The sequence below is a fragment of the Symphalangus syndactylus genome, chromosome 11 (genome assembly GCF_028878055.3).
Source record: "Symphalangus syndactylus isolate Jambi chromosome 11, NHGRI_mSymSyn1-v2.1_pri, whole genome shotgun sequence".
NCBI classification, from domain to species: Eukaryota; Metazoa; Chordata; class Mammalia; order Primates; family Hylobatidae; genus Symphalangus; species Symphalangus syndactylus.
The window spans coordinates 110,555,336-110,843,693 of NC_072433.2; the positions used below are offsets into that span (position 1 = coordinate 110,555,336).

The 288,358-nt window shown below is 36.4% G+C and overlaps 1 protein-coding gene and 2 long non-coding RNA genes across 15 annotated transcripts; 2 read left to right on the plus strand and 1 right to left on the minus strand.

Moving 5' to 3' along the window:
- Positions 1–14,641: 14,641 nt before the first annotated feature.
- Positions 14,642–120,767, plus strand: CSNK1G3 (casein kinase 1 gamma 3). 12 transcript variants are annotated; one of them, XM_055298980.2, is made up of 14 exons: positions 14,708–15,164; positions 48,708–49,132; positions 56,300–56,340; positions 60,677–60,746; positions 77,152–77,300; positions 79,503–79,737; positions 92,024–92,109; positions 92,384–92,468; positions 94,381–94,529; positions 95,283–95,378; positions 98,987–99,082; positions 108,707–108,813; positions 109,323–109,346; positions 118,346–120,767. In XM_055298980.2, the coding sequence occupies exons 2-14, from the start codon at positions 48,955–48,957 to the stop codon at positions 118,398–118,400; spliced, it is 1,371 nt and encodes a 456-aa protein (XP_055154955.1). In that variant the 5' UTR covers positions 14,708–15,164; positions 48,708–48,954; the 3' UTR covers positions 118,401–120,767. The 12 variants fall into 12 exon arrangements, with proteins under 12 accessions (XP_055154964.1, XP_055154961.1, XP_055154963.1 ...); XM_055298982.2 differs by having other exon boundaries at positions 94,384–94,529; XM_063612966.1 differs by lacking the exon at positions 14,708–15,164 and adding an exon at positions 16,622–17,150.
- Positions 120,768–141,174: 20,407 nt separating this feature from the next.
- LOC129493317 (uncharacterized) lies at positions 141,175–173,941 on the minus strand. Of its 2 annotated transcripts, none has more exons than XR_008661111.2 (3): positions 173,752–173,941; positions 157,454–157,611; positions 141,175–141,361 (listed from the first exon to the last, which is right to left on the minus strand). It is a non-coding gene; the product is annotated as an uncharacterized lncRNA (long non-coding RNA). The 2 variants fall into 2 exon arrangements; XR_008661112.2 differs by lacking the exon at positions 141,175–141,361 and adding an exon at positions 155,588–155,719.
- Positions 173,942–174,079: 138 nt separating this feature from the next.
- Positions 174,080–181,316, plus strand: LOC129493345 (uncharacterized). Its single transcript, XR_008661118.1, has 3 exons — positions 174,080–174,190; positions 177,746–177,954; positions 181,189–181,316. It is a non-coding gene; the product is annotated as an uncharacterized lncRNA (long non-coding RNA).
- The last annotated feature ends 107,042 nt before the right edge of the window (positions 181,317–288,358 follow it).

Consider the following 288,358-nt stretch of genomic DNA (forward strand, 5'->3'; position numbering starts at 1 on the left):
TTAGATATTCTGTAGTTAGTACTATCTAAATTCTATTATTATTTTCACTTTGAGTAGTCATTATATTACGTGTTAATCTTCCAAAACGTACTTTACAGCCTTTAAACTCTTGAGAGTTAATTAAGTTAAAATTAAATCATATCCTTATCATCAGAGTGCAATTTTACTAATAAGGAAAATAAAAGAAGGGCTTCATTTTCAAGATTTTTGCTGTGAAAAAGGACATTATTATAAAAATAAGCATTCTATCAACCCTAACTGATAAGGAGTCAAGAAAAAAAAAGCTAATTTTTTTCACTCTGACAGTCTCCAGGTTGAAAGCTAATTTTTTTTTTTTTTTTGAGATGGAGTCTCATTCTGTTTTCCAGGCTGGAATTCAGTGGCACGATCTCGGCTCACTGCAACCTCCTCCTTGGTTCAAGTGATTCTCCTGCCTCAGCCTCCCAAGTAGCTGCAATTATAGGCACATGCCATCAGGCCCAGCTAATTTTTATATTTTTAGTAGAGACGGGGTTTCACCATGTTGGCTGGGCTGGTCTCGGACTCCTAATCTCAGGTGATCTACCCCACTCGGCCTCCCAAAGTGCTGGGATTACAGGAGTGAGCCACCACGCCTGGCCGAAAGCTAATCTTGAGTAACGCCAATATCCAGAATTTTTTTTTTCTAGAACCTATGTTAACACCGAGTCTTGTTATGGTAACAAGGCTGATTAAAACAGTGGTGTGCTAGACAGCCAATTGTTAAATAATGAGGAATTTTGCAAGATAGTTGATGTCACATTGGTGGATTGAAATTGGGCATGATGGAAATATTTACACATGCAAATTAGCATATTCTACCAAGAGCTGGTTGTTATACATTTACCAGCGTACCTCTGGGTACTCACATATTGGTAGAGTAAGTGGCTTCTTAAATTTGTGATTTTGAGAAGATAAACTGAGGGAGTTCTCTTACCTTCTTTAAAATAACAAGTTTTTCATAATAATCAGAGACTGCTGTTAGAGGAATTGTATGCAGAAAATCTGTCTGATAATGAGCTATGACTTAGAAAAGTACAATAAATTGCACAGAGTCTCGTGTAGTTTACAAAGCCCTCAACATGGTTGATGTCGTTTGATGTTTACAACAATCCTATAAAGCAAGTTTTATTATTATTTTACAAGTTTGGTAACTGAGGCTCAAATGGATTTGTTATTTTGTCCAAAGTTACACACCTATGGTGGAGCTGATAAATAAACTTAGGTCTTCTGTCTCTAACTTCTTTGTAATGTATCAGAGGGAAAAATGTAATGTTTCTTCTACTATGTAATGTTTCAGAAGGAAAAATGCACTAAGTTGGGTATACAGCCTAATTGGTGATGTGGTTTGGATCTGTGTCCCCGCCATAATCTCATGTAGAATTGTAATCTCCAGTGCCGAAGGTGGGGCCTAGTGGGAGGTGATTGGATCATGAGGGGAGTTTCTCAACACCATTCCCCCTTGGTGCTGTCATCATGATAGTGAGTTCTCATGAGATATGATTGTTAGAAGTGTGTGGCACCTCCCCTCTCTCTCTCTTGCTCCTGCTCTGGCCATGTAAGACATGCCTGCTCCCATTGTGCCTTCCGCCATAATTGAAAGTTTCCTGAGGACTCCCCAGAAGCTGAGCAGAAGCTGCTATGACTCTGTACAGCCTGTGGAACTGTGAGCCAATTAAACCCCTTTTCATCATAAATTACCCAGTCTCAGGTATTTCATTATGGCAATGTAAGAATGGACTAACGCAATTAGTTAGGAAATCGAAGTTCCAGAAGAGTGCAGAGCATGAGCAACAATGGGTAATATGGTTCTAATCAACCAGGGAACCAAACAACAGAACCAGGTATGTAAGTAGCAAACTGCCCAGTAGGAGAAACTGGAATATCAAAGGAAAGACTAGGAATTGTGCCAAAGATAATGCTACCAATTAAGAAAAAAGAGAGAGAGAGAGTGAGCCAATTTTGTATATCAGTTCAGCTCCAAGGAGTAACATTCTTCTCAGGTGCTAGTTCAGATCTCTATAGGCCAGTGCCCAATCAGGAAAATAGAAACTACTTTAGGTATTTCAAACACAGGTGATTTAATGAAGGGATTTTTTAAAAAACAAAAATATTGTAAGAACTGAAAGATAAGATAGATAGGGAAAGTGATGTTTAGAAGTTAGCAATTGTGGGAAGCTGCTTCTACTCCTTACTTTGAAGATATTTAAAAACCTAAGTAACTCTGCCCAAGGGTCACCTTGGCAATACATTTTCTTCTACATAATTGGATACTTTGGGGAGGGACAATAAGAAAAGTGAGTAAAAAAGTCAGGGGGAAATTATCCTAGGGACTTTATTCCAGTGTAGGTCCTTTAGACCCCTGATGTAGATGATTTGACCAAAGAGTGAGTTGGAATTAGTTCAGGTTCTGGAAGCAGAATTAAAGTGGAGTTAATTTCAGAACATTTAGATCTGACTATCTTCCAAAGGCAAAGGTACTTTTTGCTTCTTGTTCTTTATTTCCAGAAACTTTACCAAGCCAGTCATCATAATCCAATCTGAGGGCATGTGAGGCTTTTCAGGATGGGCTTCACAGTGATCTAGGAATCTACCGTTTGTAAAAGGACATGGAATTAAGGTGAAGAAAATCTATGTGCTTCCCCAGAGAGCAACAAAACCTCACTCTGAAAAGCATGTGGTCCAAGAGATTTCTGAAGGTTAAAGTAGTTGACTTTGCCCACATGAAGTAATATAGACTCAATGTCACTAAAACTGTGTGTGTGTGTGTGTGTGTGTGTGTGTATGTTGTGGGTGAAGCTGGCGGAGGCATAACATATAAAACAAATATACCCACAGCAAAACAACTACCTATTTTCTAATATATACATATACATACATGTATAAGTATATTATATACATATTATATATTATCTAAATGCATATTATATATACACATACATTTAAAATGTAGCTAGCTAAAAACTTACAGTGACACCATTTAAGACTGCCACATCCCATCTTGAATCCTGGTTCAGGCTAGCCCAATAGTGTGGTAGCAGCCTCATGCCACATTAGAGAATCCAGAAAACATATAATCTACTCGCAGACAGTGGAAAGACATATAGGAAACCCATATTACTGAGACCACAATGAGGAGATCATAAAGGAGGAAAATATGTTTGAGGCAAGAAAAAGAGGCCAAGAATTAGAACTCCGGTGGGAGTGAAATGTCTATGTCACGCTAAGTTGTTTCAAAATACATTTTGTTTTTGGGGAGCATGGATTTAGTAATCTACAAAAAATTCACTTTAGTCACGTACCTTGGGGTTGAGACCTGGCAAGGATTTAAGCTGATTCTCACAGTTTTATCTCAGACTTTCCTGGCTGTTAGAAGCCCCACTGCTCTTATTTACATATAAAAGCTCTGTATAAAGTGAGGGAAGGCTTATAGAAGGGAAAAGTCAAGAAACAACTAAGAAGTCTTGGGACTTTAATATATTTCCAAGTTTCTAACTTCCTAATGTCTCTTCCCATAAGTTCCCTGACATGGTGGGTATGATAATCTGCTCAAAGGACAAATGACATGGCACTCACCAAAAGGGAACAGAATAAGGAAGCTGGCAGTTTCTTCCTCTCTTTCCACCACAAAATCACACCCCTTTATTGGAAGGTGGTCTAGTTGGTAGCAACACATCACGAGAAAAAAGGCCCTAGCTTCACCCTCAGCATGGAGCAGAATGACAGGAGAACTTCATTGACATTTGATAACCTTCACTTAGTTTACTGGCTTTGAGAAAAAAAGTGGTGTACCACATACACACACACCCACCTACACTCACACATGTTAATTAAAATATATTATGAGTCTAAAACCTCTTAGCAATTCCATTATCCCATTATCCCATTCTGGTCCTAGTCAGCATGTTGTGCAAGTAACAGCCTCCAAACTGGCTACCCTTAGAGTCGAATCTCTTCATAGCAGCCAGAGTCATCTTCAGATGTAAATCAGATTCTTTCAAGCTTGTACTTGAATCCTCTAGTGGCTTTCCTTTACATTTCTCATTTGTAAAATGGACTTACAAAAATGCCAACTTAGTGGGACTCTGAAAATTAAATGAGAGAAAGCAGGCAAAGTACTTCCACAGTGCCTGGTATATATTGTAGACACTCCATAAATGTTCAATGGTAGCATTGCTATTAGTATATTTTTTTCAATGTGTAATGAGTTGATAGTTATCTTACACTTGTAATTCTTTTTCAATTACTAGTGACCATTCAGGGGATGTTGCTCAGGAGATTCATTAGCTATGGTTAAGTACACAAGTTCCTGCTATTGCAGGAACATTGTATATTTTGGAGCAAAATACATATAGGGAGTGTCCACGTAAAAAGCGCCTTCATGTGCCATTACTTGCCTATCCTTGCTTCTTTTGAGTTTAAGCTTATATTTCCTTGTTTTCTCTGACCCAAACACTTTAATTTAATAGTATATTTCTCCTGATTAGAAGTCATATTGACCTTCTTGCATCTCAGTTTTGGCCTCTCTAGAAGACAAATGTGTTTCTCCTTGAGGTGCCCCTCAATAACCCTTGGTGTGAAATTCAGGAGTGTCACATTTAGGCCAGACTAACCCAAAGATACCCTCCAAATTTGGGGGGGGCGAAAGAAACCCAATAATTTTCATGCAATGTGCCTAAGTAGACAAAGATAAACTGAACTTCCCCAACATATTTTCTATACTGTGCTTTAAAGAAATCAAGACAGTTTACAAAAATACATATAGCACAAGATAAAAATGAAAGGGAGTAGCATACAAGACAAGATTATACCACCAGAATTGCTTAACTAAAATGCATGTTTTAAGATACATGGAATACGTTGAGATAGACTACAAAGTTGGCTCTGTGTTTCCTAGCAATCAGCACCATAAGGAAATAGAAATGTTAAATGATTTATGGCACCCGTAAAATTAAAACAAACCAGCTCAAACCAGCTGTATAAAAGAAACATAATTCTTCCTGGTATTGTAACTTAAAATAAACTTATTCTTTGGGTTCTCATATCAAAGATATGGTGTGATGGAGTAAATATCACCCTTAAAAATATTCCTACAGTAATTGCTATAATGAGTCCCATAAGACAGTTTCTTATATTGTCCCACAATGTAATCACTTAGTTATCCATAACAGGGCCAGGCACGGTGGCTCACGCCTGTAATCCCAGCACACTGGGAGGCCGAGGCAGGTGGATCACTTCAGGTCAGGACTTCAAGACAAGCCTGACCAACATGGTGACACCCCATCTCTACTAAAAATACAAAAATCAGCTAGGAGTGGTGGCACATGCAGGAGGTGTGGTGGCACATGCCCATGAGGCTGAGGCAGGAGGATCACTTGAACCTGGAAGGCAGAGGTTGCAGTGAGCCAAAACTGTGCCATTGCACTCCAGCCTGGGCAACAAATACAAAACTCCGTCTCAAAAAAAAAGAAAAAGTTATCCATAACAGAAATCCACATTTTGGTAAGCAAGTTCTATGCAAGGTGTTCGTTGGGGCAGTGGAGGAGACACAAAATCATGTGGGCCAGATGTATCTAAATCAAAGCATAAATTTGAGATATCCATAGAAATAGAAAGGCTGCATATTTTTTAGAAAATTCCCCCAAAATATTTTTTTCAAATGTTTTCAGTATTATCTGACGAGGCAGTTTAAAGTTACATTCTTAAATACCTCTCTTGCTAATTAATGGCAGACCCATTAATTAGACTCATGTTTTTATCAAAGCTAATCCTAGCCAGGACATGTTAGAACAGACACTGTCTAATTTCAAACAATGCAACTTCCTACTGAATCCTCAAGGATAACGTAGCTGAAAAGAGAACCTAGAGTTGTAAGCAGCTAAAGGTTGGAGAATGTTTACTAAAAATAATTATTAATAATCATTTGTGTAGATATGTGGCTGAAAGGATCACTTATGCAAGTGAGCCAGTTGTACAGAAGTAAATATTGGGTATTTAGCTTAATCTGTCGTTCTTTGGGACCTGACATTTTGCAATAAGGGTTGATTAAAGAGTATTCTGAGTACACACTACAGTAATTCTCTGACTGGTGCTGTTTCCTGTGAATGCTATACTCCTTGAAGTTGTGCTTTAAAAAGGTTTTCCTTCAGCCTGTCTCTTTTCATTGCTCTCCCATATACATACTTGCAGTTGCTCTAATTCAGTTTGGTATAAATCACTACTTAAGGATCTCTCTATCCTTTCTTTCCTCCTCCTTCTCTCTTTCCTTTATTCCTTTGCCTAAACAGGTTCAATCTGGAGACACTGTATTATAATAAGTAATCCCTAAGTCTGATAGTGTGTCCCAGGATCTCCTAACTCACCCCTTCTTCCACATTATGAAAAGCAGGGTAAATACATGGACTTTGGAGTCAGAAATACCTGTATAGAAATTGCAGCTCTGTCATTTACTAGCTGAATGACCTGAACACTTTGCTTAAACTCTGAGTCTCACTTTTCTCATTTACAAAATTATACCTACCTATGGTGATTAAGAAATGTTTTCTAGAAAATGCCTGAAAGTCTTCAGTTGGGCACTCACTAGTTGTTAGTTTCATTTCATCCAATTTGCCATTATATAAGGCTGTGGGCAATAATGATAAAATTATTCTAAGAGCCAGATGTGGCATTTGTAGGTATTAAGTCTTATCTCAGCAACGGTGGTTAGACTCAACCCCTTTTTAAAACCTAAAACTCTTCTATTTGACTTGGTGCTTGTCATAGGCAAAATATGTCCCTTCCCCCAAAGATGTCCGCATCCTAATCCCCAGAAACTATGAATATATTATCTCACATGGCAAAAGGGACTTTGCATTAAGATTGAATTAAGGATTTTGAGACAGGGAGATTATCCTGGATTATCCTTGTGGGCTCAATGTAATAATAGGATTCCTTCTAAGTGAAAGAGGGAAGTAACAGTGAGAGTCAGAGGTGTGATGATGGAAGCAGAATTTGAAGTGGTATGATACTGGCTCTGAAGGTGGAAACGGAATATAGGAAACCTCTAGAAGCTGGAAAACACAAGCAAATGAATTCTCTCCTAGAGCCTCCAGAAGGAACGCAGCCCTGCTAATGCCTAGATTTTGGTTCAGTGAGAACCATTTTGGACTTCTGACCTCTAGACCTGTAAGATAATAAATTTTTATTGTTTCAAGCCATTAAATTTATTGTAATTTGTTATAGCAGCAATAGGAAAGGAATATAGTACCATATTCTACTTTTCTGTCTTCCGAAGCCTCTGCTATATGAAGTCTGAAGTGTAAGGGCTAAAGATACTCATTGCAACAGAGTTTGGCTTGTTTCTGGGCCTTTTCAGTCAACTGAACTAGGAAATATCTGTATGAAATACTGTGAGTTCATGATAATACTTCTAATTCAAATTTACAACTATAGGCGGTTTAGTTATTCCTTTAATGTATGCAACATCAAGAATAACAGAATTACAATATATTATAGTAACTCATTTTGCTTTATCTCACATCGCACATATCACAATATCAGAAAAAAGAGTATGAGCACCAACAATATGACTATGAAAAAGTCAAACAAGTTTTTGTAATTTTTTTTGTCTTTATGATAAATCCCATTAGAGATATACAAGTTACTACATTTTAAAGTCATTTGGAATCATGATCTTTTAAAAATTATTTTATATGTACAGGATAAAATCAGTATTCTTTCCCTTTACTGGCCAGTCATAATCTTAATATGTGCTACATATTCTTTCTATTGCTTTGAACAATATTTTACTCTACTGAGTTTAATAATAATTAACATTCATTATCACTTAATCATTTACAATTGGGGTTTTTTGATATGCGGAAATGAATTCTAAAGTCAGCTTCTTTTTTGCAACCTTAATCATGACTCTGTAGAGTAGCCTGTTCAATGCCACTGACAGATTTCCAGTGAGATACTAGTGTCTGATTTAAAGGCATGTAGGGGAAAGCTGAGGACCGCTGTTTTGGTTTGTAGTTCAAACACTTCACAACTGGATTCTCTTTAATATGTGAAAACCAGAAATGAGTTGATTAGGCAGCTTTTAAAATCAAGTGTTACCCCATCACTGAGTACCCAAATTGCTATAGTTACTTTATAACACACAATTCTTTCGTTATAGAGAGACCAAGTTGATTTATCTTGGCTGATATGAATCAGCAAAATCAGATGAGCATAGATAGTATTGTAAAGGAAATGAGATGGAGGACTATATTGGATTTTATTATTATGAATATAAATTGACAGATATACACTAATAGATACTAAAGTAACAGTTCTAGAAAGCAAGCATCGGCATTTGGTTGAAATTTGCTGTCAGTTAGATCAGGTCACCGAAGCTGGCAGAACACAAAGCATTAAGTCACAGTCCAAAGGGTTAGGTCTGCAATTGGCAGAGTTTCAGCAAGAAGCTGAGGTAGGGCTGCCTGGTGACAGAAGGCAGTTGCGCCGAAATACAAAGCTTTGGTAGCGTGTGGCTAGCTTTGTCAATTAGGAGAACACAAATCTGAAGCTAGAGAGCCTCACAACAGTGAGACAGTCAGAGATTATGTTAGGATGAAGCCAAAGAAGTGAAACAGGGTCAAACTATAGCTTTGAATTTAAATGTTCATGTGGACGCAGAGCCAGACTATGAATAGAAAGAGTACTTTGTAGGAGAGACGGAGAGAAAGAGGTGAGGACAACCAAAAGCTAAGAATGAAAACCTGGTGATCAGGATTCTTCAATTGCAAACAAAAGAAATATACTCTGGGTAATGCAATCAAACAGAATTTAGTGAAAGGCAATTAGGGGAGTCACAGAATTGACAGAAGCTGGAAGACCTGGTCTAGGCAGAATCCAAAATGCTCCAGAGGCTGGCAAGTAAGACCATAGCCACTATTCTGTGTCAGAAACTGTGTGGTCAGGTTGCCACTCTTGGGATGGAGTCCCTCCCATTCCAACCATTTTTAGTCTTCATGTTCCTCACCTCATAATTCAAATCTAAGTGTACTCCAGCCTGGGTGACAGAATGAGACCCTGTCTCAATAATAATAACAATAACAATAATTCAAATCTAGGGAGAGAGAATCCAATTGATATTGTTTCAGCAACGTCCCCCATTACTCCTCCTCCCTTACTCCACACCTACAGGAAGGCACAGCCTCTGATCACTGAATAGAGTGAGATAGAAAAAGATTCATCAAAGGGAAATCTGAGTGCTACTAGGAAAGGGTAAATAGATGCTGGACAGCCAATATACCATGAATGTCCATAAGTACTTGGTAAATAAAATTAGGAAAGGCCCTGAAGCAAATTCAAATAATAATGTTTTGCTTCAGAACCACAATCTGGTTCCAAGTCTCAGACTCTTAAAGCTAGGAAATGACTTGGGATCTGATATTTTCAACTTCTGGTTACTGCTCATGTTGGACTGGAAAATGCAGGTTCCTAGGGGTCATATTGGTATCTAACAACAACCATTTATTTATTGCTTACTGTATGTCAGACACTGTGATAAGTACATTGCAGATTATCATTCATTTAATGTTCCCAATATCAATATGGTATAGATATTATTGCCTCATTTTACAGATGAGCTGAGGTGTAGACTATTTAAAAAGTTTGCACAAGGAAGGAATATAGAAGAAAGCCAAAAAGTAGTATAATCCTAATTACAGCAGAAGTAGAATGAGAACTAAACAGAAGTGAGAATTTAAACTAAAGTGTCCTCTCACATCAATTTTAATTTCTGTTGACCCTGTGATCTTGTTTGGACAGATATGGCATTGATACCACAATAAGCATAGGTGGGAGGATGAAGACATTTCAGGAATTTAGCAGTACTAGTTGGTGAAGAAAGGGATGACATTAAGGCCAAGCATAACCAAGCATGACTGAGACTAAAGAAACATAACTAGAGAGGCTGATCCCCACAGGTAGGCCCTTGCTCACTGTCCACAGAGTACATGAAGTTCAGACACGGCATAGACAAGCTGTGGCACCAGTGCAGTCCTATTCAGCAGAAGGATATAGTAATCCGGTAAGCTTAGTCAGTGGTTGACGTTTGAAGAAGTTCAGTAGCTTGAGGGTTATCTATCATAACAGTATCCTGTCCAATGAACTAGGATCTAGTCAGAACAGGGACTAGTGAAAAATTTTCCAAACCAAGCTTAAACCTTCACATTAGATGGGAGCTTAGGAATTGATAGAGTTCCAATCATGAAAGAAAAGCAAAGGAGAAGTCCAGTGCTATAGACAGGGAAAAATATTAGGGATATAGGGAAGTGGCACAGCTTGAAGTCTACCTGTAATCCAGCACTCTTACTTAGCATTCTGCATCTTCAGAGGGCTGCATAGTTCCTATGGGTGGGGGCTGATGAGACATTTAGTCTTGCTCAGATTTGTTTCATGAGCCAGGAAGGACTCTTGAGGTAGAAATATGAAGATATAACTATGGGGAGCAAAAGAAGACAAGAAGAGGGAAAATGAAACAGGGACTAATTATTATGACCATCTCCAAACTTTAGATTGATATATTACTCAGAATTCAAGCTGTTCTTGAAACCATTACAAGAAAATCACAGCTTTAGCTAACTCTTCCATTTATCACAAAACAACATTCTTTGGATAGCCAAACTTACGTAAAAACTGCCAAAATCAGGTCTGCTAATGGAAAAAAACAAAAATTAAATTGCCTAGCTAGAGATTTAGTCACTCTTTTTGGCAAGACACTTTTACATTTTTATGGTGTTTTAGCTTTTCCCTATGGAGCGTTTTATTTATGGAAGTTCTCTCTCTTAAGAATGTATTCTTTTCTCCATGAGGTTTTAACATGGTCTACAAGTTGCCTTCTCTTATTAATATCCTGTCTAGCCTTTACTTTTAATTTATAGATGAAATACTCTCTGCATGGAAAACACTCCTTTGAGGAGTGCTGTGAACTGAATTTTGTCTCCCCAAAGTTCATATGTTGAATCCCCAACCCCAAATGTGATGGAATTTGTAGGGCCTTTGGCAGGTAATTAGGTTTAGATGAGGTCATGAAGGTGGGGCCTTCTATAGGATTAAGATGAAGAAGAGAGAGAGATCACCCTCTTTCTCCATGCCCACACATCGAGGAAAGGCCATGTGAGGACACAGGGAGAAGGTGCCAATCTGAAAGTCAGGAAGAAAGATCTCACCAGACTTTGACCATGCTGACATCCTGATCTCAGACTTCCAGCTTCCAGAATTGTGAGAAAATGAATTTGTATTGCTTAAGCTACTCAGTCTGCAATACTTTGTTATGGCAACCCGAGCTAAGACAAGGAATCCTGGAAATGTGATTTTATTAAACATTTCTGAAGATCAACATTATAACATGTAATAAAGCCTCTCAGAAAAGTTTTGTGATTATTGTACATTTATTTTCCCACCTACCAAATACTTCAAATCATCCTTCTAAGGATGGTATAAAACAATGTCTTGACTTTTTCAAGCTGTACTCATATAACAGTCTAAAATAAAGGTTGCTAAGCGACAGCTTCCCCAAAACCTGATCTAGCTGCTGTATGTGACTGGCTTTCTCCCACAATCCTTCTTGTCTCTCCCCTTGACTGTAGGCTTGACGGGGGAAGAAATTATTTTCCTCCTCATCATAGTAAAATATGTTGCTCTGCTCCCAGCCCCTGGCTATTGTTACAGTTCTCCATTTTGCATCCTTCCGCGTTCTATTTCATTGTTCACTTCTTCTAATTACATCTTTCTTCCAGGTACTTTTCCTTTAAAATAATGTTAAAAAATAAAGAATTAAGTATAATTTGGTGATGCCTCAGGCCTTATTCTGGCAACCAGTTAATCACCATGCCAAGTTTACCATTACAGTTAAACAAAATATTTGAAAGAAGAAAATGAATGTTTTATCTGTTTTTATTTTGAAAAGTCTTAGTAAATATCTTAATCTCATAATTTCCTGCTTAAAACCATAATCAAACTGTTTCATTTCCATCTTTCTTCCACTTTAAGTTTCACTGCTTACAAAGGAGAAAAAAATGGCCAGCTTTACATTCCACAAACTCTACATACCATTCTCTGTCTCACACAAAGCATCTGTAGGACATGTAGAGAAAGCTTTTGTCAAAAGAGAATTTGATAAATGCAAGTTTCCAATGTACTATAAAAATTGTGACAACAGTATCACAAAAATTTATGCTATAATCATAACGAAAAATATTAACAGAATATAAATACCTGAAGAGTGGCAATGCCAGGAAATGTGAGGTGACACAACAAACTGATTTGTAATATAGCAGATTGACAAGTATAATCTAAGTATAATCTAGCTGCTTAGGTTGGAACATCATGCTATAAGATAAAGAGTTTTGCTTGCAATGCCTGTGTCTTGGCTTTTCATTCATTAATATAAGCTGTTTTCACACTGCCAATTTTTCATATATATACTCTTTTTTTTTTTTTTAGACTGAGTCTCACTCTGTCACCCAGGCTAGAGCGCAGTGGCACTATCTCCACTTACTGCAACCTCCGCCTCCCAGATTCAAGTGATTCTTCTGCCTCAGCCTCCTGAGAGTAGCTGGGATTACAGGTGCACACCACCACACGTGGCTAATTTTTGTATTTTTAGTAGAGATAGGGTTTTGCCACATTGGCCAGGCTGGTCTCGAACTCCTGACTTCAGGTGATCCATCTGCCTTGGCCTCCCAAACCAATTTTTCTTTTAAGTTAATAGAATGACCTGAAAATTTAACTGCCTCCTACCTAGGTTACTTGCCTTTTTTTTTTTTTTTTTTTTTGAGAAAAGATCCTACTATGTGGCCCAGGCTAGCCTTAGACTACTGGGAGATCCTCCTGCCTCAAGCCTCCCAAGTTGCTGGTTCTAGAGGCATTCACCACTACACCAGGCTTTGCCAATTTTAATCTATAGGAGCTTATAGGCGAAATTTTAACCAAAAGTCTTCACTGCAGTGTTAAAAATGTAAACATTTATTCCCAGCCATTTCTAATATAATTTAATAAATACTAGTCAAGTGAAACAGTGGGATAGGAGAAGGAACAAAGAAATCTGTAACTGGTTGTGATCAATTCGTTGTAAGTACCACTGTACTTAGACCAGCCCATTTTTAATTTAAAAATGTGATTTGATCATATATTTATATACTTGACTTTCTCAACCATTTATGAAAACTTAGAAGGGTGGGTGTTCTTTATCAAAACGGAGTTTTTTGAGGTAGAGAGAATAAAATGGTTTGTTGGGAGTTGAGGACAATATTTAGAGTTTCCTGTGTTGCAGACACTTCTATTGAGTGAGATGTTGTTAACTTTGTTTCTTGTCTATTAGTGCGTCCTGGGAGAGATGAGAAATTCTGGGATATGTCATCTGCCTAGGAAAGTCATTCACAATTCTGAGCATGCATACATCTTAGCTGCTTTTGAGTCTCCTACAGAATGCTGGTGTGGTAAGCATGGAGCAAAGCTCTTATCACTACCCTTCTAAGGCTGGTGATGCTAGTCACTTCTTAACTTCCAGTTTGGGGAAGAAAGTGAGAAGAGAGGTTTAAGAAAAAAGGCACTGTTGTATTATAAACCAAAATCAAAAACAGATTTCCTTACCAACTACCCTTCCAAAGGTAACACATTAGCTATACCACTGATCTAGCAAAGTAGGGAGGAAAATGAAGGAGTGCATTTGTTTCATTAGTCTTTTCATTTTGAGAGGTAGACAGGAGAGATAGAGATACACAAGACTCAAGTTTCTTGATACAGTAAGTATATCAAGAATATAAACGGGTTTGATACAATGAACATTTAAAAAAGACGGCACCAGGCTGATTCTTCTTCCTGCACACCTTAATGCCTAACTTTTGAAAGGACTTGAGACATAAGAATCATAATTCTAAAAAATTATAGTTTCCATGCCTTCATGGTGGATCAATTTCCATAGAAGTCTACCAAAATGACTTATCTGCATCCCAGGGAACCAACTGCAAGAGGGAAAATGAAAGGAATGCAATCTTTCCATGTAGGCAGAGTGGACTTAAGGGTGAGTCAGAAACACCAATTTCAGTTTGTGCGCTGCAACTTGATAACTTGGGTGATGTTTGGCTTCTCGAATTTTGGGAGGTGAATCTGAAAAACAGGTAATACCACACTATATACTTCAGAGGATTACCTCAGCTTACAAACAGCAAATGAGGTGCAAATGTGAGCCATAATGCCTATTTCTAAGCAGTTGAAGCCCTGATATAGCACTGGGGTCCCAAACAAGTGCGGAAAAAGGTCAACCCAGTGATGTCATACTCCTAGGCCGGGCCCTAAGATTTTTTGGAACCTGGGGGGGCTGAGCACAACAGGGAAAGCCTCAGCACCCTGACTTGGCACAATGGCACCCTTAAGGCTCTTTGCTCACTCAGTTCTTAGTAGCTCTCCTAAAGCACGGGGGTGTTTTCTTCCAGTTCTCTGCGTAGACTTTGCTATGCCTCTCCGCCCACTGCTTCATCCAGAGAAACACTCGTATCCACAACCGCTCCTCACTTTCCCTCACGCACGGCTCTAGAAAACCAGAGAGGGCGCGGCTTAGGCTTTATACACCTTGCCAGCCAATGACCGCGCCGTCTCCTTTCCGGTCGGCGATCCAGCCAATCCAAGAAGGCTGGTGCAATCTTCGGCTCTACTCGGCTCTTTTCGCTGATGCGGGCAGCTTGGGGGCCGCCGCCGCTAGAGAGACGCTTTCCTTTTTAATTTTTTTTCCATGTGTTCACTTCCGGGTCCGCCGTCGATCCGGATGCCCGAGGCAGAAGGATGTTTGACCTCCGGATAAGCGAGGCGCTGCCGTGCATTCATTCCCGGCTGCATCGGTGGCGACAGCAGAGGCTCGGGCGGCGACTCTCTGGCCAGCGGCGGCGGTAGGAGGCACCAGCGGCAGTGCAGGGACCGAATCCGAGCGGCGCTGCGTTACCTCTCTCTCTCGCTCCTTCCCCCCTACCTCGCTCGCTCGCTCCCTGCGTGGCTCGCTTTCCTCCTCCGGCCGCCGGCGGGTGTGATGTGCCGCCGCCGCTGCCCCCGCCGGCGCTGACGGACTGGGGGCGCCGCCCGCGCCCGGGACCGACCCCGCTGCTCGCGGCCGCGCCTCTGAGGTAAAGCCCCCTGCGCGTAGGTGCTCCGCTGCCAACCCCGGCCCGGCGCCTGCCTCGGCGCGGCCACGGCGCCCTCTCTCCCGGGTGGGGCTGGGGTCCCGGGCGGGGTGGGGTGGGGTGGGGTGCGGCGGGGGCGGCGCCGCAGGCGGGGGTGTCGGGGGAGGGGTGGGTGAGGACCAGGGCGGGTGGCCCGGAGCCGTGGGCCGGAGGGGGCCGCGGTCGGAGGCTGAGGGCGCGGAGGGCTAGGGGGCAGCAGGGGCCGCGGGTGGCGGGTCGGGCTGGGTGCAAAAGTTGCCGGAGTGGTGCGGCGTGACTGGGGCGGCGAGGGAGGTGGGCCTGCTGGGCCGGCGGGGGCTTCCTTAGGAGAGACTGGGAGGTGGGGAGTGTCGCCCACGGTGATCCTTGACTGTGTCCAGACAATTACCTTTGGAGTAGGGGCTTCAGGCAGGAAGGAGGCATGGATAGGCTGGGAGGAGGCGACGGGGGCCAGCGTTCAGTTCAGGGATGAACTTCCCGTTGGAGTGTTTAAGAGGTTGGATGGGGGGACACAGGGATTTACCTGTTTCTTAGAGCTTTGACTCAGCTCAAAACTTAACCAAGACATTAGTCAAAGGTTAACAAAATTACTCTGATGGTTACTCTCATGGTGCCAGTTTGTTTGTTTATCCCACATGCAGGGGAAGTGACACTGAGAAGCATCGGGTCTCTTGGTCCACAGCCTCCACATTTCTTTTCAGCAGGATGAGGAGGGAGATGTGTGTCTACTCGTGGAGTGGGGGCAGTTAGGCCTGTGTCATGGTCATTCCCCTTCTCCCACCTCATGTTTTAGGGAGGAAAAGTTCAGATGGGGGAGAGAGTGAGTGTGCCTGTGTGTGTGGGAGACAGCTACTGTTGATACACTGTGTGAATTACTTTTAACTCTTTTGTAGTAAGCACCCAGGCTGGTCAGTGGCCCCTTTTAAATCTTCTATTAAAATATTTACTTTAAATTGGAGAATTAAAAATGTACTTATTTTTAATGAATTAAGAAAATAAGTCATTATTTTACTTTTTGCAATTACTTATACCGATTCAAATGACATTTGGCCACAGATATGAGAGATGGCAAACTATAAGATGGGATATAAAATGAAAACTATATACTTTTTAAAGATGTTTCTTTTTAAAGATGTTTCTTTGAAGAATATTGGCTTTCCCCGTAAATTTAGAAGAAAAACATTACAGAAATTGTGAGAATAATGTGGAATTAGAAAGATGTGAAACTAGTTTAAGAAAATATTTTTCACCAAAAAAATCAGATCTGGTGTGTGACATTCTTAATAGCTTTCTTTTCTTTTTTTTTTGAGATGTACTTAGTGTATTTTGTAATTGTTTACAAATTTTGCTCCAGTTGTATCTTAAGATAAATTATCTTCTTATTTTGTGTAGTTACCTTTATAGTTGCACAAAAGATAAAAGATAAAAATTACATTTATGGACATTGGAAGAAAGATGTTATCAATACATTGTATGGCTTTGACATACATTCTTAGCAGAATGTACAGACACTTCTGCTTTATGTGAACTTGCATTTCTGAATTTGCATTAAGTAGAAGTAGTTATTAGAATGGAGAAAGGTTAATTTTAATGTTGTTATGAATGACATTTTTTTGGGGATCTTGAGAAACGATTGTCTTTACTGATGATTTATTATAGTCATCCACCCGCTTCTGCCATTCATGAGCTTAAACATTAGTGCGTTATGTAATTATTGACATTTTCATCATTAGATTTAGCAAGCATTTACAATATATTAACAAAATCTTCAGCACGTGAAAGGCATTTATTACTTCCTTGAAAATAAAGGACTGGGATTAGTGGAATCAAGGAATAGTTTAATTCAACCAGGACCACCTTTACTCTGTGGCAAGGATGGAACAGTGGGTAGAATATGAAGATGAATGAGACTCAGTACTGCCTTCAAGGGAGAAGCAGACATACACAGAGGTAATTCACAGATTCTTGTGGGTTTTGTTGGAGGTGTATTGGAAGCATGGGGTGTGTGTGTGTGTGAGATACTAATTTTTGACTGGGAAATTTTGAATGAATGTAGAGCTGGTAACACTCCATCTGGGCCTTAACATAGTTTAATAGGCAAAATGGGGACTGAGGGGGTGATAGTGGAGGTGGTTTTCTTGGTGAAGGGAACAGCCTGAGGAAAGGCATGTGATTGTGTTATAGGGCTTGTTGAACTGGACATAAGGCTGTTTTGCCAGGAGGTCTTTGTGGGAGAAGCTATGAAAGTAGGTGGAGATCAGGCCATGGAAGTTAAGCTTGTATTTAAAGATGAGTCAGTTTGAGGCATGAAGGTCCAAATGTACAGATCGTATGCTGACAGTAGGTAGGCAAATAAGGATAGTAAGTTTAAGGAAACAAGTTATAACAAAATAGTCAATTTTCTGTCATTGGCACTACTGAAGGAAAGCAGAAAAGTATATAATCCAAAACAATCTATACATAGTTTCGTTATATTTCTTAATTTGCATTTGAATATGGGTGTGTCTGGTAATCTAGTAATTGGTTATACATGAAATCAATCCAGACTGTAAAAATGTGACTCGGAGAAATGAGAAGCTCTCCAGTTACTTCTCTGTGTCTCCTCTGATCCATCCTGTAATCCACTCCATGCTGGGAGTAGACTTATTCTAGTATAGTTTATTGGTTCAGATGTTTTTCAGAATGGAACAAGCGGTTGTTTTGTTCCAAAGGGCTTCCCAAAAGGATGTATCAAATTAAATAGAAGGAATACTGAAGTATTAAATAACAAAATATAGGTCATTGAATAGTTATATTATTGTCAATAGTGAGATTTGCTGTGGATGAGATGAAATGTAAAGAATATATATTTTCACAGAAAGTGGTTTTAATGAAGTAATTATAAAAGAATCTGTACGTGAAGAAAATTGATAGTAACAGAGGGATAATAAGATGAGAAACCTTCACAGTTCCGGATTAATGTATGTGAGGTTTTTAAGTCATCTTAAATATTAGTGACCCTAAAATAATGTAACCCCACACTTAATCATTATCAAAGGAGTGCTTAGAAAAAAAAATCAGTTTATAAGTGCATGTAAAATCATGTTACAGGGAAAATTGTTTGAAGTTTTTTTTTTCTCCTAATTATTCCCCTCTTAGTATTCAAAAAGGACTTATAACTGAATTTGTGTTCCATTCAACCTCCCAGTAACAACAATACCTCCTATAATTTATTAAGTGCCTACTTTGTATAGAGGCCATAAATGATACTATTAAGACAACTCTGTGAGTTAGGTGGTGTAACCTCATTTTTGAGAGCAGGAAACAGTCTTCTAGAGTTTAAATAATGTGTTGAAGATATATCTTGGTAGTAGCAGAGTGCATATTTGAGTCAGTTTTTTTTTTTTTCTGACTTCAAAGTCTTAAGCCACCAATGACGTATTTTTACTTATCTTCCATCTTCATCCCTTTTTTAGTCTTTTCTCAAGCAGTTGGCAATTCGTGGTATTAATTGATAGTATGTGTCTGAGTGTTGGTTATGATGTAATTTCTTCAGAAGCGGCAGTTTTGAGGCATCTGTCTTTAATTGTGGGATCCTGTAGGTGCAGACAGTATGGTTCTGGTAATATAAGGTACCTCAGAGCATCACCTTTTGCTGATCTGCAGGACAGAACTATGCTTGGATTCTTAATGTGTAGAAATCAAATGTGCTTTAATAATGTGAAATGATTTTGAAGGGCATCTGAACTGCTTAGGAAATATGGAATGAGAAATAAATGTAGAAATGTATAACTTTTAGCGACATGGTGGAGGCTGCTGTTAGACATTTTTTTTTCTTTTTTTTAAGCTCTCTCTGATAGCTGAGATTTAGCAACTATAAATGTTTGGGCTTCCCTTCTGTTATGAAACCTAAGGAAAGTATGTGTTGATGTGTTGTTAGACCATAGTGATCAGTTATACTCTGTCCTGCCACTTCGTGCTTATCATCTTAGTTATAAGAAATCACTCTTAACTATAATTGAAGTGTTTATGTATTGGGGAGATAAGACATACTTTTTTGGTCGCTTTGTTTACTAATGATATATTACATAGTTATAATTTATTGAAAATTTATGAGTAAGTTATGTCCACATGGCTAAATCATGTCCACATTTTTCATAACTTTTCAATGGAATGAGATATGATCTCATGACACTCTTTTTCTTAAATACAAAGTTTAATGTGTTTTTCTCTAGGGTAGTAATGCGAGGTTGAAGTTGTATTCAAATTTATTACATTTATTTAGATCACTTTGTGTTATCTGGAAGTACTTTCTTTAGCTACATTTGGAAAAAAAGGGAAGAGAGTTACCCTGTTATTCCGCCATTATGTTCTTCATCAAAATGGAGGAAATTCATATAAAGTGCCAAGGACTGTGTGATGCCTGCCACATAGTAGGCACTGTGTAAATCTGTCCTTCATTTCAGAAGTTGCTGATAAGAATTTTAGAGGGTGGATTGGTGGGTAGACAAGCAAAGACTCTTGGGAACACCCTATTACTGGAAAATCTCTCATACCTGACCTCTGCTTAACCCACTCGTGAGATTAAATAAATGATAGTCTTCATTCTCTCTGTAGAATTTGCTGACTGATGCTCATGCTACATTGAATGACAGTAGACTATTCTTTAGTTTTATCTTGAACTTTTATTCCCCCCAGTTACTGTATACTTACCAAGAAACATTTGCGTTTGTACCCAACACACTGTTATGGCACTTGATGTTGTAATCACATAGTTTAATGAATTATTATTCAGTGAACTCTGAAGATAAAAAGGTGTTTGTATGAGAACCAATTGGCTGCTTTGGAATCAAGTGAGTAGCCAAAATCAATTATGGTTGAAATAGATGAGGGTGAAATAATTTTAAATGATTAGGGAAAAAAAAACACACCTAACAATCTAAAAAAATCTGCAATAATATTATTTTTCACGTTTGTAAAATGTCTTTCTGTGTTTAAGAAACAGAAACTGGAAATCACAGGTGTTGTTTTATGGGGGTGGTTTTTGCAAGAAAAATGAAATAGAACTTTCATCAATAGACCCACACTCGAAGAAAAGGCCATGGCTCTGTATTATAAGATTGTCTTGTGAATGGACATTTTTGTTTTAGTTGTAATAAAATGTATAGAGTTTGTAGATGTTGAGAAGTAATTTCGTTTTTAGGCTAACTTCAGAACCATCTATTAATTGTAATATATTAAAGAAGTTATCTGCCTCAAAAACATCATCTTTCCTAGTTTACACTACTGCTTAGAGATTTATTTAATAGCATCCTCTTTAAGAAAAAAAAAAAAAAAAGGAAGATTCTGTTATTCCCAGAGGTTCATTCCTTAGAGTGAATTGTTTATCTAGTCAGGTGATCAATCTATGGTTCTCACATATTTCCCAATATGGTCCCTAATCTGATTTTGTAAGCTACCTTTCAACTTTTATGTACTGTCAGGGTTGAAGGGGTAAGCCTTCTTGTAGTTCCAACATTTCCATCCAATTAGGAATGCTGGGGTAGAGGAGATTGTTCTTTGGAGGAGGAAATGTGACACCCTTGATATATGCCAGGAGCACTTGAGCCTCTATCTCGCCTAGCTCAGTCCAAATGGAAAGAAGAACTTTCAGTTGAAAGAGCAGGAAGTCCAGGTCGGAGAAAGAGTGGTATATGTGGTATGCTATTTATTTTGGTGTAACCACATTGCTTGCTGAATTACAGTAGATGCTGAAATGGCACATTGAAGTATGAAGGTAGGGTGGGTGGCTCCAAGCTAGTACTTGAGAACTCTGGTTTGCGCGTCTGTGATTTTCTTGGCTGTGTATCTTCTGTGTGTTGGAGTCATCCTAAGGCCAGCAGCAAGATCACATCTAGGCATGCATTGGCCAGAGGAAGGAATGGATCTCTCTCTCTCTTTCTGTCTCTGTCTCTGGAAAAGCAAATACATCTTTTGCATAAGCCTTACCAACATTCTTTTCTTTTCATATCTTATTGACCAGAATTAGGTCACATGAACGTCCTAACTAGTTATCACAAGGGAAGTAAGGTTATCATGGTTGGTTTCTACTAATCAGGAGATACCTTCTGCAATAGGTGTTGGGATCACATTTTTCTGAGTTAGATGGAAGAGGGAGGATATTTTTAAAAAATTGTGGGAAGGAAGAATTTGGGGGATATGGATGTTAGAGAGATGATAAATAGTGACCGCTATGTCTACCTGTTTTGAAGCGATTCTCGTGCTTCAGCGTCCCAAGTAGCTGGGATTACAGGTGCACACCACTGCACCCAGCTAATTTTTGTATTTTTAGCATAGATGAGGTTTCTCCATGCTGGCCAGTCTGGTCTTGAACTCGTGGCCTCAAGTGATCTGCCTGCCTTGGCCTCGCAAAGTGCTGGGATTATAGGCTTGAGTCACTGTGGCTGGCAAGTTACTTTTTTTTTTTTGAAATGGAGTTTTACTCTTGTTTCCCAGGCTGGAGTGCAATGGCGTGATCTTGGTTCATTGCAACCTCTGCTTCTTGGGTTCAAGTGATTCTCCTGCCTCAGCATCCTGAGTAGCTGGGATTACAGGCACCTGCCACCTTTCCTGGCTAATTGTTGTATTTTTAGTAGAGATGGGTTTTTGCCATGTTGGCCAAGCTGGTCTTGAACTCCTGACCTCAGGTGATCTGCCCGCCTCAGTCTCCCAAAGTGCTGGATTACAGGCGTGAGCCACTGTGCCTGGCTGGGTCTGAATATTTTAGGAGCTAAAAACACTACTTTATTTTTTCATTGGCTAACTTTGAGTCAATAAAATAGGTGGTTAAGTTGAAAGATTATAATTTTTTTCCATGAAACTCATGAAGCTATTCAATTTTAAATTAAAAATTTGTTCCTGTAAACTTCTTTAAAATTTTTTTCTGCATCGTTGCTTTCCTTCCTCACTGTGAAGTTGCCCATACCTTTGATTTCATTGATTACTTTGCTTATCATATCTAGGGGAGAATAACTGCATTGAGGAAATGGGAGTTTCTTGGTCAGAAGGATTTATTTTGAATCCTGGAATCCCAGTGAGATTGAAGGAAAGGATGGTTTTTACATATTTTGAGAGAAGCAAAGTTGGTAAGGGAATGGGGAGGAAGGGAAGAACCATAGAATTTTAGAATTAAAATGAATCATAGGAAGATTGAAATGCTCAAGCCACACACCTGATTAGTAGAACTCTTATATCCTAATTACTAGTGTAGTGCTCTTTCTGAGTTAGGAGGCCATAATAATCTTGTCTACTTTACAGTTTTGCTCAGGACTGTGGGCTACCACTGTAAATCAGTCAGCTAATCACCTTTAGTACAGATACCTGTGTTCTTAGGCTTTGGAAAAATTTAACCAGAAGTTTTCTTTCTTTTTTTTCCAGTAAAATAAATAAACAGACAAAATTTTTCAGCTTGCCTCAAGCAGTCAACAACAGTGACAACATCACACAGAAAGACAGGCAGACACACACACACTCAATAATCTTAAACCTAGCCTGCTTAAATGAAAATGCAAAAGCAGACTGTTTGGGACAATTTATTATTTTATTTTCAAGAAAATGATCTTAAACATTTCTTTACCATCAATATATGTAAATGAAAGGAATATATATGTGCATAAATACTATACATGTATACATAGATACATATATGTATGGGTTGTCAGTGTATGGAGTAAATCCATCCATCTTCTGGAAGAATATTTATGTTAATGTCAGTTGTTTATAAATGGTGAGATTTAGGATTATTTTTGTTTTTATACTTCATATACTTCTGTATATTGTTTGGGTTTTCAGCTATCACTACATTATTTCTGCCATCAGAAAAAACAGTAATTTTTTTTTTTTTTTTTTTTGAGGAGAGTAGAATCTTGGTGTGGGATGTGTTTTCTACCAGTTTAGATTTTAATATATAACTGCTTTCCTTGTATATTACCATGAATAAAGTGTGCCTCAAATGTATTGATACTTTGCAGATTTCTTTATGTTTAAAATTGGATTTATTAAAATTACTTATCTTAAGTTGAAATTGGCCGTATAATATCTTTTGGTACAAATATACATTATAAAATTAGTGGACTTCTGAATATTTTGAAATTATTGTGTTATTTATTTTTTTAATTTGTTTGGTTTGACTTCAGGTGGTATACTAGGCAGTGTATTAGACTGTGATTCATTAGAGTTAAAATTATATTCAGAATTTCCTTTAGTAAAAACGGAAGTGAAAATGTTTTTTTCTTTACACCCAGTCTGTGTCATGTTTATTTTCTATTTCTGTGAAATACTTATTTTATATTCTAGCAATGAATACTTTCAAGTGGCAGGCAAATATATTAGGTAATCAGGACAGAAGAGAGAAAAGTTATCGTATTCTGTAAGTCTTAGGGTGCACAAATTTATGACTACAGGATCTTTTAATAAAATTCTAATTTGGAGTACAAAAACAGTCTAGTAATGTTTTGGAGATGAAACTAGTAGGTATCAGTTGTAGATGACCTTGAAAAAAAGTGTTTATAGATGCATATTTTTTACAAAACATTATTTTCTTTTCTACATTTATTTTAGGGAATCTGACAACAGTCTGACTCTCCCTATTCCAAAAATGTAAATCTTTAAATCTTAAAGATGTGGAATCTTGTGATGCCAGTTTTTATTTTAAAAAAAGGATCTTTACTGAGTACTTTTTCTGTCATATGAGTATCAGGATATATTGTTGCTGATGTGTCTTTATATAATAGAGATTCTGCAAATGTTTGTAGTTAATAAAGTATCAAAATATAATCAGCTCCTTAAGATAATTGTTTTGAGCATTTTCTGATATCTATTGAAAGTTGATAACTAGAATGCATATTGTGTGTTTGCTTATTATTGTATGCTTTTCTGTTTACCTTAATACCCTACTAATGAAGGTGGTTTTTTTAAGACTGAAAAAGAAATCCTGAGCATTTGGGAATGAGAATATCCAATAAGCTAAAATTAATTTTACTATACACACTTGTTTAAAAATTTCCAGTTGAAAATTAGTAATTTTTCTTCTGTGACAGAGTAAATGAAAGAAGAAAAATGGACAATTTTAAAGATAGTTCCTGCAGTCCTTGCTATGGGCTAGGAATGCTGACATTTAACTAAATAGATGAGAGGAGGGAAGGGTTTGTGGAGAAAGTTTTTACTAGTGGTTCTTGGCCCGACTTCATATTACAGTTTTCTTGGGAGCTTAAAAAAAAAGACAGATGTTGGGATCCTACCCATGCTAATTTATATTCCATAAATAATCAGTAGGGCCTGTAAAGGGCTAGGGCATTGATACATTTTAGGATTTCTACAGACGATTCCAGTGTCCTGCAGGGTTGAAAATAACTAATTTCTCCTTCCTTTTACACTCTCCTCTTAGCCCTTTAAAAAAATGACTTCCTTTTATTTTCCAACTGCCTTTTTAAAATTTGGGGTGGAGGTATGCAGATGTCACAGAAGAAAATGCAAATAAAATATTAGCAAGAGAATCAAGTTGTGGCTTCTGTTCATAGCTTCATACAGTTCCTCACATTGGCTCCAGGACCCCTCATGGCTATCAAAATCCAAGGATGGGCTGGGCGCTGTGTTTCATCCCAGCACTTTGGGAGGCAGAGGCAGGCGGATCACGAGGTCAGGAGGTTGAAACTATCTGGCTAACATGGTGAAACCCTGTCTCTACTAAAAATACAAAAAATTAGCCGGGCGTGGTGGCACATGCCTGTAGTCCCAGCTACTTGGGAGGCTGAGGCAGGAGAATCGCTTGAACCTGGGAGGTAAAGGTTGCAGTGAGCTGAGATGACGCCACTGCATTCCAGCCTAGGCGACAGAGCGAGATTCTGTCTCAAAAAAAAAAAAAAAAAGAAATCCAAGGGTTTGGTCAAGTACCTGATATAAAATGTCACAGTGTTTGCCTATAACCTTTGACACCTTCCCCTATTCTTTGGGTTATTCCTAGATTACTTGTAATACCTAATACAATGTAAGTGCTATGTAAATAGTTGTTATGAAGTATTGTTTAGGGAATAATGATAAAAAAAAAAAAGTCTGCATGTTTAGTACAGATGCTTTTTTTTTTTTTCCTGAATATCTCAATCTGCAGTTGGTTGAATCCAAGGATGAGGAGCCCATAGATAACGAGGGTCAATTGTACTTAGCATCCTTAGTGAGGCCCCTATATTCATTGCTCGTTAGCAGTCTTTGATTAAGTATAACACCAAAGTTAGAGGATTTCTAAAGCTTGGAAAGTTTGTTACGGGGAAATTTATCAAAAATAAGGCATCAATTCATTTGTTTCTGGAAATCTTTGGAGACCTAAGTGATATCTTTAAAGTTATTATAAATTATAAGAGGGCAAGAAGTGTTACTAATAAAAAGTTATTCATTTTAGGTTATATTTATCATATTTACAATATCATTGAGTTGTATTTTTTTTTTTTTTTTTTTTTTTTTTTTTGAGACGGAGTCTCGCTCTGTCGCCCAGGCTGGAGTGCAGTGGCGCAATCTCGGCTCACTGCAAGCTCCGCCTCCCGGGTTCACGCCATTCTCCTGCCTCAGCCTCTCCGAGTAGCTGGGACTACAGGCGCCCACCACGACGCCCGGCTAATTTTTTGTATTTTTAGTAGAGACAGGGTTTCACCGTGGTCTCGATCTCCTGACCTCGTGATTCGCCCGCCTCGGCCTCCCAAAGTGCTGGGATTACAAGCTTGAGCCACCGCGCCCGGCCTGAGTTGTATTTTTTATGGAACATCAGGATAGAAGGGACTTCAAAGATTATTTAGTATAACTGCACTTCTACTGCTTTCTTCTTTTTTATACCACTGTTGATGAGGAACGGTCTCTGTTTTTTCCCGCTCAGTGAAAATATTTTACCTTATAGTATATTGTGTTTATTGCATATAGTTTATATTGTTTATATTGCATATAGTCTGGAAATGTATACACATAAATACAGTATGATAATAGGGTTTTATAGGGTTATTGTATCTCGATATTTAGGACAAAATTAGGGTCCTTTTAGTGACTGATTTGATGTTGCTTCCTGGGTGAGGAACACCCTTAGCAGTTACAGTGTTTTTTTCTGTGACAAAATGAGAGCAAGCCATTTTAGGATGAGTTCAATATATTCAATTCAGTGAACTTTTTTTGTGTGGTGGCAAAATTGGATTTGGCAGTTCTATAAATTGCAAGGGTTAGATTGCTGAAAACTGCCCTGATAGGAGAATGTGGTACAGAAATTTAGCACTGGGTAGGGTTTAGAGGACATGTTGTGTGAACCAGTAGGAGACTTTTAGAATTATTCTGGATTCACCAAAATACCACAATAAAATTGGTACATGATAAAGAGTAATGAGTACTGTTCTATAGGACCATAGTTCCTTTTCAACAGTTCTAACATCCACAGCACTCTGAAAACCAAAACTTTTTCTGTGTGTTTGGTACAAATTGATTTTTTCATAAAATCTGTTCTGAACTGTTCTCTTTATTTCATATATTTAAAGGTTTCATTGTGGAAATAGCAAATGTTTGATTATAGTGTGCTGTCCTAGGCTTCTCTGTACTATCCCAGCCTTCTCTAGAGGTGTTGTTAAATATATGGTGTATACCCACTATATCACCTGTCAAAAATCTCCAGACATTCTGAATTCTAAGACATGTTTGACTGCGAGAATGCTGGAAAACGAACTATGGACCTGCAGCAACCGCTTAATAGAAACTACTCCATATCTTACTTCTCTGAGGTGGAGTTTCAGTAAGGTGCTAGTAAATTTCTTCTGCCTTTTTTCTTATAAATATGTAAATGCAGAGTGGCATTTTATTTGAATCTGTGTTAGTTTCTTTAACAGGTGTTGAAAGCTCTCCTGGGTTTTTGATACTAAGTTATTAACTCTGGTCCTGTGGGTCCCACTGTAGTTCCGGAAGCGTTGTGTAATTAGGATGCTTGAGACAGAAAATGTTTTGGGTAACTTTGGCATAACTGAGTATTCATCAAACACTCTTTTTAGTCCTTGGGGTTACGTAATTTTACCTTTGCACATGATAACTTCATGCCAAAGTGCCTACAGGCAGCCCTCTCTTTTACATATCTTGGCTTACTTTTTTAATAATAGAAAGAAGCAGGGGTGTGGTTGCAATGCCTCTGTTTTAGTTTCCTTAAACTTCCTTAATTTGTTTTTAAGACTTCATTTCAAATATATTTATATCTGCTTTGGCTTATTCTTATTTTTTGCCTCCAGTTCCTATTCCCATATTTTATGGTTCTTCTCGTTTCTTTTCCTCTTCCTCCTCCTCCCCCACTGTAAGATAATATTCCTCAAGAAGAAAAACTTATAGTTATGGTATTCTGTATCAGAAAAATTTTCTGCCTGCCAGAAAGGTGACAAATAAATCTGTATATTTTAGTATTATAGTTCCCTAAAGAGGACCTTGTTTTAAGGGAATGGTTATTGTACTTCTTGTGCAGAGGCAGTGTTCTGTGTATGTGGTCTCTGCTTTCTTTCTATCCTTAAACACTGAAGGATAATGGGTGGGGGGGAGCAGTGGTGGTGTATGCTTTTTAAGCTGTGTTTTCAAGTTCAGCAAGATACCAGGCACTCTCTAGATCCTAATAGGAGCATGTGAACCTTATAGGTAGCCATTCTTCTCCACCTCAAGAATAAGATTTAAAATTTACACAGTTAAGTTATATGCACTGGCTTTGTGCTCCGAAAGCACTATAATTTTATTGTAGTTCATATCATATTTTCTGTTGTTGCTCATTTAACCTATGTGATGTCAGATAGGTTGTCCTGTTTGCCATTTGTATTTCCTGCCTTTAGCACATAATAGGTCTTTAATGATCACTTACTTGTTGAATGGATTGTTTCTGTCTTTTTTTTTTTAAACCAGGGAGAATGTTAACATGGGAGAACCTTGATTAAACGCCTTGCAAGGCACCAAGCTTATCCTACACCAGTTGTTTGCATTTTCTTTCTTTCTTTCTTTTTTTTTTTTTTTTTGGGACAGAGTCTCAGTGTCGCCCAGGTTGGAGTGCAATGGTGCGATCTCAGCTCACTACAACCTCAATCTCTGGGTTCAAGCACTTCTCCTGTTTCAGCCTCTCAAGTAGCTGGGATTATAGGCATGTGCCACCATGCCCAGCTAGTTTTTGTATTTTCACCATGTTGACCAGGCTTGGTCTCAACCTCCTGACCTCAAGCGATCTGCCCACCTTGGCCTCCCAAAGTGTTGGGATTACAGGCGTGAGCCACCGTGCCTGGCAGTTTGCATTTTTACATTTGTATGAGACAATCTCAAACACACAAAGTGTTTCCAGTTTAAATAAAATAATAAACACAAGCATCTGACTTAGCTGCTCAGGCTTAAAAGTAGAAATACTGGGCACGGTGGCTCACGCCTGTAATCCCAGCACTTTGGGAGGCTGAGGCGGGTGGATCACAAGGTCAGGAGATTGAGACTGTCCTGGCTAACACGGTGAAACCCCGTCTCTACTAAAAATACAAAAAAAAAAATTAGTCGGGCGTGGTGGCGGGCGCCTGTAGTCCCAGCTGCTTGGGAGCCTGAGGCAGGAGAATGGCGTGAACCCAGGAGGTAGAGCTTGCAGTGAGCCAAGATCGCACCACGGCATTCCATCCTGGGCGACAGAGCGAGACTCCATCTCAAAAAAAAAAAAAAAATGTAGAAATACTTTATAGAAATATTTTTCATTTTATTTTTAGAGATAACGTCTCACTCTGTTGCCCAGGCGGGAGTGCAGTGGCATAATCATGGCTCCCTGCAGCCTCAAACTGCTGGGCTCAGGTGATACTCCCACCTCAGCCCCCAACGTTGCCAGGACTACAAGCATACGCCACCATGCCTGACTAATTTTATTTAATTTATTTATTATTTTTTTTTTTTGTAGACACAGGGTCTTGGTTTATTGCCCAGGCTGGTCCTGAACTGGCCTCAAGTGATCCTCCTACTCTGGCCTCCCAAGGTGTTGGAATGACAGGCATGAGCCACCAGCCTAGAAATAAATTTTTTTTTAAATGGCAGAAGTTAAAATTAAAATTAAATGTATTAGTGGGTGGCCAGATAGTTTTGTTAAAGGAAATATTCTTTTTTTTTTAGCATTTCAATTAGTTATGATTTTAAGATATTTTTATATTAGTTTTTCTCTCTAAAATTCACTCTGCCAGTAAACAAAACATAAAACAGTTCTATCACCCCTTAAAATTCCCCTTGCAGTCAACTTCTCCCACTCCTTGCAGCCACTGATTTGTTTTCTCTTTCTATAATTTTGCTTTTTCTAGAGTATCATATAAATTGAATCATGTGTTATATAAGCTTTTGATTCTGGCTTCTTTCACTTTGCAGAATGCGTTTGAGAATCATCTATATTGTAGCGAGTGTCAGTGGTTTCTTTTTACTGCTGAGCAATATTCCATTGTATGGATGTACCTCACCACGTTTATCTATTTGCCCATTAAGAAATGTTTCATTCATGTACAGGTTTTGTGTGTTTGTGTGTGTGTGTGTGTGTGTGTGTATGAACATAATTTTTTTTTCCTTGAGTACGATCCTAAAGTTTGGATTGTTGGGTCATATGGCAAGTGTTTGTTTAACTTTATAAGAAACTGCCAAACTATTTTTCAAAGTGGCAGTACCATTTTTATTCCCACTGGCAATATAGAAGAGTTCTAGTAGTAAGCAGTTCTAAAATTTAAGTTGGCTGTATTGAATCACTTTGATTTGTTAGCTTGATTGCACACTAGCAATATTGGGACAGTAATATCCTGAATGTGATATTTTCATTGCTATAGCTCTGTCATTTAGAAATAGTGACTTACGGGAGCCTCATTTTTCAATGAATGCAATCTTCATTGTGTTCTGGAACTATTATTTCTTGTTCAAGTAATGTAGCCCTGATCTCTATAAGAAAAACTAGGCTTTTAAAACCTTGTGTTCATATTGGGGTTTAAGGTACCTTTGGGTCAATTCTCTATCTTAAGGCTTTCGTAGTTTGGAGGAAGAAGTCTCTCGATTTAGCTGGGCAGAAGGAAGTCCTATCTTCAGAGCAGTAGTAGTACTTTGAGCTTGTTTCTATCATCTGTTGCACGTTTCATTCTAGAATTTTGAAGTTGTTAACTTATTTATAATTTACAATCAGTTATACTACTAAGTCTGTTCTATGAGGAGAGTTGACACATACTTACCCAAACATCATTACTCTCAAATAAGTCTCTTAAATTTGTGGCCTTTGCCTATACTAGGCTATGTATTAGTAGTTATATATTTTTGTAAGTTAGACTATTTCACTGTAGTTGAGAAGAACGAATATAACTTTGTTATGAGAACCATGTGTGATACAACCACTGACTTTTCTGGATGTACTTTCTCATTTAGTTAGCATTAAAGGGAATGACCTGATAGATAAATTAGAAATACTGAAGCATACCCTTTTACCAAAATATATTTTATTTTAGGTTTTTTTCTTTTAATGACAAACTTTACAAAGTAGTACTGTTTTCTCCGTGTTTTCTAAACATATTCAAGTCTTTTCTTGTTAGTTTAGGGCTGTCATTCTGAACCTCAGCTATAAAGTGCTGTTATGCAGAGATGTCTATAAATCTATTGATGAGGATAAAGTTGTTTGTCTTCCTTGTTCTCAGTCATAATTTTACTAGTCACTTCAGTTTTTCCCTTTTAATTTGTATCCTATTATAAACTTACTAGAATTATTTAAAAATGAAAGTATCTGACTCAAGTGGAATTTAGAGGCTCTTATTGTTTAATGAAGAGAATATGCATTTTGTGACCTCCTTTAGTGAATTTCTTTTTCTTCTGTCTCATAGCTTTGTTTTGAAGAGTTGAAATCACTGTGTAAATGACCTTTGATTTGTGGAGTGTTATTCCACCTGTAGTATCTCTTAGAGCTATAAATTGCCTGCCTGCCCGTAACTTTCTCTTTCCTCTTTTATTTGAAAAAGTGATGATCATGTACATTAACATTCTTAAATTTCTAAGAGGTTGTTCATTCATTCACTCATTCATTTATTCACTTATTTATTTAAGAAACTTCTAATCAGTGTTGACTGCTATGTGTTATAGTAGATATTAGAGAGACAGAATTGAATAAAATCTCTCTTTTCCTTGAGGACATCAGATTAACAAATGGAGTATCTTAATGTTAAAGAGTGAAAACATTGTCCCATGTCTTTCCTCTAAATTGGTAGTGAGATTTAGAGGTTTGATCAGATTCAGTTTCAATTATTTTTTCTTCCATTGGGAAGATCAAAGGTTGTCTTTCTTTTTGGAATGTTAGCAGTCATTGATGATCCTTGCCTAGTCCATTAATTTACTAAGAGTTGTGTAATGGTTATAATTTAGTTGTCATTTCTTATTCATTTATTAGCTAGAGTACTTTTAAAGAGAAAATCCCCCTCGCCAATTAGAATTTATTCTCATTATTCATAGATTCCATATTTGTAAATTTACTCGCTTGCTGAAATTTATTTGTAACCCTAAACTCAGTAATCCCATTCATTCACAGACATGCACATACACAGAGTGGCAAAAATTTTGAGTCACCCAATGTGCGTGTTCCCAGTTGAAGTTGAATAAGGTGATTCTCTGCTTTCTGAAGAAAAGCTTGCATTTTGCAAGCTATTTATTACCTTTTTCCTGGTGATTTCACTGTTTAAAATGGCCCCCAAGCTTAGGTCTGATGTACTGCTGCCTAGTGGTCCTAAGTGCAAGAGAGGTGTGATAAGCCTTATGGAAAAAATTCATGTGTTAAATAAGCTGAGTTCAGGCATGAGTATAATGCTGTTGGCTATTAGTGCAATGTTAATGAATCAGAGATGTATATTAAGTAAGGTGTCTTGAAAGAGAAGCATACAAAAAACAAAGCTATGTATTGATTGGTTGATGAAAATCTTGTGACCAGAGGCTGGCGGAACATAACTCTGTATTTATCCTGGAAGCAGTGGTTCAGTATTTGCAGTGACTTTATAAAACATAACTGCTAATAAATCAGCTGTTTTTTGGTTTTCCTGAGATGAAAGAACATTCTTTTATATCAGTATTAAAAATGTGCTATAGAAAGTTGTGGGTAATGGAAGTAGATAGATCATTAAGAGTCCTGATGAGATCCTTTTGGGGTCAAGTTCATCACTGTATTTCTAGCACCTAGACCTGTACCTGTGTCTGGTGCATTGTAAATACTCAGTAAATATTTGTTGAATGAAAATAAGCACCCCAAAATTTCCTTGATGGCTTGCAGTTTAAATTTTATAGCATTGTTAGGATTAGGGTTTGCAGTGAAATTTCTGATTATAGATAGTAAGATGACCTGCTCACGGAGGTTGGTATGGTGAATATTTCCGTAATATAAATTTAGCATGACCTCGGCTTGAGTTTTGATTCCTGTCATTCTTAAAGATGAAGGTGCTCTTTGCTTTTCTGGGTTTATGTATAATAAATGCTTAGGAGGGTGTGCATTTTCAAATTAGATATTTCTGCTAGATGTGGTGGCTCACACTTATATGAGCACTTTGGGAGACCAAGGCAGGCAGATTGCATGAGCTCAGAAGTTTGAGACCAGCCTGGGCAACATGGCAAAACCCTGTCTCTACAAAAAATACAAAAATTAGCCTGGTGTAGTGGCATGCACCTGTAGTCCCAGCTATTTTAAGATGTGTTCGGGCCACTGCACTCCAGCCTGGGTGACAAAGTGAGACCCTGTCTCAAAAAAAAATCATAAATTAAATATTTCCTCCCCTTCCAACTATTGAGACATATGGGCTATGATAAAGGGTATTACAAATGGGAGTGTAAATTCACTTGTGAGATTGAGAATAGAAGGCATAAAAAGACATTTTGAGGACCTATGAAATGGTCATATTGTAGTTACTGGAGAACAGTGAGAGCTGAATAATTAGACTTAATTTAATTAGACTTCCAGTAATATTTATACCTAGGAAATTTAGATTTTAATAAGGTTTCTCATTTAATAATTGATTTAATTGTAACTGATTATAATATAGTATGTTTTGATGATACTCCTGTGCCATAATACAGTAGCTTTTAAACTGTAGAAATACTTTTTGATTACTGACCCAATGATACATGTACATTCATTTAAAGCCTACAAATCTTGTTAAACATGATGTATCCTTATTACATATGTATACTCCATTTTCTTTCCTGTTTGGTACTATTTTATTAAAAAAACTGTTGTCTGAGACCCATTAAATTGATTAAATGGCCCACTAATGGGCCCTGATCCACAGTTCGGAGAACATTGTTCAAACAAAACTGGGTGATAATTTTTAAAAGCTAGAAATTCCTGGGTCTTAATAGGAATGTACAAAGACATCACTGAATCAAGTTTCAAAACTATAAAGTGTTGTAGATGATAGTTACTAAATCTTTCTGGGATAAAAAAAGTTTCTGTAGTATGTAATTATAGAAATTGATCTCCATTTTTGACATTACAGTTAATGATTTAGCTTTTAAAAATAAGTGTTTATTCTTTTCTTAGACAACCACAGTTGAGCTAATGCCAGAAACCAGTAACTGGGACACTTGCTGCTAATAGAAGCATGTGATGTAACAGCTAACCATCACATCACAAATATCTTTACTGATTTAAATGTTGGAGAAGCCTGAAGACATGTATTGTAATATAATTTTTATTGAGACTGAATAAAGCATTTGAAACACTGAATGAGTCATTTCATATACTAAATTTGGAGGTTTTCATTTGAGATAACAAAGCAGTGGGAAGTCAATGCTATGACAACATTTGAGTAGAAATTTTGATTTTTAAATTTCCATTTGTTGTAAATTTATACTTGTAAACAATATTGAATAACATGCTAAACATGAAAATATACCTATAGGAACTTTCAATACTTAATACCGATATGTTCTCAGACTACTTCCTCCGTTTTATCTAGTTTGCAGTCTTAAGGAGGTCAGTTGGCTTTGTCAAGTCCTAAATTATTGGGCCATGCGGATTAGAGAATCTGATTTTCTGTTCTGTGTTTTGTAGATTCATCAGTGGTTATCAAATTAGAAGTATGCTAGTGGCCGACATTTCTATTCATTTAATCAGATTATGTCTAATGTTTTCTGTATTTAGCAGCTCATTTTTATCTTTATTAGTAGATATTACTATATCAAAATTGTAATTGTGAAAGCAAATTATTTATAGTCATTCATTCTCAAAGATAATTTTTAAAAGCATTCTTTTGAAGAATTGCTTTTGAATATAGATATTTCAATAAGTTAGTAAACTGAGAATAATTAGACTTGAAGTTGTAAATATTTTATTACCATTTATTCACACATGTAGCTTTATGCTACATTAAATGTATGCCATTTTTAGTAGTAGATGGATTAAGGTTTCAGTTAAAGAGGCAGTATCTCTTGTAAAAATAAAAATGTAAAGCCCATTACTGGTTATATACCCAAAGGACTATAAATCATGCTGCTATAAAGACACATGCACACGTATGTTTATTGCGGCACTATTCACAATAGCAAAGAGTTGGAACCAACCCAAATGTCCAACAACGATAGACTGGATTAAGAAAATGTGGCACATATACACCATGGAATACTATGCAGCCATAAAAAATGATGAGTTCGTGTCCTTTGTAGGGACATGGATGAAACTGGAAACCATCATTCTCAGTAAGCTATCGCAAGGACAAAAAACCAAACACCACATGTTCTCACTCATAGGTGGGAATTGAACAATGAGAACTCATGGACACAGGAAGGGGAACATCACGCTCCGGGGACTGTTGTGGGGTGGGGGGAGGGGGGAGGGACAGCATTAGGAGATACACCTAATGCTAAATGACGAGTTAATGGGTGCAGGAAATCAACATGGCACATGGATACATATGTAACAAACCTGCACATTGTGCACATGTACCCTAAAACCCTAAAGTATAATAAAAAAAAAAAAATGTAAAGCAGTATAAGTAACTATGTTACAAAAAATTGTAATCAGGGGTTATTTCTGTGAATCTTCTCTCAGTAGTTTTTATTTTAATGGGTGCCTAATTTTTAAGTTTTCAAGATGCATTTTTCCATTCTCTTCCTGTAATTTTTGAATCTAAAGCTTCTGTGAGGGAAATTTTCAGTTTTTACCATTGACTGCATCTGCAGGTATAATACAATATTAAGATTATTCTTAATTTTTAAGAATATTTAGGTATTTTTAGCAACTGTTATAATATTAAGGTATTTTTAGCAACTGGTATAATTTTAATGTACACTCTGAATTTTGTAGCTAATTCTATTTCTAATCATATTTTTGTTTTTGCCTGAGTACTAGAAAGTGCAAAAATACATTTGCTTTGAATGGGTACTGAAACTCATGGTATATTAGTATTACATAGTTTTATTTCTATGATCATTTTACTTCTCTGCTGATTTCTTTATGTAAATCTTTTCTTCATCCTTTTTGTAGTGCATGTATTACAAAGTGCCCTAAATAATTTTTTATAACAACGTTGGCTTTTAAAGTGCTGATATTACTTAAGTTTTTAGGATGGATTGCTTCTAAGAATATATTTATAAAGCAGTTCAGTGAGAAAATAACAGTATTCTTTTCGGTGGTTCTTAACTTTTTTTTAAGATCACATAATCTTTTGATACAAACCTGTTGAAAACTATGGATTTTCTCTTTAGAAAATTCTCAGGAAGTCTATGGATTTCAGGTTAAGAACTCCACAGCTCTCTCCACTATTATTGATGGAGTCTGTTTTCATTAAAAGTAAGCAAACAAAAGCAAAAACTGATTTGTAGAGGCACTTTGTACTGTTAAATTTTTTGAAATATTCTTCTCAAATTTGACAGTGTTTTTTAGTTATCTTTAGGATGCAAGTTACTCATTTGTTGATAGTAGAATTAATAGGTCTATTAAATTAATGCCCGTATATGGAAAAGAAATATAAGCAATAGTCTCTTGCCCTTTATTTCATAGTCTTTTAATTTTTCAGTAGATAGAACCAGATTTAGTTATTTCGGTTTTAAATGCTTCAGGTGGTTACTTTTATGAATTCTAAAAAATAAGTATACACTTTTCTCTTTGATACTATGTCAAATTTTTGTATTATCTTTTAATTCTCCACTAAGAATGAAATTTTAGCTCACATACTCCCACTTTCCCTTCTGTCTTTAAATGTTTGGGTAGTTATTAAGTTTACTTCACCTATTACTTACCGTTGACACTTTAAATAATGTTGTCCATTTCTTGTTCTAGTAAATTTTTAGGTTATCTCTTAACTCTGTACTTTGCAGGATGCGGATATTCTTGCCCCGTCCTTCCTTTTACCTTACCTATTCCCCATTAACAGCTGAGCGTCTGTCAGTTTCAATTGTAGTATTATTTTAACACTGTCAAGGTTGGTTAAATTTATATTTTTGCATGACTTTTATCTTGCATTTTTTCTTTTTGCTAAGATTGAATTTAAACGTTGAAAATCCGTTATCTATCGTACAGTATTATGACAAGGTTTTGAATCAAGTAGTATGATAGAGTTGCTTTTCTTTCCTTCTTAACATTCTGAGGTCCCTTTTGGCCCCAGCTTAGAAAAATTTTCTTTTATGATTTCTTTTTCTTAATTTTCTCTGTCCTCCCTATTAATTTTTATTATTAGTTGGAAGTTGGAGGTATTGGGTTGTTTCCGTCTTTTTTTCTTTATTTTTTAATGTCTTTACATTTTGGTTTTAAATATTAGGATTATTCCCCCCCTTTGTTTTTGTTTATTCCATTTAATGCAGCATTATTTTCTTATTATATTTATGTGTTATTATACTTCTCGAAAGCCCTTAGGGGCTAATTGTTTCAATTTTTGCTTCTATTTTTAAAGTTCTCTTCTGTTCTTCATATGATCTGCTTTCCCCAGAGGTTTTTTTCCTTTTTTTATTTGTTTTGGAAGAGGGTGTTTTTCATACTGTTAGCTTTCCTGATGTATCTAGTGGTGCTTGATTGTCAGTTTATATTTGTGATTGAGGGACTAGGCTAATATTTCTGGGTAAATGCTTTAGGTTTCTTTTGCTGTTCTGTTTTCTCAGCTGTTTTTTTTCTTCATAAAGTTCTTGGGATCCTGTACACGGATGGGGCTTATTGACTAGAAATGTTTAGAGACAGAAATAACTCATTTATTCATCTACAGTATGTATTAACTGTCCTAGGTGTCAGGCAGTGTGCTAGGTTCAGGGACATAAAGTTACATATACTAGAGCCCTTGTCATCAAATACAACAGGCAATTATAAAACTGCATATAATATAAGAATCCCCTTAGAAATTTCCAAGTCTAATCCTTCTATTTTATAATTATTAAAATGAGCTTAGACAGATTAAGTGTCTTGCTCAATGCTGTACGACTACACAGGAGCTAAATGGGATTCCAGGACTACTTTTGTTTAATTCTATGTTTTTTATAATAGTACTTAGCCTAGCAAGCAGCATTAAAGAGGTCTAGAAGCAGCTATCAAGGATGCTAAGACCTGGGAGAATTGGTGTGTTGGAGCAGGATGCAAAGCTTGGGACTTAGGTATAAGAGAAGGTTATGCTACCTTATATAATACTCAATCTTAGAAAATCAGAGCTAGAGATTTTTCTTGAGGGCTTGAAGAAATAAGCAGGCATTTTGGAGAAGCCCACATGGCAAACTATAGGTAGCTTCTAGAAACTCTAGGCAACCTCTAGAAACTGAGGGTGGCCTCCATCTGACGGCCAGCAAAAAGCTGGGGTTCTCAGTTATACACTGCAAGCATATGAATTCTGCCCACAGTCTGAAGGAGCTTGGAAGAGGATTTTTTCCCCACTTGAACCGCCAATACATTGAATACAGCCTGAGCAGATCACTTAGCTAAGCTGTGCCCAGGCTTTGATCCACAGAGACTGCGAGATAATAAGTTTGTGTTGTTTTAAACCTCTAAGATTTTAATAAGTTGTAACACAGTAATAGAAAACTAATACATTTGGTCATGTCCAAGTGTGTTGTGTTGTTCAGCATAGTGCCATTGTATAATAAACGCAATGCTCTCTCATCTAATTTGAGAACAAATAACACTCCACTGTGCTTTAAAAGCACGACCGTGCAAGTCCACTTTCTCTATTGGTTTTGACATGATCATATGCATTGGTAATAAAAAATAAGTACGATGTAGGGGTAGGTTATGTGTGTGGCACTACTGTCAAGTTATAACTGTGCCACTGCTATGATTCTCTGAGCAGCAGTGTGAAGTGATAAGAGCACCACATATGGTCTCTGTCACAACTGTTCAACTCTGCTCTTGTAGCACAAAAGCATCCATAACAACATGTAAACCAATTAGCATGGATTCCTATACCATTTTATTTATGAAGACTGAACTTGGATTTCTTATCATTGTCACATATTATAAAATGTTATTCTTCTTATAATCCCCCGCCCCCAACTATGTAAAAATGTAAAGACTATTCGTAGGTCCAAGGTTCTATAAAAATAGGCAAATAGCTTGCAGGCTGTAGTTTCATGACTCCTGGTATAGACAAACATGTAGGCAATTCTAATACTGCTTGATAGGTGCTATGATAGGGAAAATACTATAACATACTAAGACTCTTACTAAGAAAATATTTTAATTAAAATTCTAATTTGTTGAAAGTATTTTTGAAAAGTGAAAAAAAAATTATTACAAGTTTATGAACAGTTGCCTGAATGTACTAAACTAGATGGAATAAAATAGGAAATGGCTTAGTTTCTCCCTAACCACTGTTGTTATCTACATCTTTTATTATTTTCACTTCCCGAATCATGAATGATATCCTAGTCCATTTTCACTGATTTCTTGTCCTGTATCTTTATAAGAATAGTTCTATTTTCTCAATGGATCACTTTTCAGATATCAAAATGACCTGTTCAAATTTTGATGTTCAATTTTAAGCTGACTCATCACTTCTTTCTGCCTCTCTCTCCCTCCTAGTTTCAGACTTGGCACTTGACTCTGGAGCCTCTCTTCTTTCTTCCATTCTCCCATTCATTAGCTGCCCCTTGCTCCTCTGGAGTTCATGTGGGGGGAAGGAATAGGAAAGGGAAAAGGCAGAAGTCCTTTATGTGCTTTTAAATGCTTTTATTGTGGAACAGTTTTGGTTTTCCAGAGGCTTCATATGGACCTCTTATGTAAAATGAACCAACCCACCTACACATATTTCTATACATAAGTATTTATATGCATGCACAAGCATTAAAAGCTTTGGAGCATACACATCGAATGAAAAGATTATAATGATTCTCTCTGACAAGTGCAGGTGGGATGGAAGACAAGGGGTATGGCTATCCCAAGGTATATTTTTACTTCATTGTAATATTGGAATTCTTATTACATGTAACATACTTTTTTTGATATTTGATTACTTAAATGAAAAGCTATATATTTAAAATAACATGAAAATTTGCCAAAAGAAAATTATTTCCTTCTAAATTGAAAAAATATGAAGGGCTTTTTTTTTTTTTTTTTTAAAAAAAAAAAAAGCTGCTTAAAGCTAGATAGGAGGAATTAGTTCTAGTTTTCCATACCACTGTAGGGGGACTATAGTTAACAGTAATGAATAGTTTCAAATAGCTAGAAGGAGTATATTGAATGTTCCCAGCACAAATAAATCATAAATGTTTGAGATGATGCCTATGCTAATTACTCTGATGTGATCACTATATAGTATGTGTATTGAAACATCACCATGTACCCCATAAATATGTACAATTATATGTCAAATAAAACTTCTAAAATAAAATATTAAGTTCATTAACTGTTAAAAAAGTGGCATTAAAAAGAAGAAATAATCCTATTAGTGGGCAAAGGACATGAATAGACATTTTTCAAAAGAAGATATACACATGGCCAATGGCATATGAAAAAATATTCAGCATCACAAATCATCAGGGAAATGCAAATTAAAACCACAATGAGATATCATCTTTCTTCAATCGTAATGACTGTTACTAAAAAGACAAAAAATCACAGATGTTGGCGAGGATCCAGAGAAAAGGGAACTCCTATACACTGTTGGTGGGAATGTAAATTAGTACAACCTATATGGAAAACAGTATGAAGACTTCTCAAATAACTGAAAATAGAACTACCACTGGATCCAGCAATCTCATTACTGGGTATCTACTCAAAGGAAGAGAAATCAACATATCAAAAAGATGCTTGCACTCCTACGTTTATGGCAGCACTGTTCACAATAGCCAAGATATAGAATCAACCTAAGTGCCCATCAAAGGATGAATGTGTAAATAAAATGTAGTATATATACATAATAGAATACTATTCAGCCATAAAACAGAATGAATCATGTCTTTTGCAGCAACGTGGATGGAACTGGAGGTCATTATCTTAAGCTAGGAACAGAAAGTCAGATATCACATGTTCTCACTTATAAGTGGCTACTAAAAATGTTTATACATGGACTTAGAGAGTGGAATGATAGACAGTGGAGACTTGGAAGGGTGAGGGGGTGGGAGGGAGTAGAATGATGAGAAACTAATTAGTGGGTACAATGTACGTGTTTTGGGTGATGGTAGAAGCCCTGAGGTTGACCATATGCAATCTATGTATGTAACAAAATTGTACATGTACCCCATAGATTTGTACAAAAACAAAAGTAGCATTTTAAGGTAAGTTTTATAGTAATGGTATACTGGGGAAAACATACATGTTGAGATGAAACATGCAGTTTTTTGTGTGTGTATGGGGGCAGTTTTTAAAAATCATATTTTGAGATGCAATTTAGATACAATGCATAGATTTTAAATATAGTTTGATGAATTTTGGCAAATGTATATATCCATGTAATTTCCTCCCAATTAAGATATAGAACATTTCTTTCCTCCAGAAAGTTTCCTCATGACATTTTACAGTCAAATTTCCTACCACCCTACTTAACCGCTGATAGGATTTCTATCACCACAGCTTAGTTTTGCTGATTCTAGAGCTAAATATAACTAGAATCACGTAATAGGTAATTGTTTATGCCTGACTTCTTTTACTCAGTCTGATATCTGAGAAATTCACCATATTGTTGCATGTATCAGCAGTTCGTTCCTTTTTAATGCTGAGTAGTCATCTATTATATGACTATACCAATTTGTTTATTCTTCTGTTAATGCACATTTGGATTGTTTCCAATTTTTGACTATAAGTGAGGCTGCTGTAAACATTAGTGTGCAAGTCTTTTTGTAAACATACATTTTTATTTCCTTGGGTAAACATCTAGGAGTGGCATTGCTAGGTCATAGGATAGGTGTATATTTTACTTTATAAGAAACTATCAACCTTTTTTCCAAAGTCATACTATTTTTTACTCCCACCAGCACTTTTTTGAGAGTTCCAGTTCTTCGTTCTTACCAACACTTGATGTTGTCAGTCTTTTAAATGTTAGCTATTTTAGTGGCTGTGAAATGGTATTTCATTATGGTTTTAATTTATATTTGCATGACAAGTAATGATATTGAGCAGTGCTTCATATGTTTTATGGCAATTTGTATGTATTCTTTGTGAAAAGAGTCTGTTCACATCGTTTCTATATTTAAAAAAAATAGAGTTGTTCAGTGAGAACACATGGACACAGGGAGGGGAATATCACACACCGGGGCCTGTCGGGGAGTTGGGGGCTAGGAGAGGGATGGCATTAGGAGAAATACCTAATGTAGATTACGGTTTGATGGGTGCAACATACCACCATGGCGCATGTATACCTGTGTAACAAACCTGCACATTCTGCACATGTATCCCAGAACTTAAAGTATAATAATTTTTTAAAAAGTTGTTTTTCTTATTGTTCAGTTGCAATGTATTTATACACACTCATATAAAATAATTTAGCCCATTCTGAAGTGTTTGTATTTGTTTTTTAAAGCTGTCATTTGATGAGAAATGATTAATTTTGATGACTCTATTAAGGTTTTTAATGATTAGTGATTTTAGCGTCTTCTAAGAAATTTTGACTTACCTTAAGATAGCAAAGACACCCCTCTTTATGGTTCTGGTATTTGTATTTAGGTCTATGATCTATTTCAAATTATTATTTTTTAAAAATGCATTTTTGTAGAGACGGGGTTTTGCTTTGTTTCTCAGCCTGGCCTGGCCTCAAACAATCCTCCAGGCTTTGCCTTCCAAAGTGCTGGAGCTATAGGCATGAGCCACCACGCCTGGTTGTGGGTTGAATTTTGTCAAATGTAATCTCTTATCTGTAGAAATGATCCCACTGGGCTGTAATGCCAGTACTTTGAGAGGCTGAGGCGGGTATATTGCTTGAGCCTAGGGGTTTGAGACCAGCCTGGGCAACATGGCAAAACCTTGTCTGTACAAAAAAATAATTAGCTGAGTGTGGTGGTGTGTGTCTGTGGTCTCAGCTACTCAGGAGGCTGGAGTGGGAAAATCACCAGAGCCTGAACAAGTCGAGGCTGCAGTGAGCTGTGATTGTGTTAATGCACTCCAGCCTGGGTGAAAGAGCAGATTAAAAAAAAAAAAAAAAAAAAGAAAAGATTATCCCTGTGGGTTTTCTTTTTTCTGTTAGTTTGGTGGTACATCGATTTCAAATGTTAAGTCAGTGGTACATTTCTAGTATTAAACTCTGTTTGATTATTATTTGTTAAACTTTCTACATATTTGCTTATGTTGTGAAGAATTTTTGTATCTATGCTCACGAGAAATGCAGGTTTAATTTTCTTTGCTGGATTTGTTTTTGTCAGGCTTTTGGATTAGGATTGTGCTGATCTCACAAAGTAAATTGATTATTCCTGTGTCCTGAAAGAGCTTTAGAACAGTATTACTTTTTCCTAATATTTGATAAAATTTGCCAGTGAAATCATCTTTATGGGAATACTTTTTCTAATAGATTAAGTTTTAAAAATAGATATGGAACTTTTGATATTTTGTTTCACCTTGTGTCCCTGTGTTACACTTTTCAAGGGATTTGTCCATTTCATCTGTATTAAATTTATTGGCCTAAAGTTACTCATAGTCCTTTGTCCTTTAGTATTTGTAGGATCATTTTGATATCCCTTCTTTCATTGTTCTTATTGGTAATTTGTATATTCTCTTTTGTTCTTGATCATTTTTGCTAAGAGTTAGAAATTTCGTTGACCTTTTTCAAAGAATCAGTTTTTGTCTTTATTTTTTCTATTGTGGTGTATTTTCTGTTTTGTTGATTTTCCTCTCTGGATAATTTCTTTGGAAATTATTGACACTTTATTCTGCTTTATCCAGTTTGCCATTGAGTGTATCTAGTGAAGTTTTTCATTTCAGATATGACAGTTTTTATTCGAGGGTCTCTTTTTTTTTTCTCTTTGTTTTGGTATTTTTCCGTTTATCAGCTGAGAATTCCTGTTTTTGCTCATTAAGACTATATTTTCCCATAAGTCTATATTAGTAATAACTCTATTGAAGTACTTCCTCAACTCTTGTCTGATTTGCTTTTTTCCCTAGCTATTTTAAGAAGAAGGTCCAGATCACCGATTAAAAAGTTCTTCTCTAATATAGGCATTTAAAGCTTCTAGTTTTCTGCTAAGTATTAGAATTGCAAAGTAGATTTTTTTCTAATTTCTCTTGGATTTTTTTTTTCAACTCATGAATTATTTAAATGTGTGCTTAATTTTCAAATTTTGGGACTCTTCTAGATGCTATACAGCTATCGGTTTCTAATTTATTTTTTATTTTTTGTTTTTTTGAGACAGTGTCTCGTTCTGTCGCCCAGGCTGCAGTGCAATGACCTGATCTTTGCTCATTGCAACCTCCGCCTCCCAGGTTCAATCGGTTTTGCTGCCTCAGCCTCCCGAGTAGCTGGGACTACAGGCATGCACCACCATGTCTGGCTAATTTTTGTATTTTTAGTAGAGATGGGATTTAACCATGTTGGCCAGGCTGGTCTCAAACTTCTGACCTCAAGTGATAGATACCCATCTTGGCCTCCCAAAGTGCTGGAATTATAGGCATGAGCCACCAAGTCTGGCGATTTCTAATTTAATTCTATTTTGACCAAATATACTCTGTAATATTTTAGTTACTTGAGATTTAAATTATAGCACAGCATATGATCTTTCTTGGTGAGCATTTAAAGGGAATTTTATTTTGCGGTATCTTATACATGGCAGTTAGCTCAAGGTAGTTGATGGTATTATCTAGATCTGCCATACACATACTGATATTTTATCGTATACCTTGTTGATTACTGAAATCATGCTATTAAAAAATTTTTAAAAATGATTGCCTTTTTTCTTTTTAGTTTTGTTTTGCCTCATTTTGCTCATTCATATTTATAGTTTTTATGTCTTTCTGTTGAATTGATATTTTTATCATTATGAAATGCACCTCTGTAAATTTGGAGATAATCCTTTGTTTTGATGTCCAGTTTGTATGATAATATGATAGCCTCGCAAGCTTCTTATATGTGCTATTTACACAGTATATCTTTTTCTATTATTTAACTTTCAGTCTATCTGTATATTTGTATTTGTTTGTTTATTTATTTTGAGACAGGGTCTCATTCTGCTGCCCAGGCTGGAGTGCAGTGGCACAATCTCGGCTCACTGCAACCTCTGCCTCCCAGGTTCAAGCCATTCTCCCACCTCAGCCTCCCAAGTAGCTGGGACTACAGGTGTGCGCCGCCACTCCCAGCTTGTTATTTTTGTATTTTTGGTAGAGACGGGCTCTCACCATGTTTCCCAGGCTGGTTTTGAACTCCTGAGCTCAAGCGAATCACCTACCTGTGCCGCCCAAAGTGCTGGGATTACAATTGTGAGCCACTGCTGTGTCTTTGTATTTAAAATAGTTTCTTGTAAACAGTTTGTAGTTGAGTCTTGCTTTTTTATGTAGTCTGACAATTTTTTTCTTTTTGGGGGAAAATCTGGTCTATTTCATTTTATGTATGTTTTAAAGTCCACTGTCTTGCTATTTGTTTTACTTTATCTTGTATGTCTTTTGTTTCTCTTCTGTTGTTTCAACCAAGTAATGTTTAGTCTTCTATTTTATTTCTTGTACTGGTTTTTTAGCTATTCCTATTGTAACTAAATTTTTATTGTTTGAACTAGGTATTAAAATGTGCATTTTAACTTATCATTGGCTACCTAGAATTAATATGGAACCACATAATTCTTCACAAATATAATATTTTCCCCATCTGTTTTCTTTTTAATTTATATATTTAACAAATAAAAGTTATATATATTTATTGTATAGAACATGATATTTTGAAATAAGTATACATTGTGGAATAGCTAAATAGAGCTAATTAACATATGCATTACCTCACATTTTTTTTTGTGTGTGGTGAGAAGACTTAAAATCTTCTCTCAATAATTTTCAAGAAGGAATCTTAAAACAGTGTCCTTCCATTTACAACTCCCCCTCCTTGCCATTTATGTTGTCATATATTTTACTTCTACCTGTTATATATGACACTAAGAAATTGTTTATGCTTTAATAGTAATTTATCTTTAAAGGAAATGAATACTCATGCATTTCCTAATTTCAGTGCTCTTGATTTCTTCTTAAAGTTTCAAGTTTCTATCTGGTATTATGTTATTTACTTCAGCTTAAAGGACTATTTTAAAAGCATTTCTTGTTGTGCAGGTCTGCTGACAACTAATTCTCAGCTTCCCTTCATCCAAAAATGGCTTTTTTTCTCCTTGTTTTGAAGAATAATATTACTGGATGTAGAATTCCGAATTGATCAACACCTGTGGCAAAAAGAGGGGAAAAATAATTCTAGATTGAAAGTTTTTATTCCCCCTTTTATTGCTTTGAAAATATCCTTCCATTTTCTTTTGGGCCTCCATTGTTTTTGATAAGAAGTTAGTTCTGCTGTATGTCATGTGTATTTTTTTCTCTCTCTGATTTCAAGATTTTTAAAATTTTTGGATTTTAGCAGTTTAACTGTGATATGCCTAGATTTAGTGTGTGTGTGTGTGTGTGTGTGTGTGTGTTTTACCAAATTTGGGGAGTTTTTAGCTATTATTCGATTTTTTTTTCCTCCCTCTTCTTTTTCTCCGGTTAAATAAGACTCTAACAGCTATTTACTAGTGTTAAAGTCGTGTCTTCTAATTCAAACATCGGGGTCATCTTGGGGTCTGTCTCCTGTGACAGCTTTGTTTCTTGACCATGGGTTACATTTGATGATGCTTTACATGTTTGGTAATTTTTAGTTGTGTCATGGATATTGGAAATTCAGTGTTGTTGAGAGTCTGGCTTTTTGTCTTTTTGAGACTTGAGTTTTGTTCTGGAATACAGTTAATGTGTTCAGAGCTACTCTGAATCCTATTTAGGTTTAGTTTTAGACTTCAGTTGGGACAGTTTAGAGTAGGCCTTATGTTGCGTATGGTGCTTACTTTTAAGAGTTTTTGTGGCGTCTGAGCTGAATGCCTGGGATATTAGTGAGGTTCTTCTACTATGACTGAATAGGAACTTTAGAGTCTCTCAGTTCTGTGCAGCTTCTAGTGTCTCCATTCTTCATTTAACACTGTAGTAACTATTTTCTGCTGGGCTTTTTCTGACTATTCCCTTGTACACATGTAGCCTTCTGCCCTACTGCCACCTTACCCCACCACTCCACTGCAAAACTCCTTCATTTTTGATACTGTGTACTACAAATTCCATTTACTTCAGCAGCTGCAAATTCTGATCTGTGATCACTGTGTGTTGCCTGAGCCTCACCTCCTTGTGCTGTGGTCAGGAAATTGCTCCTAGCCAGAGAGGTTGGATGAAGGTGCGACTCACCTTTTGTGTTTTTTCTAAGGGATCACAGTCTGTACTGCCTTTTATTTGTTGCTTAAAAACAGGTGCTTCATATGTTTTGTCCAGCTTTCTACCTGTTTACAACAGGCAGAGATGTTCAGAATAGTTACTGTGTCATGGCTAGAAGCAGAGTAAACAGGAACTCACAGTTTCATCTGCAAATAAGAATATGGCAAATAAAACAAGAAACTTCATAAATAGATTGAGTGTTAGGACTAATTGTGGAATCCTAATTAGGGAAAAGGAGTCAGGCTGGTGGGAGCAGGGGAGCGTAAAAAGAAAAAAGCAGATAAGCTGTAAGTCTGCCTTTCTTCATAGTCCAGGACACATAGCCCTCCTGTGCAAAAAACTCACAGTCTTCCTGTGTCCAACTTACCACCAGACCCTCTGCTAATAGAAAAATGCAGGTTAGCTCACTGCAACCTTGGCATTATCAGTACTGCACATAGCCCTCTCCAGCACAAGAATGATCCTATAAAATCCCCATCAAGCCTTGGTCTCTTTTCAGTTAGCTCCTTTCTTGCTCATCTGCCCATTGCTTTCTTGCAAAGTGTTTTCCTACTTTTTCTAATAAGCCTGCCTTTCTTTACCAACTGTCTTGGTAAATTCCCTTATTGCCTACACCACCGGCTCCGGTTAGTCACTACTTGTAACAGTAGTTGCATATTTGGGGAGTTGCTGAAAACTAATCAGAAAATACTGTTCGTTTCAACTCTTGTTATGGTTGCATTATATAATTAGAAAATTTCTGTAATAGGAATAAGTATTTGATATCAATCCTTGTTTCTTCATTAGTGACTGTATTTTGAATTTATAACTTCTTTAATAGCAACGAATGAGAGCCCACTCAAATTGTTCAAACAAAAGTAGGGAAATCCTGTAAAGGTGCAGAATTACCACAGAATTAAGGTACATTTGATCACTGCAATTCCCTGAGAATATGAATGGGGCAGACTCTTCCAAAAGCCTTGAAAAATATTTTGAGCTTTAATGTTTTTATCCGTATGTTAGAAATTTAATATGTAATTTCTGCATGATAAGGTTGATGCCTGTCAACATTTCACAGTCTTGTGAAATTACATTTATGTTTTTAAGGCCCAGGTTAAATGTTATATAAGAATTAATTGTTTTCTTTGAGGGATAGGAAGAATGTTCTTGATATTGTCAGTTCTATGCTCCAATCCCATGTGTAATTATAAGGTAATATTTGAATAAATGAAAATCATATGATAATATATATTTTAAAAAGACTTTGAAAATTATTAAGTATATGAACATGGGGAATATATTTTTATTAAGGTATTTTATTTTTATAATTCATTCTCTTTCTACTTTTAAATTGAAAATCTGATGTTGACTTACTGGAATTTTTTGAGTACTTTTTGTCTAATTGAGGTAATTTTAAGTTGAGAGGTTTATATTAGTGAATGTATGTTGATTTATGAAACAGTATAATTTTGTTCCTTTTTTTAATTTTTAAGAAGTAATTGAATCCCTGATATCTTTGTTTCATATCTTTGTTATTAAGGTATATAAATAAAGGGTAGTGGTTAACTTAAAAGTATACTGTGGTTTGATTTCAATGGGCATCAAGAGATAGCAGTAATTCTCGCCTAAGCTTTTGTTATGTTGTCTAATTTCCCAGACATGTATTTTAAAATTCTTAGTTGACTAATTTCCTTTTCTTAATATTCTAGCTCTCTATCAATATCAGCTCACATCATTGAAAAGATAATTTTGAAGACATGTTTTGCTGAAAAGACACTAAGAAAAATTTTACGAATGGGATGAACATGCTCCAGTTAATTGACTACCTACTGCAATTTGAATGTTAACGTTACCCATCTGGAACAGTTACCTAGTGATGTACCTATTTTCACAATACCCTGTTTCAGTGTGCTTGTCTTGATTAAAGAATTCAAAGTGGAGTACCGCAAACTTGATATGGAAAATAAAAAGAAAGACAAGGACAAATCAGATGATAGAATGGCACGACCTAGTGGTCGATTGGGACACAACACTCGAGGAACTGGGTCTTCATCGTCTGGAGTTTTAATGGTTGGACCTAACTTTAGAGTTGGAAAAAAAATTGGATGTGGCAATTTTGGAGAATTACGATTAGGTAAGACTATTTTGTTTATTCCATTATGTTAGAAACATTTTAAAAATTGGAAGATACTTTTTAATGAAAATGATTTAGTTATTTAATTGTTTAGTTGTTTAATGGTTGTGGTAATTTTAAAGAATACAGATGTTGGAAATTTCTTTTTTAGTTGTATTTTCATGTGTAAGAAATTCCCTAGTATAGGAATGTCTACTTTAGCCATCCAGAGATTGACCATCCAGATTATGAGAAAACAAACAATTAAATTAAAATAGCCCAGTAGGCTGAAATAGCTGCCAGTAAAGCCTTTGCTGTGTTCTTTAGGAATGATATTTAGGCTACTTTTTCAGATTCAAAAATGTTTAGTAATTGATAACTTTTGGGGCATGGGTATGGCTTAAAGTCAAGTTAATATACTGAAACTGCATGCAATTAATGAAATTTACATCACTGTAATTTAATTTTTTCCTTTTACCCTTCCTTCTGCCCCAAGTATGTTTGGGGTGGGGCTCAGGAGTCTATATTCTTAACAAGGGGCTCAGAGTATTGATTCAGGTTATTATAATTAGGCAGGTTTGCCAAACACTGGTCTAATTAAGCTTCCTAACTCTATATTCAAGGCAATTGGAACTCAGTGAGGGAACGTTAATTGTCAGATGTTCACAATAATTGAATGACAAGCTCAGGATCAAAATCTAGGTCTTTTAACTTCCAATACAGTTATGGGGTGGTATGGTTATAATGGTTGTATAGAAGTCAGTATTCAGGCACCAGGAGGGCTCTGGTCAGTGGACCACCAAAAGTGAACTTTAGAGGTAAAAAGAAAATTTGACTTCTCAATTTCTTTTAGATTCAATCTTGCTGCTAGAAATAAATCCAATTTTATGTTTATCTATTCAACTACTTCTCCTTTTCATCTTGTGAAGTACCCTAATTTGTAGTGACTCCTTCATCTTACTAGTTTTGGAAAGTTGATACACAGTAAATATTTGAATGAAGCAAGCCGATAAAAGGCAATGATATAGTTTATACATACTTGTTACATGATGTGGCTGGCAGACTCACATTTAGTAGAGACTCAAATATTTGAAAAGGTGAATGTTTTATGTTTTATTATTTGAAGGGTATTTAATTAGATACTTTGAAATTCTTAAATTGTTTCAGACTTTGGAGTTAGAGAAAACATTATTTACGTGTTTGTAATCTGTTATTATTGTGTATAATTCTCAGCAACATCCATCCATTACTTATTACATATTTATCATGTACCAGGCATGATTAGACATTGATAATATGCTGGGAAAATATAAAATATAGTGCCTATGGAACAGATAAGTCGTTTAACCACTCAGGGCCTTACGTTTTTCTTTATATCAGGATTATTTCCACTTCCTAGGTTATTGTGAGGATTAAATTTAGATGATACTGTAAAAAGAACAACACTATACTTGCATATACTTTGGCCATTTTTATTCGGAATCCGATTCATATAATTTATTTCAAAATAACTACACACACACAGATACATATGTATTTGTGTGAATACACACACATATATACACACACGGCACATGTATATAGATATGTATGTGTGTGTGTGTGTGTATTCACACAAAGCTAGTTGACCATTTTAACAAGGGCAATATGAGAAATATGAGAAACTGTATGTACCATATACTGAAGGTATATATGTCATATACTGAAAAAGAGGTAAAACACCCCTTTCTTTTGTAGTCTGTGAATAAGCAGGAATAGGATTATGGTAGCTTTTTAGTATATCTGTCTGTCTATTCTATCTAATTTGTGCATGGGTCTTTGATGTGTGTGTATATATATCTGTGTATATTTATTTAAATTTATTTAAATATATTATCTCTATGTTATATGTATACTTATATATGCGTAGAGCTAATTTAATCATTTATTGTTCCTTTTTCATAGACTTCTAAAAGGATATTTTACTGCTTTTTCAAAAAGCCTCAGATGGTTTCTTCGTTAAGAAAATGTTATTATGAGCATTAATCTTTCTATACCTGGATAAACACTAATGTTAAAAGCTGGCTTATATTCTTAAAGTACTTTCTTTAAAACCTCATTAATAGATACATCTTGAACATTTGATTACTGGTAACTGAAATTTTATATGGTTAGTATTGGGTAAGAAAGACTATAAGGTATACATGTTATAGGTAAGTGATTTTCAATAAAGGTGCTGTTGGTATTTTGGGCTGGGCAGTTCTTTTTTGGGGTAGAAGACTGTCCCAGACATTGCAGGGCATTTAAAACTTGAGACTTGTGGTGCTTGGCATGGTGGCTCACATCTATCATCCCAGAACTTTGGGAGACCAAGGCAGGAGAGTGGCTTGAGGCCAGGAGTTCAAGACCAGCCTCTGCAACATAGTGAGAGCCTATCTCTACAGAAAATTTAAAAATTAGCCAGGTGTGATGGTGTGTATGCCTATAGTCCTAGTTATTCAGGAGCCTGAGGCAGAAGGATCACTTGAGCTGAGGAGTTTAAGGTTGCAGTGAGCTATGATTGTGCCACTGCATTCTAGCCTGGGTGACAGAGTGAGACTCTGTCTCAAAAAAAAAAAAATGGCCATGAGATTAAAAAAAAAGGTAAACATTTAAAATAATAATTTTAAATTGTATTTATTTATTTGCTTTCAAATTTAAATACATGCGTTTAGCATTTTTATCTGGATTCTGTTTTTTGTTTAAAATGAACAGTCAGGTGTGGTGGGGCATGCCTGTAGTTCCACTTACTGGAGTGGAGTGGCTGAGTTAGAAGGATAGCTTGATTCTAAGAGGTTGAGTCTAGCCTGGACAATATAGTGAGATCCTGTCTGTAAAAAAAATAATAATAACAATAAGGAAGGTGAATTGATGTGCAAATGCTCCTTAACTTAAGATGGGTTTACATTCCGATAAACCCATCTTAAGTTGAAATGTCATAAGTTGAAAATGGGCATTTTATAGACATAATGACATTGGAAACCCCAAAACACAATATCCAGAAAATGCTGGCAATGCAGTACGCTGTACAATATTTGTTGTTTACTCTCATGATTGTGTGGCTGACTGAGAGCGGCAGCTCACTGCACCTGCCTAGCATAGAGAGATAGTATCATACTTCATATTGCTAGTCCAGGAAAATTCAAAGTATGGTTTCTATTGAATGCATGTTGTTTTTGCATCATTATATAAAGTTGAAATATCTCAAATTGAACCATCATAGTTGAGAACCATCTGTGTTTGTAGTTTTATGTGTTGGTAGTAAGGTTTGCATTCTGCCATTGATAGATGTATTTCTAGTTTAGGCAGTCAAACTCCTAGGAATGTTTTTGACAGGCACTGAATAAGACCAAACATAGCTAGCTAAAATATAGGGTTGTATTATGTATGTATTTTTATTTTTCTGTATATTATGATGTTTTGACATCTTGAAAAACCTTTCTGGCTGGGAAGAGATTGCCCCTCCAGAGGTTAGCCAATTCTTAGAATTAGCCAAAAACTCAGCTGGGAGCATGCCTATGATATGTGCACTAACCAATCCACACCCCTTTTCTATCTGGCCCATACACCCGGGAGGCAATATTCCTCTACCTTATCTTCCCCAGGGCCAGGTACCTGGAAGCTAGAGACCCATTCTTATAGCCCAAAAGTCACTGGAATTATTCAAACTAAGTAATCCTTTACCATTTACCCTGCCCTGCCTTGCCTTTCCCTGGGAAGCCCCAGTAAATGCTTTAGCCTAGGCACTCCGCTTGCTCTTGTTTTTCTGCCACCTAACCAAAACCTAGTGTTTCCCCTGTGACCCTGTGTGGCATGCGATGTGACTTCCTGTCCAGAATTTGTAGGTATAATAACCTTTGTTTTCATGAGGGACTTTCCCTTGTACTCTGTGGCCACATCTGTCTATCATATAAAAGAGCACAGAAGAGAATATTATGTATTGCTTTATGAATAACCATACCTGAAATAAGATATTGTAACTTTTGACATAATTAAGTATGCCACAGGAGCTTCCATAACGTCTCTTATTTTTTTTTTCTTTTCTTATTCCTGCATAGCTAATAACTCCTTATTTTATGGTTTATATTTGATAGTTGCTTTGTTGAAAATTCTGCAGGCCTTATAGTATATGTATCAAATGAATATGTAGATTTGGATGGGTTCATCATTTTCATGTTTATTGATTTTTCTACTGTTTCTAACTGAAGCTATTATAAAACTTACCTGAAAAATGTAATAACTAAGGAATAGACTGTAAGATGGTATCAAAAAATTCCAGTATATAGTGGTTTCAAGCAAATAGTATATTTTCATTTCACACGACCCAGACCAGAGGGAGAAACCCGAAGGCTATCAGGGTACCTCTGCATCCTTAATATATGACTTCAGTCTCTGTGCACAAGGTGATTGCTTTAGCTGTTTCCATCTCCCAGCCAGCAAGAATAAAGAAAAAAAGGGGCAGGAGTGTATACATTCCTTTCTGGAAGTGAGGAGGAACATACTTACTGTCTACTGACATTCAGAACTTAAGTCACACGGCCACACTAGCTAAAAGAGAGGCGGGTAATGTGGGCATTCTGTAGGGGGAGAATGGCTATTGGTGGGTAAATAGTTGTTTCTGCTGTAAACATATATATGTAGTTTTTGAAGAACATAGTTTTTGATAATTACCACCCCAAATCCACAAAATTGGTAAAACTATATTTTCAAGTTTAATATGGCACAGTGCTTTACTAGAAATGTCTTTTAAAATTGGATTAAAACATCACTTAACCAGCACCAGTTTACTTGGATTTTTCTTTTAATGGGATTCTCACTACATGCACATTCCCTCCCTTTCAATCACACCATACATAAACACATACTTTGTGCATCATTTGTTTGTTTATATTTATAACAAATACTGATTAAAAGTGAGGCTGTGGCTATGCTAGGTGACAAAAATGCACTTATGTTATTGTTTAATCTTTGTTCATAATTGTGACTTCAAGTTTCAGCAAAATCTCTAGTATTCAAAAAAAGATGATCCTTTTAGGATTTAGTGCCTTCTGCTGTGACCTCAAAGGTATGAAAGCCAACAAAAATAGTACTTTTAGAGGCATTTGGTATATTTTGATTCTTTGAGATCTGTAGTTAACCTAACTTCTTGTCCTGTGAAGTTTTTTCCTTGTGTACTTGTGAATAAACATCATATACAAAATAGTTATGAAAAGATGATAATATGTTGGGGAAATACAAATTCTGTCTTGGAACTCAAAACCAGAATTGTCTTTTGTTAATATTCTTTGACATTAAGTTCTTCACTGTGAATATCATTAAGTTATTTATTGCCAAGTTTACTAGAGGAAGCCTAACTTTTCATACATAATGCATTTTTGAAAATGTATATGAAGGCACATCTAAATGTTGAACTAATTGACTAAAAATATGAAATATTCTGTAATTTTAAAAAATATGTGTATAGGTTCAATGAGTATATGAATAGAGCTTAAAGTTGACCACTTTTGGAACTTCTGTTGAGTTCCATCCTTTTTGCCAACTGTATTGAGTTTATGACACCTATGTTACTTAGCGTTAATATGAATACTTCTTTTTTTGCCCTTTGTTTTCTCTCAATTTTGTACAATAAGGACAAAATTCAGAAAAGTATTATAATATTTGTATAAATAAACACTACTGTACAAAGGTGGCAACACAACTGAAGCTGAAATTTTGCCTAGAAGTTTTGCTACTGTTCATCAGCTGCTGTATGGAAGGAGGTTCAGGCTATTATGTAGGAAAATCACATGTGTCATAGTTGTTGATTGCTTCTTCTGTGTTCAGTAGCCAATGTGACCAGGGCCAGTTACTCTCACTGTTAAAAAAGAAACCCAAAAAACTATCATTGTTCTATTTTCCTCACTATGAAAGTAATACATGCAAATTGAAAAAATACTGGAAATTCAGAAATCATGCTGTACTGTTTCATTCCTTTTAGTGTACTTACACATTAATCAAATTATCTTCATATACTTAGTGCTTCCAAAATTCTCTTTAGTACTCTACTTTGACTGCAAGTGCTGACCAATTGGAATTTTCTATATTATTTTTGATTTGCAGGGCTAAAGATTACTGTAATTCATTTGAATTCTTTACAAGTTAGTGATATTAAATGTCTATTTTAAATATTTTATGTAATCAAATCTGTATAAAATGTTATGATCCTAATTTTTTTTTTTTTTTTTTGATGGAGTCTCACTGTGTTGCCTAGGCTGGAGTGCAGTGGTGTGATCTCGGCTCCCTGCAACCTCTGCCTCCTGGGTTCAAGTGAATTATCCTGCCTCAGCCTCCTGAGTAGCTGGGATTACAGGCATGCGCCACTATGCCTGTCTAATTTTTGTATTTTTAGTGGAGACGGGATTTCACCATGTTGGTCAATCTGGTCTTGAACTCCTGACTTCATGATCCACCTGCCTCAGCCTCCCAAAGTGTTAGGATTACAGGTGTGAGCCACTGCACCGGGCCATGATCTTCTTATGCTCAGAATATCCTTAGTATATGGATGTGATAAATATTCTTTCTTGTTTTTAGCTTATATTTAACTCTCAAGATATTTGGAATTAATTTTGTTGTAAGGTGAGGCGCCAGTAACTACTTTTCTCCTCAAAGTGGTTAGTTTATCACAGCTAATTATTGAATGCTTTTAAATTTTATTTCAGATATTTTAAGTTTATTTAATATACTTACTGGATTAAATATGAGTCCTGGTAAGATTACATCTCATAATAATGATGAATTTAAAATGAAATGGTGGTTGGAAGAGGAATTTGGTATTCTTATTCTTATACAGGAGTTCTGGTTTTGAAATTTTTTAAGCATGCATTTGACTATTGATTACTTTTAAATTGTATACAATATTCCAACAAAGTCGGAATCTTTCCATTTTTATAAGTGGGCTACTAGTATCTGTAGTGTCTATCACTTTCTACTCTGAATCTAGGTGAAATACTAAGTATATCATTGAGTTGATAATAAGTTTAAATATTTCCTTGTTAAGTTTTTTTGCCAAATAGAAGCAAAAACCTATGCTTTAGTTAAATGTATTATGTGCTTTTTTTCAGAGTACAGTTTTATATAATGTATCTTTAAAATCAATTACTGGCAGAATCTGATTTTTTTTTCTTTTTCAAGGGAAAAATTTATACACAAATGAATATGTGGCAATTAAGTTGGTAAGTTCCTGTTTCTTAATTTTTCTTAATGATTTCTTTGTTACTTTTTAAGTGATTAACTTACATATTTTAATTATTTTTTGTTTTCATGTCATTTGTAATTTGGATGTTTATTTGACAGTTATATGCGTAGCTAATCTTTTGTTGTTAAGCTCCTAACATCATCCTGCTCTTAAAGTATATGGTAATGTGTAGGACATTCATGTTTGTCTGTGCCACAAAAACTCAATCCCTTTACTTTGGCAGCATTATAGAACTGGATCTTGGCCCTATTTTTAATTTAGAGAAGGATTTTTAATTGGATAAGAATTAACAAGATTTTGCCTTCTGATTCAAACATTTTGATAAAACAAAAGTGTTCTTAGTATTCAGGATTATATTCTTTGAAAACATACTTCCAGGTAGCTTCTGAAATTTCCTTTTAAATTGTTACTTCATATATATGGCAAAGCTGGCTGTTGCTTGACTTTCAGGGATCCAGAAATGCTTGATGTGGTAGGTGATAGATAACAGGGAAAGCAAACTCCCGTGGAATTATTCTGAAGTTTTCAGTGTGCCCAGTATGACAGCTGCAAAGCAGAGAGATCTCTTTGGAAAAATTGGGATCTAGGAATTGTTTTTGTAAGACATACTTTTCCTGGTACAACTTTTCTGTCTGGTTTGCCAGCCAGGTTTCCCTGTTTCATTCATTAAGTGGTGATCCTTAGGTCCTATTATTTATAGATTTGGAACTTGTTCATACCATTGGTGCCTTACTAAACATTTATTATGTCATCTTTCAGCCTTCTTATATATACATACACACATATGTATGTGTATGAGGTTTACCATGGCTTGGTTTTCTCTGCCTTTCTCAACCTTGTCTCTGTCAATATAACCTCTGTTATTAGGGTAATGTGAAATGAATACATAAAAGAGAGACTGTTAGGAGAAGAGGCAAATGGAAGGAAATAGAAAAACTCCACTATTTAATTTTTAAGTATCTTTTGAGTATAGACCAAGTTTTAGTGTAACAAATGTTTATTTTTACTTGAAATAAAGATGTAGAGTAGGGTTGCAGTGCCACGAAGAGAGATTGGTTGGCTGACATGTGGCTTTAGACTGGGTTTTACCTAGATGAGTCCATCTTAGTATTAAGATCTGGTCCTTGGCTTATGAAACGAAATCTCACCAGTTGTCAGCGTTTCTTAGAGATGGATTCACAGTAATCAATTCACACTATCAAGCTCTCAGATTCAGGAAAGAGTGAATTTCTAACTAACAATGAGGTATTTTACAGGTCTAGAAAGCCCAAGTTTCTTTCTATAGGCCGATGTACATAGAAAGCCAAGTTAAAACCACAAGGTCTCCTCGTGAGCATGAAATCAGAAAGAGGTTGGTGAATATTAATCACAGTGGGGAGGCCTACTGTGGGATCCGCCTGCCTCGGCCTCCCAAAGTGCTGGGATTACAGGCGTGAGCCACTGCGCCCGGCCTGGATGTTGTTTGAACAGGCATTGCTGACTTTCATTTCTTTGAAATTCTTCCTTTTCTCGTGTTGTAGGCCAGTGATGCTGAACCTACAACAATCCTTGTGGTGTGCAAGGATAAAAGTGTGGCAGTGTTTACAGTCTGTGCTATTGATACAACAGCCTGTAGTGGGCAACTCTACTCATGGGAGCATGCTTTGTATGTGAATGATAGTTGTCTGATATGTTAAGGCAGATAAACCATTGTGTCAAAGCAGAAACCCCTGCTGTAGGCTGACCTTTCCTTATCTGTTTCATTCATTAAATGGTGATCCTTAGGTCCTGTTATTTATAGATTTGGAACTTGTTCATACCATTGATGCCTTATTAAACGTTTATTATGTCATCTTTCAGCCTTCTTATATACATACACATATATCACTTTTTTAAGTTTATTTTTGTGCTGTATCTCTGTCCTCTTAACTAGTTTTCTCCCCTTTTTGGGGGGAAACATTCTTCCTCCTCTCTGCTTTCTCTTTCTTTAAAGCACAATGATCAGCATTACATGTAATAATTATGGTTATTCATTGTTCTTCGGGGGAACTAGGAATATTTTTGGATCTATGTCTCTAGTATTTTGAGGTTGTAGAGTGGTATCTAGTCACGTTCATCCAAAATATTGGAAGGACAGAAAACTTTTCACATATATTGTTGAACGATAGTTCATGATTTCCTTATATGTTTTTTCATTTGTATCTGTTATATCTGTTTGTGCCAGATAACATGATTTTGTTTAAACCTGCCATAAAAGTAATCACTTGAAAATCTTATGTCTGTATACCTCAGTGTTATCTGGCTTTTGTACTTTGCTTGGTACAAATAAAGGCGTTATTTGATAACCTGAGTTCAGAGAGCAGATTTCTGTGACTGCTTTCAGCTCTGTTATCTCTTACAAAGATTTTTTACATTTATCTAATATTACCCTAGTTCAGATCAACAGTTTGTTTCAGGATAATTTGTTAATATTACCTTAGCTACCATACTTATTGTTGTTCTACATGAATAATGAAAATGTCATCCTGGGGAAGGTGACTTTTATTATATAGTGTTAAAATTTTACTGCTTAAGTACTGGAATCTAGTTGAAATGACTCAACTAAGTCAGATTTGGGTCTGTATTTTTATCGTAAGGGGCAGTAGTGATTGAATAAGTTATGTATTTAATTTCATTTGTGATTGTGTACGTGGACATCTTTTTATTGCATCTTAAGGTTATGTACTTCTAGGTAGTTAACTGAAGAATTATAGGTAATATAGTGCTATATGTTTAGAAGGCACTGTTTTAAGTACTTTATATATAAGAAAGGTTAAGTTTTAACCCAATTTTACAGATGAGGGAACTGGAAAGTACAGAAAAGTTAAGTAACTTGCTGAAAGTCACACAGCTAGAAGTAGAGGATTTAGGATTCAAACCTAGTACAATTTAGTTTCAGTGTCTGTGTTCTTAACTACTGTACTATCCTGCCTCTCAAGAACTAAGCTAATTGTTTTCTCCTGTAATAAAATTTATAAGTTTTGCAGTGGGATTTTAATATTGCTTATGTGAATTCTTTTGTTGTTGGTCATAGTTTCATCATGATGTGTTGGTGTAAAATTCTTTTTAGTTATCCAGTTTGGGATTCACATTCCTCTTGAATTGGTGGTTTGTTAACCTCATCAGTTCTGGAATATTCATAGCAAAAATTTATCCAGTTATTACCTCTGCTCACTTTTCTGTCTCCTTTCCTCCTGATACTATTATCAAATCCATACTAAACCTTCTCACTGGATTGTCCAGGTCTCTGATCTTCTCTTCTGTTTTCTAATTTTTCTTCCTTTATGATGCATTCTTTATAGTTTTTCTGTCTGCCTTACAGTTTCCAAATTCTCTCTTCTGTTATGTTAATCTGCTGGCAAAATGAGTTTTAAAGTTAGTTATTGTATTCTCTTATTTTTCAAAGTTCTATTGATTCTTTTTGAAATTTTCTACTACCTTGTTATACTTTTCTGTTGGTTCTTTTTTAAATTTCCTGTTACCCTGTTATAGTTTTCTACTTCTTGTATTTTCATAATTAATATTATTTCTGTCTAAAACTCATGTTTCCTCTCTACATGTTTGTATATGTGTGTGTGTGTGTGTATGTGTGTGTGGTGTGTGTATATGAATCTCAAAAACATTTATGTCAAATGATAAAAGCTGGACACAACAGAAAGCATGTACTGTATAATTTCATTTAGGTGAAATCCAGCAACAGGCAAAACTAATCCAAAGGTGACAGAAGTAAAAAAGGGATGATGGAAATGTTGTATAGATTGGTGTGGTGGTTATAGGGATATATGGAGTTAATATGGATTTAACGCTTATGAACTGTGTGTTTTATATGAGTTATACCTTAGTGAAAAAAAATTAAGACATTGTTGCTTCTATCAAAATTTTCAAATTACCATCGTTGTTCTTTCTTACTCTCCTATGACAACTTTAATCTAGAACCTTTATGTAAGAAATATACAGTTCAGAGGTGAATTTGGAGAACGGGAGAAATAGCATAAGAGCCATCATTTCTCTAGTGATGAATGTTCAGAACATATTTTTCTCAGGGTCAAAGAGTCAAACTTAAGAGATTTTTCTACTGCCTGATCTAATGGCTACTTACTTTATGTACATTTATAGCATCATTTTATTTTACATTGAACAGAAAGTTGATTTTTATATGAATCTAATCTTAGACAAAGATGCCTAGTAGACTATTACATAATATAGGCATTCACACCAAAATTTATAACATTCGTGTTGGGACCTAGTGCTCTTTTAATAACTTAAATGTCTTTTTTTGTTTGTTTTTCAATTAGGAGCCCATGAAATCAAGAGCACCACAGCTACATTTGGAATACAGATTCTATAAGCAGTTAGGATCTGGAGGTAAAGTCTTATATTAATTTTTAAATTTGAAATAAAGTGGATTGTCATGACTTATTAGTTTCAAGGAATGGTATTTTAGGTTTGGTTAAGGAAATCACTTTACAAGGCTATGTTTACTGTACATTTTCTTACTATGGTCTTAGGATCCCTTTTTTATTTTATGACGTATTTGGAGCTTTTTATGTTTATGCTGATATGAGTAGAGAACATTGTGAAAAAATTTAATTTGCAAATATAAAATGCATACTTCTTCCATATTCTTTTTTTTTTTTTGGCGGCACTATTATAGCTGTTGAAGTGACTTATAATATAGTGGTAGGCTGAAAAATGGCCACATAGAAGATATCTGTATCATAATCCCTAGAACCTCTACATGTTACTGTATGACAAAGACTTTGCAGGTATGATAAATTAAGGATTTTGAGATGGAGAGATTATTCTGGATTATCTGGTGGGCATTAAATGCAATCACAAGTGTCTTCATAAGAGAGAGGCAGAGGGACATTTACACACACACAAAAGGAGTAGGCATTGTGACTGTGGAGCAGAGCAGCCATAAGAACCTGGAAGAGGCTTCTGGTACTTTCGCCTAGAGTCTCTAGAGGGAGTGTGGCCTTGCGAAGACCTTGATTTAGCCCCATGAAACTGATTTCAGACTCTTACCTCCATAACTGTGAAAAAATAAATTTCTGTTGTTTTAAGCCACCAGATTTGTAGTAATTTGTTACAGCAGCCCTCAGCAACTAATATGGGTATGTTTTTAGATAAACTCTAAATTTAAGTGAGATTATTTCATGCCACTAGAGAAAATTCATGGAAAAAATTTGTATTGTATGTTACATTTCCTTTATGTTAAAAGATTCTCATAGCACTTTTCTGTATACTTCTATTCAATTAATTGTAAGGATTTTACTTGTATAGCTTCTTGTATAATACAGGTAGAGGAATTTTGTTTCTCCAGATTTAATAAAATGGAATTTCTTCGTGTATCTTTTTGTAAGCATGTTTACGTTCTAGTGGGTAGAGCTGTCCGTTTCATACTGATATCAGTTTTACATTCTGTTTTTTCTAAGAGTACACTTTGCAAATGAGTAGTCATTATAGGGGCAATAAGTTTTAAATTTTGTAGTAATGTGTTCATCACTACAGACTTCTTATAATACATGTTTAAGTCTGATACAGGCCTCAGGGAGTTATCAAAATTATCACTGACAACTGGGATTTAAAGGCTATTGGGATAAAATGAATTATATGTGAAACTATACATATTAGTTAAGACTAGCAAATAAGAAGTTAAGTGGGTATAAAACAAATCTATTGACTCATGTACTTGGAAATTCAAGGAAATGACTTGATATATAAGACATTGCTCTATCCAGTGCTTCAAATACTGTCATCAACATGTCAAGTCTCTATGATATGCCTTATGAGTATGTGTAAGCTTCACTCTCTAGTTGGCTCTTCTTAAGAGATGCTGGAGGTTGCCACCAATAACCTAGGCTTAGCAATTATGAAAGCGTCTCTTTCCTAAAAATTTCAGCAAAAGTTGTAGGACTAAATCTTACTGCCTTATGTCATGCTTATCTATGATTTAATTACTGTGAATTTGATTGCCTCAAGTTAGATCAAATACTTATCCAAACTTTAGGGACTGAGAATGGGGGAGGTGATTGCCTATTGGGAAATCGAGGTGTTATATAAGGGGGATTGGATGCCATGGTGATAAAAAAAAACAGATCTATCTAGTACAGTAATAAAACTCATTTGGAAGAATATGATTGAGTGGTTTAGTTAGATAGAAATTAGTAAGTCAGTTTAGAGTTTAGCAAGTCATTGAATTGAGTAACAAAGATGTACTTTTATTATTTTAACATTTTTCTGTCTTATATTTAAAAACTATGTCAGAGATAGTAAGAATAAAAATGAAACATCTTTTAGGACTTGAATGCCATAGGACTGCAGTGTTACACAACTGCAGGGACCACCATTTACAGGGTAGTCTGTTTACTAAGGGTGCTATGTTCCTCTCTGCTCTATGGGTGTCATTTACGTAGATTGAAATACAAATGGTCTTACTGAAGGTGTCCATCATGTTGTCTCTGAGCTCTGACACGTGTGTATATTTTTTAGTATTTTGTACGAGTCGTGAATTTGGGCATATTTTTTTTTTTTTTTGTCATTTGTGAATTTTGTGAAAGCATTTTTAAGTACTTTTGTGAGCTTTGTAGAAAAATGAGTGCTTAATTGTTTTGGAAGAACTGATGACTTTTAAACAGTTTGATTTTGGAATTCATATCTGAAAAGATTATATTTTCAGACTGCTCTTAATTATAAATGGGCTATTTAGAGTAACTCAACCTGTAATTTTCCTATGGTATGCTGAATTTCATTTATATAGCAATTTGCTTGTTAATATTCTCTTTAGATATATTTAAGTAATATCCAGCATATATAAAGAACTTCTAAAACTCACCAACAAAAATACACAACCCAATTGAAAAATGGGCAAAGGGCTTGAATAGACAAATCTCCAAAGATATACAAATGGCTGATGAAAAACATAAAAAAATGTTCAACGCCACTAATCATTAGGGAAATGCAGCTGGAAACCATGAGATACCACTTGATACCCCTCAATATGGCTGTAACAAAACAAAACAATACACAGAAAGCAAGTGTTAGTATGGATATGGAGAAATTGGAATCCTTGTGCATTGGTGTAAAAATTTTAAAAAGCCACTGTGGAAAATTGTATGTTGATTCTTCAGAAAAATTAAACATAGAACTACCATTTGATCTAGCAATTCCACTTCTGGATATATACATAAAATAATTGAGAGAATGGACTTCAACAGATAATTGTACACTCATGTTCATAGAAGTATCGTTTACACTAGCCAAAAGGTGGAAGCAACCCAAGTATACATTGACAGAAAAATGGATAAAAATGTGGTATATACATAAGGTGGAATATTATCCAGCTTTAAAAAGGAAGGCTGGGTGTGGTGGCTCATGCCTATAATCCCAGCACTGAGACCTGTGGTCTCAGCTGCTTGGGAGGCTGAGGTGGGAGCATCACTTGAGCCCAGGAGGTCAAGGCTGCAATGAGCTTTGATCATGCCACTGTACTAAAAAAAGGAAAAGTCTGCAAAGTGAAATAAGGTTGTCACAAAAGGACAAATAAATTGCACTTACATGAGGCTAGAATAGTCAGATTCATAGAGGCAGAAGGTAGAATGGTGTTTTCTGGGGGCTTGGGGAGAGGGCAGAAATGGGGTTATTGTTCATTGGGTAAGAGTTTCAGTATGGGATGATGAATAAATTTTGGAGATGGATGGATGGTGGGGATGGTTGTACAATAATGTAAATGTACTTAATGCCACTGAACTGTACACTTAAAGATGGTTTAAATGACAAATTCTATGTGTATTTTACCACAAATAAATTGGAAAATAGATTTATTTAGAATTATTTAGTGGGGTATCTGTGAAAAAATATACAATTTGGTTTTGCCTGTTTGGGTTTTGATCCTCCTGTAAATCCGTGTTTCTTTCCTTCTCTTTATGTAGCTTCTCTGACAATATCCCTCTTTACATTACATTATTTAGCTTTGCATAGGATTAGACTGTTGTTTTATACCATTATCACTCTCTGTGATAGCAAAAACTTAATGTATTGAATAGTCTTGTTTTGTCACATCTACTCAGTATTCATTGAGTCAAACGAAGACCTGGATTTGGGAGTCATCAGCACATAGATGGTTTTTAAAGCTAAAGAAATGGATGAGATCTCCCTGAGGAGAGTATAGAGGTTGACAAGAAAAGAATAGCAAGAACAAAGCTGTGTGGGTTACTCCATTGGATATAAATAGATTTGACTCTTAATAACAAAAGTTGTGACAGCAGTAGCTTAAACAAGTAAAGGGATGTAATGTGAGACAAGTGAGTTCAGAGGTGGGCAATTGTAGGGTTGATACAGCTGCTTAAAAGTAAGGAACCAGGCTCCTAACCTTAGTGTGTGGCTTCATCCTGCAATCCTGGATTTTTTGTAACAGGAGGGAAGGAGGAAGAAATGAAATTACTATTTGTGTAAAGACAACTTCCAGTTCTTTATCTCCAGCTTCCAGTCTTAAAGTCTAGCTGTATATGAATATCCCTACTGAAATCAGAAATTCATATAGCTGGAATTGAGTTCCCTACCTTCTTTTCCCCTTATTTTCTCAACAGTTTCTCTCTCTCTTAAAAGACCTTCCTCCTTGGTCTTTTGGATTACCTAGTTCCATTAATTCCACATCTATTTAAGCTAAAATGTTAGCCTCCTATGATTTTGGCATATTGGTATAGTAAAAAAGTTGTCAATTTTGTCTCCTAAAATCTCTCTTGACTTCTTTCTCTTCCAGTCCCCATTGTTACTTTTCTTCGAATTGGGCTTCCTTTTGAATATCTCAACCCACTTTTTACCTCTACCTCCACATAGGGGCACATCATTTAGTATAAAGTCCAAATTTCTTTCTCTTTCTACTGACCTACTTTTTAGTTGCACTACCCTTACTATTCCTTGAGTAGATCTTACTATTTTCACATGTATGTATTCTTTCTGGAATATATTTCTTTTCTAATGAATTCTATTTTTCTTTAAGCCCCAGATAAATGTCATCTTCTTTGCAATGCATTTTGTGACATCTTTTCCTCTCCAGAAAAGCTGCTTATTTGATCTGATATTGTTTTGAATATGAGAACCTTTGAAACCTTTATTTTTCTTTTATCGTATGGTAATTATTATTTGTCTGTGTCTGTCATCTCCACTGAATTTTGAACTCTTTGAGGGCAGTGATAATGATATGTTCATCTTTTTCTTCTTGGTAGCAGAATGATTGGCACTTATAGGTTCTTGGTAAATGGTTGAAAGAATAAATTCTTAAATAAAAATAATAGACTGTTTTCTTTCATTAGATGTGAAGTTGGGATGTATAATCTTCAAATTTCCTGTATTTTCTAACTTCTGTGATCCTGTGACTAAAGTTTGATATTTTAATATTACACAGAATTGTTGTATTATTAATTTTGAGTTTATTTCTGGACAAATAATACAATTTCAAATTTTTAAATTCTAAAAATTAATGTCATTTGTATTATCCTGTGATTAGGTAAATTTACTTTCTCATTTTGGACAACTAGAGATCAAAGGAAAAAATTATTGGTGAGAATTTTTTAATTAATGGAAGTGGTAACCAAGGAGATATGCAGAAAGTTTTATATTAAAACTTACTGAACTATACAACTCAGCCATCTAAAATTAGTCACTTTCTTGAGAAGGGTGGGCTTTAATTATTAGAATTAACTCAGTTTCTTCATTTACTTGAAAATAAGTATGTTTGAATTGTTGATATTTCATGAAAATGCGTAGAACATATTTGAAATTTATGGGAAAATTGTTTTTGAAGATCTGTGATTCTCAGTAACACTTCTTAATTTTTTTTGACATTAGTTTAAATAGGCTACATTAGGAGAAACTGCAATTAATTCATTCTTTGGAACATCTTGATTAGCTGATACTTTTAATCATAGGAAATAAAATAACCTTTTTTTCTGTCATAAATTACTACTTATCAGAGGAAGTAAATGATCTTTTTCTCTGTCATAAATTATTCTTGGCAAATCTCTAGCTATAGAAATGCTATTAAAAATACTGTTTGACACCATTCATATGTTAAATCATCATTTCTCGAGTGGCTTGACTTTTTGAGATTCCTTGGACTATGTAGTTCTAAGCAATAATTTGATGGTAGCCACAGGTGCTGTTACTAAAATTATAACTCTTTATAATGTTGCCTTTTAAAAGGTGTTTGAAAAGCCCCCTCTTTCTTCTTTATGCTGATCCTTCTGCCTTCTTGATTTGTGCCTTGTTAAAAAGTCTGGATTTGTGTGCTCCCTAGATTTTTTTACTCTGGTTTATCGATGCCTACATTTTCACTTTATTTTTAAGACGATTTAGTTCCATCTGCTGGTTAAATGAATGTTGGTGATTTTGTAATGTACGGAAATTTTGTTGTACTGTTCACTTATAAGAAGTATTATGGGTAATAGTATAAACTTTGTTAAAAGTTGTGGTTATAAACAATTCAGTAGTATCTAAAACTGATTTAATTCACAGTTACCAGATCAAGTTTCTCAGACCATGTTTTAGGTAAGACGTTCAAAAAATTCTGCTCTATGTATATTATAAGCTGTTGTTTGATAAAATTGAAAGGAAGTACTGTAAAAAGCAGAAAAGTTAAGTGAATAAATACTTAGAATATTGCTTACTGTATTTTGATATTAACAAAAATAATGAAAATTTGATTTGAGTGGGTTAGTCAGTAGTGTAAACTTAATCTCAGCCCAGATAACCAACAGTTTATGTAGCAGATTCTTAGAATTCCTTTTTCTGTCATAGCTAAATTGCTTTTAGAAGAAGTTTTTAAAAATATGTAATACTTCTAATTCTTTAAAGTTAGAGGTCTCTCTGTATGGAAATTTCTACAAGTTTTGCATTGCTAAACATTTACTTATTTATATGTGAATATATACTTACATTGTTAGTACTATCATAGCAGATGGAAGTATACAATTTTTTTCTGTTAAAGTTGTAGTTTATGGAGAATGGGTACATTTAAAGAATTTTATGCATTATCACTAAGAAAGAGATGTTAACTGATAGTGGTTTTAGTTTGGTTTATATGGTGCAGGCATTAGTGTTGTTGTGTGTGGTGTGGTTATTATAGTATTTTCAGTGATTAATTAAGCACATAGGAATCTTAAACAAAAAGTGTAATCCCAGCACTTTGGGAGGCCGAGGCGGGCGGATCACGAGGTCAGGAGATCGAGACCACGGTGAAACCCCGTCTCTACTAAAAATACAAAAAAATTAGCCGGGTGTGGTGGCGGGCGCCTGTAGTCCCAGCTACTCGGAGAGGCTGAGGCAGGAGAATGGCGTGAACCCGGGAGGCGGAGATTGCAGTGAGCCGAGATCGCGCCATCGCACTCCAGCCTGGGTGACAGAGCGAGACTCCATCTCAAAAAAAAAAAAAAAAAACAAAAACAAACAAACAAAAAAAAAAAACAAAAAGTGAACCATACTTTCGAATAGGATATTACTAAATATGCATAATTTTTGTAATTCCTCGTGCAATAGTAAAAAGATAGAAAGTATAAAACCATGAAAAATTATGAAAATTTCATATTTAATTTTTCTTTAAGTGTTATATAATGCATTGTAAAAAGAGAAGATTTTTGTAAGCTTGTAGCTTAGGGACTAGGGGGAAGAATCATAGAGTCCATTTTTTCCTTAAATTTTATGGGCCCAAATTGGATAACAACTTAAGTTCTTTTCAGTTTTTGCAACAGTTAAATTTTTACTTGTTTGTAGGTGATGTTTTTTTTTAAATGTTTGAATGTTAGAATAATTTCTAAATGTGTAAATTAAATCATCACAGAAAGGACTGTTGCTCTTTTTTACAGTGGGATAACTTGATTCCTTTTATTTGGGGTTAATTGATAGAATTTTACTGCTAAATGCAGATACTGTGGTCTTTTAATGGAAGGACTGTTACCAAGTCCATAACTCAGTACACCTTTTGGTTCATAGCAGTGCTTACTATTCAGCTAGGACAGCACTTCTAAAACTTTTGGGTCTCAGGATTCTCTTATGCTCTTACTCTTTTTGAGTACCTCAGAGCACTTTTGTTGTTGTGAGTTGTAGCTATTGATATTTACCATATCAGAAATTAACACGGAAATATAAAAATGTTGCTATATTTGTTTAAAATAAAAATAATAATTGAGACATTTTAAAATCAAGGCAATTTTGTTGATATACTTTCCAAAACAGAAAAAGTGAGAAAAGTAACATTGTTTTACGTATTTTGCAAATCTCTTTAATGTCTGGCTTAATAGTAAACAGCTAGAATCCCATATCTTCTGCATTTAGTATATTGTGATAACACAAATCCCATAGTCTCTGGAATGAGAGTGAAAAAAACATTTGTGTTATTACAAAATAATTTTGATATTACTGACTTCCTGCAAGGGTCTCACGGACCACCCCTGTCCTCAAGGGCTTCAGGCCACATGTTGAAAACTGTTGACCTAGGAGTATAAGCATTTGTGCTAAAGGTTAAGAATGCCTTAATGCAAAATTACCCTAAAAAAAAGATAGGGTAATACTGTGTGATAATTCTGTACTTAGCATTTCTAGCCACGATTTAGGTTTTCTTAATCAGAGCTGTTTAAATTAAATCAGGAAGTTTAAATTTCCTAATAAGTTTGTTAGTACTTTTGTTCTAATTCTTCCTATTTGTGTTAGGCTGTTCTTGTGTTGCTATAAAGAAATGCTGGAGTCTGGGTAATTTATAAGAAAAGAGGTTTAATTGGCTCACGGTTCTGTAGGCTGTATAGGAAGCATGGTGCCAGGCATCTGTTTAGCTTCTGGTAAGGCCTCAGGAAGTGTACAATCATGGCAGATGGCAAAGGGGAAGCCAGCTATCACGTGGAGAGAGTGGGAGCAAGAGAGAGAGAAAATGAGGGGGAGGTGCAACACACTTTTAAACCAAATCTCATAAGAACTCAAAATCATGAGAACAGCACAAACCCATGAGGGATCTGCCCCATTGACCCAATTGACTCCCATCAGGCCCCACCTTCAACACTGAGGATTATAACTCAATGTAAGATTTAGAGGGAACAACATGCAAACTATATCACTATTTTACATTTTACATGAAGAATTCTAGACCTGAAAATGGATCATGATATTACTATGAAATGGATCATGATATTATTTCCTTACTGGTCTAATTAACCAATACTTATCTGTAAGGAACTGAAGTATTTAAAAACTTGACACAAAGTACCAAGCAGTCTTTAATAGTTCCTGTGTATTACTGTTGTGTGACCTAATTTTGTTTTGTCACTTAAAGGGAATACCAACATATAAAATGAGATATTTAATGAAGTGAACTTTGGGGGAGTGAGGGTGAGATTGTATTTTCAAATATGTGAATTTTGTGTTCATACTCCTTGAGCTTTTCTTGGGAAAAAATAAACTTCTCTTGAAAAGTAAAGATATTGGAAATTATCAGACATAACTTTCATGAATTCACAGTGGATAGCTTTTTATATTAGTATCAAATAAAAATAATTTTAGAACCACTGGAATGGAGCAAGATTTTATAACTGAAAATTCACTGGGTATAAGAACAGACCTTCTTTCTGAGCCTCTCATGCCCTCTTTTTCCTTACCTCTCCCATTTCTAAAAAATCTCTACCTTGTGATCTAACCTACCATTTACGTTGCTGTGGTGGTTTTGGTTTGTTTTTGCTTAGGGTATACCCTGCCTCAACCTCTGTTTGTTAATTGCAATTCTTCTTAACTCTTAAAAATTTAAGTTTTTTGCTCAGTGATAAAAAAAACTGGACAGACTTGTTCTGGGAAATAAAATTATAGTTTGGTGTAAATATCATTTTAAGTTTTTCTTTGTGGTCCTAGAATCTTTAAAGTAAGCACTTTTTTTCCTGACTGCAAAAATAGCATACGTTTGTAATCAAAATTAGGAAAAGTTTAAAAAAAAAAATGAAAGCACAAATCACCAGTGCTTCCAGTAGTGTTAGCTTTCTGCTTTTTTCTTGTGTTATCTTTTCTATTCGTATGTATGTTTAATGACTGTATTAGTCCGTTTTCTTGCTGCTGATAAAGACATTCCTGAGACGGGGCAATTTACAAAAGAAAGAGGTTTATTAGACTTACAGTTCCATGTGGCTGGGGAGGCCTCACAATCATGGCGGAAAGTGAAAGGCACATCTCACTGGCAGACAAGAGCTTGTGCAGGCAAACTCCCGTTTTTAAAGCCATCAGATCTTGTGAGACTCATTCACTATTATGAGAACAGTACAGGAAAGACCCAGTCCCATAATTCAGTCACCTCCCACTGGATTCCTCCCACGACATGTGGAATTGTGGGAGTTACGATTCAAGATGAGATTTGGGTGGGGTCACAGCCAAACCATATTAGTGACTCATTAGAAATGTTTTATTTTAAGGCCAGGCATGGTGGCTCATGCCTGTAATCCTAGTGCTTTGGGAGGCTGAGGTGGGTGGCTCACTTGAGGTCTGGAGTTTGAGACCATCCTGGCCAACATAGGGAAACCCTGTCTCTACTAAAAATACAATAAAAAGATTAGCTGGGCGTGGTGGCAGGTGCCTATAATCCCAGCTATTTTGGGAGGCTGAGGCAGGAGAATCACTTGAACCATGAAGCGGAGGTTGTGGTGAGCTGAGATTGCACCACTGTATTCCAATCCAGCCTGGGCAATAGAGTGAGATTCCATTTAAAAAAAAAAAAAAAATTAAAAGTAATACATGGTTTAAAACAACAAAAATTTTAATCAGCAGTATTATAAGAAGTAAGTAATAAAAGTTTGTCTTTCACAGTTATCTCCAAAGATAGTTGAAGGCTGTATTATATTCCATAATATGGGTATGACATATTAGGTTGGTGCACACATAATTGCAGTTTTGGGCTGTGAATTTTAAATCATTATGACTGGTCTCAGGCGCATCTTTATTAATCAAAATAGGAACCATTACAGTTAACACATTTTTGCCAACAAGAAATACGTGTTTATTCTTGTAGCATAAAAATCAGTGCTTCGGGATTTGATGAACTCTTGGAAAGCATTTTTACTGTATCTTACTGGTCGTGGAAACGTTTTCCCTGTAAAACGTTGTCAAGATGCTTGAAGAAGTAGTAGTTGGTTGGCAAGAGGTCAGGTGAATATGGCAGATGAGGCAAAACTTCATAGCCCAATTTGTTCAACTTTTGAAGCATTGGTTGTGCGATGCGCAGTCGGTGTTGTGGTGGAGATGAATTGGGTCCTTTCTGTTGACCAGTGCCAGCTGCAGGCATTGCAGTTTTCGGTGCATCTCATTGATTTGCTGAGGATACTTCTCAGATGTAATGGTTTCGCTGGGATTCAGAAAGCTGCAGTGGATCAGACCAGCAGCTGACGACCGGACGTGACTGTGACCTTTTTTGGTGCAAGTTTGGCTCTGGAAAGTGCTTTGGAGCTTCTCGGTCCAACCACTGGGCTGGTTGTCACCGGTTGTCATATAAAATCCACTCTTTGTCTCACATCACAATCCGATTGAGAAATGGTTCATTGTTGTTGTGTAAAATAAGAGAAGATGACACTTCAAAATGATGTTTTTTAAAAAATGTTTGCTCAGCTCGTGAGGCACCCACTAATCGAGCTTTTTCACCTTTCCAATTTGCTTCAAATGCTGAACAACCGTAGAAAGGTCGACGTTGAGTTCTTTGGCAATTTCTTGTGTAGTTGTAAGAGGATCAGCTTTGATGATTGCCCTCAGTTGGTCATTGTCAGCCTCTGATGGCCAACCACTATACTCCTTATCTTCAAGACTCTTGTCTCCTTTGTAAAACTTCTTGAACTGCCACTGCACTCTATGTTTGTTAGCAGTTCCTGAGCCAAATGCATTGTTGATGTTGCATGTTGTTTCCACTGCTTTACGACCCATTTTTGAACTTGAATAAGAAAATCACTCAAATTTGCTTTTTGCCTAACATCATTTCCACAGTCTAAAATAAATTTAAAATAAACAGCAAGTAATAAGTCATTAGCAAAAATACATAAAAAGAGAAACACACGTTAAAATGATGTATAACATGACGACATTTAAGAATGTATTCCAGTATCAAACAGCAATTTCCAACAATGCAAAAACTGCAATTACATTTGCACCAAGCTAATAATTTGTTTAATTAGCTTAGAGTTGGTGGATTTTTAGATAGCTGCCAATTCTTTTTGTAACTATAACAAACAATGAAGCTTGAACATGATTATATGCATACTTATGCTTACTTTGAAAATGATAGGGTAATTTTCCTCCAAAAGCAAAAGGATAGAGTAATTTTCCTCCAAAAACAAAAGGATAGGGTAATTTTCCTCCAAAAATGTGCTGCTTTCTATTCTCATCAGTGTTTTAACCTACAACTTTGTCAGTTTTGACTAATTAATTTTTAAATTATGAATATGCCTTTGAAACTATACCAAAATTTGACAAGTGGTCATTTCTTAAAGGTCAATTACAATGTAGAGTATAGAAATCATACCAAAAAACTTTTTCTACTCTCATACATTAAAATCCATTGTAGTTTGAATGAACCATTTGTGACTACATGCATTGTCTTTTGGAGGACACTGGTTCATTGAGTTATGCATGTATTTCAAATACTAACACATTTCACTACCCAACATTAAATCATAATAGTTAATATCACCGCAATTTCATCAGAACAAGTTTTTAAGTATTGGAAAACTGTCAAGGTCATCATAGCATATAAAAATGTTTACAAAATTCGAATTGCTTGAAAGCTTTAATTTTATTATTGGTAATAAATGTCAGTTTTTCTTGAAGTAAGAGTCTCTTCATTCATTCTTGAGAATGCTTTTTATTTATTTATTTTGCTTCATTGTACTCTTGAATAGAAAAGTTAAAAGTGGGTGTTTTTGTCTTGCTCTCAGTCATTAATGGAAAGCATTCAATCTTTCACCATTAAATGTGATGTTAGCTGGTAGCTTTTCCTAGATTCCCTTTATCAGATTTAGAAACCTTCTATTCCAAGTTTTTGAGTGTTATATCAAATGCTTTCTTAGCACCCATTAAGATGATCTTAAGGTTTTTGCCATTTCTTCTATTATTATGGTGAATTATATTGGTGGATTTTTGAATATTAACCCAACTTTGTATTCCTGGATTAAAACATTCTTAGCATGGTTTCTCATTCACTTATGTATCCGTAACGCCCAACCCAGTCCCATAAAGATATAGTATATGTTCAGTAAGTATTTATTCAATTAATTAAGACAGTGAAATTCCCTAAATGGTTTTCCTGTTTTGGAAACTGTTGAAAACTTTTGAAAAAACCAGTCATTTTATAAACCAAAACATACTGCTATCTATCTTATTCAGCAGTCATTTCTCAACGTTAACTATTGGGAATATAGATGGTGATTCAGAAGGTGATTCAGAAGGAAGCAGAGAACCTTTTTTTTTTTTTTTTGAGACGGAGTCTTGCTCTGTCGCCCAGGCTGGAGTGCAGTGGCGCAATCTCGGCTCACTGCAAGCTCCGCCTCCCGGGTTCACGCCATTCTCCTGCCTCAGCCTCTCCGAGTAGCTGGGACTACAGGCGCCCGCCACCACGCCCGGCTAATTTTTTGTATTTTTTTAGTGGAGACGGGGTTTCACTGTGGTCTCGATCTCCTGACCTCGTGATCCGCCCGCCTCGGCCTCCCAAAGTGCTGGGATTACAAGCGTGAGCCACCGCGCCCGGCCGCAGAGAACCTTTTGACAGTCCTTTTTTTTTTTTCTTTCTTTTTCTTTTTCTTTTTGAAACAGAGTCTTGCTGTGTCAGCCAGGCTGGAGTGCAGTGGCATGATCTTGGCTCACTGCAACCTCCACCTCCTGGGTTCAAGCAGTTCTCCTGCCTCAGCCTCCCAAGTAGCTGGCATTACAGGCATGCGCCACCACGCCTGGCTAACTGTTTTGTATTTTTAGTAGAGGTGGGGTTTCACCATGTGGGCCAGGCTGGTTTCGAACTCCTGACCTCAAGTGATCCACCGGCCTCAGCCTCCCAAAGTGCTGGGATTACAGGCATGAGCTACCGCACCCAGCCCAACAGTCCTTTCAATGAAGAAGTTCAAAACCTTTTTATTTTTACATTTTGTATATAGTTGTAACAAGCTTTGATCTGGTTTCCATGCACCCTGCATATCAGAAGTAACAAACTGGAGTGGAATAAATTATTAGAGATTGTTAAATTGAGAGGATGTAAATTAACAACTTTCAGCGGCAGAGAGGGAAAAAAGCATTATGGAAAGAATTTTCAAAGCTTAGTAGCTGAGAGCTATCGATGTTGTGGTAGCTGAGAGCTGTCTGTAAATCTTAATTGCATCTCCAGCCTCTTAATGTATATAGTATTGTAAAAGCAGGATTTTAGAGTTGGACTAAACTTAACAAGCCTCTCATTCCCTGTTTTTGAACCTTTTCTCCACCTTTACACATGTGAGGGGTAGATATGCAAATACATATAAGAGTGGCTGTGGTAGGAGTGTCTTTGATTCCCAGTAGCAAGAGGAGATGGAACAAGCGTGTGTGATGTGTGTGTGTTTGCAGGGGGTGCTGATATACACACATTGGGGTGTATCAGTATCTCCGTTTCTGGGGAGGGCACCATGTATGCAGTTTGAATTTGTATCCATTCCTGATATGATTACACTATCTGTTTTTTTTTGAGAAGGAGTCTTGCTCTGTCGCCCAGGCTGCAGTGCAGTGGCGCAATCTCAGCTCACTGACTCTCCACCTCCTGGGTTCAAGCGATTCTCCTGCCTCAGCCTCCTGAGTAGCTGGGACTACAGTGATTACACTAGCTTACCTTCCCACCTGCAAATGTTCTGCTGCTTCACTCATATTCATATCCGAGAAATACTTGTCTTATCCAGATCACTAATATTATTATAGATATGTAAACAGAGGCCCACTTGAGAGGTTGAATGACAAGCTAGCCACACAGCTGATGAATATTAGGTTAGACTAAGAATGTAGTTTTCTTGGTTTTTAGTTCAGTGTTTTCTGTTCCGTCCTGCAATAATTTATATTCAAAATAATAGGGTAAATAATAAGAATGTTATATTTAAAAAATGTTTTATTAAAAAGAATGAGAAGTTTTCATTAGATTTGTTTTCTCTTTCAATATACTGAAAAAAATCACTTGGAAGTAAAACAGACATTTGTGGTGGAAGAAGATAAATGCAGTGTTAAGTGTCAAGCTAAATAATAGAGAGGGAGACTGTCTAAAAGAAAATGATAGTTATTTAGGAGTGGGCATTACATTGGGAATATATGTGAGTATATTCAGGGAGGTAAAGGAAGACAAGAGTTTTTAAAGGAAAAATGAGGAGGGTCACATAAGTTGTTTTGGGAGAGTTACCCTTGGCTACAGGGATCATTAACAAGAATGGCATCAGTCCGAGGTTGGACAGGCAGTTCCTGGGCAGATGTCCTCACAGAGTAATTTTTTGTAAGGTTGTGGTGGCTTTTGTTCCAGGCTGTGGTTTTTGCAGTCTTTTGTGGTAGTTCTTCTTATCAGGCATATATATGTGTGAGGACCCTCCCTTCATCTCCTTCCCTAGCTCTGTTTGTCAGGATCTTAATACAAGTGACTCTGTTTTGATTCTGACAGCTTCCATGTAAAGTAAATTGATCACTTACATTTCAGTTTATTGGGAATCTGTTAGTTCTGAAAATAAAATACAGATGACTTCATATTTGGAGTCTGTATTATTCAGACTTCATATTTGGAGTTTGTATTATTCTATATAGCTTCATAATTATTACTATCTCTTACTGGCTTAAGATGAAAGACTTTATTATCTCACAATTTCTATGGGTCAGGAATACAGGCATGGCTTAGCTGGGTCTTCTGTTTAGAGTCTTACCATGTGGAAATTAAGGTGTAAGCCTGGACTACAATCTTGCATGACCCTTAGTGCTCTCTTCCAAGTTCACTGATTCTTGTCAGAATTCAATTCCTCATGGCAATAGAACTGTGGCCCTTACTTCCTCGAGGATTCCTGTCTGGCATGTAGCTGCCTCCACTGCATGGTGGTTTGCTACTTTAAGGCCAGCAGGAGAGTTTCTCTGCTGTTTCCAATATCTCTGACTTCTAGACCGTCTCTTTAAAGGCTCACCTGAATAGGTCAGGTCCACCAGGATTCTCTTCCTTTTGATCAGCTTACAGTCAACTGATAGGAGCCTTAATTACATTTGCCATGTAAGTTAGCCTGGTCACAATAGTGAGATCCCAGGAATCATGCTCACATTCAAAGGGAGGGGTTTATACAAGGTGTATAAGCCAGAGGATGGGAATCTTGATAATGGTGATCTTAGCAGTATGCCTGTCACATGGTTATTAAAGCCAGTAGTGACTCTCTTGTTCAATAGAACTGGAATCTTTCCTATGTGCTAAGCCTTTCTCCAGGCCATGGAAATATAAAGCTAAAAAGCCCAGCTTTTGTCCAGTATTAAGGTGGTAGAGAGAAACAATGAAGTACTGTTTATAATGTAATTCAGTCATGCAGCTGCAATAAAGGTGTATCCAGGCTACAATGTGAACATCAAAGAGAAGGTATTGGGAGGTTGGGAGGTTTGGTAAGGAAAAGTATGTATCTGGAAAAAGTGATAGTACTGCTTTAGTTCTTGAAACTATAAAATTTTAAATATCAGTTTTTAAGAGGAAAACCTTAGTATTTAAGATGATGAAATTATTAAATGAGTATTTCTTTTTCCCCAGATGGTATACCTCAAGTTTACTATTTCGGCCCTTGTGGTAAATACAATGCTATGGTGCTGGAACTGCTGGGACCTAGTTTGGAAGACTTGTTTGACTTGTGTGACAGAACATTTTCTCTTAAAACAGTTCTCATGATAGCTATACAACTGGTAAGTAAAATAAGGTATTTGAAGTTGTTTGAACAATTACATGGTTGTTGGTCACAAATTCATGTTTAAAGTTCTGTGATATTGGCTTACAGAGCATTTGACCTAATACAAATGTTTCTACTTTTCATATTTTCTTTCTGGGATCCCTGTAACTTAAAATAACTGAGTCAAGTATATTTTATTTGTATAAAAACTAATAATTGCTTTAAGATCAAAGTGCTTAGTTTGCGAATTAAGTTGTTGCTAGCCATTTCTTCATATAAAAGATGAATACTTCAAAAGAGAACCCTCAGAAACATAGATTTTTTTTTTTTTTTTTTTTTTTTGAGATGGAGTCTTGCTTTGTTGTCTAGGCCAGAGAGCGGTGGCGAGATCTTGGCTCACTGCAACCTCCACCTCCCGGGTTCAAGCGATTCTCCTGCCTCAGCCTCCCGAGTAGCTGGGACAACAGGTGCATGCCATTACGCCCAACCAATTTTTTGTATTTTTTGTAGAGACAGGGTTTCACCATGTTAGTCAGGATGGTCTTGATCTCCTGACCTTGTAATCCACCCGCCTTGGCCTTCCAAAGTTCTGGGATTACAGGCGTGAGCCACTGTGCCTGGCCAGAAACATGGATTCTTAATTTTGGTAATAGACTTTATGACCTGGAAAAACAAGAGGCAAACTAATGAGACAGTCTTGATAAACTACTTAGACTTCAGGGAATCTGTTGGATAACAATTAGAGAGTGATTTTAAGGCAGTTTTGAAATAAATGCCAATAGAAGTGTGCTGCAGAAGTCTCAAAATTGTTTTTACTCATTGACACATTAATTCTACTTCTACGGATTTATCCTGTGAATGTTTTCATAGGTACTTAAAGCTTTATATGAAAGGATGTTTATAATAAAAAAATGAGAAGCAACCCAAATATGCAGAAATAACAGGGTTAGTTGAATAAATTAATATCCAGAGGAAAATATGCAGCTATTAAAAAGTGCATATTAAAGATTGTTTCATAGGGTAGTTGTGGTGGCTTGTGCCTGTAATGCCAGCACTTTGGGAGGCTGAGGCTAGAGGATCACTTGAGCCTAGGAGTTCAAGATCAATCTGGGGAACATAGTGTGACTCTGTCTCTACAAAAAAAAAAAAAAAAAAAAAAGCCAGGTGTGGTGGTTGCTTGTGTAGTCCCAACTGCTGAGGAGGTTGAGGCAAGAGGATTGCTTGAGCCCGGAGGTTAGAGGTTGAAGCTGCAATGAGCTGTGCGTTCCATCCTGGGTGGGCAGAGTGAGACCCAGTCCCCGCCCCCCTGCCCCCACACACAAAACATCAAAAAACCAAACAACTGCCCCCAAACAAAACAAAACAAAACAAAGAATATTTCATGACCTTGAAAATGCTTATATCATTAATTAAGAATATATAGACATAGAATATTGTATATTATATGCTGCAAAGTTTGTTAAACAAACTAGAATGGCCTGTGTAACTATATGTTTACATTGCATTGTTAACCATGATTATCACTAAATGAAGCAGTTTTATTTTCTTATTTGTAATGCTCTATTTTATGACAGTTTGTACAATGAACATTGAGAATCTGTAAAATAATTAACAAAAATGAGCTATATTATTAATATTAGAGTTGGATTTCAGACTTTTCTAGCTTTATGATCTTCCTAGCTTTAAGATTAATCATTTTTAAATGTTTAATACCTAGGAAAAAGTAAGGGAAACATGTTATGAAAAGAAAAAGATACTGAATAGTGCTGTTGTTTTTATTTAATAGTTTAGACTCTTAAGTTTCTTTAATATACTTCTAAAAGTAGCTTGGTTATTGAACTGATAAGGAAGACTATATTGCAACTTTTTGCATATGTCTGCTTATACTTTTGGGTTCAAGGTCATATCATTATGGCTTTTTGACTTTATGAAGTAGCATCCTCTGAAAGTGTTCACTGAATCAGGCTTACTGATATGAAAGGAATCATAAAATTCAAATACTCTCGTTTAGCAGTGACCATAATAGTAAAGGCAAAGATTTTAAATTGCAATTTGCTATGTGAAGAACGATAGGCTGACATCATTTTACTTTTAAAGGGTTGAAAGAATTTCCGATTTATTTCTTTTGTATGTTTTCATTCTGTCTTGCCTTTATCATACTTGCTTAGGGTAGTCAAAGCCCAAAATAAAGCTTCTCTTCTTTTTTTCTTAAACCAAGATTTCTCGCATGGAATATGTCCATTCAAAGAACTTGATATACAGAGATGTAAAACCTGAGAACTTCTTAATAGGACGACCAGGAAACAAAACCCAGCAAGTTATTCACATTATAGATTTTGGTTTGGCAAAGGAATATATTGATCCGGAGACAAAGAAACACATACCATACAGAGAACACAAGAGCCTTACAGGAACAGCTAGATATATGAGCATAAACACACATTTAGGAAAAGGTATGTGTACCTTTCGTAAGTATGGAAGTTTGAATTTAGTAGCTGTGCTAACACTGTGAGTTTTTGTTTGTTATGGTTCAGTTTTTGCAGATTATAATAGCTTTTATTATAATTTTCATTTATCACATCTACCTAGAGTTTACTTTCACTTATATTTTAATAAAACTCTTTGAAAGTAAGTTACTATAGAGTAAATGAGTGACAGCTATCTTTACATTCATTGTAATTTTTGTATTTATGTAACTTGAAGTGTTCAACTTTGATACAGTTATGGGAATGCATTTAATTATTTCTCTTACAAAATATGAGAGAATACCAAATTTTAACTGAATTCAGTGCATGTGGAAATTTTGGGTTGAGACTATAGCTCTCCAATATGGCTAGCCACAGAAATAGCAACTAGCCTAATAAGTATAATGCTAACAGCATATACCTTAGAGGTGGGCAGAGCTGTTACCTGTATGCTAACTATGACTTCGAACAAGTTTAACCTTTTTAAGGGGTTTCTTATTGGTAAAAAGAGTAAAACAATATCAACTTCACAGGATTTTTTATAGCATTCTTCCTTCACCCAGGTTCGTATTTATAATAATCATATCCCTTAAATCATTTTCATCTGGAACAGTTCCTCAGTCGTTCTTTATGGCTCATGACCTTAATATTTTTTTAGGAGCACAGGCTATTTTATAGGATATCTCCAATTTGGGTCCGTTATTTCTTTTTGACTAGATTTGAGTAGGCATTTTGAGCACAAATATCACAGAAGTGATGTGTTCTTACTGCATCATGTTGGGATCACTTGCTTGGATGATATCTGCCAAATTTCTCTACTGAAAAGTTTCTTGTAGTTAGATTTTGGGATTATGTAAACATGTTGTTCTTCATCAGATTTTTACCCTCTAGATTTAGCATCCATTGATTATTTTCTAACTCCATTATTTCTAATATTTACATTTCCTTATTTGTCAGTTGATATTCTAATGTCAGCAGAAGCTTTCCCTTCTCCCCCAGTTATTGACTTATGTCTATATGAACTGATTAATTCTTATCTTATTTAATGTAATGTATTGAATGCATTATCATTATTTATTTTGATAGCCAAAGGGTTCCAGATTTGGTCACCGGTTGCTCCTTCAAGCTGGCTTCTCTGTCCTTTTGACATGTTCTCATGAATCTTTGAGTACTTTCTTTCATTTGGTGCAGCAAGTTCTTATAAACAAACTCATCTTGCAGTTTCTCTTCTGCAGCCCCATAATCAGTCCTTTTCTCCAAGAAGTTCTGAATCCTTTTATTGGATAATGGTATTTAGAAACCAAGATTTGGCCACTGGATATGCTCAGTACTGTGGTATGTTGTTACTGCCAGGCCCTTTCTGCAGCAGAACTAGAAAATGTTTGTGCATATATGTATATACATACACACATAGAAATATGCCTACATATATATATATACACACACACATACATATGTTAATATCGGTTAAAAATTTTGAGTTTATACTGATACAGTTTTAATTTCAGTCTGTCAGTACAAAATAGTATTTCCCTTTTCTATATTTGTAATTCCCGTCCCTTTTCCATATTTGCATCTTTTTTTTTTAACCAACAGTGAGAAATCTGGCTATCACTACTTATAATATATTTACTTGTTTTTAGAAGCTGAGGATACTCAGAAAGTAGTTTCAGATTGCCAAATGATACCACTTTATATAGCAAGTCTAATAGAATTATAACATTTGTAATTCTTATTTTATTGAAGAGTTATTTTTTTATTTGAAGTAAAATGTACATTGGGTAAAATATACAACATTTGATTATGTAATTTGTGAGTATTGATGAATGTGCAGGCTATGTAACCCCCACACTATCAAGATTTAGAACACTATCATTATCCTATAGACTTCCATTTTACCCCTCTTAGTCATTCCCCTCCTTTTCTAGAAGCAATCACTGATCTGATTTCTATCACAACAAATGAGTTTTGCTGATTCTATTACTGAATATAAATAGAACCATCCAACTTCTTTTGGTTGGTATAATGTCTTTAAGATTCATTTATGTTGTTGCAAGTATCAGTAGTTTATTCTTTTTTAATGCTCAGTAATATTCCATTGGATAAACATATCACAAACTGCTTATCCGTTCGAATGTTGTTGGATATTTGGATTAAGTTTTTGACTTATGAATAAAACTTGTATAATATCCTTACAAATCTTTTTGTGGGCATATTTTTCACTTTGGTCCTGTGGCAGGTATTATTTAACTTTATAAGAAACTGCCTGTCTGTTCTTGGGAGTGTTCATACCTTTTTTTATTCCCACCAATAATGAATGAGAATTTTGTTTGTTTCATATTCTTGACAACATTTAGAGTTGTCAGTCTTTTTCATTGTAGCTATTCTAGTGGCCAAGTGGTGGTCTTTTAATTCCTTGTGATTATTCTTTCTGGGATCTGTTTCATGTATTTATTGGCTATTTGTATATCTTCTTTTGAAAAGTGTGTGTCATTTCATTGTTAATTTACAGAGTTCTTTATATATTCTGGGTATAATTATTTTGTCATATATATGCATTGTGAGTAATTTCTTTCAGTCTTTGCTTGCCTATTCATTTTCTTAATGGTATCTTTTGATGAGCAGAACTGTTAAATATTTTTGAAGTCTAGTTTATCAGTTTTTTTGTTTATGGTTATTGCCTTTTGAATTCTAACAAATCTTTACCTTCATGTAATAAGGTAAACAAATCTTTACCTTCATTACATTTTATGCTTTCTTCTAGAAGCTTTATAGTTTTAGCCTTTTATATCTGTGATCCATCAGAATTGATTTTTTATATGCTGTGAGATAGGGGTAGAGGTTCTTTCTATGATATCATATTCTTTCCTATTGAATTACCTTAGTGTGTTTCTTAAAAAGTCAATTCTAGATTATATTTGCCACATTCAGTATTCGTATCAGAGAAAGTACAAAGTTAATTATCTGCTTTTAGATATTATTCTGCTTTCAGATACTATTAGACATCTCACAACAGATAGACAGAAATGTGAACCAATCAGTATATATCCATCACTGCTGCTCAAAAGTACCTTCAAATACACAATCACAGATTTCGACAGGATCTTGGAGGTCGTCTAATCCAACTTTCAGATCCTGATCTTAGCTTTTCCTCTAAACATTCTCCCCAGCTTTAGCTACTCTATAGAGCATGTCCCTGCTCTGCCTCTCAATCATAACTCAATAGGATGTGGCATCTTTCCTGACAGCCGACCTGACTGTAGGCTTGTGGTATTTTTTTCTTTTCAGACATCTGAAATGCCTGGAAAATGTAAATTTGCTATTTTTTTTTAAGAAAAGTAAGTTTCAAATATTTAAAATTATAAAACACAAGTTTTATTCAGTTAATATGTTCAGGGAGTCACTTTCAATATCTGACTTTCCCGATAGATTTAAAAATATGATTGGGTAGCTATACAACTTTTGGGATTGTGACTTCTATTAAAACCAGGCACACCTATATTTATTTACATGTTCAGTGTCTGTGAGAAATTTTCATTTTACGGAAGTTGTTAACAGACTATTTTATAACAACTAACAAAGGTTCACCACTATTTTATTGTGAGACATGAAGTCACAACTTCCCTAGGGCCTAATGTTCCTTATCTGAACAATGGTAAATGTAACAGCATTCTATTTGTAGAAATGGCAAAGTGAGTGTGATATGTTTATCATTGTTAGGAAAAGTCATCAGTACCTGGGAAATGAGATTTAACTATTATAATGATCTCTCTTTCCTCCTCTTTCAGGAATAAAATAAAAATGTATTTGTTTGGCAGGTATAGCAAACAACAAATGCTTAATGTTTACTTTTCCCCATTTATAAACACTCTGCTTCTCAGTTTTCATGTAAAACTCAGAAGTAGGTGGGTAATATTAACAGATAAAAAATTTTGTTTCTAAGATTACATGAATTCCTATTTAAAAAATTAAGAGTAAGCTAAGGTAATATGAGTTTGGATGCTGAGGAATTAAAGCATTTGGTAAATTGTGATGCCTTTGGATATGGAATACATAGTGGTGTTTTAAGTTTAGAGTACTTGGTTTTGTGAGGAGTCAGGAAGAGATAAAGAAGGAAAAGGAGCAGAGAAAACATGACCTTTTAATGTGATTTTAATTTGTGCATATCTTATTTCTGCCCTTCCTGCTTTGCCTGGATCTTGGTGATTACTTTTAAAGCCTTATCATTCACCCATCTTTCCATCCATTCATTCATTCTTAGGCACTCAAGGACTTCTTGCTCACATGAACTTTTCAAAATAGAGAGTTTGGTCAAAGGAACATTATATGGGTTTGTAAGTATTTTTCCTTTTTGGAGACTGACACTATCTTAGACTTAAAAAGGAAAAAGATGTCCCTAATATAATAATATAGAAGAATAGTGTAAAATCACATAATAGGAATTAACATTTTATTCTTGTAGTATCTGTTGATCTTAACTAGGTGATTTATGTTCAGAAAGCAGACGTTGCAGTTCACATTTATACCTTTCTTATATCTGCTTAAGTCTCTGTCCAAGATGCAATCTTGATAAAGCTTTGTGTTACAGATGTGGATTTCCATGGTGTCCTTGCATGAAAACTTTCTTTAGTGTTGTCATATTGAATTGTTTTTGTGTCACATCTGATCATGTGTCTGCTTTTTAATATCTTTTTAAAGACTTTTGTCAGCTGCCTTGAACCTCATAATCTTCCTTTGGATGACTATTTTTCCCTTTTATGTCTTCTTGTTGAAGTCATTTGATATTAAGTAAATAATGTCTATTTCTCTTTGGTGAGTAGTCTTGAAATAAAAATCAAGTCTTTTTAAATTTTTATTGATTATTCAAGAATAAAAAAACTAGGATTTGAGGGATAAGTTGGGAGTTGCTTTGTAAGTGTTAATAAAAATCTGTGTTCGTAGAAGAATGATGTTTCAAGCTTCTAACTGGTAAATTCTCTGAATAGGAGAGAAGGAACCACAGAATTATGGTGTTCCAAAAATGCCTTCTTTCTGTGCTATCATTCTGTGGTGTGATTCATATAATTTAATTTCTAGGTTAATTGTCCCAGTTTCTGAGGCCTGCTCTTTAAGCTGCTCACACAGCTTTTTTGCAGTTTAAAAATATGTATTTACATTTTATAATTATATTTTAACAATTAAAATGTATAATTTCTTGTTAGAGTATAATGAACATAATTTATATTTTCTTGATGTTTCAGGGTATAGTTTTTTTATATGATTACTATTATATAGCAATATTCTCAAGATCAGTTGGAGAAGGTTAGGATGGATATCTTTAAATAAATTTGGAGACAATTTTATTTATACTTTTTAATGGATTCTCTTTTTGTTTTTTGGGTTTTTTTTTTTTTTGGCCTTCACCTGTGTTGTCCCTTACTTTTTGATATTGTATGTAGTATAGCTACTGCTGGCAACACTTTGCTTTTCTCTACCTTTGATTTACTTCTTTTGACCTTGTCACCAAACTTACTAGAATTGTGTCTAAATTAAGAGAACCAGATTTCAAGAGAACTTTAGGAATTAAGTGAATGCATGTACTGGGTTCAGTTGCACAGAAAACTTTTCTTTCTAAGTTTTGTTTATATTACTAGATTAGGTGTTTAGATTAGTGAACTGTTGCTGTGTATTGTCTTGCATAATTGTGTTCTTTTCCTTTTTAGGTTTGTTTTCTCTCTTTTTTTTTAAATCCTTGTTATATAATTTTGAAAACTGAGCTCAATGAATCTTGACGAAGGTGTATTTTTTTTTTTTAGGGTAGTGCCAACTAAAGTAACTTTTAATATTTAAGAAGGAAATATAGTGAACCTTTTACTTCCTTGTAGTGGATAACTTTTGTCTTTTTTTTACTTAAAAGAAATGATTTACACTTTCTTCAGGGAGAATTTTTGTTGTTTGAGCTATCTTCTTTGTCTTCTCATGTCTGTACTTAGCTTAGCCAACATGTCTTTTGGCCTCATTGTTTTTCATTATGGTAGAAAATGCAGTAGTAAGTTTATTTTTGCAAATATATGCATGTATCATAGAAAACTTCCTGCTTCTGTGTGAGGCGTCGATAAATTTAGTTAACGAAAAAGGGAATATTTTTCTGTTGAAAATTGAATCGAAATTTCAATTGAAATGGAAACAGTGCTAGGCAAGTGAGGAATGAAATCTGATTTAAAAAAAGAAAAAGAAATAATGTTGAGATATAAGAGTAGAATTTTTAAATAGAAAAGCATTGCAGAAGGTTTCCAATCAACATTTGATTAAGTGATGAAATGCTTTCCAAACTGAAAAAAATGCAGACAAGTGGGCTGAAATCTTGCCCTTCACCTATTAGGTACCTAGTTTTGAAGTAGTCACTTAATCTTTCTGAGCTTTACTTTCCTTATTTGGGGTTACAAATAACTGTTTTCAGTGTAGCTGTAATTTTGAAAGATAGTATATGTGAAGCATGGACACAGACTCTTAATACGTGTTGATTATTTTGTATGGTACATATATTCCTGAAGAGGAAAATTTTAATTGACTATGTACCTTTTTAATTGGTTTCAAGACCTATTTAAAAGGACCTTTAATGATACCTATTGTAAAGAAAAATAATCACTTCTGGTTTCTTTAGGTGCTCATAGCAAGAGTTCTTCTTTTTTTATTATCATTATTATTATGCTTTAAGTTTTAGGGTACATGTGCACAGTGTGCAGGTTTGTTACATATGTATCCATGTGCCATGTGGGTGTGCTGCACCCATTAACTCATCATTTAGCATTAGGTATATCTCCTAATGCTGTCCCTCCCGCCTCCCCCCACCCCACAACAGTCCCTGGAGTGTGATGTTCCCCTTCCTGTGTCCATGTGTTCTCCTCGTTCAATTCCCACCTGTGAGTGAGAACATGCAGTGTTTGTTTTTTTGTCCTTACGATAGTTTACTGAGAATGATGTTTTCCAGTTTCATCCATGTCCCTACAAAGGACATGAACTCATCATTTTTTATGGCTGCATAGTATTCCATGGTGTATATGTGCCACATTTTCTTAATCCAGTCTGTCGTTGTTGGACATTTGGGTTGGTTCCAAGTCTTTGCTATTGTGAATAGTGCCGCAATAAACATACGTGTGCATGTGTCTTTATAGCAGCATGATTTATACCTTAAGAGTTCTTATAATGATTCTTGGCCTTGTGGAAAAACATTCATTTTCAAACAGGCCTTTGTAGTTAAATGCTTTAAAAAATGTGAACAGGGTTTAATAAGGGCCAGATTACTGTTGGGAGATTTTTTTCATGTAAAAGAACTGTTTAAGACCCTAGGGGCTGTTCTTTAGTTACTGTGTTTCAAAGAGAAAGCCTTCCTGTGATTTCTGTAACTTACTACATGGTAAAATTTATTTCCAGATATGTCAGTTGGTGAAAGAACACAAAGAAAGGAATTATGAGGGTAAAGAGCGTTTCATACTGAGTTTCAGTAATAGATTTGTTTTACTAGCTAATATTTATGGCTTGAATTTTGAAATGCTTTGTGGGTTATGAGACTAATACTGTTCTCTGATAGAACCATGTAGGCAAGATCACCTTATGACCGTGGCTTATTGGCACTATGTGCCTAAAGCTTCCCCTTGGATAGAATTCAAAGAGGAATTGCCTTTTATATTGAGTTCCTCTCCTTAACAGAGAGTCTTACTGTAGGGCTCAGCATACTTTTACATGTACGGTATTTTAAGTTTTTTAAACTATATGCATATAATATATAGGTCTTGCATATACATTGATAAATGTATCCCTACATATTTCCTGTTTTTGGATGCTGTTGTAAAGGTATTGGTTTTAAAATTCAATTTTTGCTTGTTCGTTGTGAGTATAGAAATCCAGTTGATTTTTATTTTTATTTCTAGAGACAGGGTCTTGCTCTGTCGCCCAGGCTGGAATGCAGTGGTGCAACCATGGCCGCCTGCAATGTCATCCTCCTAGGCTCAAGGAATCCTCCCACCTCAGCCTCCCTAGTAACTGGGACTACAGGTGCATGCCAACACACCCAGCCACCAGCTAATTAAAAAAAAATTTTAAGTTGGGGTTTCTCTATGTTGCCCAAGCTAGTGTTGAACTCCTGGTCTCAGGCTATCCTCCTGGCTCGACCTCCCAAAAGTGCTGAGATTACAGGTGTGAGCCACCGAGCCTCGCCCCAGATGATTTTTATATAGTAACCTTGCTAAAACTTACCTACTAGTTGTAATAGACCTTCTGTAGGTTATTTGGATTTTTCTACATACACAATCCTGTTGTCTGCAAAGAGCAATAGTTTTATTTCTTCATTTCCAATCTGAATATCTGTTAATTTTGTTTCTTTGCTTCTTTGTACTGGCAAGAACTTCCAGTACAATACTGAATAGAAAGGGTAAGAGTGGACATCTTTGTTCGTTCCTGATCTTAGGAGTGTCTTTTATCATTTAAGAATTATGTTAGTTGACATTTTTCATAGTTGTTGTCAGGATGAAGTTGCCTTGTAATTCCTAGTTTGCTGAAATTTTTTTTTAAATCATTAATACATGTTGGATTTTGTGAAGTGCTTTTTCTGTATCTGAGATGACGATATGATTTATATTTTATTCTATTATTTTGGTGAATTACATTGATTGATTTTTAAAAGTTAAACCAAAGCTACATTCCTAGGATGAACCTTACTTAGTCGTGAGGTATTATCTTTTTAAGGATTTCATGTTTATGTTTATGAGGAATACTTCTTGTAGTTTCCTTTAATTGTAATGTCTTTATCTGTTGTTGGTAACAGGGTAATGCAGTGAGTTGGGAACTCTTCTAATCCTGAGTTTGTTTAGAATTGGTATTGTTCTTTAACTGTTTAATAGGATTCAGTAGCGATGCTATCTGAATTGTATTTTGGGAAGTTTTTAAATAATAAGTTTAATTTCTTTAATTGATGCAGACCTATTCACATTTTCTTCTTGAGGCAGTTTTAGTTATTAGTAGCTTTCAAGATATTTGTCCATTTCATATAAGTTGTTTAATTTATTGGGTTGTTTCGTAGTATTCTTTTATCATTCTTTTAATATCTGTGGGATCTGTTCTGATGCCCCCTCTTGTTTCTTCTGTTATTGGTAATTTGTGTTTCTTTCTTTTAGCCTGCTAAGAGGATTAATGATTTTATTGAACTTTCCAATCCAGCTTTTGTTTTCATTGGTTTTCATTACTGATTGTCCATTGGTCATTGTCTGGTCATTGATTTCCTCATTTGTCATTATTTTGTCCTTCTGTTTATTTTGGGTGGTATTGATATGAAGGCAGATACAGATAAGTTGGTCAGAATACAGAGTCTGAAATAGACTTAGACGTAGATGGTCGATTGATTTTTGAGAATGGTGCAAAAGCAACTCAGGGAAAGGATAGTTTTGCCAAGAAACTATATGAGAGTAGCTAGATATCAATATTGAAAAAAATATATCTAAATCCTTACTCCACACCAAAAGCAAAAAAAAATTACTTCAAAATGAATAATAGGTTTAAATGTAGGAACCATAACTATAAAATTTCTAGAAGAAAAAACAGGAGAAAATCTTTGCGATCTTGTGGGTAGAGATTTCCTAGATTGGATATCAAAAAGTATACAAAATAAGAGGAAAAAACCCCTGATAAATTGGACTTCATCAAAATGTAAAATTTCTTTTAAACATACTCTTAAGAAAACAAAAAAATAGCAAGCTGTTTTCTTGAAGGGAAAAGGTATTGGCAAAACATATCTGAAAATAACTTGTATCCAGAATATACAAGGAACTATTACAACTTTTTAATAAGACAATCCAATTTTTTAAACAGGCAAACACATGAAATAAAGTTCAATGTTAGTCACCAGTGAAATGCAAATTAAGTCAGTTAATCCATACTTTGAAGTTTGCTTTTCTGAAAGGATTTATTACTGCTTACACTTCATAGCCACTAGCATGGCTAAAATTTAAAAGACCATACTGAAGTTTGGACAGGTTTGCAACTGAAACTCCCATACATTGCTGGTAGAAATGTGAAATGACACAACCCCTTTGAAAAACGGTATAGAAGTTTTTTATAAAGTTAAACCTATACTTACAACATCATGTAGCAATCCCCCTTCTAGATATTAACCCAACATAAATGAAAATTTATGTCAACATAGACTAGTACAAGAAGAATGTTCATAACAGCTTTATTCACAATAGCCCCAAACTGGAACCTACTCAAATGTCTGTCAACAGATGAATAAACACATTGTAATGTACTACTCAGCATTAAAAAGTAATGAGCTATGGTTGCACATAGCAACATGGATAAATCCTGAAAACATAGTAAGTGAAAGAATTTGGACACGAATCTATACTGTATGATTCCATTCATGTGCACCTGTCTAATCTGTAGTGATGAAGGCAGATAAGTGGTTGCCTGAGGCTGATGGTATTGTGGGGGTTGGGGGAGAATAATAGGCAAGAGACATTAGGAAACCTTTTGGGGCATTAGAAACGCCTCTTGATTTTGGTGGTAGTTATGCAGGTTTGTTTGTTGTTTAAACTTATCGAACTATACCCTTAAGACTACCAGAATCTAATGAAGTAAAATTTTTGTTATAAAAGTTATAACTAATTTTTTTCATATTCTCATCCCCGCTTTCATTAGTGGTTGTAGATGGACTTTAAGGCTACTACTTATTTTGGAAAATTTGCTATTTTTAATAGCATATACTTACATTTTATAATAAAAAGTGCAAGAAATAAAAAAACCTCTCTATTATATCACATTTTAGCATGTGAAATGGGAAGTTGAAATCTCTTCTCTAGTCTTCCAATCTCGTAGCCTTAATGACTATGAATTTTGATGTATACTTCTGCAACTTGCAGTCTGGTGGAAGTATATATATTGATTAAATAAAAACAAACATAATATCTTTAAATCATAACAGGTGTTATTGAAAACAAGTGTATTAGTCTGTTTTCATGCTGCTGCTGCTGCTGGTAAAGTTAAACCTGAGACTGGGCAATTTACAGAAGAAAGAGGTTTAATGGACTTACAGTTCCACATGGCTGAGGAGGCCTCACAGTCATGGCAGAAGGCAAGGAGGAGCAAGTCACATCTCATGTGGATGGTGGCAGGCAAAGAGAGCTTGTGCAGGGAAACTGCTTATAAAACCATCAGGTCTCATAAGACTTATTCACTATCACGAGAAAAGCATGGGAAAGACCTGCCCCCATGATTCAGTCACCTCCCACTGTGTCCCTCTCACAACGCATGGGAATTCATGATGAGATTTGGGTGTGAACACAACCAAACCATATCAATAAGTATAGAATATTTACACAGTAAAAATCAAAACCTTTTCTGCCCCTTCATCCTAGTGCAGATCCATACTTTGAAAAGTTTGCTTTTCTGAAAGCATGAAGTACTGCCTAGATAATATGATTGTTCATGTGGATAAAACATCTTGCACATAAACAAACATCCTCTTATTAAAGTGTTATCTCATTGGTAGTTAGCATTTTGGTATTATTTTGAAACATCAAGAAATCTTAAGTATTTAACTTCAGTGACAGAAAAATTGAAATATCATTCAGTCAGCAAATATTTATAAGCATCTCCCTGAGCCTTAGTCTGTAGTCTTTATTCACTTACGTGCTAAATGACATTTTGTTAAAACAACAACTTGAAAGTGACAGTTTGTTCAAGAGTATTTTTTGTGATAGTGAAGGGGTTATTAATGTTGGTATGTGTCAAACACAAGTTTTTCTTAAAATATATTATACACAATACTCCATAATCATGTTTAATTTAATGGAGAGTATTATGGAAGTTTTGTGCTCATATAACTTTAGGAAATGCAGGGTTGAAAAAGTTAGACATTTTAAATTCTAGACTTCTCAGAAGTTTTAATATGTTACCTTCTGAATCTTTAAGACAGAGCTATAGTATACAGTGACTCTGATTGACCATGGAACTCTTTTCCCCTTGGCCTGTACTTCCATGAATAGATATCTAAGCAGATAAATAAATCTCTAACAGCATCTAAAAATTATAAAGGAATATTTTAAAGATGCTCAGTAATCTTAATGTAAAAATATTATTTATATAGATATAATTTTGTCACTTATAGTTACTAGATCTGTATTTTGTATTTATGTGTTGAACTTTTGGAAATTAATTTATACATAATGAAAGAACAAACTCTTCATTCTTCCATTCTTAACTGTTAGAGAAAAGTGAAATTTATATTTCTTTTGTATTTCAGAACAAAGTAGAAGAGATGATTTAGAAGCTTTAGGTCATATGTTCATGTATTTTCTGAGAGGCAGTCTTCCTTGGCAAGGCTTAAAGGTAATTGTTTTTGTGTTTCTTTATTGAATTTCATAAAATATTAAGATATTAAGGTCCTCTCTTCCAACTAAACAGTTTTCATATTTTAAAATTTTATTTTGTAAGTAGGCATCAGGGCTCACTGTGTTGCCCAGGCTGGTCTCAAACTCCTGGGCTCAAGCATTCCTTCTGCCTTGGCCTTCCAAAGCTCTGGGATTACAGGCTACCGTGTGCAGCCCCAGCTAAATAATTTTTAAATTACCACATTCTCAAGATTTTTTTTTTTCTGTTTTAGGCCGACACATTAAAGGAGAGGTATCAGAAAATTGGAGATACAAAACGGGCTACACCAATAGAAGTGTTATGTGAAAATTTTCCAGGTAATGAATAATGTGAGGTTGATACATTATATACAGAAAATTAGAAATGCTAATTTTTATTGCTTAAGTTTATACATATTTTTTTCTATGCTTAAAAAAAAGAGCTAAAAATATGATTTAAAGGATGTCAGCATTTGATGCCGAACCCACAGGGACACTTTGTGTATTTGCTTTGCAAATGGTGTTAATAGAAGAAAATCCTGTCTGTTAATAGTGTTGATCAGTACCAGCTGAAGTAATATTTTCTTTAGTGATATACTTTTAATGAGTTAAAATTTTTGCTAAGAAATGCCAGTTACAAAGTTTTGGTATACAGTGTTAGTCATTTGGGTCTCAATGTCAAGTTCAAAGGAGGTATGTGAAGTATGATTTGGTTTAGTTTTCAAATTAAACTTACTTAAATTAAGTAAGGCCAGTAAAACCTTACTGACCTCACTAGTTTGGGGCTAATTTTATATTGGGGAGCTGTACACATTTATGAAAATAATTTTGCTTTCAAGTAGATTTATGGCAACTCAAATTAAGCGAACAAAAATTTACTTAAGGTTTCTACATCAATTAAGGAATAAGAATAAGTTGTTAGTATTTTAAAATAATGACTGTGATTTATTTGTGCAGCCACATTAAGTGAAAAGAGAACTAAATTTGAAGATAAAATACTGAATTCCTATCTCACTTTAGTATTCCCTAGTTCTCCTGTATAAAGCTGGTGTTATTAATGTGATAATAATATTATCAACGTAAGAGTAGCTCTTTCTCAAGCTTGTTTATATTATTCATTGACAGCAAACTTTAATTATATATTTTCCTTTCTTGGTATAATATCTAGAAGTAGATTTTTTTTAATGTTGGTTAATAGTACTAGCAGTTTAGTGTAGGCAGATAGGATAGTTGTCATTAAGGAAGCCTATATAAAGGTGGGAAAAATGGGGTTGCCAAATTAAATTAGCCAAGTACTTAGCTAGAAAGTGGAATAGTGGGAGAGTCACCACATAAAGAAGGTCACTGCATACCACTTTTGTTGCCTGATTGTGCTGGGTGTGATCTTTTTCCTATTGGCTGGGGCTGCCTGTGAATGCTAGGTGTAACTTACCATCTCTTACTGTAGTGATTTTCTGTGCCCTGATGGTGAAATGCCCTGCTTTACTAATTGCTCATCATTTTGCCCATTGTTTTATATATATATATATATTTGTTTGTTTGTTTTCTTTTTCTTCTGGAAAGTATGACCCTTAAAAATACATGTATCTAATACATTTTGGAATTATAGTAGCATGCAGAGATTTGTATATTGCCAGATAATTGTTAAATATATGACTAGAAATTAAGAGAAGACTTACACTGTGCTCTCGTGTTATGTTTTTGAGATTTGTTTTAGCTTTCCTTTATTAGCTTAATTGGTTAGAATATTGCTCAAAGCCAAGGTTAGGAAATTGAATTCTCTATTAGTTAGTTGGTATATGTCACTGATTCTAAAGGAAATCCAGCAAGCCAATACAGATGCTTTCATATAAATCAGTTCTCACCAGTATTTTAAATAAAATTTTAAATTTATAAACTGAATATGATGCTTTGTGATTAATCATGCATTATTAAACTGCTTATTCAACTTCTCATACTACCAAATATTAAAAATAATCTTATAAAAATAAAAATTTTAGCTTTTCCTAATGAAATGAAGCAAAAATAGTGGTTGTTAAACTAAACCTCTCATTTTTCTTGTGTCTCTATTCCCTTCCTTCTTTTCCTCTTTTTTATTTTGTTGTAATTAAACTCAGAAAAATTTAAATTGCAATATAATTTTGTTACTTTTCAAGTGTTTTTATATAATACAGTGTGCTTTTAGATACTTAATTTTATTATTGAGTATTAAAGAAAAGTATAATCCAAATAATTTTTATATTATTTCTAGAAGAAATGGCAACATATCTTCGTTATGTAAGAAGGCTAGATTTTTTTGAAAAACCAGACTATGACTACTTAAGAAAGCTTTTTACTGACTTGTTTGATCGAAAAGGATATATGTTTGATTATGAATATGACTGGATTGGTAAACAGTTGGTGAGTGTTCTATATAATAATATATTACAGTATCTGTTGTCTTTTTAATAGTACAATATCTTCAGTTGAAAAGAGTTGAGAACAAATAGTTGTTTTAAAGGATTCATTTTATTGTTTTTTAAAGGGCATTTCTGCAGGTAGCGCCGTACTAGTGTTCTTTGAGTTTTCGAAAAGCCCTACATCTGGATTCTTTGCCTTTTAGCATGAAGAGTTACTTTTAACTTTTCATCCTGATTTAGTTCTTAATGTCAAGTATACTCTTTTTTGTGTAATATTCTCATGATAAACTTAATACTTCAATGCCTTGATGAAAATTAAATTTTGTATGAATCTCTTCACGTCAAAATATTGGAAATAGGTAATTTTATTAGTTTTTTTATTTTAATTTTCTTAAAAGTTTATTCTATTTATATATTTGCTTTGGAAATGAGAGGAATAAACATATACATTTTATCATTTTGATATGAAAATGTAGCCTAAAAGTAATGGCAGCATTAGGTGTTTCGTAGTTGTAAAAATAAGTACTTTATAAAGAATTTAAATATTTTAAAAACACTTTAAAAAGTAGATATATTCTCTTTGCTTTACCTTCTTAGCTTTAACAACATATTTTTTGAGAATGATGCTTTCAAGCCTTAGTTTATTTAACAGTCTTTTGTTTTTTTCCTTAATTCTTTTAAGCAGCTAAATAAATGGTTTTAAATAAGATTTTTGAAATGGAATGTATTGATACCAATTGTTATTCTATTGTAGCCTACTCCAGTGGGTGCAGTTCAGCAAGATCCTGCTCTGTCATCAAACAGAGAAGCACATCAACACAGAGATAAGATGCAACAATCCAAAAACCAGGTTTGCTGCCCTTTAGATATGAAATATCTTCCTTTCATGATTGAAACATACACTTTTTTCTTCAATAGATAAAACAGACTGAAGGATTGAAAATACGTATTTTTAATAAACTATTTTCTGTTAATTTCACGGTTTATTAGTTTAATATTAGCATTAAAATGTTTAATCATAAATCCTTAATTAATGGTACAAATTAGTGTAAACTTTTAGGAATATTTGATATTCTATTAGAATGGAAGTATTTGGATACCCTATTGGAATGAATTGTAATAACACTTGATCTTTCTAACTGTAGTTTAGTTCAATAAATTATTTATTGAATTTCTGCTATTGTAAAGCTTCTATTCTACACATTATAGAAATTCAGAAGTAAAGAAGACTGTATAACCTTTAAGAATGATTTTGTCACCAGTGTCTAAAAGCAGTGTTGTAGCTAAGAGTTCACTCAGTTCTCTAGAATCAGGCATACATGGATATGGCTTGACCCTGGGCAAATAAGTTAATCTCTCAAAGCCTCAGTTTCCTCATCTATAAAATGGAAATAATGCATGTTAATTTAGAGCATACAGTAGGCTTTTATTCAATCAAAACTCTTGTGTCTACAGTTACTGTTATTATTATTACAATAAATACAGAAATAACTATATTTAAAAAGAGAATAAGCTATATTTCGTGAAACACTAATAAAGTACCATGGAGGAGATCATATTTGGGGCTCTATGAAGATTTTATGGAAAAGGTAGCTTTTGACATGAACCTGAAGAATGAATGGAATTTTTAAAGGGAAATGAAGATAAGGGCATTTTGAGGAGAGTGAATAGTATAAAATATGAAGCAGAAGTTTAAAAATAGAGAATTTGAGGAATAGCAAGCAGTTCAATTTGTTTGGAGCGGAAAGTAGTTAGAGATGGATTAGAGAGGGAGTAGAGAGTCAGTCTGAGATAAGGCATACAAGTTGGTCAAGTAGAGAGTTCATGTTTCCTCGCCAGGTAAAGGAATAGAAAGCTGTTGAAATTTTTGGGCAATGTTTTAATTTCTCTCTCTCTCTTTCTCTTTTTTTTGGTAAAAAAGTTTTATTGAAAACATCTTTGACTTAAAAATTTTACTATCACGCTGAGTTAAGGAGTGTCTAGAAATTTTCTGTTACAATCCTTTTTGGAGAAGGATAGTGTGCCGTCGTTTTTGACTTTTATATTGTTTATCCCATCAAAGTTTAAGTGAAGATTAAAGATTAAAACAGGATGACAATCAAAAGAAAGAACACCACTTGTTAAAAATCATAGCAAAATAAAATGCTACATTTTAGGGACTGTTTAACAATATTATGCTATGTAGCATGGCCAGTTTTAAAAGATTAATATTAAATTTTTGACTTAGAAAAATTGGCACTATAAAGCATCTCATACATAAATTACTTGATATATAAATCAAAATTAGTTAATAGCTAGAGTGCTGTGAAAAGATTCTGTATAAAGAAAGAAATGGCTCAGAAGTTGAGACTTTGTGTTTTATAAACCAGAGTTAATTCCTTGAATGTACTTGGAAGAAGATTAATATGGTATTCTTTGAAATTCTCCAGTTGAGCTGTTAGGTATTATAATAAGTGAAATTCCTCTATTACTGAATTAAATTATAAATCTAATGTTGTAGACTTTTAGTTTTCTACATGTTTCAGACATGTCTTGCTAACTAGATTGTAAGCTCACTGAGGGTGGGAACCATGTTTCACTTGTCCAGTCCATCTTGCACTAAATGTAAGGTGTATACACACACACACACACACACACACATATATATATAAAATTTTTAGGCAATTCTTTAGGATAGGCTTATATATTGAATTTGGGATGTGAATATACAGACTTTCATCATGATAGAAAAGTTGTATATCTAAAAAAAACTTCTTAAATATCTCTAGACCACTAAGCAGCTTAAGTTCTACGAGAAACCCACAGTTCACAATCCCAGAGGAAGAAAGATTATTTCAAATGACTTAAACCTTTGTAATGCCCCTAGATAAATGACAGATTTAAGTTGAGGGGATCCTGAAATTGTTGGGTACGTGTAATTGTTTATTTTCAGGAGAGGGCGTGTAGCTCTTACTATATTCTTAGAGAATTCCATGACCCCAAAATATTGCTCATTGCCCTAGATGTTTGTCTCAATTTTAGCATCATTTTTATTCTTTGATCTTGTCTAGACTTGACTTCATCTGATTGATTTCAACTTAAGCTACAAATCTGCTTAATTCTGGTTGTGGATTTGGAGGGTTTAACGAAAAGACATTGTAGAACTATCATAGTTTTGATGACATACTTTATGCCACAGAGTATGTAATTTTGCATTGTACAATTTAGGAAGCTTAGTGCCAGAACATGTATTCATGTGTCTACTTGAATTTTACATCTCTCCCCTTAAGGTTCTGGCCAACAATATGCTTGAGGCTCTCCATACTCCAATATGCTTGGCACTTTGTGGCAAGATTTTCATGACTTTGTTTGAAAAAGAAAGAAAAAAAAGAGTACTGAAGGCTTTAGAATATATTTAATTTTGGTAAGGAGCTGGGTAGTATTATTGGAAGAGCATTAGGCTCTGAGTTGGAATTCTTGTTGTACTCCTCGGTAGGTCTGTGACTGTAGGGAAGTGGTTAATGTCTCACTGTCTTCATCAGTAAAAGTGGATGATAATATCTACCTCAAAATATGGTAATATATAAAGCAGCTAATTCAGAACCAAACATGTAATAAAGTTTAAATAGTATATTCTTCTCCCTACTTTTTATTAGTGTTGTCCACATTTTCCTGTAACAGAAGTTGACCCCTATTAAGAAACTACTCTTAATTTTACTGGTAGATTATGATGTTTGTTATTGCCATGCATATTTGCCAAGGGATCTAAAAACATCAAGAATTTTCAGATTATTTCATAGACACGGGTTCCTTAATTTGAACCAGGTAAAAGGAGATCAAGGAAGCAAAGAGATTCATATGTGTAGGATTATCACTTAGAAAAAAAATTGTTTTGTCATATTCTCATAGTATTCTGTATAGTGCTTCTCCCTTTTCAAAGAACTTTTCTGTTTTCTCATATTATCCTTACAATCAGAAATGGGGGACTAAGCAAGAGAGAAAATATTTTTAGAATCTCAGGTACAGTTATTTAAGGGCCATAATTTGTACCTTGCTAAAAATAGCTCCTCATCAGAAAACCAGTGATGACCTCTACTGTGTAAAAATACAGTGGGTGGACTTCTAGTGTGCCTAGGATTTATTTGGAGTTCTTTCTTGGTCATGGCATTTTTACCTTTCTGGTTCTTTATTAGTTCATTTTTAAAGCTAGAGGGTAGAGTCTGTGATTTCTAAAGTATTTTTACTTCTAAAATTTTATGGTTCTATTTTATTTTTATTTGCTGATCATTACACAATTTGGCAACTTAATTAAAATCACTCCACATTCTGTATACAAAGATAACTGCACCATGATTCAGAATAGTAAGGGTATTTTAAATTTCCTTTTATACGTTTGTTTTATATATTATGAGGATAAAATGTTTAACATATTGGGTTTTTCTTCTTCCATGCATGCCATATGCATTAAATAAATGGCAGTCGGCAGACCACAGGGCAGCTTGGGACTCCCAGCAGGCAAATCCCCACCATTTGAGAGCTCACCTTGCAGCAGACAGACATGGTGGCTCGGTACAGGTATTTTCTGATTTTTGCATGAGTGATTATTACCCAGATTTATACAACTAACCCTTTTTTTTGGAACTCATGGCATGATTTCATATCTTAATGGAAAATTTGTTGCTGAACTACTCTATCCATAATTCTATTCCTTTGTTATTTAACCAGAAAAACCAAAATTAATGTGGTCTAGAAAGACCATCAGGAATACCAAGATTTTTCTTTTGTTCGTTTTTGCAACTATATGCAACAATATTTAAGTCATACAGCAGATTAGAAAAACAAACGGGATTATGCTTGAAATAGGTATTAAACTTGACTTTACAATAAGATCAGTCTTTTTAATGCTTTAATTAATAGAACATTTTTGTATTTTTTCCCATTTATTGACTTTGCCTCCTTCAAACTTAATCAGTTAAATATCTTTTTTCATCCTTAGTACTCAGAATGTACTTTCTGATTAATTGTTCAAATAAACATGACCCTAATTTTTCTAATAGCATGTTTTGTTTGTACTTATAGAAAATATCAGATGGAAATTTTAATAACAAGTGTTTATTAAATACTCCCCTCAATAAATTGTATGGCTTTTTAGATGAATTCAAAGCAGTCCCTTATTTATGATTTGTTTCTTTTCACCTTTTTTATACACTTAGAGATCGCTACTGTATATACTCTGCCCTCCATTGTCCCATAAATTTTAATCATTTATGTATATTGTAGAAATAGGGAAAGATTGCTGAGTCTTGTATTGTCTTTTAAAATGTCGGTTTAAGGTAATCTAAAAGCCAGCTTAAAGTAAGTGAGATAACAAATATTATCCCAGTACATTTCAATTTAGATTTTTTTTTACATTTTCATTTTTTTCTGTACATATTTTCACTTGAATATTTTGCCATTTTATCAAATTTGCATTTTTCTTAGTGTATATATTTAATCAACTGATTCTGTACTCTGGATTCTATTCTTTCTTGATTTGAATTCTAAAAATTAAATCATGATTAAATCTTATGAGCTCTCACGTTTTTCTCATCATTAAATTTTAGAGGTAATTTAAATTATATAATTGAGTACTTTTGTAGAATTTTGTAGTTTATGGAATTTTCAGTAATGTGTGGTAGACTTATTTGAGTAGATCTATAAAAGTCTAGGGTGAAGAACTTAGAGGCAAGAGTGTCTAAATTGTAAACATTTTTATGACTTCAATTCATATAGTTAGAAAAGCTAATTCAGCAAATTATATTCTATTTGCATAACACAGACTATATTTTGTATGTATCTGTACACGTTTACATGTTTTTAAGTTTGTGTGTATGTGTGCAAGTGGTTTTGCTCAGTTCAACAATTAAGGCACTATTAGAAAATTTTCCTACCATTTCTGTACAATTACCAGATTTATTTTCTTAGCCTCTTCTTACTCTTATGTGATTCCTTGAGGTGGCTCGTGGGATTCCTTTGGACTATCAAAGGGTGAATGAATTTCATTATTCATTCATTATTTCACTACTTCACGTTTATTGTTTCACATGTTTTCACAGAGATGTTTGAACATTGCTCATTTCTCATTATTTCTAAGAGTTTTCAGCCTACTGAGACTGCATCTGACTTCATCCTAATATTTAATAAGTGATTAACTTAATAGGTTTCTAGCAATACGGAACTATATAGGTAAAACAAAGAATGGTATTTTCATTGACTTCATGTATTTTATAATATTAACTGACACATGATATGATGGACTAATATGACAGCCTAAGTAGGATCATGCCTGAATCCTTCCCACTCCAAAATAAAGACTGAATTCATTTATAATTTATGTCCTATACACTTTCAAAATTATTTGAAAATTTGTAATATGACCCTTGTGTAATTGGACTAATGAAATTATAAATTAAAACATAATAAGAGCAAAGAAAAGTGCCTAAAATTTGAACTAATATTATTATAATTGAATACTATGTTTGATTCTGAATGAAGGCAGAAAGGGAAACAATATGTTCTATTAATATTATTCTCATCTGATAAAGGGAGGAGATAAAGAGAAAAAAACGTTTTAGTAATACAAAAGTATGAGAAGAATTTGCCTTGGGCTTATTTGTGCAATGGTCATTAAATCACCCTTTGAACAAACTTTCAAGCATTGGCTTTGCAGGAGATGCAAAGACTTTATATGGCAATTAAAAAATTACTCTTAATAAACATACTAAGAGTATGTCATCAGATAGTTTTTTGAGGAAAGACATTTCCATAATTAATAGGTCACTGTCTGGTATTGAAATGTGATGCAGGTTTAGGATATCCAGAAACAGAATCAACAGTTACTTAAAATGAGCCTCGGTAAAACTATGGCTTTAACTCCTCACTGTCATTGCAGTCTTTTCCTTGGAACTGATCATTGCTGTCAGTGCAGCACTGAAAATCATTCCAAGCTGTTTAGAGTTGACATATAAGATGAAACCTCTTGCCATTTTGACCTATAGAAAGATCCTCAGGTTTTATTTCACATGCACTTCTAGTAGAAATTACCAGCAGAGTCTAAATTTGAACTCCCCGCCTTTCCAGAATTATTATATAGCAGACCAGACAGAGTTACCAAGTTGAGAGTTACCAAGTTGATGATATTGCAGTTAAGATCCCAAGCTCTGCAGTCAGATTTGAGTTCAAACTCTGTGCCAAGATTATCTATTAGTAAATGAGGATTTTAACAATTCCTCTACCTTATGGTTTTGTTATGAAAATTTAATTTAAAAAAAGTATTTAGCATAGAGGTTGAGGCTTAGGAAGTGTTAGGTAAGTAGAATCTATTGTTTTTCCAAATTAAGAAACTTGAATAGTATTTTTATTTTGTTGATCTCTGGGAAGTGAAGTATTAGAGGTACAGTCAAAAGAAAGCATTGATGAATGGGATTTTTCTTATTTTATCTCTTTAGTTCAGTCATGTTAAGTCACTAGCTAAAAAGATACAGCTGTACATTTGATAAACGGTTTCCATTCACGAAACTAAGCATAATATTCAGATATCTACAAACTTTATTTTGTATCAGCCTGTGTTCTGGAAAACCCCTAGGGGAATCAAGTGTGCCCCTCTCGGTTCCCTCTTAGAATCATTGGTAGTAATAAATATGGCTGAGAAGATCAGACCTACCACATTCAGTTTCTTGGCCATTCATTACTCAGCAAATTGCTAAGTGTTCATTATGTGCTAGGCTCTTCTAGGTTTTTTTGAATGAAAAGAAGTGTGTAAACACACGGTGGCTGTGTCCATGAAGAAGTCAGTCTAGGAGGCTGATGAACAGGCAGGGTGATAAGTGGAGATAGCACAGGGTACTAGGAGAATTGATAGGAAAAGCACCTAACCTGGATGAGTCAAGACTTTCTGGGGAAAGTGACATCTAAACTGAGATGTAAAGAATCAGTGGGAGTTAATGAACTGAAGATAGAAGGGGTCAAGAGAGGAGTATACCAGGCAGAGAAGACAATATGAATAAGGTTGTGGAGAGAGAGAGACATATTGAGGAAGCTGATTTAGTCAAGCTGATGTGTGTTGAGAAATGAGACTGAGAAAAGGTAGGCTGGAGGTAAATCATGAAGGATCTAACGGGTCTCGTTACTAAATTTGGCTTTATTCTGAGGATAATGGGTAGCCATAAGGGGAATTAGGAGACCAAATTTGATTAGATTAGTGTTTTCTAAAGATGGCTTTGGCTGGACACTAGATTGAAAGGAGACAAGTCTAAATGAGGGATACAGCTGTCTAAAGTCTGTAGTTGAGGAAAAATTCTGGGTAGTGGGGATAAGCAAGAAATGAAAGGCTTTGAAAAGAATTAGAAGGTGGAGTTTAGTTGGGTATGGGGCTGTGGGGAAAGGAAAAGTTCATTTGTTACCCCTTTTTGATATGTTTCTACATGGCAAATCAAGATCCCCAAAATTAGGTTTTAAAATATACCACTGACAACAGATAGTATTAATCTCTAATTCCATTTTAGCTGTGCTTTTCACTGTAGCACAAATCCATTGAGCTCAGTGCCAGCTGAAAATCTGATCCTATATAGAGGCAACTGTAAGCAAAGGGAAAAACACAAATGTTAAGGACACTGCTGAAAAACTATTTTACATGGTTGTACTATCTATGTACATGTACTATGTATACCTCCTGATTGTTTGGAAATCTCTTATAGTTGTACAGTCTTTGGTTTGAATCTAATGAATAATGTGACTCTGAGCACTTGGGAGAAAAAGGGGCAGAATTACAAATGGTGCAGATATGTTGTGCAACCAGGCATTGTTGAGGAAAATGAAAGAATAACATTCATTGTTGTAATAAGCAGTCTGATCTTTTAGCCAATGAAGCATCAGAACAAATAAATACAGTTGGTGATAACCGAAAAGGACTATCTTGAGATGATAATAAATGTATCTTGAGATGATAATAAAACATATGTGATTAAAAGTCAAGAGGAATACTAGATACTATTATCTCAATTACATTAATTGTGAATACTGACCTTTCTAAAACATTTCTAATACTAGTTTCAGTCTATAAAATATTTGAAAACGCAATTATTAACAAGGAACAAAATCTAGTGACTATTACAATCACATCTTTCTATTCATAGTTTTCTGGGGTACTGAAATCTGCAAAAGAGAGATTGTGGAGAGAGTATAGTTATGTGCCTTTATTACATAAATAATTTATAGTTCATCTCCTTTAATCTAGTTTAGGAAATTCCTTATCTAGTATCATTGGGGTAAATCAGCATTATGAATTTATTTATTTTTTTTTGCAATAACATTTACAGTAACATCTCTGAAGACTGGGATGATCGAGGAAAATAATTATCCTAAGTGAAAGTTAATTGAAAATCCATTTTGGCTTATCTTTGTTGAAAGTTGGTGAGCATGTCACTGTCTGTGCTTTAGGGTCATCTTTTGGAATACCAAGAGTATCAATTATACCTTTAGTCTTTAGGATATGTAAATAAGTTGGTTTCATATAGTATATGTATACTGTAGCACAGGTTCAGGAAATTATTTGGAAGTCACTCTTTTAACTATTAACATATCTCATTAGTGTGCTTTCTTATAGATGCCTTTTTAAAAAGCTGAATACATAAATAAAATATATAATGTTTTAGTATTTCTAATGGATTATTAGATAAGAATTTGGCTAATTAATATATTTGGTTAATTCATACATTGTATCAAGGCTCTACTTGGTAATCTTGCTTACAAGGTATCAAATAGAAATTAGGAAGACAGGAGGGGCGTGATGGCTCATGCCTGTAATCCCAGCACTTTGGGAGGCTGAGGCGGGTGATCACTTGAGGTCAGGAGTTCGAGACCAGCCTGGCCAACGCGGTGAAACCCCATCTGTACTAAAAATACAAAAATTAGCCGGGCGTGGTGGTGCACACCTGTAATCCCAGCTACTTGGGAGGCTGAGGCAGGAGAATCACTTGAACCCGGGAGGTGGAGGTTGCAGTGAGCCAAGATCATGCCACTGCACTTCAGCCTGGGCGACAGAATGAGATGCCATTTCAAAAAAAAAGAAAAAAGAAAGAAAGAAGGAAGACAGTAGTATAACTAATTTGTATGAATTCATTATATTTGGAAAGTACATTAATTGCTTTTAAAAATCATTGACAATAAAGATACTATATGTTATGTCTGTACTCTAAAGTCTATAAGAATAACATCTTTTGGAATTGGATTTGTCAGGCATCTGTTAAGTTTATGATTATGTCTCACACTTGCTTGTGGGCTGTTTCTCCAACATCCCTCTTAAATTGTGACGGTAAAACTGGAGTCTAGTTGCCTTTTTTTTTTTATCTTCTTAAAATAAGAACCGTAGTAAGTTTCTTGTCAAATTGGGAATGTCAGAGGGAATTTTTTTTAAGAACAGCAACAATCCCATATAATGCCTGAATTATTTTCTGAAATGTCAAACCTCAGAATATCTGTCATTTCTATGTACTTTCAAGAAATCAGCCTGATGTACACTAGTATTTCAGAGACTCATCTTCTAGTCAAGTTATAATTCTAGAAATGTCACTTTAACAGAACTATTCTTTAGAATTTGGCTTATAAAAATATTTGTGCATATTTGATTGTTTTAGCCTTCCAGGAATATAATGATATATTATTTACAGTATTATATCTTCATTTCTTCTTTGCAAAACCCTTTTGCAAAAAGACATAAATTTTAAGTGAAAATACTTTTAATGCCATGATACACTCTCAAGTCACTGGTGTTAAATAGGCCAGTTTTATGAAAGTCAACAGCAGTATCCTATCTTAACTCTGTTACCACAGTGATTCTATTCTGAACTTGGGATATTTTACTGAGAGGATTACTGAGAGGATTGGGGAATCTGGGAAACCCTGGAAAAATTACATTAAAGGAAGATGTTGCTTCCTTCTGATCTGGTTCTGATCAACCAGGTAAAATGGGGTTTGAAACATTTCAATAAAATAAAGTTTACCAAAGTCAGGTATAAAAAGTCTTCCTCTGTGAACTGAAGTAAATCAGATTATATAATTACAGTGTATGTATAGTCACTGTTGCTAGAAAATGTGTAATTAATGTTGCTAGAATTTAGACTACCTGGGTTTTTAATTTTCAATTATGCTGCTTAAAATAAGGGAAGACATGTTAGAGGAGCTGCCTGTAAGTTGAGGTGGCATCCCCCTAGCTGTCTAGGGCCATTGAACAAAAGGGAGAATAAGAAACCTGTTGAATAGTCTGTTGAGAAAAGAACAGTGGAAATTGTTCAGTGAACTATTTGGTTATGTACTGGATACAGACACTCTGTTCAAGGTGGTGGAGAATATTTGAGATAAGAATACTACTTTCTGTCTCCTTTCCAATTTAGTGCACAGGCATTGACATTTTCAAAATTAAGAATAAAGAACAAAATTGTTCATTAATTAGAACAAATAATTATTTTAAGTGTTTTCAGAGAGAGAGAGAAATAAAGAGAAAAAATTTACAGTTCAATAGAGTAACAGAAAGGGGGAAGCAAGTGCCCCAGAAAAGGAGAGGCATGCTTAGATGTAAGAGTATTTAGATTGCCTTTGAAGATTATCAAGGCAGTTTTGTATGTTTTCAGCTGTAGCCACAACTGCAGTGTTCATTTCTAAGTACTTATTCCATATAGGATATAGGAAACTGAATTTCTACAATTCCTAAGTTAACTCAAATATATTGGTTGATTTGTAGATATTAATACTTTCCTTGGAGTTGGAGAGGGTCCTGTTACTCTGCACTAAAGTGTCAGATCTAGAAGGACAGGGATGTTTATCTTGCTTACTTTGGTATTCCAAATACCTAGAACAGTGCCTAAGCATGTTGTAGACTAAAGTAAGAACTTAGAAATATAAGGTACTATAAATACTACTTTTAAGTGTAATAGTCAGTTGTCAACTCTGTAGCCCATGCCAGGGTTGCTAACCTTTTATTTCATTTAAAGAGATTAGATAGTGGGTAGGAGGGGCATCAAAGAGAATTCTTCGATTTTTGAGCCTGGAAGTCTGGAAGATGGGAGGGCTTTAACTGAAATGGAAGCCATGGGAAGAGAATACATTTCAGAGGGAGTAGGATAAATTTACCTTTAGAAATGCAGAGTTTAAGGTGCCAAACTTGGCTTAGCAAACTGAGGATATGGGTGAGTGGTTAGGCCCAGGGAGTCCTTTACCTAGAGGTGATAGTTGAAGCCATGATTATAGATAAAACATAGTGATAATGATGTCCACCATTTATGGACCTCTTCCCATATGCCAGGCACTGTGCTTTATATATTGACATTTATGTATTGATCTCATCTCACCCTCATATCAACCTTGTTAATTAGATGCTACTGTTCACCATTTCATACTTGAGAACACTGAGGTTTAGCAAGGTAAGGTATCTTTCCTAGAGTCTCATAGCTGGTAAGTGGTAGAGCTAGGCTTTGAGTCTAGACCCATCTTACTCCAGAATGATCAGCTAGCTCCAAGTTATTTGATGTACAAGAAAATGAGGCACCGAGCAAAGTGTCCTGAATACATTTTGTAGGAATCATTGGTAACCTTTAAGGTAACTCTTATTAGAGTTCTTATGTAGGGTTGGAGAACTGATTGCAAGGAGTAAAGGAATAAACACATGGAAAATTTTATAAAAATGGAAGTGGTGAGTTATATATATTTTTTTTTCCAAAAAGTTTAGTGATGAGGGAAAAGGAAGAAATAAAACAATAAGGTAAATTTGCAAAAACAAGAGAATTTGGGAGAATTCGGGAATTTCCTGATGATTTTTATCTTTTTTCAGGATTTCGTTCATGCACACATGCATTCATTTATTTCAACAAATATTTATTGAGTGCTTATTCTGTGCGAGGCATAGCAGGAAACAATACAAGGTCTCTCTTGTCCTGGAGCTTGGTTTTAATGGAGGTGGGGATAGATGTCAAGAAACACAACAAATAAATGAGCAAGCAAATAAGAAAAACATGAATACTGATAAATACTGTACAAATAATTTAAAATAGGGTGTAACATAATTTCTATGCTGTATCAGCATAGAAATTTTTAGCTGTGTGATAGAAAAGGCCCGTCTCAGAGATGCCGTTTGAGAATCTGAAAGATGAGAAGTCAGCTAATAAATAGGAAGAGAATTCTAGGCAGTGACAATAGGTAATGCCAAGGCCTTTAAGTGGGAAGAATCTTGACATACTGGATGGAGGCTAGTGAGCTTCAGAGAAGGTGGTGTGAGCTCAGAGAGGTAGGCAGGCATCACATCATGTGGGACTTTGTCAATTTGTGTAAGGAATATAGATTTTTTATTCTCAGTGAAACAGGAAGCCAACAGTTGGAGAGTTTTAAGCAGGGAGCTATACATGATGTGATTTGCATCTTAAAAGAAGCACCCCGATTGCTGTGTGGACAATACATTTGAGTGGGGGACAAAGCTGAAGACTAGATAATAGGTTTTTGCTCTTAATCACATAAGAGATCATAGTGGCTTGGACTGGAGTCCTTGTAGTAATAGAGATGGTGAGAATTGATTAGATATGGGATATGTTTGGAGAAGGATTTAACAGGATCTGCCATTTATGGGTTAGATGTGGGTTTTAAGTTAAAGAGGAATCACAGTGACCCCTGCGTTTGAACAACTGGGTGAATGAATGGTGTTGTCTCTATTTAAATGGGCAGTTTGAAATGGAGACTTGAGCATAATTGCAGATTGAAGTGAAAGATCCATTCGAAGGAGTAATATTGAAGTTTTTCAATATTCAAAGAAAGTAATTCGTGATATAGCAAGGTGCCAAAGGACATAGGCATACAAGAGGAAACTGATTGAGACATACATGTAGGAGTTAGCCTTAAAAACCAGAGGGAAGGAGACAGAAGACACAGATTTCAATAAGGAAAGGAAGTAAGTTGAAAAGCATATATTAGATGACCTTGATCTTTAATAAAATGCTAGACCTATTACTGTATTTAGTTATGAACAGCTACATATTGTTTTGTGTTCCTCACATTAACTTTCTAACTGAAATACTTTAACCTTAATTATGTTTATCCTTGTATAACCTATTTAATATGTATGTATATTTATGAGTGTGTGTGTACATATACATATATAAAAAATTTTTTTTCAAACAGGTTGTAAGTTCTACAAATGGAGAGTTAAACACAGATGACCCCACTGCAGGACGTTCAAATGCACCCATCACAGCCCCTACTGAAGTAGAAGTGATGGATGAAACCAAGTATGTGTTTGTTTTACTTGTTTTAGTAACTTTTTGTTCTTAAATTATGCATGTTTGAGATTTATAGTTACGTACAATTATTTCAGGAAATTTTTTTCAGGGAATAGGTGCATGCAAAACAAGTGGTATGCTTAATTATTTTAATCACTAGAATAAGTTTAAAATTGTGCTATTCCAGTAAACATTTTAATAATACAAAATATTTAAGAACTGTGTTCAAATTCTTATTTAGAATTAACAACATATTTTTAGCTTTTGAGTTTTAGCAGTGTTGATGCATGAAAGTTACTGATGTACTATCTTTTTTCTGTAAGCATCAGAATAAATTAATTTTATAAAATGCATGTTTTAATATTTTGAATTAGTTTTTCAAAACATAAATTATAACAACATTGCTTGGAAAAAATTAAGCATGAAAAACAATATGATAATTTCAATGTGAGCTGTTTCTGATTCTCTCTCTCTCTCTTTTTTTTCCTTGTATTTTTTTTCTGTGTGTGTGTGTATAGCTGCCAGAAAGTGTTGAACATGTGGTGAGTCTCAAGTGTAGGCAGGCAGAAATAGCTCCACTGACTGTAATTTCAAAGATTTAGCATCATTTTATGTCGTTTGAAAACAAAACTCTCAACACAGCAATTATAATTGGTAAAAGTTATTCAAAAGTATTTGATATCATTAAGACAGCTCTGAAAAGCGAGAAATAATTGTTTGAGGAGCTCTTTTGCCTGCTGCAACTTTTTTACTTTAAGTGACATAGATTTGGGGCCACTTGTTAATTGCATAGATGATACACCAACCCTGCTTGTGCTTGTGCGTTTGTTTTATAGTAGTTTTTATTTGCTATTTAAATAGAAAGATAGATTTTTGCATTAAGCTTTCTTTTTTCTGTTTGCAATTGTTAAATACATGTAGCAGATCTCATCCCCCACAGTAGTATCACTAAAACAGTATTTCATTTACTAACCAATTATCATTGCCCTTGAATACAATATTGGTAAATTTCATGATAACCTTGTAGTGAGAAAGCCATTTTAAAAATCCTCACCTAGTTACTAATAATTGCAGATATTATGGAAAGTAATATTAATAGAAATAATTTTAGATTTAAATTATTTTCTGACATTTGCCTTTAGTTGTAATACTGTGCTTAAAATGCTTCTCTCAGTTTCAGGACAAATTTTGAGTCAGACTGGGAGTGAATTAAGGAAGTTGCTTAGTTTAGTAAATTTTGAAATATTTTACTCATATCTAAAGGCACCTTATATAATTTTCAAACTAATGCTTATTTGTTGGCTGCAAAATTAGGAAACTTTTGTGGATTTTTTTTGTTAAAGAGCAGTGATTAAGAATCCATTTTAATCACTTTTGACTATAGAATTTATTGACAGTGTGACTAAGACTAGTGTATGTCAGGATATAATTAGCTATATACTTGTGTATTTTTATGAACTGCAGAAATAAATCCCTGAAAGTAGAGTCTTACTTGTGTGTTTTTAAATCAAGTATAAAAACAACAGCTTATGTTTGTGAATTTTAGGTACAATCCTAAGACAGGAAAGTAGGGTGGTGGTGTGGCAGATTCAACTGCACATGTCCTTTGCAGTTAGACATAAGTTGTAGAATCCTGTTTCTGCCACTTATTTGTTACCTTCAAGAAAGCTTGTTTCTTTTTCTGTAAAATGAAGCTAATATTACCTACTTAATAGGTTGAGAAAATTAAATGTGCTAAAGCCCTGGTATTTTGTCTGGCACATGGCAGGCACTCAATAGCTATTATCACCCCTATTTATTTCTTCTCTTCCAGCTGCCAGTGATGTTTCTCATCTCTGTTCTTGGGCTTGTGCCTCTTTTATCTGTGTCCTATAGTTTTACTTCCATACCCACACTCTTCACTGAAACTGGCTGTTCTGTGTTTACATCCTCCTGGAGACTTGCTTTTAATAAAATCTATTACATTTATCCATTTATTCATTCAGCAGTTACACTGCTGAGGTTTCCGACATTCCTGATGCTGTCCTTGTTCTTAAGTAGATTACAAGCCAGCAGGAAGATTGCAGTTGTACTAGTATATGTCAGTATATGATTAATACGATAAAAAAGGTACTTTAAAAAATGGTTAGAGTTTGTAAAGATAAAGATTACTTCCTGACCTGGATGATCAGAGAATACTTGATGGAGGTGGCTCTGAAGAATGGCATAGTAATTTATTTAGTTGGGATAAGTGTGGGTGTGTGTTTGGGTCCCTATCTGCAGACACTGGAGGATGTGAAAGAAGGAAGTGGTGGGAAGGCTATTGCTATAGAAAGGGTTATCCATTGCCTGCCACATCATGTCCAGATTTCTTGGCATGGCACCAAGGCTTCTCATGCCTGTCATACTCTGGCCCCTGTCTATTTTTGCAGCTCCGTTTTCCATTCTGAACTTTATATAGCATTGGTTCCTTAAATCTGCCTTAGCTATGTTATCCTCTTTATGTACTTCCCACTTCTTGAAACTTACTGAATTTCTTGAAAACGAGTATTTTTTCATCCTCAAATTCCTAGTGGCTATATGTCCTAATAAATCATTACTAAATAATTAACAATGTGGTATACCCATACAATGGACTGCCATTTGACAATATAAAGAAATGAAATTGAAAACATTGTGCTAAATGAAAGAAGCCAAACACAAAAGGCCACATGTTATGTGATTCCATTTAAATGAAATGTTCAGAATAGGCAAATATATAGACACCAAAAGATTAGTGATTGCCCAGGGCAGGGAAGAGGAGGATGGGATTTCTTTATGGAGTGATGGAAATGTTCTGAAATTAGATAGTGGTGATAGCCGCTCAATTCTGAATACTAAAAGACACTGAATTATATACTTTGAAAGGATAAATTTTATAACGTGAAAAATATTTTAATAAAATGGTTGTTTTAAAAAAAGTATAGCAACTCATGATATCAGTGAAGCCTTACTTCACGTGGGTTAGGTAGGTTACAGAAATCCTCAGAACTTTCCTGCCTTTTTGCTGGTTAAACATTCTATTTAAACAAGACTTTTTCTTTAGATTTATTCTAACATTTCTACAAGTTTATTATTGTGTTCCTCATACCCTCTTAATCTGTGACTAAGAAATTTGAGCATGATTTTTTTTCTTTTTTAAGAGATGGAATCTTGCTATGTTGCCAAGGCTGGCCCTGAACTATTGGGCTCAAGTGATTTTCCTGCCTCAGCCTCCCCAGTAGGTGGACTATAGGTGCATACCATCATACCCAGCTCCTTTTCTAAATTGCATCTTATACTTCTCTTCTCTGTGCCACCATTTGACACGTAACTAGGGACCTGCTTAGAATTTTCTTTCAGAATTTCTTTTTCATCTTTCTTCTTACCTATAATTAGCAGAGGTCCTTCTCACCCCACCCCATTAAGTAGAATGTATTCTATAATGCACATTTTAGCATCCTCATGTTTCCTGAGAGTAGTACCTCATTGGGGTAAATACTTGATTTCCCAATGATGGAAAATACTCTATTCTCCCATATGGAAAATGATGGAAAAGCTGATTAGCTTCATTAGTAATGAGGTTTTGTCTTTCTTGTTTACTGTGGTTGAGAATTTTAAGACAGGTGATACAAATGATAGCACCTTCTTCATTCCTTCCAGGAATTTAGGAAAACAAAATAATTTAGTTTAATTATTTACTTTTTAAGTAGTATGAAACCATCCTTTATTCTTTCTCTTTCCTTCTTCCAACATTTACTGAACAGATTATCATATGTTTTGTAATACGATGATTATTAAGGTATGTCAAAGTTTGTGTACCATTAGGTTGGTTGGAAAGTATACTAACAACTTTTATATAATGGTTCTCAACCTTGATTTCACATTATAGTCACCTAGGGAGTTTTAAAAATGTACTAATACTTAGGCTGTATTTTCAAGGTTTCTGATTTTACTAGTTGGTCTATGGTGGGGCCTGGTTATCAGTATTTTTAAAAAACTTCTCAGGTGACTCTAAGGAGCAGCCAGGGTTAAGGATCATTGGTCTAATACAAAGTATTACATGATTAGCACTATAGGAGAGGGATAATTTTTATTGGAGTTCAGAAAATGGAGTATGTCCTCCTAGTTGGGAAGATCAGAGAAGTCCTCATGCATTTACACTAGTTCTCAAAAGATGAGAATGATTTGGCAAGGGAAATGGGTAGAAGGAGTCAGAGAGAAGAGGTTGGAGCAAGGAAAGAATTGAACCAGTCCGAGGAGTAACTCATGCAGGCAGAGAATATATGAACACATTAATGAAAACTGAGATAGGCTAATTTCCCAATCTCAAAGGGCCTTGGTAGCCAGTAAACAAATTTGGACATTACCTTTCTGAGCACAAGAAAGGAAGCCAAGAAACGAAATGTGATTTTTTTTTTTTTTTTTTTTAATGTCGAAATGTGATTTTAAGCCAAGAAACGATATGATCAGGTTGATCCTTAGGAAAATTAATTTGGCAGCAGTTTTGAGGCTTATGTCACTTCCTGGGGTTCAACAGATTGCAGAAAATGGTTTAAAAATATAAATTAAGTTTTCTTATGAAACTAGATGGTTAATTTATATTTTGGGTTAGTATTCTCTAGTAAACAAACTATTCCTTAAAAAATGTTTTAAAATTACGGTATTGGACCATTTGTTTAGTTTCTATAATACTAAGTGTTCAGGACTTTGATAGTCTCTAGAACTGTAAAGGTAAGTAAAGAATAATATACTTCCTCAAGAGATCAGTGAGGAAGAGAGAGGTATAAAAATTATAATACAAAGTGACAGAGACTGTATAACTCTTTTGAGAGAAAGCAAATGGATTTTAAGTGGAAGGAAAAGCATGTGCAAAGATACAGAGGTAAGAAATCCCACGTGGTGTGTTCTGGGAATGACAAGGAGATTTTTTGCTTTTTCTTACTTTTCCATTCCTTCCATTCATAGTATAGGCCACCTGGGAAGGAAGCCTAATGGAGGATGAGACTAAAAGGAGGGTGGAAATAGGTTAGGAACAAAATTCTGAAGAGCTGTGTGAACTTAATGCTTTAGTCAATGAAGAATCGTTGATGAGATTTAAGAGGAAAAGGGCATGGCCATATTTATGATGGGGGCAATTTGGATGGCAGATTGGAGAGAATAGAGACCTAGACTGGGAAGTCCTTTAAAAGGTGCTTAGCAGTGGTGGAGGCAAGTTGAAAAGTTCAGAACTCAGCCAACATGAGAAGATGGGAAAATTTTGAAAGTCATTTCAGACTTAAGGGACTAATTGCAAGTGGATAGGGAGGAAGAAATTGGAGATGAAGATGGGCCTGCAGGCTTTTGGTTGGAGTAATTTTGTAGATGATCTTGTTCTCTGATCTAAACTCTTCTTGCTTAGCTAAATGATTCCTCGTTTTTTCTTCAAATCAAGAGATCCAGAGATATGAAATTACACTTCAGGTTTAAACCTTAAGGGAAATATTCTTTGTCAAAGAATTAAAGATTAGATGCCATAAAACATACTTTCTGTACACTCATCAACCCAGGTCAGGAGAAGCTAGGTTCTGGAGTCCTACGCGGGTAGCTCTAGGAGCTACCAACAGTCTCTCAACCAAAGGATGAGCAATGAGTCATCTTAGAAGGGATAAATAAGAACATCATATCCAGATAGGGAAACATGCTTCAGTTTCTGGGTGGATTTGAGAGAAGGAAGTATATGACAGATATATGAAGAAAAAGGCAATGAGCAAAGGAGAAATGGTGGTGCGGTGTCAATAGCGAAAGCCTTTGTGTGTCTTAGGACTTTGATCCGTTTTGATCTCCTGTTTGTTGCCTAATTGTATTTAAAGAAACTAAGGTTGTTGCTAAAGTTCATCATAAGTAGGACTTAACATATATTCCCAAAGAATTTTAGAGTAGAGATGTAGCTTCACATTTTGAGAGGCTGAGGTGGAAGGATTGCTTGAGCTCAGGAGTTTGAGACCAGCCTGGGTAACATAGTGAAATGTCGTCTCCACTAAAAATAATGAAAAAAAAAAATTACCAGCTCGGCGCCTATAGTCCTAGCTACTCAGGAGGCTGAAGTGGGAGGACCACTATTAAATAAGTACTAACTTTGTGCCAGTTTGCTGGGCTATAACTGTGAGCAATCCTTTATGAAGCTTAAATTCTAGTGCAAAGACAGATAATAAATAAATAAAATAATTTCAAAGTAGGAGTAAGTTATTACAGAAAAATAGTAGTGTGATCAAGTGACTACATGGGAGCAGTGCTGTTTCAGATTAAGTGCTAGGGAAGAGGAAGCAATTGAGATGAGACCTGATTTCTTAATCTCTAAGACTATAAATAAGCTGTTTCGGTAATTACTTTTATCTTAAGAAATAAGCCATAAGGTTAAAACATCAATTTACTTCTTAACTTCTATAAATATATCATATTTTGAGAACCTCTTTCGTCTATTTGAATGCATTTGTATTTGGATGCATTTGTATCACATAAGGCAATGCTGTCCTCTGGTGGTAGTAACTTTAATAGCATGCCAGCTTTACTTTTGCAAATCTTTATAAGGATGTGTTCTTTATTTAGTAGGATTTATTTAAAATAGATGTCCTTTTTAGATTGTGTTTGAATTTAAGGGCCATTAGAATTTATTTGAAAATCTTATTTATTCTCAAATAAATGGCGTAGTTCAGTAAAACACTGTTGAAGGAAAGATTACTTAAGTGTAAAGAACTCAACTCTCAGAACTCTCAGTACTGGAAATACAAACTAAGCCAAGTAAATTGCTGATACAAGTGTAGAAAATTTGGGACTTGGTCTTGTTCATCAAAATGTGTATTACATTAAATTGCCCATTTCAAAGGGCTAATACAACTTTAGAAAATTTTGGAAGAATCTACTTTGGAATTTGAAAAGACGGTGTTTAAGAATAGTGAACATTATTAAAGGAATTTTATATCAAACAACAAATTTCCATTGAAATATGGCCATATTCTTAAATTTAATATTCTAAGTATTTGGTCTGTCACTTCTAAATACCTATTTTTATGTCTTGCTTTCTGCTATTTGGTTATTTTTCTGCTCTTTTCTAAGTCTTAAATTTAAAGGTTCATTTGGAGGTTTATCTTTTAGGAAGTAATTGAGATTTGAGAAATATTAGGTAGCTGACAGTTAAAAATAAATTTGACTTATTTTTTAAAATCCAGAACAAATCTCTTACATGTGTAGTCTTGTTGTACTGTGGCAGCTCTTCTCTAGCTCTTGACTGGGTAATCCATTTCAGTCCTTTCTGCTAGTCACCTCCATGAGAGTAAAGTTGATAAACATTCATCATTACATATATTTCTAGTTGAATCTTTATCAGCTGATCCACAATTTTAAATTATTTACATTCCATGGTCTAGTCAGTGTGTACTGTTTGGTTTACTTAAAAAAAAAAAATGCAGTTATGTAATTTGGTTTTCAATACCCTCATGGTGGTTTCATAATTATGGCAGAAATCACAATAAATAGTTTAAAATAATTTTTATTAAAGATAATGTGGGTAGAGAGATTATGTAATTTAACTGGACAGTGTAGATGTCTGTTTACATTTATTTCACAGAAGTATGTAAAACATACCTGGTAGTTATTTTATATTCTGTAATCTTTTGCCGGGTGGGACACCTGAAGCTATTTTTTTTTTTTTTTTTTGAAACAGAGTCTCACTTTGTCGCCCAGGCTGGAGTGCGATGGTGCGATCTTGGCTCACTGCAACCTCCGCCTCCTGGGTTCAAGTGATTCTCTTGCCTCAGCCTCCTGAGTAGCTGGGATTACAGGCACCCGCCACCACGCCTGGCTAATTTTTGTATTTTTAGTAGAGACAGGGTTTCACCATGTTGGTCAGGCTGGTCTTGAACTCCTGACCTTGTGATCTGCCCACCTTGGCCTCCCGAAGTGCTGGGATTACAGGCGTGAGCCACCGCTCCTGGCCAAAACTATTCTTTTATGAATATAGATTGGTAAGAATTATAGAAACATCTTTATAAGGTCATATTATACACAGTCTGAATTGGCAGCTCTCGGTGATGAAATCATCATGTATATAGATATACTTTGCTTTTATTACAAAATATGATTTATAAACATGCCTACATACCCACAGAGGACTTCAGTGGAAACCAGGGATACCCAACCATTCTTGCCTGTGCCAAAAGTAAACTCAACCTTAGGAAGGGGGTGACTGTTCAAAGGTTAAAAGAAAAGGTGCCTAACTATATGTAGTGTCTGTCATGTTGTATATTCTAATAGACTGACTCTTTTATATCTGGAAGGGGAAAATGCCGTACCTTCATACCTATATTTGAAGGATTGTGAGGCTTTTAAGATAGATATGTATTTAATTTTTTTCTGGTGGAAGCAGATCAGTGATTCTAATTTTTCAGTTCATACCAGACCACAGCATTTTCCCACAGCAGCCTTGATGTGTTCATCTCCTCTTTTAGAGACAGGGTCTTGCCCTGTCACACAGACTAGGGTTCAGTGGCACAATCATAGATCTAACATTCCTCCTGCCTCAGCCTCTCAAGGAGATGGGGTAACAGGCGGGTGCCACCATGTCCAGTGTGTGCGTGTGTGTGTGTGTGTGTGTGTATGTATGTATGTACGTATGTATAATATATGTGTGTACATTTATATATGTATGTGTGTATATATATATATATGTTTAGAGATATTTGTGTATGTGTATATATAGTTAGAGAGAGAGAGGTATTTAGAGATGGGGTCTTGCTGTATTGTCCAGGTTGGTCTTGAATTCTTACCTGAGCTCAAGCAGTCCTCCTGCCTCGGCCTCCCAAAGTGCTGGGATTACAGGCATGAGCCACTGTGCCCAGCCAAGATTTTTTTTCACCTAGAAATAAAAGTCAGGATTATATTGCATATACAGTTTTGACTTGTAAAATGGAATCACCTCAATTGTGCTACTTTAAATATTAAGCATAGTTTTTATCTTAACTAAACTTTCAATAAGCTTGACTTTCTTTAACCCTTAAAGAGTGCAAAATTGCCAGTCTTGACATTCTATATAATGTATTTTCTGTCTTTCACTTTTTTAATATGATGGAAAATGTTGTTGACTAGTGTATATTGGAGTGTCTTTTTATTTTTGGAGTCTAAACTGATTATTGGTGAGGTTAAGCTCCCCAATGTTACGATCATTCTTGCCTTCCTAATGGCTTCAACAATCACATATAAATATCAAGGAGAAAGGGTGAGAATGCATAGAATGAAATTCTTAATTAATCTCAGTGAAAAACCTTTTGAATTTAATGGCTCCTTTTTATGTTGCACAGAATGTCTTGCTATTCTTAAAAGGCATGCGAATGAAACATAATAGTAATAGCTCTGCCATATTTTCACTAATACGTATGCTTCATTGGTGTAATCACTGTTTATCTTGCACTAGCCTGTTGCTTTTTATGATCATTTAAGTTAAAGTGATACAGTCAACTTTGTGACATTTTAGTGCTTTTAAAATAAAGAATGTTTCCCTCATCTGCAGGTGCTGCTGTTTTTTCAAACGAAGGAAAAGGAAAACCATACAGCGCCACAAATGACTCTGGACACAGACAGATCCTGGGGAGTTACTTACATGTTCATCTGCTGTCTTGTGATTAAAATCACCTCTGTAGCGACCACATATATTTTCAAGGACTCACTCTTAGAAACAAAAATGTCATACTTTCATACTTCATTTTGTGGTTGTCTTACATTCTTTTTTTTTTTTTCTAATTTGACTTTTATGGAAGCTTTAAAGTTTTGTCAAAACATGAGTGCTTTGCCCATCAGTGAATGGAATAGACCAATGAGGTGGTATTGATGAGTATAGTTCTATAGAACATTTTCCAGAAGTTCTTCTGTTGTAGAAAGCAGTACAGTATCTTAAGTGTCAACCAGTTAAATACCTAATCTGGTTTTTTATAACTTCTGTAAGAGCATAATCAAACAGGAATTTTCTTTTCCCAGTGGATAATACAACAGAGAAAACAGAGTTGCCCAAATATTTAAAAGAAGTTATTCCTTGAGAAGTTCATATTTTGTGACATCTGCATTGATTTCAGTATTACTGATGGTACTGTTATTCATAAGTCATATTAACATTCTCTCTGTGAAATCATGGTACAGTCACTGCCCAGAGGTACTGAGGAAAAAGCAATATGGGTTCGGCAGATGGTGGTGGTAAAATGAATCTTAAAGAGTGTGGTAAATATGTGCTCCGCTTTTGTTGCATCACTATGTGAAGTACTGTTTGCAGAAGTGGCAAAAGCGCTTATTTTTAAAAATGCAAAATATTTGTACAATGTAACTTTATGCTTCCAAATAATAATGTATGTTAGACAGCAAGAAATGAATACTTTAAAAAGTGATATATGTTGGAGTTATAAAGAAATACACTAAGGAGAGGTAGTAAATGTGAACCTTGTTGCAATTAGTATAAGGTGGAAGCCTAAAGAAATCTCACTGAAACTTACTGCTGAATGATTACAGTCTCCCTTAAGCAGAAAACTTTGGATGTGCCATGCAATGGTGTCTGTGTAATTATTTTGCTCTTTGATAAAAAAAAGACCCCCAGCAATAAAAAGTGGGTCACTCTATGCCCTCTGTGCACATTAGTCTCTTGTATTCAACTTTGCTGATTCTCTGGAATTTTCCTACTCTTTAGCATAATTTTGATGATTGAAAAATATTTTGGAAAGGATGGGTCAGGTGCTTTGCCTCCATAGTCTTTTGAAGTGCCTGCATATGAACAAAAAAAAAAAAAAAAAATTCTGTAAAAAAGGAAGCCCATTCCACTTTTCAAGTATGCTTTGTTTTAAGCCATAAAGACACACATCTAGTTTTGTCACATTCTACTAGCCAGAATTTTGAAGAAGGGTTAAAACAAAGACTGGCTAAAAAGATGATTATTTTGAACAAATCTCATATTTATCTTTCATTTATAAAATTGTTACTTATTCCTTCCATGCAGTCTCTTCGTTGTCTTTAAGTGTGTGCCTCCAGGCATGCTTATTTATTTTTATTGTCTCAAGGTAACATTTAAGATGTATATTAAAGTAAATCTACATTTTTTTACTTCATTATTGCATTTACTGGGATTTAATTGTACTTTGTAATTTATTTTTCTTGTTAGCCAAAAGTTTAATGCGTTTTTTTTTTTGATGAATTAGGCACCCACATGAACACCACAAATCAGGACATTGTTTATCATTGTTGCTATGAATCCTATGAATGATCCTTTTTTTTTATTTTAAAGACCTACACTTAACCTACAAAACATTTGCTGTATAATTTGGTCAACAGTTTCTATCTATCTGTATACCGTCATGATGTCTTAAACTGCAGGAGTTACATACTGAGTTTATATTTTTATTTGCTTTGAGCAAGGTAGATGAACGTTTTGGCCATTATAATGTGAAACCACTTCTTCTTTCTTTACAGTATTTGACCAAATTTGTGTGTCTATGATATTTGTAAATACATGCGAATATCTGTATTTCTTATCATAAACCTATTTAGTTTTATTCTCAGTAGGGTTTTTTGGATTGTACAGTGTTTATATGATCTGAACTCCTTATACATAAGAAGGTGTGTATATTAATCCAATTATGGACTTAAAATATTTTAAAAGTATAAATACCCTTATTTGCTGCAAAGACCAGTGTGTAGGCATTTGCTTTTTAGCAATATTTTTAAGTGCTCCATTTTAATGCCAAGGAATAAGTCTTTTGGCAACACAAACTGGTCAATAATAGGTAATGCAGGTATGTTCAGGTTAAGCCAACAATGTTTTGCATTTTTATGCTTATTTTCTGTCAACACTAATGAAGTCAACATTGCCTGAATGTCTGAATAATGAAACACATCCCTGTTTAAAAGTATGTAACTGAAAAAGAAATAAAAAAAATAAAAGTAGTTTTTTTAAACTTGCTCTTTCCCATTTCCTCTAAAGATGGGTAAAATAATGTCACTCCCTAATTTAAGACAGGAATTTTAAAAATTTGGTTTATTTAGTCTGTTACATATGAGAACCAGAGCTAAATATGCTTTTGTTACTTTGTTTATGTTTTGTTTTGCTTTCTTGAAATCCAGTGGTAAAGAGCACACACTAAGAAGGATCTAAGCTTTCTTTAATATTAAAAAAAGTATACTTCTCTGAACTGTTTAATAGAGCAATAATTAAATACATCTTCTGATAAATTAAGGGAAATAGAATAATTTTTCCTTTTTGAGAATAGAATCATACTATTATGTTCACAGAAATTAAGCATTATTCCAGTTTTAAGTGAATGACTTTAAAATCATTGTAGATGGGGAGCCCATATTTCTAACAGTATCTCATAGTTCATCATTGTGCTAGGTGCTTTAAGGGATTTTACAAAATGGCATTAATGATACGCTACTTGCTGAGGGATGCTACAGGTAAGATAAGGCAAAGCAGCCGTCTCTCAGCCTATGAATATTGTGTCCATTAAGCAGCAGAGACCTTCAGAAGCAGGAGAAAGATCTGGAGATGACACAAAACTGTTAAAAGCTCTATTTAGAAAAATTCAACTTAAGATTGGGATTTCTGTCTGAATGAATGTATCGTTGCATTAGTCAGAACTCTTTGAATTGAAAGTGACAGAAATTTAACCTGGCTTGAGCAGTAAGAGTGTACATTATCTCATTTAACTGAAAAGTCCAGTGGTAAGACTGCCTTCAGACGTGCTTAATCCTGGAGTTAAGACAGGAATCTTCTCCATATCTTTTGGTTTTGCTTTCCTACCCTGCTGTTCTCACTGTCAGGAAGACTTTCCATGTGTCATGGTAAAGTGGCCATCCGGCAGCTTGAGACTTCTACCCTACCATCTTAGTAGTCTCAGCAAAAACAAAGGGCCATTTTTCTCAATAGTTCCAACAGAAGCCTAAGACTGACATTCCCTTATTGGTTGATGTGCCCACCGCTGAGCCAATTACTATGGACAAGGGAATATTGTTCTCCCAGTGGCTGAGCCTGAGTCATGGTTTGACTTTGAGGAGACACAATGGTGATGGAACAGGTTGAGAATAGTTAAAAACTTTTTTTTCTACTAGAGTGCAAATAGAATTATAAAGATTTGCTGATATTCAGGATAACTAATTTCTTCTCTGCCCGGTTCTAATACAGACCCACATAAATTATTTTCTTAGGACATTTGCTTGTTCATAACACTACATGGATCATAACCAAATAAAGTATATATAGAAGAATGATCAGGTAATATTACTGGGATATAAAAATGGTTTTGTTAAGCCAATTGTTTATTGGGATATTTATACTTTGATTTCACTTAAATGGACAGACACTCTGGCACTTCTCCAGACTAGGGGTTGGAATCTTTTTTGGTAAAGTTTAGGCTTTGTGAGCCAAAAGGCAAAATTGAGGCTTTTATATATTTAAGTAATGAGAAAGAAAACTTTTCACATATATTTTATTGATAAAATTCAAAATATATTAATACTTGAATGTGTTTTTTTGTGATACAGGGCTACTAATGATAAGAATCGAGTGATTTTGAGGGGATAATCTCTCACTAAGTTGGGGTTCAAAATTGATTGCAAGCATTCATTTGTTAATGCTGGCCTATAATGTGATATTTTTGTATTTCATCTTTGAAAACATCTCACTCAAATAGATACATCCATGTACTGTTATCAGTTGTGATTGTTTAATTTTAATTGATCATATTCATCATTTGGAAGGTATTTATAGAATTCTATTCTGCTATTGCCGTTTGCCTTTTAGCTGTCATTACATTGCATATTAATCACTTCCTATTGAAGGTTAGGTGGATGCTCAATTGTATATTTAAATGAATATTTAAATAGAAAAATTTCCTTTGCACTTGCCTTAAGGTTCAGTAATGCAGCTTGAACTATAGTGGAACTTGGAAAATATGTTCACTACAAGTTTGTGCAGGAATGGAGATCTTGCTTCTTATCTTGACAGCATGGGAAGTATATAAAGCCAGCTTGATATTACTTGTGATTTAAACAACATTAGTTGCTATCAAAATGAGCTTGTCACAGTATGTTTCACATATAAGTGCTGTTTTGCCTCATAATTGTAGGTTGAATTTGTTAAAAAGCATTATTAAGTTTACAGCAAAAGCTAATTTCCGAAGCTTTTCAGTGTTTGAAAGTAGTTTCAGGGTGATTCTCCTCATTCATAACAATTTCAGTCTTGGTTCTGAGCTCAAAAAATTACAATAAAACTACCGTTCCAACCTGGGCAACATGGCAAAACCCCGTCTCTACAAAAAATTAGTGAGGCATGGTGGCATGCACCCATAGTCCCAGCTACCCAGGAGGCTGAGGTGGGAGGATGTCCTGAGCCCAGGAGTCGAGGCTGCAGCGAGCCATGATTATGCTGCTGCACTCCAGCCTGGGTGGCAGAGTGAGATCCTGTGTCTAACAAAGCCAAAAAATTTTACTGCTGCCATCAAACTGCTATGTAATTGGGCAAGTCAGAATAGTCAACTTCTATTTCTGACAAAACTAAATGGAACCGGTGATGATTAAGATCACAAGTGAATAAAATTTACCATTGACTTTACTAGTTCGATGACATTCAAATATTTCCCACAAATACCTGCTGATGAATAATGCAGCATATAGCCATTGAGCAATTTATTCAGTTGTGCAGTTTTTCTTCTTTATCTTTTTTTTTTTTTTTTTTTTTTTGCCACTTCACACATTTTTACCACCATGAATTGCCACACATCTTAGCAGATTCTACTTCAGGTTGTATTAAATTGGTGTTTTCTCGACTTCTTTGAAATATTTTTTCCTGTAGTTGTTATATGCGGACTATTCATAAAGGCTAGTTCTTGAGTCACTTCAAACTCAGCATTGACTTCTCAAGTATACAGTGGGGCAGTGTTGGTAACATTTGTTGTCTCACCAAAAGCCAAGGAAAGCTACTTGAAATCATTTGCCTTGTTTTTTAATTAACTGTTGGTGTTGCCACAGTGTCCTCGCCTCTCCAAGCAAGTATTATTGCTGAAAAGCTAGTAGTCATAAAGAAGTTTTTCTCTGGGCCCACTTTCTGGTTGCTACAATCAAACACAATTAAATTAACTCACCATCAGTATATAGCTGTCTTTGCTTGGCTAACAAATGAGCCACTCAGAAAGTTACTTTGGTTACACCCGTATTCTAATTTTTTAAATTAGTAGATTATGCTGTGATAAGATATTACATTTTAAGTTTTCTAGTTGTTCTAACTGTTGATTTCCTGTGGGTTGGGAATATTGTGATGAGTGCTTAGTCTGGAAATATATTTTTTTAGCACAGTGAAAGTGTCATTGCATAATAAACACAATGCTTTGCCATATAGTTGTACAACAATTCACACTCCACTGTGCCTTAAAAGTGCAACACTCAAAGTCCACTTCTTAAAACTTTTTTTGATATGATGTATATGCACTGGTAATAAAAAATAATAAAATGTCCGTATGACAATATATATGACACTTGAAATGCTGTTGAGTTTTATAGCCATCACTGAGATTTGTAGCATGTTGAATAGCAGTGAAAAACAATGAAAGCACCACATATGGTTACTGTCACAATTATTCAACTCTGCCTTTGTAGCATGAAAGCAGCCATAGTCAATATGTGAATGAATGAACATGGCTGTGTTCCAATAAAATTTTATTTATGGACACTAAAATTTGAATTTCATATAATTTGTATGTGTCATAAAATTCCCTCGATTTTTTCAACCATTTAGAAATGTTAAGTGTCATTCTTAGTTTGTGAGCTGAGCAAAAATAGGAGGTGGGCTGAAGTCTAAAATACATGTTACTTCTCATAACTATGATATGAGATAGATATTAGTGGTAAGTGGAGGGAAATGTTTGTGTGGGATCAAATTTTATGTAAGGAAATTTAAGTGGTTGCATTTCTTTTATAAAGACTCTTGCTTACCTATGCCACCTAGAATCGGCTGGGAGGCTTAAATGCCCAGATAACAAGGACTGACTAACAAGGCTGAGATGGATTTTTTCTAACATCCTTCCATCAGAGGCCTTGTTATTCAAAAATATGTTGGCATCTCAAAGAGCCTAGCTTAGTGCTTTACAGATAAACAATAAATTATTGTTTGTGGATTGGTTTTATGATTGAAGCCTAATGAAAAATAATTTTTCAATGTATATAGGGTGCAGATAAAATGGGACTTTGTCAGAAAAAGGGAGAAAGAAAAGTATTGGTTGACAGAAGTCTGTTAAACTGGAAACATGATTTTGCGTCACTAATAAGGTTAAGATGGGCAAATAAAAAGTCAAATACTTATTGGACTCTAATACATTACATGAATCAGTCCCCTTACAATTATAATATACTTATATTCTCTATTTTGTAATTAAAATATTTACTATAAACATACATTTTAACTAACATTATATAAATAGTGGACTTAACACTATTTAGTGAAATTCTTTTAAATTTCTGTTGATTTTATAGCTTGTAACGCCTGGAATATCTACACTAAATGTGTTTCTGAAGCTAGCTCTTCCTCCTGTTTTGTAAGGATAGTAAATGAAACCTGTAGTCTAGTTAGGAAATGACAGGTGGTTAACTTGTGAGTGGTTTTTAAGAGCTTTCTTGATGAGTAAACTACATCTAAATTGCAGTGAGACCTTGAACTCCTCTTTATTTACCTTTCACCAAGTAGAAAGCACCATCATCATCTGCCCTAAAAACATGCCCTTTTCTTCAGCCGCAAAATGCTTTCAGACTATCGAATATGGAGCCTTTTTCTGGACACACAAAAATGCATAAGGGAATGGATATGTCATTCTCATGTGAACAACATTCAATTTCTTTTTGGCTTAAATAAAGTTCTTGCGAAAACATGGCTCCAAGTCCAATTTGGGAGTGCTGAAACTTAAGGAGTTATCACAAAGAATACGATAAAGCTCTGCCTTGTAACTAGAGCTCTATTTCCATGAAGTGTCTGCAAATTCATTAGGAAAAAAAATTTTCATATTATACTTGGCCACAAAAAAAATTGTTTTTGACTGTGACCCTTGTATTGGAGGCTTCAGACATCACCAGACATTTTTCACAGTTTATTTTAATTGTGCCTTGAAATCAAAGAATCTGCCCTCAGGTAAAGGAGGCCAGATTTCATCTGGAACCGAAGGAAAGTTCCATAATTTTCCTAAACTGTATTATAGATTTTAGAATATAAGCCATGGATGTAATCCTGTCTTTACAACCTAGTGCTGAGATCATGTAAGGTCAATGACTAAGAATTAACTCTTTGAATAGCTGTTACACCACCACAGTGTAATATCACTCTGACTCCATGCATCTTTTAAGTTAGCGCTTTCAATTAATCAAGCAAGTTATAACTTGCATCAACGTTGCCTGTAACTTGTAGAGTAAGTTCATTGTTCCTGGGTTCCCAGGGTCCCAGGAAGCACGGTTCAGCACCTAGCTTCTCTGGCTGTCTCTGCTACCCGGGCCGTTTAGATATCATTTTATTAACCCAAAAAACAATGTATGCCAACGATAGAAATCCAAATGGTACATATGATTATACAATGAAGGAAAGTCTCTTTCTGATGCCAGAAATGTAGTTAACTAGTCTCTCTTTCCCAGAGGCAACTATTGTTCAATTTTATGCGTATCCTTTCTAGAAACGTTCTATGCTTATGTGAACTTTACACATATACCCAAATATATATCATATAATGTAGGATTACATAAGTACAAACATACTGGATGTACTATTTTGTACCTTGTTTTTTAATTTAAAAATGGATCCTATAAATTGTTCCATAGTCATGCATATATTAGTTAAAATATATAAATTGGAAAAATTTCCGGAATTCCTAGAATTAGAATAGTTGGATTAAAGGGTATGTATGTTTATAGCTTTTTAAAACTTTTGTTTTATTTGGAATTTATTTTGGTAAGATTGAGATAGGGGTCTACGTTGATGCATTTCCAGATTGCAGCTAGTTTTCTCCAACACTCCTATTGACCAACAGATCTCTCGACACTGCTTCAGAAAAATAGCTTTTATCATATAATAAAGTCCAATTGTATACATACTATTGGAATTTATTCTGTTCAGTCAACTTGTTTATTCAGCTTTTAAAATTACCATAGCTTTATCGTATATTTTAATATATGATTAAGCTAGTCATTTATGTTTGCATTTTTATTTTTTGACCTAATTCTTAAAATTTAGTTTTTTTAGGTAAAAAATAGCCTGGAACTGTTTTCTTTTCTGGTATCACAATTTATAGAATGATTTATGGAGATTTAAAGTCATTACAACATACCGTCTCATAGAATAGCAGGATATGCTATTATTTTAATTTGCCTGGTTATATTATTCGTGTATCTTTAAGTGTTCCCCTTTATATCCTAAACTATCTCCATTGCTTGATTTGAACAATCCAGTAATAATATGCCTTACAAAATTAAAAAATTCAATGTGCTTACATTCTTATACCAAACTGTTTCTTTCATTCTCTCAATATTTCTTAATTTTTGAAAAATATACTCATAATTTTTATTATTTATATTTTTATTATTTAACAAATTTTTAAAAAATATGAAACAGAGTCTCACTCTGTAGTCCAGGCTGGAGTGCAGTGGCATGATCATAGCTCACTGCAGCCTCAACCTCCTAGGCTCAAGTGATCCTCCCACCTCAGCTCCTCAGTAGCTGGGACTACAGGTGCCTGCTAGCACACCTGGCTAATTTTTGTATTTTTTGTAGAGACGGGGCTTTGCCATGTTGTCCAGGCTGGTCTTGAACTCATGGGCTCAAGTGATCTGCCCTCCTTGGCCTCCCAGAGTGCTGGGATTACAGGTGTGAGCCACCGTGCCTGGCAGCTTTTATATGTGAGTGTAATCAATTTATTCCACCAATCCTTTAATTAATATTTCTTCAATTATTTTTTAGTCTCCTTATGTTTAGTAATTTACGTTATTTGCCTTTGTTTATAAAAAATAGGTTGGCTGGGAATAAGTATCTACCCTTTTACCTCTTGGACTTAGTAGACTTGCTTTACTGTCTTCTGGCAACAAAGATTTCGCGTGGCAAATGGAGTAGTTCCTTGCACATCCCACCCCATAGGTGAGTTGATAGATTGATTGATTGGTTGATTTTTGCCTGCGTGCTTATAGTCTCTTTTAAGTTCATCTTTGAAATTTTGGAGTTGATTGTTTTATATCGACTTCAGAGGGGCACGATATGCCTCTTCAATCTTTTATAGAAGTTTTTTTCTATTGTCCTTCTTTGCAAACTTTTGTCTTATTTCTTTTGTTTCCGTTTTCAGCAATACCAATTATTCCTATTTTGGAGCCCTTTTGTCTTTCATTTTCTTTCATTTTCTCTCTGCTATTTGTGCAGTGTTTTCTCTTTTTCATGTCATTTCGCTCAGTTTCCTCAATGTGATTCTTCATATTTATGACTTTATTTTCACTAGTGTCTATGTTGTCTTTTGATATTTCTAATGTTTCCTTCATTTAAATCATGGTTTTATTTTTTCTATTTATTTTATTTTATTAATTGTATGGAAAAGCTATTTTCTCCTTGACCTTCATTTGCCTTTTAAAAATATGCTTTATAATGTAGTTTTTCTGGAATAGCTTTTGGCTGTCTTTTTTTTCTTGAAGTACTTCTTTATATATATATTTCTTTAATATATATGTGTATTTATATGGAATATATAATACATTCCATTAAATATATATGTAGTACATTCCATGTTTTATACATTTCATGCTGGTTCATTTCTAGTTACTATTCATCTTAGAGTTAAGGCTTTTGGGAAAAAAGTGAGGTAGGAGGAGACGGACCATTTAGCAAAATAAAAGAAAATATAGTCCTTTGATGTAAGAGCATTGAGAAGAGATGAAAAAGCCATCAGAAAAAAAATGATACAACAGAAAAAAGAGATAAATAGTGAAATGGTAGAGCGCAAAAAGAAATGAGAGAGAGAAATAAAAGCCCAACAGAAATCAAGACAACATTAGATGCTGCAAAGAATAGAATAGATGGCACAGAAACACAGTCAATGATGAAGAGAATAGGCTTGAAAAGCTATTTTTTAGTCGGCTGGTTATTTCTTTTAAAAATAAAGTATAACAGAAGGGCTGCAAGAGTGAGCTGTGTTAATTAGTTGTCCTTATAGGCTTTGCAAATTAAAGAAAAAAACCCCTTTTGTGGGTTAGATTCTGCTGTTATCTAGTAGATATCTTTTTTGGTCACATTGAAAGTTCCCATGTCACAAGATTTCTTATGAATTGATGTAGTGTGTTTCTTTTATCTTACCAAGAACAGGTCACTATTCTCCATCTCATTTCTTTCATCTCACCCCAACAGGTGGGTTTTTCTTTCAATTTATCAGGTTTTCCCCCTTACTTATCTTAATTTCCTTTGCCACAGTGTGTTGTCAAACAGCTATAAGGAGTCTCGAGTGCTTTGCCGTGTACTCAGACCGTGCCTTTGCAATTAAGGAGTTGTTGATTTCACTCCTCATCTGGTGATCTCCCTGTAGTACTGAAGATCTGCGTTATCCCACTCTCAGCTTCTTCTCTCAATGAGCTCTAACACTCACTACCTTTGGTTGACTTCTTGAAGTTTGGTTCATCACTGTGGCTGCATACACATTCTGTAAGTCTGTTTTCACACTGCTCTAAAGAACTACCCTGAGACTGGGTAATTTACAAAGAAAAGAGGATTAATTTTCTCACAATTCCACATGGCTTGGGAGGCCTCAGGAAACTTACAATCATGGTGGAAGGCGAAGGTGGGGAGGCAAGTCCTTCTGAACATAACCAGATCAGACATGGCAACCTACTGAATTTAAGCATATTAGTCAGTGGAGGAAAAGAAATTAACCTGCACTCCCTCAGTAACAGCAAGTGAACAGGGAAGAGCCCAGAGTTGAATCCCTGACCCACAGTGGGGTGTGGGAAATCTGGCATATTGAAGACCCACTCCCCGGTGATGCTCATGGGGGGCCCAAGTCCTTCTGATTGAGGCCCAGCCCATGGACAGTGTGAGGCTGGTAGTGGTCCCCAGTGTGCCAGGCCCAGGTCTTCCCAGAGTTGGGCTGCTTGGGAATGCAGAGGAAAGTGGGTGGTAAACTCCATCTATGGCTAAATACTGGCATGAGACCGACAGTCAACAAGTACCATAAGGGAAAGTTGAAAGAACTTTGAAGAGCGACTTCAACAGGGTATGACCCGCTCTGGGGATGGTACAAAGTAGGGTGTTTGACTGGGGCAGTCAAGGCATGTCTTACATAGTGGCAGGAGGAGTAGGGGACTGCCAAAAACTTTAAAGCCATCAGATCTTGTGAGAACTCATTATCCTGAGAACAGCATGGAGGAAGCACCCTGTGATCCAATCACCTCCCACCAGGTCCCTCCCTCTCATGATGATTACAATTTGAGATGGGGTTTGGGTGGGGACACAAAGCCAAAACATATCATTTCACCCCGGCCCCTCCCAAATGTCATGTCCTTCTCACATTTTAAAACACAATCATGGCTTCCCAACAGTCCTACAAGTCTAAACTAATTTCAGCATTAACTCAAAAGTCCGATTCCAAAGTCTTATTTGGGACAAAGCAAGTCCTTTCTATGAGCCTGTAAAATCAAAAACAAGTTAGTTACTTCCTAGATACATGGCAGTACAGGCATTGCATAAATACACCCATTCCAAATGGGAGAAATTAGCCAAAACAAAGAGGTTACAGGCCCCATGCAAGTCCAAAGCCCAGTGGGGCAGTCATTAAATCTTAAAAGTTCAAAATGATCTCCTTTGACTCCATGTCTCACATCCAGGGCACAGTGATGCAAGGGGCAGGCTCCCAAGGCCTTGGACAGCTCCACCTCTGTGGCTCTGCAGGGTACAGCCCCCACAGCTACTTTCGCAGGCTGGTGTTGAGTGCCTGTGGCTTTTCCAGGTGCACGGTGCAAGTTGTCAGTGGATCTACCATTCTGGGTTCTAGAGAAAGGTGGCCCTCTTCTCACAGCTCCACTACCCAGTGAGGACTTTGTCTGGGGGCTCCAATCCCACATTTCTCCTCTGCATTGCCCTAGTAGAGGTTCTCCATGAAGGTTCCACCCCTGAGCAGACTTCTGCCTGGACAGCCATGTGTTTCCTTACATCCTCTGAAATCTAGTCAGAGGCTCCCAAAGCTCAACTCTTGTCTTCTGTGTACCTACAGGCCAAATACCAGGTGGAAGCCACCAAGGTTTGGGGCTTGTACCCTATGAAGCAAAGGCCCAAGATGTACCTTAGCCCCTTTTAGCCATGGCTAGAGCTGGAACAGCTGGGACACAGGGTGCCATGTCCCAAGGCTGCACAGAGCAGCAGAGCCAGGGGCTCGGCCCATGAAACCATTTTTCCTTTCTAGGCCTTCAGACCTGTGATGAGAGGCTGCCATGAAGATCTCTGAAATGCCCTGTAGACATTTTCCCCATTATCTTTGGTATTAACATTCAGCTCCTCATTACTTATGGAAATTTTTGCAGCTGCTTTCAATTTCTCCCCAGAAAATGGGTTTTTCTTTTTTACCACATGGTCAGGCTGCAAATTTTAAAACTTATATGTTCCGTTTCTCTTTTAAACATGAGTTCCAATTTCTGATTATCTCTTTGTGAATGCATTTGACTATGCACATTCACAAACAGCCAGGTAACATCTTAAATGCTTTGCTGCTTAGAAATTTATTCCACCAGATACCCTAAATAATCTCTCTCAAGTTTAAAGTTCCACAGATCTCTAAGGCAGGGGCAAAATGCCACCAGTTTCTTTGCTAAAACATAGCAAGTGTGACCTTCTCTTTAGTTCCCAATAAGTTCCTCATCTCCCTCTGAGACCACCTCAGCCTGGATTTCATTGTCCATATCACTGTCAGCATTTTAGTCAAAACCATTCAACATGTCTCTAGGAAGTTCCAAACTTTCCCACATCTTCCTGTCTTCTTTTGAGCCCTCCAAACTGTTTCAACCTCTGCCCATTACCCATTTCCAAAGTTGCTTCCACATTTTCAGGTATCTTATAGCAGTGTGCCACTTCTCTAGGTACCAATTATCTGTATTAGTCTTTTCTTACACTGCTATAATGAACTACCTGAGACTAGGTAATTCATAACTAAAAGAGGCTTAATTAACTCAGTTGTGCATGACTGGGGAGGCCTCAGGAAACTTAAAATCATGGAGGAATGTGAAGAGGAAGCAAGGCATGTCTTACATGGCAGCAGGAGAGAGAGAGAGAGAGAGAGTAAGGAGAAAACTACCAAAAACTTTAAAACCATTAGATCTCATGAGAACTCACTCACCATCACAAGAACAGCATAGGAGATATCGCCGCATGATCCAGTCACCTCCTACTGGGTCCCTCCTTTGACATGTGGTGATTACAATTTGAGATGAGATTTTGGATGGGGACACAGAGTGAAACCATATCACACATATACCTTTATATTTCGTATTTCCATTTCTATTTTGTACTTATGATTTTTCTTCACATTGTAGTTTTGTGTTTATTTCAAAGAGGGGAGCCTGAGCTTTGCCACATTAGCTAGAAATCTTTACAGTGATCACATGCAAAAGCCATTCCTTTGGAGGAAGCATTGCTCTCTCACTCTTAGTCTCTTTCTCAAATGGAGATATTGCATTAAGGACACTTTAATGCAATAAGATGATGCGTTAAAGATGATGACACTTTAAGTCAGAAACACTAAAGTCTGAATTTATTTTTATCACATTCCTAAGGCCATGGAAAAGTGCCAGGGAAGCATGAGTGGCAGCTGCCCATAGGGTGAAGAAGCTGAGGAGGGAAGAAGTAATGCCTTGTTCCAGGCACTGCCCTGACAGTAATAGCCACTGGTGTCCTTCTCCTGATGACTCTGTACTTCCTTGGTCCCTGAGACAACCCTGACAAAGGTAAAATTAAGACATTGACAATCCCAGATCTATTTGTTGATAAGACCTGGAATTAGCAGTGCTACCCACAGGTTAAAGATAAGCCCGAGATATTCTGGTAGATTTCATCACAGAAACACCCTCCTACTACCCCAGCTTCTGTTATTTGACTGGACCATACCCATCAAATTCTGGGTCTTTCATAAAACATCTGCTGAATGAATAAATGCTTTGTCTTCTAGAAACAGAGTCAGGCTTTTTAACTTGCCTAATCATTTGGGGTCCCATTACTGTGCCTCTGTCTTCTTCACACGGCTTTCTCCTCTAGTCTCTCTCTTTTTTTTTCTGTCTGTAAAAAGAGCACTGTCGTTGGATTTGAGGTTCACCTGGTTAATCAGGAAGATCTCATCTTAAGATCCTTAATTATATCCACAAAGACCCTCTTTTCAAACAAGATCACATTCACAGGTTCGGGGTGGACATATATTTTGGGGGCCTATTCAACCCATTATAATTGCAAAACACATATTGGATGACATTGTCATGTATAACACACATATGTGTCCATCTGTAAAAAGGTGGTATACAGGAAAGTTGTAAGCTGAGATTTATGGGAATTCTCAACTTCACCTCTTTTCTGCTCATTGATCTCTAGTAATAGCGAATTGTGCAGTGGTGGTTGAAGACCAAGGAACAATTGTAAGTCCTCTTAAATGCCTGTTTTTGAATATAGCCAGGATTTTACCTGTTGCTGTGTCTTAGCCAGAAGACTGGACTCCCCTGACACTGATCCTTGCCCCAACCACAACTTAGTTTGCTCTATTCTTCTTGCATTGTGCTTTGGTTGACCCTATTGTGGGCCCAAACTTTGACACACTGCTTAGCCCTGTAGAACTTTTTTTTCCCACTTTCAGCCACATTGTGGGGGTCTTGGCCTGGTTTCAGCACTCACTGGATTTTCAATGAAGAAAATATTTGCAAACTTTGCAATTGTACCTAGGCTCACTCTGCTGAAATTCCATAAGCAAGGAGTAATGATGATAGAGCGGTGAGTGCTCAAAACTTTGTTGAATGCAGAACAAAGGAGGCTAGGCAAGCTGCCTAGGTTTGCATGGTGAATGACAGGGAGAACTAAGTTTTAAACCCAGGTCTTTCCAATTCCAGAGCTCAAGCACTTAGTCACTGTGCCGTAAGGCTCCATTGGAAATCAGCCACTTACAACAGGGCTGGGTTTATGTTGCTCTTGCGTGCAAGTTTAATAGGAACCCAACAACAGGCAATCTCTGTGAGCTTATCTGACTCCTCAAAATAGTATAGAGAATGAAATAAATTACTTTATCCAAGGGGTTATGTGATTAAAGAAGTTTGCAGAACAATTTCATTAATGTAACTCTTGCTTTCTGCTTAAAAAAAGGCTGCATTTAACTTAAATTTTCAATGGATGTACATGTGACATAATTTCTATAAGTGGTGGAGTATTAGAAATAACCGTGCTCAGTTAAGAAGGCATGGGAGAAAGGGCAGGGGAGAACAATGGTGAAAAAACAGGAAAATAAGAACAGTGGAAGGCTCTACCATAAACAGTAAGGAAAGGATTTAAATTATACTACACAGCCTAAAGACACAAAACATTTCATTTCCCTTTGCATAAAACTGGTTTGACCTTCACAGTTCTGAAATAACAGGAAATATTTCTCTGGTAACTGTACTGCATTTTAGGCTGGTAGTTAAGTAGACTGTTCAGCATGAATAAATATAGTTTGAAATTGTTAGGGCAGATTTCTATGAAGAGTGAATGTTAAGCAGTAATATAAATGTAAGAGCTTACAGCAAAATGAAATTCATGCTATAAAGGTCAAACCTGCCTAAGAGAGACTTTTAGGTAAACTATTGGGTTGAAAAGCTGTTTCCCATTTTGTTTTAATAGTTGGTAACGTCTGCTGGCTGAGGCGATGTGTTTCAGTTGAGTAGATCATGGAGCATTATCCTGTGCTCAGTTGAGCAGAAATGTGTCAGATTTCAGCAGGACTATGAAAAATGGCTGAATTCTCTCTTCCTGAATCTGAAATTAATGACTAACAATGTTATCAACAACGTAGGTTGTCAAAAAATAGTGTAGGTACTTTATCTAGAAATGGTATATTTTTCCTTAGATAAACACTGAGAATTTTATGGGATAGTTTAGGAGGAGAAATTTATGTAACTTTCTATTTAGCTACAGTGTTAGCTAAAAACAACTTGATATAAGAATTAGAGATGATTATTTCCTTGTTTTCAATCTCCTCCTTGCTTCTCTGAATTTGAAGTATATCATCAAGTCTTGTTCGTAATTGAGAAGACTGGCTGTGGTCGCAGAACTTGTAGGAGGGTCAGAAGATTCTTAATATCCTATCTGGATGGGTGTGTGAGCTATCAAAGGGGCCCTCATCCTTTGGGCATACTTACATAATTCCTACATTTTGTGTTAATTTTTTACTTAATTCATATATTTATCAAAGACATATTGAACCCCAACTGTATACTAGCCACTTTTATAGAGATGAGATAAATGAAGCATAGTTTCTGGCTTCAAGGCTGTGTAGAGAGGGTGGGTGTGGTGAACAAGTGGATAAGTGTTATGACTCAGAGTGCTATGGGAATAGTGAGATTGTGAGGGAGCCCAGTCACACCACCCAACCTAATAACAGGGAGGAGAGGGATTAGGGGAAAGCTTCTCGGAGGAGATGTGTTTTGAGGAAAGAAGCTACTTAATCTCTGGACCTATTTCCTTTTCTGCAAAATATTGGGAAATTGCCACCTATCCTTCAGGGTTGTAGTGAGAATTATACCAGGTAGCATGTGTGAGAAAGCCTGGAACAGGTAGGCTCTCCATGTTTTCATTATGATCACTGTGGATGGCTTTATCTTCTCTCTTTCTAGCCTGAAATGCATGAATTCCAAAATTTGAATGGGAAAATTAAACTAATATTAGACCAGTTTGACTCTTAGGCTACATAAAGAAGCATGATCCAAATTATCCACCACTCTGAATATGGAAAGCAGGAGATATGTATTAGTTTGTTGTTACTGCTGTTACAAGTTATCACAGAATTAGTGGCTTAAAATAACACATTTATTATCTCACATTTCTGGAGATCAGAAGTCGGGAATCAGTGTTACTGGTCTAAAATCAGGGTGCGGTAAGACTGGTTTGTTTTGGAGGCTTTGGAGAGAATCTGTTTGTTACTTTTTCTAGCTTCCAGAGGCTGCCCGTATTCCTTGGCTTATCACTGAATCACTCCAGTGTCTGCTTCCATGGTCGTCATATTAACTTCTCCTCCCTCTGATGTCCTAACTTTCTTTTATAAGGATACTTGTGAATATATGAGCCCACCTGGATAATATAGGTCAATCCCATCTCAAGATCCTTAACTTAATCGTATCTTCAAGGTTCCTTTTGTCAAATCAATTAATATTTATAAGTTCTGGGGATCCGAACATGAATATCTTTGGGGCCATTACTTAGCCAACCACAAGATGTAAAGATCAGAGGAGAGTATCTTTGTGTGCAGCGCTACAGTGTTTTGTCCCTGACAATGTTTCACTGCCCGTAATACGTTTGGACTGTTGGAATGGCTCACAAAGAGAGATACCTATCAGAGCCCTTGGGCTACTGACATCTAAGCTTAGCAAGCCAATGGCAAGTCTTACTGGTTGTCCTTGAATTTAGAATTCTGTCCCATGCTCACATCAATTTCATCTGTTAATTGCTATTAGATAATATTTCTTAATTTCATTTAAATCTGTGTAACAGCCATGCTATGGGCAAAGTGTGAAGAGAATGACAGTAGACTAAAAACTCTGGGTAACAGTTGAATTTAATGCAGTGATATAATTTGAGCACAATACATTTTTGCTGAGGGAGAGCTTGTGTTGACTATGATTGAGGCAGAGATGTATTTGTTTCATAACACTCAAGTGCAAGACCTGTCGTATTGCTTTATTTTTCTAAGTCAAATTAAATCTAAGCCTCTGTTCACATAGGTTAGCAAGACAACCAATATTAGTCATGACTGGGAAGGCCCTCCCCCACCCTAGAGCTAAACAAATCCTTGAGAGTTTAATCAGGCCAGAAATCTGGAGTAGGGGCTCTGGTTTTCTGTGAGCATAGTTGATCAGACCCTGCTCATTGTTTTGGTCCAGTTGGAACATTTAAAAGTGGGTTGGTCAGTTGTTCAGAGCATCAGTTTTACCTATAAACAACTAAGCCAGTGGAAATTCTTCTGTAGCAGCCAAGGCCATACCTCCTAGGATTCATTTTTATCTCAGTCAACCTCATCAGGACACTGTATTAGAGGGAGATTCTGGTCTCTTCTATACAGGAACCAGAACCATCCCCCACTTATTCCGACATTTCCAGTTGTTTCCTAGCCCACCTGCAACCTCACCCCTTAGAACCAAACCGAATTTTCTCTTCAAGACCTTGCATTCTCTCACTTAAACTACATGAGACAGTATGTGTGAGAAAGCCTGGCTCACATAGGCGCTCCAAGTTTTCATTGTGATCATTGCTGCTTTCCTCAGGATTTAAAAACAAAAGCTTCTCAACTGTCTTGGTAGCAGTTCTTAACTGGGAGAGTGGCAGTCCTAAAATGTATGAATGCAAAGTCCAGCTGGCCTTTTTATTTTTGTGTGATGAGCTATATGAAATTAAGGCACAAATAACTTTTTCAAGAAGGTGATTCTGTTAAAATAGTTAATGGCTTGGCCAGGTGCGGTGGCTCATGCCTGTAATCCTAGCACTTTGAGAGGCCGAGGCGAGTGGATCACCTGAGGTCAGGAGTTCAAGACCAGCCTGGCCAACATGGCAAAACCCCATCTCTACTAGAAATACAAAAATGAGCTGCGCATGGTGGCAGGCACCTATAATCCCAGCTACTCGGGAGGCTGAGGCAGGAGAATCTCTTGAAACCGGCAGTGGGGGGTGGGGGTAGAGGTTGCAATGAGCTGAGATCGCCCCACTGCACTCCAGCCTGAGTGAAAGGGTGGAACTCTGTCTCTAAATAATAAATAAATAAATAAAATAGTTAAGGCTTGAAAGTGAATTGTTGGCCCCGTGAACATCTAGACTACAGGAAAATAATGTGTTAGTTCAGTTTTCAGCTTTTTATTCTCTCATGTATCTGCTTTTTTCCTTTCTCAGCCACTTCCCCCTTTCAATATACTACTCATGTCAACTGTCTTTCAAGACACAAGGGAAATAATGTTCCTAGCTAATTTCACATGTAATACCCAAGATATACATTTTAAACGTTTATTAAGATAGGATTGATCAACTCGTGAAAGCATATCCACTCATGTAAATATTGTATAATCATTTTAGCAGAAGAACATGAGAGCAGCTTCTTGGTGATTTATCTTTTTCTTGCTGACTCAAGCTCTCACCCAAAACCTGTTGGTCCATTTTAGTGGAAAGGTTAAAATGAATTCACTTTCAAATGTTACAGCTTAACTAGTAATAATTTTAGGACCTCATGATTAGGTGCATGTAACTTTATTTATTAATTACAATTTCATGCGTTAAAATCACCTGGACTCATTTACTCCTCTGGTTGGGCACTTATGATACATATTGTTAAATTCTGCTGAGACTTTCTTTCTTACTAGTATGTCCAGCCTTGTAGTATCCATGGTCTCTATTGAACCTGACACTTCCCGGTGAAAATTTTGCCTGCCACATCCTGGTGGCTTTTTGTTTTGGCTCTTAGTTATTTTCTAGATTGTCATTTCCAGTCATCATGTCCTCAGTAGGAAGACCTATCACACCCAGGTTGGTGGGGAATGAGACAGCTTTCTCTGTTGTCCTGTGATTCTCTCGTGTTAAGAACAGCTCATATTTTCCATGAGCCTTAGAGTTCTCCTAAGCTGCATGGAATATTATGGAGGTATCTTTTCCTGGAGGATTATACCATAGCTTTTTTTGTGGCTGTCAGCCCACTTTAGTGCATTTTGAAGAAGCATTGAACCATATTATGAAAAGTATGCAAATAATATCAAACTCAGTGGGTTACCATCACCTTTCAGATAGTCCTTTTTCTTCTCCTCTCTTTAGAGTGAAGAAGTAAATTGTGCCAGTGAATAAAAAGGAATTTTTAAAATTATGTAAAAAGGGAAAGTACCGTTTTTGTAAAAGCAACCCTGAAATATAGCTATTAAAAAAAAAGAAATCTTTAATTCAGGATAGGCTTGTTTAAATTCTTAGTTTAAAATGACTTACAAATACAGTGAAAAAGTTTTAAAAATTGTTGATGCTGTTAAATAAACATTAAAAGAGGTAGTGAGGTGTGTTGAAATTGGGCTATAATTTATTATGATTATTTGTTAAATTTTGGTTTCCTATTTTAGATGGTATACCTCCTTCAGCCAGGTTTCATTGTCCTTGCCATGGATGAGGGAAGAGCAGGGTCTCTCAACTACAACTCGGTGGATCTCTGACTTCTCTTTGACCAGCAATTTCTGATCTGTCTGTTTGTTTACCGGTGTATCTTTGCCATTCTTTTTCTTCAAGATTTTCAGAAAATTTTGTATAGAAAATTTTTCCTTCTTGATCTAATATGAGGGGATTATATACACACACATGGGTTATGTTCTTCTCCTTTACATTCAGAATTTTGACAACTACTTTGGACTTAAAACCTGTAATTTTATTAGCAAGCTTTTAGTTTTTAATCATTTTTTGATTGCTATATGCTCTAAGATGTTTATTTTAAAAATGTGTTTACATATGTAAGTCGTGATTTGAGGTGTTATTAAGATTCAATGTCTGTTTGACTCCCCTTCTAAGAGATGTTGAGGTGAGTATGCTTCCTCTTTATCTTACTTCCCCTCCCACTTCTTTCTTTATATTACGTGAAGTGGATTCTATTATCATTTCTAAATTGACCTATTACATTTATGTTTTGTTCTATAGTACTTCTAATTCTCACAGTTGGGTAGTGTCTTTACAATGATTTCTCCATTCATCTCCAAGTTTATACTATAGTAGTTGTTTTAAAAAATACACAATGCCAATTTAATTTATTCATTTGATTCTTTTTCTACTTTAGGGCAATTTTATTTCATTATATCTTTGAATATTTATTCTGTTATATTTCTTATTTAGGAATATCAATTCTACACATATTGGATCTCCTTTGGTTCCATAATGGTGATTTTCCCTCTAATACTTTAACAACCTGTGTTATTTTACATTTTTCTGTTTTCAGAAATGATTTTTTTCCTTTTGATGCCTCTAATGTAACCTTCATTTATATAATAGTTTTATGTTTTCTTTCTATTTTTTTCACTCTGACACACAACTTTTCATTACCTTTATTTTCTTATCTTTTCCCTTGAGTCCTATTATGTCTTGTCTGAACCCTTGTTTCAGAGGGGTTATAATTTTTTAAATTCCTGATATTTTAAGAGTACCATTTTTCGTGTGCCCGATTTATGTGCTAATTTTTGCCTGATTTGTGTTTCAGTCTTGCATATTTTTTGTCTTCTGTTTGCCAAGTTCTTTTCTTCAGGTTTTGGTACTGTCTTTGTATATGCCCCAAGCTGACTTTTTTTCTGACTATTATTCGTCTTTAATGCACACCTGAATCAGCTATTTGATGACGGATAGCAGAGGAAGGCTAAGTAGAGAACAGCAGGTAGTTTGAGTTTTAGGCCATGGCTTTGAATACATTCTCACTAATACTCTACCCTATGAATACAAATCAACTATTAGTTAGCAAGAAATCTCTAACACATAGAGAAGTCACAATTGTATTTATTTACTTTATCATCTATCTATCCTCTTCTTTCCTTTCTTCCTTCCTTCATTCCTTTCTTTCTCTTTTCTTTCCTTCTTTCCTTCTCTGTTTTCCTTTCTTCCTTTCTTCCTTTTTTGGTAGTGATTTTTTTCTTGCTTATATGCAGGGCTTCTTACTATTGATAATGTCTCTACCACCTGGTTTCATCCACTCTCTTGAAAAGGGGAATGTCTGTAGACTTTCTTATTCAGCCTGATAATATTGCCACTCTGTGGTATAAAATAAGGTTTACCAAGCATTCCACAACATCTGTATGAAAGTCAGTTGGCCATTCAAGTAAAGGGTGATTCTTTTTGTCTTGCTATCTTTCAGCTAGTGTGAAAAATGCCTCACTCAAGGCCTGCAGAGTGTGATGTCTTTCACGGAGCACTCCTCTATCTTTGTATTATTTTCACTGCACTTGATAGCAGCTGTGGTTTAGCATTGTGGTTGTTTTTCATATATTGTGGTTTAGGTTTATGTTTTTTTCTTAGCATATTAATCATATATTGTTATTAACAAACCAAACTTAGACTTAAATAAACCAGTTTATTACTTCTCCTAATTCTATTCATTGACTGGGCAGTTCTGCTGGTTTCACCTGGGTTCACTTATGTGTCTGTGGTCAGCTGGTGGCTCAACTGGGATGGCTGAAAAAGATGAAATGTCTGGCCTGTTTCTCTCCACATGGTTTTTCATCCTGGGTGTCTTCACAGCATGGAGATCTCTGTGTACCATGAGGGTGAGAAGATGCAGACCTCTAATGGCTGAGGCTAGAAAGACACATAGCATCAGTTCTTCTGCATTCTATTGGTCAAAGTCAGTCAGAGGACTAACCCAATTTCAAGGGGTGGCAAAGTCACATTCAAAATGGGTGTGCATCCGCTGGTAGGAGGATTATTATGCCTTTCTTTGGTCACTTAATCTACCATGAGGTTTATCTATTGATTTGTTTTTTGGCCTTATTATTATTTGGTTTCATAGTAAAGAATAGAGCAAAGACAATTTTATACTTCTGCCTTTAACAGGAAATCAAGCTATTATTAATTTTAATAGTGACAAATAATTTTAAAACCTCAATGTTATGCCTCATTTTTAATGACACAGCACATTTTATTTTTGTACCTTTTAAAGGATTATAAAATAGAACGTAAGAAATGCCTCTACATGTAGGTAATAGCTTCCAGTAATAGTGCAAGGATGCTGAGACCTGATATGGGAAAGTATTTCCCAGTTCATGCAGTATGGGGTGAGAAATTTTGGAATGGAGGTAAGGAAGGCTGGCTTCTACTTTTGATTCTAATTCTCTAAGTCTAGCTTTGAGATCTTGAGAAAATCAGTTTAGTCTCTCCTTAACTGCAATGAGGAAGTTCCTAAACTATAAGGTCATACAAGTTGCCTGTGGGATTTATTAAAAATTTAAATTCCTGATCCCTTTTCTTCTTGACATTTTGACTCAATAGGTCAAAAATAAGGTCTAAGAATCTGAATTTTTAAAATAAGCACTCCAGAAAAAGAGAAGATTCAAATAAACACAATCAGAAATGACAAGGGGCATATTACCACTGACCCAATAGAAATACAATGACCACCAGAGAATATTATGAACACCTCTATGCACACAAACTAGAAAATGTAGAAGAAATGGATAAAATCCTGGACACATACACCCTCCCAAGGCTGAACTAGGAAGAAACTGAATCCTTGAACAGACCAATAACGAGCTCTGAAATTGAGGCAATACTAAATAGCCTACCAAAAAATAAAAATAAAAAAATCCCAGGACCAGACGGATTTACACTTGAATGCTACCAGATGTACAAAGAAGAGCTGGTATCATTCCTCCTGAAAGTACTCTAAAAAACTGGTGAGGAAGGACTCCTCCCTAACTCATTCTTTGAGGCCAGCATCATCCTGATTCCAAAACCTGGCAGACACACGACAAAAGAAGAAAACTTTAGGTCAATATCTTTGATGAACATTGCTGCAAAAATCCTCAACAAAATACTGGCAAATTGAATCCAGTAGCACATCAGAAGGCTTATCCATCACAATCAAGTAGGCTTTATGCATAGGAGCAAGATTGGTTCAACATATGCAAATCAATCAATGTTGATTCATCACAATAACAGAACTAAAGACAAAACCATATGATTATCTCAATAGATGCAGAAAGGCTTTCAATAAAATTCAACACCCCTTCATATTAAAAACTTTCAGTAAGCTAGGTATTGAAGGAACATGCTTCAAAATAATAAGAGCCGTCTATGATAGAACCACAGCCAATATCATACTGAGTGAACAAAAGCTGGATGCATTCTTAAAAACCAGCACAAGACAAGGATGTCCTCTCTCACCACTTTTATTCAACGTAGTATTGGAAATCCTGGCCAGGACAATCAGGCAAGGGAAATAAATAAAGGGGATCCAGATAGGAAGAGGAAGTCAAGCAATTCTGGTTTGTAAATAGCATGATCCTATATCTAGAAAACCCCATAATCTCAGCCCAAAAGCTCCTTAAGCTAATAAACAGTTTCAGTAAAGTCTCATGATACAAAATCAATGTGCAAAAATTATTAACATTCCTATACACCAAAAACAGTCAAGCTGAGAGCCAAATCAGAAACACAATCCCATTTACAATCGCCACAAAAAAGAAAAAGTACTAAGAATACAGCTTACCAGGGAGGTGAAATATCTCTACAAGAACTATAAAACACTGCTCAAAGAAACCAGAGATGACATAAAGAAATCGAAAAACATTCTATGCCCATGGATAGGAAGAATTCATTACTGTTATAATGGCCATACTGTCCAAAGCAACTTATAGATTCAATGCTATTCCTATTAAGCCACAATTGACATTCTTCACAGAGCTAGAAAAAGCCATTTAAAAATTCATATGGAACCAAAAAAGAACCAAATAGCGACGGCAATCCCAAGCACAAAGAAGAAAGCTGGAGGCATCACGCTACCCAAATTCAAACTTTACTACAGAGCTACAATAACAAAAATAACATGGTACTGGTACAAAAACAGACACATAGACCAATGGAACAGAATAAGGAGCCTAGAAATAAGGCTGCACACCTACAACCATTTTATCTTTGACAAAACTGACAAAAACAAGCAATGGGGAAAGGGCTCCCTATGCAATAAATGGTGCTGGGATAACTGGCTTATGCAGAAGATTGAAATTAAACCCATTCCTTACACTATATACAAAAATCAACACAAGACGGGTTAAAGACTTAAATGTAAACCCCAAAACTATAAAAACCTTGGAAGACAACCTAGACAATACCATTCTGGACACAAGAATGGGCACAGATTTCATGACGAAGATGCCAAAAGCCATTGCAACAAAAGTAAAAATTGACAAATGGGATCTAATTAAACTAAAGAGCTTCTGCACAGCAAAAGAAACTAGCAACAGAGTGAACAGACTACCTACAGAATGGGAGAAAATTTTCGCAAACTATGCATCTGACAAAGGCCTAATATCCAGCATCTATAAGGAACTTAAATTTACAGGAAAAAAAAGCACTATTAAAAAGTGGGCGAAGCTCATGAACAGACTTTCAAAAGAAGACATACATGCGGCCAAAAAGCATATGAAAAACACTTAATATCACTGATCATTAGAGAAATGCAAATCAAAACCATAATGAGATACCATCTCACACCAGTCAGAGTGACTATTATTAAAAAGTCAAAAAATAACAGATGCTGGTGAGGTTGCAGTGAAAAAAGAATGCTTATAAACTTCTGGTGGGAGTGTAAATTCATTCAATCATTGTGGAAGATAGTGTGGTGATTCCTCAAAGAGCTAAAAACAGAACTACCATTTGACCCAGCAATTTCATTACTGGATATATACCCAAAGGAATATAAATTGTTCTGTCGTAAAGACACATGCATGCTTATGTTCACTGCAGCACTATTCACAATAGCAAAGACATGGAAGCAACATAAATGCCCATCAGTGACAGAGTGGATAAAGAAAATGTGGTACATATACAGCATGCAGCCATAAAAAAGAATGAGATCATGTCTTTTGCTGGAACATAGATAGAGCTGGAAGCCATTATCCTTAGCAAACTAACACAGGAACAGAAAGCCAAATACTGCATGTTCTCATTTATAAGTGGGAGCTAAATGATGAGAACATGTGGACACACACAGGGGAACAATGCACACTGGGGTCTATCAGAGTGTGGAGGTTGGAAGGAGGGAGAGTATCAGGAAAAATAACTAATGGGTATTAGACTTAAAATTTAGGTGATGAGATAATCCGTACAACAAAACCCATGACGCAAATTTACCTGTGTAAAAAACTCGCACATGTACCCCAAACTTAAAATAAAAGTTAAAAAAAATAAGCACTTCTTATAATTTCATTGCCAGGAATGGTGACTATATTTTGAGAAATATTTTATAATTATGATAGAACTTTGGAAACCTCAAAACCTGTGCCTACTTTCAAAATTTTATTAATTATGAAATGCACACTTAAAATGTTTGTTCACTGAGCAATGATTAGCTATTTGTCTGCATCATTTATAATGTCTTTGCAAATAGACATTTTAACTTGTAGGCAATGCTTTGCATCTGTTATTTTGCAAATAAAAGAAAAATTTGTTTCTCATGACCACTATTAAATCTGTTGACTTAAAAAAGTACACATTTTTGTGATTCTCAACATCATATCAGACTTTTCTTTCTTGACACATGAAATTGAAATAATATCACTAATATTACAATTAATCATAGAGACATGGGGGTGGATGTTTAAGGACTTGAAAAGCTGTATCTCACACTGCCTAATATGTGAAAGCATTAAGTTGTCTTTTAGGGAAATTACTTGTTATTATTCAGACATATCCCATCCATTTCAAAGTCCTAAGTAATGAGAAGTGAAAACTATTAAAATGAAATTTGCATATATTAGGTGCTCAGCCTACTAAATAAAACAATTTACTTTTATATCAGAAAATAGAATTCAATGACTTAACATTAAATGGTCCAAGGTCAATGTCACCAACATATAACTTGCAACAGACAGAATAAGAGATCAGGACATACGATTTAGTAATAAGCTACTGTAGGAATATTCACTTGCAGAGTTTTGTAGTTTTGTTTTTTTTTAGACTTTACGGGCCACATTTTTAGCTTGAGGGCCATATAAAAATGGGCCACACACCTCATATGGCCCCTGATTATGATAAAAACATATGTCGAACTATGAGTAAGATTGATTCTTGGTTTTAAACATTGTGTTAGTAATTTAGGTGACAACTTTTTTGGTTAGAGCAACTCTCTATTTGGCCACTTGATGGCAGCATTTACTATGTGCTAACATTGAACGTCAATTTTTTTTTTTTTTTTTTTTTTTTTTTCCTCCCCTTTAGGTTGTTCAGCCTTGTTTAACATTGGTGGTGGAAAAAAGATTGATAGCAATGCAAATGTATTTATAACCACGAGAGATAGTCACCTTCCACCCCAATTAGCCTTTGCATTGATTTACTGAGGAAAAACATCTATTACCGGAAAAGTCTTACAGATTAGTGTTGCATTATTTTGTTACAGTTGAAATATCTGTAGGAAAAGTGATCTCACAGATCTCATTTTAATCTAACCAAAAATGTACTTTCCCAATAATTAAAAAAAAAAAGATTTATCATTGAGAATGTAGCTCTTGTTCAGAATGCTATACCACAGCTTTTCCCCTTAAAGCTATATACTTAGTTATTTGAATATTTTTTAATAATGAGCTTGTGTCACATTTTAGGTCTTTAAAAAGAGATTTATTCATGAGCTGTTGCTTGAATAAAACCATTGATCTACCAAAAAAATTTCCTATTTCTCAATTTCTTTGTGAGAATATAATTATGATCTGAACTAGTCTTTTAAAAAAATAAAAGAGCATACTGCTTCCTGAAATACATTTTGTACCCCCCAAATAATGGAGCTGCAGCTGAGACTTTTCCTGCAGAAAAAAAAAAAACTTAATAGTAATGATTCTGTAAACATCCTGGCAACAACTTTCTAGGGGAGGGTTCACTAGGAGAACTCCCATTTGAGATTTACATGGAGCACAAATTGGTACATTTATAAGACAGTTACAATTACGTGCTTTTGGCTTGAAAGGAGGGAATCATTTTTTTGTTTCTTTTTAAACCACCCCTTCTTCTCCTCTGGCCCCTTATTTCTCCCAAAAAATAATGGCATTTGGAAGAGTTTGGTGGCTTTTCTTTTCTTTTTTTTTTGCTCAATGATTGGAGAAGATTCCCGTACTATAATATATTGCCATTTGAATTTATATGTCAGAGCAAGGTTAAGGTACCCAACAGTAGAGTTGTAAAGGAGGCTCTTCTGGGGCCACTGGGGCTGCGTAAATGGCAAGAATGTAGCATTGGAAGTCTTGGACCATGAGTTTATATAAATAACTTTGTGGGTAGATATAAATATTCTGGGGAGGCGATTCCATCTCTGCTATTTTCACAGGCTCAACTCTATTTTCCTGAGTTCTGTGTGTGTTTACTTACATACAATTGTACATTTCCTTCTGTTTATATACAGTTGAGTTTTCTGGCCCTATATAAGGAGATTTATGTTCCACACACATTCTTCCTATAGCTCATCTCATGCTAGTTAAAAATTTTTTATAAAAGAAAACTAATGGAAGATTACCATAGAAACCTTAGAAAATATGGATAAGTGAAAACAAATAAGAGCATATATCTTACCATGCTATTATTTGTTAAAGTCTAGCACTCCCTCTATATATATGTATGCACACACACACATACATACACGCACTTACAAATAAATACAAATCTATATTATAAAAATTAGACCATGCACTAGTTTTGCATAGGTTTTCCCAACCCAGCTGAATACAATTTCTATTGCTATACAATTCACCTCTATTCCTCTTCTTTTTAACACAAGCATATATTTCTTATTATGCTTCACCTTTATATTTCTTATTATGAGGAATAATACTTGGCTTGGATTCCTGGAAAAGATACTACCTGACTTGGACCCCTGGTATGATTATGTCCCTGTGGGAATTCATACAGAGGACCCAACCACAGATGGCCTGATGACAACAGGGAATACTTTCAAAATTATATAGGAAGTTTAATCCTAGATTTGACAGGCATAATTGCTGATACGTTCAGTTTCAAATGAAATCAGTGTGGGAAAGAAAAAGGAAATAATAGCTCTGACAGCTTTCCCAATCTGCAGCATTTGCTGTCTGTAAAGTCCTGTTAAATTCTAGCCAGCAGTTTAGGAAGGAAAAGCTGAAGTGAATGCACCAAAGAGGGGCTGACTGTCCTTTTAGGAGAGGATTGTTTTCAGTCTGCCTGGTGCTCAGAGATATCGAGTGCCCACAGGACAATGCTGTCTCTCCCACTGGTGATGAAAGGTACTGGGAACTTGTTACCTATGAATGCCAACTGTAAGTTGCAACAGCTTCAGCAACAGCTGTCTCACCAATTACCCAGTGGTGTGTGTATGTGCATTCCTGCATTCATACACATTGTTTCATTTATGTTGACTCTTCTGGTTAGCATAGTCTAATCAAAGGCCAACTACTGGAACCTGGGTCAGCGTACCTGGCCTCCCAGTGTGTGGTGTCTGAATACAGGGACCTAGTTTGATTATAGTGAGATTTACTCCATTATCCTCAGCTGTATCTCATTTAAGGCAGAACAAAAGGGTCTCAGAAAAGAGAATGAAGCATAGAAGTGCTCGTGGTTTGATATGAGGGTAGGAGTAGAGAAAACGTGAAAGTTTTGACGTGTTCCTGCTTGTCAGAACATTTTGGGAGTCTCCCTAAATTCTGAAGCAAACAGGGTCGAGCAAGTTTGATCAATGGGCTTGGTAAGCCCTGTAGCCTAAAGACTGCTTCTGGGTTTATAAGAGTAGAGTGCTGTGCCAGATTTTTTTTTTGGTTGTTTTGCCATTTGCAAGTGCTGAACCCATGTGAATTTTTTATCTGTTCAATAAAAAATTACTCAGAGAGTTGAAATTGGCATTGATTTTTAATTTCTACAAAAGTTATTACAAATATATGTCAGTGTCAATTAAAACAGTTTCATTGCGTACTACATATAGGAAATCAAATTTCATAATTGCATTTAGCATGTGAGCAGTAGTACTGATTTCAGAGATTAAAGGTCATTGGTGATTAGGCTCTGAGTTTAAATAAAATTACATTATATTTTTTCCTCTTCCTCCTAGATTGCAAACATGATGGACAGGAAATGCTGGCATGAGTTAGAATTACCTAGTAAAAGTCATGTTGATGCCTGTTTTCTGTTTGCCTTCTTTCTTGCACCCCATCCTCCATAATTGCAAAGATAACTTGAAGGTAAACGTATTTTTTTTTTTTTTGAGGCAGATCTCACTCTGTCGCCCAGGCTGGAGTGCAGTGGCATGGTCTTGGCTCAGTGCAGCCTCTGCATCCCGGGTTCAAGCGATTCTCCAACCTCTGCCTCCCTGGTAGCTGGGACTATAGGCATCCACCACCACGCCTGGCTAATTTTTTTTTTTTTTTTTTTTTTGGTAGAGACAAGGTTTCACCACATTGGCCGGGCTGGTCTCGAACTCCTGACCTCAACGGATCCACCCGCCTTGGCCTCCCAAAGTGCTGGGATTACAGGTGTGAGCCGCCATACCCAGCCCATGTCATTTTTTTTTTTTTTTTATTATTATTATACTTTAAGTTTTAGGGTACATGTACACAACGTGCAGGTTTGTTGCATATGTATACATGTGTCATGTTGGTGTGCTGCACCCATTAACTCGTCATTTAGCATTAGCTATACCTCCTAATGCTATCCCTCCAACCTCCCCCCCACCCCACAACAGTCCCCGGTGCGTGATGTTCCCCTTCCTGTGTCCATGTGTTCCCATTGTTCAATTCCCACCTATGAGTGAGAACATGCAGTGCTTGGTTTTTTGTACTCGCGATAGTTTGCTGAGAATGATGGTTTCCAGCTTCATCCATGTCCCTACAAAGGACATGAACTCATCATTTTTTATGGCTGCATAGTATTCCATGGTGTATATGTGCCACATTTTCTTCATCCAGTCTATCGTTGTTGGACATTTGGGTTGGTTCCAAGTCTTTGCTATTGTGAATAGTGTCGCAAGAAACATACATGTGCATGTGTCTTTATAGCAGCATGATTTATAATCCTTTGGGTGTATACCCAGTGATGGGATGGCTGGGTCAAATGGTATTTCTAGTTCTAGATCCCTGAGGAATGGCCACACTGACTTCCACAATGGTTGAACTAGTTTACAGTCCCACCAACAGTGTAAAAGTGTTCCTATTTCTCCACATCCTCTCCAGCAGCTGTTGTTTCCTGACTTTTTAATGATGGCCATTCTAACTGGTGTGAGATGGTATCTCATTGTGGTTTTGATTTACATTTCTCTGATGGGCAGTGATGATGAACATTTTTTCATGTGTTTTTTGGCTGCATAAATGTCTTCTTTTGAGAAGTGTCTTTTCATATCCTTCACCCACTTTTTGATGGGATTGTTTGTTTTTTCTTGTAAATTTGTTTGATTTCATTGTAGATTCTGGATATTAGCCCTTTGTCAGATGAGTAGGTTGCAAAAATCTTCTCCCATTCTGTAGGTTGCCTGTTCACGCTGATGGTGGTTTCTTTTGGTGTGCAGAAGCTCTTTAATTAGATCCCATTTGTCAATTTTGGCTTTTATTGCCATTGCTTTTGGTGTTTTAGACATGAAGTCCTTGCCCATGCCTGTGGCCTGAATGGTATTGCCTAGGTTTTCTTCTAGGGTTTTTATGGTTTTAGGTTTAACATGTAAATCTTTAATCCATGTTGAATTAATTTTTGTATAAGGTGTAAGGAAGGGATCCAGTTTCAGCTTTCTACATATGGCTAGCCAGTTTTCCCAGCACCATTTACTAAATAGGGAATCCTTTCCCCTTTGCTTGTTTTTGTCAGGTTTGTCAAAGATCAGATAGTTGTAGATATGCGGCATTATTTCTGAGGGCTCTGTTCTGTTCCACATGTCCATATCTCTGTTTTGGTACCAGTACCATGCTGTTTTGGTTATTGTAGCCTTGTAGTATAGTTTGAAGTCAGGTAGGGTGATGCCTCCAGCTTTGTTCTTTTGGCTTAGGATTGACTTGGCAATGCGGGCTCTTTTTTGGTTCCATATGAACTTTAAAGTAGTTTTTTCCAATTCTGTGAAGAAAGTCATTGGTAGCTTGATGGGGATGGCATTGAATCTATAACTTACCTTGGGCAGTATGGCCATTTTCACAATATTGATTCTTCCTACCCATGAGCATGGAATGTTCTTCCATTTGTTTGTATCCTCTTTTATTTCATTGAGCAGTGGTTTGTAGTTCTCCTTGAAGAGGTCCTTCACATTTCTTGTAAGTTGGATTCCTAGGTATTTTATTCTCTTTGAAGCAATTGTGAATGGGAGTTCACTCATGATTTGGCTCTCTGTTTGTCTGTGATTGGTGTACAAGAATGCTTGTGATTTTTGTACATTGATTTTGTATCCTGAGACTTTGCTGAAGTTGCTTATCAGCTTAAGGAGATTTTGGGCTAAGACAATGGGGTTTTCTAGATATGCAATCATGTCATCTGCAAACAGGGACAATTTGACTTCCTCTTTTCCTAATTGGATGCCCTTTGTTTCATTCTCTTGCCTGATTGCCCTGGCCAGAACTTCCAACACTATGTTGAATAGGAGTGGTGAGAGAGGGCATCCCTGTCTTGTGCCAGTTTTCAAAGGGTATGCTTCCAGTTTTTGTCCATTCAGTATGATATTGGCTGTGGGTTTGTCATAAATAGCTCTTGTTATTTTAAGATACGTCCCGTCAATACCTAATTTATTGAGAGTTTTTAGCATGAAGGGTTGTTGAATTTTGTCAAAGACCTTTTCTGCATCTATTGAGATAATCATGTGATTTTTGTCTTTGGTTCTGTTTATATGCTGGATTACGTTTATTGATTTTCATATGTCGAACCAGCCTTGCATCCCGGGGATGAAGCCCACTTGATCATGGTGGATAAGCTTTTGATGTGTTGCTGGATTCAGTTTGCCAGTATTTTATTGAGGATTTTTGCATCAATGTTCATCAAGGATATTGGCCTAAAATTCTCTTTTTTTGTTTTGTCTCTGCCAGGCTTTGGTATCAGGATGATGCTGGCCTCATAAAATGAGTTAGAGAGGATTCCCTCTTTTTCTATTGGTTGGAATAGTTTCGGAAGGAATGGTACCAGCTCCTCCTTTTACCTCTGGTTGAATTAGGCTGCGAATCCATCTGGTCCTGGACTTTTTTTGGTTGGTAAGCTATTAATTATTGCCTCAATTTCAGAGCCTGTTATTGATCTATTCAGAGATTCAACTTCTTCCTAGTTTAGTCTTGGGAGAGTGTATGTGTCAAGGAATTTATCCATTTCTTCTAGATTTTCTAGTTTATTTGTGTAGAGGTGTTTATAGTATTTTCTGATGGTAGTTTGTATTTCTGTGGGATCGGTGGTGATATCCCCTTGGTCATTTTTTATTGCATCTATTTGATTCTTCTCTCTTTTCTTCTTTATTAGTCTTGTTCGCAGTCTATCAATTTTGTTGATCTTTTAAAAAAAACCAGCTGCTGGATTCATTGATTTTTTGAAGGGTTTTTTGTGTCTCTATTTCCTTCAGTTCTGCTCTGATCTTAGTTATTTCTTGCCTTCTGTTAGCTTTTCAATGTGTTTGCTCTTGCTTCTCTAGTTCTTTTAATTGTGATGTTAGGGTGTCAATTTTAGATCTTTCCTGCTTTCTCTTGTGGGCATTTAATGCTATAAATTTCCCTCTATACACTGCTTTAAATGTGTCACAGAGATTCTGGTATGTTGTGTCTTTGTTCTCATTGGTTTCAAAGAACATCTTTATTTCTGCCTTCATTTCGTTATGTACCCAGTAGTCATTCAGGAGCAGGTTGTTCAGTTTCCATGTAGTTGAGCGGTTTTGAGTGAGTTTCTTAATCGTAAGTTCTAGTTTGATTGCACTGTGGTCTGAGAGACAGTTTGTTATAATTTCTGTTCTTTTACTTTTGCTGAGGAGTGCTTTACTTCCAACTGTGTGGTCAATTTTGCAATAGGTGTGCTATGGTGCTGAGAAGAATGTATATTCTGTTGATTTGGGGTGGAGAGTCTGGTAGACGTCTATTAGGTCCGCTTGGTGCAGAGCTGAGTTCAATTTCTGGATATCCTTGTTAACTTTCTGTTTCATTGATCTGTCTAATGTTGACAGTGGGGTGTTAAAGTCTTCCATTATTATTGTGTGGGAATCTAAGTCTCTTTGTAGGTCACTAAAGGACTTGCTTTATGAATCTGGGTGCTCCTGTATTGGGTGCATATATATTTAGGATAGTTAGTTCTTCTCGTTGAATTGATCCCTTCACCATTATGTAATGGCCTTCTTTGTCTCTTTTGATCTTTGTTGATTTAAAGTCTGTTTTATCTGAGAGTGGGATTGCAACCCCTGCCTTTTTTTGTTTTCCATTTGCTTGGCAGATCTTCCTCCATTCCTTTATTTTGAGCCTATGTGTCTCTCTGAACATGAGATGGGTTTCCTGAATACAGCATACTGATGGGTCTGGACTCTTTATCCAATTTGCCAGTCTGTGCCTTTTAATTGGAGCATTTGGCCCATTTACATTTAAGGTTAGTGTTGTTATGTGTGAATTTGATCCTGTCATTATGACGTTAGCTGGTTATTTTGCTTGTTAGTTGATGCAGTTTCTTCCTGGCCTTGATGGTCTTTAAAATTTGGCATGTTTTTGCAGTGGCTGGTACCGGTTGTTCCTTTCCATGTTTAGTGCTTCCTTCAGGAGCTCTGTTAGGGCAGACCTGGTGGTGACAAAATCTCTCAGCATTTGCTTGTCTGTAAAGTATTTTATTTCTCCTTCATTTATGAAGCTTAGTTTGGCTGGATATGAAATTCTAGATTGAAAATTCTTTTCTTTAAGAATATTGAATATTGGCCCCCACTCTCTTCTGGCTTGTAGAGTTTCTTCTGAGAGATCAGCTGTTAGTCTGATGGGCTTCCCTTTGTGGGTAACCCGACCTTTCTCTCTGGCTGCCCTTATCATTTTTTCCTTCATTTCAATTTTGCTGAATCTGACAATTATGTGTCTTGGAGTTGCTTTTCTCTAGGAGGATCTTTGTGGCATTCTCTGTATTTCCTGAATTTGAATGTTGGCCTGCCTTGCTAGATTGGGGAAGTTCTCCTGGATAATATCCTGCAGTGTTTTCCAACTTGGTTGCATTCTCCCTGTCACTTTTAGGTACACCAATTAGACGTAGATTTGGTCTTTTCTCATAGTCTCATATTTCTTGGAGTCTTTGTTCATTTCTTTTCTTTCTTCTCTAAACTTCTCTTCATGCTTCATTTCATTCATTTCGTCTTCCACTGCTGATACCCTTTCTTCCAGTTGATCACATCGGTTACTAAGGCTTGTGTATTTGTCACGTAGTTCTCATGCCTTGGTTTTCAGCTCCATCAGGTCTATTAAGGACTTCTCTGCTTTGGTTATTCCAGTTATTCATTTGTCTAATTTTTTTCAAAGTTTTTAACTTCTTTGCCATTGGTTCAAACTTTCTCCTTTAGCTCAGAGTAGTTTGATCTTCTGAAGCCTTCTTCTCTCAACACGTCAAAGTCATTCTCTGTCCAGCTTTGTTCCATTGCTGGTGAGGAGCTGCGTTCCTTTGGAGGAGGAGAGGTGCTCTGATTTTTAGAGTTTCCTGTTTTTCTGCTCTGTTTCTTCCCCATCTTAGTGGTTTTATCTACCTTTGGTCTTTGATGATGGTGATGTACAGATGGGTTTTTGGTGTGGATGTCCTTTCTGTTTGTTAGTTTTCCTTCTAACAGTCAGGACCCTCAGCTGCAAGTCTGTTGGAGTTTACTGGAGGTCCACTCCAGACACTGTTTGCCTGGGTGTCAGCAGCGGTGGCTGCAGAACAGCGGATGTTGGTGAACCGCAAATGCTGCTGCCTGATCGTTCCTCTGGAAGTTTTGTCTCAGAAGAGTACCCGGCCGTGTGAGGTGTCAGTCCGCCCCTACTGGGGGGTGTCTCCCAGTTAGGCTACTTGGGTGTCATGGACCCACTTGAGGAGGCAGTCTGCCCATTCTCAGATCTCAAGCTGTGTGCTGGGAGAACCACTACTCTCTTCAATCTGTCAGACAGGGACATTTAAGTCTGCAGAGGTTATTGCTGACTTTTGTTTGTCTGTGCCCTGCCCCCAGAGGTGGAGCCTACAGAGACAGGCAGGCCTCCTTGAGCTGTGGTGGGCTCCACCCGAGCTTCCTGGCTGCTTTGTTTACGTACTCAAGCCTCGGCAATGGCAGGCGCCCCTCCCCCAGCCTTGCTGCCACCTTGCAGTTTGATCTCAGACTGCTGTGCTAGCAATGAGTGAGGCTCTGTGGGTGTAGGACCCTCCGAGCCAGGTGCGAGATATAATCTCCTGGTGTGCCATTTGTTAAGCCCGTTGGAAAAGCGCAGCATTAGGGTGGGGGTGACCTGATATTCCAGGTGCCATCTGTCACCCGTTTCTTTGACTAGGAAAGGGAATTCCCTGACCCCTTGCACTTCCCGGGTGAGGCGATGTGTCACCCTGCTTTGGCTCACACATGGTGCGCTGCACCCACTGTCCTGCATCCATATCTGGCACTCCCCAGTGAGATGAACCCGGTACCTCAGTTGGAAATGCAGAATCACCCGTCTTCTGTGTCGCTCATGCTGGGAGCTATAGACTGGAGCTGTTCCTATTCAGCCATCTTGGCTCCACCCTCCATATCATTGTTTTAACATCAAGAACAATCATACCAGTATGAGTAATGAAATACAAATGGGCACTTTGGCTTTGATTTACAAAATTGCACAATAGTTTTCATTTATTATCATATGATAACTTAAATGAAACAGCGTTTGCAAATTTATGTTTCCCTGACTGAAGTTGCTTCATAGGATTCTTCCTCTAAGTTCTGTTTCCCGTCTTGCATTTTCAATTCTGCATCCTCTTGTCATCATTACCATCACTACTAAGTTTGTAGTTTCTGGGAATTTTGCTTCTTTTCTAGTGTGTTCCAGTAAGAAAAAAAAACAGTTTATTCTCAAGCTGTAATCAGTGGTCTGAAAGAGTTCTGGTTCTCACTGCGTCATCTTGTACATGTCAGTTCTCCAGGCCAAACCTTTCTCAATTGCAAAATGAGGGCAATGAACTATTTTATTTCTATGGTCAGTTTTAACACTAAACCACACAAAATCGTATGATTCTAAGTTTAGTTTCATCGCCCCTATAAAAAATTTTTGAAGAGTTCGCTTGGCTTTCCCTTTGTTTTTTAACCACAACCACCACAAAACAAATAAGTATGGGAAGTTCTGTCACAGCATGCATTTTTATCAATATAAGTGTTTTTGTTTTCTTGGGCAACATGATTTATTCAGGGAGAATGCTATTTGTCATGATGTGGTGACCCCTTGGAAGATAGCTGTGGCATGGGCAACTCAGACACTTTGAGGTTCTAATGATTTGTCCATCATAATAACGGTGATAACAATGACATGATTTAGGTAATAAATATGTATAAGAGGGCCAGACAAATGAAAATACTGGTCATAATAAGAAAGAAACCCCATTGGTATTGAGCACTATCTACATGTAAAAAAAAATTGATTTGCTTTATTATATTTTGAACTTATATCTACAGAAAAAATGTTTATAACCAAAATGTCTGGAGAACATTAGCGTTATTAATCTATATCTAAAGGCCTCCAGTAGAGAAAAAAATTAAGAACTGGTTTGAAAAAATTTATGAGAGACAAACCTCTACTGAGACTGATCTAGATTAGACAATAGGAGAGAGAGAAAAAAATAAAGTACAGAAAAAATTGCGAAGTACAGAAAAAATTGCCAAATAATTACAGATAGCACAGGGTTTAAAATAAGAAAAATATTATAAAAAATATGTGCAGATAGTTCAAAGCATAGATGAAATGGGCGATTTCTGAAAAGGCCAAAATTGATATGAGGAAAAAGAAAGAAAATAAATAGACCAATAATCATTAAAAAAAAAAACCAAACAGCAATAGAGATCAAAGACTTTCCCCTGGAAAATCTCATAGATGATAGAAGAATTTTACCCAAAAATTAAGTAATAGAATATCTCCATATTATGCAGATAATTATAGAAAATATAAAACAGAAAGCCATCCAACTCATTTATACGCTACTATAACCTTGTTTACAAATCCAAATGAAAATACAAGAAATAAAATTATAAGCCTATTTCACTTATAAACGTAGATGATAACTTGCAAAAATCCAAGGAATACGGTTCTGAAAAAAAAATAGACTTCATCCAATTGAAAAATGCCTTCTGTGTGTGTTACACATATTTAACCACAGAACTGGGACTAAAACAAATGTGGTGATTAGAATAACAACACAGTATATATACGTATTTACTCTAATGATGTGGAAATGATGGAAGAAGCAAAGTTAGAGAGGAAGGAGAGAAGGGGTTGTAGAAAAGTTAGCATGCTAAAGACTATTTCTAATTGCTAATAGTCGAAGGTTATTTAAAATTTACAAATAAAGAATCATATGGATGCTTAAGATTTAAGATGTAAAGACAAACATGCAAGACTTGTGCACTACAAACTACAAATATTACTGTAAAAACAAAAATAAAATCTATTTAAGTGGAAAAGCATCCCATGTCCCCATGTATATGGACTTAATATTGTTGTAATGGCAGCATTCCCCAACTGATCTACAGATTGAATATTATACTTATAAAAATCTTACCTGGTGTTTTTGTTTTGTTCTTCTCCCAGAAGTAGACTGGCCAGTCTTAAAATTCATGTGAAATTACAGGAAACTCTGAATAGCTATAGCTATCTTGAAAAAGAAGAACAAATTGGGAGGACTCATACAAAAGACTTAATATTCATGTCATTGGAGTTCTGAAAGGAGAGGAGAAAGGAAACAATAAAAGAAGGAACTCTGGAACATCAGGAAGATAAAAAGAATATGATCAGCAAAAATATGGTTAAAAACAATAAGCATTCTTTCTCTTTTTGAATTTGCTGAAGTATGCTTGATGATTGAAGCAAAAATTATGTAACAGTTTCGTGTGGTTCTAAATATATGCAAAAGAAACACTTAAGATAATTATATAATAAATGGGGGAGGGTGAGTGAGGTAAGGTTTCTGTGTTTCACTTGACCTGGTGAAATGACAATACCAGTAGACTCTGGTATATATATGTTCTAGTGTAGTGGAATAACCACTAGAAAGATTATACAAAGTTGATACATTCAAAATGCTGTAACTAAATCAAATGGAATTCTTAAAATTATCCAAGTAATTTTCAGGAAAGCAGGGGAAAAAACCCAGAGAAATGAAGAACAGAAAAAACAGAAAACAAAAAAAATTAAAATGACAAATGTAAGTCATAATATAGCAATAATTACATTAAATGCAAATGCTTTAAATACACAAATTGAAAGAGATTGAAAGTGTGGGTTAAAAAATCTCACCCCATTCTAAGCTGTCAATAAAGAAACTCACTTCAAATATAATATAGTCATGGTGAAGGCAAAAGGATAGAAAAAGATATATGATATGAAGATCAATTGAAGGAAAGCAGATGTGTCTATATTAATATCAGATAAAGTAGACTTGAGAGCAAAGAAAACTATGATAGAGAGTGTCATGTAATGATAGAAATGTCATTTCACCATGGAGATGTGGCAATCCTAAATGTGAATGCACCGAACAAAAGGGCTGCAAAATATGTGAATTAAAACTAATAGAACTGAAAGGAGAAATGTACACAATTACTGTTAGAGACTTTAATGCTACTCTGTCAACAATGATAGAACAACTAGACAGAAATCAGAGAGAATATAGAATAGCTAAAAAAATCCGTATTTATCAATTGTATCTGATCAATGTTTATAGAACACTCCACCTAACAATATCAGAATCCACATTTTCTCAAGTGCCCACAGAACATATACTAAGATAAACTATATCTTGGGACATTAAAAAATTTGAACTAAATTTGGAAAGAATTGAAATTATACAGACAATGTCCTCTAACCACCATGGAATTAAAGCAGAAATAAATGCCAGAAAGATAGCAGAAGGATCTCCAAACACTTATAAACTAAATGAGATGTTTCTAGATAATCCATGGGTCAAAGAGGAAGTCTCAAAGAAATAAACACATACACGGAGCTGAATGCAAATAAAATTAAACATATCAAAATTTGTGGAATATAGGTAAATCAGTGCTGAGAAAAAAACTTACAGTACTAAATGCATACTTTAGAAAAGAGGAGAGTTTCAAATCAATAATCTAAGCTCTCACATGAAAACTCTAGAAAAAGAAGAGCAAAATAAGCCCAAAGGAAACAGAAGGAAGCAATAAATAAAACTAACAGAAGAAATCAATGAAGTTGAAACCAGAAAAACAATAGAGAAAATTAATAAAATAAAGACATATTTCTTTGAAAAAGTCAATAAAAATGATACACTTCTAGCAAGACCAACTTTGTCTGGGTTCTTCAGACAAACAGAACCAATAGAATGTGAAGACATAAAGATATAAATAGAGAAAGAGAGAGAGGTTTTATTTCTCTTGTGAGAATTGGCTCATGTGATCATTAAGGCTTGCAACTTCAAAATCTGCAGGGTAGGATGGCAGGCTAGAGACCCAGGAAAGAGCTGATGTTGCAGTTCAAGTCTGAAGGCCATCTACTAGCAGAATTCTCTCTTGCTCAGGATAGATCAGTCTTTTGTTCTATTCAGGTCTTCTACTGATTGGATGAGGCCCACTCACATTCTAGAGGGCAATCTGCTTTACTCAAAGCCCACTAATTTAAAATGTTAATCTCTAAGCTCTGAAATTGAATTAGTAATAAAAAACCTACCAACTAAAAAAGTCTTGGACCAGATGAATGTACAGCCCAATTATACCAGATGTACAAAAAAAAAAAAAAAAAACAAAAAAAAAACTGGTACCAACCCTACTGAAACTATTCCAAAAAATCAAGGAGGAAGGGCTCCTCTTTAACTCATTCTATGAAGCCAGCATCATCCTGATACCAAAATCTAACAGAGACACAACAGAAAAAGAAAACTTCAGGCCAATATGCTTGATGAACACGACACAAAAATCCTCAAACAAAACGAAACAAAACAAAAAGAAAAACTAGCCAGCTGAATCCAACAGCACATCAAAAAGTTAATTCACCACAATCAAATAGACTTTATTCTTGGAATGCAAGGTTGGTTGAATATATGCAAATCAATAAATGTGATTCACCACATCAACAGAATCAGAAACAAAAAACGTATGGCGATTTCAATAGATGTGGAAAAAGCCTTTGATAAAATCTAACATCGCTTCATGATAAAAATCCTCAATAGGCTAGGCAGAGAAGGAACACAAAATAGTAAGAGCCATCTATGACAAACCCACAGCAACATCATAGTGAAATGGCAAAAACTGGAAGCATTCTCCTTGGGAACTGGAACAAAAGAAGAATGCCCACTCTCTCCTATTCAACAGAGTACTAGAAGTTCTAGCAAAAGCAATCAGGCAAGAGAAATAAATAAATGGCATCCAAATAGGAAAAGAAGTTAGATTATCTCTATTTGCTGACAACATGATTGTATGCCTAGAAAACCCTAACAACTCTGCCAAAAGGCTCCTGGGGCTGGAAAATGATTTCAATAAAGTTTCAAGGTACAAAATTAATGTACAAAATCCAGTAGCATTTCTATACACCAATAACATTCTAGCTGAGAGCCAAATCAAGAACACAATCCCACTTACAATAATGTCACCTAAAACAAAATACTTAGGAATATATCTAACTAAGGAGGTGAAATATCTTTACAAGGAGAGCTGTGAAATACTGCTGAAAGAAATCACATTTGACACAAATAATTGGAAAAATGTTCCATGCTTATGGATTAGAAGAGTATTGTTAAAATGGCCATACTACATAAAGCAATGTGTAGATTCAATGCTATCCCTATCAAAATACCATACCATTTTTCACAGTAGAAAAAAGTATTCTAGAATTCATGTGGAACAAAAAAAGAGACCGAATAGCCAAAGTACTCTTGAGCAAAAAGAATAAAGCCAGAGACATCACATTACCCAACTTCAGATTATACTGTAAGACTACGGTAACGAAAATAGCATTGTCATGGTACAAAAACAGACACATAGACCAATGGAATAAGTTAGAGAATTCAGAAATAAAGCTGCACAACTATAGCCAGCTAATCTTTGACAAAATTGACAAAAATAAGTATTGGAAAAAGGATTCCCTATTCAATAAATGGTGCTGGAATACCTGGCTAGCCATATGCAGAAGAAAGAAACTAGACCACTACATTTCATCCCATACAAAAATTGACTCCAGGTGGATTAAAGATTTAAGTGTAAGACATCAAACTATAAAAATCCTAGGAGAAAGCCTGGGAAACACACTTTTCAATATCAGATTTGTCAAAGAAATTATGACTGAGTCCCTGAAAGCAACTGCAACAAAAACAAAAGTTGACAAGTAGGACCGAATCAGACTTAAGAATTTCTGCCCAGTAAAATAAATTGTCAACAGAGTAAACCCCTACAGAATGGAAGAAAATATTCACAAACTGTTCCTCTGACCAAGTTCTAATATCCAGAATCTACAAGGAACTTAAATAAATTAAAAAAAAAACCCAAAACAAACACAACAAAACAAATTAAAAATGGGCAAAGGACATGAACAGACACTTCTCAAAAGAAGATGTACGAGTGGTCAAGAAACATATGAAAAGTTCTCAACATCACTAATCATTAGAGAAATGCAAATCAAAACCACAAGGAGAGACCACCTCACGTGAGTCAGAATGGCAATTATTAAAAAGTCAAAGAATATCAGCGCAGAGAAGAGGAGTGCAAATTAGTTCAGAAACTGTGGAAAACAGTTTGGGGATTTGTCAAAGAACTTAAAACAGAACTACTATTTATTCCAGCAATTCCATTACTGGGTATATATCCAAAGGAAAATAAATCATTATACCAAAAAGACACATGCACTTGTATGTTTATTGCCACACTATTCAGGAAAGCAAATACATATTATCAACCTAGGTGTTCATCTGTAGTGGAATGGACAGAGAAAATGTGGTACAGAAATACCGTGGAATAAAAAAATAAAATCATATCCTTTGCAACAACATGGATGTAACTGGAGGCCATTATCCTAAGGAAATTAACATAGGAACAGAAAACCAAATGCTACATTTTCTTACCTATAAGTGGGAGCAAAACATTTAATACACATGAATACAAAGATGGGAATAATAGACACTGGGGAATACTTTTTTTTTTATTATTATACTTTAGGGTTTTAGGGTACATGTGCACAATGTGCAGGTTTGTTACATATGTATCCATGTGCCATGTTGATTTCCTGCACCCATTAACTCGTCATTTAGCATTAGGTGTATCTCCTAATGCTGTCCCTCCCCCCTCCCCCCACCCCACAACAGTCCCCGGAGTGTGATGTTCCCCTTCCTGTGTCCATGAGTTCTCATTGTTCAATTCCCACCTATGAGTGAGAACATGCGGTATTTGGTTTTTTGTCCTTGCGACAGTTTACTGAGAATGATGTTTTCCAGTTTCATCCATGTCCCTACAAAGGACATGAACTCATCATTTTTTATGGCTGCATAGTATTCCATGGTGTATATGTGCCACATTTTCTTAATCCAGTCTATCATTGTTGGACATTTGGGTTGGTTCTAACTCTTTGCTATTGTGAATAGTGCTGCAATAAACATACGTGTGCATGTGTCTTTATAGCAGCATGATTTATAGTCCTTTGGGTATATACCCAGTAAAGGGATGGCTGGGTCAAATGGTATTTCTAGTTCGAGGTCCCTGAGGAATCGCCACACTGACTTCCACAATGGTTGAACTAGTTTACAGTCCCACCAACAGACAATGGGGAATTCTAGAGGGGAGAGGTGGGAGAGGGTTTGTGCTGAAATATTACCTATTGGGTACTATGCTCACTAACTGCGGGATGGGACCATCTATACCCCAAATCTCAACATTATGCAATATACCCATTTAACAAACCTTTACATGTACCCACTGAATCCAAAATTTAGAAAAAAATTAAATTAAATGTTAATCTTATCCAAAATCACCTTCCCAGAAATACCCACAATAATGTTTGACCAAATATCTGGGTACCATGGCCCACCCAAGTTGACACATAAAACTTACCATCACATTGACAAAAAAAGAGAGTAGACATGATCATCATTTGGAATAAAAAAAGAGATGTCACTACAGACCTCACAGACATCAAAAAGCTAATAATGAAATATTATTAATAACCCTACACACATAAATTTGATGAAATGAATCACTTCCTTGAAAAATACCAGTGACCACAGCTCTCCCAAAAAGAAAAAGACAATTTCAGTAGTTCTGTTGAAATTCTTAAGGAAGTTGAATTCATAATTGTAAACTCCCAAAAAATAAATCTCTAAAACTACATGATTTCCCTGGAGAATCTTACCCAGTGTTAAAACACTAATTAAAATCAATTCTACATAATCTGTTTCAGAAAATAGCATAGGTAGAAACATTTCACAACTAATATTATGAAGCTACTGTTACCCATGTACAAAAACCAGACAGATAACAAAAACAAAACAAAACAAAAACCAAAAGAACTACAGAGCAATATCTCTCATGAATGTAGATTTAAAAAGACTAAAAATATTAGCACCTATAATTCAGCAAAATAAACAAAGAATTATACACTGTGACCAAGTTGGGTCTGTTTCAGGGATGCAAGGCTGGTTCAGTATTTGAAAATATATCCATATAATATACCACATTAAGAGGTTAAAAAAGAAAAATCACATGGTCATATAATTCAGTGCAGAAAAGCATACTCAAATTGATTAAGGTTTAATGGAAATGCTATCAAAATCTCAGTGAGAGTTTTTGTAGATATAGACAAGATAATTCTGAAATTTATTTGAAAAGAAAAAGGAACTGCAAGAGCTGGAACAGTTGTGAAAAAGCAGAATAAAATGAGAAAAATCATCTTCCCAATTTCAAGCATTATTATATAGTTATAGTAATCTGTACTGTGTGGTATTTGCAGAGGGACAAATAGATCACTGGAACAGAACATAGAGAATCCAAGAAATATGTCCACACAAACATGCCCAACTGATTTTTTACAAAAGTGCAAAAGCAATTTAATAGAGTTAAGGTAGAATGTTCAACAAATGATGCTGGAACAATGGAACATCCATAGCCAAAAAGTTAAAATGAACCACAGACTAAAATATAAAACATAAAACTATAAAACTCTCAGAACAAAATGTGAGAAAAACTTCAGAATCTCGGCCTAGGCAAACGTTCTTAGGCTTGACACCAAAGCACAATCTATAAAAGGAAAAATTGATAAATCAGACTTTATAAAAATTAAAATCTTTTGTTCTGTGGATGGCTCTGTTGAAAATAAAAAGACAAGTTACAGAGTGGTAGAAAACTCATGTTACTGTAAAAGGACTAGCAAACCATATATCCAACAAAGGACTTGTATCTAAGATATAGGAATAATTCTCAAAATTCAATGGTAAAAAAGCAAACATTCGAATTAGCACATGGGTAAAAGGCATGAAGACATGTTTTACCAAAGATACATAGGTGGTAAATAAGTAAATGAAAAGATGTTCAACATCAGTGGACAACAAGAGAACCTAAATTACAACCATAATGATATATCACTACACACCTATAAGAATGGCTAAAATAAAAAACACCATGGCAACAGAGAATACAGAGAAACTGGATCCCTCAAACATTGCAGATGGGAATGTAAAATGGCACAGGCACTCTAGGAAATAGTTTCACAGTTTTTTTTTAATCTAAACATGCTTGTACCATAAAATAGCAATTACACTCTTGGAAGTTAAAAACTAGAGAAAGGAAGACTTGTGTTCCACACGAACATGTACATGAATGTTTACAGTAGTAGTTTATAATAGCCCCAAACTGGAAACAATAGGTGAATGGTTAAAAAAACAGTGGTACATCCAAACAATGAAATACTACTCTGCAATAAATAGGAAGGAACTACTGATACATGCAGCAACCTTGAAAAATCTCTGGCTAATTATGCTGAGTTAAAACAAACTCAATCTCAATAGGTTATATACTTTATGATTACATTTATATAATATTTTTGAAATGACAAAATTATAGAAAGAAAAAAAAAGAGGTTAGTTGTTGCCAGAGGTTGGCCATATGGGTGGGGGCAGAAGGGAAGCAGTTGTGGCTATAAATAACATGAGAGATACTTGTGTTGATGAAAATCTTTTTCTTTTTCTTTCTTTTTGAAATCTTGACTGTATCTAAGTCAACATTCTGGTTGTGATATTGTTCTATAGTTTTACAAAATGTTACCATTGGAGGAAACTGGGTAAAGGATACGTAGAATTTCTGGGTAAAGGATATGTAGAAATTCTCTGTATTATTTCTTACAATTGCATATTAATCTATAATCATATCAAAATAAAGATTTAATTAAAAAACACAAAACAACAAAATATAGAGGGAGTCAAATTAAAAAGAAAAAGTTTTACCCTGGGTTGGATGGTAAAAATGGTGAGTAGAAGGGAGTTAGCAGAAACAGGGATGATTTTTACTATATGTCTTTTTCTCAACATACTTACAGGAAAATGCACAAATTATGTTTATATCTTGGTGACTTAATACAAAATGTACCTGCCCATGTAAGCACCACTCAGATTAAGAAGTAGGATAGGAGCAGACCTCAGAAATTCCCTTTGTGTCTCCTCTCTTGACTACTCCCTCTATCTCTCTAAATGTCGTCATTGCCTTGAGTTTAAGAACCATAGATTAGTTTTGCCTGTTTCCAAATTTTATAAAAATGGAACCATATAGAAATCATTCTTTTGTATCTTGCTATTATAAATCAACATCATATAGATGGGATTCATCTATGGTGGTGCATGTAGCGATAATTTGTTCATTTTTATTGCTACCTGGTATCCTATTGTATAAACTGCAATTTATTTATTCATTTTACTCTTTATGGACATTTGATTTGCTTCCAAATCTTAACCATTGTGAATAATGTTGCCATGAAAATTCTTTTTTGTGTGTGTATATGACCTTTGGTGCACATAGGTATAAATTTTTCCTATGTAAATTACAGAGAACAAAATTGCTGGGCTATGAGGTATATGTATGGTCAACTTTACATATGACCAATAGTTTTCCAACTATTTGTATCAATTTATACTTTTACCAGCAGTATATGTGAGCTTCTGTTGATTCACAGGAATACCTGATGTTGATGTCAGTCTTCATTCTGGCTGTTTCATTCAGTGTGTAATGGTATCAAATTGTGATTTTTAATTTGCATTTCTCTAATTACTTATAAGGTTGAGTAACATTTTGCATGTTTATTGCAATTTTTAATTTTAATATTCTTTTCTAAAATGTCTGTTCAAATCTTTCAGTCATTTTTAATTAGGTCATTTGTCTTTTTCTTATTGATCTGTTGGAGTTCTGGAATGGTGAGTCAGTGCCACATATTTCCCTGCTGCTTTCACTGTGGTTGGTTTCATGCTCTCCTCCGGTGCAGTAACCTCTTAACTTTTTTCTGTGTTTATCACAAAGGGGTATAGTCTGTGTACTCTTGTTGAGCCAGTGTCTCCCTGGGGGAAAGGAGGGTCTGGGGCTTCCTATTCTACCATCTTGCACTGGACTGTATTCTGTTACATTGGTTTGTCTATTTTTACATCAATACATCACTGTCTTGATTAATGTAGTTTTATATCAATTAGTGGAAGTTTCCAAGTATGTTTTTCTCTCTGATTATTCTGGGCATGTCTGTGATCCAGTGTGTTTTCTTCAAGAGGTCTTAGCTATAACAATCATTTTTATTTCTGTATATCATTTAAATTAGCCAGTTTCCACAAACACGCTTGCTGGGATTTTGTTTGGAATTTCATTGACTCTATAGATCAACTATGAAAATGAACATCTTTGCATATTGATTCATAACTCATGAACATATTACATCTTGTTATTTAATTAGGGATTCTGTATTTCTCTAAGTAATATTTTGTAGACTTTTTAATTTTGTCAGATTTTTTTCCAAGCTGTTAGTTTTTTAAATGTTATTATAAAATTTCTTTAAATTTAAGTTTTGTTTGTTGCTAGTGTATAGACATAAAACAGATATGGTATATTGTAATTGCTCTGAATTTGTGTATCAATTGTAATATTAATTTGTAGGTACTTTGGGACTTTTTTTTACATACCTAAATATCATGTGATCTGGAAAAAATGATCGTTTTAGTTTTTCCTCCAATCTTTTTCTTATTTTTGTCTTGCCTTGCCTTAACGCAATAGCTAGGACTCTGATGATGAGAAGTGGTGAAAGTAGATATCCATATCTTGTCCTCATTCTCAGAGGTAAAGCTTTCAATATTTTACCATTCACCCTGATGTTTGCAACAGGATTCACAGATACTTTTACACAATAAGCTCTTCCCATATATTTCTAGTATGATAGCAATTTTTATCTTGAATAAATGATTAATATAAGAAAATCATTTTGCATCTACTGAGATGATTATATGATTTTTCTATTTTAATCTTTGATGGAGTGAATTACATTGATTTTCAAATGTTAAATCAGCCTTATATTACTAGAAGAAACCCAATTAGATCTTGATACATTATCTGTTTCATATATCTGCACTTTGTTAATATTTACATAGGATTTTTACTCTTGAATCTTTACCTTAGGGTCTATTTCTGGGGAAATCTTCTATAAGACAGAAGTGTATAATTTAGGTTGAATTCAGCTTCAAATCACAAAAAAACTTAGCCATGCTTAAACAAATAGTGATTACTTTTCTTACACATAAAAACTATAGTGCTTAAAGTTGATAGAATTGATTTACTTGTTTAATGATACTATCAGAAACCTAGTTTCTTTTTAACCATTTTTTCTCTATCTTTTTTATTTTTGCCTTTTTATCATAATGGTTGATACTGCGTATTGTGACTTAGAGCCTCACAATCTCAAACTAGAGTTTTTGGGAAAGGAAGAGGCCGGGATAGGGCTTTCCCAAGTGCGGTTATTTATATATTAAGGAAGGGAAGCTCCAGAACACATGTCCTTGGCCAGAACTAGGTCACATGCAGATTCCCAGAGCAATCACCGGCAGAAGAGTGTGGAATTCCTGTGACTGGGATTAAACCAATCCTGATTCATCTTCTATGGTCAGCGAATGGCCTACTTTCCCCCTGAAATCAAGGAATCTATTCCTGCTACAAAGTCTGTATTCTATAGCCTGGGAAAAATTAGGGGGATCATAACTGCTCCCAATAGTTCCAGAAAGACTGCTTTTGTATGGTTCTCACTTACGAATATAGACGTAAAAATTTTTACCCCAATGTTAGCAAGCTGAATCCAGAAAGTAAAAATAATTATGATGTAGTTGGATTTATCTCAGAAAAATATCAGTCAATTCAGAAATTGAAGGCTACTACAAGGCCATAGAAATGTAACAGAATTAAATGCTCTAAAACAAGCCCATGATTACATGGGAATCTGATATTTGATATAAGGGGGCCTAATGGAAAAGGATTGTTTTTTAATCAATTGATATTGGAAAAACTGGCCACTACACAGAAAAAAAGTTAGTTTTCAAATTTATAATTTAAATTGACTACAGGCTTACCTAAGAAAGGTAAAACTATGAAGTGAAGAAAAATACATCAGAAAACACCTTTGTAATTTTGAATTGCAGAAGACTTAATATATAAAATCCCAAAGGTATGTCATAAGATAGAAAACAATGAACTTGTCTGGGCGCAGTGGCTCACACCTGTAATCCCAGCACTTTGGGTAGCTGAGGTGGGTGGATCACCTGAGGTCAGGAGTTTGAGACCAGCTTGGTCAATGTGGCGAAACTCCGTCTCTACTAAAAATACGAAAGTTAGCTAGGTGTGGTGGCATGGGCCTGTAATCCTAGCTACTTGGGAGGCTGAAGCAGGAGAATCACTTAAACCTGGGAGGCAGAGTTTACAACGAACCAAAACAAAAAAAACTAAAAAAAATGAGCTTGACTACATAAAAAATTATACACTTCTGTTTAATAAAGGACACCATTAATAAAGTCAACCAACAAGGAACAGATTGAGAGAAATTATTCTTATTTAAAAAATAGAGACAGGGTCTCGCTTTGTTGCTGAAGCTGGCCTTGAACTTTTGGCCTCAAGAAATTCTCCTACCTTTGCCTTGGCTTCCCAAAGTGCTGGGATCATAGGCTTGAGCCAGCATGCCTGGTGAGGAGGAATTATTTGAGAAGTCAAAAACTGAGAAGAGATTGATAACTAGAATACAAAAAATCCCCCCAAACCCACAAAACCTTAGAAAAAAATAGGGAACCAATACAGAAACGTGTGAAGCAGAGACTACAGACTCAAAGGGCTAATTTGGACAGTAGTCTGGAGATATTTAGTTTTGTTATTTTAGTTTAGTTTAGTATACACAGGTCTCCTGCTCATCCTGTGGAATTTGTGTTCTGGTCCTTAAGGAGGCATGTGTATTTGATTAAGCATTATTTGTACAACAGAGCATTGTAGACAACCTATGCAACTGTATCTAGGGAACCAGATGGGTGAAAAATATTGGGGATGCTCACAGAGGAAACACAATTCTGTATCTATTAGAAATAGAGTTATGTGGATGAATCTTTCAAACACAATGTTCAGAGGAAAAAGTAAGGTAACAAGTTCTGTAACATAATTTACTTGCGCAAATTTAAAACTTAAACACACAACAAAATAGTACCATATCCAGGAAAAATGCGAAACACAATACAGTTATTTCCTACAGGTCTAGGAAGAGGTTGGCAGTGCAGACTGAGGCAAAAGGAAGAAAAATAAAAGCAAAAGAGGAGCCTTATATGAATAATTGATGACTGTGTTATAAACTTGGGAGTATGAGCAACTCAGTTCTCTGCGTTTTAGGTTATATATTTATTAGTGAGGTCCTGTCATGATTTTAGCTTGCATATTAACCCCCAGGTTAAACATGACCACTATTTAAAATATTTGCTTCTAAAACATAAAGTTTAAGGGAGAGATTTTCCTGTAATTATTTAATTTGTAGAAGCCACTACATATCAATCTGTAACCTAAAGCCACTGTAAATAAATGAGTATTTTCCTTCAAAATCATACTTTGCATTACTCAGAGGAATATCTTGTCTCTTTCCATTCTATCTCCAAAAGGCTTCGGTTTCTGGAAAACTACAATCTACTTCATCTGTAATTTACTCTGTTAATTTAAGTTCCATTTTACTCTCTATTTTCTCCGTCTTATCAACAACAAATGTCGACATTTAAAAACTCTTCTGGTATATTAATCAGGGTTCTCCAGATAATCAGTGTGTGTGTGTATGTGTATATGTTATTGGTATATATATATTCTATGTTTTATATATATATAATCTAGAAAGAGATTTATGATAAAGTATAGGCACACGATTATGGAGCCTGATAAGCCCCATGATGTGGTGTCTGTAAGCTGGAGATCCAGGAAGGCCAGTGTTGTAGCCTGAAGGCTTGAGAGCTGGAGAGCCAATGGTGTAGATTCCAAGTCTGAATCTGAAAACCTGAGAACCAGGGGCACTGAGGACGGAAGATTGATGTTCCAGCTCAAGCAATAAGGCAGAGGGAGAGGGCAAATACAACTTTTCTCCGCCTTTTTGTTCTATTTAGGCCCTCAGCGGATTGAATGATGCCACCCACACTGGGGAGTGGCTATCTCCTTTACTCAGTCCATCAACTAAAATGCCAATCTTTTCCAGAAACATCTTTACAGACACATCCAGAGATAATGTTGAATCAGATATCTGAGCATCTGGTGGCCCAGTCAAGTTGCCACATAAAATAACTGTCAAGTGAGCTAATGATCAGGTTTTCACTATTTTTTTTTTCCATTTCTCAGAAGTGTGAAGTTAGTGAAGCAGTTTGGAAGAACTACACCTTGGTTTGAATACATTTTATAACTGAAGATTTGAATGAATTTAAATCCACTTCCTATAAAGTGAATGCAGTGAATCTTAAATTCACAATCTTGAGTGAATTTAAGCCATGACTCAAAAGTGGCAACACTGCATTCATTTTATAGAAAGTTTTGAAATTCATTCTGAGGTATGGGAGTGAGAAAACTTTTCATGTAAACACTCCTTTTAAATTACCAGAGAAATTGTCCTCTCCTTTATATCAGCCAAATTTATTCCTTTCCTGATGAAATCCTGATTTTGTGTTTATTTCTTGCTTATTATGATATAAGACATGCATGTTGTTTTATTAACCATGGATAAGTTTGCCTGACCACAGAAGTTTACTAAGATTCTAATGACGGTGGGACCAATTAATTGATTAGGACATTGCTACTGAAAATGTTGTCTGAGTAAACAGCATCACCTGGGGGCATTTCAGATGTGCAGAAACTGAAGCCCAATCATAGACCTAAAGAATCAAAACCTGCATTACAACAAGATCTTTAGGTGATTCTTATGCATGTTAAAGTTAGAGAAGCACCAAGAATCCACACTGGGAACCCTGGTATCCGGACAGCAACGCCAGGTTCAAGAAAAGCTGCTTTAAAAACGTTATTACTATTATTATTATTGAGATGGAGTCTTACTGCAATGCCCAGGCTGGAGTGCAATGGTACAATCTTGGCTCACTGCAACCTCTGCTTCCCGGGTTCAAGCGATTCTCCTGCCTCAGCCTCCCAAGTAGCTGGGATTACAGGTGCCCGCCACCAAACCCGGCTAATTTTTGTATTTTTAGTAGAGACGGGGTTTCACCATATTGGCCAGGCTGGTCTTGAACTCCTGACATCAAGCGATCTACCAGCCTCAGCCTCCGAAAGTACTGGGATTACAGGCGTGAGCCACCGTGCCTGGCTTTATTATTATTTTTTGAGACAGAGTCTTGCTCTGTCACCAGGCTGGAGTGCAGTGGTGTGGTCATGGCTCACTGCTGCCTTGATCTCCCCAGCTCTAGTAATTCTCCCATCTCAGCCTCATGGGTAGCTGGGAATACAGGCATGTGTCAAAATGTCCAGCTAATTTATTTTATTTTTTTTGTAGAATTGGAGTCCCATTATGTTGCCCAGGCTGGTCTCTAGCTCTTGGGCTCAAGTGGTCTTCCTGTCTTGGCCTCCGAAATGGTAGAGATTACAGGCGTGAGACACTGGGCCTAGCTAAGAAGCTTGCTTTTAAATTAAATCTATTTTTACATGGTTATCCTTGAGTTCCTGATTAATTCTATCATTTATTCATTCATCTATTCAGTAAGTATTTAGCGAGTGCTTATTATATTTTGGGCTCCATAATGGGTGTATACAAAAGCAAACAGGACATGCTAAGAACTGCTGTGTTTTGAATACAAAAATAGATGCAGAAAGAAGCACATAAGCTGGAGTGAAATATGCTGCTGATCCTCTGGGAAAAGTTCCCAGCTCAGCAGTCTGACAATGACAGCACGAGTTATGAAGACAACCATCCAGAACATGTTCAGTGACTGCACCCTGCAAGCTCGCAGCAAACTAAGCAGGCACTGCTTGGCTGGGGAAGCTCGGTTTCTGGGCTCCCAGTTGGGCCTGGGTTGGCTCCAGCTCTCCAACTCAGAACTGACAGCTGGCACCCACACCCTCCTCCTCAGCTTCCGGGATGGCCTGATGGGCAAAGAGAAAGAGAGTGGAATCTGGATGACAGGGCTGGGCATAGCGTGTCCAGAATACTATAAGCCTGTTTGGTCTGTTACAAGTGCTGTGAGCAAAGGAGGACCGCAATTTTGAACATTGCAAAACAATGCATCCAGGCTTAGTCCCAAGGGATGGCAGAACAAGGAAATGCCATAGGCAAGTTCTTTTATGTTACATCTTATGCCACACTAAAACTGTTATATTAGAATTTTAAAAATAATGTAACCATTGATTTTATAATTCTTTAAGTCTTAGAGATGAAGAATATCTGACAGCTGGTCCTTTTTTTTTGGTAAATTAATGACAGAATAAGTGATTTGAATCCCAGAAAAGGACATGGGTCACGTCTAATATACAGCAACAACCGTCTATTCCATGTCCAAACACCTTGATTTTTGTTCTTAGTCTTTATTTCTATGAAGTTGGAAATATTGTTAAGAAGAAGGCAAGGAAAGCAAACTCTAGTTATGGGAAGAAAATCTCAGCTTTGAGGAGATGCATTTTCTTCTTCCCTTCCTACCCACAGTGCAAAGTGCAGTCATTACTATCTGTCTCTGTAGTATCTATCAAATGGATGAGGAAGAAAGAAAACATCTGAAGTGACTGATTAGTCATTGGGGATAATTTGTGCAACTGCTTGGCTATAGATATGACTTTATCATATCTTTATCATATAGATAATTTTGTTCATCCTTGGGCAAGTTGTTTAATAGTTGTGAGATTGAGTTTCCTTACCTGTGAAATGAAGATAATTAGACTACACCAAGATGACATAATATTCATTATATTTCATTAGAACAGTGACTGGCACATGGTAAACACTAATAAATTCTATCTGTGAGAGTAGGGTCAAAATTTACACATAATGATTGATGTGTGTTTTTTTTTAAAGTAATTCTATTTTCTTTAATTGTAATTTTTTATAATTCCATTTTGTTCTCTACTCTCTCAGTCTGTCTTGACCAGACAACTTATTCTTTTTTTCTAATTCCAGTATTTTCAGTCCAATCAGTGTCTTTTCAGTGAAATTAAAATATTATTAGAATCGTAGTCTGATTTCGATCTCAGCTACTTTTGCATACATTCTCAGTCTTTCGTATTTTCTTTATGCCTCCCTTGTGTCCTTTTTCTACCACTCTGGAGTGGTCTATTTTCACGGGACAGCTTATGTATTATTCATCGGTTCTTGTCCGGCTTGGACTTGGGCATCAGTCTGTCACTATGTTACCTGCAGTGATGTTCCATGGTGTACCTGTTCCCTGAACATCCTGAGCTGGTATCCACTGAGGTGTGGCACATGTTGGCAATTGGCTTTTGCCTCCAATTGCAAAAGCTCTGAACTTTGCAGCTACCTCCTCCTGACCTCATATATCTTCCTGTTCACACCTCCTGTAATATTTCTGCCCCCTCTGGTTGTTGTTGTAGGTGGGGTACTAAGAACTCTTGATTATTCTTTATATATAATTCTGGAGTGGAACCCTACATTGTTGTCCTGACACCCATCTGCCCTCAGCTGTTGCTTACTCCATCTCTCTCATGTTGAATACAGCATCACGTTAAATGTGGGACTTTTCTTATTTTATTTTATTTTATTTTATTTACTTTACATTATTTTATTTTATTTTAATTTTACTTTAAGTTCTGGGATACATGTACAGAACGTGCAGGTTTTTACATTGATATACATGTGCCATGGTGGTTTGCTGCACTCATCAACGCATCATCTAGGCTTTAAGCCCTGCATGCATTAGGCATTTGTCCTAATGCTCTCCCTCCCCCTGCCCCCACCCCCTGACAGTCCCCGGTGTGTGGTGTTCCCCTCCCTGTGTCCACATCTTCTCACTGTTCATCTCCCACTTATGAGTGAGAACATGCAGTGTTTGGTTTTCTGTTCCTGTGTTAGTTTGCTGAGAATGATGGCTTCCAGCTTCATCCATATCCCTTCAAAGGACATGATATCATTCCTTTTTTATGGCTGCATAGTATTCCATGGTGTATATGTGCCATATTTTCTTTATCCAGTCCATCATTGATGGGCATTTGGGTTGGTTCCCAGTCTTTGATATTGTAAATAGTGCTGCAATAAACATACGTGTGCAAGTGTCTTTATAATAGAATGATTTATAATCCTTTGGGTATATACCCAGTAATGGGATTGCTGGGTCAAATGGTATTTCTGGTTCTAGATCCTTGAGGAATCGCCACACTGTCTTCCACAATGCTTGAACTAATTTACACTGCCACCAACAGTGTAAAAGCATTCCTATTTCTCCATATCCTCACCAACATCTGTTGTTTCCTGACTTTTTAATAATCACTATTCTAACTGGTGTGAGATGGTATCTCATTGTGGTTTTGATCTGCATTTCTCTAATGACCAGTGATGATGTGAGCTTTTTTTCTTGTTTCTTGGCCGCATAAATGTTTTCTTTTGAGAAGTGTCTGTTCATATGCTTCACAAATGTGAGACTTTTCTAAAAGGGTTGCTGTCTGCCTAGGTTAGGAGAGAAGGACACTAGCCTTACTATTTATCAATTCAGGCCTCAGCTATCTGGGTGTCTCTCCCTCCACAAGTTTTTGTTTTTCCTTCTGAGCTGTGAGTCAGGAACCTTGAGTCTGGATATTTTCTCTCTTGTGTTCTGCTCAGTCCTCCTCTTCTGGCCCCAGGAAAGGCTTACTGGGTCCAGTGTGGCACCATGCTAAGGACTTGACCCTGGGTCCTTGATTATTACTGCAACAGAGAAATTAATATCTTCCATGGCTGTGCTCCACAAGCCGAGGCTCTGCTTCCCACCTTCCAAATCACATGTGGGTGTGTCTACTTGGTAGAGACTGGGTCATGGAAGGAGCCCAAGCTATGCCAGTGCCTGGGAGCCCTAAGCTTTCCTGTCCTAGTTTTCAGTGGAGTATATTCCAAAAGAGTTGGGCTGGAGTTGTGAGACAAACTCTACAATTGTTGCCACAGGGAGGAAAGTTAAAACATCTGTATAGGCAGCATGGTTGGATAGAATTCTTGTTGGAGGTTGAGGATGCAAGAAAGAGTAAGGTTTTAGAAAGCAGCTGCTATTTGCTCTCCTTTTAGTTTTGTTTTTTTTTCTAAAAGGTGGCACTAATTAAATATTCATGAATATAACTTCTCCTTTGGACTAAGCAGGAGCAAATCTTATTCAAATTCAAATAGTGGAGATGACCTGGACCCTAATGAATAACTTTTACATTTATTGCCTCAAACAGATGTTGATTAAGCAAAGTCTGATTCCACAAACATTTATGGTACATGTATTGAAGGCTCTCTGGTTGGTAATGAGAGGCTTTACATTTCTTCAATTATTCTTATAAGGCCATTAGATTCTGCAGTTGGATAAGAAACTTATGGGAAAGAAACGATTTACTTACCAAAATTTCAGAGATGAGGAGGAAAAAAATAATACTCTAAGCAAATAGCATGTGTATAAGAGCTGACATAAAGGGTTTGGCATGTTAGAGAGCAGGCAATGCTGCCATTCCAAGTTTCCGTCGTTGTGCTTGTTGTGCTGTGTGAACTCCATGGTGATATCTCTTGAAGTCATCCCCACAATGACCCACAGCAGAAAGAGGAAATCTTTTCATTCTTTAGCATCTGACTCATGAAATTGAAATGTTATTACCTTGTTTGTGGCTCTCCTCTGCCAGGGAAGAGTCAGCCAGTTTCTTTGGGCTGTTTGCTTATGTCTAAATCACCTGTTTTCTGGCACTTAGGAAAAACATTCTTTTGCTTCCTGAAACACTGGTCCTAAATGTATTTGCTCCACAACATGGTCATCTTTGAGAAAGAGAGACTATTTGATTTGCTGAAAGAAATGGCTGGGATGCTCATTGCATCTTGGCATACAGAGGCACATATTTTAAACCTGAATTATCCAGCCTCCTGAAACGTAGCCATTGTGCCTGCCTGGATCTATTTGATTCCACTCATATTAGTGCGGTTTTGTTGCACTTAGTTTATTCATCACCACATTGTAGAAAGGAGAGCAGAGTGATGATGCTGTTTGGTAAGGGAAGAACCAAATACAGATCTTAAGGGGATTATTCCATTCAGAACAGATTTTCAGGTCTAGTTGTTCTAAAAAAAAACGAGTGGACAGTATACCATTTTAGAGGCACAATATGTAGTTTTCAATGGGCAGTCCCTCCACCCTGTGGCTGAAGCCCGCTGTCTTTATACATGAGAGAGAATCTGAAATTTGGTGTCACAGATGACACCAGATGCATTCTTGCCCGTTGTAGGATTTTGCTACCTTTTCTTATCATCTTTATTTGTCACATGGGTTATTTCTGTGCCTGAAAATTCCCCATAAGACAAAATCTTCCCATGTAGGAGAGATTTTCTGGTTTCACCTCTTATGGATTTTGTGTTCTAGAAATTCTGGGAGTGGTTAACTTTTCTGTTTTGCTACTTTTTGCTTGTTCCTTGTGGTGCTGCTTTCCTGATGACTTCATGGTAAGTCTCTGGGTGTGTTTTACATCAGTGCCACGTGATTTGAAGCCAAATCTGGCAAAGTCCAAGTAAGCGAAGAATTGGAGTTATAATTCCGACAATTCAGGAAGCAGAAAAATTGCCTTAATCTTTTAAAGTAAATCCTTGGTTTCAAGGGGATGTGATTATTTTTGGTCAGTTTATACATTACTTATTGCCTCTTTTACTTAAGAATCTCCAATTTAGGGGTTGACCCATACTCATTCTGACTTTTTGGCATCGTGCACATGCCTAGAAATTCTCAATGGAATACATTTCTAAGGCATAGAGTGAAATGAAGTGTTAGAGATTGTGGGCTAGAAGAGCAGACTGAACAATGTGTGATCAAAATTCAGAGTATCTATTAATCTCCAAGTGGAAACAGACCTACTTAGTATATGCATGAATGCATGAGTTCAGTTTTCAGTATCATAATGGATTTAATATGACTTGGATAAGAAATTTTTGCTTGAAGCCTTGGTTTTTCCACTCAAGATACTGATATACTCTGGGCTATTACATGAATATTCTGAGGATTATTTCTTAAATGATATTTTATCTACCCTGCATTCACAATTTGTATGACAGCTGAAAGCCAAATATAGCCAAGAGTTTGATAAACAACCAAATTAGGTAAGAGTACCTTGCACTTTCCATAGGAACATCTTTCAGGTTCTCCCATGAGGGCTATCCACTACCACTCACAGGACGGCTTCTGTTTTCCAAGCTATAGTCCATTAGGAGGCACAGATTTCCAGCTGGTAAAAGAGCTCCTGCATTCAGACATATTGGCCACAAGGAAATTGATAACAAGAGAAGGGGAGGAAAGGGACAAGAACAAGATAAGAAATGAATGTGAATTTAAGAAGCATCCGTGTCTGGACTGATTTGGATTTCCCACAGATGTTAAGTGCATTATTTCATTCTTACATGAAGGTACGGAAATTGGTATTCATCATGATAGTCCCGAATCTACCAATAAGATATCACATTATGTCTGATGTCTTTTGAATTAGAACATAAAATTTATTTTTGAAGGTTTGTCAACTTTTAAAGTAAAAATCAAAGCCTTTTGATATGCCAAGGGTTATACTCTCTATTATGTGGTATTTGGAATAACTCTTCCTCCTTAAAAAGGAGATTGGAAGCTGTAGCTGTGGGTGGTGTTTGACTTATAGATGTGTGGATGCAGTGGAATGGCAATGGAAGCTTTGAGTATGTCAATCAATCCTAGCTCTAGCCCACATCTGTGTCAGTAGAGAAAGAAGACTGCGTTAGGGCTACACCTGAAAGAAGAATAGGAGTTTTCCATATATTCACTAACAGCCCAACAAAAAACAAACTTTCACTCCTAATTATTTTTCTCATTAGATCAGCTAGAATTTAAGTTTCTGTAAAAGCTAAGAAAAACTATTAGATTTTATTTTGAATTTTATTAATGACATTTACTCAAAGCTAAAATAGCTATATCCTCAAGATTACAAAATGAATGGAAAATAGAAAAGCAATTGAAGGAATATAATTCGAAATAATCCAAAGTTTTTTTTTTAAGGGTTGTTTTTAATGATTAAGGAAGATTAGAAGCATGGAAAATTCCAGAATTAAAAAAATTCAACTCCTCAATCCAGCCGGGGTGAAAGAAATTTAATACCCAGAAATTCTTGACCTTCATCTGTGGCTTATTCTTTTGACCAGAGGTGGAGTGTGAGGAGAATGGGAGTGGCAAAAGTTAGGGTGGGGGCTGTCCAGCCAGCCAGTTGCACCGAACCTGATGTGTAGATGATTGGGGGGGGGAGATACTGTGGCTTATTCTCTTATCTATTTGGAATAAAGAAGTAGGCTGATCATTAAATGTTGTATTTAAAAATAAAACATGTAAGAAATGAGAAATATCCTAGTTTTGTCAAATTATGTGCTATAAATTCCTCCCAAGTAAATGGCTTCATGTCTGTAAAAGGGGGATATTTGCCATCAGGACCTCAGGACTTAGAACGCTGTTCTCTGCTTTCCACATTGATCTCTTCCCCACTGAGTAAGCTGCTGCTTCCATGCTTTCGCTTCACGTTTTGTAATAAATGCATTCCCTGGAAAATAACTTGGAATTATTTATGCTATAGGCTAAAACTAATGAAATAAATTCAGCCATCAGCCAGGAAGTCAAAGGACATGGGACTTTCTAACTAATTCATCCTTACTTTACGTGACATAGATTCATAAAGACCAAGGGTTTCTAAAGTGGGGGAGGAGGAGAGTAGGCCAGGCGCGGTTGCTCACGCCTGTAATCCCAGCACTTTGGAAGGCTGAGGCAGGTGGATCACCTGGGGTCAGGAGTTCGAGACCAGCCTAGCCAACATGGCAAAGCCCTGTCTCTACTAAAAATACAAAAATTAGCCGGGTGTGGTGTCACGTGCCTGTAATCTCAGCTACTCTGGAGGCTGAGGCAGGAGAATCACTTGAACTTGGGAGGCGGAGGTTGCAATGAGCCGGGATAGTGCCACTGCACTCCAGCCTTGGCGACAGGGTGAAGCTCCATCTCAAAAACAAAAACAAAACAAAAACAGAAACAAAAACAATAACAGAAACAACAAAGTAGGGGAGGAGAGTGTGAGCATCCGAGGCAGTGCTCAGGATAATCCATATTAGAATACACCCACACACACACACATATGTGTGCACATATAGACAACTCCTATTTTAAATTTTAAATTTACATTTCTTTCTTCATTATCTTATTATTTTATTTTTTGTAGACATGGGGTTTCACTATGTTTCCCAGGCTAGTCTTGAACTGCTCAGCTCAAATGATCCTCCTGCCTCAGCCTCATCCTCTCAAAATGCTAGGATTACGGGCCTGTGCCACGGTACCCAACCTAAATTTTCATTCTGGGTGTGATTTTATAATATACATAATATGTTAGCATTTTGTATATGTGTATAATTACTAATATGTGAATAAACACATGTGGTGGGGGTTATAATCCAAAATAGCTTTTTCCTGATCAAACCATAATGTCAACATTTTGGAGATTATTTATTTATATGATTATCTTCACACTTGCCCATAAGGCTATCCTTGTTTTCCAATGTAGTTCTTACTTAAAAAAATTATTCTTTATAATTTCTCCTTTTGGTGTCTCTATTCTCACACTCCATCATGGTCAAATGTGTTCTATGTCAGACAGGGAGTAATTGGCAAGAGGTTCTTAGTTGGGCTCTGGGGTTTTGGCCTCAGAGACTTCCCTTACTTTTTTTTTTAATATCTCAGTTATGCCTTTAAAAGGATGTCAGTTACATGTCACCCAGTATTTCCAGAAAGTTTTAAAATATATATTATATGCTGTAATTCCAAAAATTGAGCATATTACATTTCAATCAGGGTAAATGCCTTCTCATTACTCTTCTGTTGTTTTAAGGTGCAGTTGAATGAATTCTTCCTTTTTACTTTTTTTCCTTAATTCATAATGATTGTTATCTATTCATTCTTCCAGGAAAATTTAGTATTAATTTTATCAAGTTCAAAAAGAAATTACCATTGAGAATTTCATTTTGGATAGATTAGTACTATGGATACTACACACCCTCAGATGTAACCATATGGTTACTACACACTTTCAGATGTGTGTAGATGTGTAGTAAGCTGTTTCCTACTACTCCCAGCTAGAGAGCTACTCAGTCTCACATAAATTAAAAATTTCAGAAACATAATTTTCTGTAGCTCTGGTGCATATATTTATAAGATGAGGATATTATGAACATTGTCAAATGGACAGAAAAGTTGAACTAATTTTAGGGTAAACTCCCAAATACATCTTAATTGGCTCTAACTTTTTTTAGAGAATACTTGCTTATTACATGTCTATCAATCCTTCTGTCAATCCATCAATCCATAGCTTATTTTTCTGATGCATTCCAAGGTAAATTACAGATACCTATATACTTCCCTGTAAAATCTTCATAATGCATTTTATTAACCAGAATTCAATACTTGTTTATGGCTTCTATTCTTTGAATTAAAATTTAGACATAACTAAATGCACAAATCCTAAGTGTTGCATTTACTAAAATTTGAAAAATGCACACATGATCCTCTATCAAGATATTGAAGATTACCATTACCCTATACATTTCCCTCATACTAAAGAAGGCTATTTTTATATGTCTCATTTGCAGAGTTGCAACACACAAAGTGACTCTGTTGAGAAGGAATGCTTTTGGCTGCAAGGAACAAAAAACCTGGCATATGAAAATATCAAGTGGAGTTAAATCTTGTCATATAACAAGAAATATGGAGAGGAGCAGCTGTTGGTATTAATTCAGTGACACCATGATGTAAAGGATGATGTTTCTGGAATTCTCCCGATTTCCTTTTAAGTCTCAAGTAGCTGCTGTAACTTCTGGCATCATTCAAAAATATTTATTCATTTATTCAATAAATATTTATGTTCCAGCCAATGTCCTGATGCTCTGGATAGAGCAACAAACAAAAAAAAAAGCCTATCTCTCAGTAGAAATAAAAAGAAAGAGGAAATCTAGGCCTGATTGTTAATTTAACCATGAAGGCAAAAGCTTTCTCAGAGCATCTTTCAACCCTTTGGCAGAGTTCTTATTTTTTTTCTCATTGAGCAGTAGGAAAAAATGAGTATTTTTGAACCTCTATCCTATGAGGGAATTTGGAATAACTGTGGAGTCCGCCAATCAACATTGTCTGTTACAGGAACATTTAGAACAAAGTTGTGGTCTACTCAGCCTCCTTGCAACAATAAATTGTATCATTACTTACTGTAGCATTCAGATGTCTGTTCTCCCTTAATTTTCTAAAGTAGTGACTTTATACTCAATTTCTCCCTAATACCAATAGTAAGAAAGTTACCAAGGATCCTCAGTCACTGGTATGTGGTCTTGTGTAGGAAAATAACCCTGAATTGGGAGTCAAGAGACAGGGTTTTGAAGTTGGTCTCTCACTCACTAAGTGTGAAAATGTAGGTGAGTTTCATCATGCCTTTGGGTATCAGTCTCCTTGGCTGTGGAATGTTGACTTTCATGCTTCAACTTCGGGGTCACATGAAGCAACTTCTGAAGAACAGTCAATAGATTAAGCACCTCTCTATCATAGAAATGCAGACATTTTTAAGGGCATTCCATTTGCAAAAAAAATGCACCTCAACCATGCACATGCAAGATGAAGAACTGTCCATTAAAATTAGGTATTTTCATTTTCAGAATGACAATGTATAATTACTTTTTTTTTTTTTTTTTAGAACAAATGGACTTGTAAAATGTTCTGTGTACTCTTTACTCTTTGGTCTTTTTCTAGCTGAAACTCACTGTTACCTTCTCCCCTTCCACAGTAGGCAGAATAATGGCCATCTTCAAATGTCCATGTCCTAGTCTCTGGAACTCGTGAATATGCCATGTTACATGGCAAGAGGGGAACTAAGGTTGCAGATAGAATTAAGATTGCTAAGTCAGATAACTTTGAGCTGGGGAGATTATTTGAGATGGGTCCTTATAAGTAAATGAGGGAGGCAGGGGAGTCAGTGTCAGAGTGATGTGAGGTGGGAAAGACTTGACTGGTCACTGTTGGCTTAGTAGGTAGAGAAAGGGCCACAAACCACAAAATGCAGACAGCCTCTAGAAGCGGGAAGAGGTAAGTAATGATTCCCTTCTAGAGGCTCCAGAAGGAATTCAGCCATACTGACTCCTTCATTTTAGCCCAGTGAGACCAATTTCAGATTTCTCATATTCAGAACAGTAAGATAAGTCTGTGTTGTTTTAAAGCACTAAATTTGTGGTAATTTGTTATAGCAGCAGTAGGGAACTGATACACTTTTCCACATTACTATAACAGATAAACTAAACATAACAAAGCTAAGTAGAATTTGGCGCAAGTGGGATCACATAAGCCAGGGAAAACATACTGGCTCCATTTCAGCAGGCTAGATAATTTAATATTAGAATATATGTTTTTCTACATCAAGATGCAAAGGGACATCAAGCCATCACTTCTAGGGAATCAATAGGATCATTCTTCCTCAAAGAAAGACTGTGTTGTGGAGAAAATGCATTATAAAGCCAGGGTTTCAGGAAGAACAAGGATGCCTTTCCTTTTTTTTTTTTTTTTTTCAGCCAGAGTCTTGCTCTTATTGCCCAGACTGGAGTACAGTGGCATGATCTCGACACACTGCAACCTCCACCTCCGGGGTTCAAGTGATTCTCATACCTCAGCCTCCGGAGTAGCTGTTGCATAGCCACAGGTGTGTGCCCCCATGCCTGCCTAATTTTTGTATTTCTAATAAAGACGGGGTTTTGCCATGTTGGCCAGACTGCTCTTGAACTCCTGGCCTCATATAATCTGCCTACCTTGGCCCTCAAAATTACTGGGATTACAGGAGTGAGCCACCATGCCTGGCTGGATGCTTTTCTTAAGTGTTGGAAAACAAGTGAATTAGGCATACATGAACTGCCCCAGAGGACTTGTCTGGTTCTTCCCTGATAGTGGAGGAGAGCCAAAAATAAGATAATAAGGTCCCAGATTAATGAAATCAAAATGTAAGCGTTGTCTCTTTTTGGCACAGGTCATGGTGGGAATGATTTCAAGCTGAGTCATGTGCCACAGGAGGACAACAAATGAAGACTTGGAGTCACAGTGTTTTCATTTTCTGGTCTTTCCAACTCATCATGTACGCTATTATATCCCTGCTCTTTGCTTTGCGTAGGTTCCCCCCTCCTTTCTGCAATCTTGAGAAATAAATATTTCCTTACAAGTTTTCTTTTAGGCTGTTGAATATTTGTTTTGATAAGAATAATTGACGACATGGGAAACCTTTCATTACATTGCAGAGTGACTTAAATAGAATACACATTCCATAAATATTTGTTGAATTGAACTATGTTTAATCACCATCTGTTTAAGGTAAATCAATGGAAAAATTATTCATTGGTGTCCAAGTCACTTCTTTTGTTTGTCTTTGAATGAGGGAGACTCAGGCTGTAGCCTAGGGAAGAAATTATGTTCAAGAATAATATTATCTTCTAAGTCTCACCTTATAGAAAAGAAAATCTCTCAAAAGTGAGTTATTCAAATGAATTCAACATTTCCAAATATTAAAACAAATGATAAATTATTACACAGATTTGGGTTTATGGTCATTCTTTCCTTTTTATTTGGGTTGAAGATGTGAAATACATGGTTTAGGTGTGTGATTATAGCTGTGTTCTGGAGCTGGTGCACACTGCTAGTGAGACTGAATTGTACACATCCCTTCCCAAATCTCTGTTCATGATGTCACATTGCTAACTTGAAATTGGTCATAGTGGAAATATTTACACAAGGGAAATAAATAAACGCTGTAAATCAGGATATGCCTCCCCCCCCACCAAGATGGTTTTGCAACATTTATCAGCTCACAACTGGTAATAGTCCATCCCCAAATAGACCATATGCTGGGGGAAAAGTAGACCAAAGAGGGTTCATTTTTTTTGACAGAAGGATGAATACATCAAATAATTTTGATTCTATAAATGGCTCTTTTTAAAGGGTTCATATTTCTCTCTTAATCCTAGAATGTAGTCCTCATACCTCGAATGTGACCGTTTGGGTGCACAGAAATTCCAGCCCCTCTAACATGGCTCGGGCATTGAACTCTACCCCTGTCTCTCCAGCACTAGGACGCAGCTCAGTTGGTGCTGAGGTTTTTAACCTCCCAGCTGCTGTTTTCTTCTGGACTTTCTGTAGCACAATCCTGTGCACATGCAATTTAGTGTCAGCTGACTACAAAAGAGGAATTTGTTTGCAGATTTTGAGGTTCTTTTCTCTGGGGTCCCTGCTCCTTGCGTCTTTGCCCTTACATTTTAATCTTTTTTGGCTGCCCTTTCTTGGAGATGTGCTTTGTGAGCCCAGGGAGACCACTGCTTCTGCTAGGGCTCCATTTATTCTTCAGCTCTGTAAATTGGGAAATGTTTTTAGGAAAAAAAGCCAAAGTGATTATAGAGTTCATTTCCTGTGTTTCCTTTTGTTCAAGGAACATGCAGTCCCCTAAATACTGCCTGCATTGACTGCTCTGTAATGCCTTGAAGTAATTTTTAAATACGTTGTTCAGCTTTCCTAATTGCATTCAGCATGAGAGTTAGCCCAGTATCATTTACACTGTCACAGCCAGAGGTAGAAATCTGAAGAAAAACTTTTAAGTATAGAAATATTGTCAAGTCTTCAACAAAACTAATTTCAAAATCCATTCAGTGTTTGATAATCACAGTTGAGGGCAGTTTTCACTCAGAATAATTTCAGTCTTGGCCCTGAACCAAAAAATAGGAATAAAACTTTACCACTGCTAAACCATGGAACTGCTGCATGGTATGATAAGTGAGGCTATTTGGCTTCTATTCTGACAAGAAAAACACCACCAACAATGGTTTTATACAATTTTCATGGGTCACAAAATATTTTTCTTTGGACTTTTGGAAAACAAATTAGAAACTGAAAAAACCTTCTTAGCTCATGGGTCCTATGAAAACAGACCATGGGCCATGGTTTGCCAAGTTGTGGTATATTACTAAAAAATTTAAACTTCCATTTTGCAACTCAGAAGCCAACTATTGAGTCCTTTAGCTGAGTTCATCCTGTCTTTAGATACCAGACATTTTAAGTTTCATTCCCTGTCTCTCAGTTAAAAGCTCTGTGATCTTGGACAAGTTACTTCTCTGTGCTTTCCCTCACTGGTGAAATGGAGATAATAATAGTACTTATAGCTTAGGGTTGTGATGATTAAATGATTTAATATGGATAAAGTAGTGATGTAGTTTCCCTGGCTACCTTGAGAAGTGAGTGCTGGGAAACCCAAGGAGAAATAATAGAAGTTAGAAACAACTCATCAATTAATATTTCATAAGTATTATCCCAATAACATAGTTATCCATATGAGCATTTATAGCTATTAATTTCCCTGCAAGCACTGTTTTAGTTGTAACTTGTAAGTTTTGGTATGTTGTGTTTTTCATTTCATTAAAAATATTTTCTAATTTTTCTTCTGATTTCTTATTTAATTCATCGGTAATTTAGGAGTGTGTATTTAATTTGCATGTATTTGTGAATTTCCCAATTTTGCTTCTGTTAGTGATTTCTGTTTACTTCCATTTTAGTCAGAGAATATATTTTGTATGATTTCAGCCCTTTTAAGTTTAGTTAGGCTTGTTTTATAACCAAGCATCTTGTCTAACCTAGACAATGTTCCATGTGCTCTTGAGAAGAATGTGTATTCTGCTATTGTTGCATGAAGTGTTCTGTAGATGTCTGTTATGTCTAAGTGGTTTATAGTGTTAAAGTATTCAATAGCCTTATTGATCTTCTGTTCAGTTGTTGTATCCATTATTGAAAGTGGGAGTGTTGAAGTCACCAACTGTTATTTTTGGATTGTCTGTTTTTTTTTTTTTTTTCAATTCTGTCAGTTTTGCTACATGCAATTTGGGTTTTGGTTGTAAGATGCATATGTATTTATAATTGTCATGCTTTGCTGATGGATTAACCATTTTATTATCATGTCTTTCTTTGTCCCTACGAACAATTTTTGTCTTAAAGTATATTTCACTTGATATTAGTATAGCCAGTAACTCTAGTTCTCTTTTGGTTCTTGTGTGCATAGTATTGTATTGTTTCCCACCCTCTTACTTTCAACATTTTTGTGTCTTTGGTCTAAAGTGTGATCTCATATAGTTGGGTCATGATTTTTCTTTCTTTTTTAATCCGTTCTGCCAATCTCTACCTTTCGACTGGAATATGAAATCGTTTCCTATGGCTACTATAACAAATGACCACAAATTGGTGGCCTAAAGCCACAGAAATGTATTCTGTCACTGTTCTGGAGGCCAGAAATCGGAAATCTAGGAGGGTCATCTTCCCTCTACCTCTAAGGGAAAACCTGTTCTTTGCTTCTTCCAACTGGTGACTATCAGCATTCCTTGACTGTGGCCATGTTACTCCAATCTCTAATTCACCTTCTTTTGGAGTTTGCCATCGCTTCCTTCTCCTCTGCCCCTCTTCCTCTTCTGTTTCTTTTAGGCACACTTATCATTGGAGTTAGGGCTTACCTGGGTAATCCAGGATGAGCTTGCCTGAAGATCCTTAATTACATTTGCAGACACCTTCCCCCCACCCAAATAAGATAACGTCCAGGTTCTGATAATTAGGGCCTAGACATAAATTCTTGGGGGGGGCCACTATTAAACCTACTGCAGTTTGTCCTCTGGCTTCCCAATATTCATGTAACATCTCACATCCAAAATACATAGAGCTCCTTCCAACATCCCTCAAAGTCTCAACTCATAGCATCAGCCCCATCTAAATGTCATCCACTCAAAGTTACAGGTCTCATCTTCTAAATTATCTTAATCAGGTATGGGTGAGACTCTGGGTATGAACGATTCTAGGGAAAAATTCTCTTGTTATGTCTTTTACTATATTTTTTGAGTTGTTTTCTTAGTGATTGTCCTGGAAATTAAAATTAATATGTTAACTAAAAATAGTCTAGTTTGCATTAATACCAACTTAGTTTCAATAGTACACAAAACTTTGCTTTAGTATAACTTCATTTTCTCCCCACTTCTTTGTGTGATTATTATCAGATTACATGTTTATATACTGTAATCACCTAAATACAGTCTTATAAAAATTGCTTTATACAGTTGTCCTGTAAATCAGATAGAAGAACAAATTATAAAAATATATTTGTACTGTCCTGTATTTACCTATGTAATTAACTTTATCAGTGTCCTTTGTTTCTTTATGCGAACTCAAGTTGTACTCCTGTGTCCTTTCATTTAGCTTGAAGGAATCCCTTAGGGTTTCTTGAAGACTGGGCCTGATAGTGATGAATTCTCTCAATTTTGTTTATTTGAAAATATCTTAATTTCTGCTTTATTTTTGAAGGATAATTTTTCTGCATATAGAATACTTGGCTAACTATCTTTTTCTTTCGGTGTGTTGATTTTGTCAACCCACTCTCTTGAGGCCTCTAGTTTCTGTTGAGGAATCAGCTGTTAATTTTATTGATAATCCCTTGTATATTATGGGTCATTTTTCTCTTGCTGCTTTCAAAATTTTTTTCTTTTTCTTTGTCTTTAAGAGTTTAATTATGCTGTGTCTAGGTGTGGATATCCTTGAATTTATTCTACTTGGAGTTTACTGAGCTTCTTGGGTTATAGATTAATGTTTTCAGCCATTATTTCTTCCCATACTCTTTCTATCCTTTTCTGTCTTTCTGTTCCATGTGAGATTTCTGTTAGACCTATGTTGGTATGCTTGATGGCTTCCCAAAGACCTCTGAGGCTCTATTTAATTTTCTTCATTATTCTTTCTGTTTCTCAGACTGGATTACCTCAACTGACATATCTTAAAGTTTGCTGATTCTGTCTTCTGCCAGCTTAAATCTGCTGTTGAGTCCCTTTGATACATTTTTTATTTGAGATATTGTACTTTCCAACTTCAGAATTTCCGTGTTCCTTTTATAATTTCTAATTCTCTATTGATATTTTGTATTCTATGAGACATTGTTGTCATTATGTGAGAATTGTTGTCATTCTTTCCTTTAATTTTTGAATATATAGATCTTATTTTTTAGACCAGTTTTAGGTTCATAACACAATTTAACAGAAAGTACAGAGTTCCCATATACAATCCTCCACACACACAGCCTCCTCTACCATCAACATCTCACATCAGAGTAATTACATTTTTTATAACTAATGAACCAACACTGACACACAATTATCACTCATAGTTAGTTTGGATTCACTCATAGTGTTGTACATTATACAGGTTTTGACAAATGTATGATGACATGTACTCACTATTACAGTATCATACTGAATAACTTCACTGCCATAAAAATCCCCTCTGCTCTGATACATTCCTCTCACCTGCTAGGAAACTGGAAACCATTGATTTTTTCAGTATCTCCATAGGTTTGGCGTTTCCAGAATGCCATAAAGTTGGAGCCAAACGGATATAATTATTTTCAGATTAGCTTCTTTCACTTACTTATATGCAATTAATGTTTTGATATGCTTTGACTGTGTCCTCACCCAAATCTCATCTTGAACTGTAGTTCCCATAATCCCCACGTGTTGTGAGGAATTCACTTAGTTATATGCAATTAAGGTTCTGATATGGTTTGGCTGTGTCCTCATCCAAATCCCAACTTGAACTGTAGTGCCAATAATCCCCAGGTGTTGTGGGAGGGACCTAGTTGGAGGTAAATCAATAATGGAGGCAGTTACCTCCACGCTGTTTTTGTGATAGTGAGTTCTCATGAGATCCAATGGTTTTATAAGGGCTTTTCCCTCACTTCACTCTGTGCTTCTCTTTGTTGCCGCCATGTGAAGAAGGACGTATTTGCTTCCCCTTCCACCGTGATTGTAAGTTTCTTGAGGTCTCCCCAGCCCTGCAAAACTGTGAGTGAATTAAGCTTCTTTTTTTTTTTTTTTTTTTTTAATAAATTACCGAGTCTTGGGTATGTCTTTGTTAGCAGTGTGAGAATGGACTAATACAGATTCCTTCGTGCCTCATCATGGCTTGACAGCTAAGTTCTCTTTAATGTTGTTTGATATTTTGTTGTCTATATATATTGTAGTTTATTTAACCATCCACCTACTGAAGGATATCTTGTTTGCTTCTGAGTTTTGGCAATTATGAATAAAGCTGCCACAAACATCTGGGTGCAGGTTTTTATATAGATACATGTTTTCAAATAATTTGGATAAATATCAAGGAGTGCGATGGCTAGCTTCTACAGTAAGAATCTGTTCGGTTTGTAAGAACTGCCAAACTCTTCCAAAGATGTTGTACTATTTGCATTTCTGTCAGCAATGAATGAGGATTTCTGTTGTTCCACATCCCTGTTAGCACTTAGTGTTGTCAGTGTTTTGGATTTTCACCATTTAATGATGTCTAGTGGTATCTCAGTGCAGCTTTGATTTGTAATTCCCTGATGAGGTATGATGTCAAGTCTCTTTGCATATGATTATTTGACGTCAGTGTATCTTCTTTGGAGAGATATCTGTTAGCTGTGTGGATGTTTTTCAGTCTAGTTGTTCATTTTGTTGCTGAGTTTTAAAAGTACTTTTGTATATTTAGCACAATAGTCCTTTATCAGATATGTCTTTTGCAAACATTTTATCTCAGTTTATGGCTTGTCTTCTCACTTTCTGGCTTTAATTATTTTTTAAAATAAATGTTATTGTGCATATTTAAGGTACACAACATGATGCTATAAGATACATATAGTAAACAGTTACTACAGTGGGACAGATTAACATATGTGCCATTTCATATAGTTACCAATTCTTCCCCCCATGGCAAAAGCAGCTTTAATCTTAAATATAATAGACTACTACTAACTATAGTCCTTATGTTGTACATGAGATGTTTTGAGTTGTTTATCTCACATATTTGCTACTTTGTATCCTATAATTGTTTATACACTGGTTTTCTTTAGTCCTTTCAACATATTCATAATAGAAAGATTTTTATAAGTTTGAAAAAAGTTGTTAATTTCAGATTAAAAATTAAGCATGTGACCAAATTATGTGAAAGTAGAAATATATCTAGACATATTCTGACAAAATTTTGAATTTATGTGACTAAAAAAAACCCTCCTTCAAGCTTCCAGGCAGAAAAAATAATTGGTCTTATATTCTAAGGGGCTCATAGAAAGTAATCCTCAATATTCCCTCCAACGCAGAATGCTGGAAGATAATAAAGCATCTAACCAAAGAGATTTGAGGGAGAAAGTCTATGCTTCAAGTATTCTGTTCCTAGTGAAGGTGTTATTCATATGTATAGACAATAGAAAGACACTCTCAAATATGCAAAGACTTGGATGATTTACTATTTACCCATCCTTGAAAAATGTACTTGAGCTTCTTGCTGCTCAAAGGTAATGCATCAGGATCACCTGGGAGCTTGTTAGCAATGCAGGATCTCAAGCCCCACCCCAAGATCTCCAGGTGATTAATATAAGCATTAAAGTTTGGGAAGCACAGTCCTTGCTGATTAAACATAAAAAGAAAAAAGTAAAACGTGGAGAAGTCTAACTATAAAAAAAAAGTATCCATTGATACCAGTTAAACATGTAAAGCTGTTCAAATAATCTTAGTGCTTTAAAAACCATCTTTGAAAAATATGATATATAATAATGTAATAAAACAAAACTTTGTATTTAAACCTGCATTAGGCCTTTGTTGTGCTGTCATCTGCTCAGCTTCTGGTGAGGGCTTCAGGAAGCCTCTAGTCATGACACAAGGCAAAGAGGGAGCCAGAATGTCACATGGCAAGTGCAGGAGCAACAAAGCAAGGGGGCAGGTGCCATACATTTTTAAAACAACTAGATCTCACATGAACTGAGTGAGAACTCACTTTCATTCTTGAGGCACCCACCACCATGATCAAATCACCTCCCACCAGGCCCTAACTCCAACATTGAAAATCACATTTCAACATGACATTTGAAGGAGACAAACATCCAAACAATATAAAAGTCCTTAGGTTTTACTGGCTAGGAATTTTTATATAATCTGGATGCTTGTCTTCTCTACCTCACTAGGGAGATGAGTATAATGTGGAAAATAAAGATGATACTGAATTGCTTGCCTTTATAAGGGTGATGTCATTTCACAAAGGAAGTGGCGTGCAGTGCCTAAGACAAGATGATACATGAACCACTTAGCTATGGAAATTAAAACAAATAAATGAAGCCAGTATTTTAAAAACTTTAAGATAGGTTTGAAGAAGGGTAAGCAATGATTTACTATTAGTACTTTGTGTTTCCATTGGCAATGTCTGTTCTCTCTGGGAAAGGTCATACCTTGATTCTTTTTTTTAATTCAACAAAATGGGAATTACAAAGAAAATGAAACATAGAGAATGGCCAATGAATTGTGTCAGTTTCTTCCCTATAGATTGCAAGGCCAAGTATTAGAGGATGATTTTCTGTTCTTCCCACCCCTTCCTGAAAATAGATTCTCCACAGGTTCAAACAGTCTGTGGGCAGTGGTGGGCAGGGTCAATGGCAAAGGGGTTTTTCATGCAGGCAGCAGCCAGCTGCCACCAACTGCAGGGAGAGCCAGTAAATGGTCTACTCTGGGAGTGAGGGCAGGAACAAGTGGAAAATAGAACATGGCCTGATTTTTAAAATTACTTTCTTCAGAGTAGGTAGTATGAGCCCATGTTCTCAAATTCTATTTGCCTTATTTCAGGTACAACGAAACAAATTTCATCTAATCTTATTTTATTTTATTTAAAAATCAGTAATGTTATAAACGTTTTACGTTTGTGGGAAAGTATAAAGGCCAACATTGTGGGCATCTACATATCTACAAATCAGATTTGTTAAATCTTAAGATTTTACACATTCACTTATATATTTTTTTTTAAATCTCAAATCATTACAGTAAGAGTTTAGGATTGATGTGTTAAATAAAGTTTATGAGAGGCTATTGTTTTGGACTAGCCTCCTGTACTAGGCCCCAGCAGACTATGCCAAACCGTAGTGGAGTCACTTATGCTATGTACCACATAATCCAACTGAATTTTAGACAAGCCAGTTTTCCAGACAGCTGGAGATTCCATTCCACCTGAGTCAGCATAATAAGGAAGTCTCCTGTTTTAACCTTATTAGGAAAGTAACTTCAAAACAACCAATCTGCTTTTTATTCTTTGATTCTGCTTGCTTCAGCCCTTTTTCTGCCTTTAAAGACAACCTCTGCTTGGCTCATTGGACCATTCATTCTATTTTATAGATAGTGTTGCTTGATTCTAGAATTGCAAATAAAAGCCAATTAAATGCTTAAACTAAATTTGTTGTAATTTTGTCTTTTGAGAGTTGACTATTCCTCCCCAGCCTTATTCCCCTGTCCCCCATACAGAAATAACCACTATCATGGATTTGAATTTGATGTCTTTTATTTTGATGGCTTTTAAAAGTACTTTGGGTACGAATCACTAGTCCCTAATTGGTGTATTTTTTGCAGATTTTGAAAACCGTTACTGTACTGTATGTGTCTTTCTACAACTCATGTTTTCTTTCAACATTATGTTTCTGAGGACTTTCCATGTTAATGTGACCCCAATTTATTCATTTTAACAGTCAGAGTTTTCCATTGTTGAATATTCTGTGATACATCTAGTCCCTTGTTAATAAGACTTTAATTTGTTTCCCGGTTTTTGCTCTTGCATAGTACTGTGAGGAGTATTATTATGCAGGTCTGCTTGTGTATGCACGCAAGTTTCTCCAGAGGAATAGAGTGTAAGCTCAACATCTTTAAGTTTACTTGTTATAACCTAATTGCTCTATAAGATATCTGTACCAATATTCTGTCTCCCAGGTGGTATGAGAAGTCCTGTTATTCCACATCTTCATCAACACTTGGTATTGTCTGACTTTAAGATGTTTGCCAATTTAATGGGTATAAAATTGTATCTCATTGCTGTTTTAATTTGCACTTTCCTTATAACTTTAGGAGTTGAACATTTTTTTCATAAGTTTATTTGCTACCCACATTTTCTCTTCTATGAATTAGTTCTCACATTTTTTGCCCATTTAAGGAATTGATCTTTTTATCTTTGTTTCCCATTAGTTTCTAGGAATGCTTTATGCTTCCTGGATGCAAAATTCTTTCCTGGCTGTGTGCCCTCTCACAATCTGTGGTTTGATTGTTGTTTGCAGAAGCTTTTAACTATTATATAGTCAACTATAACAATATGGATTTTGGTTTGTGTCCTGTTTAAAAAATTCTTTCCTACGTTAAGTTTCTAGAAATATTTTTTTGAATTATGAAAATGTCTACTGGTTATTGATTTTTATGTCTAGTGTGAGGTAGGAATCTAATTTTATTGTATTCCAAATGGATGAATAGCTAACACTATTTGTCAACTAGTTCATCATTTTCTCTGTCTATAATATCACTCTGTCTTAACCCAGTATGATTTTGCTAGAATGTGAGATCTATGATGGCAGGAGTCTTGGTCTATTTTGCTCACTGATGTATGCCAACCATCTAGGACTGTTCCTGGCACATAGTAACTATTTAAATTTATTGATGAATTAATGAAAATGTGAATGGTGTTTCTGGCGTACACCAGAACATAAGCGTGATTTCTAAACAAAGGGACTTTAATCAAGACATGCTAAGAGTGTTCAGTGTTATTTTCTCTTCTTTCCAAGAGACAGCCCATGTCTCTGAAAGGTCACAGATACCTTAGAATGCCTCATACAAGAACAACAGCCACATGAATCCATGTGTTCTAGCGAAAAGGAAAAATTGTTTCAGGTAAGTAACAGATATTATGGAATCCATTTCATCGAGGGTCCCCAACCTCCAGGCCACAGAGTGGTTCCAGTCCGCGGCCTGTTAGGAACTGAGTGGCACAGCAGGAGGTGAGTGGTGGATGACTTAAGCGTTACTGCCTGAGTTCTGCCTCCTTTCACATCAGCAGTGGCATTAGATTCTCATAGGAGTACAAACCCTATTGTGAACTGTGCATGTGAGGCATCTAGGTTGTATATTCCTTATGAAAGTCTAATGTCTGATGATCTGAGGTGGAATAGTTTCATTCTGAAACCATCCTCCTCCTTCCCCTGTCTGTGGAAAAAATGTCTTCCATGAAATCAGTCCCTGGTGCCAAAAAGTTGACTGCTGTATTACATAGTTATTTAAAAACAAATATTATGTGGTAATATCCAGGTCTGAAAGGGAGAGAATAAGAGATGAAATATCACTGTTGAACATGTTAAGTGACTTTTATCTCCACCCTCTATTTCTGTGGAATATAGTTACAGAGGTTGTCTTGAAAGGAAGTGATTGGCAGTTGGGGAGGGAACTGTGGGGTGAGGAGTCTGCTGCATGGCAGCAGTCACAATCCTATATGAAATCGCCTATAGACACTGTCCTCTAGGACTTCATTCAATTCTAAAATCAAAGGGTTTTTGAGTTCACACTCCATTACTTGGAACTTGCTAACGGCTTCTTTGAGTGGTATAAAATCACAGGGAGAAACAAAAAGCAGTGATGGGTCCATATAACGCAATCCATTGAGGAGAACCCATAAAGAAACTTTTGGCATAAATACCTTAAACAAAAATAATCCAGTTGGAAAGACTTGCTTTAATCAAATATTTCCACCCAACGAGATCACTGCCATGATGTCTGAGAAATCAGCATCTTATGAGAAGCCACAGCATACTAGTTTAAATGCTACATTTCCTCTAGGTACACGTGGATATACATCCCTTCATGTACATTCTAGCATAAAAAGAGGCACCTCACTGTGCGGGTCAAGCTGCTGCTGCAAACACTGCTGTACCCATTAGAGGGGTCACCCAATGGGAAGAGGATGAACTGTGCGTGAAGAGCCCTGAGCACCTATCTTCTTCCAAGGCAATATAATTATGACACAAATAATGTTCACAGATTTTAAGTCAACAGTGAGTAATTTGCCCCACCCATTGCAGCAAATGACATTATTTGATCCCCTCAACAATCTTCTGAGGCAGGAACCTTCCCTCATCACATGCCATGATGAAGTGTGAGCTCCTCTGTGTTTGAGACTTGCTTGACTCTTCATATCCCTCCAGTATCCTCTGAAGGAAGAATCAGGTTTCCCTCCTCCCTTCTTAACTCTTCAGATGACCCTCTTAAATATTCTTATTATGAGTTTTGTAAGGTAAAGTTTTGTGTTTTATCTTTTCTCTGTTAATAAACTGAGAGGTTGCTGAGGGTAGGAATTTGGTGTTATTCACCTTTCTATCCATGGGCCTAGAACAGTGCCTGGAGCCAAAAAACAGCAGACACTGTGAAGTGAAATGAAGTGGAACCTTGCTTTAGTCTCCTGAATCTTTCAGGTGGGCTACACCAACTTTTGTGTGACCCACACTAGCAGCCTATGATTAATCACTTTCCTTTCATTCCAATTTGTACAGGTGGTTTTACATTTTTGTTTGTTTTTATCTGACTGAAAAGTTTGACTGTTTATAGAAATTGGTAGGGTAGGCATAAATGTCAGTTCTAAAGAGTGACAATGTATTTAAGGCTCCTAGCTCTATCCTGGTCTGAGTCATTGGCTAAAAATGTCAGGACAATTTATAACATTAAAATGAATCATAATTTCAAGTGATAATATCCAATGACATGATGAAAATTGAAAATTTATGAATATATCAGAACTTGTCACCAGAGCTAAGATCTGTCTAAACAATTTGGATTTGTCAGTCTGTCTCTCTTAGTGCATTTGTCTTAGATCAATTCTCTAAATACACACTTCCTGGGATGAACCTTGTTGTGATGCTGGTTATCAGGACTGGTAGCATTTGAGATCCCTACTCAGCAACATTTTACTGAGTCATTCACTGTGACGGGTGAGAATGGTACTGCCGAGTAATGATTATTTTTAGACAGGCAGCTAGATATTAGACATACATCAATGTGCAGGACACTCAAAAAGTAACGGTAAATAGGAAGACATTTAATTCTCCTTTTTTTTGCTGATGTGATATTTTTGTTGATGGATTATATTTCTGGGAGAAAGGAGGTTTCTAGATAAGTAGTACATTCTTTCAAATTGAAAAATATGATACGTGTTAAGAGTTCCCAGGGACTTGACTGAATAATCAGTTATAGGAGCTTTGTCTGTCTGTAAGACCCAAATTTGCTTCCCTGCAAGAGTGTATTGGTCCTTGGAGCCCACAGGAAGCAAATGTTGACAGCAGTGCTTAAATCAGTATGTTGTTCTTTACTGCAGGCATTTTCGCCTTGTGGAGACGACTTGGTCACGCTGTTGTACATATTTTTTTCCTCATTGTAGATTACATTTTCCAGGTGAATAGAATTGAAGCCCTCAGATGATACAGCATCGCTGTGAGAAATTATGTAGCTAGTATAGAGACCTATTTCCAAACAATTACCAAATAAAGCAGCTTTCAGAGCTTGCCATTACACTACTGTTGCACTCAGTCAAGCAAGGCCATCTGTATCATTTCCTAGGCAGGAAGCACATCATTTTTAGTGTCATGCTGTGGCCCCTTGTGTCAGATAGACTTTGGGTGTAGGGCCTGAAAAAGTCTTCTTTGCTACTTTGGCAATAGCTTGTCTTTCATATGCCAAACCGCTTTTAATGAGGGGGTGTGAGTGGTTAACACATGCTCTCTTCCCTTTTCTTTCGGTATTTATGAAGTCAAGAATGCTGTAGCGGTTTGGTTTTCTGTGTGATCATGGGGATACATATTTTGGTAAGTGCTGACCTTTTTTTCCCAGAGGAATTAGTGGTCTCCTTTTTGCTTACCTTGCTACACTTTCATTTTTAATACTCTGGTCACTCTTTCAAATGCTCCACTGACATAAGTTGCCGGTTCAGTGGGAATGGGGAGAGGAAGAAATTCATAGAAATGTTTTCTAGGTTTTATTATTTATGAATTTATTGATGGTATTTATTATATTCCCAATAGATGGAGAGTTTCAATATTTTTTAAAATGTCATTTTGGTATTTTATTCTTAGCAGCAAGCCTAGATCAGGATTTTGTAAAAAAAAAAAAAAAAAAAAAAAAAAAAAAGGAATACTTGAAAAAAAAATCTCTAAAATAGAACATTAAGAAGCCTAGCATAAATTCACTGATGTGATAGATATGTTTATTTCTGCAAAAACATGAAGTAAAAATCACAGAGCTTAGCTCATTTGATAAAATCATATTTGTTTAATTGCAATATTTTTTCTTTCAACATCTGCCAACAGTTTACCCCATGAGATAGAACAGGTAAATGTTAATTTGCTCCCAAGGACTTGAGTCATCACTAAGTGCATAATTTTGTTCACCTCTTTGGTAATTCAGAGTCCTAGTTCTTGCCTTTAGTAATCCAGGATGCTGCTGAATACTTGCGAAATGTTCCCAGCATGGCAGACGCTGCTGGTACCCTTGCTATAAAGAAAATAGGCCATGCTGTGAAAAGATACAATCATACAAAAGGGAAACAATAGGAAAAAGTTACCCTCTGAGCAACCTTATGTACCATGTCATTGTGTTATGTGCATTACTATGTAGACAATTCATTTGACCATTTTACAGATGATGGAACTGAGGTTCAGAAAAGGTAAATAATTGGCTGAAGAATGGGAAGAGAAAAAGCGAAACCCTGATGTTCTTCTGATGCCAAAGCCCTCACTCATTCTTTGTTATACCATGTTTCCAGAGCCAATTCTGTTAATGGAGAGGTAGAGCTGCTTTTCGAGAAGCACATTATTTTGCATTTACAATTAGTTTCCAGTGAAATGAAAGAAGTAGCTCCATACTCCTCGGCATTTAAGTTAAGCATGTATAAGGAGGGAGGAAGAAATTTTTAGGAACATTTTCTGGGGTATATTATTTATAAATTTATTTGTTGAACTTATTATTTTCCCAGTCGGTGGAGAGCTTCAATATCTCAATTGTTAGAATTTTCTAGGGAAAAGAAGAAAAATTTAGAACAACTCTCAATCCTAAACTAGAATTAAGACACATGAATATTCTCCTGTAAGACGGAATTTATCCAAAGCATGATCTTTTCAACCTCTGTATTTGAGGATAAAAGTGTGACTTCCAACAGTGTGAGCTAAATCTGGCCCTTACTTCCAGTATGACTTTCCCGTCTTTCCAGATTACGATTATGATTATGCACTGACTCTTATGAAAATAAATCAGCATTTCTCTGAGCTGACATTGATTATAAGGTATTCCAAGTAAAATTGGGCCTTGGCTGTTCAATGACATGTTAGATGCTGTTTTCTGTGTACTTTTATGATTATGTTAATTTATCTGCACTATCATTGATGTGCAGGAAAGCATAAAATGCACAAGAAAATTTTGGTTGAGAAATAGTAAGTGATGATGGATAACAAATAAGTGGTAAACACTGAGTGACTTTATTTAAAAGAAAAGAATTTGAGACCAGAGAATTACGACTTTTTTTTTCCTCCTAGGTGTCTATGCTAATCTTAACATTTGCGGTTGCATCATATTCATTTTTAATTGGAGCATTAAATAAAGATAATTAGTTTTAACTGGAAGCTAAAATGTGGTTTTAAAATTTATAACTTTCAGATGCCAGGTTTAAAAAAATCTCCCCATTAACTTTTTAAAATATAGTCTTCTTCGCCATCCTCCAACAGAAAGTTTAGAATCTAAACAATCTTGCAGCCTGCAGATAAGAATGTTAGATTCTAAATCTGAATGCAAACATGGGAACAATGAAATTTTACATGCAATTGGTCTCCAAATTTAATGTGTTGTCAACAGGAAATATAATAAGCATGAATTATATTGAATATCTCTGCATTCAGAGATTTAAACTCACGTTTAGATCTACTCTACTCACTTTAGGCTGTACACAAACGTAAGTCAACTTTCAAGAACGATGTTGTAATGTAATCTAAGACAGGTAGAAACCGCAGGACATTTACTAAGAGAAACATAAAGGTAAACCTCAGTGACCTTGGTTCTTGGGAAATCATTTAATTTTGTCTTCTCCAAGTCTTCACAGCCATGCCCATCAGCAGCTAGCCATCCACTCCCCTGGGAATTCCAGGATCTGGAAGAACATATTGAACCATCTCCAGAATCAGGAGGTAGAAGAAGAAAGATAAAACCACTGTATAAGGAGGAGGGAATAAGATGGTGGGATAGGAACCTACACTGTTCATACCTTCCATAGGAACATCAAATTTTAACGGCTGAATACGCAGGAAAGCACTGTCTCAAGAACCAAACATCAGGTGAAAAATCACAGCACCTGGTTTTAACTTCATATAATAGAAAGAGGCATTGAGGAGGGTGGGAGAGAAGAGACAGTCTCAGATTACCAATACCATCCTTCTCTCATCCCCCAGCAATGGCCATGCAGCATGGAGGGTCTATGCATTGGGGGAGGGAGAGTGCAGCGACCGGGTGACTTTCCATTGAACTCATTGCTGCTCTGTCATAGCGGAGATCAAAGATGTGCTGGGCTCAGCCAGTGTCTGTGCATGGAGGGAGCATATGGACCTGACCTAGCCGGAAAGGAATTGCCCATCCCATCAACTGAAACTTAAGCTTCTTGGCAAGCCTTGCCATTGCAGCCCAAAAGTGCTCTGGGGTCCTAAATCTTCAAAAGCAGTCTAGGACACAAGGACTGCAATTTCTAGGCAACTGTTAGTGTTGAGCTGGGCCAAGAGGACTAAGATTGCATGTGACTTAGGGAGGTACCAGTTGGGCAGCTAAAGGAGAGCTTGCACCTTCCCTCCCACAACACCTGGCAGTGAAGCTCACAGGAATAAAAGTATCTTCTTCCTTCCACTTAAGAAGAAGAGAGCAAAGAGCAAAAAGGACTTTATCTTCATCTTGGCTACAATAGGATAGGGCACTGGTCAGAGTTGTGAGGTCCCCATTCCAGACCCTGGCTCCTGGATGACATTTCTAGACACACCCTGGGCCAAAAGGGAATCTGTTGCCTTGCAGGGAAGGGCCCCATCCTAGCAGAATTCATCACCTGCTGAATAAAGGGCCCTTGGGCCTTGAATAATCATCAGCAATGCCCAGGTAGTATATGGTGGACTCTGGGTTCTGAGATATACTGACTATAGTAATCCAGCACATTCTCAGCTGTAGTGGCTACAGTGAAAGACTCCTGTTAGAGAAAAGTAGAGGAAAAAGTAAAGGGAAATTTGTTACACCTTAGGTACCAGCTTGGCTACAGTAGGATAGAGCAGCAAGCAGGCTCTTGGGTTCCCTGAGTCCAGGCCAAGGCTCTTGGACAGCATTCTAGACACCTGCTCTGGGCCTGAGAGGACCCCACTGCCCTGAAACATGAGTCCCAGGCCTGGCAGCACTCACCACAGACTGATTGAAGAGCCCTTGGGCTTTAAGTGAATGTTGATGGTGGCCTAGAAGAACTCCCCTACCATGGGATGGGCGTGGTTGTGCCCACAGGGAGAGGCTCCTCTGCCTGTGGAAAAGGGAGTGAAGTGTGAGAGGGACTTTATATTGTGATTTGAGTGCCAGTATAGTCACAGTAGAATAGAACATCCAGCAAATTTCTCAGGTTTTTTTATTCCAATCCCTGGCTCCTAGACAGCATCTCTGGATCTGTCTGGGGCCTGGGGGAACTTGACACCCTGAAGAAAAGGACACAAACATAGCTGTCTTCATGACCTGCTGATTATAGAGCTCTAGGGCCTTGAATGAACACTGATGGTAGCCAGGTAGTTTTTACGTTGGGCCTTGGGCAAAACCCAGTGCTGTGCTGACTTCAGATTTGACCCAGCATAGTCCCAGTGGCAGTGGCCACAGGTGTGTTTGCATCATCACACCTCAAGTTCTGGGTGGCTCAGCACAGAGAGAGAGAAGGACTCCATTTATTTAGGAGAAAGTAAGGGAAAAGAACGAAAGTTTCTACCTGGTAAGCCAGAGAATTCTTCTAGATCTTATCCAAGACTACCAAGGTGGTACCTCTATGAGTCTGTAAAAACCACAGTGATACTGGGCTTGTGGTGCAGTCCTTTTGAATACCTAGAAAGCCTTCTCAAAAAAAGAAAAAGGCACAAACAGCCGAGACTACGAAGACTACAATAAATACCTAACTGTTCAATGCCCAGACACTGATGAACATCTACAAACATAAAGATCATCCAGGAAAACATCACCTCACCAAATGAACTAAATAAGGCACCAGGGATCAATTCTGGAGAAATAGAGATTTGTGGCTTTTCAGACAGAGGATTCAAAATAGCTATTTTGAGGAAACAAATTAGAGATAAAAAGAAGGAATTCAGAATTCTATCAGATAAGTGTAACAGAGATTTGAATAATTGAAAATAATCAAGCAGAAATTCTAGAGATGAAAAATGCTGTTGACATACTGAAGAATGCATCAGAATCACCCAATAGCAGAATTGATCAAGCAGAAGAACTAGCTTGGAGACACACCATTTGAAAATATACAGTGTGAGGAGACAAAAGAAAAAAGAGAGTGAAGCATACCTACAGGATCTAGAAAATAACCTCAAAAGGACAAATCTAAGTTTTTGGCCTTAAATAGGAGGTAGAGAGAGAGAGAGATAGGGGTAGAAACTTTATTCCGAGCGATAATATCAGAGAACTTTCCAAACTTAAAGACAGATATAAACATTCACATACAAGGTTATAGAACACCAGGTAGATTTAACCCAAAGAAGACCATCTGAAGGCATCTAGTAATCAAACTCCTAATGGTCAAGGATAAAAAGAGGATCCTAAAAGCAGAAAGAGAAAAAAAACCAAATAATATAAAATAGAGCTCCAATACATCTGGAAGCAGATGTGGAAGCAGTGGAAACCTTACAGGCCAGGAGACAGTAGCATGACATATTTAAAGTGCTGAAGGAAAAAAACCTTCTACCCTAGAATAGCATATCTGGTGAAAATATCCTTCAGTCACAGAGCAGAAATAATGATCTTCCAAGACAAAAGCTGAGGGAGTTCATCAACACCAGACCTGTCCTACAAGAAATGCTAAAGAGAGCTCTTCAACCTGAAAGAAAAGGATGTCAATGAACAGGAAGAATCCAAAGGAACAAAACTCACTGGTAATAGTAAATACAGAAAAGTATAGAATATTGTAGCAGTATAATTGTGGTGTGTAAACTATACTTAAGTAGAAAGACTACATGATGAACCAATAAAAAATAACTACAAATTTTCAAGACACAGTACGATAAGACATAAAGCAAAAAAAATTTATAAAGCAGTTGGACAAATTTAAAGTGTAGAGTTTTAATTGTTTATGTAATCAGTGTTAAGTTGTCATCAGTTTAAAATAATGAGTTATAAGATAGTATTTGCAAGCCTCATGGTATCTTCAAATTGAACAACATGGATACACAAAAGACAAAAAGCAAGAAATTAAATCATATCAACAGAGAAAATCACCTTCACTAAAAGGAAGACAAGAAAAGAAGAAAGAAGAGAAGATATAAAACAACCAGAAAACAAACAACAAAATTGCAGAAGTAAGTCCCTACTCACCACTAATAATATTGAATGTAAATGGACTAAACTCTTTAATCAAAGTATTAGAGTGGCTGAATGGATTAAAAAAATAAGTCTCAATAATCTATTGCCTAAAAGAAACACATTTCACCTATCAAGATACACATATACTGAAAGTAAAAGAATGGAAAAGATATTCCATGGCAAAAGGAACCCAAATAGAGCAGGAGTAACGATACTTATATTAGAGAAAATAGATTTCAAGAGAAAAACTGTAAGAAAATACGAAGGTCATTATATAATGATAAAGGGGTCAATCCAACAACAAGTCATAATAATTTTAAATATATATGCACCCAACACTGCAGCACACAAATATATGAAGGAAATACTAATATTAGTAGAGCTAAAGAGAGAAATAGACCCCAAGACAATAATAGCTGAAACTTCAACACCCCACTTTCAGCATTGGAGAGATCTCCCACACAGAAACGCAACAAAGAAACATCGAATTTAATCTGTACTATAGAACAAATGTACCTAATAGTTATTTATGTTACATTTTATCCAAAGCCTGTAGAACACATTCTTCTCTTTAGCACATGGCTTACTCTCAAGGATAGAGCGTATGTTAGGTCACAAAACAAGTCTGAAACCATTCAAAAAAACTGAAATAATATCAAGCATCTTCTCTGATTACAATGGATTAAAACTAGAAATCAACAACAGAGGGATTTTGGAAAGTATACAAAAACATGGAAATTACACAAAAATGGTCCTGAATGACCAGTGAGTTGATGAAAAAATTAAGCAGGAAATAGAAAAATTTCTTGATACAAGTGATACCATAACCCACGAGACACATACCAAGAGCAGGGTCTGCCCTCGCCCCCACCAACCACAGGGACAGAGCCTGGGGGCAGTGGGTGGCCCCAGAGCCAAGTGTGGGGCACTGGGATCTGCCTCTTCACAGGGGCACGGGATCCAGTCAGAGGATGGGTGACTCTGAGAGAAGTTTCTCTCCTTTGTCTACTTTCTCCACTGTTCAAAGCCTATGAGACACAGCAAAAGCAGTACTAAGAGGGAAATTTATAACTATGTGTCTACATCAAAAAGAAGAAAAACTTCAAATAAGTAACCTAATGATGCATCTTAACGAACTACAAAAGCAAGAACAAACTGAACCCCAAATTAGAATAAATAATAAAGATGAGAGCAGAAATAAATGAATTTGAATTGAAGAAAACAATACAAAAGATCAACAAAGTCTTTTTTTTAAAACATAAACAAAATTGACAAACGTTTATCCAGACTACGAAGATAAAAAGGGGAACAGACCCAAAGAAATCAGAAATGAAAAAGGAGATATTACAACTGATACCACAGAAAGTCAAAGAACTATTAGTGGCTACTGTGAGGAATGATATGCCAATAATTTGGAAAATGTAGAGGAAATGGACAAATTGTGGGATAGAAGATCAACACACAAAAATCAGCAGCATTTTTATATGCCAACAGTGAACAATCTGAAAAAGAAATTAAAAATGTAATCTCATTTACAATAGCCACACATAAACTTAAATATCTAGGAATTAACTTAACCTAAGAAGTGAAAGGTCTCTACAATGAAAACTATAAAAGCACTGATGAAAGAAATTGAAGAGAATACAAATAAACAGAAAGATATTCCATGTTCATGAATTGGAAGAATTAATATTGTTAAAATCTTCATACTACCCAAAGTAATCTACAGATTCAATGCAATCCCTATAAAAATACCAATGACATTCTTTACAGAATAGAAAAAAACAATCCTGAAATTTATATGGAACCATAAAAGACCCAGAATAAGCAAAGCTATCCTGAGCAAAAAGAACAAAACTGAAGAATCACATTTCCTAACTTCTAATTGTACTATACAGAGCTATGTTAACCAAAACAGCATGGACACAGAGAGTAGAAGGATTGTTACTAGAGCCTTGGAAGGGTAGTGCAGGGCTAGATGGGAGGTGGGGATTGCTAATGGGTTGAAAAAAGAATAAGACCTACTATTTGATAGCACAAAATGCTTGAGGAGATGGATACCCCATTCTTCATGGTGGGGCATGAAAGTGAGACACAGACCAATGAAGCAGAATAGAGAAAGCAGAAACAAATCCATACACCTACAGTGAATTCACTTTCAACAAAGTTGCCAAGAACATACATTGGAGAAAGGACAGTCTCTTCAATAAATTTGGTTAGGAAAACTGGATATCCATATGCAGAAGAATGAAACTTGACTCATCTCTTACCACAGACAAAAATCAAATCAAGATGAATTAAAGACTTAATTCTAAGACCTCAAACTATAAAGCCACTACAAGAAAGCTTTGGAGAAACTCTCCAGAACATTGGTCCAGGCAAAATTTCTTGAGTATTATCTCATAAACACAGGCAACGAAAGCAAAAATGGACAAATTTAATCACATCAAGTTAATCTTTTGCACAGCAGAAGAAACAACAAAATGAAAATACATCCCAGAAAATGGGAGAAAATGTTTGCAAATAACCCTTCTGAGAAGAGACTAATAACTAGAATATAAAAGGAACTCAAACAACTCTATGGAAAAAAAATTCAATTAAAAATGGGCAAAATATTTGAGTAGACATTTCTCAAAAGAAGACCTACAAATGACAAACAGGCATATAAAAAGGTGCTCAATATCATTGATCATTATAGAAATGGAAATCAAAACTGCAATGAGATATCCCACCCCAGAGATGATAAAAGCCAGTTAAAATGGCTTTTATCCAAAAGACAGGAAATAACAAATTGTGGTAAAGATGGGGAGAAAAGGGAACTCTCGTACACTGCTGGTGGCAATTTAAATTATCACAACCACTATAGAGAACAGTTTGGAAGTTTCTCAAAAAACCAAAAATAGGGCTACCATGTAATCCAGCGATATCATTGCTGGCTATATACTCAAAAGAAGGGAAATCAATATACTGAACTATCTGCACTCCCATGTTTGTTGTAGTACTATTGATGATAGCCAAGATATGGGAGTAACCTAAGTGTGTATCAATAGATGACTGGATAAAGAAAATGTAGAATATAATGGAATACTACTCAGCCATCAGAAAGAATGAGATCCTGCCATTTGCAACCAACATGGATTGAGCTAAAGGTGATTATATTAGGTAAAATAAACCAGGCACAGAAATACAAATATCATGTGTTCTCACTTATTTGTGGGACCTGAAAATTAAACAATTGAATTCACGGAAACAGAGAGTAGAAGGATTGTTACTAGAGGCTGGGAACGGTAGTGCAGGGCTAGATGGGAGGTGGGGAAGGGTCTTGAGGAATATCCTAAGGGCTAGGCAAATAACTTCTGAGTTGAAACAGCTGATGATGAGAAATGATGCCATGTTTATAAGCTTCAGAGACATATAATTGAAATACACTTGGAAGAAAATTATTTCAGCAGCTTTGGTATGTTGACATGCCAAATTTTGAAGGCAGAGAGCTTTTCTTGGGATGCTGCCTCAGAAGGGCTTAAGAGAACACAAGGATGATTTAGATAAGTTGTTTTGAAAATGCAAAAATGAAATGTGAACCAAAAATATAATATTGAAGAGAATATGGTGTATATTGACTCTGGAAATATGTGCGTGGTTTTAGCGGTGGGAAAAGGTATGGAAAGGAAAAGTTTAAAAAGGAGAACGTTGCAAAGTCATAAGATTTTGAGAACTGAAAAATGGTGGTTTAATAAATGTTGGTAAAGAAATTGGGTTGAGCTGCCTAACAGAGAGGGGAAGGAGCAAACTGGTATCTGCTCAGGATACATAATAGATATGCGATATTAAATAGATGTTCTACAGATGTTCTAGACACATGAGTAAAATATAAAACCATGATCAGGGTCACCAAAGATTTCAGGGGTCTGGTTTCCCCAGGCTTCAAAATGCCCTTTCAGGTGGATAGGTTTCTCTTCTTGCTTTCTGCAACTCTGAAATTAGAGTTAAATCTGGTGTTTTCAGTTGAGTCTAACAATTTGAGCAGGATAAAGATCAGGTGGCTGGGCGTCGTGGCTCATGTCTGTAATCCCAGCCCTTTGAGAGGCAGAGGCAGGCGGATCATGAGGTCAGAAGATTGAGACCATCCTGGCCAACAGGGTGAATCCCTGTTTCTACTAAAATACAAAAAATTAGCCAGGCATGGTGGCGCATGCCTGTAGTCCCAGGTACTCGGGAGGCTGAGGCAGGGGAATCACTTGAACCTGGGAGGCAGAGGTTGCAGTGAGCCGAGATCATGCCACTGCACTCTAGCCTGGCAACAGAGCAAGACTCCATCCCCCCAACACCAAAAAAAAAAAAAAAAAATCAGGTAAATTCATTATTATTATTATTTTTTAGAATATGCTGGGAGATAATAGAAGCCTTCACCAGGGGTGCTTAAGAATCAAAGAGGTTATTACAGGCAAAACTCAGAAGCAAGAGAATGTACAATATAGTTCTGGAATTCCTTTTTGCCTTCTGATGCTTGACAGGAGTACTCAATTTTGAAAAGAGGTCGCCATGCTCTGATGGTCCTTTCTTGTATTTTCTGCAATGGCTTTTTCTAGGAAGGCCAAAAACCATCACTATAGCAGCTGTATATGTAAACATTTAAGGTTCAGACTGAGAATAGTCCATTATAACTTTGACCTTACTGTTTCAGGCCTAGTAATAGCTGTTATTCTAAAAAACAGCATTTAACAGCAGTTGTTTTCCAAATAATGTAGCATATTTTCCCCTACTCTAATAGCTTATATAAAGAACCATTTTCCCAAGTTACCCTTGGATGTTGGAAATAATTTCTGCATTTCCCCTGGCTTACATTCTAGTTGTCAAAAAGTCAAAACACAAACACTAGCTGAACAGACTCAGTTACATCTCAACATGGTAATTGTTAAGTCACTCAGTAGGAGGAAAAAAAGTCACACAAGGAGTTATTATTATGCATATGCATTTTTAATATCTGATTCTCTGTATAACCTTAAATTACAATGCAGGTTAAATTTCCCTTGCTGATTTATAAACATAATGTAAACTCTAGACACAGTTAATGATATTGCAGTGTAAAACTGTTCTGTTGCAAACTAAAGACCTTGCTTAGCACTGGGAAGCTCTGGGTTCATTTCAATGTGATCATTGAGGCACTATGCAGAGATTATGCATTTATTGTATTTTTTTCATGAATACATGAATGAATAATAAGCTCAACAAACAAGAGTTTCCTACTGGGAATGTCAAACAAATCATTCTGCAAAGTGCTCTGAATTTCAATCAATCACTCTCTGTAACACTTGCCCCACTGCGATCTTCAGCTTCAGCAGAGTCAGCACTTGGAATCACTACAAGCAATCTTGGACAGGAGGCATAAGGTGCAAGAGTGCAGAAAGAGCAGGCCATCCTCCTGTTCTTCTCACCCAAGCAGGAGTTCTTTGCCAAGACACAGACTTGCTGCCTTTATATTAGTGGGGGCCTGGGGTACTGTTGGCTCATATTCCAATAGCCTTGATTGTACCACACCCTTGCTGTTTCCCATAAGTTGGAGTCCACAAGTTCTAGTGGATGGCTCAGTGGAGAGAAAGTGTCCACTTGGGGTGCACGGAAAAAACTGAACAACGCTAGTAAACACAACTGTACAGTTGTAGCACTTTTAGGACCTGAATGAATGGTAAAGGAGTTATTAGTGTAAAGACACCATGAAAGATTTGGTTTGCAAGGCATGAAGTCTTTATTTTAGGAAGAATCTTTTGAGGTTCTAAGGTTGAATTTTGGTGTCTCTGTCTTGGGGAATCACTATTTTCATTTAAAAGAGTTCAATACCACTATTACGGTAGCCTTGATTCATATTGAGCTGGGAGAAGAAGTGTGAAGAAGAGAACAATTCTTTATTTGCATTTGTTTGTCCAAAGGTAGTTTTAGGACAAACAACTCTTTAGATGGAGCTGTTACTTCCTTCTGCCCCTTTGCCTACATCATAACCTGAGGTGGATTCTGATACCAATAAGGTTAAGAACCTTATTGGATGCCAGTTTGAAGTGAATTTCCTATAGCTTGAGGCAGCATGCTTAGTCTAAGGAAGGTTGCCCGTATACTGGTTGAATATTGCTTAGCCAAAATGCTTGGGGCCAGAAGTATTTTGGATTTCAGATTTTTCCTGATTTAAGGATATATACATACACATAATGAGATATCATGAGGATGGGCCCAAGTCTAAACATGAAATTTATTTGTGTTTCGTATACACCTTATACACATAGTCTGAAGGTAATTTTATATAATCTTTTAAATAATTTTGTCCATAAAACAAAGTTCAATGTTTTGACCACATTTTGCTGTAACCTACCACGTGAGCTCAGGTGTGGAATTCTCTACTTGTGGTGTCATGTTGGTACTCAACAAGTTTCAGAGTTTGAAGCATTTCAGATTTCAGATTTTCCAGTTAGGGGTGCTCAAGTTGTACCAGGAAAGCTTGCTACTCATCACCTACCAAATTAATGACTACTCAACAAATTTTGAGTGAATTCCAAAGGCTGTGATAATCAGATTTCTACTTCAGTATAAACACATAGTTTACCTCCTCTCAGTCAATTAAATGTTACCAGATAATACAACTGCTTATGTTTTATTTATAGCCTTCAGAATGAGAATCTTATTTTTACTAACTAATTAGACTCTCCTGGCCACAGGACCTATCCTATATCTGTGTGGATCAGATGTTGGCTGTTTTCATAGCACATGAAATAATATACCGTTTCCACTATGAATCTGATATAAATAAATACAAGTTTCATTCCATTTTCTGTAGAGGAAAGTGGCTGGATAAAATGTGACAATCATTTTAACCTTTAGTGGCAGGCCCTAGATTATTCATTTGGGGTTGGGAAGTGATTCCAATAGAAACAGGCTCTTAAATTCCTCTACCAATGGTCCTGGCTGGCTGTGTGATGCAGGATAAATAACATCACCATTGTAAGCCTCAGTTTTCTCATCTGTGAAATGCAAAAGTTGTACAGATTTGTTCCACGGGCCCTTCTGGTGATGTAGCATAGTTTTTAAAGGACAGAGTGGAGCTGAACTGCTTGAGGTTCAGTTTCTTAGTAAATTACTTACCCTCTCTGTGCCTCAGGGTCCTCATCTGTGACAAGGTTGTTACAAGGATGAGTTGATACGTATAAAGCACTTAACCCAGGTAAATTCTGTAAGTAAGCTATTATGCCAATTCTGACTTCCATGGTTTTAATAACATTTATTAGTTATTGAGTAGTTAATGTTATCACCACAAATGGGCTAAATATTATTTATCTCTTGTGAAAAATATCACAACAAACCGACTATGAACATACTATAATTGTCTCTATTTTATAAAACAAGGAAAATTAGGCCAAGTGCTAAGTTAATTACTAACAATTAGGATCTGAACACGAATCCCAGGCCAGCTCAGTATGCTCCAACATCAACCATTGTCCCATCCCCTCTTTCCTGTTGGAAATAGACTAGTCTTCAAGGATTGCTGGAAGACAAAGGCAGAAAAGCAGGAGGGAGACTTTTTTGATGTCTCTACTTAGCTTGATGTCCGACTCTGAAAAATGTTCTCTGTTGAATTGATTTCTGCCAGTTTCGTTGCTGACTTTGGCACTTTGTTTCACATTTAGTTGGTGTTTATCTAAATGAGTTCAAGCAACTTTCTTCTTCCACACTAAATCCATAATGATCTCTTGCTTCTGAATTAATTACTGGCTCAGTTTGCTGGTGTTGCTGCATTCCTCTTCTTTTTCCAGTTGCTTTCACCGTACTATTAGCTTTTTCAACCTACGTTTCTTCTCTACTACTTCCTATCTCTCTTCCTTCCCAGGAAGAAAAGGCAAAAGCAGCAAACTCACATTGTGCCCACAGAACTTCCTCCCATGGTTCCGATTCCTCTTTACAGTGTGTGTGTGTATGTGTGTGTGCGCGCGCGCACGCGTGTGTGTGAGAGTGTGTGTGTGTGCGTGTGTGTGTGTGTGTGAGAGAGAGAGAGAGTGTGTGTGCGTGTGTGTGTGTGTGTGTGTGTGTGTGTGTGTGAGTATGCTCCAGAAATGTTATCCTCAGTACTTCTGGTGGGGCTTGTGGTAGGTGCCAAAACATCCATTTCTCACCTGAGAGTTCAACGTGGTCCTGAATGCTGGTAAGCAAGAGAGAAAGCCAAGGCATACTTCTCTGTCAGTCCACTTAAGCCACTTATTTCCACCAACTCTTTGAAGTCAGAATCTGATATCCCAGAGAGAGTCCCTTACATTCTCTGAGGGACAGGGCAGTCCTGCTGCTCCAATGCTTGCTGAAGCGAGCGTGTGTATGTAGGTGGCGGATTTACAAAAGCAAACACACAATATTGATTCCTTACAATAGTGCTCATTTTAAATAAGATTTTGCATTTAATGCTTTATTAGCTCAAATCTTCTGCAACTCTTTTAAATACTCACCGTAAGATTGTGAATGGGAAAGCAGTTAGGAGCTGAAGGAACGTGAGATTATCTAAACTGGGTTTACTTTTGAATCTCTAAATCAAATAGGCTAAGTATTCTAATAGTCTACTCTCCTGTCTCATCTACACATGAGGGAGAATCCTCTTCTGGGCCACCGATTGGAACAGCTTCTTACCTCGCTTTGTAGTGTTCTCTCCCATTTTTCTCTAGTTATTGATGTTTAGTGCAATTTATATGTGTTTAATATTCATAGAGATGTGTATTAATCAACATAGTGAGAGCTAATGGACAGGCTATTTTACTGGAAAATGGGTTTATTGAGCATTCTGAATGTGTTTCATTACTTATAAAGAGGAAAACATCTAATATCTTATGACCTCACACCAAGATATCACAGATGATCTCTTGTAAAAGTGAGACATATTGTGATTACATACCCCTTAAGTCTAGAAATAATCAAAAACACAGGTCATTATTGAACAGAATCTAGATATAGGAAAATCTTTCTATAAGTCCCGCTTTATGTCTGTAGAACACATTGTGTTATTTTGCAGTTTGCTGAGTAGCTATTAGCTGCTGCTGCTGGCCCTCTATACTTCTGATTTTGTCTCCTCTGTCTTAAAGTTTCATATTTTTCTTAGAGTTAAAATAATCCAGGCTATTGCACTTCTAAATGTTCTTTCTGAAGTGGCTGTATGTATACATTATCATCAGAAGCCTTTCCTTCTATATATGTGCCCTTCAAAATCTCAGCACTTTCCATTCTGATACTACAGGTCTACTAGTTTGTCCTTTACGTGTTATCTTGTTTGAGGAACAGATCCTCACTCCTTCCTGTCTATTGGTGTCACCACTTAAATGTCCTCAGGCTTCTCAAATCCGGAGTGCTCAAGGTAAAACTCATTATCTCTTTCCTTTCCTTGTTCCAAACCTACTTCCTCCCGCCATGTTTTCTCTCTCAGTAGCCTCACCATTTCCTTCAATTGCCCTACAAAAACTTAGGAGTTATTCACAACTCCTTTTCTTCCCCTCATCACACAGCACATGCGTGTGCACATTCATACACATGCATGCACACATGTGCACACTTCCATGAGTTTTAGTCCTACCAGCTCTGTCTGTGCCACTTCTACTGCTTCAGGTTTTTATCATCTCTTTGCTGGACAACTTCAACATCCTAACTGGATATCCTGTGTTCAGTCTGTTTTTTGTTAAATCTATCCCATGCCAGATAAACAGTTCTAAAATTGAGTTCTCATGTCTCTCCCATCCTCAAACACTTGCGATGGCTTCCTTTAGCCAGAGACCAGACTTCTAAACAAAGTGGACAGCTCTTCTCTGTCCAGTTACTCATTATTCTTTAAAATTACCATGACAGTTTATATATATGTACTAATTTTTTTTGTTAAAATGCTCTTTCATTTATAGATGGGAAACTGAAGAAAAGAGACTATATCTCTTTTGTGCCTTGTTTGAATCCCAAGAACTCGAACACAGAGTGGACATAGAGAGGAAGACTGACTTACCCAATGACACACAAATACTGGCTGGTGTTTGGAGCTAGTGCTTGAATGTCTTGGCTCTCAGTCTTATATTTTCTGTTAAAAAATATTAGATAATTTGGAGATTTGAGAAAACAAATTTCTCAAGTGGTGTCAAGGAAATCCATTGGCTTTTACTTCTTTAGCCCCGAGACTTTATAAAATTATATCAGATGCAAGTTGGCATTTTCTAGGGGCCACAGGAAAGAAGTACAGGTACTATATTGGCTATGATTCTTCTCTTTGGTTTTAACATCTTAAAGATAATTATATCAGTGCTTCTCAGAATTTAATGTACATATAAATCACCTTATGTATAATATATTTTATGAATATAAGGTGATTTATATGTATATTAAATTCTGAGAAATAATACATAATATATAATTATACATTTTGTATATATTATACTATATATGAATATATATCATATATACTAATATATAATATATACTAATATATAATATATACAGTATATAATATATATTATAATGTATACTATAGTATATGTACTAATATGTAATATAATATATAATATATACTGACATAATATACATATATGTATATAAATATATACAGTATATATAAAATATCTAGTATATAAAATATACATATTATATATTATATATAATATACTGTATATACCAATATATAGTAATATATAATATACTAATATATATTATATACATATATAATATGTATACAAAATATATACTATATAAATATATAGCATATATAATATACATATAATTATACACTATATATAATATAGTATATAAGATATACACTATATATAATATAGTATATATTATACTATATTTACTAATATATACTATGTATAATATACTATATATTATACTATATATACTAATATATACTGTATATAATATATATTATACTATATATACTATATATACTAATATATACTATATATACTAATATATACTATATATACTTATATATTATAGAATATACTATATACACTATATGTACTAATATCTAATATACTATATATACTATATATAGTAATATATATTATAGACATATAATATGTATATAAAGTATATATAATATTCATATATAGTATGTACGGAAAGTGTATATAATATACATATATGGTATGTACAGAAAGTGTGTATAATATACATAAATGGTATGTACGGAAAGTGTATATAATATACATATATGGTATGTACAGAAAGTGTATATAATATACATATATGGTATGTACGGAAAGTGTATATAATATACATGTATGGTATGTACGGAAAGTGTATATAATATACATGTATGGTATGTACGGGAAGTGTATATAATATACATGTATGGTATGTACGGAAAGTGTGTATAATATACATGTACGGTATGTATGGAAAGTGTATATAATATACATATGTGGTATGTATATAATGTACCTATAAATTTTGCTTTATAGGTCCAGTGGCATCTGAGATTCTGCATTCCCTAAAAGTTCCCAGGTGATGGCTATTGTGCTAATCCCTGGATGCATGTCAGTAGCAAGGTGCTAGATAATTATGTACTGACCACTTCAAGCTACCTAATATTTTCTTCTTTCACTAAGAAATTTGGTGAATTAAAAAAGTTCTCCTCTTTATCCTATTACAGTCTACAGAAATAAAAGTTGGTTATTGTAACAATATTCAGAACAAATTATCTTAATGCAAATCGTATGACTCAATCTCTAGTACAGGTAGATATGAACATAGTGGAGGGTGGGAATCAACACTCTACATCCACAACAGCTTTCTTCTTGGAACTTATTTCAGAGGAGTTTTTCTAAACTACCAATTCTCCATGCCAAAGCAATGATTATTGGTCACTATTTCTGCAAGGAAATCCTCAGTATAATTAACCTGAAGGTGTATCAAAACTGATCTGGAGAATACACTGTGTAGATATTTGTAATTGAACTTCAATAAAGGCACGGCTCCTTCCCATTCTCCAGGGGACTGAATCCAAGTGGTAACTCCATCAGGGTGACATCATATGTCACTTGTCCTGCTGAATTCGAAGTGGCTGAACCCAGACCCATAAACTCACTGTCATCTTGTAGACTTCGATTTTAAAGAATCCAGAGTGTTAACATCACATACCATGTCAAAAAGAGACATAACGGCTATCAGTGGTCAGTGAAAACTCTGGGCCTAGACTGCAGTGCCTTTTTGCTTTGCCCCTGTTATGTGAACTGACTAGTGTCTCAGTATTAAATTTGGTTTGTGTAGCTATTGCATTGTATTAGTGATAAGTTTGGCACATATTTTAGTCATATAATTTCTACACATCTAGGTTTATTGATTTTTTTTGAGGAAACTAATAATAAAAGAAAACATGGCTAATAAACAGCTTGGTTCAAACAGATATTTCTGGCCAGGCACGGTGGCTCACGCCTGTAATCCTAGCACTTTGGGAGTCCGAGGTGGGCGGATTGCAAGGTCAGGAGATCAAGACCAGCTTGGCCAGCCTGGTGAAGCCTCATCTCTACTAAAAATACAAAAATTAGCCAGGCATGGTGATGTGCACCTGTAGTCCCAGCTACTTGGGAGGCTGAGGTAGGATAATCCATTAAACCTGAGAGGAGGAGATTGCAGTGGGCCAAGATCGCGCCACTGCACTCCAGCCTGGTGACAGAGTGAAATTCCGTCTCAAAAAAAAAAAAAAAAGATATTTCTATGTACTACATTTAATGTATTTAGAAATGTGTTGAAAGTTAAAATGACACAGGATAATTTTCACTATAATTGGATAGATGGGAGAGTGGGGATTTACTGTGAGCCAGGGAAGGAATTAGAGTGATTGATCTGGGAGCAGAGTCCTTTTCTATGTCTAGTTAATTACAGTGCTCAGAACCTCGTGAACAATGCTGAATGTGGAATTATTAAATTTGATGGTTGGGGAATAATTTTAAAACTTACTAACAAATCCTCTTAGTTTTATAAGGGATCCCCAATTTCAGTAATCCACAGAAGACTAAGCACTTCCAGGACTAACAAAAATTTCTTGTTTTGGTAATTAAAAAATTAAATCTCTCCCTGAACCCCTCCCTCAAAGAAAACATGATTTTTCTGGCATGATTTTTCAAGTTGAAACACACTGAATTTCTATTATAATCCTGATTTTGAGGGAATGTTTTAGGCTAGAACTGTGTGTGCCTTGAAATGAAAAAGATGATATTCAGGGAGAAACAGTCATTGCACTGTTTTAATTGCACCTGTCTGGATGTTTAACATTTAAGTATTCAGAAAGTTCTCAAGGTCCTGTTGAGGGAAAATACATGTTTAGTGATTGGCCAGATTTTCTTAAAGTTGTTATTTTATTTCTAGGTATATATCTGGAAGTTCATTTGAGTGATTTAACAGTTTTCCACAGTGGTAGGGTCGGGGGAGGCTCTTCTCTGAAGTGGTGGGAGAAGGGGTGGAAAGTTACAAAATATTGAAGTGTACAGTTGAGAGCCACATATTCTGCTTTAATTTTTTGGGACTTTTCCTTTTGCCTTCCAGTTATGGTTGGTGGCAGAGGAGAGGAGGCTTTGGCTCACGTTCAGTGTGTTTCTTAAAGCGCTCTGGAGGAAGAACAAAACATCCTCTTCAAAGGCGTTCTCTGTGGCGCCTATCTCAGGATTAAACAGTTTTAGGCTCTGTTATGACTTTCATGGAGTCATGGCAGTTTTTGTATTGAGGTCAACATCTCCTTCTGTTCCCCAGCAAATCCCAGGGAAGTGTGAGTCAGAGTCCATGAAATCACACTGGGAATGAATGGTGTTGTTACACTGTCAGACCCAGAGTTGGGTGTTTCTGCAGATGATTGTTGTGCTGGACAACAGAGCAGACAATGAAGATTTTAAAATATATATGTGTTGTCAGTAAAAAGGAGCTAATTAGGATAGCTTTAATTCGGGGTCTGGTCTGAGAGCCAGGAGATCTGGAATTCTGCCATGAACGGGCTTTGTAATTTTGAGCAAGCAACTTAACATTTCTGGGCTTCAGTTTTCCCACTTAAAAGTAAGACTGCATGATCTCTAAAGTTCCTTTTGGCAAGATGGTTCTATAATTTTCCTTTGGTTTACCACAAAGAGGCTTGGGCCAGAAAATTCCCTGAAAACTTCTTTTTAACATAAGATAAATCTCATGAATACCACCAATGTAAAATAAATCACTAATAGGTGCATATGTTATTTGTTTCTTAAATGCTAATCTTTGGTAAATTGCTTGATCATTTGGTATGCAACATACTGTAAGTGTATTACATATTGTATTTGTATTTTATATTTGGAAGTGCCACTGAGCATTATATATGGCTGTTCTGGATTTGTCAATAATATTCCCTGTGCATTCCATATGGGAACAGCTATGCAGTCCTTACATGGTAATATCCCTTTTACTTTATATGGTGCCATTTATGATTTGTATAATTAGTGCATATGTGTTTTATAGTCTTGCACTTTCTCAAAATATACCTTTAAGGAGAAAATAATAATTAGAATAGCTCTGTATAATAAAATTCCCTTCTCCCTCTCTCCCCTCCCCTCCCATCCCCTCCTGTTCCCTCCCTCCCTCCCTCACTCCCTCCCTCCCTTCCTTCCTTCCTTTCTTCCTTCCTTTCTTCCTTCCTTTCTTCCTTCCTTCCTTCCTTCCTCTCTTTTCCCTTTCTATAAATTATTAACTGACTCTAAGGAAGATTATTTGCCAGAGGAAAAGCTGTAATTATGTTGTTAACTTTCAGGAATGCTTTTGGATAGCAAAATCATAAGTATTTAACTTGTATATTATTTAATCTTGGTTAAATATAACTTCAAATTTTATTTCAAATCTTTAAATCTCATATTTTCATAAGGACATGTAATTGTGACTACAGTTCTTTAATATATTTTACATATGAATATCATTTATATTGTGAAGGCTTAAAAAGAGTAAAGATTATGCCTACTAATAATTCACTTTGTTTTGATTCAAACTTGTATACCTTAATCGAAATGGCATATAGCAAGAAACGCTCTACTTTGTGTAAGAAAGCATCGCTTTTTATTGTCATGAATTAGCTATGAAATGGTCTCATTTTCAAAGAGATATGCAGGACATATGCTTGCACATTCTGTTAGCAGTTAGTGATCCAAGTGGAGAAAACATTTCCATGAGAAAAGCAAGTTACATAATGAAAAGAACACTAATAATCCAGAGAAGACTATCAAAAAATTCCATATCATCCACATGAATGATAGGCATTTTGAAATGTTTAAAATAAGAAGTGTTTTCTTTGTTGATGATAATTTGTGTTTAGTTAATGACCTAACAAGATCATCCAGGATATTTTCTTTAGTGAAATCCTCTCCTGCTCAGAAAAGCATGTTTAAGACAAAGAGGCCCTTCTTTGTTGCTGTTGGTTGAAGTGCATACTGTGTGTGCTTTGATGGTACATTCATTTTCCTGACTCATCTTCAGCTTCAAAAAATTGCATGTTTGTTTGGCTGTTTGAAAAACCTCCCAGTATTTTTTTTCTCATGTCTGAAATGGTTCGTATTAAAGCTTTCATAATACCCTTCAGTTTCTGTGTTAAATTGATGTTTAAATTGGAAAGAAAGTGGGAACCTTGGCAGTTTAGATAATTCACTTCATCTGGTGGCCAGCTATGTTAACAATCACATCATATGCCAGCACTTAGATGAGATGAAAGGAGCCCCCGGGGCACTGAAGCTACATTTTAGGAGCAGAGGGAAAATACAGTTAGAGTTCTTTGTTTCATCATTTTATTCTATAAAATGGTAAATTATTTTGACCAGAATTTTAAAGTGTTAAAAGAACAATTTAAAGGTTATGTGATGGCTTAGCTGTGAAGCTGAATGCAGATTGTTGATCAGTATGCTGGACAGAAAGTGCTGAGCCCCATGTCAGCAAATGATGTCTTTTATTCTCTGTGTATTGAGTGCTGTGAGGAAATGGTGATATTGTTAGCATATGAATAACATCAAAGCCCTCCACTGGAAGATAAACCTCTATCTTCTGAAATAGAGTGCACAGCCTCTCCTTGTGTATTGAAGTGCCTCCTTTTCTAACAGTGTGTTCTGTCCAACCCCAGAGCAGTTTCATCCAGACAAGTTGATATTCAGCACTGGGTTGCTGGTGCATGACTGCACATTCCATCACTTAGGAGAAAACATTTTCACATCAAATTATCTTTCTATATGAAGGGTAGGAAGGCTATTAGCTTGTTTTTGTTTTTTTTTTTTTTTTTTTTTTTTTGTTGTTGTTTTAGTTTTTTGGGAGGGGGAAGCAACATTTTCATTTGAGGTCCCGCAAGATGTTCACCATTTTTATTATTATTTGTCCTAAAAATGAGGGACTGATCTAACCAGTTGATAAGAATGAGAGTGGATAACCTAACTGCCTCTTCCTGTCCGAATGCAGACATGACTCTTTTCATTGCTGCTGGATTCTTCAATCAATATTGACATGCTGGCCGGACACACTTTAAAAATAATGCATTGGTCCCATTCTTCTCTCTGTGAATATTATTTGAGCATGATAAGTAGTTCTCTTCACGCACCTTCCCTTCCCAACTGTCCTGATAAACAAATGCTGCTGATACTCAAAATGGAATTTCAGTTCAGCAGCAGAATTACTGGGGCTTTTAGGAGCACCATCCACGTCAAATGGGTCCTGGGATGATAAACTGTATGACAGCCCATAGCAGAGCAAGTAATTCCAGATGCCTTGGATGTTTAGTCTATTAGTTCATGGGGACATGTAAGAAATAGTCAGTTTCCATTAATATTCAATTTATTATTGGCCAAGATGCTTAGGATATGACGCTGCTAATCATTTTCTGTAACAACTTCATGTATAGAGGAAGTCTTTTCTGAAAGGTACATGGCTGGAACTTCATTTCTGAGCTCATGTGTTATGCTGACCAAAAATGTCTGGCAAAACTTAGATCAATGTCATGTGTTATATTTTCATTTTCATTACTTTTGGAATCCTTTGTAAAAAATTCATGTTGCCAGCTGTTATATTAACATTCAGTTAAGTTTAGGTTAGCTGAACTCCAGCCTATGGTTTAGAAATAAGCAGGGCATAATGCTGACGTGATTGACTTTCAGTTACTCTGTGTGGTTTCTCTTGCACATTTGAAGATATCTGTGTACAAAAGCAAAGAAACAACACATTTGTTTTATAAAGACTGAATGTATAAGACTGATGGAGAGCTGTTTTGGTGTTATTGTAATAGAATAGCTTTTTTTAGTTTTTGTCTCTAACACAGTATACCAAGTTACTGTTCTCATATTCTCACTGAGTGATATACTTTGAGAATGTGAATCTTGGTTAGTTAAACTTGTTTGATTGCTGGATTCTGGGCTGCTTTCAAATGGGAGGTTGGAATCAAAAGAACAAACACAAAGCTTTCCCGGTCCTGTTAGGAATACCAAGTACTATCTCTAGATTTTCTAATTAGTTTTCAAGACAAATGCTCAGGAAATTACAACAATCGACCTGATTCAGCTCACATTTTAAACCTAGTGGACTTTATTAAGAATTGGTATTCCTACTTTTAGATGATTTTCTACTTTAGGTTTTAGTTTATTTAGTTTTAATATTTTAAGTCCTAGATTCCTTTTTTTTTTTTGACCCATATATTGATCAGCAAATGTCATTGCTCTAAAGTGGATTTTCCTCTCTGAAGAAGAGGCAGCTTCATTTATATCTATTCAAGAAAGATGAAAAAGACATCTTAATTCAATAATGGATAGGTTCACATACATGGCAGAGCATAAGAGCCTGGTAGTTACTCTTCTAATTATTTTTTAATAATATCCCTTGGTAATAATTTATACATTTTAAAGAACACTTTACACAGAAGTTAGGAGGGCAGAGGTTGGAATGAACCAAATGATTTCACTGATAAAAAGAATAGTCTTATTTAATGATGTCAGAGTTGGATGAACTGATGGTTTTATAAGTCAGATTTCAAAGCATCTAAATTACTCTCGAGTTATTGCCAGCTATCCTGATTGTTTGGGATAACTATGAAACATCACACACAATCATTAATATCCAAGCTGGCAAAAAAAGATGATTAAAGAGGCCTATAGATATAAGAAATATCATACTAGCGGAATTTTAAAAAATCAACTGGTCAAGTATTATTTTGAGACTAAATAGAGTATGAAAAACTTTTTGCCAGTGCCGTTTAAAGCAACTTATTCTGTGAATAATGATTGAATAAGGTCATATATCTGTCCTAGAATCAGGACCTTTCTTGCCAGAGAGTCTAGTGACTAAATATGTTTCATTCTGGAATATTAGTAATAATCCCACCTCCCCAAACCCACCCTTCCAGGTTATAGTCGAATAGTAATTTCTAAGGCAACTTCAAAGTATATTTTTACTTAAAAGTCTGCTGAGGGCCGGGCGCGGTGGCTCACGTTTGTAATCCCAGCACTTTGGGAGGCCGAGGCGGGCGGATCACGAGGTCAGGAGATCGAGACCACGGTGAAACCCCGTCTCTACTAAAAATACAAAAAAAAATTAGCCGGGCCTGGTGGCAGGCACCTGTAGTCCCAGCTACTCAGGAGGCTGAGGCAGGAGAATGGCGTGAACCCGGGAGGCGGAGCTTGCAGTGAGCCGAGATCGCGCCACTGCACTCCAGCCTGGGCGACAGGGCGAGACTCCGTCTCAAAAAAAAAAAAAAAAGCCTGCTGAGTTATATCTAGTTCTAAGTATTTTCTTTCTATTCCTATGAAACATTATCTAGCAAGGACTTAAAAATAATTTTATTTCAAAACGAGATGGCAGCCTTTTGGGTGGTATACTATAATTCTTCCGGAGCAGCTGTTTTATTTATCTTGGTCTTTAAAAAATTAGATGGATATATTTTTTCTTTATTAGAATTGTATGTTATTTGGTCAAATGAATTATTTGGAGGAGTTAGTGATCAGGAAATGAGTACACATATATCTGTACTCTTATATAAGTAAATTAAAAATATTTTTAATTATTATGGACACACAATGGTTGTTATATTACATATTTATGGGGTACATGTGATGTTTTGACACAGGCATGCAATGTGTAATGATCAAATCAGGGCAATTGGGCTATCCATCACCTCAAGCATGTATCATTTCTTTGTATTAGGAACATTCCACTTCAACTCTTCTAGTTATTGTGTAATACGCAATAAATTATAGTTAACTATAGTTGCCCTGTTGTATTGCTGAACATTGGTTCTTATTCCTTTTGTCTAACTGTATTTTGGTACCCATTAATCATTTTCACTTTTTCTTCTCCTACCTACTACCCTTCCCAACGTTTGGTAACCTTGCTTCTACTGTATCTCTATGAGTTCAAGTTTTTTTAATCTATTTTTTATTTTTTAGTTCCCACTTATAGTGACAATGTGTGACATTTATCTTTTTGTGCCTGGCTTATTTCACATAACATAATGTCCTTCAGTTCCATCCATGTTGTTGCAAATGTCAGGATTTCATTCTTTTTTTATGGCTGGATAATATTCTGTTGTGTGTATATACCACATTTTCTTTATTCATCTGATAATAGACACTTAGGTTGATTCCATATGTTGGATATTGTAAATACTGCTGCAATCAACATGGGACAGCAGATGTCACTTTAATATACGGATTTCCTTTCTTTTGGATATATACCCAGCAGCGGGATTGCAGGATCATATGGTAGTTTGATTTTAAGTTTTTTTTGAGAAACCTCCATACTGTTCTCCATAGTCACTATGCTAATTTACATTTCTACCAACAGAGTATGAGAGTTCCCCTTTCTCCACATCCTTGCCAGCATTCATGATTGCCTGTCTTTTGCATAAAAGCCATTTTAACTGGGGTAAGGTGATATCTCATTGTTTTAACTTGCATGTCTCTGACGCTAGTGATGTTAAGCATTTTAAAATATACCTGTTGGATATTTGTATGTCTTCTTTTGAGAAATGTTTATTCAGATCTTTTGCCCATTTAAAAATTGAATTGTTTGTTTATTTTCTGTTAAGCTGTTTCAGCTCCTTATATGCTCTGGTTATTAATCCCTTGTCAGATGCATAGTTTGCAAATATTTTCTCCCATTCTGTTGTTTGTCTCTTTGCTGATTTCTTCTTTTCTGTGCAGAAGCTTTTTAGCTTGATGTGATCCCATTTGTTAATTTTTGCTTTGGTTGCCTACGCTTTTGAGGTCTTTCTCAAAAAATCTTTGCCCAGACCAATGTCTTGGAGTGTTTCTTCAAGATTTTTGTCTAATATTAATAATTTCATAGTTTTAGATCTTAGATTTAAGTCAGATCTAAGTCTTCAAACTGTTTTTATTTTTGCTTTGTATATGGTGAGAGATAAAGGTCTAGTTTCATTCTTTTACATATGAATATCCAGTTTTCCGGCACCATTTATTGAAGACACTGTCCTTTCAGCAATGTATATTTTTGGCACTTTTGTCAAAAATGAGTTGACTGTAAAGTTCCATTGGTCTATGTGTCTGTTTTTTTATGCCAGCACCATGCTGTTTTGGTTACTATAGCTTTGTAGTACAATTTGAAGGCAAGTAGTATAATGTGATGCCTCTAGAGTTTTTTGTTTGTGTGTTTTTTGCTCTGAATTGCTTTGTTTATTCTGGGTCCTGTGTTCTACATAAATTTTATGATTTTTTTTTCTATTTCGTGAAGAATGTCATTGGTGTTTTGATAGGGATTGCACTGAATCATATAATCTATAGATTGTGTAGAATAGACATTTTAACTATCGATTCTCTAATCTATGAACATGGAATATCTTTTCATATTTTTGTGTCCTCTTCAATTTCTATCAAGTTAAATTTCAGGGTTCAAAACTTTGAATTTCAATGTTTACGATTTTCATCATAGATATATTTTACTCCTTAGATTAAGTTTATTCATAGTTATTTTATAGTATTTGTAGCTATTGTGAATGATATTACTTTCTTGATTTCTTTTTCAAATTGTCTGCTGTTGGTATACAGAAATGCTATTGACTTTTGTATGTTGATTTTTTGTCCTGCAACTTTACTGAATTTGTTTATCAGCCTAATAGTTTTTTGGTGAAATCTTTAGGGTTTTCTAAATATAAGATCATATGATCTGCAAACGACACTAATTTGACTTCTTCCTTTCCAATTTGGATGCCCTTTATTTCTTGTCTCATTGCTCTGAGTAGGACTTCTAGCACTATGTTGAATAAAAGTGGTAATAGGGGGCCTGGTTGTATTGTTCCAGATCTTAGAGGAAAGGCTTTCAGTTTTACCCCACTCAGTATAATACTAGCTGTAGATATGTTGTGTATGGCTTTTATCACATTGAGATATGTTTCTTCCATACCCCTCTCCATTAGCTGCAGACAGACCTGTCTTTGGTTCCTGGCACCCACTGTTATTAACTGCACCTATGTTCAATATTCTGGCCGAGCATAATACCATAAGGTGTTAATTAATTCATGCTTGAAGGACATAATAGCAATTAACGGACAAACTCGCAACTGCTCCCTATACCAGACCTTACAATAAAATTCTGCAAGCCTCCCCTCCCCGATTTCTGTCCTCACCAACCCAGGAAAAAGGCACTCTTGCCAAACCCCCAAAACAAAAAAGTCTTAATCCGATTCAGCCAGAGCCTGAATATTTATATTTTAGCTATGGATATTCTCAACAGCTACCCCTCTACTAATGCATTTTTTTTTTTTTTTTTTAGAAACTCCACCCTATCACCCTCCCAAATCTAATTCTATTTTTATAGCGACTTCATCTGATGCATATACTCATCTGCTACTAAGCCCATACCCTAAATTGATGCACCCCCAAAAGCATCACCTATCCCCCTCCCCACTCCCCCAACCACTCACAGTACTGACAACTACCCAACCAACTCCTGCTAACTCCACTTTAAACCCCTAAGCCCTACAACTGTGAATAATATTTGTCTCTTCTAGGCTCCAATTTCTCACTTAACGTATATACAGTTTATGTAGCTTAATTATTAAAAGCAAGACACTGAAAATGTCTAGACAGACTTATTACCCCATAAACAGATAGGTTTGGTTCTGGCCTTTCTATTATCTCTTAGTAAGATTACACATGCAAGTATCCCTATCCTAGTGAAAATACCCTGTAAATCATTATGATCAAAAGGAGTAAGTATCAAGCACACACAAATGCAGCTCAAAACACTTTGCTCGGCCACACCCCCACAGGAAACGGCAGTGATAAACCTTCAGCAATAAAGGAAAGTTTAACTAAACTATACTAATACCCATGGTTGGTTAATTTTGTGCCAGCCACCACAGCCATACGATTAACCCAAGCTAATAGAACCCAGCGTAAAGAGTGTTTTAGATCTGTTCTCAATAAAGCTAAGCTTCATCTAAGTTGTAAAAAACCCTAGCTGAAATAAAATAAACTATGAAGGTGAATTTAATATTTCTGAGGACAGAATAGCTAAGACCCAAACTGGGATTAGATACCCCACTATGCTTAGCCCTAAACTCCAATAGTTAAATCAAAAAAACTATTTGCCAGAACACTACAGGCAATAGCTTAAAACTCAAAGGACTTGGCGGTGCTTTATATCCCTGTAGAGGAGCCTGTTCTGTAATTGATAAACTCTGATTTACCTCACCACCTCTTGCTGAGCCTATGTACTGCCATTTCAGCAAACCGTAGTAAGGCTGCAAAGTAAGCACAAGTATCTACGTAAAAATGTTAGGTCAAGGTGTAGCCCATGAGGCAGTAAGAAATGGGCTATATTTTCTACTTCTAGAAAATCTCACAACAACCCTTATGAAACCTAAGGGCCCAAGGAGGATTTAGCAGTAAATTAGGAGCAGAGTGCTTGATTGAATAAGGCCATAAAGCATGCACACACTGCCTGTCACCCTCCTCAAGTATCTTTTAAGGACAAGCTTAACTAAACCTCCTACTAAACCCCCAGTTTGACAATTTTTATTGTGAAAAGATGTTATATTGTGTTGAATGCTTTTTTGGCATCTCTTGAAATAATCATACAATTTTTGTCCTTCATTCTGTTAATAAGATGTATCACATTTATTGATTTGTGTATATTGAACCATCCTTGCACCCCTGGGATAAATCCCACTTGATCATGATGAATGATCTTTATAATGTGTTGTTGAATTCAGTTTCTAGTTTTTTTTTTTTTTTTTTTTGAGATGGAGTTTTGCTCTTGTTGCCCAGGCTGGAGTGCAATGGCGTGATCTCAGCTTACCACAACCTCTGCCTGCTGGGTTCAAGTGATTCTCTTGCCTCAGCCTCCTGAGTAGCTAGGATTACAGGCATGCACCGCCATGCCTGGCTAATTTAGTATTTTTAGTAGAGATGGCGTTTCTCCATGTTGGTCAGGCTGGACTCAAACTCCTGACCTCAGGTGATCCATCCACCTTGGCCTCCCAAAGTGCTGGGATTACAGGCATGAGCCACTGCGTCCAGTCAGTTTCTAGTATATTTTGAATATTTTTACATCTATGTTCATCAGGTATATTGGCCTGTAGGGGTGTGTGTGTGTGTGTGTGTGAGAGTGTGAGTGTGTGTGTCTTTGTCTAGTTTTGGTATCAGAGTGATACTGGCCTTGTAGAATGAGTTTGGACGTATCACCTCCTCCTTGACTTTTTCAAATAGTTTCAATAGGATTCATACTAGTTCTTCTTTAAATGTTTGGTAGAATTCAGAAGTAAGGCCATCAGGTCCTGGGCTTTACTTTCATGAGAGACATTGTATTACTGCCTCTATCTCATTACTTGTTATTGGTCTGTTCATGGTTCAAACTTGTTAGGTTGTGTGTGTCTAGGAATGTATCCATTATCTTTAGATTTTCCCATTTATTGCTGTATACTTACTCACTATGCTCTCTAGTGATCCTTTGAATTTTGGTAGTGTCAGTTTTAATGTTTCCTTTTGCATCTCTCATTTTATTTGGGTCTTTTCTCCTTTTTTCTTAGTCTGGCTAAAGGTTTGTTGACTTTGCTTATCTTTTCAAAATTAATCTTTTGTTTGTTTTTTTTTTTGTATTTTTTAAGCCTCTATTTCCTTTAGTTCTGCTCTTATCTTTCTTTCCTACTAATTATGGATTTGGTTTGCTCTTACTTTTCTAGTTTTTTAAGATGCATCTGTAGGTTTTTATTTGAAGTTTTTCCACTATATTGTTGTGGGCATTTGTTGCTATAAACTTCTTTCTTAGTATTGCTTTTGTTATATCCTACAGGTTTTGGTATACTGTATTTACATTTTTATTTGTTTCAAGAAATTTTAAAATTTTCTTCTTAATTCCTTTATTTACCCAATGGTCATTCGGGAGCATACTGTTTGATTTCTACGTGTTTTTATAATTTTCAAACTTCTTCTTGTTATTGATTTCCAGTTTTATTCCACTTTGATCAGAAAAAATATTTGATATGTTTTCAATTTCTTTGAATGTTTTGAGACTTGTTTTGTGGATACATATAATCTATCCTTGAGAATGTTCCATGTGCTGAGGAGAAGAATGTGTATCCTGCAACTGTTGGAGAAAGTTTTCTGTAAATGTTTATTAGGTCCATTTGTCTACAGTACAGATTAAGTATGAAGTTTCTTTGTTGATTTTCTGTCTGGGTGATCTGTCAAATGCTGGAACTGGGCTGTCGAATTCCCCAGATGTCATTGTATTGGGGTCTATCTATCCCTTTAGCTCTAACAGTACTTGCTACATATATATCCGCATGCTCCTGTGTTCAAGGCATACAAATTAACACTTGTTATATCCTCTTGCTAAATTGACCCCTTTATCATTATATAATGAACTTCTTTTGTCTTTTTACAGTTTTTGTGTTGAAATCTGTTTTATCTGCTATGAATATAGCTACTCCTGTTCTTTCTTGGTTTCCATTTGGATGAAATATCTTTTCCCATCCCTTTATTTTGAGTCCACCTGTTTCTTTGTAGGCAAAGTAAGTTTCTTGTAGGCAAAATATGGTTGGGTCTTTTTTAAAAATCCATTCAGCCACTGTATGTCTTTTGATTGGACAATTTAGTCAATTTGCATTCAATGTTATTATTGACAGTTTAGGACTTATTACTGCCATTTTGTTATTTTTTTTTCCTGACTCTTTGATTTGTTGGTCCTCTCCCATTTTTCTTGCTTCCTTTGTGTAAAAGTGATTTCCTCTGGTAGTATCTTTTAATTTCTTGCTTTAAATTGTTGTGTATCTGTTATGAATTTTGATGCTTACAAATAACATCCTATAACCAACTATTTTAAATGAATGAAAGCATAGCTCTGATTATAAATAAAAGAAAAAGCAAGAAGAGAGAAAACTAAAAAAAAAAAAACTACAACTCCATCCTTTCCCCCTACCTTTTTGACTTTTTGTTATCTCTATTTATATCTTTTTATATTGTCTGTCTCTTAAAAAGTTATAGTTATTATTTTTGATATGTTTGGCTTTTCATCTTTCTATTAAAGATATGAGTGATTTATATAACACAATTACTGTGTCAGAACATTCAGTTTTTCAGTATTTGTGTACTTACAATTACCATTGAATTTTATACTTTCAGATTATTTATTTTTGCTAATTAATGTTCTTTTGTTTCGGACTGAACATTTTCCTTCAGCATTTCTTTTTTTTTTCAACATTTATTTTAAGTTCCGGGGTACATGTTCAGGATGTGCAGGTTCATTACATAGGTAAACGTGTGCCATGGTGGTTTGTATTAAGCCCAGCACCCATTAGCTGTGCTTCTTGATGCTCTCCCTCTCCCTGCTCTCCCAACAGGCCCCAGTGTGTGTTGTTGTCCGCCATTTGTCCATGTATTCTTATTGTTCAGCTCCCAATTATAAGTTAGATCATGCGGTGTTTGGTTTTCTGTTCCTGCATTAGTTTGCTGAGGATAATGGCTTCCAGCTCCATCCATGACCCTGTAAAGGACATAATCTTGTTCCTTTTTATGGCTGTATAGTATTCCATGTTGTATATGAACCACATTTCCTTTATCCAGTCTATCATTGATGGGCATTTAGGTTGATTGCTTGTCTTTGCTGTTGCAAACAGTGCTGCAATGAACACACGCATGCAGGTATCTTTATAATAGTATGGTTTATATTCCTTTCGGTATGTACCCAGTAATGGGATTGCCGGGTCAAATGTTATTTTTGCCTCTAGGTTTTGAGGAATTACCACAGTGTCTTCTACAATAGTTGAACTAATTTACATTCCTGCCAACAGAGTAGAAGCATTCTTTTTCTTCCACAACCTCACCAGCGTCTGTTTCGTTGACTTTTTAATAAATGCCATTCTGACGGTCATGAGATGGTTTCTCATTGTGGTTTTGATTTGCATTTCTCTAATGATCAGTGATATTGAGCTTTTATTCATATGTTTGTTGGGTGCAAAAATGTCTTCTTTTGAGAAGTGTCTTTTCATGTATTTTGCCCATTTTTAAAATGTGGTTGTTTGTTTTTTTCTTGTAAATTTAAGTTCCTTGTATATTGTAGATATTAGGCCTTTGTCAGACAGATAAATTGAGAAAATTGTCTCCCATTCTGTAGGTTGTCTGTTCACTCTGATGATAGTTTCTTTTGCTGTGCAGAAGCTCTTTGGTTTAATTATTAGGTTGTTGCAAAAGTAATTACTATTTTTGCCATTAAAAAGTAATTAAAATTAATGGCAAAACCAGCAATTACTTTTTCACCAATCTAATTGATTCCATTTGTCAATTTTTGCTTTTATTGCAATTGCTTTTGGCATTTTTGTAATGAAATCTTTGCCCATGCCTATGTCCTGAATGGTATTGCCTAGATATTCTTCTAGAGTTTTTATAGTTTTGGGTTTTACATTTAAGTCTTCAGTCCATCTTGAGTTGATTTTTATGTAAGGTGTAAGCAAGAGGTTCAGTTTCAATTTTCTGTACGTGGATAGCCAGTTCTCCCAGCACCGTTTATCAAATAGGGATTCCTTTCTCTATTGCTTGTTTTTATCAGGTTTGTCAAAGATCAGATGGTTATAGGTGTGTGGTCTTATTTCTGAGTTCTCTATTCTCTTCCATTGGTCCATGTGTCTGCTTTTGTACCAGTACCATGCTGTTTTGGTTACTCTGGCCTTGTAGTATAGTTTGAAGTCAGGTAGCGTGGTGCCTCCAGCTTTGTTCTTTTTGCTTAGGATTGTCTTGGCTATACAGTCTTTTTTGATTCTGTAGGAATTTTAAAATAGTTTTTTTCTAATTATGTGAACAACGTCAATGGTAGTTTAATGGGATTAGCACTGAATGTATAAATCACTTTGGGAAGTTTGGTCATTTTCATGATATTGATTCTGCTTATCCATGAGCATGGAATATTTTCCCCTTTGTTTGTGTCCTCTCTGATTTCCTTGAGCAGTGGTTTGTAGTTACCTTTGAAGAGGTCCTTCACTTCCCTTGTTAGCTGTATTCATATGCATTTTATTCTTTTTGTAGCAATTGTGAATGGGAATTCATTCATGATTTGGCTCTCCACTTGTCTGTTGTTGGTGTATAGGAATGCTAGCAATCATGTTGTCTGCAAACAGGCATAGTTTGACTTCCTCTCTATTTGGATATTCTTTATTTCTTTTTTTTTTAGATGGAGTCTCACTCTGTCGCTCAGGCTGCAGTGCAGTGGCACGATCTTGGCTCACTGCAAGCTCGGCTTCCTGGGTTGATGCCATTCTCCTGCCTCAGCCTCTCAAGTAGCTGGGACTACAGGTGCCCGCCACCATGCCCGGCTAATTTTTTTGTATTTTTAGTAGAGACAGGGTTTCACCATGTTAGCCAGGATGGCCTCGATCTCCTGACCTCATGATCCACCTGCCTTGGCCTCCCAAAGTGCTGGGATTACAGGCATGAGCCACTGCGCCCAGCCGACACTCTTTATTTCTTTCTCTTGCTTGATTGCCTGGCAAGGACATCCCATACTGTGTTGAATAGGAATGGTGAAAGAGGGCAACCTTGTGTTGTGTTGGTTTTCAAGGGGAATGCTTCCAGCTTTTGCCTGTTCAGTATGATGTTGTCTATGGGTTTGTCACTGATGGCTGTTGTTATTTTCAGGTATGTTTCTTCAATACCTAGTTTGTTGAAAGCTTTTAACATGAAGGGATGTTGATTTTTATTGGAGGCCTTTTCTGTGTCTGTTGAGATAATCATGTGGTTTTTGTCTTTAGTTGTGTTTATATAATGAACTACATTTATTGATTTGTGCATGTTGAACCAACCTTGCATCCCAGGAATGAAGCCAACTTGATCGTGATGGATAATCTTTTTGATGTGCAAACTGGATTCAGTCGGCACTCTGTATCTAGCTCAAGGTTTGTAAACATACCAGTCAGCACCCTGTGTCTAGCTCAGGGTTTGTGAATGCACCAATCGTCACTCTGTATCTGGCTACTCTGGTGGGGCCTTGGAGAACCTTTGTGTCCATATTCTGTATCTAACTAATCTGGTGGGGAGGTGGAGAACCTTTGTGTCTAGCTCGGGGATTGTAAACTCACCAATCAGCGCCCTGTCAAAACAGACCACTCCGCTCTACCAATCAGCAGGATGTGGGTGGGGCCAGATAAGAGATTAAAAGCAGGCTGCCCAAGTCAGCAGTGGCAACTCGCTCGGGTCCCCTTCCACACTGTGGAAGCTTTGTTCTTTCGCGCTTTGCAATAAATCTTGCTACTGCTCACTCTTTGGGTCCACACTGCCTTTATGAGCTGTAACACTCACCGTGAAGGTCTACAGCTTCACTCCTGGAGCCAGCGAGACCACGAGCCCACCAGGAGGAATGAACAACTCCAGATGCGCCACCTTAAGAGCTGTAACACTCACTATGAAGGTCTGCAGCTTCACTCCTGGAGCCAGCAAGACCACGAGCCCACCAGGAGGAACGAACAAACTCCAGACGTGCCACCTTAAGAGCTGTAACACTCACCGCGAGGGTCCGTGGCTTCATTCTTGAAGTCAGTGAGACCAAGAACCCACCAATTCTGGACACACTAACAATACAAAAATTAGCCAGGCGTGGTGGTGTGCACCTATAATTGCATATACTCAGGAGGCTGAGGTAGGAGAACTGCTTGAACCTGGGAGGCAGAGGTTGCAGTGAGTCCAGATCACACCATTGCACTCCAGCCTGGGTGACACAGCGGGACTCTGTCTCAAGAAAAAAAAAAAAAAAAAGAAAGAAAGAATGGTGAATATTGGCCCCCAAATCTCTGCTGGCTTGTAAGGTTTCCACTGAGAGGTCCACAGTTAGTCTGATGGGCTTCTGTTTGTGGGTGACCTTGCCTTTGTCTCTTGCTGCCCTTAACAGTTTTTCTTTCATTTTGACCTTAGAGAATCTGATGATTATCTGTCTTGGGGTTGATCTTCTCATGTATTATCTTACTTGGGTTCTCTGCTTTTTCTGAATTTGAATGGTGTCCTGTCTTGCCAGGTTGGGGATGTTCTCCTGGATGGTATCCTGAAGTATGTTTTACAACTTGGCTCCATTCTCCCCTCTCTTTCAGGTATCCCAATCTTTCATAGGTTTGGTCTTTTTACGTAATTTTCTATTCCTCAGAGGTTTTGTTCATTCCTTTTCATTCTTTTTTCTCTATTCTTGTCTGCCTGTCTTATTTCAGAAAAACAGTCTTCAAGCTCTGAGATTTATTCCTCTTGTTAGTCTATTTGGCTGTGGATACTTGTGATTGCATTGTAAAGTTCTTGTGTTGTGTTGTTTAGCTCCATCAGGTTGGTTTGTTTTTCCTCTCTAAACTGGCTATTCTGGTTATTAGCTCCTATAATGTTTTATCATGATTCTGAGCCTTTTTGCATTTGTTAGAACATGCTCCTTTAGCTCAGTAAAGTTCTTTACTACTCACCTTCTGAAGCCTACTTCTGTCAATTCATCCATCTCAGCCTCAGCCTAGTTCTGTGCCCTTGCTGGAGAGGTGTTGCGATCATTTAAAGGAGAAGAGGCATTCTGGCTTTTTGAGTTTTCAGTGTTCTTTTTGTGTGGATTCTCATCTTTGTGGACTTATCTACCTTCAATCTTTGAGGCTGCTGACCTTTCAATGGGGTTTTTGTGAGGTGGTTTTTGTTGATGTTGTTGTTGCTTTCTGTTTGTTTTACAGTCAGGCCTCTCTTCCGTAGGGCTGCTGCAGTTTGCTGGGGGTCTGCTCCAGACCCTAGTCTCCTCAGACCCTCCCTCACCAGGAGGTATCACCAGTGAAGGCTACAAAACAGCAAATATGGTAGCCTGCCCCTTCCTCTGGTAGGTCTGTCTCAGGGGTCATTGACCTAATGCTTCCTGGAATGCTCTTGTAGGAGGTGTCTGGAGATCCCTACTGGGTGGTCTCACCCAGTAAGGAGGTACAGGATCACTCAGACTCTCAGCACTCAGCCTGCCCCTTGGCCAGGTAGGTGCACTGTGTTGGGGGGAGCCCCCCTTGTCCATACCACCTGGATTTTTCAGAGTCATCAGGTGGGAAAGGCTGTCAGCTTAGCTGTAAATACAGTAGCTGCCCCTCCCCCCAGTGGCTCTGTTCCATGGAGAGATCAGAATTCTGTTCATAAAACCCTGGCTGGAGTTCCTGAAATTCCCACAGGGAGGCCCTGCCAGGTGAAGAGGGATAGATAGGGTCTCCACTTAAGGAAACAGTCTGGCTATGATCTACCATAGTAGCTGTGCTGTGCTGTGGGGAATTCCTTCTGGTATGGACTGTCCAGACTCCCTGGATCCAGCAGGCCAAAATGGTGGTCTTGAGCCTCAGAAGTCATCTAGCATTTCTTGTAAGACAGGTCTGGTGTTGATGAAATCCCTCAACTTTTGATTGTCTGGGAAAAATCTTTATTTCTTCCTGTTTGAAGGATAAGTTTGCTGAATATAATATTCTACATTGGAAGTTATTTTTTCCCTTCAATAGTTTAAATATGTCATTCTACTGTCTCCTGGCCCATAAGATTTCCACTGAAAAGTCTATTTCCAGATGTATTGGTGCTCTTTTTTATGTTATTTGTTTTCTTTCTCTTGCTGCTTTTGGGATCCTTTATCTTTTACCTTTGAAAGCTTGATTATTATATTCTTTGAGGTAGTCTTATTTGGATTAAAACTTCCTGGTGTTCTTTGACCTTCTTGTACCTGGATATTCACATATTTCTCTAGGTGTACAAAATTCTGTGTTCTTATTAATTTGAATAATATTTCTAACCCAACCTCTATCTATCTGTATACTCTTTAAGGCCAATAATAATTTCTTAGGTTTTTCTCTTTTGAGGCAATTTTTTTATATCTTATAGGATTGCTTTATTGGATCATATTCTTTTTTCTCCTCTGACTGTATTTTCATATAGCTTGTCTTCGAGATAATTAATTCTTTTCTTCTGCTTGATCAATTCTGCCAAGAGACTCTGATGTATTTTTCAGTTTGCTATTTGAAATTTTTAGCTCCAGAATTTGTTTGATTTTCTAAAATTAATTCAATTTCTTTGTTAAATTTCTCTGATAGAATTCTGAATTCCTTCTTTATGTTATCTTAAAGTTTGCTGAGCTTTCCTGACAGCTATTTTGAATTTCCTGCCTGAAATGGCACATATTTCTATCAGTATAGGATTAATCACTGGTATTTTATTTATTTCATTTGGTGAGGTCATTTTCCTGGATGTTCTTGACACTTGTGGACATTTGTGGATGTCTGGCCATTGAAGGGTTATGTATATATTCCAATCTTCTCTGGGCTTGTTTGTACTTATCCTTCTTGAGAGGGCTTTCCAAGAAATCAAAGGGGATTTAGTATTGTGACCTATGTCAGCAGTTCTGGCAGCCATTTAAGCACTAGAGGGTGCCCTAATTCCAAGAATGCCGTGACTCTGGCAGATTCCTACAAAGACAGCCTTAGTGGTCTTGGGGTAGCTAAGGCAGAATTCCCTGGGTTACCAGGCAAAGTCTCTTGCTCTCTTCCTTCTGTTCCCCTCAATAAGAAGTCTCACTCCATGATGGGCTGCCTGGATTTTGAGGAGGGATGATGTGGGCACTCTTGTGGTCACCACAGCTGGCACTGCAAAAGATCACACCTAAAGCCTTGCAGACCATTACAGTACTAAGGCTTGTACCCAACGCTCATGGCCACTGCCACCTGGTTGCCACTGATGTTTATTCAAGGCCCAAGACTACTTTAGTCAACAGATGGAAAATCCTACCAGAATTGGGTCTGTCCTGTTAGGGCAGGAGATTCCCTTCTGGTCCAGGGTGAGTCTAGAAATTCTGTCCAGAAGCAAAGACTTGAAATCAGGAGCTTCATGAATCTGCTTCATGTTTTATTTTACTGTGGCTGAGCTGGTACCCAAGTTGCAAGATAAAAACCCTCTGTTATCTTCCCTTTCCTTCCCCAAAGTGGAGGGAGTCTCCCCTGGAGCTGCCTGGAGTTGGGGAGAGGATTATGCAGGCACTCCCTTGGTTGCCACACCTGGTTTCAAACTTGGTTGTACCCCAAATCTACTGCCTCTGAGACCAGTGCAGCACCAGGTCTTGCCTGAGGACTGTAGTCCTTGTGACCTGACTGCCACTCAAATTCCTTCCAGGCCCCAGGCCACTTTGGTCAGCCAGTGATGAAGCTGGCTAGGACTCAGGTTCTTGCTGCTGGGGTGAATTCCCCTTTGGCCCAGGGCTGATCTAAATGTTTCTTCTGTGGGCACTAGCAAATTCTGCCCCAAGTCTTGTTACTCTGTGTCAGGGCAGCAGTTCCAATGCAAAGTTCCATACTTACTTTGCTCTCACTCTTCTAAGCACACAGGTGCTCCATGCTGCTCCATGCTGTTCCACCTGCGGTTAGGGGAGGGGTGGTATAGGAAATGACTGTCTTTCCTACCCTCTTCAGTGCCTCTTTCCTTGGTATTACATTCAAACCAGGTACTGTAATTGCTTACCTGATTTCTTGATTCTTAAGGTGCTTTGTTGCATGGATAGATGTTCAATTTGTTGTTCCTGTGTGGAGACAATCACTGGCGGGTTCTGTTTGGCCACCTTGCAGAGAAACTCCCCTAAATAAAAGTCTTAATGTCATGTGTATGGCTAGAAAACATACTAACATTATTTAAAATATGTGTAGTATCAAGTAAGTAGAATTTTTTTGTTTATCATAGGGTAACAAAATTTTGAGAACTGAAGAAATGTTTTATAAGGACAATTATTTTTCTTTATTGGATGCTTAGGAGGGCCCAAACATGGGGAACCATGAATAGGTTTTAGTTAAACAAAATCAGTGGTCATTCATTCACTTATTCCTTCACATTAATAAACATTTATTGAAGGTGGCTTACATAGAGCTGAGAAACAATAGTAAACAGCCCGTTGATTAAGGTGAGAAATAATAAAGGCTTGAATGATAATAAGGATAGAGGAGAGAAGACAAAGTGGTAGGCTTTGTGAGCTATCTAGGAAGAAGAGTGAGCATAGAATACATTCCAGACTAACAGAGGCACCAACCCTGATCTCCTCAGATGCCAGAAATACATATCTATGTCCCCTAGTTATTTCTAAGGCCAAAATATTGCTCCATATGTGCGTAAGAAGAGGTTTGTTGGATTTTGCTCTGGCTTACTTATTGTGCTACCACATTGCACCTCGTGTAATTGGAATCCGTTGGGAAGTCACTATTCCACCAGGTGCAGAGGTTGTTATCCACTGTTCACAGCTACCATCACTTTTCTCATGTAGGTTTCACACTTGGTTGCACCCCAAATAGGAAGAGAAAGGTGATGGTAGCTGTGAACACTGGCAAACAATCTCTGTACCCAGTGGATTACTGTTGGGCAAAGAGATATTCTTTGCCCAAAGTATGGGCACAGGTACCTCTGTAATACCCCAGGATGCAAAGAGTTTCCACTAAAATGTTAAAATAACGCATAGAATGAGGCACAAGAAAAATTCCAATTGCATTGGCTCCTCTTGCTTCCCACTTTCACAGGTGTAATTCCAGAGGTAGACATTAAAGCTCAAAAAAGTATATTTGATTACTAAGAAATATATTAATGTAAGGCGGGTTATATTTTAAAATATATTAGTATTTTCTCCTCTTTTGCAATTCTATATACATGAGCTTGTCTCTGCTTAGCTTGAAGCATCCATTTGACTTGGCGAGTAGGGTTAGAATTCTTACAGTAGAAATACAAGAGAGAAGAAGATTCAATATTCAGTTTCTGATACTTATGAAGAGATACTTGAAGTCAAAGCAAAGTGACAGGAATCTCTGAGACAGATAGAAACTTTCCAAATTCCTTCACCTATCTCAAGAATATATCAAGAAGCAGCCCTGGAAGATAGGACTGTAGAAAATTGTATGCCTAACATAGGGCAAAAGTAGAGAAAGTGAATGCCCCAAACCTGCTTCTCTGGTTCCCGTGGGTTGGTTGCTGAATAGGGGAGACAGAAAGGGGAGATGTGGGGAGCAGGAGCTATAATCTGATCTGTACTCTGAGTCTTTCACTGGCCTGGGGATATCATGTTGAATAGGCACAGGGAATGCTTGTTCCTTGATCCGGGCAGTAGAAGAATGTGTTCCAAAGCCTTCTGAACCAATTTGGGAATTGACAACATCAAAGTAAACTCAGGGGGCCAGCATGGTTAGGAAAGAGCCAGAGTTTATTTTCTGAGCAATTCTGAGTTCTCAGAAGAGATACGGAAGCTGGTTGAGCTGAAAGTCAGTGGGCCCTGGCCTGTGATGGCAAAGGATGAGGTGCCCCAGCAGCAGAAACCATGGGGTCCACAAACTATACTGGTCAGGAACCTGGTAGAGCACAAATAAGAGACTCAGAGTTCCACATGCTTTTAAAAATGGGATTGAGGACACACTGGCCAGGGAGCCATTTCCACTGTTTCCTGGAAGAATCACTTCACCTTTCCCTTGGGCCTCAGCTTGCTTTGCCATGGTCCCTACCTGAAAGGGACAGGGTTTAGGAATTAGTGGAGAGACCATGTTGCATAGGTAGGAAACATCTTTAAATTATAGCATCATTATTGGAAATGTTATCTACAATGCCTGTATAGTCATGTCCCTCTGTGTAACCTGGCTATGTGCCACGCTGTGAGGATCTGTCTCTCTGGCTACTTCATCCAGTTTCCTCTTTCGAGATCCCAATTCCTTTCTCAAAGCACTGGTGAGTAACTCCAAATACTCTATCATTTCATTATAGAGTAATATAAGTCTTCTTTTTCTAAACCTCTCTCATCTGGATAGTGGACCTCATATTTCAGATGCTAATAGGCTGTTAAGGTAGTTTCCTAAGCAAAAAAGTAATTGTCTGTCTCAGTGGAATGCTGTAGTGCTTTTTAGCCAAGTGATTCCAATCATAGCCACAGTTTACAACATTTGTATCTTTATCTGTATCCTTATTTATACCTCTCTCTGTCTCTCTCTGTCTATCTTCAAAATATTACGTAAGGATACCAAAGAGGAAAATCACCCTTGTCACATACTTGCTATTAAAATATACTTTTATTAATACAGATTATCTGGGACACCACTTTAATTAGAAGATTTAAAGGCATATGCATGTCTCAGTATTTAATTTTAAAATTATTACATAATTATTTACTCCTTTGAATTAGAAAAATTACAAATGTGGCTATATATTATTTTCTCCTATGTATTTTCAAAATGAGGGGGTAAGCCCGCCCCTCTCCCTCTCCCATGCCTAATAACTCAAAGTTAAAGGTAAAGAAACAAGAAAATATGGTGAAAGTTAACCAGCTTCACTTCAGAGGAAAGGCATGTTGTGTAGTTCAAAGTCAGAAAATTCCCTGTTGTCAATAAGTATTCAAACACAATTTTGAAACTGCAAGATTACTTTAGGGAAGTTGCATTTAGAAATTGCCTAGAGAAGAGAGAGATGTTAGGTGGAAAAAGTTGTCTTAGGTCACAGTGAATATTGTTTTATGGCAAAAATTATGTGTTCCTTCTTGCAGAGTTTTTCAGTAACAGAAGATGAGGATTTAGAGGGCTAGAATTCCAGCTTCCCTTATGTTTAGTCTTCTCATTCTGCTTCACAAAAGTGCTTTTTATTTGATAAAGCAGATGAGAAAAATAAGCTCAGGTGAATATGGTCAAATAAATGGCTATTTTTGTGGAAGGAAAGTTCAGTTTGATATGCTCCTGAATTAATGATGTTTTTAAAGACACCCAATCCACAGTCTTATAAACAATGAAAATCATACTGTATATACATGAACAATATTTACATTTTACAGATCTAAGAAGCAACTTATACAGTATTGTGCAGCTTCCCTTATTTATTCAAAAACTGAGGCTTCTATTTCAACTCAATTGCTTGGTATTTGGAATTGAATGAATGCAGCGTGAGAAATCTCAATGAGCAGACTGATGTTACTAAATAAGATAAACCATTTCACTGAAAGAGTATCAAAGAATACTCTGGCACTGAATGTTACTGAAGTCCATCATTTTTTAAAAAAACCTTTATGTTGATAACTAATTTTAAAGAGACATGTCTTTGGTCATTTTTTTAGACTTTAACAAAATTAATTGTTCACATGGATAGGAGTTACATAGATATATTGATGAAGTGGGTGTGTTCTAAGGTTTTTTGAACTACTACTAGCTAAGATTTTTAATTTTTGATCATTGTGTTGTTATTTTAGTCTTAGTAGGGGTCTAGCACTCTTTATTTTCTGGGTTTGACTAATTTTATTGTCAGAACCTGGGAACATGAAGAGGAATGCCAGAGAAGTGGTACACTGTAAGCCATATGTGTGTGTCTATTCATCAGCTACCTGACTCACTCCTCAGCCATGCCTCTCACAAGAGGAATTTAAAGTTACTACAGTCAGTACTAAAGTTGGGATAGCAGATGATTTGGTAGCCGCATGTCTAAATGATAGTAATTATTTTGCTTCTAGCGTTCTCTAATGTTGTTTGGTTTTGAGAGCTAATGGCGTTTCTATTTTTTTCCACAGTAAGTAACAGTTTCACTAAATCATTAGGGTTGGGTCCAATAGTTATAAGAGTATTGACTTCTGGCCGGGCGCGGTGGCTCACACTTGTAATCCCAGCACTTTGGGAGGCCGAGGCAGGCGGATCACTAGGTCAGGAGATCGAGACCACGGTGAAACCCCGTCTCTACTAAAAATACAAAAAAATTAGCCAGGCGTGGTGGCGGGCGCCTGTAGTCCCAGCTACTCGGAGAGGCTGAGGCAGGAGAATGACGTGAACCCAGGAGGCGGAGCTTGCAGTGAGCTGAGATTGCGCCACTGCACTCCAGCGTGGGCGACAGAGGGAGACTCCGTCTCAAAAAAAAAAAAAAAAAAAAAAAAAAGAGTATTGACTTCTATGTAAACCCAGCAGAAAAGGCTTATAGATCATATCACATGTTTGATAGTTTACTGGAGTTTTTCTGATGGCCACCTTACTTACAGTCAGACAGCATAAAGATTGGAGATATGGGGTTGGAGGTGGGTTGAAAGAATACCTGGAGAGAAAAAGAGCTATGAGAAATGTTTTACATTCTTTCACACTAAAACAAGAAGTTGGGTCATATTCACAATTCTAAATTGTGACAGAAATATAATATAGCTTAAACAACTAGTTGGGGACTTATGTTCCGAGATTATATGATTTAGTAGCTATACATTGGGTTTTATTACACACGATGTACTTTGAAAAGTCAGCCAATAAAAAGAAAACATAGGATAACTTACATTTTTGTCTGTGGTTTCTATTTCATTATGCCTAGCAACTTTAAGAATACAGAAGCACACGTGTTAAAATGAAGAAATTAATATTATGGGAATGCTGAAATTGTTGTACTGTTTTGGAAAATCAAGTTCAGAGTATCAACTGTGGAAACTCAATAAAACTTTTGGCCTTCAATATAAGATAGACCATAAATCAATGAAGTTTAAATAGTTCTGCTCTCTTGAACACCTGCTTATCTGTCTTGAGAAAATTCTGTAGTGTTTTAACCATCATTTTATGACATTAAAAAGTAATGGTCACTATTGCAGTACTTGGAAAGGCTATTAAAGTTAAGGGTCTGTCAGCCATTCCATTATAAACCCTGATTTCCAGGAGTTTAATATAACCTAGACATTGCATGTAATAAACCCTAATGCAGGAATCTGAGACTTAGGTCATTATTTTCTCTATTTAAAAACCAGTTCCCCACCAAAGACTCTATTTAGCCATGGCAAATACTTTTTGGATGAGTTGCAATTTTAAAAATTTACCAAATGCTATCTTTTTCCTTTCTGTAATATTTTATCTCTAATTTAAGATAAGCCCGCACAAAGGAATGCTGTGTGCAAAATGGGTTTTGAATAAAGTTAATCTATGTATTTGGAAAGGAGTCCCCCACCAGAATTTCTTGCTGCTTCTCATAGTGAAGCACCTGTGGGCCCATAAATATGGCATATTCGTTTTCTATTTTGCTGTAACAAATTGCTACAAACTTAGTGGCTTACAATACCATAAATTTATTCTCTTAAAGTTCTGGAGGTCAGAAGTCTGAAATTAGTTACACTGGGCTAAAGTCAAGGTGTCAGCAGGGCTGAATCCTTCTGGATCCTTCTGGCAGAGAATGTTTCCTTATCTTTCTGAGCTTCCTCTAAAGCAGCTTGGGGTGAGGACCCTTCTTCCATTTTTAATTTGTATCACTCCAATATCTGTTTCCATCAGAGGGTACTGGAGTAATCAGCATTTCTTAATGAAATGGGAGAGTTTCCAGATTCCCTTCACAGAATGTAAAACAGGGATGTCGCTCGACTGTTTGGTCGCCCCGCAGCTCAAACCCCTTACGGGACCGGGAGCATGCAGATGGGCAGGTGCAGGAACCGAGGTGAATGCTTCTGGGCTCTGTCCCCATGGCAGTGCCTAGGGGTGGGTGTCTGCAACTCCTGAAGCCCAAGTGGGCATGTGTTACCATGTGTTCTTTTAGCTTTGCTGTCTGCAGACAGCTTGTGCGTTCATCAGCCTAATGGGCCGTCTGCTTTATCGCAAGGGCAGGGGGCCATTGTGACAGCCTTCTGTATCCCAAGTTCTTGCCCAGTGTCCCGAAAGAATTGGATCCAATGTGGGCTCAAAGGATGAGTGCAAGTTTTTATTGAGTGGTGGAGGTGGCTCTCAGCGAGATGGATGGGGAGCTGCAAAAGGGGATGGAGTGGGAAAGTGGTCTTCCCCTGGAGTTGGGCTACCCAGTGCTGGACTCTTCTCTGACTACCCCAGCCAAACTCCCCTCGCCGTCCATACATCCCCTCCTCTTCTTTCTCTGCCACATTTTTCTGCCATCACTGGTCTGCTGATCTGCTGGTCCACTGGTCTGCTTGCCTTCTCATCTCCTTGCTTGCAGGTCTTATCTGGACCTTAGGGTTTGGGGTTTATATGGGGGTAGAATAGGGGTGTGGTGGGCCAAAAGGCAACTTTTTGGGCATAAGAACCGAAATGTCTGTCCTCATTTAGGGCCGTGGGTCTTCAAAGGCTTGAGGGTTGTGCCTTTGCTGACAAATCACTCTCTTCTACTCAGTATTTTCCTGTCTCCTGTCCATATCATTATGTAGATAGTGTAAAAAATATATTTAATTGTCTAGGATATGAATTGTTAGGTGGTCCCAAGTTCCCAAGTGGTGATGCTTGGATAGGATAAGAAGGAAATTTCAGAAGTTGGCATTTTGCTGGCTCTCAAGAGCTTTATATATGCCTCAAACTTGGGTATGGACTTTGATTTTCTTTAGTATTGTGAATTAATCACAAGAAAAGTCCTCGGACTGACTTTATATTTTGAAATTAAGTTTAGTTTGAGATACATCTTCTGGTAAATCTGAGTCTCAAATATCTGAGCTGCACATAAAAATGAGTGCTTTAGGCCTGCCCAGCACTTGGGAGAAAGGAGTATGTTTTGGAGGAATGAAGAGGAAGAAAGATGTGGAGAAGTAGTTTTGTTTCTTGTTCACTGATGGTCTCTGCTGTGGGACAGGCCAAGATGTGATGCTCAGCAGCCTCACTGGATGGCATCACTATGTACTCCTCCAAAAGCAAGACAGTTTCTTTCTCATGGGTGCTGGTTGTCTTGTGGTTATTAGATTTGTGGTGGGAGGTCTGTGGAGATAAGAGTTCCTTGATGAATTGTATTCCTTTCTCTTTGTCTGTTACAGGATATATATTTCTAAAGAAATTGTGTTGTAAATAATATTTTTGAAAAGAAGCTTAGGATCCCATATTAGCTTGCCAACACAGCTTTATTAATCCCTGATAGAGCCAATATATTTGTTTTAGGGAATGAAGTATAAGAAGTATAAGAACAGAAGAAAAATGGTAACAGGCAAGTTGACCAATTCAAAATAGAAGTGTGTATTAAATTAAATTCTACTTCATGAGGATTTAAATGAGGTTTTATTTCTTTTTTTTTTTTTTAGAGATACTGAGAAAGTAACTATTCTGTAGGCCCTTGTTTTTCTGAGTATTTTCTAAGTGATGAATAATCAATCAAAGACGAAGCTTTTTGAGGGCCATCTGGTAGAAATGAGATATCCTTATGTCCTTGTGTCAGGAGTCTCAAGACCTTTCCTAGGCTCAGTGCTTCACTAGAAGGACTCACAGGTCTCAGGCTGTTGTACTCACAGTTGTGGTTTATAACAGTGAAAGGATACAGATCAAAATCGCAAAGGGAAAAAGCACATGGGCAAAGTCCAGAAGAAAGCAGGCACAAGGTTCTTGGTGTCCCCTCCCAGTAGAATCACATGGAGATTTCTCCCAGAAATGATGTGTGATGACATGGGTAAATTATTGCAAACCAGAGAAGCTCACCTGAACCTTGGTGTCCAGGTATTTTCCTGGGGGTCAGTCACATACGCAAGCAGCACCTGTGTGATTAATCTGAGCGACTTAGTCTCCTGTCCTACAAAAGTCAAACTGATATATGTGTCTTAGGGCCTCAGTCGCATGAAAACACACATTCACCACATCTCACATTTTAGCAGAAACTATTTGGTTAAACTGATACAACCTGGTCCAAGGCCTCGGGCATATAAAAACACTCTATTAGGCGGGATGTTCCAAAGGTTCAGAGGTCATGTTTAGGAGGAGCTGGTCAAGGGCCAGCCCTCTTGAAGTCAGGTCTTTATTTGGAATGTGCAGGGCTTGAACAATGTGGGCCTGCAGAGTTGTTTACTGTTGAGTCCCCTTGATGTTGCACAATTTAACGGAGGCAGCAAAAACAATGATATTTATTGTATAGAACCTTTGCGAAAGCCATCCAATTGGGATGGTCAAAAGGGAGTATAAGTAAAGCTGTAATTAAGATTTTTCAGATACTGAAAATGGATGATCTATTGTGTTAGATTTGCCTTGATATCAGAGCTGAGAGAAAGGATTCCATTATAGAGGAAGCACCTATATTGATTGGCATGTTTCTCACTCCTATATTCTACATGCTCAAAGTGGATAAACATGTGATAAGACATCCCCAAACATTCCTTAAACCAAAAATACCTTCACTAATTTTGCTACTTTTTAGGCCAGTCCTTCTCAGTCTTGATTGTATGTTATAATCACTTGAGAGATTTCTAAAATATCAATAGCTAGGACACATCTTTAGAAATTCTGATTTAACTGCCCAGGATATAACTTGAGAACTGATATTTAAAATTTTTTCTTAGATTATTTTTAATGTACAGAGGCTGAAGACCAGGCAATTGATCAGAAGGGGATAGAATTAGGGGAATTCTGGTCTTCACTAAGCCAGTGGTTCTCCACTCTCCCTGGATGTTAGACTCACCTGGGGAAGGGGTTTGGCTTGTAAAAAGATGGATTCCTATGCTCAACTCCCAGAGATTCTTGTCTAGTTGGTCTAGATGAATCCTGGGCATTGTAAATTCTAATAGAGTCAGAGGTGAGACTGACTGGTCTAAACAATTCATGTTCCTGTGGTCTCTCTGTTGTGCTCACTTGAACACCATATTATCTAATTAAGTTATAAGAAGTAGGTTACCATCTTTAGGAATCTCAGGGAGCAAGCAATGCACACTGATACGGTTTGGCTCTGTGTCCCCACCCAAATCTCATGTCAAACTGTAATCTTGAGTGTTGGAGATGGGGCCTGGTGGGAGATGACTGGATTGTGGGGAAGACTTCCCTTTTGCTCTTCTTGTGATAGTGAGTGAGTTCTCATGAGGTCTGGTTATTTAAAAGTGTGTAGCACCTCCCGCTTCTCTCTCTGCCTTTTTCTCAGGCCATGTAAGACGTGCCTTCTTCCTCTTCACCTTCTGCCATGATTGTTAGTTTCCTGCAACCTCGCTAGCCATGCTTCCTGTATAGCCATGGAATTGTGAGTCAATTAAACCTCTTTTCTTTATAAATTACCAGTGTTAGAACACTGGGTATAAATTATTGCAGTGTGAGAACAAACTAATACATACACATTGGATACACACTGTTTCTGTGTAGGTGATATTTCAGCTGCGATATGAAAGACAAGATGAAGCCAGTTATAGAAAGATTTAGGAGAAGGGCACACCATGCAGAAGGAATGGCAGGCACAAAGGTGAGAGATTGTTACATTATGAATAGAAAGGAGGACATATGATTAGAAGTGTGGCAAGCAAGAGGAAGAAGTGGTACAAGTTGAAATTGGAAAGGAAATCAGAAGCTCCATCATGCAGGCCCCTGTAGGTTATTTTAAGGAGTTCAGAATTTATTCTTAGGTTAATGGGAAGTATTGAAAGGTTTAGGGCTTGTGGTAACATAATTTGCATTTTAAAAAGATCTTCCTATCTGCAGGGTAGGGAGCAGATAAGGGTCAAGAGTGAAAGCCAGAAAGACAAGTTAGAGCCATGGTGGTCTGAGCAGGAAGAAAGAAAGTTTGGACCCGATGGGGACAGTAGGGGTGGAAGGAAAAGAACCAATTCAAGATAGATTCTGGAAATAGACATGACAGAACTGAAAGATATAATGACCATGGGGGGTCTATCCAATGGGAAGAATTAAGGATACTGAAGCAGGCATTATGATGCCAATTGCTGAACTGGAGAAAACTGGGGGATGATAGAGTTGGGGCAAAGGAATCAAGAGTTTTTAACATGTTAAAATTAAGACACCTACCAGATATCTAAGTAGAAATGTAATGTTTGCAGTTGCACTTAAATATATCTGGAGGGGAAAGGTTTGGACTGAAGATAAAATTTGGGCATTATTAGTATAATGGTGACATTTAAGATATTGAACTGAACGATACTTGCTGGGGAGAATGTAGCCAGGAAATGTTGGGTATAATGGAGACACAGCCGTGATCACTGGTTTTAGCAACTAGACCAGTGTGGGTGAGTGAATAGGAGGTGAGGTTAGATAGCATCATGCTTAGAAAAGCTTTTGAAAATTGACTCTGAAGGGAAATAGAAAAATGGAACAGTTGCCAGAGGGCCAGTTGGAGTCAAGGGAGGATTTTTGAAAGGAGGAGACACAGGAACATGTTTGATGGAAATGATCCTGTGTAGGGTGTGAGAGTTAACCATATGGGAGGAAAGCTGGAGAAAATTCCTTGGGAAGGTGAAAGGGGAGGTGTCCCAGGGCACAAGTGGAAGGGCTGGGTTTTGATAGGTAAATTTTCCATTTCATCGAAGTAGAATATGGGAACATGCTATTGTCAACACCTGACTTAAGTCGGGTAGCCTGTATGTCTTCTGCCTTCTTCAAACTTGTAAAAGAAATTCATACTTTCTGCCTAAGTTAGTCACACTTTGGCTCTAGTTCCAAACTATTCTCACAATCAGTTGAATAACTTTATGAATTCCAAGTCCCGAATTATCGTTTTTTTTTCTCTTTTCTAAATGGAAAATTGTAGTTAAGTGCTCCTAGTTATATTTGTCTTTTCTTGGCGGATTTTTACCTGTTTGCTTCAAAACGTGTCTTCTTTTTTGCCTGGTGGATTCTCCAGATCTCTCATTTTTTTTTTTAACTGCTCAACCATCATTATCACCCAGTACTCTACTTTCGCTTCTCTGGAAATCATGTATGTAAGCTCTCAGCTCTGAACCACCTGTTTAACTTGTTATTAATATAATCATTTTCTCTAAATACTTTGATTTCTCTGACCCATATCAAACTGCCCTGCTTTGATGGTTATCAAGAGAGCTTAATGTCATCACTGTCTAATTTTTCTTAGCTATTTGATTTAACTGATGCCACCAACAGATATTTGCTGAGTGCCTTCTGTGTGCCAGACAGTGTGTCAGACAGTGTGTCAGGTGATGAGTTGTGTTTATATTTATCGTAACAACAAATACTGACTTCCTTTTAACACAGTTAATTATCTTCATCTTTACTGTCTCTCCCTGCCACTGTTTGACTTTATTATTTGAATCCTAGAGTGTGATGCTTCCTATATTTTGTTTAGTATTTTAACTTGTTTCAGGTAGGGGGATAAACCTGGTCCTGGTTGCTCTATCATGGCCAAAAACAGAAGTCGCAGATTATGTTTTAAAACATGTACATGCTTCCAACTGAAAGGTTATTCCATACAAGACAATGCCTTATTTAGCATTTACTCCAATTTATATTTTTTCATAATTTATACTCTTACCAATCTTCTAATAATTACATATGAAGGGATATTACATAGAAAGATTCTTTTTTTTTCATTTTCATCCCTCAGGGTTCAAGGGAGACAGACAGAATTAGTAACCATTTCATGGCAAAAGAATTTTCCTCTTCACCATCCTTTATCCTCGTGGCTCCTCCTTTCTCTCATCTCTTCCAGTGATTTATTGACTTGAAACGCAAGAATGTAAAGAGCCAATTGAGCCACGTCTATGTGAACAGTAGAAGTACTGCCCACCGCTCTGTCATGGAACATGGAGAAAAAATATGTAAAATTCTAAGAATATATTTATCAGGCATGTGAATTATAATGTCTCAGTTTAGTAATGAAAGTAAGTGGATTAAACTTTTTGCCCCTAAAAAGCCTTCAGATGGAAGACCCTCTGCTCTTAACTTGAAATTGGCTTGTTTTGGTGGGTAATTCAATTCCTCTGGCTTATGTGATTATTACAGGATTGGTTCTTGTGTTACAGTGTAAGCCTAAGGGGTTATGTATGTGATTGTATCATTATGTCATAACTTTAGAGCTGTTTGAAGTTCACTGCTTATTTTATTAGAACAATATCTGGGTTTTGGGAAAAGAGCCAGCATTTCTTGAGTTTCATGTGTTGTTAGTAATGGATGCCTTTTCTCCCTTGTAAATATAAGCAGCATAGATTTTACTGGTATTCACCAAATTTTCAATCCAGAAAGCCCTAGATTCAGCACAGATGTCTGTTCCTGGTTCTTATCAATTGTCACGGGACTATAGCTAGTGACACTGCGTCAGTGCTAACCATGAGCCTTTAATACCTCAATCTAAAAGGAAACTTAGTACTACAGTCTAAAAGTCTTACAGCTACTGCATCTGGCACTCTTTGAATCCGGTGGGCGTTTCCTTCTCTTCTCAAGGGAATTTGGCACTGAAATAGTTTCCATACCATGCAAGACAGAAAAACACATCATCATGGATCAAAACAACCTGCTTTCTTTTTTCAAGGACTTTTTTAAATCACTAACATCTGTCAGCAACATGAAACCTGCAGGATTTATAAAAAGCATTTCCTTAAGGACTGTTGTGTGTGATTACTTCTCATTGGTCTGACATAATTTAACCTAGACATCTTTCTGCATTTACTTACTTTTAAGTTTCAATACATTGTTTATAGGCTATTTTCGGAACCACTGTGAGGAAATTGCCCATATGTAACGCATTTCTCAGGAAGACCATGTGTTTTCAGTGATGAATCAAACAAAGCCGTGCAACTGATGCTAATGGGGAAGAATCTTTCTCTTCTCTCTTTCTGTTTCTCCCTCTCTCTCTCTCTTTCCTTGTATCCTGAGCCAGGGAAACAGCTGTTTTCTCCCACACAGTGGAGGAGAGGATGAATACTAAGCTGTGGTGTCTGGCTGCCTGTCAGAACAATAGTAAACTGCACACCTGTCGGCTCTTGGCAAGCGGGGATGGTAAAATGACTAACATTGTTTTCCTAGCTTTCTCTTCTTGACAAGCACACCACTGGCTACGTTTCTTTCTCATTCGGTTCACAAAGGCTTAGATTTCTCCCTAGAGGCACCAAGGGAATTAAGCAGTTTTACTACTGCTTCTAATAAACAGCTTCCTTTAGAGAAGGTGGATTTTCTTGTGGGACATGGTTTATTGCCATCTCTCCACCCTTTTTCCCACACTAGCCCCCTTCACCCTCCCAGGAGCACTGCCACAAAAGGTCTTTCTCCCTTTCTAATCGCTGCTTTGCATCTGTAAGCATTTTTCTTCTGCAGCCACTCTGGTTTCCTAGAGGCAGTCCAAAAGCCCCTTCAGCTAATGGCTCATTTAGCGATCAATTTGTCAAATAATGTTCACAGATGTTTTTCTGATGGAGCAGCATGCAGTGCAGGTAATGACTGAGTGAGTGATCACTTGCGATAGGTGACAGGATCAAGCCACTGCCTTGCCAGGCAACTTACAGGTTGGGGCTACTGGTCAACCAGAAGGAGGTCAAGCTCCTTTTTATTTTTAAAACATTAAAACAGCCCTATGATTCCATTTCAACTGAGTCATGGACTGGCAGCTTAAGTAGTTCCTTATATCCATACTGGAAGAGTCAAACTGGCATGATACATTTGGGGAAGTAAAAGCTATGTCTCCCTTAACTGTGCTTCCTGTTTTTTGCGCTTTGACCATAATGCTGGGGCTGGGTATATAAAAAGAGCATAAAAATATTATACATGTAGTAACATCATAGTGGCTTGAAACTGCCTTAATAGCTATTGACACTTTCTAGCCTCAAACACAACTCAGAGTCAGTCAAAAGAAACATTTACAACAAATATGGAAAACTTTGTAGCCATTAATCTGGAATGATCTGTTGAAGATCTAGAAGAATGGAATCCAACTGAACTTTAAGTACCTAAGCCAGGACAGGACTGCTGAACTGAGCAGGCTAAGATTCCCACAGCTGTACTAGCTATGCTTTCTTTCATGGTCCTGAATTGTTTCCATTAGCCTGAAAAGGGTTATAAAACCTACAATCAATTTAGTTTCTGGGGCATTGTGTTTTGAATAACATTTAATAGGGTGTGACAAAAACACATAATTTCTCCACATGTTCTTACATTGCAAGCAGATCTTAACGTGGTGCTCGGCAGTGCACCAAATAATGTGAACAGTACCAGAAGCTTTGGAATTGGAAATAAAGGAATAGCAACAGACAGCTAGAATGTTTAGGGTATGAGGAGAATTTAAAATTTACTAGTTGAGCACAAAGCGATAACCAAAATCTTTGTCCTCTGCTTTCAACTCAGCTTGGCATTAGCCAGAGATAAACAAATTTAATTATTTCATACATGAAAAGTAAAATCATGTTTCAGAAAGGAAAAGATGAGCTTGAACACAGATGGACAGAATACATTTAATAAGAACATTAATAAGAAGAGATGGGTTGAATCTGATCTGCAGCTGTGGGTGTTATAGGATAAGGATTTCTGCTCCCTTTTCATGAGCAGAAATCGAACTGATCTTCCTACTTGATGCCCAGAATCTTCTTTTTTTTGTCCTCAAATGAGCAGGCTCATTTATTTTAATGAGAGTTTTTTGACTAAGGACAGAGACCAGCTCAGCTCTGCAACTGCTCTTAATCCATTTAGGCACTGTCTGAATTTCTCTCTTTTATGGTTATGTTGTTTCCTAACGCTGCAGTGGGTTACTAAGAAATAGGATCTGCCGGTGCTTGTTAAAATTGCTAAATTTGCATACTCTGGAAATTTCATTACTTGGCATACTTGTGATGTAGGTATTTTAGGTGACTTACAGAACACAGGAACACAGATTGCTCAGCTATAATAGACAACAGACTGAAACATGTGAGCCAGATAGTTGTCAGAATGTTTCTCAGCTTCACCAGCCCACAGTACACTGTTCAGAGCAGGCATAATACACCCTGCTTTTGGCCTGTTTGATCTGAATGTGGAGATGTTAAACTCATTGGTGAGAAATAGCTGTGGCACTGTCTCTCTACTTGGACTCCTGTGCAGAATACTAGGATGTTGGAAGTTTTAATGAACTTCATATTCAAATTTTCACTTGGAAATTTGACTAGGATGTGTGAAGAATCTTTCTAGGCAAATTGATTTATCGTTAGCTGAACTTATTTTTTGAACATGATGTTAGGACTTTATGGATAATAGTTAATTTATTTCTCAAAGCAGGTCTCTGAATTAGGTATTATTGTCCCTATTTTATAAGGGAAGAATTTAAAGGTTAAAGAGATTAAATCTTGCTGACACAGGCTATTGTATGAACTGAAATTTTACTCTGAAATTCATACTGTTATAGCTTTTAATTAAAAAGTTGTAAAAAATTTCAAACAATCCAGGCATTTCAAAGAAAATCCTCTATAATAACACTAATAATATTTTGGTGAACACGTTTTCAGACATCACACCATTCATATATATACAGGCATAGCTCACTTCATTTCCCTTCACTTTGTTGTGCTCCACAGATACTGTGTTTTTTACAAATTGAAGGTTTGTGGCAATCTCGGGTCAAGCAAGTCCATCGGTGCAATATTTCCAATGACGTGTGCACTTTGTGTCTCTGTGTCACATTTTGGTAACTCTCATGATACTTCAAACATTTCATTATTATTATATGTTGTGGTGATCTGTGACCAGGAATCTTTGATGTTACTACTGCAGTTGTTTTGGAGCATCGCAAACTGTACCCATATAAGATGGTGAGCCTAACTGACAAGTGTTGGGTGTTTTGACTGCTCCAGTGACCAGAGTTTCCTCCATCTCTCTCCCTGTCCTTGGGCCACCCTATTCCCTGAGTCACAACATAAGGCTAATTAATAGTCATACAATGGCCTCTAAGGTTTGAGTGAAAAGACTCGTATGTCTCTCACTTTAAGTCAAAAGTTAGAAATGATTAAGCCTAGTGAGGAAGGCATTTTGAAAGCTGAGGTGGACCAAAAGCTAGGCCTCTCGTGCCAAACAGTCAAGTTGGGAATGCAAGGAAAAAGTTCTTGAAGAAAATTAAAAGTACTATTCCAGTGAACACATAAATGATAAGAAAGTGAAACAGCCTTATTGCTGATATAGAGAATGTTTGAGTGGTCTGAATAGATCAAACCAGCCACAATATTCCCTTAGGCTAAAGCCTAATCCATAGTAATGCGCTCTCTTTAATTCTAAGAAGGCTGAGAGAAGTGAGGAAGCTTCAGAAGCAAAGTTTGAAACTAGCAGACGTTGGTTCATGAGGTTTAAGGAAAGAAGCTGTTTCCATCACATAAAAGTGCATGGTAAAGCAGCAAGTGCTGATGTAAAAGCTGCAGCAAGTTATCCAGAAGATCTAGCTAAGACCACTAATGAAGGTGGCTCCACTAAGCAACAGATTTTCAATGTAGACAAAACAGCCTTCTATTGGAAGAAGAGGCCATCTAGGACTTTCATGGTTTCAGAGGGATAGTCCATGCCTGGTCTGAAAGCTTCAAAGGATGGGCTAACTTTCTTGTTAGGGACTAATGCAGCTGGTGACTTAAAGTTGAAGCCAATGCTCATTTACCATTCCAAAAATGCTAGGGCCTTTAAGAATTGTGCTAAATCTACTCTGCCTGTGCTCTATAAGTGGAACAACAAAGCCTGTATGATAGCACATCTGTTTACATCATGGTTTCCTAAATATTTTAAGCCTAGTGTTGAGACCTACTGCTCCGGAAAGCAGTTACTTTCAAAACATTACTACTCAGTAATAACACACTTTGTTACTCAAGAGCTCTGATGGAATGTACTGAGAGATGCATGTTGTTTTCATGCCTGTTAACACAACATCCATTCTGTAGCCCATGGATCAAGGAGTAATATTGACATTGAAGTCTGATTATTTATGAAATACATGTCTTCTCATGGATCTGGGCAAAGTAAATTGAAGACCTTCTGGAAATAACTCACCATTCTAGATGCCATTAAGAACATTTAGAATTAATGGGAAGAGGTCAAAATAGCAACATAACCAGGAGTTTAGAAAAAGTTGATTCCAACCCTCATGGATGACTTTTAAGTGTCAAGACTTCAGTGGAGGAAGTGACTGTAGATATGGTGGAAATAGCAAGAGAGCTAGAGTTAGAAGTGGAGTGGAGCCTGAAGATGTGACTGAATTGCTGTAATCTCATGATATACCTTTAATGGATGAGAAGTTGTTTTTTATGGATGAGCAAAGAAAGAGATTTTTTCCTTTTAGATGGGATATACTTCTGCTGAAGATTCTGTGAACATTTAAAAAATGACAGTAAAGTTTTTAAAAGATTACACTGACTTAGTTAACAAAGCAGCAGCAGGCTTTAAGATAACTGACTCCAACTTTGAAAGAAATGCTATTGTGGGTAAAATGCTATCAAACAGCACCACATGCTACAGGAAACCATTCATGAAAGAGTCAATAGATGTGGCAAACTTCCCTGTCGTCTCAGGATAAGAAGTTGCCACAGACACCCCAACCATTAGCAACAACCACCCTGATCAGCCAGCAGCCATAAACATTGAGGTAAGACCCTTCTTCAGCAAAAGATTACACTTTGCTGAAGGCTAAGATGACCTTTAGTATTTTTTGTAACAATAAAATACTGCACACTTAGTAGACTACAGTGTACTGTATACATCACTTTTATATGTACTAGGAGACCAAAACAATTGTGTGACATGCTTTTTTGTGATATTTGCTTTATTGTGGTGATCTGGAACTGAACCCACAATATCTCCAAGGTATGCCCGTAATCATAATCAAAATCTTCTAAGATTGGGTGATGACGTGTGTGTATGGGGTTGGGGTTGGGTGGAGGGGTCGGAAGGCATCTGCACCTTCAACTTTCTCTCTAATAATTATGAGAAAGCTTCCAAAAAGATATATATTTTTCCACCAATTTGCAAATGGCTTAATAAAAGTCAACACTGTAAACCATGTTTATCTAGGTTCATGGGAGATTATGTATTTTTGCAGGGTGGCTTATGGCCTGAAAGAGTTCCTTCTCCTTCCAAAATTAAAATGTAATAGTCTGGAACTAAAGATTCAATATCTCTGAGACATGCCTATACCTATACTACAAGTCTGAAATTTCGTATAAGTTAGATCTTAATAAACCTGCCTATAACTTGCTTTTTCAAAAAGTAATATGTTAGGTATTTTTTCCATAAATATCTATGCCATCATTTAAAAAGCTGTGTAACATTGCAATGTATGTATCAACTAACTCTATTCAACTAATCCCATGTGGATAGACATATAAGTTGCTTCCAGGTTTCACTGATATAAATAATGTTTTAATCACCTTTTTTTGTGTATACCCCTTCCCTTTTTCAGTTATACTATAATCTTTTTTTTAAATAGAATTACCATTACTGAGTTAAAGACTACATGCATTTAAATGTTGAGGTAGGATGTAAGTATATAAGTAATGAAGATCACAGGTTTTGAAATCAGTCACGCAGTGTTTGAATTTCAATTCCTCCACTTCATCGGTGTTAATTTAGTAATGTTTCTTAACTCTTCATCTTAGTTTTTTAATTTAAAAATAGGGATGATAAAACTAATACTGTAAGTTTATTGTGAAGACAAAATGAGATGATGAATGCAGAGCACTTACGATACTTTTCAGGATCTGATGCATAGTAAATAATCATAAGGGTTAGCTATTATTGTTGTTGTTGGATGTATTTTGCAAAACTATTTTCTAGAGAGGATTTACCAATTTATATTTCTATCAAAAATTTTAAACTGCCCATTACACACACCTTGTTTTCACTGGGTTTCTTTAACTGTTTAAATCTTTCCCAAGATAATATCTGCTCCTCTCTGCCCCTAAAAACAAACAAACAAAAACCAAATTGCTTTATTTTCATTTATCTTACTATTACTGAGCTTCAGTACCTCTAAAAATGTTTGTCATTTTTTAAAATTGCACATTCATTTTTTTATAAGATAGAATCTTCTTATTTTTTCTTCTGTTCCTCTCTTCCTTTATTTATTTTTATTTTATTTTTGAGACAGAATCTCACTCTGTTGCCCAGGCTGGAGTGCAGTGGCGCAATCTTGGCTCACTGCAACCTCTGCCTCCTGGGCTAAAGCAATTCTCCTGCCTCAGCCTCCCGAGTTGCTGGGACTACAGGTGCCAGCCACCACGCCTGATTAATTTTTGTATTTTTACTAGAGACGGGGTTTTGCCATGTTGGCCAGGCTGGTCTCAAACTCCTGACCTCAGGTGATCTGCCTGCCTCGGCCTCCCAAAGTGCTGGGATTACAGGCAGGAGCCATAACACCCAGCCCTTTTGTTCCTTTTTAAAATCATTTTTTATTGATTTACAAAATCAACAATTGCAAATATTTCCCCCATTTTCATGCCATTCAGTATTTTTTTCTATTTTTTGTTTGTTTATGCCATTTAGAACTTTGACATTTTTATATAATTGATCTTTTTTTTTTTTTGTAGAAGTTCTGCTTTCCACTTAATCTTTAGTGAGGGCTTTTTCACATGTAATTCATGGTAATAACCGCATTTGATTTCAATATTTTCAATGATTTTATTTTTATTTAAAACAGTTTTAAATCTGTAATAATTCTTGTGATAAAATCCTTCGATATGAAAAAATCTGAGTGAATTTTTTGTATGTTTTTCTTCATGATACAATATGGAGGAAATAATTTAATCTTTATCATTAAATGTGATGTTAGCTATGTGTTTTGCGGAAGATATTTATCAGGTTGAGGAATATTCATCCAATTCCTGTTCACTGAGCATTTTATCACAAATGGATGTTGAATTTTGTCAGATGTGTTTTCTGAGAAAATAACATAGTTTTTCTATGTTATTTTCTTAATGTAATGAATTATATTGATTTTTTTTTAAAGGTTAAGCCAATCTTGCATTCCTGGGACAAACCTCACTAGCTCATGTTGTATTACCCTTTTCACATACTGCTGAATTCAATTTGCTAGTATTAAGGATTTTCATGTCTATGTTTACGAGGTATTTTAATAGAGTTCCTTTACTTGAAATGTCTTTGTCTGATTTTGGTATCAAGCTAATGCTGACACCATAATAATTGGTAAATATATTCTTACCTTATTTTTTTGAAAGATTGTGCATAAGATTGTATTATTTCTTCCTTAAATATTTCACAGAAATCCCTAGTAAAACAATCTTAGTGAGTTTTCTTGTTGGGAAGGTTTTCCTTTAGAGATACTTATATTTTTAATGTCTTCTGTGAAGGTTTGGGTAAGATTTAAAAAAAAAAAATCCAATAAATTATCTCAATTAATTAGCATTAATTTTATTCTTTTTTTCCCTTTTTATATGTGTTGGATCTGTACGAATGCACCTATTTCAACCTAAATGTGGGTATTTTGTGTTTTTTCCTTTTTTTCTTCATTAGTCTTGTGAGAAGTCTATCATTTTCATTAAACACTTCAAAGAACCAAATTTTAGCTTTGTTCATTTTTTTTCTATGGTCTGTTTTCTAGTTCATTGATCTCTGACCTAATTTTTATTTTTGTTCTTCTATTTATATTGAGTTTTGTTTGTTCTTCTTTTTTCTGTCTTCTTAATATAGATTGTTATTTTAAATGTTTGCCTTTTAAAACTATAAATTCCCCTCTAAATACTGTTTCAGCCACATTCTACAAATTGACAGATCATGATTTCATTATTATGAAGTTCAAAATATATTCTTATTTCTCTTGTGACTTTTTCATTGATCCAAGAGTTATTAAGAAACAAATAGCTTGATTTCCAAAAATCTGTGACTTTTCTAGAAATCGTATTGCTATTAGTTTCTAATTTACTACTATTTTTGTTAGAGACCATATTCTACAAAATTTATAGCTTGATATTTATTGGACTTTTTATCCCCAGCATATGTATTAACTTAGTGAGTCTTCCTTCCATGTGTACTCAGAAAAATGTTGTTGGCTGTAATGTTCTATAAATGTCAGTTAAGTAAGTTGGTTGATAAAGTTCAGATATTTTATATTTTCTCTATCCTTATTGATACTTTTTCTTCTCATTTTATTAATTACTTTATATAAGTTATAAAATCTCTAACTACAGTTATAAATGTTTCTATGCCTCAGTTTAGTTCTGTAATTATTTGCTTCATGTAGTCTCTATTATTAGATGCATATACATTTAATTTATTATGCTTCTTGATATATTTATATTAGTATATCAAAAAGATATCACTATGAAATACTCCTTCTTTATCTCTAGTAATGCTCCTTTTCTTGGAGTCTGTCAATATTAATATAGCCACAGTAGCTTTTTTATGCTTACTATTTGCATGGAATATCTTTTCATCATTTTATTTAAAAACAATCAGTGTCTTTGTGAATCAGAAAACAGAGTATACACAGACACGTAGATACTAATACTGCATCTCGTGACTCTGAACTGACCTCCATTATTATTTTTAGGAGGACTTCCTTCGAACTTTTGTTCTTTAAAATCTGTACTACTTACCTCTACAAGGAAAGGAATGATGAGTTGATTGAATGAAGATCATTAGGTCTCCTTTAGCCCGGAGTTCTGAGAGCTGGAGATGGATGTGGGAGTGCAGTGATCTAGCCAACAGTAGTAGGAGTAAAGGAAAAATAGAAATAATGCTCTGAACAAGGATTGGAGAAATAGACACTGGGAAATTTTACATTGAATGCGGTGATCTTAGAGACAAGATCTTGTTCAGAAAAAGGCTCCTTAGTTGAGGGGAGAAATAATAAAGCAATGAATTCAAGAGGCAGAACTACTGTGTTATAAAGAAAAAGGAACACTTTTGAATGGTACCTAAATGATGATAGAGGAAGAGGTAGTAGGTGTTCCGAGTTGTTCCACATGGAAAAGCCAGATTCTTTGGACTCATGATAGTAGTTTAAGGGTTTTGTGCATGTACTTGATACTCTTCCAAGAGGTGACAGAAGCTGCTTCTGTCCAGGAATTCCAAGTAGATATATTCAAATAAACTTGAAGATTAAGATTTGCAACTTGGTGTTCGGTTGCATATTTTTAGCTCTTTGATTTATAGTGTTTTTATGTCCCTAAGTGTAGAGTCAGGTGCCTGCAAGGAATTCCATTTGCTGGTTAACTGACTTCAGTCAGATTTGTATTTTCTCCTGTTGATCTTTTAAAAAGATATTGAGAGACAGTGAGATGAAGTATTGAAGGAAGACAAGCAAATGATTGACCCTTACTAATAAGTAACTATTCTAGCCAAAGCTAAGAGAAATTATAATTGACATAGATGTTTTTCATAATTTGTGAAAGAATAGAAGTCAAGATCTGTACTGAAATGGATGTAACACAGGTTTTGGGGTAAGAGCTTCAGAAGTAGAAAACTTGAGTTGGTGTTTCTACCCCCATATGAACTAGTTGTATAATCTTTTACAATCTCTTAATTTCTCTGAGCCCTGATTCTTCCTCAGTAATTGAGAATAATAGTAATCCTATATCATAGGCTTTGAGTTTCATCTTACATGAAGTATATGAACTGTGTTTGTGTGCTGTAACTAGTACTTACTGAGTACTTGCTATGTATGGGCTGCGCCTGTTTTAGCAGTTGGTGCAAGATCAATGAGACAAAAATCTGAGTGCTTAAGGGGGACTCATCCACTGGGGGCATTTACTGTTAATAAATTATTAATACTTCAGAATAGGAAAAGACAATTTTCCATTTCTGCAAATACCAAAATAATGCATGTTCTTTAGATGAAATAACACTAAAGTACATAGAAGAAAGGGTGTCCTAGTCCAATTTTTGTTGCTTATAACAGAATACCTAAGGCTGACTCATTTATAAAGAAAAGTGGTTTATTTAGCTTATGGTTCTACAGGCTGGGAAATTCAAGGGCATGGCCCTGGCTTCTGGCAAGAGCTTTTGTACTTGTCATAACATGGTGGAGAAGGTCAGAGTGGAAATGCAAAACGCAAAGAGACGAAACCCAAGAGGAATCCTGGTTTTGTAACAACCCACTCTCATAGAAACCAATCCATTTCTGAGGGAACTAATCCAGTTTCACCAGAGCAAGAACTCACAAGCCATTCAGGAGGGATGTGCCCCCAAGACCGAAACATCTCCCACTAGGCCTCACCTCCAACACCACCACATTAGGGATGACATTTCAACATGACCTTTGGTGAGGTCAAACAAACCATATTCAAAACATAGCAAAAAGGAAACAAACCTAAAAATCTACTACTGAAGTAACTGTTGTTCTCAACTGAGGTGGTGACCCTCACTCTGTAAATCTCTCTGTGAATACACACAATAGAAGGTTGGGTAGAGATAGATAAATAGGTTTAACTAATTATTCAGAGATAGAATCTTACATGTTTAAAAATAAAATTATTGGCCGGGTGCAGTGGCTCACACTTGTAATCTCAGAACTCTGGGAAGCCGAGGCAGGTGGATCACAAGGTCAGGAGATCGAGACCATCCTTGCTAACACAGTGAAACTGTATTTCTACTAAAAATACCAAAAAAAAAAAAAAAAAAAAAATTAGCGGGATGTGGTGGCGGGTGCCCGTAGTACCAGCTACTCGGGAGGCTGAACCTGGGAGGCAGAGGTTGCAGTGATCTGAGATCGTGTCATTGCAGTCCAGCCTGGTGACAGAGTGAGACTCCATCTCCAAAATAAGTAAATAAATAAGTAAATAAAATTATTGAATTTAATTTTATTTGAATCTAAGTTTGTAAAGCAAAACTAAAGGATAGCAAAGAATTGATGAACTTTAGTTTTTTGCATTGCAAATTATGTAGAATTCTAAAAGATCTCCCTAGATTAAGATGCAAGATTATACAAATTCAGAAATTAAAGTCATTTTTTTCAAACTTTATGTTTCAAATTTAGTCATTAATTATTTGTTATGAAAGTTGAAGAAATCAGCATTCTTCCTTTTGTATACCTTTTCTCCCCCTGCTCTCAACTTTGTTTTATTATACTACTAAGGTCACTTTTTCTTCTATAATCAAAATTTCTACAGTTTTTTAGTCTTAGTTCTATACTGAATGCTCATTGAATTCTATACTGATGCTCACCTATATCAAATGTTACGTTAATGCTCATTAATAGTCCTTTTATAATTTCTAATGTCCTTGTTTTGATTTACCTCTTGGCTAAATTGATAAAATGTACATAAACATTTCATGTGGAGGCCACTAGAGAATTGCTTAGGAATGAGAGGGCAAAGCAGGCAGCCAGGACTTGAAGGGCCAAGAACGTGGAGAGGATAAGGTGCAAAAAAGGGACACCTGCACTCAGAAATTTTCCCATTGAGGTGTTTGCTCAATTATTAAGCTGCAAGGAAAGAGAGACTAAAATGAATAAAATTTTTGGCAAGGGAAAAAGTTGGAGATTATAACCTGGCAAACAGGAAGGCCGCTAGATCATCACTTGAGACTCATGCTACCAATGAAGGCAAACCAGAGACCAAAACCTTACAAAGCCTGTAATGCAGCCTAGGTTAGCTCAGTCTCTAGTTAGATTAAAAGAAAATTCCCTATGTTGTCTGCTCACCAGAGTCCAGCATAAGCTCTGTCTGAAGGATGACTTTATTTTCCAGAGATTCTATTATTTTTCATTTGTATTTCATGTACATTTCATACATAATGTTAGTCCCTTAATAAAAAAAATGCCACATGTATCAAAAAACAAGAGCTAGAAAACAAATGGTGAAAACAGACTCATAGATGTCCTGGACATTGGAATTGTCAGGCAAAGATGATATCACAACTCTGATTAATATATTCAGAAAAATATATGACAAGATAGATAATTTTACCGAAGAACAAGACTCTGTTAAAGAAAAAAAATTTAAATGAAAAGTCTAACACTAAAAATGTCTCAAAGAAGGAAACAATTGATCATCTACCCTAGAGTTTCAGATCTGAGTTAATCTCTTCTGTTGTCTTTAATGGAACTCCCTTTTGTTCCTTTTCCACCTATTTTCTATTTCTTTTTTCAGAGTGGTCATTACTGTCATCCTTTCTGAAAAACAACATAAATATTCTTCAGTATATTTCAAGATAGTCACAATTATGTACCAAGTATATCAGACTTGTGAAACTTTGTTCTGTTATGGAAGAAAAATTTAAAATTTCATGTGATGTGATTGAGCATATGGTTGAGAGAAATTTTCTTTAAAAATCATCTTTAACATACCAAATGCTAGCATTTGGTAGTCTTTTGCAATTCTATATTTTGTTTTTCAAGCCTAATTTTGAATATAAATATTACTAATGTGACACACCATATCTAGGAGAATTACAAAGAAGGTAGGAATTACAAATTCAAAATTTGTTAGAAATTATATATGCTTGCTTCTGGTACCCCAATTTTTTTTTTATTTGCGTAAAGACTAAAAAACTCTGAGGATAACACTTTGGTATCTGACTATTGATAATGTTACTAGCTATAGTCATCACCCTAAAGTATCTTTGACTACTCATTTGTAATTCATTCACTCATTCAGATAGCATTTACTGAGTATCTACTATCTGCTGTGATACTGTCCCTGCTTTTGAGAAGTTTGAAATCTAGTGGTATAGGCAGACATTCTTAATTTCAAAAAGGATAACAAAGGTGGTGAGTGTGAGTATGAGCAGGAATACCTTATGTTATTGAGGTTGGGTATGGATTCAGGACAGGGATCTTTAGAAAAGCCTTCAAAGTGAAGGGTGTGTTGGAGTCTTCAACATTAATAGGAGGCCACCAAATAGAAAAAGGGAGATAGTATTTCCAAGGGAGAGAGAAATGGGGTGTGTGTGTGTGTGTGTGTTTTCTTGAGGTGGGGACTGTTTTAGTCTTTTTAAAGAATGCTAGAAAATGACAATTTAAGGATCTCACAGGGTGCTTCATGAAAACATCACCCTTTAGCCTGGCCTGCACTTTTGTTTTATAGAGGTGGTGCTCAGGTCCGCATCTGCAGACTGACTGTGCTTTATTTTCTCTAAAAATTCTTCTTCATCTAACATGTTCTTTTCTCATCTGGTCTGTGGGAATTTGCACAGACCTTGTTACTCCCAGAGGCTTCTTTCCTGTGAAACTCAACTCAGGGATGAAGAAGTCTGAAGGGCAGAGGCTTTCCTTCCAACTTCAAGGTCGCTGGAACTGAATCAGTCATAACTAGTAGGTGGGAAGACACAGTGAAAAACTGTCAAAGGAAAAAAAGAGTCAAGCACTATGAACACAAGAACGGACATTCTCAAACCTCAGTGTACATCAAAAACACCTGAAGGGCTTGCTAAAACAGACATTGGTAGGCTATGATAGATTTCTAGGCCATGATTGATTGCTAGGAAACAACAGGTTTCCACATATTAGGTCTGGAAAAGCTTGAGACTTCATATTTACATGAAGTTTCCATCTAAGTGACGCTGATACTGCTGGCCCAGGGACCACATTTTGAGATTCTCTACCCTAGAGAAGGCAGATTTTCTTTACTTGTACAAATCAGGATCTAGATGAAGAAAAAAAAAAAAACAAAATTTTAGCTATTTATTTTATTTAGCTATTTATTTTAGCCATTTTAGCTAGGGTAGTATTCAAAGATTTGGTGATTTCTAAAAATTATATATCATATGGTTTTATTTGGTAAAGGATGGTGTTATAGAAGAAGGAATGTCTTGAGAAGTTTTGGTAGATGAGATATGGCTTAAGATTTAGAAGCTGTCAAATTAAAAACTTCTTGAAAGGGAAGGATAATGTAGGTTACTTTATGAAGTCCTTGGGAGGCCACAGTAGGAGGATCATTTGAGCCCAGGAGCTTGAGACCAGCCTTGGCAATGTAAGGAGAACATGCCTTTACAAAAAATTTTTTAAATTAGCCAGGCATCTTGGGGTGTGCCTGTAACCGCAGCTACTTGGGAGGCTGAAGTAGGAGGATTGCTTGAACCCAGTAGTTTGCGGCTGCAGTGAGCTATGATCATGCCACTGCACTCCAGCCTGGGCAACAGAGCAAAACCTTGTCTCAAAAACAAAAAAACAACGACAAAAAACTTTATGAAGGGAAAAACCCAACTAGATGTTAAAACTTAAGATTACTGAGTTTAGTTTTCCTCATTTGATCAATATATTATTTAAATATTAATTTATACACAGTAACTCTAATAATGTGATTGGTAGCTGTAAATGGTTAGTGTTGGATGTCTAACCTCACTCAAGTTCTAATTAAACAAATAGTCATGTATTTGTGGTATTACCCAGGCCTGCGGTTCTCAACACTGGCTGTACACTAGCACTTGACTGAATCTGGATTTAGGGAATCTGTAGTGGAATCTAGGCATTGGCGTGTTTTTTAAACTCCCCACATGATTCTAATGTGTATGAAGGGTTGACTACATACACTACTGGTGTAGTCACTGAGCTAGGGATAGCCTAAATTTCATGAGTCCAGATTTTGCTAATTGTTTTTCTATGAAGCCCACATCAACAAATGTCTATGTGAGGGCTTTTCATTTACATATTCCTTCATGAAACAAAATTTTCTAACTTTGGTAAACAACATTTCGAAATAATGCTGTGCTCCATTTATTGACAGCTGGTATAGGAATCAGTTTCTTCCTAATGAGTGTCATTATATATGCAGATTAAGAACACATTTAAAAAATTATACGTCATGGCAATGGGAAAACTAGACAAGAGTATGTTCCAGCAACATGACAAAAATGATGGAAGTTCTCAGAAACTTGCTGGCAGCAAATTCACTGCCCAGGAGCCACAGATCATGTTAATGCCTTGTTGGCTGTCATCCTGTTAGTTAAATTGAAGGGAGCTTTTGATTAACGGTATTGTCCAACCTAGACCAAAGTGGAAATGACTCTTGACACTTGGGTTCTTTTTAAGAAAGAGGAGTTTGATTAGTCACTCATAAACTTGACTGACCACATAGACGGGCATAAATTACATGGTGAAACACGTTCCTGTTTAGTATCGTAGGGATTCCAAGAGCAATCCCACCAATTAAAGGTTTGTGCTAGCAGCTACATTCTAGATTTATTTTCCTCAGGTTTTCAGATTTAGCAAATACAAGTGTTTGGAGTGCCCAATTAAATGTGAACTTCACACAAACAACAAATAATTTTTAATACAATTAAGTCCTAAAGATTGAATGAGATATTCTTATTCCAAAAACAATTCATTTTTCACTGAAAATCACATTTAACTGGGCATCCAATATCTTACCTGGCAAATTTAAATCTGACTCCATCCTCCAAGGAAATTTTGGCAGAGCTGAATACAAAGAAAAGGACTCTCTTGAAACTATCTTAGAAACATTAAACCTAAGCCTCACTCAGACTCTTAATCCCTTTGCAAGTAATAACAGCAAAGTATACTCCTCTGCTTTACTACGGTAAAGTTAGGAAAATAAAAATATAAGAAAGACAAGACACATCCAATGACCAGAGTTAGGTAAGAATATCTTCTTAATTTTCCATTAAGTTTGTCCTCCATATTTATCAAAATCTATAAAAACTTGACTTTCCCCTTGTCTCTGAGTTTATAACCCTTTATGGTTTCATTTTCTCTCTTTTCCTTCCCTGCCTAGATTTATCTTTTGAGCCTTATTCTCTCAACATTCTCAAATTGCTCATTCTTATGGTCTATATAATCATGAACCCTACTCCAGGGGAGAGAAAGAGTTATACTATTAGAATGACCTGGGCACTTTTTCTAACTAGACATGCCTGCCTTCCCTTCCTGCCTCTCCTATAGAAAACCCCCTATCCTAGTTCCAATAGGTATGAGAAAACCAGAATGTTTGTCTTAAGTCTTCATAGGGAAAAAAGACAATTGTTTATGCCTGGTTTTCCTTTTAGGAAGCTGTTTCCACAAAGAAGGCACAAACAGTCCTATCAGCAAATAGGTAGTTCTTTGGCTATTCCCGCTTAGCTCTGATTACTCCTGTTAGAAAGCGTTTAGTTTTGCCTTCTATTCTCCCAGTGGCCATAACTGTTGGCATTTAGAGCTGCACAAATCATGGGGTGCTTCCAGTCACCTTAGGGCTGAGTGCATCCCATCAGTGTGGGCTTGTTGAACGCCTGTGCCGGTGGTCACCCCTGAGCAAGCAGATATATGACACAAGTTTAAAGAACCTACAGTGCTTGTCAACTTGTTTAAATTCATAGCCACAAAATAAAAATTGTAGCCTCTCCATCATCACTACCCTCTTCTAGAACAAACCCAATATAATCATATGTTTAGCTTTGGGCACATATTTAAAATAAAATAAAATGCATTGCAAATTGCTGCTTGTTTAAAAGAGTTAGGATTTCTTTTTTATCCTTTTAATAGTGAACATTTTCTGTAAATATTGAAAGGCTAAAGTCTTCTGAAAAATAAGTTAACCTTTAAAACCATGTATTATATTGGGTACTTTTTAAAATTTACTTGTGTTGATGGTATGTAACTGTTGCTGTCTTCCTGACACGTGAAAACTCACTCTTCGTTGAGCTACAAGCAGTTTGAAGCTCAAAAGAATATCATTTGGCTGTGCTTGTCAGACAAGCAAGTGGATTATGTAAAAACACTTAGTTTGAATTCACAGTTTTCTCCTGGGAGGAGCAACAGAAATGATTGAAATCTCTCTTTGTCATGTTGCGAATAGTGGAGTTGGTCATTTGGATGCAGATAAACTTATCGAGGATTCTTGAGTAGTTTGCAAAGTCCCCATGTGGGGAAGCAGTGCCCACAGACTGGGAAGGGCTAGTCTTTCTAAACATCGTGGGTTAGCAGAGCAGTTCAGCGAGTGACCCCGGCATATCGGACTTCCCCTCCCTAGAAAGTGGGCTTGTGCTTATGGTGAGGTTATCAGCACACCAACAAAGGCCCTTTACTGTGGCACAGTTGGGGTCATGTCCTTGAGTCACTAAATTCTAGCTCTGGGTTTTCACTGGAAAGACTCATTGAGTCTTTTTGACTGAATTTCTGTTTCATCTATCGTTCTCACTACTGGGGCTCAGGGCACACTACCCCAAAATATGGCACCTTGGCATTTGAGAAAATGGCAGAAGCAGGAAGGTCATCCTCACCTTCTCCTTGGCCTTCTCCCCTGAAGCAGGTTACAAGACCCTCACTCATGAGGTGCCATTCTTATACCCAGAGGAAAGGAACATCCTTATCTCTGAAGACACAGGGACACAGAGAAGAATCTGAACAAACAGGCCTTGCTCAGTCCCCCGCTGTGTTATTACCATTAGATCCCACTTTCTTTATTCAATCGTAATTCTCCACAACTGTCCACTCCTCGTCAAGTGGAAGCATAAAAATATAAAAGTTTAAGTTATCTCTTTCTTTGGGCCTTCAATCCCTTATGAAGACTCCTGTGTCATGTAAAACTTACATTAAATGCATTCATATGCTTTTCTCTTGTTAATCTGCCTTTTGTTATAAGGTACCTTAGCCATGAACCTAGAAAAGAACCCCCCCACCCCACCTCACAAACCACAGAGCCCATGACTGCCAGGCTTGCATGCCAAGATAATTGTTTGTCTGTCTGTAGCTGCTTGCAGTAGCCCAGGTGGTAATACTACTCAGACCTGCAGGTCAGAACTTCCCCTCCACGTGTGTTACAGAATCCTTGACATAAACAGCAGCTCAGTACAAGAAGGATGCGTCCTTGCATGTGGATCTGGCTGAGGGGCCTTCAGGCACTTCTCACACTGTACATGAAGTTGAGCAGTGAGCTTGCTAGGAGAGATGTCTGGGGAGTTCTGTGAAATATGGGCTCTGAGGTTCCCAGAGCAGTTTTGCAAAGCTGTAGGAATGAAAGTGCTGCTCTAGCTTAGTGGTCCTTGTGCCAAATATGGTACAAATGAGCATTCTTATCTGGCCAAAGAGTATTTGTCATTGCTGCTGGGGGTCATGATGATGGCAGAGTGACACATAGGCTGCTGAGACCACAAATACAGGCTAAACCAGAAAGCTGCACGTGTGTGTGTGTGTGTGTGTGTGTGTGTGTGTGTGTATTTCAAAAATGGGTCTAACTAAGGATAGATCTTTGAAAACTGATCTTGATCTTTGAAAAAAAATTCTAATGTGGGAAAACATTTAAGTCTACTTTGCTTTAGCTGTTTGAGGCTAACAAGTGCAATATTAGATTCCCTGCTAAAATTTAATAATACATTTGATGGAAAATTACAAAAGGAAAATTTCACTTAAATATTTAATAACTAGGGTAGTAGCTCACAAAAACTCGAGTTCAGTGATTCTGAGGGATGAGTATAAAGTAAGACTACAAAATTATTTGTCTCCTGGGAAGGATTCCTATCTCTTTATTTCATATATATTTGAGTATAGCACAATATATGGTAAATATATAGATAGAGAAGAAATCTGTGTTGGTGGTGCCAAGTAAGACTTGTAGGAAGATAATTTGATGAGATTCAAGTGTGTCAGTTTGCCATCAGTAGCCAAGAAAGAGGTAAAACTATGTTACTTATGGTTTTATACAGCATTTTAAACATGTATTGTTTAGTCTTCTGTCTTTTAGTGAAGTTCTATAGTACAGAATCGTCAATTTGTATCCTAGAATCTATAGATGAGTGTATACACACAGATAGCAATTTTCTTATTGGGATCAAGTTCTAAAGCTCACAAGTGAAGCTGAAATCATGAATTAATAAATGTACTCTGGAAAACTTTTAAGTTACTCTTAAAAACAGCATGTACAATTTTGTTTCTGTATCAACACTTGTGGATGCTAAAGTTGAAGTGTGTCTAGAATGAACTGGACTGAAGAAAGGACAAAGTAAGCACTTCGTGCTGATGTTTGGGTGTTCAAGCCATTCCACTTGACATAGAGGCCAGCCATTAAAAACAGGTCTCAAGTCCCCAGTGGAATGATGGGTGGATGATTTCAAGGAGTTTCTGCTTTTTAGCAGGGTTTACTCCATTGTGTTTTAATGCCAGGCCTCTGTATTCCTTTTTTTTTTCTTGATATGGATGGAGTCTCACTCTGTCACCCAGGCTGGAGTGCAGTGGCCCGATCTTGGCTCACTGCAACCTCCACCTCCCAGGTTCAAGCGATACTCCTGCCTTAGCCTCCTGAGTAGCTGGGACTACAAGCATGCACCACCATGCCAGGCTAATTTTCATATTTTTAGTAGAGATGGGGTTTCACCATGTTGGTCAGGCTGGTCTCAAACTCTTGACCTCATGATTCACCCACCTTGGCCTCCCAAAGTGCTGGGATTACAGGCGTGAGCCACCGTGCCAGGCTAGGCCTCTGCACTCTTAATAAATATTATTAGCTTTTCTTTTGCTATGACCAGAATTAAAAGAAATCCTGGTATCTCAACTCACAGGCATGGGGTTCCAAAGTCTGTGCAAAATGTAAAGGAGCATATGCTGCAATTCCATTTTATTTTGAGAAAAACATTTTCAGTTGAATTGGTTTCACTTTGGAAGTAATGTTCTTTATATTATGTCTACCTGCATGCTATGACTTGAATGCGTGCCTCAAAAGCCATCTGTTGGAAACTTAATCCCCAGTGCAATAGAGATGGGGCAATTATTAGGTGGGGCCTAATGAGAGGTGATTAGGCCATATGGATGGAGTGAATGGATTAATGACATTATCATGGGGAATGGGTTCATTATCTTGGGAGTGAGTTTGTTATAAAATGGGGAATTTGGTCCCCTTTTACTCTCTCTTGCTCTCTCCTTGCCCTTCTCCTGACTTCTGCCATTCGATGATGCAGCAAAAAGGCCCTCACCACATGCCAGCCCCTTGATTTTAGGCTTCCAAGCATCAAGAACTGTGAGCCAATAAATTTCTGTGTATTATAAATTACCCAGTCTCAGATTCTACTAAAGCAGCACGATACAGACCAAGACACTGCACACACTTCTTTTACTCTTTTTCTTTTGGTAAAGGGAAAGAAGATGGATTTCATCTCCTTAAGTCAATAATTTACTTAGTTGTTTTACCATATTTACCATAGAACTAATTTTTATACATAGTTGAACCATATCAGTCTCTTTTACAATTCGTTTTGCATGTGCAGCAATTCGTTTTGCATGTGCAGCATGTGTTGGTGTATGTATGTTTCCGTGTGTGTGTGTTGGGGGTGAGTGCCTGAGTGTGTAAAGACATCTTGTACAAATCTATACTGTAGCTTGGATTAGGAGATACAGGTGTTTCTGGAATTTCTTATACACTATGGGAGTAAGGTCTAGCAGAAGCCTCTTGATAGGAAGACAGAGGAATATTGTGTGAAAATTCATCCTCAGGGAGGAAGGAACCTGGCTCAGGGAACTTGGCATGGTAAGAAAGGCTTAGACAGAGTGGAGGAGAGGACAAATCTGAGGACAGCGTGATGTTTTCTACTCAGGCCTTTCTCCTAGCCCAACCTTTAATGGGTTCTTTCCTGGCTCCTCTGGAAAGCACAGTGAGCCATTCTACCAGAAACTCTGTAAAACAATGTGGCTCAAGTGGCACTGCCCTGGTAACCGTCTAACAGAGGATTCCACAAAAGACAGATGAGACAGAAGCTGGGACCATGCCAAGCCCGATGCCTGATGGAACAGCCATGATGTGAGCAGATCAGAAATATTTATGAGCACATGTGAGCCCCTGTGTGGGGACTCCCAGAAATTGCTGAGTTCACAAAGCAGAGAAATTTGAGTTACTACTGCTAATGGGACTACATCTGTACCCACAGGCTGGTGAGGCCAAGAGAAATTCTGTTTTCACCTCTATTATTACACAGTGCATGGAATGGTAACTATTTGTTTACCCATCGGCTCCACTGCTATGCTCTAAGACTCTACAGGCCAGGGACTATATTTTACTCATCTTTGTTTTTCCAGAATATAGCCTTTGCCCTTGGCATGTAGTAGGTGCTCATTAAGTGTTTCTTTTTTTTAAGATGAAACAGTGATTTTTGTGTTGGTGTGTGTTGATGATAGAAATAACTATTGAAAACAAAAAACTATTTGCTGAGGTTTTGACTCTGTTTTCATCATTGCAGCATGTTCCTTCACAGGCTGTTTCTGTGAATATGAATAAGGTCTCTGATAGAACTCCTGCCCAAGAGGAAAATGCCGAATTAGAATTTGGAGAGGGAACCTCTAAATATCCCATTAGATTAGAGCAGTCATGTTTTTATACAGAAGCTGAATAAAGGAGAAAAGGGAGTATTTCAGCTAGAGGCTTGGAAAGGCTGACAATGAGTATAGCACAATACAAGCCTCAGTTTATTGTGTCTGGATGAATGCATTGGCATTTCTAGACAGTAACCTATAAATCTGCTTTCCCGGCGGGGAGGGGATGAGCAAGGGAGAAGAGGAGGTGTTCAGGTGGTAAAAATAGAACCAGTGTGAGAGACTCAAGAAAGCCATGCTAGCAATGACTGGGCTTAGTCACTTATGCAGCTCTGCCACATTGCTCAGAACAAACAGCTATTAAAATCTGAGCACACAAAGCCTGTAGCAGGCCTAGTAATGACAAGCACTGTCAGCACACTATAATTAACATAGGGTGGTATAATTTATAAGGAATGCACTATACAGTTTAATACCAACACAGAGGGGGAATATCTGTTGTTAGCCTGCAGAATCAAAAGTAGCCTTATCCCTTGATGCCAGTATTTTTCTTTACAAGTGGTCTTTAATTTATTATTATTTTTTAACTCATAAAAGCCTTTGTCACACAGAGTTAGTTCTGTGCAAGGCAAGAGTGAGGCTTGTAGGTGACCCGTAACCTCCCCTCCCCCTCCCATATTAATCAAGAAGGAAAGTCTCAGCAGACTGTCTTTACTGTACATAATTAAGCAGTTCTGAATGCTCAGTGAAACTCAAATGGGATGGCACACAGCCTGGTAATATGACAGTTAATGGGATGAGACTAGCACTTATTCTGCCTCTATAATAAGCAAAGGCTTTTTGCTTTCCAACTGAGGACAGGAAGAGAAGGAAGCAGTCACAAAAGATAACAACAATGACAACATGGGGTTGTTGGGCACCTCTCTCTTCCTCTTATGATTGTTTCCAAAAGGAAAAACACACCCTAACTGGAGGAGATTACCTCTTAATTACTCTTGTTCAGTGGCTGTAATAAGCAGAGGCTTTTACTTCTGCATAGCCACGGATTGGTTTGAGAAGCATTTCCAGCAAATAGCTCTAATGGGAAGGTTTATGTGTCTTTACTCTTCTTTCACCTCCTGCAAACTTTTAAGCTGGCTGAAATATTGCCTTCGTCCTCCTTCCCCAGTGAGGAGGATGTTTAATGAAATGATGCTTTATTTTGCTTTTAGAAGACGGCCAACATAAGTATTTATCATAAAGGACCATTTGCTGCATCTGTGGCTTTCTTCCACTGACCTGCAAACACAAAAATAGCATCTCTTTCCTTCTCTTAAGAAAGAAACTGGGTAAAATTACCTTTGAGACAAGGAAACGCAGTGATAGAAATTAACGATTATTTTTAGCCACATAATGTTGGTATCACAAATTAAAAATGCTTGTTGGCTTTATCCATTGAACAACTTGGAGAAAAAAATTATCTGTGCTGTATAAGCCGTGAGAATAACAGGCGTAATGCAGTCATTAAATAATCCCGCAGAGGAGAAAACATATCAAACATTCATCTGGGAGGCAACTGAGCAGCACCGTGAGTCTGTACTCTTTGTGTTATGAGACATCCGTGGGAAGCAGAAACCTAAAGGAAAAAAAAAGACCGGCCCTATAATTCAAGAACAAGTCTCAGTGACTACTCAGAATCCCTTAGCATGTAATTGTCTATAGAGAGATACTGAAAAGCGAACTCTTATTATTACGGTTTCCAGGGAGGAAGGGGAGGCGGTGACCTGATAGACTTGGCTTTACAGAAAGCTGAGATTTGGAATTTGGGTTTCTATTTTGGGCTCTGCTTCTGCCCTTCCGTACTTCCTTAGAAAGTGCTTTAATTTCCTCAAGAATAAACCAGAAAAATCTCTTTCTGTGCTGCGAGGCTTTCAAATGCAAGGGAGTCATCAGAGGCCTGATCAGCATCCAACATTCTATTTCTTTTGGGGATTGTGTTCTAAGATTAGAGATAGCGTTTGGCTCCTGAGAGTGTTTTCCCTGGGCTTAGTTGGGAATGCAGGTGTTTTGCTTGAGAAATAGGGGCTGGAAACAGTGAGAAACCCTCTGTTTTTGAAAGGTAACAATTTGGAGAACTGAAAACCTTCACTTCCTTTCCATAAGGATGAACAGAAGTCCTTTCATTCACATCCATCATATTTTATTTCAGATTCAGAAATCTTTTAATTTCAGCAGAAATCTCAGCATATGTTATCTTGCTCCAAAACAGCAAACGATGGCTTAAAATATATTCATGCATTTGAAGCGCTCACTCTCAAAACAATATATATATATGTATATTTCTACTCATATGGCACTTATTTCAGCAATTTTGTAGAGTTTTTTTTTCTCCTTCTTCTTGCTTTAAACTATGCAAACACGAAGCAAATATAAAGAGAATTCAAGAGCATTTTGTAATTCTTGAAAGGTTAATTGCACTATTTATAGACCAAACTGTAAAGCAAAAACCCTCAGCGTGACCCTTTAGGGTCACCGTAGTAATAGCAACCTCAATGGAGACCTGACCAGTCATGAATTACTGTCTGTGATACTGAGAATGCTGACAGTTCAATCACAGCACTGTTTCAATAGAGAACTCCATATATTTAAAGCGCTGATACTGTTTTCCCTCTAAATGACAGCCTTGACAGATGGGCCAAAAGCACCGCAGACGTTTGAACAAGGAAATAGAGAGGGAGCCTGCTGGAAGCTGAGCCTCATGCAGCCAGGCGAGAATGATGAATAGAGTGTGATTGTGTCTGACAGGTAGTAATATAACTATTCATTCACCACAGAACACCTGGAGCACACTATATTAAATGGTACAAGATGGAGAGATTCTGTGACAAGAATAGGAAGTGTGAATTCCGGGCTGAGTTTAGGTACGGCAATATAAAAGGTCAGGGGTCAAGCAATATAAACTGCCTCCGAGAAGGCTGTAATTAAATTATTTGCTTACTAAAGTGTTTCTAATATTTTGCTAACATGTTGCCAGGATCATTACTTCAGCATGTCTGAACGTTTCAGATAGAAGCAGCTTCCTCCTCTCTCTCTCTTTTATTTTCCCTCTCTTCCTGATAACTCTGGTTATTATTATTATTTTTTTGTCATCTAAAGTCTCTTTCTCTCCTTCTGGCTCTGTTGCTACTGCTCCAAATAATAGTCCTGGAAAAATCAAGAGAGAGGTCGACTGGCCAGAGAGCTGTCATCCTAGCAAAAGCACCTCCTGTGACCCCGGTGTCACTCTGCTTGGATGAGGGCGGCATGAAAGTCAGTCATTGTTGGGTCATATGACTGGTGGCATTCTTTCATGTGCGAAGCAGGAAAGAAAGCTGAAAGGACTGCAGGCCTCATGGAGGGACAAGGGTGTGTCTGCAAACGTTTGCCTTTTGCCTCTGAAGTCAGCAAAAACACTGAGATGCTGCTGACCAGCTAAAGAATTATTTTCAAAGCAAAGGGTGAGGTTAGGGCCAGGGATTTCAACAGAGTTGGACTATTTTGCAGACCATGTAACTGACCTCTTCTACAACCTTCCACTACACACATGCTAAATATTGCTACACCTGCTTCAGTATTAATTTTTAATTACCGTGTCTGATTGTCACATTCTGAAAGCTTTATTCCCAGGAAGTATCATGTCATAAGACATGATTGAGCAGACTCTTTCCAATTTGGCATACAGAAAAGACATAATATGTCTGAGTTAAGATAGCGCTCCATTTCACAATGTGTGTGTGTGTATGCATGTATGAGAGCACATACATTTATATTCTGCATTTTGAGTCCCCCAATAAACAAGAAGCTGATAGTGTATCCTAGTTTTGTTTTTTTTTTTTTTTTTTTTTTTTTCTGAGGTCCTTGGGAAAGGAAACACTTGGTGGTGGCTTTTACATGGGCAAATGTTCATCAACTGCCACCTCAAATTAGTTTTGCTTGTCACTTTCTTTATTCACAGGATCCTGTGACAGCCAAGGAAGGTTACAGTGCTGCCATTGCTGTGCTATTTGGAGGGTCCCTTTGGGAGCTGAGAGGCTGGTCACTTTTGTCTTTTCACATTCCATTTTCTCTTTTTGTGTTTGAGGCTGATTTGGCTGGTATGAAGATGGCTCTGACAGCTGGCTCACTGCCTATGTAAAAGCCCCATGTACCCAACCTCACAATTTCAGATTTGCCTTGCTTATGGAAAACACATTGTAAATAGGTGTAGTTCTTTTTTCCCAGCTTACTGCGGTGTGAGACCATGGGTTAACACTTACAAAAAGATTTTGCATGTGACCTCTCTGATTAGCTATGGAAAACAAAATCCAATTAAAGCAGCACCCCCTCCCCCATATAAACCCTATCAATCTTGCACCTTCCCTTAGCACTCCTTCACACTGTTCTTTTCCTGCTGGTATTACTCAGCTATTTTAAATATTGTTGGTTGTTGATTGAATTATAGATATTTCTATATCTTTATCTGTATCTACAAATCTTCATATATTTTATCTGGCTCATCCTGTGAAAGAATATTTAATAGCTATTAGCTCTATTCTGGCCTCAGTGTGTTCTTGAGAATTCGGCAAACGTGCAAAATCCTATGAGACACACCAAGTAAGAGTTCATAATAAAACCTCCCCTTTCTTTTCAGCCTTGGTGAGATTTCTCCATATTAGTCTTCTTTTGTGGATATCGAGTGCAGATCCTTTTTGTAGACATACAGCCAAACGTTTCTCATTGCCTCTCCACCTTCTTTTTAAAATGAACTCACTTTACTTGTTGAATTCAGCATAGTCATTGTGTGGCCTTGTATCTAATGCATATCCTTTTTCCTTCCAGTTGAGAGCCTGCACAATACTTAGTGCTGCCAATAAGAGGAAAGTGACTGTTTTGCAAAATAATCAAATTGGATTATCCAGTGTGTAAATAGGCACTCAGTCTTTTTTTCCCATGTAAATCAGGAAAAGCAATTTGTTTTTTGCAGAAAAAAACCCGCACCACTGCTCACGGCTCTCCCATCTTGGCTGGCGTTGGGAGTTCATTATAGGTGAGGAAAAAGAATTTGTTAGCACCCATACAGCTGGAGACAGTAATTAACTAATTTGCTTCCATTTTTCTGCAGTTTAAACATAGGTATTATGAAAAATATCTTCTGTTGAGTAACTTGAAATCTTTTGATTCATATTAAGATAATAACATGAGCTGGGTTATTAGATTCTTAAAGATCCACTAAAAAAACTATATGCAAATTTGCCCAATAACTTATAATTTGTGTGTAGTTAGAATCAGATTTGTGTATCACAAGGATGAATTAAACCTTGGTTTCTTTCAGGAAACAGTGGGTCAGGGTTGCCATGGTGTAAATTGGCATCATTTGAAATGAAAAGCCATATCACTTCATTTGTGCATTGAAGAAAATTGCTAATTTTTAAGAACTGTTTTTATCTTATGAGAGTAAATCAGAAATGTGGTTAAAATTAATTTTAGCAATTTAATAGTCTTGGACACCCATACTGATTAGGGCTCCTTTAATGATTGCCAAGAAAGTGGAATTATAAAATAGTAGAGTTAAAAGGAATCTTAGCAGTTATTTTGACCTGTGAAGCAGTCAAACTCAGAATTATAGTTTAGAGTGCTGTGTAGTGCTTGGGCAAAAGAATTCAGGTTTGCTTCATTTTAGTTTAGGGCCTACTCCACTCACTGTAGTGAGAAAGAGATGAGGCATAAAATAGCCACCTATTGAAAGAGATGATATACAGAACTGCTAGATATTATATGATATAGGTTTATAAGGTTTAGGGTTTAGTTTAAAATGTATAATGAGCATACATAGGTATGATTCATGCTTATTCTCACCTGTTTTCTCTTTTAACAGTATCAAAGGTAGACATTTTTTTCTTTTTATTCTTGCCTTCCATTAGCCTAGTTGCAAGTCCTGAACAACGAAACACTGGAAAATGAAAATTTAAAAAACATTAAGTTCTATTAGGAGGAAAGTTATAGTCTCTAAGCAGGTGGTCTTGAAGAAGGAGAAGGAAGAGGAGAAGGGGGAGGCGGAGGAGAAAAAGGAGGGGAGGGATTAAAGAGAGAGTATTAGGGGCTGATATGTAGAAGATTAATGTTTGTATTCTTATGTATCATATAAGCTACCTTGGTTAGGTTTTCTAATCTCCATTGCAGAGACTAATATAGATGCAACCCATGGCATCTGTAAAGTAATATTTGTAGATCTCCGTGAACTAGCAAGGGCAGCAATATTCTAGATGTGAGTGTGATTATGAATGTTTCTTGGCCACCTCTATCATTGCTGATCCTCATGTTTGAAGTCTCAAGCAGTATTTGTAACCACAGATTATGACTGGTGCACACATTTCTAAGACAGTGGTATTTGCGGATCTCCCTGAACCAGCAAGGGCAGCAAGCTCTCTGACGCAAACCACAGTGTCCCCATGCAGAATAAAATAAGGACTATTAAAATAAACAAACAAAAAACCAAACTGAGCAGACTGCCAATAAAAAGACAAAAATCACATCTTCCCATAGTCTTAATTTATGAGGGCAAATTGTAGGGGATAAACTAAAAATAAAAGACATTGAATGAAGTATTTTGCATAATATTGTGTTTGAAAGTGCAAATGGCATGCTTGTAAGGGAGGACAGAGGGGAAAAAAACTAGTAAAAGAGCATTGTGCTAAAGGCTGCAGGTAAATATTAGGCTTTAAGATGAAAAGCTACATTTTGGAAAAGTGTTATTGATTGGAATTTTCTCTGCAAGTATTATGTTAGGACACATCTATAGGATTTATTCCATACAATAGAGGCTTGCAGTCACCGTGTCAGGATCCGCCTTGCTTGGGCATCAGACTTCAATTAGATAATGACCATGCCAGGGAATGAATAGCCAGAGAGTCATTCATCTTCCTCCGTACATGACACAGTGTAACGGATTCTGACGATCTGTGCACATTGAATTAGGTCATTGCTGAGTTTGTCGGCCTTTGAGAGAGTCTGTGCATTTACATGTAATGATTTCACCCCCCCTTTCCTTCCCTCTCCTTCCTCTCAAACGGCATCTATTGTTCCGGAGCCCATATTGTACTGGGATCTGAATTTATATCGGCGGATTATAAGCAAGGGACACTACCACAGACCATAATCAGCTCATTAGCATTCTGCTCATGTGAGCCAGTGTGAGTACAATTTTCAATGGCCTAATGTGACAGGTAATCATAAATTAGTATTTGCTTTAAAACAACAGCAGAGTACACAGCCTGCATGCTTAAGGAGAATGACTCAGTAAGTAGTACAGCTCTGTAATGAAGTGGGAGCTCATTAAACAGATGCTATCTACTTCACTGAGCTGCAGAGGCAGCAAACAAACCAAATGGAAATGTTTCAACAGAACACTGCAGTCAACCAGGACAAGTTCAGGTTCATTAGCTGTGGCACAATCTACAGGAATTACTCACAGTAATAATTAAATAGTTACTTGCTAATTTATCATTTTACATTTGTTACTACATGTGCATAATGTGTCCCCCCATCTCTGGTTATATTAAAATGACCTTATCTGTGTGTGAAAAATGAAAACCATGTGGGTTTTTGTTTTGTTTTTTTTGAAAGACTTATCAGAAGTAGCCTGTATTTGGCAGTTAGTTGGTAATAACCTTGTTGTTTACTTCAAATATTTAAGCTGTGTCTCTGTTATAATATTGGCATTGTGTCATTTTTAACAAGCAGCACTTAGGAGGCCATCCTGGGAGGAGATAAAGACCCAGACTTGTCCTTAAGCGACTAAGTGGCGAGCAGGATAAAATAGGAACTTAGCAGCCGATATAGCTAAATTAACCTGCTGTTGGAAAGAGCTTGGCATGCAACTCTGTAATTTCACTGTCCAAAAATAACAAAGCTATGGAGTGAGACTTAATGTAGAGCAGAGGTCAGGAATAGTTTTTCTGTAGATTCCCCAGGTTGTGTCAGGATGATCTGCTCTTTTTCAGAAACAAAGTCATGTGGTCTCTTTTTTGTGAAGCAGTTGCTTAAAGCTGATAAAATACGAAATTTCACCTTGGTTAGACAAGGATTTAGAGGGAACTGCTAAACATCATGGTGATTAGCATTAAAATGTCTATGAAGCCACAGGATTCAAGGGGTGGGGAGTAAGAAGGTTGTTGTGGGTAGACGTGAAGCTGGGAGAGCCAAATTAAAAGCAGAGGGAGAGAGACTGCTCCTTCCATATCGTGGCCATGTTCGGGTTGGTTGGTGATGCAGTGATAAATTATTCAGTGGAAGCAACATAGAACAAGGACAATTTTTTCAATTTTAATTAATTATCACTTATTGTTATTGATATGAATTCCCTTTATGATGTAAAATAAACCATTGAATGCTTTTTTTTGTGTTCTCATTCTTTTCTTTCTCAGGGAACTTCAGTTTTAGCAGCAGCCTAGGAAGTGTGTCTGGGGAAGTAAGGATTATCTTGAAAAAGCTTTGGCTCTGTGGGCTCTGTGAGATAGAAACCTAGAGCGAGGCATACACCAAAGACAAATTTTACTTATTTGCTTATGTTTGGCCAAAGTTGGTGTTCAGCCAGGGATAGTACTCATTTCTTCCCTCTTGATCTTGGTTGTTTGTGTCCCCTTGGAAACCTAGCGTTTCTAGCAGTGCAAACCGATGAGGTATTCTAATGTTCTTAAATCTTTATGTGAGTGTATGTGGGTAAAATCTACCTTCTTATAGTGCACTGTGCGAGAATGTGAAAACATTCAGAAAACATCAGTGGCCAATTAAAAATGAAGATGTATAAACTGAGGAGAGACGTGAAGCACATTATGTTTATGACAGAACACACAGGCAATGCAAACTGCCATTTAGTGTGTTGGCAAGGGCCATTAGAGCTTTCTCAGGAAATCAAAACATACGCCTTATTATAAAGAGTTTTAGAATATGCATATTGCCTCTGTTTTGTCAGTAAATTTAGGGTAGTAGAATATTAATTTTTAAAAATGTTAAATAATTCACTCCAGCGGTCATTCACATTTTATCTGTCTCAACAGCATCTTTTCCTTTCAGTAGTTGTTCCTCCCTTATCCAGGGAGGCTAGACACCACATGGGTCCCTATCCCATGCCCCAGGAATGGGCATGGTACCTGGCCTGGCTATCACAGTACACCATTCCCCTGGCCACAGTGATTGAGTCAGGTATGGACATGTGACTCAACAGGCCCATTAGAACTTTTCCTGAGAGTATTACTGGAGCTTTTGAAGGAGCGCTCCATATCATTGAGGACTGCTAGCTCTAGTGCTCTGAGCTGCCATGGGCTATCTTTGACCCCAGGTCGAAAAAGCTTGTCAAAAAACAAATTCGACGCAGAGAAAAACTGAAAAGAGAGACAGAGAAATAAGAGTGAGCCAATATTTTCCCTGCTTGCTTAAGCCATTTTGTGACTATTTTCCAGTACTTTTAACTTGAAGACATACCTTTATTTTATGGTAGAAACTGAGGCCCAGTTGGTGAAATGCATAGTCTGTTTACTTGTAGCCCAGTTTCCTTTTCTCTTGTACATAAATGAACATATTTTAGGTTAGTTCTGTGATCTGATGAGTCCTCATAAGTAGTGATTGCTTATAATATTAAATATTGTTTAGTATTATGGTAATAATCAATAAAAATATCTATAATACTAAACAAGATGTAGTGATTGAAGAAACATATTCTTGGGTTCATTGTGAGAAAACCGAATCTTTGCTGTTCTCAGCTTTAAACCATCTTCAACCACCTCTAAACTGGCCTCTGTCCCTTTCTTACCATCTTTATCTACTTAATCTCTCAATCGGTTGAACTTGGGTCAAAACTATCTTCTTCATGCCAACTTCCCCAACTCCACAGACTTGGGGAAACCAATCCATATCATCTTAGGGTTCATCATTTTCTTCCGAGCTCTTCTCACACTTGTTGCTTTGCATTTTTACCCATGTTTATCTGATTAATGTCAGATAAACATTATCTCTACCACTATGTGTATGTACTGTGTATTTGTGTGTATATCTATTTATCTATCTACCTATCTATCTATATCTATCTATCATTATTGACTGAGTATCCTATTCATATAGAATTTCTAGGTTAAATTCAGGAAACTACAACTGATGCTTCCTTAAATTTTACATCTTTTTAAAGTGATTCAAGTTTAGTTAATAACTATATTCTGACAATGTTAGTTTTATAAATGCCCAAGTTTAGTTAATATGCAGCTAGAGAGCTCCCGACTGGGCATTGACAGTGATATTTCACTAATAATAGTTGCCGTGAGACGGATCAAGTATATCTCAGAAGCAAGAAAGCTTGGAGAATGCTATTAACTCAGCCTTGGCCTGGGTAAATATTCTAGGAAATAGATTTGGCATTGATCTGAGTGTTTTATCAGTAATTTTCAGTTCAAATAATTCACCTTTGCTTCCTAAGAAAATATATGATTATTTGTTTTTTTTTTCTTTTTTTTGAGAGAGAAATGTGTGACACTTTATTATCTATTTTTAAAAATTTTTGTGAGTACATAGTTGGTATATATTACGTATGATTACTTAAATTTGAGCTAAATAACACCTTATTTTGACTCTTTGGTTGAAAGAACAAGGAAGGGGTTTGGAAGATCTTAAGTGTGTTTTCAACTTAGGCTTAGTTCCAGTAATGCTATAATTTTCAGTTTCCCATTCATAAAATTTGGCTTAATATTACCTTCCCATAACTTCATGGTTGTTAGGAAAATAAATTGGCCTTTGACAATAATTTTAACTTCAAATTAAAGATAATCAGTGACTACAGAATCTTTTATTCTTCTTGTGTCTGTCTCTGACACCAAAGGGGAACTATGCCCTAGGAAAATAGAAGTAATAGTTCTAACTAGATACTAAAACCGGCACTGGGGGAATAAAATTCCTCCTCTACCTTACTTGGAAACATTGCTCCTGAGGACCACTCCAGTGACTTTCAATAATGAATCAACATGTTAATTAAGTCCCTTATCTTTCCCCAGTCTCTTCAATCAGAAGGGGGGATAGGACCATGTCAAGGGGAATTTCAGTGCAGGATGTGTTGTGATGGGAGTAGTGAGTTATCATTTGAAAAATACAGAATTAAGTTGGATGATAATTGACTATGAAGCACAGCATTGCTTGTACTGGATAGACTCAGACATTAGTTTATCCTAAAGGTCACCCAGTCACTGCCAAGCTTATTTAGTGTGAATTTAGGGCTTATGTGAAAGCCTGAGATTGCACTAGAGCAAAAGTTACAATTAATATCTTGAATAGTTGTATATGACTAGAAGGATGGAAATACATCTTTCTTGGTCTGGTTTTGTGTTTTCTTTGTTAATCATCCACAAATGCTTTTTCCTGATAGAAATAGCATTTATTGGTTTCATAAATGGTATATAATGTGATAACTACCACTTTTTGACAGATTTCAACTTTCTAAAAGAGCTAACATTTAATCTATAGGCTGTGAATTCAGTCACATTGCCAAATATAAATCAGAATAAAGGCAGAGCATCTTTAACTGGTCAGTTAGCAGCACTGAACCAAGATCACCATTTAATCTTCCTTCATTGGGGGAAAAAATGTTCTCATTGCAAAATTTGCATAACTGCTTTATAAACTTGTCTAGACCAGGAATTTTGGAAGAAGACAACTACACTTGACATCATTAAACATATTCAGTAACTGTTCAAATATTTTACAGGCTTGAAGCTTTTACTTGGAAACCTGGTTCTACTTTTATGACAGAAACTCATGAAAGAAAGCGTCTGCACATACAGTGTATTGGTTCATGTCTTATAGTGTATTTCAAACATGAACAAAGCCATCTACAAGATAAGCCATTATTGACTACAGTTTCTTGTCCACAATCTATAACATTTTCCTGATGCTGCAACATAGCAATCACAAGTGATGTTTACCTATGACTTGCTTAATACCAAGTATATTGTCTTATAAGTGCAAAATTTGCTGAGTAACGAAGTGATATACATTTTTTCTTGTATGTTTTGAACGTGTTTAGTACCTTGAAATGTTTGCAGTGATGATTACTTGAAGGTGATTGATTTTATATTAATCAGGTATGATGCCTAGGCAAGCAGTTTGAATTCCTGATTCTCTAAATTATATTCATTAAGGATTATAGATTTGCTTCAACTGATAAATTTACTTTGAGACCATGTTGAAAAATACCTATGACAACCAATTCCTTTTGCTTCCCTACAGTGATTTATTAGACTAGAATGATAACTAATAACAACTCTGAAAACATCTCAGATAATTCTGTTTATTAAAGTCAGATGTTTGTCCTTTCCTTAAAAACTTCTCACTTGTTCAAAGTTGATGTTTCACTCCATTAGAATTGGGTGTATATGTTATGCACATTGGAGAGTGAATTACTGAGCGAACCAGAAACACAGAACTTCTTTGCTTTGATATTGTATTACTGTTCTCTCTGTTTACTTTTGGAGGGTGACTTATATGTGAATACATTCCAGGGTAAAATCAGTGTCTCCATTTTTTTTCAGTCTATACTTTAGTATTGGCCAAGTGTTGTAATGTCAGTCCTTGTTCCTAAAAAAAGAAAAGAAAAAAAAGCCACAAATTACCTGATGTCCTAAGAAAGCAGATGGAGCTTTTGGTCTTAGGATGTCATCTGAAAGACCCTGTCCGATTAATTCTGTGTTACCCAATTTACCTGCCTTCAAGGGGTGAAGGACACAGTTGAAACATTTGAGATTGGAATCTCTGGTTCCAAGGAAACTTGAGTATTTTGACCCTGAGGTCTCTACCACTAAGCCAATCTTCTAGCTTCCGACCGTTCATATTTGTTGAATTCTGTAACCTTGATCCTGGTCCTGTTTCCCTGTGAAATGCGTCATCATTTTTGTTTGCTCCTGAAATGCATAGCACATGAGGCAAAATGTATCTGCTTCCCAGTAGCAGGCAAGCCGCAGGAATTCTGAAACTTATTTGACTGGAATGGCATCTACAAGGAGCTGAAAGTGTCTATATTAATAGCTTTCATATGGGCAAGTCAGTGTAAACTCACACTTTCAGCCAATGGAGCAGCAGCAGTTCTTGGCGATTTCTATATCTGTATTCATGCAGACAACAGATGACCTTTTCCAATACCCTAGTTTCTTAGTTCCATAACCTCCTCTCCTCTAATTACCTTGACCACCCTCTACGGTATGAATGTATGTGTCCCTCCAAAATTCATATGTTGAAACTTAGTCCCCAATGCAGCAGTTATTAGAAGGTGGGATTTAGGAAGTGATTAGGGTGATAGAGTTCTGTGTTTGTGAGTGGGTGAATGGGATTAATGCCTCATAAAAGAGGCTTCACGCAACATTTGCCATTTTTGTTCTTCGGCCTTCCACCATGTGAAGATGGCAGTGTTTATGCCCTTCAGAGAACACAGAGACAAGTTGCCATCTTGGAAGGAGAGAAACTGGGTCCTGACCAGACACTGAAACTACTGGTGCCTTGATCTTGGACCTCTAGCTTCCAGACTGTGAGAAATAAATTTCTGTTCTTTGTAAATTAGCCAACATGAGGTATTTTGTTACAGCAGCACAAACTAAGACATTACAATAATTCAGTCCAATGGGGACACCTGAGAACTTGTCGTTATCAATATTTAAAACTTTTCCAACTCAGGTTGAAGTATGTCCCTCCCTGACTATGATCTACAAGGTTTAATATCACTCCTTCTAGTACTATGACTCCGAAAAATATTTCCAGCCTCCCCAGGATCTATATTATTCACTGTTTCTGCTTATCCCTCACTTTCCCTTTCATGTCCTAATTTACTTCTTCACTCAATTTAGGTTCTATGGTCCACCCTTATAGTCACTCCTTTGCATACATGCTCAACTCCCTACACCTTATTTCACTAGCAAAGCCCCACCCTTGTTAAATACAACTCTGACTAATCCCAGCCTGTGCCTGTCAGCTAAACATGGCTGGAACAGAATGGTAACTGTGCATACTATTGTCAGTTTACATTTATGCCATCTATCCCAGGTTGGCTCTCAGTGCTACTTGGCAATCCTATAGCATTTCATTCTCCCACTTTCTGGGTGGCTGTTTTATATCTTCCCTCTTTTCCTCAAAGCTCCAATGCCTTCTTCCCCATTATCACTTTCAGCTGTTAAGCATGTTTTCAATTTATCTGAGAAAATAGAAGCAGAGGATTTCTAAGGGCTGTGACTACTCTGTCATCCCACCTACCAGGATCTGTGCCCATATACTCTTGCTTCCACACTATTTTGGGTGAATTGTCCACGCACCCCTAGTCCTTCCATTTGCGGACTAGATCCCATTTCTTATCCTTCGTCATTTCAGGATTCTTTCACTCTTTCTCTTGAATCATAATTTCTCCCCTTTCTACTGGATAATTTCCATCGGCACATACATATTTTGTAAATTTTCTCACCTTAAAAACTCTCTCTCAATGCCAGATCCCTTTGAGGTTTTTCCATTTCTTTGCTCCCTTTGTAGCAAAAAGTTCCTGAAAAGCTTCATCTGTATTCACTATTTCTCTCAAAACCGTGAGATCAGGGCGTTTCCCCCACCACACCCCTAGACTCCATTGATGGTCACTGATGACAATTTCCACTTTGCTAAATATACTGGAATATTTCAGTCTTCATCGTACTTAGCCCATTATCAGTGTCTGATATGACTTATTACTCCCACCTCTTCGAGCTATTTCTTCACTTAGCTTCTAGGATATCACGTTCTACCCAGTTTCTTCTCAATTTTCTGGTCTCTTCTTTCATAGTTCTTTTTCATCTCTATGAACATCAAATAATAATGCGCCTTGGAAAATCATTTGAATCCCTTCTCTTCTGTCAGCCGTTCCTTCTTTGGTGCTTTGGTCCTATTTAGTTAGTTTTTAAAATTGCTAAATTTACCATTGCTAAATTTTTTTTAGTAGAGTTTTAGATTTATGGAATGATTGAGCAGATCATACATAGAATTCTATATACCTAACCCCAACCTCCTTACCCCCTATATAGTTTAGATCCTGTTATTAATATCTTGCATTAGTAGTATATTTGTTATAATTAACAAACCAATACATTATTGTTAACTATGGGCCACAGTTTTCATTAAGATTCACTCTTTGTGTCATATAGTTTTATGGATTTTGACAAACGCATGCAGTGGATCTACCATTACAGTTTCATATAGGATAGTTCCACTGCCTTAAAAATCCCTTGCTCTATCTATTAATGCTTCCCTCCCCTCAAGTTCCTGGCAATCACTGATCTCTTTACTGCCTCCATAGCTCTGCCTTTTCAAGGATGTCATACAACTAGAATCACAGAACTTTTCAGATTGCCTTTTTTCACTTAGTAATGTACGTTTAAGTTCCTCCATGTCTTATCATGGCTTGATAGCTCATTTCTTTTAAATGTTGAATAATATTTCATAATGTAGTTATACCACTATTTACCCATTCAGCTATTGAAAGACATCTTGTTTACTTTCAGTTTATGATGATTACGAATAAAGTTGCTATGAAAGGTTGCATGCAGGTTTTTGGGTAGACGTGTTTTCAACTCAGGCAAATAATTAGGAGCATGATTGCTGGATCATGTGATAAGACAATGTTCAGCTTTGTAAAAACTACCAAACTCTAATCCAAAGTACAAAATGTTGCATTTGTACCAGCAATAAAATAAGTATCCCTATTACTCTATATCCTTGCCAGCATTTTTTATTAACGATTTTATGGATTTTAGCCATTCTAATAATTGTATAAGTGGTATCTCCTTATTGTTTTAATTTGCAGCCATCTAATAACATGTGATGTTGAGCATGTTGTCATATGCTTATTTGTTGTATATTTATCATTGATGTGGTATGTGCTCAGCTCTTTTACCCATTTTATATTTGGATTATTTGCTTTCTTGTTGTTGAATTTTAAGAGTTCTTTGGATATTTTGTACACAAGTCCCTTATCAGATATGTGGTTTACAAGTATCTTTTTTCCCCAGTCGGTGGCCTGTCTCTTTAGTCTCTCAACAGTGCAGAAGTTTTAGTGCAACTTATTAATTTTTCCTTTCATGAATTATACTTTTGGTATTATGTCCCCATACTCATCACCAACCCCCCTCCTCACTCCAAGATGGAGCACATAGCCTAGGGTTCTGGGGATTGCCCAACTCCATCCACTATCCAGGGCACCTGAGCATTCGTCCCAAGGGGTTTGAAGTTGGGCCTAAACTCCTGGCTACTATTAACCTCAGTTGGCATCTACCTGAGAATGCCATCTGTGGGTCTGAAGACTGGCCTGCCCAGCTCATCACAGCCAGTTTCAAAAGCAATACATACTTCTTGGGACCCAGAGAGTCATCTCACCCCTGTTACTGCCTTTGCCCACACCATGCTGGCCTGAGAACCTGCCCACCAGCCCAGTCCACTGCTGGCACTACTGGCATCCAAGCAAGCCATCTGGATGCCCAGTAATCAGGCTGCTGGTATCCACCAACATCAGTGCCACTGTAAACCACCATGGGTCACAAGGATAGACATGCTTAGCCTGCCACTGCTCCACTGGGGCTTGAAGACAGGCCTACCTGGCATCTCAGTACCCAACACAACTTTACCACAGCCTCCACTTTAACTATACCCTCAAAAAGGAAATTATAAATACCACTAACGCTGTTTACTGCCAAAGAAATCATACAGAAACAATACTACTGAATGTACCTAGAATCAAAACCAAAGTGCCCTATCTAACCAACACAAGAAATACACTTTCAAGAAAAAGTCCTCTCCTATGAAGGTAAAAATTAAAAAATAGAAAGAGGTGACTGTAAAAACAGATGTGCAGATATCAACATAAAGACATGGGAAACAGAAAAGCAAAGAAATATGACACCTCCAAAGAAACACAATAACTCTCCTGCAATATATCTTAATCAAAAAGAAAATTTTTAAATCCCAGAAAAAGAAATCAAAATATAAATTTTAAAGGAGCTCAGTGAGATACAAGTGAATTCTGTAAGATAATACAATGAAATCTATAAAATGGTTCAGGATTTGAATGAGAAACTTGCCAAAGAGTTAGCTATTTTGAAAAAGAATCAAATAGAAATTCTGGAACAAAAAATATTTTGGAGGAAATACAAAAATATATATATATAAGCTTCAACAATAGATTAGGTCAAGCAGAAGAAAAAAAAAAAATCTCAGAAATTGAGGACAAATCTTTTGAAATAATCCAGCCAAGAAAAATAAAGAATGAACAAAGCCTTTGTGACATTTGGGACAACATAAAATGACTGAATATTTAATTTTTTTGTATCACTGAGGACATAGAGAAAATGAAGGGATTTAAAAACTTATTTAAAAAATAATAAAGACTTTCCAAGGCTAGCTAGAGATGTAGACACTCAGATACAGATGGCTCAGTGTTCCCCAGGTAGATATAATGCAAAAAGTTTTTCTAGGGTACATTATAGTCAGACTGTCTGATATGGTTTTGCTGCGTTCTCACCCAAATCTCATCTTGAATTGTCGTTCCCATAATCACCACATGTCATGGGAAGGACCCAGTGGAAGGTAATTGAATCATGGGAGCAGTTACATACATGCTGTTCTCATGATAGTGAGTTTTTTTTTATTATTATTATTATACTTTAGGTTTTAGGGTACATGTGCACAATGTGCAGGTTTGTTACATATGTATCCATGTGCCATGTTGATTTCCTGCACCCATTAACTCGTCATTTAGCATTAGGTATATCTCCTAATGCTGTCCCTCCCCCCTCCCCCCACCCCACAACAGTCCCCGGAGCGTGATGTTCCCCTTCCTGTGTCCATGAGTTCTCATTGTTCAATTCCCACCTATGAGTGAGAACATGCGGTGTTTGGTTTTTTGTCCTTGCCATAGTTTACTGAGAATGATGTTTTCCAGTTTCATCCATGTCCCTACAAAGGACATGAACTCATCATTTTTTATGGCTGCATAGTATTCCATAGTGTATATGTGCCACATTTTCTTAATCCAGTCTATCGTTGTTGGACATTTGGGTTGGTTCCAACTCTTTGCTATTGTGAAT

What these genes read in the sequence shown, in the direction of transcription:
- CSNK1G3 (XM_055298980.2), top strand. Translation starts at nt 48,955, where the DNA reads ATGGAAAATAAAAAGAAAGACAAGGACAAATCAGATGATAGAATGGCA. An exon ending in AAACACACATTTAGGAAAAG is followed by an intron (nt 79,738 to 92,023) that starts GTATGTGTACCT and finishes TTTGTATTTCAG; the next exon opens with AACAAAGTAGAAGAGATGAT. An exon ending in GTTATGTGAAAATTTTCCAG is followed by an intron (nt 92,469 to 94,380) that starts GTAATGAATAAT and finishes TATTATTTCTAG; the next exon opens with AAGAAATGGCAACATATCTT.